General features: G+C 52.0%; 6 protein-coding genes across 25 annotated transcripts in view; 3 read left to right on the top strand and 3 right to left on the bottom strand.

The window, feature by feature from the left end:
- Positions 1-4,521, top strand: part of UBE2T (ubiquitin conjugating enzyme E2 T) — an 8,677-nt gene extending 4,156 nt beyond the window's left edge. For all 4 annotated transcript variants that reach the window (XM_047841005.1, XM_047841007.1, XM_047841006.1 and 1 more), the window contains 5 exons: positions 178-247; positions 1,591-1,696; positions 1,815-1,913; positions 2,057-2,140; positions 4,149-4,521. In XM_047841005.1, the coding sequence (XP_047696961.1) occupies positions 178-247; positions 1,591-1,696; positions 1,815-1,913; positions 2,057-2,140; positions 4,149-4,274 (485 nt within the window). In that variant the 3' untranslated portion in view covers positions 4,275-4,521. The remainder of the gene's footprint in view (positions 1-177; positions 248-1,590; positions 1,697-1,814; positions 1,914-2,056; positions 2,141-4,148) is intronic.
- Positions 4,522-13,974: 9,453 nt separating this feature from the next.
- Positions 13,975-135,504, bottom strand: LGR6 (leucine rich repeat containing G protein-coupled receptor 6). Of its 3 annotated transcripts, none has more exons than XM_047841001.1 (18): positions 135,074-135,504; positions 108,020-108,091; positions 104,547-104,618; positions 96,752-96,823; positions 58,714-58,929; positions 53,764-53,835; positions 35,278-35,346; positions 33,149-33,220; positions 32,881-32,952; positions 31,521-31,589; positions 30,193-30,264; positions 28,966-29,031; positions 27,829-27,900; positions 27,374-27,445; positions 25,650-25,775; positions 24,482-24,642; positions 20,848-20,928; positions 13,975-18,301 (listed from the first exon to the last, which is right to left on the bottom strand). In XM_047841001.1, exons 1-18 carry the CDS (start codon positions 135,283-135,285, stop codon positions 17,046-17,048), a joined length of 2,904 nt encoding a protein of 967 aa, XP_047696957.1. In that variant the 5' UTR covers positions 135,286-135,504; the 3' UTR covers positions 13,975-17,045. The 3 variants fall into 3 exon arrangements, with proteins under 3 accessions (XP_047696957.1, XP_047696958.1, XP_047696959.1); XM_047841002.1 differs by having other exon boundaries at positions 13,975-18,094; XM_047841003.1 differs by lacking the exon at positions 135,074-135,504 and adding an exon at positions 108,563-108,617.
- Positions 135,505-138,139: 2,635 nt separating this feature from the next.
- On the bottom strand, positions 138,140-175,265 carry LOC125155293 (receptor-type tyrosine-protein phosphatase V-like). 12 transcript variants are annotated; one of them, XM_047840412.1, is made up of 39 exons: positions 175,050-175,265; positions 173,232-173,294; positions 169,596-169,731; positions 164,962-165,193; positions 158,479-159,105; positions 157,972-158,062; positions 156,277-156,341; positions 155,879-155,927; positions 155,428-155,700; positions 154,965-155,234; positions 154,506-154,769; positions 153,392-153,646; positions 153,045-153,290; positions 152,605-152,880; positions 151,338-151,610; positions 149,249-149,512; positions 148,784-149,050; positions 148,184-148,465; positions 147,711-147,851; positions 147,218-147,428; positions 146,681-146,748; positions 145,599-145,725; positions 145,431-145,478; positions 144,693-144,786; positions 144,423-144,513; positions 144,238-144,314; positions 143,110-143,244; positions 141,967-142,089; positions 141,241-141,401; positions 141,016-141,151; positions 140,573-140,640; positions 140,323-140,479; positions 140,128-140,206; positions 139,961-140,037; positions 139,694-139,822; positions 139,366-139,476; positions 139,099-139,259; positions 138,598-138,733; positions 138,140-138,374 (listed from the first exon to the last, which is right to left on the bottom strand). In XM_047840412.1, the coding sequence occupies exons 7-39, from the start codon at positions 156,331-156,333 to the stop codon at positions 138,315-138,317; spliced, it is 5,166 nt and encodes a 1,721-aa protein (XP_047696368.1). In that variant the 5' UTR covers positions 156,334-156,341; positions 157,972-158,062; positions 158,479-159,105; positions 164,962-165,193; positions 169,596-169,731; positions 173,232-173,294; positions 175,050-175,265; the 3' UTR covers positions 138,140-138,314. The 12 variants fall into 12 exon arrangements, 10 of the variants coding, with proteins under 10 accessions (XP_047696368.1, XP_047696369.1, XP_047696367.1 ...); XM_047840413.1 differs by lacking the exons at positions 157,972-158,062; positions 158,479-159,105; XM_047840411.1 differs by lacking the exons at positions 164,962-165,193; positions 169,596-169,731; positions 173,232-173,294; positions 175,050-175,265 and having other exon boundaries at positions 158,479-163,537.
- Positions 161,474-174,118, top strand: PTPN7 (protein tyrosine phosphatase non-receptor type 7). The gene is given in 12 exon segments (XM_047840422.1): positions 161,474-161,542; positions 161,544-161,670; positions 163,468-163,528; positions 163,530-163,658; positions 164,191-164,374; positions 164,673-164,757; positions 166,449-166,525; positions 167,738-167,875; positions 168,266-168,376; positions 169,324-169,481; positions 171,346-171,459; positions 172,361-174,118. Coding segments are annotated over 12 exon segments (1,347 nt in total). The 3' UTR covers positions 172,455-174,118.
- A 94-nt stretch (positions 175,266-175,359) lies between the features above and the next one.
- On the top strand, positions 175,360-184,173 carry ARL8A (ADP ribosylation factor like GTPase 8A). Of its 4 annotated transcripts, none has more exons than XM_047841138.1 (7): positions 175,360-175,652; positions 180,156-180,236; positions 180,586-180,659; positions 181,884-181,977; positions 182,138-182,205; positions 182,424-182,517; positions 183,063-184,173. In XM_047841138.1, exons 1-7 carry the CDS (start codon positions 175,530-175,532, stop codon positions 183,288-183,290), a joined length of 762 nt encoding a protein of 253 aa, XP_047697094.1. In that variant the 5' UTR covers positions 175,360-175,529; the 3' UTR covers positions 183,291-184,173. The 4 variants fall into 4 exon arrangements, with proteins under 4 accessions (XP_047697094.1, XP_047697096.1, XP_047697093.1 ...); XM_047841140.1 differs by having other exon boundaries at positions 182,447-182,517; positions 183,063-183,252; XM_047841137.1 differs by lacking the exon at positions 175,360-175,652 and having other exon boundaries at positions 175,678-180,236.
- Positions 184,174-188,522: 4,349 nt separating this feature from the next.
- GPR37L1 (G protein-coupled receptor 37 like 1) lies at positions 188,523-192,741 on the bottom strand. Its single transcript, XM_047841364.1, has 2 exons — positions 192,112-192,741; positions 188,523-189,335 (listed from the first exon to the last, which is right to left on the bottom strand). The coding sequence occupies exons 1-2, from the start codon at positions 192,739-192,741 to the stop codon at positions 188,523-188,525; spliced, it is 1,443 nt and encodes a 480-aa protein (XP_047697320.1).
- Between the last annotated feature and the right edge of the window lie 64,762 nt (positions 192,742-257,503).

Raw genomic sequence — 257,503 nt, 5'->3', positions numbered from 1 at the left:
CCATGAAACAAAGTACATGGGTACATTGGTGTCTCGCATGCGAGCTTATTAAAGCCCTGAAAGAGAATTACTGTCCTAGACCTAGCTTTTCTTTAGGACCGTCAATTTTATTAGGTCTGTATGGTGTGGTCATTTGAATCATCCAATTACCTTTTAACTAGGTTTTTTTCTTTTAAGAAATATTAGGTGCGGCTGACACACCTTATGAAAAAGGTGTTTTCAAGCTGGAAGTTATCATTCCTGAGAGGTTAGTATGAATTAGATTCTAAACTTACTAAAGCACGGTTATTGGAAGATAGAGTAATGTAGTAGAGTGTTAAATGTAGGAGTTAAAGGTCCTAGGTTTTAATCCTAGTCTTAGGATTTAATGTGACCTTGGGCAAGTTATCTCTCCGGAGTTCAAATTCCTTCTCTAAAAATGGGTTAGATCACATCTAAGGCCCCTCTTTTTTTCATTGTGCTAAAATGTACGTACCATAAAATTGATCATTTAGGGGCGCCTGGGTGGCGCATTCGGTTAAGTGTCCGACTTCAGCCAGGTCACGATCTCGCGGTCCGTGAGTTCGAGCCCCGCGTCGGGCTCTGGGCTGATGGCTCAGAGCCTGGAGCCTGTTTCCGATTCTGTGTGTCTCTCTCTCTCTGCCCCTCCCCCGTTCATGCTCTGTCTCTCTCTGTCCCAAAAATAAATAAATGTTGAAAAAAAAAAAATTTATAAAAAAAAAAAAATTGATCATTTAAACCACTTGTAAGTGTTTGGTACGGTGGCATTAAATACATTCACATTGTTATGCACCTATCACCATTCTTCATCTCCAGAACTTTGTCATTTTCCCAGACTGAAACTCCATACCCATTCATCAGTAACTTGCCAGTCCTCTCTTCCCCCAGCACCTGGCAACCACCATTCTACTTTCTGTTTCTGTGTTAAGGCCCCTTTTAATTCAGATCTCCTTCAAGGTTCTCATCGGGTGAGTTGCAGTTGCAGATTTGTGCAGAATGAGGAAGGAAAGAAATGAATGTCTGTTATGTAGACATCTATTCACTAGGTCAGATCCTGGCCAAACTTGTTAAAGTCCTGAGAGAAGTTGCATAATAGTCATGTGATAGATCAGTTCTGAAAATAGACTGGGAATTTTCCAAGGTTTGTGTCTCAGTAAAAAGGCATAATAACCAAATGGCAATGTATAAATCTTAATTGCATCCTGTTTTTCAAAAAACCATATGTAAAAAAAAAAAAAAAAGACTGGGGAGCAATTGAGGATATCTGAATAGTAGATGATATTGGAGAATAAATTTTTAATTTTTTCATAGGTATACTGGTAGCACTGCAGTTATATAGGAGAATGACCTTATTCTTGGGAGACACATGATGAAGTATTTAGAGGGTGAAGTGGCTTGATCTAGGTGGTGGGTATATGAGTGTTTTTAATGCTATTATTTCAACTTTTGTAAGTTTTCATAATAAAAATTTGAGGAGAGAAAAGTTTTGCCTGTCAAAGGCTGTCTTCCTGATTAGTCATCAGGAAACTTTATAATACATTAAGAAGCAATATTTTAATAAAAATTCTCTATTGTCCTATGCTTTCAAAGGTATCCGTTTGAACCCCCTCAGATCCGATTTCTTACTCCAATCTATCATCCAAACATTGATTCTGCTGGACGGATTTGTCTAGATGTTCTCAAATTGCCACCAAAAGTGAGTGCTGGGTAAAGGGTGGACTGTATAGCCGTCTGTGGTTCTCCTCTATATAACTTGAATTAGAGTATAACATTTTTAGTAATACACAAGTATCTGCCTATTTGTCTGTGTATAGGGTGCCTGGAGACCATCTCTCAACATTGCAACCGTGTTGACTTCTATTCAGTTGCTCATGTCCGAACCCAACCCTGATGACCCACTCATGGCAGACATAGTAAGTATCTTCTTTTCCTCTGCAGCCCATATCCTACTTTCTTTATACCTCCGACTTCATTTGTGAGGATAGCTGTGGCAGCTGCAGCTGAACCACTACAAATCATTTTTCTTTCCACTGACTCTTCTTTGATTTTGTCTCAGTCCTCCGAATTTAAATATAATAAGCCAGTCTTCCTCAAGAATGCCAGGCAGTGGACAGAGAAGCATGCAAGACAGAAACAGAAGGTATGATGATTGTACAGTTCTGATTTTGCTCCTGTTTTTAGCCCATTAAAAGTGTATCTGTTTATAAATGTATACATGTTTATGAACTTTGCTAAACTTGTACTGTACTCTAGAGTAGCTAATTGATCTTTTTCTCCTATTGCAACTTTCTAAATACTTATTCAGCAAAACAGCCTAGTAGTTCAAACAAAAAGTACATTTTTCCTTAATAGTTGTCATCTATTGACAACACTAGAGGGCGGGCAGCATCTGGTTAATTTTATATATGTATATATATATATATGTATGTATATATACTTTTCAATTTAATTTTTTTTAATTTACATCCAAATTAGCATATAGTGCAACAATGATTTCAGGAGTAGATTCCTTAGTGCCCCTTACCCCTTTAGCCCATCCAGTAACCCTCTGTCTGTTCTCCATATTTATGAGTCTCTTGTTTTGTCCCCCTCCTTGTTTTTATATTATGTTCATCTGTTTTGTCTCTTAAAGTCTTCATATGAGTGAAGTCATATGATATTTGTCTTTCTCTGACTAATTTCACTTAGCATAATACCCTCCAGTTCCATCCACGTAGTTGCAAATGGCAAGATTTCATTCTTTTTGATTGCCGAGTAATACTCCATTGTATATATGTACCATATCTTCTTTATCCATTCATCCATTGATGGACATTTGGGTTCTTTCCATACTTTGGCTTTTGTTGATAGTGCTGCTATAAACACTGGGGTGCATGTGTCCCTTCAAAACAGCATACCTGTATCCCTTGGATAAATACCTAGTAGTGCAATTGCTGGGTCATAGGGTAGTTCTAGTTTTAGTTTTTTGAGGAACCTCCATACTGTTTTCCAGAGTGGCTGCACCAGCTTGCACTGCCACCAACAGTGCAAAAGAGATCCTCTTTCTCTGCATCCTCGCCAACATCTGTTGTTGCCTGAGTTGTTAACGTTGGCCATTCTGACAGGTGTAAGGTGGTATTTCATTGTGGTTTTGACTTGTATTTCCCTGACGATGAGTGATGTTGAGCATTTTCTCATGTGTCAGTTGGCCATCTGGGTGTCTTCCTTGGAGAAGTGTCTATTCATGTCTTTTGCCCATTTCTTCACTGGTTTATTTGTTTTTTGGGTGTTGAGTTTGATAAGTTCTTTATAGATTTTGGATACTAACCCTTTATCTGATATGTCGTTTGCAAATATCTTCTCCCATTCTGTAGGTTGTCTTTTAGTTTTGCTGATTGTTTCCTTCGCTGTGCAGAAGCTTTTTATTTTGATGGGGTCCGAGTAGTTCATTTTTGTTTTTGTTTCCCTTGCCTCCGGAGACATGTTGAGTATGAAGTTGCTGTGGCCAAGATCAAAGAGGTTTTTGCCTGCTTTCTCCTCGAGGATTTTGATGGCTTCCTGTCTTACATTTAGGTCTTTCATCCATTTTGAGTTTCTTTTGTTTATGGTGTAAGAAAGTGGTCCAGGTTCATTCTTCTGCATGTCGCTGTCCAGTTTTCCCAGCACCGCTTACTGAAGGGTTAATTTTTTAATATATATTCTTGGGGGTAGCATGGATAAATGAGAGATGATTTAGATTCTTTTTTCAAAGTTTTCTTTTTTAATGCTGAGAAGCGACTACTGCAGGAATCAGGAAGGAGTGAGAGAGGTAGAGGAGGGAGGGGAAAATTAACATTTCTTATGGGACCATTCATGGAAGAAGGAAAATTTCCCCGATTTAAATTGATAGAACTTCCTCCTTTAACAATACAAATTGCAGGAAAACAAAGATTTGCACGTTCTGTTTCTTGCTGAGTTATAACATCCTTCAGATTGAGTTAAGTAGCATTTACTTATGAAAAGAAACAAAAATTTAAAATATACAAAAGATTGAGGAGGATGCTTTTGGAGGGAAAATTATATACAAGAGGCAACAAAGAAGTACTTGGAAATAATATTACAGCACTTCATTGTTCTCCATCCTGGTTTTAGTGTGAACCTTCTATCTTACTGTATCTGCTCCTTTTTAGGCTGATAAGGAGGAGATGCCTGGTGATCTGCCAGAGGCTGGTGACTCAGAAGTATGCAGCACAACACAGAAAAGGAAAGCCAGGCAGCTGGGAGGCACAGAAAAGAAATTTTGCCCTGATGCTTAGGGGTTCGTCCTGGTCTATCTTAGTTAATATATTCTTTGCAAAGATGCTCTAATTTGCTTACCTTTCTTGACTGTTTGTCTTTGTATTTGTTGACATTATCATTTTTTGTATCGTCTAAAACAGACCTTGTGTATTTACATATTCTGCTCTACATAGATGCTCTGAGGGTAGTTTGTTTTATTTAGCTTGTACATACGTATTTTGAAACCTTTTAAACCTGAAAAATAAATAATCATTTAATGTTGAATGTGTGTTTATCCTGAATGTGTGTCTGGGAGCAAACTGTCCAGAAAGCTATATAATAAGAATGTTAAAATATTTGGAATTTTCTCTTTTATTTTGCCAACTTTCCAACATCACTCAGGACACTGAATGTTTGACGTAGATGTAAAATAGCTATTGGAAACAGTTCAGTTACCACTAAGCTTTAGGGATTCTGGGTTTTCAGATTTTTATTTTATTTTATTTTATTTTATTTTATTTTATTTTATTTTATTTTACTTTATCTTTAGAAGGGTTTTTTTTTTTTTAATGTTTATTTATTTTTGAGAGAGACAGAAACAGAGCTTGAGCAGGGGAGGGGTAGAGAGAGAGGGAGACACAGAATCCGAAGCAGCTCCAGGCTCTGAGCTGTCCGCACAGAGCCCGATGCAGGGCTCGAACTCACAGACCGTGAGATCATGACCTGAGCCGAAGTCGGACGCCCAACCGACCGAGCCACCCAGGCACCCCATTTTTAGAAGTTTTAATACAATGTGGGAATAAGGTAATGTACCCTTTTGTTAATTTTTTTGTAGCTTTAACTTTTTGTGATTTTTATAGCTGGTCAGAATTACTAGGGTATAATTTTCATTTGTTCAATAAATTATTGAACACCTGCTATGTACCAAGTATTGTGCTAGTGTTTTAGAATACAGTGGTGAAAAATTCTGACATGAGATTAACCAAATAATCATACAAATTTAAATAAGGATTTTTGTGTCATTTTCTGTCCCTAGCTTCATTTCATGGCGAGTACTACTCTGAACAAATAGGTGCCAAACTTGAATCCCCCACTCACAATTTTATAATATACTTGGATTTTGTTATTCTATTTAGATGACAGGGAAAACAGATTTGAAAAAGCAGAAATCAGTTGAAGTGGAAAGAGGCTGCCCATGCTGAGTGAAAGACTTTCTGAGGAATACAGATACTAGGAGTCTACCTTGAAAAATAAAGACTGTGATGTCCCTGTCCATATCCCAGTGTACCAGTTTTATCTCAGTGATTTTATACCTAGGCCAGGCACCACCCACACAAAATAGTGCATCTCTGGGGGCTCCTGGTTGGCTCAGTTGGCTGAGCATCTGACTCTTGATTTCTGCTTAGGTCATGGTCTCAGGTTCGTGAGTTTGAGACCCGCATCGGGCTCCATGCTAACAGTGCAAAGCCTGCTTGAGATTATCTCTCTCCCTCTCTCTCTGCCCCTCCCCACTCATGCCCCTCTCAGGATAAATAAATGAACTTTAAAATCGTGCCTTTCTGAATAGGCGATTTCCATTCATCCACCTCTGAGTTACCTTGTATCCTTCATTCAGCACAGCCTGCCACAAAACATGTAGGACTCAATACCCAGAAGATAAGAAATGGGAATTTATATAATCCATTGATGACAGATGATGGCCTAAGCTGAAAATATAAATTTCTTCTGTATCCCCCACTTCATCAATTTCCAACTTCTATAGAATTCATTATTTATTTATTTATTTATTTATTTATTTGATGTTTATTTTTGAGAGAGAGAGACAGAGACAGAGCACAAGCTGGGGAAGGACAGAGAGAAAGGGAGACACGAATCTGAAGCAGGCTCCAGGCTCCGAGCTGTCAGCACAGAGCTCTTCACAGGGCTTGAACCCATGAACCGTGAGATCATGACCTGAGCCGAAGTCAGCCACTTAACTGACTGAGCCACCCAGGTGCCTTATTTATTTGTTTGTTTGTTTATTTATTTAGATGTCCAACTTCTATAAAATTCTTTAACACATTTCTCAAAATCAGTTCTCTTTTTAAAATATTTTTTTAAATGTTTATTCATTTTGAGACAGCAAGAGAATGTGCATGCGTGGGCAGGGGAGGGGCGAGAGAGAGGGAGAGAATCCCAAGCTGTCAGCACAGAGCCTGAAGCGGGGCTCAATCTCATGAACTGTGAGATCATCACCTGAGCCAAAACCAAAAGTTGGATGCTTAACTGACTTGAGCCACCAAGGCGCCCCCAAATCAGTTCTCTTTTTGAAGCCCAGAATTGATTTTATTCCAGGCTTGTCTCCTACACTCATGCATATTTAGTTCTGATTTGGGCTTCCTAGATAACATTAGCATATCGGTTGGGATGCTTTCAGTTGTGAGTGAAATTCAACTGGTGACCCTAACAAGGGAAGCTCTTTGCCTTACTGAGTAGAAAGTCCGGGGATAGGGGGAGCATCTGTACTGGTATGTTCAGAGGCTCAACCATACCAAGATTTCAGTCTCTTTCCATCTGCCATCCAGAGTAACAACATTGTCTTGACGCTCTGCTCCTTAAACAAAGTCCCCTTTTAGAGTGACTACTAGCGGCAAGTAGGCTTATGTCTCTCTAATTTACACCCAGCAGGACATGGAGCAAAAATTCCTATGATCGGACCATCTTGAAACCAATCGCTGTGACCAGGGAAATGCCACATGCTGATGAGGGTGAAGCCAGATGTGAAGTGTGAGATGAACTTAGGGAACAGTTGTAGGAAAGGAGCACCTCCTATAGGACAAACCCCCTACACAACTGATCCATCACCAAGTCTGGTCAGTTCTGCCAGCCACTTCTCTCTACCTCTTCTAACACTGGTTCAAGCTGCCATCATCCCACTTGTAGCACAGTCATAGCCTATGTCTCCTTGCCTCCAGCCTTGACCCTCTCTACAGTCCATTCTCACAGCAGCAAGAACGAACTTCTGATGATCTAAAAGCCAGATTTTATTTCCTTCCTTAAAACTCTCCAAGTGGCTTCCTTTAGCAATTAGGGTGGGAAAAATCCAGTCTCCTTCCCTGAGCCATAAGACATTGATCTAGCCCCTGTTTTGCCTTATCTATCCATCCTTATCTAGAGGCATGCCCTCTACCCCTTATCTACTCTAGCCACAGAAGCCTACTTTGAATCTCTTGAACACATCTAGCTCACTCCCCCTCCAGGGATTTCTACATTGCTCATGATGGTCTCAGCTCAAATGTAGCTGCCCCAGAAAGTCCTTGTCTATTCCATCTAAAGGAGCACCTTGACTTCCAGGCACTCTGGCCTATAGCCCATTACCCTGATAGACTTTATTCATAGCACTTGTTCTTACCAGAAAATGTGTCCATTTTATGCACATTGTCTGATTCCAAGTGCTGGGGATATAGTGGCAACAAGAAATTTTTCTAATTGTAATGAAAAGAGCCAAAAATGATTAGAAGTCATCTATTCATTTCTCTGACTCAGCAAGTACAGAGGACTCGGGCTAGAGAACCGAAGAAAGAAAATGAGAATGAGAAAAGCCCAGGTCCCTAACCCCTAGCCAAAGGAACGATGGCAAGGGTTAAAAGCATGGACACTGGAGTCAACGAGACCCCAGCCAGCCCAGGCTGGGCATTATCAGTTGGTACTGCTTACCAACTGTGGGCCCCCGGTATGCTACTCAATCTTTTTGGACTTTGGGTTTCTCCCACAGAACAGGGATAATGATAGTACCTAACTCATGAGGTTGCTGTAAGCATTGACTAAGATAAGGCACATAAAGCACCCAGTACAGGGCGCAGCACGGTGCTCACATTTACTGAGTGCTTAGCTGGGGACTGGGATGGAGACAGCAGTCCAACCACAGTTCGGCCCCGAAGAGATGCTCTGCCCCTTGCCTACTCGCCCGTCTGCTCTGTTCCTAGGACAAGCAAGCTGAGCAAAGTTTCCCAGCTACAAACCCCTAATTAAAGAGGAGAGATGACATCCGTGACTGATCATATAAACATTGCAGATTCCAAGCTCCCCTCTCCTGCTGCCCCCAGTCCCTCTCCCCACCCCTCCCCAAAAACTATTTAAATAAGAACAGATTTTACCACCCACCTTGTGGGCAGTCTCTAAGCTAAGGCTGGGGACCAGCTATTTATCCTTCAGCTGCTGTGGGAATTCAACACATACAAATAAAGCTGCTTTTCCAGCCAAGTGTGTATTTTTCCATCAGCATGTGGCCCCCCTGCCCAGGTTGTCTTGTTTAGGTTGGGGTGGCCTGAGGGAGGGAAGAGCAGGGTGGGGGGTATGAGGCTGTGGTTTCAGAACCTGCTCCCCAGGATAGCTGGCTGCAGGGCAGCGTGGAGCCCCGCACAGGGCTGCGAATGAAGCCCCAGAGAGGCTGGGTTAAGCCCGGGATGATGGACACAGATGTGCTATGCCCAGAAACAACACATTCCACTTTTTCCTTGCTTCTTGGCCAGTCGCCCCTTGCTTCTGCCATGGCCCAGTGAGCACCCATCCCTCTCTCCAAGTCTCAGTTTCCATCACGGATGACAGGTTATCCAGTGTCTCCCTCATGCCCACCCCCATCTCCCACCCTGACCCAGGATTTCTCCCCTTCACGTGCTTTCCCTACTTGCCTTTCCCCCTGACCCCACAATCCCATAGACTATTCCCCCTTCCTTCCACGGCCTGAGTCCTTTAGCCAGGACCTTGCAATTCTGCCTCAAAAACAGGCCTGCTAAGGGATCTTTCTCCCCAAACCTCCCATCAGAGGCAACTTCTTGGGGGGAGGTTTTTTTTTTTTTTAATCCGCTAAGTTCTCTCCAGACCTGGGAGTTATGTTTGGGGAACCGCCCAAACACGGTCAGGTAGTGAAGTGGTCTCTTCTGGGGGGATGTCTGGGTTTCCTTCCCCTGTGAACCCACATACTTCCTGCCTGGCTTCAGGCCCCAGGTTTTCAGCCTTCCTCTCAGGAGTAGCTCTTCTGGGTACCCTTCGTTTTCCTTCTCAAGTGTCCTCAAGGCTGAGCATGCAGATAGCTCAGAGCTCCTGGACAGACCCCTCACTCTTCGGATTGGGCAGGTAATAACAACCACAGCTAACATTTCTCCAGTACTTCCTACATGCCACCACTGCTAAGCTAAGCTCTTTACATGAAAAAATCTCTTTTAATCTTTTCAATAACATTCAGAGTTTAGGTACTATTATAATCTCCATTTTACTGATGATGAAACAGAGAGGTTAAGTAAAACCTAAGGACAACTGGCTGTTAAAGGGTAGATCTGGAATTCAAACCCAAGCGTGCCTGACTCCAGAGTCATATTTAACAACTGTATGGGTACTGTTCCAATATTGAAACCTCTGTCTCCTCAGTTTCCCCCGAGAGCAGCGGCAGGATAAGGGGCAGGTCCCCTCATTCAGTTTCCTCCTCTGCAAAATGAGAAGGGAGCTAAGATGACTTCCAAGGTGTCTCCTGTGCTGCTCTTTGGCAGTTCTGTGATTCTGAAACTGACTACTTGTGGGATCCGAGGGCAGAGCCTGCTGGTCTCAGGCTCAGTGATGAACTAACGTGAGGTTGATCTCAGCTACCTTCTCACCTGCCCTTTCCGTTCTCTCCCCTCTTCCAGCACTCTCTTGCCCTGTGACGTTTACTCCCTCGGGGCCTCCCACCCAGGACACCATCCCCATACAGCCTATCCTGACAATCCTCCTCACTTCCTTATTCCCATTCTGCAACTGCCCTCTCTGCCCTAACAGTTGGTAAGAGGTTAGTGGGTTTATGCCTGGGCCATGGGGAGGAGGTGATCCAGGGAGGAGGGTGGCAAAGAAGCCTCTTTGCAAGTGACAGACTCTAACAATGTCATGTGAGCAAACAAACATCATTGCTTCACAAACTGAGAAGTCCAAATGTACCTTCAAGTAAGCCATTAGAAGGATGTGAGACATGAGGCCATCCTTGGACCAATCACTGTGGCCAGGGAACAGAATAAACTGAGAAGCTTGGCTCACATCCCACCTCTGGAGCCTGGAGTGGAGCCAACCCCACCCGAACAGCATACATTAGGGAGCAGTGGGAATAGTTGCCTTTAGGAAAGTCCAATTGATGTTTCTGGAGAAAGGGAAGTGGTTCCCGGTCAGGCTAAAGCAAATGATGCCCTAGGCAAAGGGCCTAACCTGAAGGAATAAGGAACTATAATAGTGGAATTTCAACCACTGTGGTAGCCAGGGGAGGAGTTGTTACAGAAAAGAGGGTCAGGGAACTTGATGGCCCTTCAAATCTCACCACAGAAATATCTGCCCACTCTGCTTTCTTATAAAGGGAAAGGGCATGACAGATCTGCTGAATTGAGTGTCAGTTCTTAGGAATATAAATGTAGCTCAGACAAGAAGCTATCTGTTGTTCTGTGTTATTTGCATCTCCTGGCCACATGCCCCTCTTAGGCTGGGAAATAGAATTTCTATGGATTCCTGAAATATGTTAATTTCTTAATTTTTTTTTTCCCCCAACAGTAATTAATTGAGCACCTTTTTGCACAAGGCCCTGTGGAAAGGACTGAGGACACCACAGTGGATAAGTCCAATATGGTCCCCGTTCTCGTGGAAACTTTCTACCAAGCCCACCCTCTGTTCTGAGAGAAGGAGCCCCTAGTCTTGCTCAAAGGACAGCTCTGAGCAGCCGTATTTTGTTCAGTGTCATCCCACGTAACCATACCCATTCACATGCCACAGTTTAGTGGACCAGGACAGGTACCTGGCCTGAGTGGTCAGTCCATCAGTTGACCATTGACCTATGATTTGACCTAGTGTAGAAAAAGAAACTTGGCTAGTCAGGTTCTCACTCAATCTCTCAGGACATTACCCTGGAAAATACCAAAAGAAAACAAGGTAATTAGCCAGAAATGGAGGCTGAAAAGGAAGCACACAGAGGGCTTAAGGAAGAACAGGGGTCATAGTGAGGCACATGTAAGCGGAAGTTATGAATGAACACAGACTGTGAGTCGAAAGAAGCAATGAGCCTGGGTAGCTCAGTAGGTTGAGAATCTGACTCTTGATTTCAGCTCAGATCATGATCTCAGTTTCGTGAATTCAAGCCCAGCGTTGGACTCTGCACTAACAGCCCAGTGTCTGCTTCAGATTCTCCCCCTCTCTCTACCCCTCCCCAGCCTGCGCTCTATCTCTCTCAAAATAAACTTTTTAAAAATTAAAAGGAATTTTTAATTCACTCACTCACTCACACACCAATTACATGATCGCTGGCAAACAGTGGGATGCGGTGTCAGAGCCTGGGCCATATCCGGGCCTTAGTGGGTTTCATCTCAGGATCTCGGACTGCACCAGCGGGTAGGTCTGGCCTGACTGAGCCTGCCCTTTTCCTGCCAGACCAGCTTCCCCTACGGCGCCGGGCCCACCTGATCATCGGTGGGTGCCCAGGCTGGTGCTTTGGGGACTGCTGGGGCCCCACGGTACGCAAACGTGCCAGACCGCGGAGGAACTCTTGGTGGATGCCACGGCACCCACCCGCGGCCCACGAAGCCCACGTGCAGCATTTGATCCGGGAGGCCGCCCGGCGGGGCTGCAAGGAGCGCGTTGGGTCGATAGAGGTGCCTCGCAGGAGAGCCAGCAGCGGCCGTGTTCAAGGCGCACCCGAGGGCCTGCAGCCCAAGTGGCAGCGCCCCCCGGAGTCACCACGTGCTCCCCCCCCCCCCCCCAGCGTGCAGCAGTGCCCAGGCGCCTGACTCCACGGCTTCAGGAACAAGATCTAGAACTCTCCTTTGACCCAGCAATTCCACATCTGGGAACGTATCTTACAGATACACTTACACGCGTGCTAAGTGACATACATCCAACGTAACGTGTTGCAGTGTTTGTAGAAGCAAAAGATTAAGCAACTCAAATGTCCATGAGAATGAGGGAGGGTTGGTAAATACAATTTCGGATTTAAACTACTGCAAAAAAAAAAAGGGGGGGGGGAAGATCTTTAAGCTATGTTAGTAGGTAACATAGATGAAACAAGCAGAAGCAGAATCGTGGTACCTACCTTGGGCAGAAAGAAGTAAGAAAATATAGGCATTTTGTTTGTATATGCATGGAGAAACTCTGGAAGGATATATAAGAAACTTACAACAGTGGTAACCAGTGAGTTTGAGAAGTGGGCAAATAGAGACTGTTAAACGGGTGCATTTTATTTATTTTTCTTAAGTGTTATTTTTGAGAGACAAAGAGAGACAGAGCATGAGTGGGGGAGGGGCAGAGAGGGGGAGACACAGAACGTGAAGCAGGCTCCAGGCTCTGAGCTGTCAGCAGAGAGCCCGACGTCGGGCTAGAATCACGTACCACGAGATCATGACCTGAGCCGAAGTCGGACGCTTAATGGACTGAGCCACCCAGGTGCCCCTAAACAGGTATATTTTATTCAAACCATTTGAATGTATTCTTATTTAAAAATTAAATTTATTGGGGCGCCTGGGTGGCGCAGTCGGTTAAGCGTCCGACTTCAGCCAGGTCACGATCTCACTGTCCGTGAGTTCGAGCCCCGCGTCGGGCTCTGGGCTGATGGCTCAGAGCCTGGAGCCTGTTTCCGATTCTGTGTCTCCCTCTCTCTCTGCCCCTCCCCCGTTCATGCTCTATCTCTCTCTGTCCCAAAAATAAATAAACGTTGAAAAAAATAATAAAAAAAATAAAATAAAAAAAATAAAAATTAAATTTATAAAGAGGCTTTTATGTAAAAGGAGGTGAGGAGGAGCAGTTGACTGTGGTTGAGAAACTGACAGATCTCAGAACAGACCTACAGAGGGCAGTTTGCTTGCTACTGGCGGGCTCCAGGCTGACCACAAACTCCCGCTGGCTGGATCTCAGAGCGCCCTCACAACCAGAACAGCCTTCCGGGTTTAGACATGCTGAACCCAGCCCGACTGCGTTTTCTGGTCTTAGATTTACTGAGAGTCTGCCTCCCTTGTTATTCCACACATATCCTCTTGAACCTCCACTTGAGTTAGCCCCTGTGTCTCCTTGTTCTCCACCTGGTCCCAAAGGAACAGCCGAATGGTCTTTCTGGCAGTCGGGCCACCAGAATGGATGGGTTTGGAATTCTGTCTTCGGCAGGAGTGGAAGAAAGGTGCTCCTGGAGGCATTGTCTGGCCTCTCAGAAGGCCCTGACAGCAACTGGCGTCTCATTCCCAGGATTGCAGGTTTTTACTGAACCCAATCTCTTTCCCTTACCTCGAGAGGGAGCCCACCCGCTTTTCTTGGAGACATCATCACGCTCTGAAGCAAGGCTTGAAGGAGGTTTTCTGGGCAGGGAGTGGGCGAGGAAGGCCGCCCAAGGAGAGGAAAGGATGCTAGTTCTTTGCAATTCGCAGAATCCGGAAACTGCAGGAACAGGCTTTGGGTCTGAGAAGAGGCTCAGGGGCTGGATAACAGGAAGTCCAGCTCGTTGCCTGCTTTCGTTAGATTATTCTCTACTTAGCCCAGTGCCCAGCACACAAAGGGCGCTTCAACATGGGGGAGCCAAACTGATCGTGAGCCCTCTGACCTTCAAACCTGAGCCTCCTTGGCTGTGCTCCAGATGCCCCAGGACTCGGGACGGATTGAGGAAGAGCCTTGCCACTCTGATCATTCCTCTCTCGAGGAATGCAGCCCCACCTCTGGCTGCACCCCGCAGAGCCACCAGCAGCAGCAGCAGAAAAGAGTTGAGGGACACACGTGATACTTCACTGGTGCTTTATTATACAGAAGAATCCAAATATTTACATCTTGACAATTCTTACACTTCCCACAGCTGGAGAGGGCATGGGCCTGGAACCCAGAAGTGATATAGGGGATAAGGTGGGTATGAGAACTTGCTACACCAGAGCAGAGGTAGTTAGAGGAGATGGTGCCAGAAAGGATCAAGGATTCTAGCTACTTTCCATCATCCTCACTTATCCCGGCCTACTCATTCTTGGCAGCTCCTCCTCCTTCTCCTCCCTAATCCTTAAGCTTTTTATTCTTTCTGGAAAAGGAAAGCTGGGAAGGAGTTTGGGGAATAAGAAGTGGGGAGAGAGAGGCAAAGAAAAGGCCCAGCTAGAGGCTCTGTTCATCCATAGTCTTCAAATCTCAGCACTGAGTTAAAGAGTTTTCCTCTTGGTGGGTACTGAGGTGCTTGACAAACCAATGGCCCACTAAAGAACTTTCTCTTCCACAAGTTGGTCTGAGGGGAGATTGTGGTTGGCACTGTTTGCCAGGGCACAACACATAGAGGCCTGGGCAGCACGTACCAGGTCAGCAGTTCCCAACATTTCTGCCATCACAGCCCTTTGGATGGATTCGTCCCCGTGGACACCATTTTGGAAGATTTCACATGCCGCGAATTATTTGGTTTTTGATTTTGTGTTTCATCAAAGACATGGATAATCTACTGATTATAATGGGGATAACCAAAAGAGTAATATACTGACTTGCTAGAAAGCCAGTCAGAAACAAAGAAACTACCACCTTATTTGGGGTAAATGTACAACATCTACTAGGCTTTTTGATTAATGGAAATCGTTCATGGCAAACACCTCCACTCCCTTCCCCTATACCTCTCCTCTGTCCAGAAGGGCCAGACTTGGCAAATGCCCAGATCTTTAGGGGTAAATGATAAGATGACAGCGGTACCACCTAGAGCTTGCAGCCAAAACACACTGGCACCCTTTTCACAAAAGAGGCCACCTGTAGGGAACTGTTCCATCACTCCTAAACCTCTAACACATGGCCACTTTATTCCACGTTCCACTCAACACTGGCTCCCTGACTCCAAGGTGGAAAATGATCACGTGGAGTTGGGGGTAGCTGTGAGGAGGGGACTGGGTGACTTCCTAGAAGTCAAAGCTCCCTGAAATCATACCAACTCTGTCATCCCTGGGGCATCTCAGAGAACTCCTTTCCCCATAATAGTCACCAACTCCCAGTACCCAAAGCAGGGCAAGCTCCTTCCACGAGAGGGTCTTGATTAGCCCTGAGAAAGGGAGACCAGGGGTTCTCAACCAATTGATAAATGAATTCACCTCATCTAGTGAGTGCCTACTCTGAGGTCAACCTTGTGCTAGGACCCTAAGGTCCTTCTATGATTACAAATTCGGCACATTTAGCTTCAGAGCCTGTAAGAGTCCAGGCAACTTAGCGGGTCAAATGAGATTTAGAAATATGCCAAGTTCCACTCGTCGTCTCTGCCTCATCCCTCTACCCCAGCCTGGTCAGCCTTGCTGACTCATGTCAGAATTTCCCCTGGGCCCTGAGGGCAGCAGAGAGAGAAAACAGAAGCTAAACTTCAGGCTGTCAAGGACCTTCTCAGAGTTGTCTTAATAGTAGAGCCCCTTTTCTGAGTCTTGGATTCCCTTTTTATGTCTTTGAGAATGTCCTAGCTCTCACCTCCTCCTCCTGAGATTGAATGTGTACATGTTTGGGGTGGAGAGCACTCTGGAATGCTCAGAGGCACTTGGTGAACCATAAGGCAGGAAGGTTATGACTGGAGATGGAAGGGTCAGGCCTATTCGGGGCACCCAGGAATCCCAGATTCCTATAATGCTTCCTACTGAACAATACATACAATGCAAATATCCCTCCAGTTTGCTGGCCAGGGACCCCCCCCCCCCCCCCCCCCGTCCCACAGAGAAGGCAGGACCTAGGATGCAAAGAAAAAACTAGGCTTGTGGCAGGAGTTGGCAAGGGTCATATGGTGGAGAACCACAGGAAGGCAACTTAGAGCCAGGAGGAAGCCAGACAGCCATGGACTTCCCTGTGTATACCCTGCCAGGATCCAGGAACCCTCTCTTTTACTGAGGGCAGAAGTTTCATTGGTGGTTGGGCTTAGGAAGGAGGTGGGAGCCAATGTGGGATCCCCTTAACCCTGCCCCATTTCCAGGGGGTAGAGGTTAGAACCACAAAGGCAGCCTCTTCACCATCTTTCCAAGGGCAAGACGGACGGCAAGGTAGAGAGTATGGAGAATCTTCTCTGGTTGATGGAATCACCAACTTTACCCCAGGTGAAATTCCCAGGATCGGGGTTTTCTAGGACTTGTGGCATCTTGTGATGTCACTGAGTAGCACTAGGTGGTACAGAAACGAGGGCCCTGGGAAATAGCAGTGTTAAATTCTGTGAGATGTTAATAGATATCCCACAAAACCAACAACCAAACAAACACCTGTTGTCAAATAATCTGGGGGAGCTGGGTTAAACAAAGTTCAACGGATTTTACTGCTGCAGGAATTCTCATAGCCTTTACTATACTAATATGTACTGTGACTCTCCAAGAAAGGACAAATTGTGCAGTATCTTCTAAAACTTCTTTTAACAGAGAGTCTTTTTGCATGGCATAGCTCAAGATTAACAGGACACAGAACACATTTTGTATGTAGTCCATGAGTCACAGGGTAGATGCTCAAGTGCCCTTTGGCAGTTCCCCAATAGGTCTTTCTCTGTGAGGTCCCCCTGCCCCATTGTACCCTGATCCTTGACCTGCTCAGCCCTCTACCCCAGTCACTCATTTTCCTTAGGCAGAGAAATTTCCCGATCTCTGGTCCACAGCTTCAGACATGACAAGGAAGAGGCCTAGAGGAAGGCCAAGGGGAAACCAAGCCAAGAAGCACACACTGGTGGTGGCCACGGGAGAGAGACCAATGGAAGCCATGGCCCAGTCCCTGCTGTGGATCACGCTGTTGAGTTTTGGTTGAATTTATTTTACAAGCAGCCATCATTCATGGAGTGGGACGAGAGGGAAGGGAAGAGATGGGAAGAGAAGGGTGAGGAGGGACATTTATAAGTGTGAGGCGAAGGCCGAGGCAGAGGGCTGGAAGGCCCTGCCCACTGACAAGCCCCCTCCTGCTGACATGGCTCCCTCTGCCCTTAGCAGCAGTTCTCCATCCATGGAGGGTTGTGGGTTCCCCAAGTGGGTTCCTTCTGGCTCTACAAAATGGCTGCCCTCCAACCTAGGGTCCCCCGGCTGCTGACAGGAGATGAGGGTTACCGAGGGGAAGCCATAGGTCTCCAGCCCAGGGGGCCGCCCAGCCTCAGAAGTTTCCAGAATGAGATCCACATCAGAGAAGGCCACCAGGGCCTGGGTAGAATCGCAGGAGCTCTTCTCCAGCTCGCTGGCAGCAGTGTAGGCTAGGGGCCCTGAGGTCCCCATGCAGGGCCAGAGCCGCCACAGGTCATCCCGGAAGTGGGGGTTGAAGAGTAGGTAGAGCAGTGGGTTGAGGCAGGCCGGCAGGGGTAGTACCACAAGTAGGACAGACTTGACGGCCTCAGGGGTGACGGGGAAGAGGCCCAGCATGGAGGCAAAGCTGAGGAAGGCCACAGGGCAGTAGAGGAGCCCATCTGCGAAGATGAGCCAGGCCACGTGTCTCACCATGGCGCAGTCCCACACAGCCTCGAAGTCGCCCCTCGGCAGGTCACAGTAGAGTTTGATGTAGGCACCGGCCACTACCAGGAAGCAGAAGGAGTTCATCATCACCAAGGCCACGGCAAAGCCCAGGGCAGCTGGCTGGCCCTCGGGCGGGGCGTAGGGCAGGCAAAGCGGGGAGGCCCCGTATTCTCCCACTGAGACGAGGGGCAGGGCCGCGGCCAGCCCGGCCAGCATGAGGCAGCCCAGGGTCCCTGCTCGAACACTGCTCAGGGACGGTGCCTTCCCGTAGGCTCGGACGCAGGAGACGGAGACGCTGCACTGCACGGCGGCCAGGGTGAGCAGCAGCACGGAGGCCTCGGACCCGAGTACTGCCAGGAAGCCTGTGGCCTGGCAGCCCAGTCCCATCTCCCAGCGGGCTCCGTACTGGGCGAACTGGCCAAAGGTCAGGGCGTCGACTGAGGCTAGGAGGCCACAGGAAATGCCAGTCAAGGCGTTGGCACCTGCAATCGCGCCTACGACAAACTTGACCGGGGGCAGGGGGCCAGGGCCACTGGCAAACACGCTCAGCAGCACCAGCCCGTTACAGAGCACGGAGAGCAGCACGATGGCCCACACAGCCAGGCGGATGCCCCAGCTCTCAAAGAGGTGCTCGCAGGGCTTGAAGGGGCCTGTGGGAGAGAGGACCAGACATTACCCCTGGGTCAGAGGCTGCTTGACACAGGGTCCTGGGGATGAGGCCAGGGAGGCTGATGCAGCCTCCGTCCTCCGAGAACTCCCGGTCTGACGGAGGCTGACAGGATCTCTGAGAACTCTCAGGTGGGGTTAGGGGGAGGAACAGTGGGGACGTACACAGCCCTTCTTCCAAGGAACTGCGGATGGAGTGGACACTCACGCAATACACTTAGAAAATAGAAACACATAATGAACAGATTTGTGCACAAAGTACAAATTGGTACAGTGCAATCCCAGGCATTGAGGAAATGTTCAGCAAAGCAGTCTTTCCAAAGCAGCAGCATTTAGAAGAAAGGAGGGGTAGAGGTGGGATAAAGGAGTGGAGAGGGCATCAGAACTGGGGATATGGCTGGGGTAGAGGCACAGAGATGGGAGGGGCTGCCCAGAGAGTGACCAGTCTGTGTCCCAAGGCTCTGCTTCTCCCAGTCAGTGCCCAGTGATCCACTAGGGACCCCACCATGGATGAGCCCTGATCAGGTATTGTACCGGGCTGGCTCTCCCTCGCTCTGTGATGGGGACACAGACCACATTTGATACTCACAGAGTCCATCAGTATTGGGGAAGAAAAGCATAATAAGTAAATTAAAATGCAGATGCCTCTGGGTTTTTCCAACCTGGTTTTGCACAAATGGGTGAGATCCTGGTGTTTTCCACCTCTCTCCTCAGGTTCTGTCCTTAAGTCACCCCGTAACTTTGGACATACTATGTCTTCGTTCTTTTGACTTCAGACTCCTGTTCTGCAATGTATTTCTAGTCGCTTGGGAATTTGAGAGGCTTTTGTGGGAACCATTTTCTAAACATATTTTTTCCCCGATTACTATCTAATAGATGGTGATTGTAGAAAATTTGGAAAATATAACACAGAAAAATTAAAACTGTTTATCATCCCACCTCTCAGAAAGAACTCATCATTGTGGTAGGCCTCCTATTAAAAAAATACATACATACAGATAAGTTTTTAAGCTAAATTGGGACTTTCTGTGTATAGTTTTTAATTCTCTTCTTCAGTTACAATTTATTATGCAGACTTTCCCATACCTTTATCTTCCTCCAAAACATGTTTTCAGTGGCTGCGTAATAAATACTTTTCCATATGGATGTACCATAATTTATTTGACCATTTATATGAGCTATTTTAAAAGAAAGTTAGGACTTTGACTTCTGGAACTTCCTCTTTTACTTCATCGCTGCTGATTATTGGTTTTCACAAGTGAAATTTCTGTGGCAGTGTGAAGCATGTGGGTTTTCCAAGTCAGGAGAAAAACACCACCTGTTTCCTCCAGACTGTTAGTGGTCTTGCTCTGGGCTGGCACTAGAGGGCGCGCTGTAGCCACTAAGTGCTACAAGCAGGTGTTGGCAGTCAGCAAACGCTATTTGGGCTTAGAACAAGGAGACAAGGCCAAGGGGCGCAAACCAAAGAGAGATGCAAAACTGGGAAATGGAGGTGAAGCGAAATGGAGAAACACACTGTTTATTGCTTTCTGTTCATTCTGAACAGCTCCTGCCCTGACTTAAGCAATGGACTACGGTGGGAGGGGTGGGGTAGCCTGTCAGCATTTTATACCCAAGGGAAGGGACTTCTTTGCTCTAAACATGTTACGTTGCATTGCATGGAAGAGAAAGAGAATTCTCTTTCTTTCTTCACAGCAAGATGGATTCAGGTTAGACTCTAGGAGGCTTTCTCAGCTGTAAGGTTTGGACAATCCTGTAAGGAGTTATCCAGAGGTACTGTGGAGTTTTTTTCACCCTGGAGAGTTTTATGAAAGAGAGACTGCAATCTTCCTGGGAATGAGCAGAGAGGGATGGAGAAGGGGACCTTTCAGAGTTCCATCTGGCTCTAGGAGTGTGCAAAAACAGTGCCACACTCTACCCTGAACAGTGCGGTAAAAAAGACAGTCTTTCCTGCTTCTTTCTTCAATGAGAGAAATTTTCTCCTGGTTAATTTCTTTTTTTTTTAATTTTTAAAAATGTTTATTTACTTTTGAGAGAGAGAGAGTGCGAGCAGGGGAGGGGCAGAGAGAGAGGGAGACACAGAATCCGAAGCAGGCTCCAGGCTCCGAACTCTGAGCTGTCGGCAAAGAGCCCAATGCAGGGTTCGAACTCATGAACTGCAAGATCATGACCTGAGCTGAAGTCGGACACTTAACTGACTTGAGCCACCCAGGTGCTCTGGTCTCCTGGTTAACTTCTGATTAGCTGATTTGTGAAGGCTTCTTTGACTCCCCTCTCCCCACAGCCACCCCTCCCTTCCCCCCCACCCCAGTGCTGCTCCAGACAGACACCCAAGGGAAGAACGCCAGCTCCTTCCCCAGGAGTCACCAGAAGTGGCGGTCCTCCCCACAGAATGTCGGTTCTTAGGCAGAGAAGGTGCCTGAAGCATGGCTACAAACATGCCAGGCTGAACCGGCCTCTCTCTCATCAAATAGTTGGGTGATCCTTCCTCAGCCCTGCCCCCGACCCCACACGGAGGCGCTCATCTCACCTGGAACGGGGCTACACTGGATGCTGGGGTGTGGCTTTGTGTCCTCCATTTCCAGCTGCAGCTCGTCCAGATCCAGATCATCTGAGAGGTGAGGCCAGAAAGTGGCATGGGGCCCCGGTCTTGGTGACAGTCAAGCTCCACCTTTCTCCAAATGCCCACCCCTTTCAGCTGTCATCTCCAACTCACTCTGCCCAGCACGGCTCACCCCGGCAGCCCTGCACATCTCTTCTACTCTTAGGTATAAACATTCCGTCAGCTCCCTATTATGCACCCGTGGATTATCTGCATGGTCGGTCCTTTACAGCAAATGTTTCAGCTGGGCCTTGCTGACCTCGTCCTATAACTCAGCACGCTCGTGTCTCCTCCAGGCAGCCTAGTCCGTGCGTGCTGCTTAGAGTAGGGAGCTGGTCAGTGTTCAGAGGAGGTGAACCAGGGATAGTGAGTGAGCGGAAGCTATTTATTTGCTTGAGAAGCAGTCAAAGCCATGGGGGGATTAACTTAGGAAAGGCAAGAGTAGGTACGGATACAACGGCTGTCCTCGAAGAGCTGAAGTCCCCGTTAGGCATAAAGGCACGTCAGAATCAGGATGGGTCATAGAAGGAGGCAAACTAACAATTCAGATGGAGAAGTTTTAGTTCTTACTAACACAAATAAGCTCCCACACTTAGAGTTGACCCGACAAAGAGGTGGGACTGAGGTCCACGTGTGCTGAATGCAATGTCTGCCACCTGCTGGGCATTGGGCAAGTGCAGGGGAGCTCAGGGATGAATGAAACACGGTCCTGCCCTCAAGGGGCTTATGGAGACAGAAGAGAATCAAGCTGTCCTGACAAAGCGTACTGTGTCAACTAATAGGTTTATTTAACACAAAGGGCCGAGAGTCCCTGAGCTCTTTCTCTGTGCCAGACTATGCCCAGCGAGTCCTCATCTGCGTGGTCTCGTCAACCTTCGTGGCAGCCGCACAAAGCAGGTGTCCTTTGACACCATTCGATAGACGAGGAAACTGAGGCTCATCGAAGGTCAGTGGCTTGCCCCAGGTCTCCCAGCCAGCAAGCGATAGGGCGAATTTCAAACCCAGGTTTGTCTGACTACGGAGCCCAGATATTTAACTGTTAGGCTTTCCCAGGCGAGGAACTGATCTGGGTGGGCTGGAGGAGATGGTCGGGGGAGCTTTACAGATGCAGGAGCTGGGCATAATTTGTCGCTGGAGATACCGAAGGAAGCAGAAAGTCCCTGATGGGAGAAAGGGCAAGTCTATGCTGAGTTAGAGGCCAGACTAGATCATCTTTACCGATCTTTCCGATTCTAAGTGTAGCCTCTGCAATCCCATTAGCCAGAGAAAATAGGATTAGAAAGATAAATCCATTGTTAAAGAAACTCTGTAACTTGTCTGAATCAAAATGGGATTTTTTCCCACCTCTTATTCACTATTATAAGGTTTCTTAAACCAGGGGCTGTGAACTGCAGGGGTGTTAGAGACACCTTGGGGGGGTCCATAAATTCTTCAAGAATTTTGAAATGATAATCTTAAACCTCTTCTAACTTAACAAAAACAAAACTCTTGTTTGTGGTGATAATTCAGCATCGAAAGACTTTTTAAAGAATAAGCCTTTAGTGTCTCTGCTGAGACTGGGAAAAGTGTCTGAGGCCCTAAGGGGTGTGAGAGAATTGCTTCTCTTGAAAGGGATGCCTGCACATTTACTTGGGTTTCAGAGACAGTGGCCTGTGGGCTCTTCCTCCATCACACAAGTAATGGAGAGGTGACTGTGTCATGCTCGTCCCCATCTCTGTTTCGTGTGGTTCGTTTCCTTCCTCCCCCACTTAAAGGGTAAACATCTTCAGCTGGGCATTTTCCCAGGAGGCAGGAAGGTTCTGTGGGGCTGCTCTTGGCCCAGACAACATCAGGGCGGGCAGGAGGCCGAGGTGTGCCCACAGGGTCCTGGCATTTCCTCTCCTCTCCACCTTTCATTCCCTGCCCACCCCTGCTCTCCAGAATGGAGCTCAGCAATTCTTTGAAATCAGAATGCATGAATGAAATGTAAGGGGTGAGGCCCGTGGCCTCCGTCTGAGGCTGGGAAAGTCACAGCCAAGGTGTTGAGTAACCACTCTTCAAACGAGGAGGAAATCAAATCTGGCTGCAGCGCAGCTCCTGGCTTTCCTCCTCAAGGCTTATTAGCTCCCACAGGAAGTGGGGGGCCCTGCCCTAGCTCCCGTTACCGGCGGCAGGCAGCCCACGATTCTGACGCCCTGTGGCTCTCCAAGACCTAAGCCTGGTGGAAAGTTTCACCTTGAGGAAGGAAAGTTTCCATTCCTCCTTCCAGCCCCCTGAGGGAGTGTACCGCAGACAGACATCCGGGAATGTCCCCTGGGGACAGCTGTCTGCAGGCCCAGAGCCAGCCTGGCTGCTGGGCTCCTCCTGGGGTCCTCACACCCTCCCCCGGGATGGGCTTGTACACCAGGAGGGAGACCCCAGAGACCCCCTAGCTGCTTGCCCAACACTGGCCTCCATAAGCTGCGTCCCGGACTACACAATACACCTTCCCTCCACACACACGCCAGGAGGCACCCAGTTCCACTGGTAACAGCAGCAGTGAACATACTCTGCCCTCTATAGCCTATGAGATATGTAATATTGTTCTCATTGCACAGATAAAAGAAAAACAACCCAAAAACCCAAGGCTCAGGAAGGGTGAATGGCTTGTCCGAGGCAACTCAACTGGTAAATGGTGTAGTCGGGCTTAGAACCCATGCCTGTCTACACCACCATAAGATGTTTTCCTTTCATGTTTAGATCTGGTTTTTCTGTTTAGATTCTCCATGGGTATATTGTGCAAAGGGGGTTAGAGACTGAAAGAAATCTAAATATCAGGGGCCCTTTTTTGCTTCCTCCTAATTCTACCTGTGTTCTGTCACATGGGGTGAAGGTGAGGGGGAAATGGAAGCCTTGCTCTCTGCCCTTTATCTAAGACACCAGCTGGCAGACGATCCCTGAGTCCCCTTCGCTGCCTACCTCCACCCTTCTTTCCTTTTACCCCAACTCTTCCAGAAACAGACTGATGTGGCCCAAGATGGCCCTCCTCAGCAAGGTCCTCTTGCAACCAGTGGCCTCTGAAGGGCAGGACAACTTGAACAGCGATAATCCCCATGCTGTTCCTTTTGGCTCTAGCACATATAGCGAGGGGACTTTTCTTTTTTTTTTTAAGCAGATTTGATCTAATTAATTTAATTCAATCCTGCCTGGCTCAGGTCGATTAGAAAGTGGATGTCTTCTCTGAGAATGCCCTGACGTTGAAGGGCCCAGGTGGCAAGGGAGCAGCCCTGGAGAAGAAACATGTGAGCCACCAGGGCAGGGGTGTTATATAAGATACAGTTTGGGAAGCATCTTGTGATCCTCAAAGGACTTGACAAATATAGAAACATTTCTACCGTCATTGTCGCCGTGGTTATTTTCTCCCCAACCACTTCTGGGCTATGTCCTTAGAGAGACAAGGTGCAAGCAGAGGCACCTCCCAGGTCACCCTTGGGGTTTCCCTCTGCAGCCCCTGCCAGAACCCCTCCCAGGGTCCCCCAAGCCTCCTCCCTAACTTCCTCTCCACAGCCACCCACCTGCCCTGCCCAGGGCCTCCATCACTCACATTGGTTCTCAGCATGTCCGGCAAGAAGGCCCAGGGGCCTCTTTGGAGGCTCCTCCTCATCAAGGTGAAAGTCCTCAGCCTCCCACTGCCCAGAGGCCTTGAAGAAGCTGGCACAGACACCATAGGCACAGCACTGGTAGGCATAGGGCACCTCCAGGATCCTGGGGGTTCAGGGGAGACAGGAGTAAAACGGGCTGCCTTAGCAACGTTTCGGCCATCAACCCACGGACCCAGCACTTGGTGTCTGCCTTTCAACCCCAAAGCGCCCTGATTACAGTGCAGTCAGCCCCCTGGGCTTTCTTTGTAAGGGTCTTACAGCCTGGATCCTGCCTCTGAAGGGCTCTGAGCATAGTCTAATCTCTTCCTCACTCATGTTGGGAATTGAGATGGGAAGATTTACTTTCTGCCCACTGTTTATGGAGTCCCCTCAGCAGGCTCAGAGTGGGGAGCAGTTTCCCCAAGGCCACACAGCACTCCGGTGCTCTGCTCCCCTCCCTCCCAGCCAGCGACTCTTCTTTTATATTTAAGGAGACAGGGATTCTCCTCGTGACTCTTTCTTACCCTTGCCCTCAGTAACACCCACGCCCTATCCCCCCGCCCCTACCCCTGGGTACATCAGAGCTGAATCTGGTGGCCTCTGAGGGTGAGGGCAGATGCCTCCAGGCATGTCGTTAGCTTGCAGCAGATGGGGCTTGGGCCACACAGGCTGTGTGCTGCTACTGCTGTTGCAAGCAGAAGGCCTGGATGTCATTAGCGCGAGGGACGGGCTGGGCGGCTTATTTTCCAGCGATCAGTGCCCTGGGCTCTGCCCTGACTGCAGGGGCCCAGATGCCGCCCAGGTGAAGACCGGCAGTCTGGGTGCACTGAATAGGGCAAGGAGCGAGGAGGTCCAGGGGCCTTCACATCATCTTACTTCTGTCCTCACAGGAGATCTCAGGGTCCCCCCGGGCTGGTACTTGGGACAGAAAGAAACGCTATGAACGAGATGAGGAGGGAGGGGAGGCACGAGCAAGCCCTTCCCATTCAGTAGTGGCCAAACCCTAAGCCTTTGGGCCATCAGTTTTTTTTCTTGAGGTGAAGCCCTGTGGCTTTCTCCCTGTCCCTCCATGGCCTCTCCAGCTGCTCTGGGACAAACCTGTCTAGGTGTGGGGGAAAGCGAGGCCCTCACCTCAGGTTTGGGAAACTGTCCTTGGAGAAGGCCTGAGACAGAGCCAGGTTCCCTTTGAGCTTCAGATGCATCAAGCCCCCAAGGCCAGCCAGGGGCAGTGTGGTCAGCTGGTTGTCTGTCAGGTCCCTAGGACAGTGGATGGTCAGGGTTATTGGCAGTCAGTGGGATTGTTGAAGGGGCAGGGCTGTGCTGAGGGTGTGGCCAGTGTGCCTGGGATGGAAGCAAGAGGAGAGGAGCAAAGGACAGGAAATCAGCATAGAGAGACGAAAGCATAACAAGCTGGGGGAGGAGGATGGTCGAGGGTGGCTAGAGGCACCATCCATAACTCATTCATCACTCATTCATTCATTCATCAAATATTGGGGGCCAACTCTATACCAGGGACTCCTCCAAGGTGATGTCAAGCCATCCCGATTCGTGAGAGAGCCCCTTAACCACAGCTCCTATGCCCAGGTCCCAGTCCCATCCAAGGGTCCCTGTACACCCCACTAGGGCATCTGCCTTTGGTGCCTGTCCCCATTCCCCTGCTTTTCTGATGACATAAGAGGCCAGAGCTGGGGGTGGGCAGAGCTGGCCTCTGGCTACATTCAGGGATTCGGTCATCCGTTCTGTTTTGCAGGCCCGGCTCCGTAGCCAGGGATGAGGACATGCATGGTCTATCCACTGGAGACACATCACAGGAGCCAGGGCTCCAAACCAAACACCAGGACCACAGACCGTACGTCGTGGAAACAGCCTGGACTGGAAGGCAGGAAACCCGGAGCTGTCACCGACTCCCTGCATAACCAAGGGGAGTCACAAATCTGCCTGCGTTCCAATGTCCTCATCCTTCAAAGGGATAAAAATATCCACCCTACCTATCTGGCCGGAGTAGAGCAAACAGGAGAGGGAAGACCGAGGTGCGAGTTTTGCCAGGCTCCGGCCCAGAGCCCAGAGAGTGGCAGACAGGAGGGGCACTGTGAGCCTCCTGGGAGGCTTTCATTCCGGCCTTTGCTTCGAGCGAGCTTCTCCCCCTGGGCCTGGAGACGTGAAGTGAGGGGTCGGGCTGGATGATCTCTGAGGCCAGGGCTGGAGCTAGCCCAGAAGGACTCTGGGTGTTAATCAGAAAAGAGTCCCATTGGGGTGGAAACAACTTCAGGACAAGCAAGCAGGCAGTTGGCTCCCCACTGGGTGGGAGCCCTTGTGCAGTACACAGCCCGCACCACAGTGTGTGGCAGCCCCATCAGAGGTCCTCTCCAGCCCTGACATAGCGACCACACAGCCCGCACGCTATGATCGTGGGGTCCTCCACCACCCCGCAGAATGGCAGCCCTCTAGAGTTAATGCTCATGTAGGGGACTGCTGAGTTGAGACCCCGGCTCCCACATCTGCTGCCACCGTCCCAGGCTGTAAAGGAGTTTTAGGCTCGTACATCCTCTTTACTGGGACATGTAGAGGCTGGGGGAAGGGCCGGGACAAGGGGGCACCGGGAGGGCTGAGGCTGCCAAAATGTTGCAGAACATTAGCAGACGATGTTCCAGAGCTTGTAGGAGGCAGGCTCTCTGTTTATCGGGCCCCACAGTCTGTCAAACGGACTGTCAGAATGATTGATTAGGCTGGAGGCCCCCTCCCCGGGATGTGTGGTGCATGTCCCCGCTCTGGGGTGGCCCCTCCTGCCCCCGCTGGCCAGCCCATAGTCCTGATTGGTCTCCACCATCCGGGAGGAGAGGGCAGTGGGCACTTACAGCTTGACTAGAGAACGCAGCGTCACGAAGGCCTCAGGGTGGATGGACCGGATGGCATTCCAGCTCAGGTCCCTGTGAGCAGAGAGGGTGTAACGGGGGACCAGTGACACTTGGAGGACTCACTGTTGCCCATCCTGAGTTCTTCACTCACTCCCCACCTGAGCTGCCCCCGGTAGCAGAACCCTCAGCCTCGTGGGGAAGGTACCTGCCGCCCGGCTCCCAACCTGGCTGTGGCCACAGGAAGAGGGATTTGGCCGCTTGGCTTCAGAGTCTCATCACCCCCCTGGGCACCAGCTGGAGAAGTGGCTTCAGAAGCCATCCGTACCGGGAGGCACCTCTCTTCTTGTGCGTGTGCTGGGGGCAGGGAAGCTGTGGGCATGTCACTGCCATGTATGCTATGGGTACGGAACGTGCTTGGGAGAGGATCCCACCCCTGGCTGCGGCAGGATACTCACAGGGCTCTCAGGGAGCTCAGCTGGCTGAAGGTGTCAGCTCCAATTTCCCAGATGCGGTTGTGCTGAAGGCCACTGGGGCAGCAAGAAGAGACTAGATGAGCCAATAGGCTCGGATCCTGGCTCAGTTCCACACCCCCCATGCACTAGGAGGAAGAAGGGAGAGCCCCCCACTTCTCCTGGCATGCGAAGAAAGGGCCCGGCCCGCGGAAGTCACCAGAATTAAAGGGAGCACAAGGGGATCCGGTTGCCTTGGGTAAGTGGGTCAGGAGACAAAGCCACAAAACCATCCCTGTGGCCCAAAAGGGAGTCAGTTTCCAGGGTTCCCACCGGGGCTGGCTCCCAGCCCAGCCAACCTCACCCCTGGGTTCTCCAGACCTTAGCCCAGCAGCGGAGCTCTGCCCCACCCTGGGATGACCCGATGACTGGCCTAAGTTGCGGAGCAGAGCTCAGTGGACTGGTTGTCTGAATGGGAGATAGACCCTGGGCCTCAGCAATGCTGCAGACCCTCTTTCCTCTGGCATATGGACAAACAGGACAGACCCTCAGACCCCATTCTGCCTTGGTCCCAAAAGGCGTTGCCCTGGGACAGGGGACAGACACAGGAGACAAGAGAGACCCTGCTAGCTTGAAAAAGCAGACGCTGAAGGACAAAACAAAACAAAACAAAACAAAACCAGAAGCTGGGTGAAAGAGCTTAGAGCATTTTTTAAGTGATTTTTTTCCTTGTCAAATTTGAATCCTAGGTTTCTTCTCCGGTGTATTAGTGTGCAGGTGCATACATACACCTCTGTGTGTGTGTGTGTGTGTGTGTGTGTGTGTGTGTGTTTAAGGGGGTTTGGAAAATGAGAGAGCATGCTCTCAGTCTTCTGAGGCCTTCCCTTGTCCAGCCTCCTAGCCCCGATATGACCCTGCCCCTCCACTGGCCCTAATCACTACTGCCTTTCATGTTATTAGTGACCCCCAATGAGCCACCTTGAGACTCTGCTTCGGTGTCAGCTCTGTGGTCCCTAGGGGCCTTGCCCAGGCCTCTGCTGAGCTCCCAGCCTGAACCTCCGAGTTCAACAAGCTCAGAGAAGGGAGAAAGTTCAGAGTGTGCTTGCCTGCCGTCACCCCTGCCCTCCCCCGGCCCCCACTCACATTTCCTCCAGCTTCTGACACCTATGCAGGCTGGGCAGCTCCTCGATTTGATTATGAGACAATTCCCTGGGGAAGAGAGAAGGACCAGGTTAGGGTGAACTGGGGGCCAGGAGAAGAGGCTCTGGCCAGGACGGGCTTTCCTGTCAGGCAGCCGAGGGCTGGGAGGACCCTGCAGGGACTTGGCTGTTGACACACCTCAAGGCAATTGGACTTCTCACCCCTTCCCCCTGCTGAGTCTGGTTCCTCGCTGCAGGGCCTGGATGGGGATCATGTGGCATTTTTCCAACAGGGCTGCCTCATCTATATGAAGGCCTGAGGGACCCTGGGAGGGTCCTGGGGGGAAGGGCACAGGAAGTGAGAGGGGCATGGAGACGAGAAAAGGAGCAGAGGGTGAGGGGCTCAGAGACTGAATGCACGGAACATATCAAGCATTACTGAGCAAGCTGGCCAACGCCAATCTGTGTAAACATCACCCATCGTCCCCGTGCAGAGTTCACAGGGAGGACAGGCTAGGGCCCTTAGGGGTCATCTGGCGCCCAACCCCTTCATCTAACAGATGAGGACACTGAGGCACAGAGAGGAGACAGAGCCTGCCAAGGACACACTGCCAGGCAGTGGCAAGGCTGGGTCTGGAGCCCATGTCTCCACCCAGTCTAGCTCTGTTCGCGTGTAGAGTGTCATCCGTCAGTCTCCCCATCTTAGGCTGTAGGCTACGGTCCGTGTGGACGAGCCTCAGGTTCCAGCTGGTTTCAGGGGAGAAAGAAAAACTCCCCTTTACTTCATAGGCCACTTAAATACCTCCGTGGCTGCACAAGGGGCTAATTTTCTTCTTATTACTAGGTAAATAATGCCATTTATTGAGCACCTACCATGGCCAGCGCTATGTGCTGTACATGAACTTTTTTTCAACCCTCACCCATTTATCCACATTTTGCTGGTGAGGAATTGGAGCCCTGAGACATTAGAGAGTGAGTCCAAGTTCATGCAGCTAGTAGGTGGCAGAGCTAAGCCTCCAACGCTGGTCTGACTCCAAAGGCCATTGTCTTTTTACCCTGAACAAGAGAGGACAGCCCAGTGCTTCTCGGGCAGGATCTCAGCAGCAGCCCAATGTGTCCCACTCTCCAGGAAGAGAGGTAACCAAGCGGGACAGGAGCGGGAGGGGCCTTTGCCAGCCCATGGGAACAAGGGCACAATGCCAAGACTGGAGAATGCTCGTGAACCACTCACAGGACTCGGAGCCTGGGTAGCTGTTGGCACATCCCCAGTGGGAGCAGCCGGATGCCTGCGCGGGTCAGGGTCCTGTAGAGAGAACAGAGACAGGGCTGGCACCAGGCCCAGGGCCCTGCCATCCCCAGCCACCCGTCTCCAGCTCTGGGCCTGATACTGACATGGGAGCACAGAGCTGACAAAAGAGAAGTGGCAGGAGGCACAGGGCAGGGGTGGGGCTGCAGGGAGAGAAGGCAGCAGGCCTGGCATCTGAGCACCAGGCTCCCCTGGGACTGGAGGAGGGTAGGTGTGGGCAACAGACAGAGAGGGACACAGCCCAGGGGCTCTCTGCTTGGCAGACAGTTCCTGCGTGCCCAGCCCACCCCACCCACCCATCGTGTCCCCACCCATTGTCTCATAATGGTCTCCAGCAACACTGGCTATGTAGGACAGGAACTAGAATCTGGTCTGCTCTCCTTAGAGAAGGGGGATAGCCATGGGCACAGAGTAGATAGGAAAAGACTAAACAAAACAACCCTAGTGGAACCATGGGAACCACGCACAGAGCCTGCTCCCTGTGCCCTGGGGAAGGGGGATGGGATGGGAAAGAAGGGGAGGACCAGGGGCTGGGACAGAGAGGGCTGTGGGGGCAGGTTTGGCTGGGGACAGGGTGTCCCAAGGAAGACCCAAGGCCGAGGTCATTCTTGGGGACCTATTACTTCCCTCATGGAAAATTTTCCAGATGCCAGCAAATCTAGGGGAAGACAATAGAGGCACAGAAGAGAGTTCCTGTCCCAGCCATGCCATGAATGAGCCATGTGACGTGGGGCAGGACAGTTGGCTTCCTAACACCCACTCTGGGTGTTTGCTTGATTGTTCCATTCATCCTTTTAAAATGTATTGAGGGCCTACTACGCTCTGATACCCCTCCCCCACCCGGCAGTCTATAATGATAGAACATATGAGAAATCCTTGTTGGAATCACGCTTCGGAAAGGCAAAGAAGATGTGTTTCCACAACCCTTCTCCCTCTGTGGCGGGGTCCTCAGCACCCTCATGACTTGGGGTTAGCAACTCTGAAGTCATGCCTGAAAAATGCAAGCATAGGAAAGAGAAGACCAGCCTCCTCACCCCCAAACCACCTGCCACTCCTGGCCTTGCCTTGCCAGCAGCAGTGACCTGAGGCTGAGCCAGGTGACCTTTGGGCCAGGCTGGAGCCAGCAGCAGAAGCAGGCCAGATAAGGGGCAAGCAAAGAATTTGGACAGACTTCCAGGAGACAGGCAGACAGAAGACCTCCTGGGAGCAAAGGAGGGACACAGATGAGGTAGAAGGTAAGTGTATCCACTCACAGGATCTCCAGGCTGGTGGTGCCTTTGAGATCTGGGAACTCCTGGATGTCCGTGGCACCATTCAGGGATCTGGAAACAGAAGCAACAACGTCTGAAGGGTGAAGTCGGAGCATCCGGATAATCTGGGCTCCCTACCATCACTGATCTGTCCCTCAAGACTCTACCCTTTTGGGAAACATCATCCTTCCCCCACCACTGCCCAACCTCAAAATACTCCAGCTACTCAGGCCCTGGTAGGGGGGGAGCTTGGCTCAGCAGGGTCTAAACCACCATTTCCTTAAGTTGGCTCAGCCCACTGTAGCCCAGACAGAGCAGGCAACCCGGCACTAGGGCCCCAGCATGCAAAACAAAACAAAACAAAACAAAACAAATGAACAAAGAAAGAACACAGGACAGGAGCATGGGAACTGCTTCTGTTTAAAAGGCTACTGTTTGGGTGCTACTGAAAAAGTCCTTGGCTGCTGGGGTTTGCTTATTATAGCCTGAGCTAGAGTCTCCCCTAAAGTGTCATCAGCTAAAGCTTTATCAACCTCTCCACTGGTTCTCGTAAATTGTTTTCGACTGTTGGCTTTTTCCATCACCACCATCCTCTATCTCCATGAGGACATGGACCCACACAGGTCTGCACTCAACAGGACCACAAGGAGGCAGTAGGGTCCAGAAATGAGCCTAGGATCTGGAGTCAAGGGTTCTAGCTCAAGGCTGACCAGGGCCTGGGAGCCTCAGGATCCATCTACAAACTGTACTAACACCACTCACCTCACAGGGTTAGGGTGACAGTGAAATGTGATAATATACAAGAAAGGGGAGTATGTGCTTTAGAGATGTTCCTTATGTTACTATGATGCCACAGGTGGAATGTAATCCGTGGAAGTTTTTTTGCAGAAGTGGAACTTGGGCTGGGGTTTAACACAATGGGAGAGAGGAAACAAGGGAATGCCTTTGGGCCCAAAGCAATAAAGATAGTACCACAAAAAGCCCAGGGATTCATGCTCCCAGGTCACTGGAGAACCAGACCCTTATCCCAGTCATTGGTTCTTGAGCAAGTATTTACGGAAACAGCTGCCCCGAGCAGGATTCTGAAGAGGCCAGACTAAAATCCTGGACTATGGAGAAGGGCTCTGTTCATTCGTTTGGGATCTGGGAGGAAGCACAGGAAGGTGAAGGGAGGCTGTTAAGTGCAGCCCGAGCTGCGAATAGGTGTGAGCCCAATAGAGGCCACAGCCCCGAAGGAGACCAGGCCTGGCAGGGGGTGCTGTGCCCTGTGGGTGAGAGAGTTGCAGATAGGAGGCAGGAGGCAGCGGAGGGAGTGAGGAATGGGAGAGGTCCAGACGGTGGCAGGCTCTAGGGCCCAACTTACAGCGTGTGCAGTTTAGGCAGGTACTGGAACGCCGACCTTCCCACAAACTGGATTGGGTTATCATAAAAGTGTCTGGAAGAAAAAGACCCAAACACCAAATTTAGTTATTTGGCCCTTTGAGCTAGGACCCGGGCAGATCTCTGCTTTCTCCTCCCTTGGCACCAGGAAAGAGCACACAGGGGAAGGCACCCCCTCCCAGAGTTCTGCCGCCCCAGCCCGTCCCCCAAACACCGCACAGCACCAAGAGCCGGGAGAAACGAGTACTCACATGGTCTGCAGCACAGGGTTCCCCATGAAGGCCTTTTCTGGGATGGCCTTGATGTTGTTGTTATGGAACCCCCTGGAAGGCAATACCATGAGTCAGTGAGGACTTGGAGAAAGGTATGGAGAGGGTGAGACAGAACTCCATGAAGCTTCCAGAAAGCTGACCAGAAAGGCCATAGGACCAAAGAGACATCAGTCCAGATTCCGGGTTCACCTCCTGCCTGTGAAGTCTCTGCTTCATTTGATAACACACCCAAACTTTTCTCTGACAATTGTGAAGGGAGTGAAGCGTGGAGCCTCAGAGAGCAAGGGGGTGGTAAGGGGGGAGAACTTGGGAGAAGGAGGCTGAGTTTGGATCCCAGGAGAGGCTTCCTCTCCTCAGTCACTTGTGGCAGGAACTCCACAGGTTCCCCAAGGAGGAAGCTGAGGGCCTATGGGAAAAGCAGAGCTTCTGAGGGTCCCAGGGACGAGAGCTGCTCCCTGAATGGAGGCTGGCTTGGCCTCCAGGCCTGGAGACTAAGGAACCTAGAAAGGCAGCAGCAGCAGGAGCAGGGAGATACAGTGGATGTCGAGTGACTGGCCGACTGTGTGTGGAAGTGAGGAGGGAGGCACCCGCTAACGTCCAGGGCTCTGGAAGCTAGGAATTATGCATTTGGTTAGTCGGGGTGATCATCTCAAGATAAAAATTGGACTGGGAAGCACATAATCCATGCTGAGCAGCACCTCCAGGCCAACTTCTTGTTGTCTGGAGACTTCTAGTGTCTCCTCATGCCTTCTGGGCATCCACCCCCTCTCTCTCCTTCTTCCCTTCTCCTTATTATTTCCACCTTCCATTCCTTTGTTAATTTGTTCTTATACGATTTTGGACTCCTCCTTTGTGTCTAGTGTTGAGCTAAGCCCTGAGATGTTTAGAAGTTCATAGGACAGAGGCCTTGTCCTCAAGCAGCTTTCTCTCAGTAGATGTAGAAAGATAGGGACAGATAGAGACACACACATGCGCGCGTGCACACACACATCTATACTCATTGGGACTCCAATGGCAGTGGAGGGGGACTTACAATAGTTTCTCATTCAGACCCTTCCCTCCAACCGGTCTGGTTGTTCCTCAACTGTTACACACACCTGGAATTCCCACCTGCCAACTTTGGACGGGGTGGGGTCGGGGGGGGGGGGGGTGGTGGCATGGGGTTGGGCTGGTCTCAGGTGGTGGTTTGAGTAAAGATGTTGGGCTGCCTGTAAGTGTGGGGCTCTGTTCACCAACCTCAGATTCCCTTAATCTAGTCCACTCTACCCCCAGTAGATCTCCTACTGTTTGCCGAGAGCCTCTCCTCCAGTAAGCCTGGTCTCCCTTGGGGTCATCTCTCTGCCCATTCAACTTCCAATCTGGGTCTCTGCCTCCATGGTTCTTCTGTCTGAAATGCCTTCCCTCGTCCTCCACCGTCGCCACTGAAACTCCATCCACCCCTTAAGGTTCATCTCACATGTGTTAGTCTACAAGGTTCTTTGTATATTACTCTGGATTCCCAGTCATTTTGGCTACCCCTGGACAATTAGGGCCAGAATTATAGACCGACCCTAAGCTGCTCTGTCCTGGTGCCTGCTTTACTCTGTGTCCCCAACAGACCTGAAGGATCCTGGGGGAACAGTCCAGGGCTATCTTACTCTTTGTTTGTGTTTAGTGCTGGGCACAGTCGATGCTAAAATAGAATACTAATAGGTAGCGACTGTGGGGAACAAAATCGGGCTTCTGATCTTCCCCTTGAGATCAGGTGCTGAGGAATGAGCCCAGAGACCAGCCCCCAGCTCCTCTCCTCATTCATCTCCAGACACACGCCAACCAAGGCAGGGGCAGTGCCAGGCCCAGCCTCCCAGGAGGTGTCTTGTGCCATGTGTCTCTCTAGGCTGGAAGGGCTCAGAGCCATTTCTGCCGATGACACACCTCTCGGAAATGCTCAGTGCCACACTAATGAGGTCTGCGACTACTGAGACCTGCACGGGGGTGCCGCAGAGGGCACGCAGCTACAGTTTTTACAAGGACCCCGGGAGGTGAGGCTGCGAGGGAGGCCCAGAACTGGCTTCAGCCCCTGCCCTTGGGAGAGGAGGACACCCACAGAAACCAGCAGAAGGACTTACAGTTCCTGCAGTCTTCCCAGGGTCCGGATGGCGACAGGAAACTCCTGCAGCTCATTATAATTCAGGTCTCTGGGACGGAAAGCAAGAGCAGTCATTAGAAGGGTGGCTTCACAGGGCATGTCAGGGCCCCTGAAAAACAGAAACTTGGCTCTGGGATTGGCCGGAGAGATGCGTTTTCCAATCTGTCGGGTCCAGCTGTCAATGCCTGGAAACACATTTTTGGAATGTTCATATTCCATTCCTACTCCACAAATCCTCAGGCTGGAAGTCTTCCTGGCAACAGCACTGTTTTGAGGAGACACTTCAGGGATGTGGATACCTGCAACTGACTCCTTCAGGAAGAGTCCCCACTGGCTGAGGAAAATCCCTCAAGCCTTTGGAGACACAGTCAGTGGCTGGGGGAGGGACAGAGGAAAGAATGGGGCCATCTTTAGCCCCTTGTCACCAGCAAGAGGGATTCTGGAAGGTTCCCTCAGGTGACTACCTTGGCTAGCTGTGGCCTCTGCTGTCTATAAAACAGATCAGTGTTGGGGCGCCTGGGTGTCTCAGTCAGTTAAGTGTCCGACTTCGGCTCAGGTCATGATCTCACGGGTCGTGGGTTCGAGCCCCGTGTGGGGCTCTGTGCTGACAGCTTGGAACCTGGAGCCTGGAACCTGGAGCCTGCTTCGGGCTCTGTGTGTCTCTCTCTCTGCCCCTCCCCCACTCTCTCTCTCTCTCAAAAATAAACATTAAAATAAATGCTTTGGGGCGCCTGGGTGGCGCAGTCAGTTGAGCGTCCGACTTCAGCCAGGTCACGATCTCGCGGTCCGTGGGTTCAAGCCCCGCGTCGGGCTCTGGGCTGATGGCTCAGAGCCTGGAGCCTGTTTCCGATTCTGTGTCTCCCTCTCTCTCTCTGCGCCTCCCCTGTTCATGCTCTGTCTCTCTCTGTCCCAAAAATAAATAAACATTGAAAAAATAAATAAATAAATAAATAAATAAAATAAATGCTTTAAAATGGATCAGTGCTTCTTATCTTTGGGTGATGGCATGACAGCTAGTCTTTATTTTCTCTTAGGCTTTTCTTCGTTTCCCCCCCCCCCTTTTTTTTCTACGATGAACATGTATCACACGTATAGTCAGAAAACAATGGAGGCAATTTTTAAAAAGTAGTAGCAACCCAAGTTGGAAAGAATGTGGGGAGACATGCATTCTCATAAATGATTAGTGGGAATTGAAATGTGTGTTATCTTTAAAAGTTTTTTTTTTTCAACGTTTATTTATTTTTGGGACAGAGAGAGACAGAGCATGAACGGGGGAGGCGCAGAGAGAGAGGGAGACACAGAACCGGAAACAGCTCCAGGCTCTGAGCCATCAGCCCAGAGCCCGACGCGGGGCTCGAACTCACGGACTGCGAGATCGTGACCTGGCTGAAGTCGGAGGCTTAACCGACCGCGCCACCCAGGCGCCCCGTGTGTTATCTTTTAGACATAATTTGACAGCATCTTTTGAAATGACAAGATTCATACCTAGTCACCTCAAGGCCAGGAGTTTGTCCTGGGGAAAAGTCCACACCCACCTGTAAAGGTATTTGTATAAGGATGCTCATGGCAGCACTGTTTAGGCACCAGGGGCAAACTCTTGGCCCACAGGTGCTCACAGCCCTGCTTGTCCACTCTCTGAAGGGGTCTTTTGTGTTGGTGCCCTTGAGGCCACAAGGGGGACAGGGGGAAGGGAGAGAGGAGAAATGTAAAACTCCGAGAGCAAACCTGATTCTCATTAGAAAAGATTTGGAACTGCCTGTGACAAAGAAGGCCCAAAGGCAGGGGAGCCCTGCCAAAGAGTGGGGAGAGTGCCTGTGTTTGGGGGAAGACAGTAGAATGTGATGGGGAAGTAGGGAGGAAGAGCCACAGAAGACTTTCGGGGGAGTTTTGCTCTATGTTACGTGACCAGATTCCCTTCCTACCCCTCCTAGGAGAGACTTCAGAAAAGATGATCAACCCTCAAGATTTTATTTATTTATTTAAAGATTTTATTCATAAGTACTTTCTACACCTAACACGGGACTCAAGCTCACAGCCCTGCGATCGAGTCGCCTGTGGTGCTCCACTGACTGAACCAGCCAGGTGCCCCTCAGCCTTTAAGATTTTAAAGTTGACTTCTGTTTCGGGGCAGCTGGGTGGTTCAGTCGATTGAGTGTCCATCCCACTCTTGGTTTCGGCTCAGGTCATGATTTCGCGGTTCATGAGTTGGAACCTCACTTTCTCTCTCAAATCAATACACATTAAAAAAAAAAACTAGAATAAACTGTGTGAGGATGCTGGATTGCAGGTATTACTGTGAACATATAGTTTAAAAAAGCAAAGTAGACTTTTGTTTCACTCAGTGGCCGATCGGTTAGCCCCATGTGGAGATGTGCCTGATTTTGCACGGGGTTGTCTTGGTGTTTCCAGATTCCTGTGGCTGGAGTATGGGGTCTCAGGCTTTGGCAATGGCGGGGAGGGAGGGCTCAGGTACAGTGTCCCTCTTGAGCCCCCCAGGATGACCCCAGCCCAACTTCTCTCAGCCTTTTAAAGCCACGCCTGCCCTGACAACTTTCATGAGAAGACTATCCAATGCCAGGGCAGGGGACCATGCTGAGGCTCTTTAATCACAGAGTGACTTGGCAGGTTTTGTGGGTAAATACCATGTTAACACAGACATAATGACAGGCTCCTCTGCGTGACAGGGTCATTACACTTAATAGTCCACAGGTAGAGCCAGGAACCTGGCCCAAGGGCCAGAAGAACAGTGACAACAGTCTGGCAGCCAGTGAGCCGGATAATTGCACCCCCCCACACCACCCCCAACACACACTAATTACCTGATTACACTCCGACTCCCCTGGTGATTTTGGGTAATTATAGCATAAACCCTCCTGCTTTGCTCTGCTCTGCTCCGGTCCTTCATGAATCCTACACCTTTCCCTCCAATGACTCCAACCTTGATTCACTCACGGAGAGGCTCCCCACAGACTATGTGAGGGGAAGGACGAGAGCAGGCTGAGGGCAGGCTACGTGCAAAGCACTTTCATGGAAACCAAAGACACTGGAGTTGGGACCAGGGAATTTCCACATTGCTGGAGTTCAACCACAGGTGGCAGTAGGAGGTGCCTGGACACTCTACTTGCAAGGCTTGAGACTAGAGGCAGCAGGGGCGAGTAGTTGGACTCTTTCTGGTCTTAGATTTTATTTTATTTATTTTTTTTTTAAATTTTTTTTTTCAACGTTTGTTTATTTTTGGGACAGAGAGAGACAGAGCATGAACGGGGGAGGGGCAGAGAGAGAGGGAGACACAGAATCGGAAACAGGCTCCAGGCTCTGAGCCATCAGCCCAGAGCCTGACGCGGGGCTCGAACTCACGGACCGCGAGATCGTGACCTGGTTGAAGTCGGACGCTTAACCGACTGCGCCACCCAGGCGCCCCTCTGGTCTTAGATTTTATAAAGGAGTCGCCCTCACATCTCAATGTCTCCAAATCAAGTGCCCCCCCACCTCCTTTTAACTTGACTCAGCCCATTCAGGAATTCTCCAGTGCTGCCCAAGGAGAACCGGATTTCCTATAAGTAACGGAAGAGCACCTTCACTTAAAGCCTTAATGTTGCAGTGTTATTGTAAATGCAAAGAATTGCACTGGCCTGATCTCAGAGATTTAGCTCACGATTCCATCGCCTGGAACGCTGCAGGTATCTGCCTGGCTTTCTCCCTCACTTCATTCAGGTCTCTGCCCAAATAACACCTCATCAGAAAGGCCTTGTCTGACCATTCTACTTAATACAGCATAGCCCCTCATTTGCTGTTCCTTTACTCTGTCTGGTAGGTTGAAAGTGGTCCCAAGCCTTATCATTTGCAATACGTAAGTGTACCAAATCAACAGGCTGTAAACCTTAAACCTGCACCGTATGTCAATTACATCTCAATAAAGCTGGAGGAGAAAAAGTAGCCACAAGTCCTTTGTGGCTTCTCCAGTTAAGAAGTGACCTCTCGGGGCGTCTGGGTGGCGCAGTCGGTTAAGCGTCCGACTTCAGCCAGGTCACGATCTCGCGGTCCGTGAGTTCGAGCCCCGCGTCGGGCTCTGGGCTGATGGCTCAGAGCCTGGAGCCTGTTTCCGATTCTGTGTCTCCCTCTCTCTCTGCCCCTCCCCGTTCATGCTCTGTCTCTCTCTGTCCCAAAAATAAATAAACGTTGGAAAAAAAAAAAAAGAAGTGACCTCTCAGGGCACCTGGGTGGCTCAGTCGGTTAAGCGTCCGACTTTGACTCAGGTCATGATCTCATGGTTGTGAGCTCCACGTCAGGCTCTGTGCTGACAGCTCAGAGCCTGGAGCCTGCTTCAGATTCTGTGCCTCCTTCTCTCTCTCTGCCCCTCCCTCACTTGCATTCTCTCTCTCTCTCTCTCAAAAATAAATAAACATTAAAAAAAAAGAAGTGGCTTCTCTGGTACAGTCACTCTGGAAAACAGTATGGGGGGGTCCTCAAAAAATTAAAAATAGAGTTACACGACCCAGCAATTGAACTACTAGGACTTTTCCAAAGGATACAAAAATGCTGATTTGAAGAGGCACATGCACCCCAATGTTCATAGTAGTGCTATAAACAGCAGCCAAATTATGGAAAGAGCCCAAATGTCCATTGACTAACAAATGGATAAAGAAAATGTGATATATATAATGGAATATTACTCAGTGATCAAAAAGAATGAAATTGTGGAGTGCCTGGGTGGCTCAGTTGGTTAAGCTTCTGATTCAGCTCAGGTCATGATCTCGCGGTCTGTGAGTTCGAGCCCCACATTGGGCTCTGTGCTGACAGCTCAGAGCCTGGAGTTTGTTTCATATGCTGTGTCTCCCTCTCTCTCTGCCCCTCCCCCACTCACGCTCTCTCTCTCTCTCTCTCTCTCTCTCTCTCAAAAATAAACATTTAAAAAAATTTAAAAAGAATGAAATCTTGCTATTTGCAACAACGTGGATGGAACTAGAATGTATTATGCTAAGCGAAATAAGGCAGTTACGGAAAGATAAATATCATATGACTTCACTCATATGTGGAATTTAAGAAACAAAACAAATGAACATAGGGAAAGGGAAGGAAAAATAAGATAAAAACAGAGAGGGAGGCAAACCGCAAGAGAGTTAAATACAGAGAACAAACTGAGGGTTGCTGGGAGGTGGGGGGGGGATGGGCTAAAGGGGTGATGGGCATTAAGGAGGGCACTTGTTGGCATGAGCACTTGTTGTATGCAAGTGATGAATCACTAAATTCTACTCCTGAAGCCATTATTGTACTATATGTTAACTAACTAACTATATGTAAACTAAGATTTAGATAAAATTTTAAATAAATAAATAAATAAATAAATAAAACATATTAAAGGAAAAAAAAAAAGTGGCTTCTGCCTCCCTAACCCTGAGACCGGGCTGGCTTGTGACTGGCATTAACCAAAACAGGATAAGGCAGAGCTGACATGGTGTGAGTTAATCCTAAGTCACAAGAGGCCTCACAACCTCTGCCCTCCTTTGGGACATTCCCACCACCATGCAAGGAAGCCCGTACTAGCCTCCTGGGTAATGAAGGCCTTGTGGAGAGGGCCAGCCAACAGCCAGAACCTAGGTCCCACTCACAGACATGTGAATGAGGCATCTTAGAGCCTCTAGTCATAGGTGAACCTCTAGCAGACTGCAACCTGGTCAGGGACCCCAGGCAAAGTCTCCAGCAGAAAAGCACCCAAGATGAGCCCAGGTGATCCACAGATTCATGAGAAATCATACATTATTGTCTTAGACCGTTACATTTTAGGGTGGTTTTTTATGTAGCAATAGATAATGAGAGATCCTGCTTTCCTTTATACTGACATCTGACTATATTTGTTTGCTAAATTTCTTCCCACCCACTAGAATGAAGGTTGAAAATAGAAACTTTGTTTCACATTCTAAACACCAAAATACTGGCACAGAATGGTAGCTCAACAAATATTTGTTGAAAGAATAAATGAACGAGTCTAGATAAATTAAAGAATGAATTAATGGACTCTTAAGAGTATCTACAATATTTGGCGGAACATCCTTAGGATTTTGAGGTTGATGTCAAGAAAGGTACAAGATAATCCTGAGGGGCACTCACTGTTAGGCTTGCCCAGGGCCACAGAGGCCATGGGAAGACGGGTCACCTGTGATTTTGCTATCACTGAGCCCTTACACAGTTCACTGGACTCATGTCCAGGCAGCCGAAGTGAGTGGTTCTAGCTTTCCTTTGCAGTTCCTGATCAGGAATCCTTCCAGAAATGGCCTGACAGACAGTGGGAAAAGACATGTAGTAAAAGGCATGTGAACTCAAAGGCCATTTCCTGTAGAGCAATGTGGAGAATAAAAACTGTGCAAATGTCAAAAGGAATTCTGCAAACTACATGCTGGTGGGGTGGCCTGAATTTTCCCATTTGGATATCTACACAGATTTAATGACTTGGATAATTGGCAAAGCCCTGCTTCATTTGGTGCTGTTTGGATGTAATCTCTGGCTCTAACCATGTAGGGAGCATGTCTTCACAACTTTCTTTTCCCCTTATGGATTCAATTCAGTGCCATGGATGTTTGTTGCCTGCTCAAAATACACAGAAAAATCTGCTGGGTAAAGCAGAAGGTAGAAAGATGCATAAGAGATAGTCTTGTCTGGACAAATGCACAAGACGACCAGATGAGTGGCCTTGGCATGATACGTGCAGAGGAATACACAAAGCATCAGGACCTTTGGAGATCACACATAGTTGAGACTTCATGCAGGGCTTCATGGAGATGTGGCATTTGAACCAGATCTTGACGGTGGGGCAAGATTTCAATAGGTAGAGAGAAGGAAAGGATAGGTTAGTCAATCAGAGAGAGAATGGTTTAAAGGAAGTATGCACTGTGGAGTTTGGAGAATAAGTGGCACAGTTTGGTTGAGCAAAGGGCAATATTTGGAGGTGAGATTGGAAGAGTGTCTCCCTCGACTGTTGTATACTCTCCTAACTGGAGTCCCTGCCTCTGAGTCATCCATAAGATAACCTTGGTTGAGCACGGATTATGCGCTGGGCACTAAATGCTATGCCTGAATGATCTCTTAATCCTCACGACAGCCTAAGAAGTAGTTACCACTATTATACCCATTTTACTGTTGAGGAAAGTGAGGCACAGAGATGTCCAATAACCTGCCCAATTATTAAACAGTCATGCTAGACATCACTATCCACCAAAATTCACCCTCTCCTTTCTCTACAACAGCAAAGCCCAACACCTTCAGCCACTTGCCATGCATAGCTGTTTAAATGTAAATTAGTTACAAGTTAGTAAAATAAAAGCTCGGCTCTCAGTTTCACTAGTGGCACTTCAAGCGCTCAATATACCATGTGGCAAGTGGCTACCATATTGGAAGCACAGATTTAGAACATTTCTATCATTGTAGAAAGTTCTGTTGGACAGCGCTATCCTATGGTAATGGGAGGAATAGCCAGGAATGTGGCTAGAGTGTATTCCCAGCCTCCTTTGCAACAAGTGTGCTTTCCCATGGAAGGTGGGCAGAAGTGGTATGTCCTACATTTAGTGCAGGATTTTTAACTAGCCAGCCTGTCTCCTCCACGGTCTCTCTACTCTTTCACTAGTTAGGTGCCAAAGACAGTGAGGAGATAGGGATAGCAAGATCCTAAGAAGCCAGGTCCCTGAGTCACCATATGGAGGAGGGCCATTTGCCAAGAAGAAACACCCTCTTTGGACTATTACACGATCCAGAAATGAACTTCTATTGTGTTTGAGCCATTATACGTGTTTTGACCTATTTGTTACACAATTTGGCTACCTCAACTAATTCACCATCACAACCAAGATTTGAACCCTGGCAGTGAGAGTCGGGAGTCCACACTCTTCACTACTACACATCTGCCAGGAAGATCTTTTTGAAATGCCAAACAGACTGTGTCACTCTCCTGCTGAGAAATCTGAAAAGGCTTCCTCATTACTTACAGGACAAAGTTCAAAGTCCTCAATGGGCTCTGATGCTATACATCTTCAGCTCCGTCTACCATCTCAGCCCCCATGTGTTTTCACAGCCTCGTGTGTTTCCTTGTGCCCTTCACGCTTTCAGCCTGGGATGCCCTTAACCCCAGTCTTAGATGTCGAAATCCTAGCTCCCTTTGAAGTCCAGGCTCAAATATACCTTCCTTCATGTACCCAGCCCCATCCCTGCAGTCAGAATGAATCACTCACTCTCTCAGTGCTTTTCTGATGTTTTCTCCAGAAACATGCTTAATATTAGAATAATAATAGTGGTGGTAGTGGTGGTGGTGATAACGATAATAATCAGAGTAATTACTAGGTAATAGTCACGATTCTGGGTGATTTATATATATTAATTCATTTCATTCCCATGCCAATCCTTTGAGGTAAATACTTATTATTATCTCCATTTTGCAGATGAGAAACTGAGGCACAGAGAGAGGCAATCACTTGACCATGAATGAAAGAGCTGGGACTGAAGCCCAGGCAGTTTGAGTCCAGAATGGGGTTATCTGTGTACAAAGTGCCTTCCCCATGAGACAGGAAGCTTGCCACTATCAGGAAGCACATGAGCTCCCTTTTGAGTCTCCCGAAGCCCAGGCACAGGGCCATATATGCGTATGGTCATTGTCAAGAATGATCATTTGAGCCACTGTCAAGGCCTGGAGATGGGAGTTGCTTTGGCCTTTGTGGCTGGCCACATTGGGGCAGTGTCTCAGCCCCTCGGGATCAGAAGCCAACATACAGCCTCTCGGCAATCGCAGGAAAGACCCGCGTCAGGCCACAAGCTGATTTGGTCCGATTCCTCCATTGCAAGGTGCTTTATGATGCCCTAAACCTCCCTGGAAAAGCTCATCCATGGCTTTATAGTTTATTATCTTTAATAGCCCAGAATCAGCCAGAAGCCCAGGAAGAGAATTATTCTGTATGCTGCTCCCAGGAGCTGGGAGCAGGCAGGGGAGGGCTGAGGTTAAAGAAAAACCATTCCCAGCTCCAGCCGGAATTCAGTCCAGAGGCTGCAGCTGTCCATAGCTGATATGCCCCTTCATCTGCTCAGCTGCTTCCAGACAAATCCAATCAAAACTGATGGTAGACCCACACAATCGGTAAAAGTAGCTAAGCAGGTGACCCAAGCCCCAAGCTGCTCAAGGACCCACATCCCCAGTGTTCTCCATTCCATCTGGCTGTGCAGGAATGGCCAACTCCTGAGATCTCTGGGGAGCCTCACGATGGACTCAGAGCACAGAGCTGGCAGGATTTAACAGTCATCTTGTCCGGCCCTTTCTTTTTATTGATAAGGAAACTGAGGCTCAGAGACAAGAGGTAAATCACTGCAAGTCCCAGAGCCGAGGCCTGTTGGCTCTTGCTTTAACATCTTTTCTGTGTACCACCCAGAGTTGCAGCCTGGCTAGGCTCCAAGTAGCAGGGCTGAGAAAAAAGTTTTAGGGAGAGTGGGAAGAAGGATAAACGGGGTGGGTTGCAGGGGCGGGGGGGGTGGTGGCGCACCAGGCTTCCTCCCAAGGGAAGAAACTCCTGTGGGAGTCTCTTTGGGTGCTAACAAGCATGTCAAAACCAATTGGTTGTTAGGCTAGATGTCTATTTGTGTGTTATATGTTTTAGAGTGAAACAGCTTTGTCCTCTGTGTACCAACAGATCACCTCGAACTAGCCAGTTAACTTTGCTCAGTCGTTTCCTCACCTGTACATTAGGGATGCCCATTACATAAGGCTACTCTGTTCATCCGGTCCAGAGCCTGGTCTGGATACTCAAATAATGCCAATTCTTTCCCCCTCTTTCTTTTACTAGACACTAGACACCAGAACAGGCACTTCCATTCATCCGACACTGCAACAGCAGACACACAAGTTGGTCTATCTACTTTTCACAACAATAAAGGAAGATTAACATAATTAATTGGGGTTCCCCTTACACTTTTATTCTCAAGGCTAATATTTATGTTTATTGCCAGATCACAGATAAGGGCACATGGAGGAATGTGGGTGAGCCTAGCTCCCCAGCGTGAAACACAAAACACAGACGTTTCTGATTGTAAACTCTGAACCATTTTTCTCTCCCAAAGGGCCGGTAACAAAAGCGGGCAGGCACAATGAATACATGACTTAATTGCTCTTCCTGTATTGCAGACTGAGCCTTTATCTCCATCTGACTTCACATGCTTGGGGCAGATAACCTGGCGAGCCAGGAACCAACAAAGACTTTATGACTAATAGCATTGTTTTACTTTCTAAACAACTTACATAAAAGGCCACCCATTAATAAATGCAGCAATTAGTAAAATTGTCATCGGTTTCTATTGAGAGATACAGACACGCCTTCCTCCTACCCTCCCTCCACCTACGCTCGCTTCTCCACCAGAAAGTAAATTCAGAAAATATCCGAAGCAATAACAGCGCCAATTTTAATGAAAGTTGCCGATCTCTGACACTGAGGTTACTTGTTGCCCTGCCCGAATAAAGCACCTGGGATCAGAGAAGCCCAGAACCGGAAGGGAGGTAAAAGGCAACAGTCCAATCTGCCCCCGCACGGGACTCATCTCTGAGATTCCAGGGGAACAAGGATCCAGTTTCTGCCCGGACCATGCAAATGGCAGGGCTCACCGACTATGCTGGGCGTTAAGGGGAACACAGTCAGGCTATTCTGCAGATTAAGTAAGCCTTCCTCATCCCAAGCTAGAGCACCACCCTTACTTCCTCTCTTGGCCCTCATCCTGTCAGCTGGAAGACCATAAAATATGTGTGATCTTTCAAAGACAATCATCACATTCCACCTAAGTCTTCTCCCACATTCTTTGAAGGTGTAGACAAGGTGCATAAACATTTCATATTCTCACCACCCTCCCCCAGAAAAGCCTTAGCCACACTTAGAAATGATATAATAGGATCCCATCATCTAGATGTGGGCAGACCCTTGGGCAGCACCTTCCTCCCCTGGATGCCATGGGCCCATTAATGCAGGGGACCTGAGGTCTTTGAGGTTGCCCTGGTCTGGGCAGAATGTAGCTTGAGGTTTTGTCCTAGTGACTTCAACTCACTGGTCGAATGTCAGGATCCTGAGCTTCAACCGGGTCAGGGGACCTTGCCCCAAGGAAAGGATGAGGGACCATCCCTGTGGGTTCAGCCCATGTCCAGGGCTTCAGTTTCTCCATCTTTACTAGAAGAGGTCTGGTCTGGAGACTCTGCACAGCACTTAGTATGGATGTCCGGAGCTGGGAGGAATCTTAGAGATTGGATAGTCCAATGCTCTCATGGTTCAGATGGAGAAACTGAAGCTCAAAGAGGAGCAGAGACTTGCCAGGGGCTATATATCCATTCATTTGTTCAACAAATATTTATTGAGCACTTTCGCCATGCCAGGCACTGTGTCAGGTGCTACAAAAACCCATGGAGAGGGTGCCTGGGTGGGTCAGTCAATTAAGTATCTGACTTTGGCTCAGGTCATGATCTCGCAGTTACCAAGCCTCACTTTGGGCTCTCTGCTGTCGGCACAGAGCCTGCTTTGGACCCTCTGTCTCCCTCTCTCTCTGCCCCTCCCCTGCTTGTTCTCCTCCCCCCTCAAAAATAAATAAACATAAAAAAACTCATGGAAAGGTGGGAGAAAGATAACAAAACAACCTGAATAAATAAATAATAACATAAATATCAGATTGGTGAGTGCTATAGAGAAAATTAAGTAGGAAAAGGAGATGGCAAATGATAAGAAGTGCTTGCAAAATGGTGATCAGGGAGGACCTCGCTAAAAAGGTGGCATTTGGGCAAAGTCTCGGAGAAGGTAGATAATTGTAGAAAGAACATTCCAGGCAAAGGAAACAGTCAGTACAAAGTCCTGATGCAGGAGCATATCTATCTAGTGTATCCAAGGAAGCCACTGTGCCTGGAGTAGATTGAAGGAGGGGTGAGGCCAGAGAGGTAGCAAGGTGTCACATCACCCAACACCTTGCAGAACTTGTAGGCTTCTTTCCAGAACTTTATAGAACTTTGGTTTCTTTCCAAGAGTATGATGGGGAGCCACTGGAGGGTTTTGAATAGAAGAGTAACATGACCTAATTTGTATTTTAAAGGAGTCCATCTAGGGGCGCCTGGGTGGCTCAGTTGGTTGAGCATCTGACTCTTGATTTTGGCTCAGGTCATGATCTCGTGCTGCATGTGGGGCTCTGCACTGACAGTGTGGAGCCTGCTTGGGATTCTCTCTCTCTCTCCCTCTCTCTCTGCCCCTCCCCTGCTCACGCATTTGTGCATGTGTGCATGCTCTCTCTCTCAAAATAAATAAATAAACTTAAAAAAAAAAAAAAAGAACTCAGGACTCCTGGTCTAGAACCCTTCAGTCTCCGTGATAGCAGGGGCTGCATTTTTCTTGTTCATAAATGTTTCCCTAGTGTTCATAATGGTGGCCCGGCACATACTAGAAACTCAATAGATATTTATGAAATGAGAAAATCGAACGAAACAGAAAAAGAGAGTGGTAATTATTGATTCTTAGCAGCTCTTCCTTCCCACAGATATTAAGGGCCAGACCTGAACATCTTCGTTTCCTCTCCATGGTGTCTACCAGAGAACCAGCTGCCAAGTGGTTTCCCCGGGGCTCCATCAGTGCCCATCTCCCCACCCCACTCCCTTAACCTCCCATCACCCTCCACTGCAGATGGGCTGGCCAGGGTGCCTGTGAGAGCAGCGGAAGTTCAGAGCGGAAGCTTTGGCCCCATTGCCAGCAGAGGAGGAAAGGGTAGCAGTGACAAGAATGGTGACCTTGGCTACCCCAAGCACCAGGGCGATGGGAAAGGGAATGTTGTACCGGGAAGAACTATTAATAACTTGCCATGGTATTAGAACACAAGACAAACTCATTGGGCAGCTCGATTTTCTGCCTGTGAGAAGTCATTAGTGGTTCTGTGTGGAAAGCCAGAAAAAAAGTTTTATATGGAACAATAAATTCCTCTATAAGCCACAAAACCCCACAAATTTGCAGCTAATAAACCCACAAATGTAAGATGATTAAGAACTGGCGAGGAAAGAGTTCCTCAATTCTTACAGGGTTAGCCTGGAGAGGCAGTGTGGTCTGACGGACTGAAGCCAGGCCAAAGGCAGAGAAACTCGGGTTCTCGTCCTGGTTCTTAATGAATTGGATGACCTTGAGCAAGTCAACCACTCTCTGCCTCAATTTCCTCACGTGTAACACAAGGATACACAATTTCTGACTCGTCTTCCTCAACAAGTGGTTGTGGGGGAGGTTGGGGGTGAGGAGAAGTGAGATATGAGACCCAACAGCGTGCAAAAAAATATCTTTGAGTCTCTTAACTGTGGGAACTTATCAGTGGGATGATCAGCACTTGCCTTAAGATTAGCAAGAAAATCGACAAGATTCATGTGAACCTCTGCTCCACCCATTTGCTTGCCCAAGAGCACTTTGCCAGGGAACCTGCCAGTGGGTAGCGATAGTGGGTTGAATTGTAGCCCCCTCAAAAATCTGTCAGCATCCTAACCCCTGGAACCTGTGAATATGACCTTATTTGGAAAAAGGTCCTTTGCAGATGTCATTAAGCTAAGGATCTTGAGGTGAGATCATCCTGCATTAACAGGATGGGCCTAAATCCAATGACAAGTGTCCTTAGAAGACATGGAGAAGACCACGTGAAGACCGAGGCAGAGATCGGAGTGACGCATCTACAAGCCAGGGAATGCCAAGGGTAGCCAGCAGCCACCAAAGGTAAGAGAGGCAGGGAAAAGATGCTGCCTCAAACTTCCAGAAGGAATCAGCGCTGCCAATACCTTGATTTTGGACTTCTGGCCTCTCCCAGAACTGTGGGAGAATACATTTCTGAGGTTTTCTTAAGCCACAAAATTTGTGGTAATTTGTTATGGCAGCCACAGGAAACTAATATAGTAGCCATGCCCTGATTCCCCGGGAATTCCTAGCCACCCTATAGAGGAGATGAGTCACACCATGGATGGCTATGGAATGACACCTCTGGGCAACACTCTGCCTGCCACCTTAAGACACACTGTCAAAAGAAGGGGAGGAGAAGAGGAGGAGAGAGAATGAGATGAAGGAAGGAAGGAAGGAAGGAAGGAAGGAAGGAAGGAAGGAAGGAAAAGAGGGAAGGAAAGAAGAAAAGTTATTGAAGTAACTTGGGCAGGGGGAAAAGGCCCATTGCTGTCTATCGAGCATCAAATGGGAGGACAGAAAGAGAAAGCCAACCCAAATTGAGCACTTAGAGTACTCCAGGCCTTGTAAATATCATTGTGTGAATTGTAGAACATCACCCCCATTTTCTAGCTGTGGAAACTGAGGCTCTCGAGAGGTCAGGTGACTTGGGCACGTCACATGCTGCTGGAGGAGCCAGCATCTGAATGCCAGTGTGCTGACTCAAGCCCAGTCCTTTTTCTACTCTAGGATCCTCCTGAGCTCTGGAAGAGCCGCCAGTGAAAACCTGCCTGGTTTTCCATTCCAGCTGAGGGCAGACCATCGGGCCCAGGACTGAGAGGTGGTCGGATACTCTCAGGACTAAGCTAGAGCAAAATCTGTTGGTGTGGCTGGTTTCAATGACATGGAGACAGGGGCGCACTTTGCAGCCACAGCAGCTATTGAGGTAAAAATATTCTGCAGAAGTACATCTCTGGGGCATCTGGCACCAAAGGAGGTTTTACATGGAATGCACGATTTTGTATTATAAGACAGAATTCTATAAATTCCTGCTTTGCCCTCCTCTCCTCCCAGACCTCAGTTGAATGCTGGTCCTGCTTTATAGAGGGAGCTAGAGCCAGTAGGTTTCTGTTCCACTGTGATCCCGGGCCCCCCTCCAACGGGGAAAGGTCCAGCCAGTACATGAACTCCAATAGCTCTGATGTGTTTTATGAGGTGATAACAGGGCCCAGATATCATAGTCCAGGCACGAGGGAGGTGAGGCACTGTTGTCCCCAGATCCATTCTAGGCCTCACTTCTTTGAATTCTAGCTAAGACGCAGACATCAATTTCCCAGATCTAGGAAGTGGGGGCAGTCCCCTTTGGTTGTAATTGCATTTGCAAGGCTTCCCCCCCCCCCCACCGCCCTCACCGCCTTTTATTTTATTGGTAGGTATAACTGGGGATTCCAGGATCATGATCTGATAGCACCTGAATAGCACCCTGTGGCCTCTGAGCACGAATTTGTAGGCACAGACCTAAGGGCATGAAGGCCTGGTTACACGTCCCTGGGACGCCAGGGGAGAACCTTCTCAGAATTCTTGCTGGTTACGCTTTCTCTTACTTGTCAACCTGGGAAGTCCTGTAATCAAGCTGCCCTCACAGGAGTTAGTGCTAAGTGGGGCAGCGTATTAGGGGGCAAGGGGTTTGGATGCCAGTAGCTTACCACTGCTTTTACAAACAAACTGTAGAAACATGGGCAACTCATCCCAAATCTCCAGACTTGGTCTGATCTGGAAAATCGAAGAAACAGCACTTCAAGGGTTCAGAGAGCTGGCTCGTCTCTGATTCTGAATTTCCCAGCAGCGGGACACCCTCATCGCGGGAGCAGAAAGGAGGTGGCGGGTGCAGGGCAGAGTTTTTCCTGTCTGCCTCCGGCTGGGGTTTCTTGACAAGGTCCGGGACAATGATGAAGGTATGAGGAGAAATGCCTGTACCTGGCCCCTCCTCCCCAGGTGGCATGACCGGGGGCTGCTCTCCCTCCTGAGAGAAGCCAGCAGACAGAGCCAAACCACAGCTTGGGCTGGGGTGGGGGGAGGAGGGGGGTTGATCTCCCCTCCGCTGCGGAGATGAGAGAAGTCTAAGTGGCAGAGATTTACAGGGCCCGAGGGAGAAATACCCTTCCAGTAAGACGCTCACATGAAAAGCTCCAAAGTAATAACTGAGGCTGCAAACTGTGCTAATTATGCAACAATTAAAAGGTTTGACTATCTTTCTCTCTCCTTTTATTCTCCCGGCCACTCCTCCCCCTTTCCACATCTGGGTGCCCCTGCAGGCTCCCCGGCAAATGCTGGGGCGGAGGAGGGATAGAGGATAAAGAACACACTTTCCCCCTTTTTAATTGGAGATCAAAAGTTGGAAGAAGAACTTATCCCTCAGGGGTGGGGAGAGAAGGGGTGTCGTTCAGACTGAGGCCCTCAGAAGAGGGGATGGGGATGAGAACGGAGTGTGGGGCAGGTTCCTAACACAGTTTCCCAGGCTCTGTATGAGACTTACACACATCATCTCATGTAACCCACATGTCAACCCCAGAGGATCAGTGTGATTAGTGGCATTATATTGCAGATCGGAAAACGAAGACTCATGAAGGCAAATGCCTTGACCAAGGTCACACAGCTGGCAGGACTGGCAAGGCTCCCCAGGCTGGCTGATGCTCCGAGCTGTAGACTTCGTCAATGAGGCTATTCTGCCTCCACAGTGTAAAGGCGGGAAATCTTTTCCTGTCTCTTGGCCTCGCCTGTCCCATCTGTCCAGTGGGTGCAGAGCCTGGGCTCTGTGTGACCGAGCCAAGCACTTTCCCAGACGAAAGGTACAGTGGGCACTTAGCGGCAGGATTGCTTTGTAATGAAGCCAGTACGAGCTGAGCCAAATGCCCTGCGCAGCCATCCAGTGGCTAATTGAGAAAGAATTAGGCAGTGTGCCCCAAAAGTGAAGAAATTGCTGCTAGGTGGCTTTTTAGAGGTGCCAACCCACACCCGGTATACATGTCGCCTCCCCACTGGATTTCCCAGCAGAACCAACAGCCCCCACACTCCAGGGCAGGTAACACTGGACTCCTTCCTGCCCTGCTGATGCCTGGTAGCTCAGCTTCCAAACACCGCCTCCAAAATTCTCGTGTCCCCCGAGGGAGGGTGGCTACGAGGGTGTGGGCCTTAAGAGGACAATGGCTCTCCCTTACATCTGGATCCCCCAAATGCCTAGCACCCACAGATGATTAAGGATAGCAGAGTATTAAACTAGGAACGTTCCACGGTATTTTCTCAGTTAACACATTCTAGATCTTGCTCTGTCCCTAAGTGAGGGAGTAACTCTGGGTACGCCACTTCCCTGGGCCTCAATTTTCTAGTATGTTGATGGAGCAGGCTAGAGTGTCCAGTCTGAACTGCCCAGCTGTCTCTGAAGGCTAGAGAAGAGAAGCACAGAGCCCAAGTCACGCACAGTGGCAGGGAGAGGTTCCAACTTTCCCGACCCCAGGCTGGGGGACATCCTCCCACATGCCACTCCTGGGCACTCAGTCAGCTGCAGGGGCGGGGGGTGGGGGGGTGGACACAGGGGGAGCTCGACCCAGCTCTGCCGTTTGTCGTGCTTCAGGCCGAGCCCCAGAGAGCAACCAGGCTCCTGGGTCTCCCGCCCACAGGAAAGACAAATGGAGCATTGGTCTTGGCCTCCCCCATTCCCTTCCCCTCCGCAACCACAAATGCAGACAGCTCGGGCCTCCTGGGCTAGATTTGCCAAACGGTTTTCCCCAAACCGTTGCTTTCCTCAGGTCGCAGCTTGTCTCCCAGCATTTTCTCCTGGGCTGCTTTGGATTCTTGAAAATCCCTCACCTCAGGAGCTCGGGTATGTGTTTGCGTGTTGGGGGAGGAGGGAGGAGGTGGAGAAGGGGAGGCAAAGGCACTGTGGCCATGACCCTGACACTGTGAGCCCTGCCCCAACCTCAGTGGCTCACGCCTGACCCGGGAGGTCCTCCTCTCCTGGGCGCTGCTGGCCTGTACCAGGTGACCGTGGCAGCCAGCTCCCTCATGGCAGCTGCGGGACCCCAGCTGGCATGGCCGGCGGACTTAGAGAGCCCAGCCAGTTGTTTGCTCAAATGGGGCCCACTCAGCCCACTCTGCGGGGGCTGGCGGGACGCCAGAGGAAATGATGGGAGGGTTTGGGTGCATTCTGACCTTAACCGAATTCCAGGATGATGATGTGTGAATAATATGGCTTTTTAAGCGGCAACAACTTGGGTGCTTTTTATAGTCAGGCCGGAGCGCTGAATGGGCCATCCCCCCATTAATCATTTAGCTAGTTAGATCCACTGGCAAACCGTACCGGCATGACTCCATGGTATTACCCTCCCTTCTGTCAGCAGCCTCCCTTAAACAGATGTCAAAACTGCCATCAAATCAGCCCCAGCCCCACCCCCAAGCCTTCCATTCCCCAGGCTTGATATCCTCATTCTTCTGGCTCTCCTATCTATCTAAAGTGTTCACTATTTCGATGGTCTCTGCTGGCAGAGATCCTGGATTCCCCCTCCGCGGGCCACCCTGAACTCCCGGAGGGCACATTCCCACCCACCTGCAGGAGGAAGGAATGCATTCTGTGTGACATCCTACGGAAAATGCCAGGGAGGGGCACGTGGGTGACCAGGCCTGGAGCCAGGCCCCAGCACCCCAGTCCCGCTGGCTTCTCCCTCCGCCAGCCTCCCCTCCCTCCTGCGGGCCTCCGGGCCTTCCTCACCAGGACAGAGGCCTACCACAGCCTGGGCACTCACAGCGTCTCCAGATTGCGCAGCCCCTCGAAGCTGTGGGTCCCCAGATGCTGGATGCGGTTGTTATGAAGATGCCTGTGTGGGAAGGAAAGGCACGTCAGAATGGGCGCCCACAGCATCGGGCGGGGGGTGGGGTGGGGGTGGAGAGCAGACGGTGGCTTAAGCAGCAAAGTGGAGGCAGAAGCATGGACAGAGTGACCCCAGTGGTCCAGCCCTTTATCTCCAGGGACAAAATGATTGGCCAAGACTGACTTCCGAAGTTACGATCTCCAAGGCTGGATTAACCATGGGCTACACGGTTTTAACTGCCTATTGAAGGAAAATGCAAGAGGAGTGCCCAAGGCCAAGGCTGAGGCAGGCTCCCACTAAGCTCTTGGAGAGAGGCCTGATGTCAGGAGGGCTCCAGTCTGAGGCTTCTTCTACGGTCCTGCTCCCCAGGACCCAGCCTGCCTGACTCAGTGGCCAGACGCGCTTATGGGAGCCAAGAGCAAACCACTGCAGACAACATATAATTAAAGGCTAAGCTTTCTGTTATAGCTGGAGAGGGCTGTAGACAGGCTCAGAGATGGGAGACTGGTGAGACCAGAGGAGTCAGGGAAGGCTTTACAGAGGTGGTGATCCAGAGCAGGGCCTTGAAGGATAGGTGATCTGGACAGGCAGAGGGAAGGACATTCCAGGCAGAGTTAACAGGGGGACAAAGGTGGGGAGGTAGAGATGAGCACGTGTGTCTGCGCAGGATGGTGAAGGGCTTGGCCAGAGTGCACACAGGTTGCCGAGATGTAAAAGATCCATTTGGAAGACACTTTCAAGGTAAATAGCGAATTGAAAATAAGTGACAGAATGTTCTTCTCCTAATTCCTAACGAAAGAAGCAAAAATAGCAAAGAGACCCCTGCCTCCAGCCCAAATATATAAGTAGCAACAAAGCAAAGACAGAGGCATAAGTTAATGCAAATAAACTGCACAAACTGAAGACCAAGGAAAACTCTGGAACTCCTAATAATCTCCCCCCTTTCTTCAGGAACTGAATTGGCAAGAAAACAAAACCCTGAGAATTTCCCTTAAAACCCCCCAATCTAAATAACGTTCTTTTCCCCTCCCTACTTCTGGCTTCCAGAGGAAACAGGTGAAACAGGGGAGTAAAATAAAGGCTCCAGGCTACTCACTGAATGGAGGAAATGACTTGAAGCCCAAGGGGATTCTTGGGTGGAGGGAGTGAACTCACACAGTTAATACACTCTGACTCTGCAGACAGAGCAGAGCCCGGGCTGTCTGACAAAGACTGGGCTCCCCCTTCAGAGCACACTCCCCCTGCTTCTACTACAGAAAAGCGGACGGAACCTCCTCTACCCACAATACTAGCCCACAAACTTTAGCTTGGAGGGGAGAACCTATGGGGCCCAAAGATGACAGACTGAGAACAACTTGACAGCTTTCTAGGCAGAGGCCAGAACAAAGGATTCACATGGCAATTATGGAGGTACCAGGGAGACCGATGGCGGGAAGAAGAGAGCACCCAAAAGCAGGTAAAGTTCCAAGCCAAGGAAAAACATATAACTAATAGAGGAGGGCAGAAGGAAATTTACCACAGTGGCCTCCTGCTACAAAACAATCTCCCAAAATAATATTTCAAAGGCGAAATTTTAAAAATGAAAGAGAAATGGCATCGTGGACGACAAAAACAAGCTGGGGACCCAAACTACATTATTAAAAAAAACTAGTCAAGAGATTTGAGCCAAGGAACAGGGTAAACACTGCTGAAAATTGAGTGGGTGTCAGAGAAAAAACTTGAGATAACCATGGCGAATGGTGGCTGAATGAGACAAAAAGGCTAAAACCGTAACGGATGGATGTAGGAGACATAAAGGTGATTCAACCACAGGGGTAATGGATGTCTCAGAGGGAGAGAATCCAAAAATGAGATGGGAGATATATTCAAACATATAATACAGAAGAAAAATTCTCTAAAGTGGAGAAAGCAGGGAATCTGCAGCTCAGAAGCATCCATTGTCTCAGGAAAATCAGATGCAGAGCATTCTACACTGTGACGTATTCGAATTAATTTATCAAAGTTAAAGAATTAAAAAGCCTTTTCAGGCAGAAAAAGGAAATCACTTAAAAGGGGAAGAAATCCCTCAGGCCTGCAAGGTGTTGTTCAAAACAAGAAAACCCCATCCAACATAGATGGATAGAGATGGGAGTCGAGAGAGTCATGGGTCCTGTATGCCTTCCCCATCCTTGTCCACCTGCACCACCAGGTTCCAAGGGGAGACAGACCCCTCCCATATGGAGTTTCTGATTTGATAGGGAAAACACAGCTCCATGCATCCTGGGAATACACTATCGGCCCTTTCCAAGGGGGTTTCATTTTCTCCGTTTCCTCCATGCCTGTATCCTGACTGTCACCAAACTCTTATCATTTCTTCTGCCTCCTGCTGAACTCTGGTCTCCATTTTCCAGGCCCTTCCACCTCCCCCAGCATCTCTGGTCTACACCATCTCAGCTTCCTAAATATCTGGCTCCAGGGTTCCAACTTGCTGTCCCAAATCATTCATTCAGCCCGGACATCCTGGACACCTCCAGCAGCCCAGGCTGGGGCAGACTGTTGGGGCTTATGGTTCAAATGAAGAGACAAGATTTGTACCACTGACACCCCTGCTGCCCGATTAAGCATTTTCCCGGGGTCTTGTCAGTGCTAGAGAGGTGATAGGAAGGAGCTGCATGTATATCAGAGCAGCCTGATACAAGCCCTGGGTTCAGGTTGAAGAGAAGCCCCTCCTCCTCCACCCCACTTATCTACTGACACCTCCAGCCAGACCCTTGGGCACCACTTGGGTTTAACCAAACTTTCTTACTTCCTATCACACGGTCTTCCTTATCTACCTCCTGGGTCTTTCTGTAGCTCGTCCCATAGTCCCTGGATAGCTTTCTCCAGCCTCCTTTCCCCTCTCAGGTGAGTTGGAGGCAGGACAAAGGGGTAATGCTTCTGGCCCTGTATCACGCAGAGGGACCAGCTGTCCTTCAGCTTTGCTCCTGCCCCAGTAGGTTTTCTTTCTTTAGTCTCTTGTCCTTCCTTTTGCCCAGCGGGGCCCTCACCCCTCCTGGATCTGCAGCAGGCCAACTGTTCCAATTCCCTGGTTCCCAACCAGACTTAGGAGTCATTTCTGATTTCCCTTCCTCCTGGTCTTGTACCCTCTGAAAATCTCTAAATCAGATTGATTTTTCCTTCAAAACATCCCTCCGTCGTGTCTTCCCTTCTGTTCCTTCTGCCACCTCCTTAAACTAGACTTTGGTTGATAAACGAGAGCTTCCTAACTGTCTCCCCGTTCCCATCCCTTTGAATCAGTCTTCCTAAAATACCTCCTTCTCATCTTTGCCTGAAAACCTTCAAGCTCTCCTTCCCCAGTGATGGACACAAGCCAAACCTCCTGCTCTGACACTGTGAGTCCCTCAACCCACCTTTCCAGCCTTTTCTCCAACACTCTGCACGAGGATCCTCTGCTCCCACCAGACTGGCCTATTCGCCGGCCACCAAACACCCCAACTTCCCCTCAGTGTCTTCACGACACTGCTTGGAACAATGTCATTGTCTTCACCGTCTCATTCTTCATCATCTTTCCAGGTCCAGGACCCACCCACCTTCCCCCTGAAGCCTTCCCTCTTACCCTCTACATTTGCTTTACCGCCCCAGTATTCCTACTTTGCATGGACCTATATCTATCATCAGCTATCTTGGCATGCATTACATCATTAGCTGTCTTTTTCCACATTTATTCTGCTGTTTCAACTAGAGTGTCAACCCCTCCCTGGAGGGCAGCAGCTGTTCTCATACTTCTTAGAATCGTCAGTGTCCACATAGGAGTTCTGAAAATGCCTGCTGCTGTTCATTTGTCTGGGACCCATCATGTGATCTTCATTTTCCCAGTCTTGTCTCTTGCAGACATCTGACCCCATTCCCTCAGGGTGTCACAGGGATGTCACCAAAACTAGAATCAGTCACCTTGTTCTGTTTGCCTTGTGTAAATACCCTCAGTGACTTCCAGAAGGAGAGATGGAATGGCCATCCTGATAGAAAAACATGATCCATGAGGATATTCATCTTGGTTCTCTAGTCTCCCAGGACAGAGAATTAGACAAACAAATTGGTGCCTGATTTTTCACCTTTCAAATGGATCTAAGCATCAACTGTTCTCTGATTTGGAAAATCACACCAGATTTTCAAGAGTAGGGGAGTCAAGGTTGCCATTTTAGCAGCAGCATCACTAACACATATGTTCCCTAGCAATTAGTGTGTAACCCAAAGCAATTACACATGACCTCCAAACCCTTAGTAATTACCCTATGAACTTACCAATCACTCATAGCAATTAGCTGGGAACTAATTTGCACTCTAAAGTTCTCACTGGGGAGGCAGAGGTAACCCCAGTCCCCAATTCCTGCCAGGGATACTATCTCCCAGGTAATTACCCTGATGGGGTGTTGGTGTCTAATTACAAGTGATGGCATTTCTCTGGTTCTCCAGGCCTGGGAACTGAGATGAATTTATCCTATCCTGGTGCCAAAGCATCAGACTGCACCATCTGATTGTTGAATATGGTAGAAATCATTTAAGAGATTCTTGACTTGTAGTCCAATTAGCTTGGTATAGTTATTATATTTGCATAGTGAGAAACAAATAGGTTAATTTCTGCTTTCTGATGATGGTGTAAGAGCACTTCTACTCTCTACTGTCATTTGAGCTCTACTGTCATTTGGCCTCATGATAATCCCCATGGGGTCAACAGGGGATGATCATCCTCATTTTATAAAGGGGAAACTGAGGCCAGACGGTTCAGTAACATGTAGAGAAGAGCAAAGCAATCCAGGCTTCCAACCCAACTCTGGAGTAAACATGCAGCCCCCAGCAGGACCCCTCCCCCCACCACCCCAGAGTGGGAGGCAGAGCAGCACTCACAGCACCACAAGGCTGGTGAGGTTCTGGAAGGCGTAGTCAGGGATGTGGCTGATGCGGTTGAGGGCCAGGGTCATGGCCTGTAGGGCAGGGAGGTTGTTGAGGGCCCTGACAGGGATCTCGGTGAGTGCATTGTCGTCCAGCCACAGGTGGCGGAGGGAGGACAGCCCTTCAAAGCTCCTTTCCGGGACCAGGGAGATGAGGTTGGCATCTAGGCGCCTGGTGGAAGAGAGGATGGAGAAGATCAATCCAGGGCAAGACACAGACCAAGGTTTGGGACTGGGCCAAGCTGGGCCAGCCAGGACCCCAACAGGCCTTTGAAGTACCCTAGGACTAAAGCTGCGACTTGGCCACCACTTATCCTATACCCCACCTGTTCAAGCTCCCATATTTTGCCTCCATTCCAACCCAGAATTCTTGATTCTTTATGCCATATGTTCCTATTTATGATACCAACTCTTCCTCTCAGACCCAATGTTGAACCCATAGCCCATCTGTGGATAACTAGTATTTCCCTCATACCCTCAGGCTTTTAAATTGATGGCCTAGCTCCCCTGCTTTGGGTGTGCCACTCTTCTTCCCACCCCTGTCCGGTTCAAGGTCATAGAGTGGGGATGCTCCCGACATTTGCAGAGGGAAATTTTCTCCCTCTGGACCTAAGCAAAGAAAATGCCTCCCCAAAGACACTTGCCACTCCCTGTCACCCAACCCTAGTATCGTTTGCTCCTTGTCTCTTCAAGGACCCAGTGGTTAGATGAAGCTCCTGACAAGGTCCTGGGGCTTCTTGCTCAGGTGATTACCTATGGGAGGTCCCTATATAATACAGTTGAAGTCCTTGATATGCTACTTTTCAGAACAGGTAAATAGATGGTGGTGATCCTGTCTGTGCAAAACCAGAGATTCCTAGGTTTCATGAGGACTTCTAATGTAAATTCTAAAAGATCTAGAAGTTCAGCCCAGCAAGGCAAGCTCATCTTAGCTTTTTACAGGTGTATCCCATCTGTGATGTCCTTTATCAATATGCTACTGTCTTCTGCCTCCTGGTCTCTTGGGCTGAAATCAGATCACCCTGGGTGGTTGGTCCCATGGGGACCAGACAAGCTGGCCTGTGACCATTGGTCTACTCCTAGACTTTTCTATCTTGAAGGGAGGCTTTGTCTTGAGGCATGGTTCTCCCACACGGTATATGGCACCTAAGTCACTGAAACCCAGCCTTTGTCCACAAAGGCGCTAACACTCCCTAATCCTGAACCTAAAGGACAATGGATATGACTGGAGTTCAGGGTGTGCAGAGGAAGGTCCAGAAGTGCTTCTATCTCTTCCATAAGCCATTTTACCAGTGCTCTTCTTGCCAAACATCTTAAGCACCACTTGGAGACACTCCTGGCTTACCATCAAGGGGAATGGTGGACAGGTCAATGCTGGAACCTTAGATGGAAAAGCAAACTGACTGAGATAGTCCTTGAAAGCTGTGATTAGGAAAGACCTCCCACCTACACGAAACCTCACCTGATGGGATCAAAAACCCTTCAGTAGGTGCCCTCTACTGGCAAGGCATGTCACTCCAGATATAGTCTATACCAATGGTGGTCACTATACCCTTAATGGTCTGACTGACTGGAAGCTTATGAAAATACAGACTCCTAAGCCCCCCCCCCCCCCAGGGTAGTCTAGTTCAGAAGGTCTGGGGTGGGGCCTAGGAATCTGTTTCTAAAGAACACCCTAGATGCTTCTTCCCACAGACAAATTTGGGAAACATTGGATAAGTATCAGCTGCCGAGAAGACAGTGTCCCTGTGCTTCCTTATGTAGCTTGCAATCCAGTGGGAAAGTCAGCCATATTCAGAGTGCAGTGATACGGGGGAAGCACAGGTGTGTGGGCCTCAGGAAGAGCCTCCCGGACAAAGTGATGTTTACATGCAGACCTGGTGGCCAAGGAGGAACCGGTCAGGGGAGGAGATGGGGAAAAGAATTCCAAGCAGAGCAAAGACATATGGGAAATTGAGGGTGCAGCGTTGTAGGAGACTGAAAGTGGTCAGGTAGGGCCACAGGAGGGGAGAGAGGGGAAACAGGAGAGAAAAGTGTAAGGTGGAGCTAGCCGGGTGGGCGGAGCCAGAGCTTGCTGGGCCCTGTGAGCAATGCTATGTTCAGGGAAACAGGGAGCCACTGAAGGGTTTAAAGCGAAGGAAGAATGGCCAGATTTCTGTTTCAGAGAGATTCCTCTGTTGACCTTGTTGGTATAGGAGAAGGGCCATATTGGAGGCCGGAAGACAGGCAAAGAGATAGTTGCTTTACACAACCTCCTGGTCCAGAAAGGGATAGCCATACCCATAAAGCTTGAGAAGTAAATTTTGCCCCTCTGGTATTCAGTCCCAAAAAGTGTCCTCTCCTGATGGTGACCCCTGTTGCTCCTGACTCGGGAGAGTACGCTGCTGGCCTGGCAGGCTCCCTGTCACAACAAAATCATCCAGCAATTCCAGGGGTCTTCTTAGCACCCCGTCAGAATGCCACTGCCCTACTTACTTCCTCTCAGTGAGGGCAGCATCTTGGCCCCAGCTTTCTCAGAGACCACAGACAGACAGCCAAGCCCTGAATCTTAGAACTACACAGGCAGAGTGACTATTGAGAGAGCCTTAAGAAAAGATAAGATTCAGACAAGGAGAGGTAGAAAGCAGGGTATCATGAGTGAAGGCCTCAAAGCAGGACAACACAGGGCCAATGTGGATGGGGGAAGTGGGCACAGATTTCAGACATCCTTAGGAAGTCAAATCAATAAGGCCCAACAACCCACTGGATATAGGGGACCAGGACAGCTAGGGCATGGCTTGTCAGACAGGCCTGTGTCCTGCTCTCTGCAACTGCTTACCTAAAGGGTAAAACAGACCCAGGAGGCCTGAATCCCCAAGGTGGGGGTGTTCCCTCTCTCTCTAAAGCCTTGGGCTGGGAGCAATCCTATAGTGACAAGTGTGACACCAATAGCAACCGATGCTTCTGCTTACTGAGACCTTGTCATATGCCAGGTGCAAGTGTGTGATCTGTGTTCTTGTAGCAATTCCACGATGTAGGTCTGATTAGCCCCATTTTACAGAGAGATGAAGTCACCCAGGGTCCCTTAGCTAGTGAGCCACAGAGCTGGGGTTCCAACCCAGGTTGTCTGGTGCCGAAAGCCATGTGCCTCACCGCTGTGTGATGCTGGTACCGGGGGGCATGAGGAGGGTGGGAACCTGCTGCTCTATTTGACAAAGCCTGAGAATCAGGGCAGAGGCCATGACGGAGCCCCTGGTAGACAATGGCCCCGGGTATATGGACACAGGGAAGGTGCTATGGGGCAGACAGAAAGTGGCGCTGGGGCAGGGCAGGGGGAAAACCGTCTCTTACCCTGTGGCTTTGGCGGCATTTGGAAGCTACTTCTCATGCATATGCATATGTGTGAGTACACACGTGTGCCCATGCATGCACATGTGCACACTTTCACATGTAACCTATGGCCCTGATTACTCCACCTCTTGCATTTTGTGCAACCCAGAGGCAGGAGGGTCCCAGAGGGGTCACTTCTACCAGGCTGGGCCAAGCACAAGCCTGGCTCAGGATAATACTTCCCCAGGAAAGGGCTGGGCTGGATGAACCCCCGGGGCCCCTTTCTGCTCTATTGGAGAGAATGCCTCTCCCAGCTGGGCTTGTAGATCTCTTGGAGCGGGGTGGTGGAGCATGTTAGAAGGAAGGTGCCTGAAACCCTGCTCCTGATACCTGGGGACAGGGACGTGCCAGAGAGGGAAATCAAGCAAACTGACAAATGAAGAAGGTGGGATGAACACGTGGAAGAAATCAGTCAGATCTGAATTTGTGTTTAGGGTGAGCAGAATCCAGGCACGTCGCTCAGGCCAAGGTAGGCTTGGGCTGGGATGTGGACCCAGCATAGCGTTGCTGGATTTAGCAAATAAAAAGACATGTTGCCCATTTAAATTTGGATTTCAGACAAATAACACATAATTTTGAGGATAAGTATGTCCCATGCAATATGTGGGTTGGAGCCCAGGTAAACCCAAATTTCAGATACACAGGAATAACTTAAAAAAATTTTTTTAATGTTTATTTATTTATTTTGAGGGAGACAGAGACAATGTGAGCAGGAGAGAAGTAGAGAGAGAGGGAGAGAGAGAGAGAGAGGGAGAGTCCCAAGCAGATTTTCTCTCCCCAACACGGGGCTTGAACTCACGAAATAGTGAGATCATGACCTGAGCCGAAACTGAGAGTCAGATGCTTAACTGAGTCACCGAAGCACACCCACAAGGAATAACTTTTTAAAATTAGTAAGTCCCATGCAATATTCCTATTTTATGTGGCGACTCTAACCCAGGGGCTCTGGTGAGCAGGAAGCAAGTGTGAGCTTAGCCATCAGATCTAGTCACAAAGCCCCTCTCTTAACACTTTTGGGTTGCTTTCTTCAGCTATTTAGGTTGACTACCTGCTCATCTCAGTGACTGAGGTTAAATGCAGACAAAACGCCCCATTTGAGGTCTGCTACCCAGAATTACCTTTCCTTCTAACAAGGAGGCTATCCACAGGGGCCCTGGGGACCCAAGGGAGAAACTGGGAATTTGGCAATTATGGATCCTCCTGGTGGGTTTGGCTGTGTGGACAGAGCACCCCCTTTGAGGTGGGCTTCCTGAGGAGCCCAGAGTGGAGTGGGGGAGGCAGCAGGGAAGAAAATGGAGCAGTACTGGCTTCTATTTTCCTCCTTCTCCTCTTATGGGACATACCCTCCCTCCCTCAGGGACCTCTGAACTTTGGGGAGCCCCCAAGAAGTCCCTTCCACTCTCTCCCTGTATCTGAAATTCAGGTTTACCTGGGCTCCAACCCACATATTACATGAGACATACTTATCCTGAAAGTTATTTGTTATTTATCAGAAATCCAAATTTAAATGGTCAACGTGTCTTTTTATTTGCTAAATCCAGCAACACTATGCTGGGTCCACATCCCAGCCCAAGCCTACCTTGGCCTGAGTGATGTGCCTGGACTTCCAGCTCACCCTAAACATAAATTCAGATCTGGCAGGATGGGTGCTGTCTGAGGAAGCTGCCTGACCCCCCTGAGTCAGGGTTCAGGCTGTCCTGAGGTCCCTCTAGGGCAAGTGGGCCAGGCTCCCGTGCATCTGGGTGGGAGACAAAGGAACCTGTAAGCAACCAGCAGAATTCTCCATTTGGGACTAATGGACCTTTTTGAGCTGTTCCCCATCCGCAGGTGGGAGGGCCAATCCAGACGGACTCTGGTTTGGCAGGAAGAAAAGAGCAATTATACCAATTAAGCTCTGGAATAAAATCAACAACCCCCAACAGCCCTTCTCTTTCTCCCACGTGGGCCTAGCCTGCTTGACTGATTCCTGACTATAATTCTCACCTGCGGCAGTAGGGCAGATTCGCTGGGACCTCACAGGCCAGTTTGGGCGTGCTTGGGCTCTGCAGAAACAATTTAACCTTTCTAGGGCTTATCACACTCCCCCGACCCAGAGCTGAGGCTGAGGCAGGCAAGGGGGCAGGAAAAGCTTAAGTGAAGGTTGGGGGCCCTTCCCTCCAAGTCCCAAGGAGCAGGTGGTCTGAAAGTCACCTGGCCATAGGACATTCCAGAGAGCTGGCGACTTGGGGGCCTGGTCTTGTTGGACTAAAAGGAGATAAAGACCTAACAGGAAGCAAGTAGCAACAGAAGATATTTGGGTTAGACAGCAAGAAGTTGCTCACTGACAGTGACCCAGAAGGACAATAGTGTAAACTCAGAACCACATTATATCAGCCTAAAGGAGCCTGGCAGCCTCACTCATTTTATATAAGGAACCTGAAGCCCAGAGAGATAAAGAGAAATGCCCGAAGGGAGTAGCAGGGCTGGGACTCAAACTCAGACTTCTTTCTGAGAAGTCTTTCTCAGAGTTCTTTTTGAGAAAGAACTCAAACTTCTTTCTACTTCTTTCCATCAGCCTGGCTTCCCTAAAAGGATAGGATGACAGAAAGACACACACCTCTCTCAGCTGCAGGAAGCATATTTATATCTGGAAACCAAAGTCCCTTACAGCCCATAGGGCGTTAGATTGACCTAATGGATTCTTTCTGGAATTTCCTTCTTTAATCCATCTTATTTCCTACCAGATCTTAGTCAAATACAAGACTAGAGGGACAGATTCAGGGCTCCTAGTGGACCACCAGCTGATCCACAGATGTCACCAGGTATTCATTTAAAAGGGATCATGAATGTGAAGTTCCGAGCTCAGGGCCTGTCACATAGTACCTGCTCCCTGAACACAGGCTGGCTTTGAATCTAAAGGTAAGCATGTCCCAGGGGAGGATCAAGAGGCCAGCAGGGAGAAGAAAGCAAGGGTCTTTCTGTTCTATTACACTCAGGTCATGCGTGACTTGAGTCCTTTCTCCAGGCTGGAGCCATGTGATATGAGAGGCTATGGTGATTATAGGACAAGATCCTTAGGAGCAAAGAGAATCTAGAAACCAGGATCCATGAAGATAGATGGGCTTGAAGTGGGCTCCACAAGGCTGGGGACATTCAGGGAAGACTATTGTTTCTCATCTATCTAGACAGAATCTGTGTTTCTAGGGCCCCTTCCGTGATGTGGTCCCCCATCCTAAGAAAGTATCCACAGCCCATCTTAGGCTCTGGAGTATCCCTTTACTTTGTCAGCCCATCAGGTTTTTGCAGAGAAGGAAAGGAGGGCCAAGGTGCCATTTCAGAAGTTCAGAGACAGCTTTCATCCTGTGACTGGCTCACTGAGTTTGGTGGTGCTTCTCTGCCCCAACTCTCACTCCTACCTAGCTACTTGCTTCTCTGCTTGAAGCTGTTCACAATGCAGGCCTTCCCCAGTAGGATGGGCTTGTGATTTACAGAGATAGACACAAAATGAGAATGGAAAACCCTTATTCAAAAATGATTAAGAATTTCAAGATGGTGGGGCGCCTGGGTGGTTCAGTAGGTTGAACATCCAACTCTTGATTTTGGCTCAGATCCTGGTCTCATGGTTCATGAGATGGAGCCCCATGTCCGGCTCTGTAATGACAGCCCAGACCTTGGTTGGGATTCTCTCTCTCCCCCTCTTTCTCTCTCTACCCTCTCTCAAAATAAATAAACATTTTTTAAAAAGAGAGAATTTCAAGATGGCAACAGCAGAGCACTAAATCTTTTGAGCCAAAGTCCTGAATAACTGCACAGGCCACATGCCCACGAAGCCAGTATTGCTCCTGAGCTCAGAAACCCTCAAAAGCTGTGGGCCAGACCTTCTGTTCTCAATTCCTGATTATGAGTATGAGGGTAAGAAAGAGGTTGGTGGTGAGGTACCTTGAGGACAAGGACTGTCTATTTGGCACCCAGTTGTCAACTAGCTGCTCTGAGCAAAACCCAGTCTGGATTTTCACCTCAAAAGCCCCAGTCCCCATCTCCAGCACATACAGGCACAGAGGTGACTTTCAGCAGGACAAGGGGGCAGTACAGGGGCAGGGAGCCTCTCAGGCTCTGGTTGGAGTGGAGTACAGGCAGAGTAGAAGGGGGAGGATATTGAAAGTGAAAAAAGAACAAAAAGCAGCCACTATGGAAATGGTTATTCTGTGGGGAAAATATTCCATGTGGGAGCCGTTCATTGCCTGGAGGGACCAACAGCCCTGACGGAAAGCCTGCCAGGGAAGGCGAGGGTTCCAGCAGAGAGCAGGCTGGCACCTGCAGAGTGGCGAGGAGGTGCTCCAGGGCCTTCCACAGGCAGCAGGCCCCAGCACCAGCCACAAGTGCCAGCCACCAGCCTCCGCATGGAGGGCCATGAGGCTCTAACAGTGTGTATGGGGGGTGCTCTCTGCCCATAGAATGCTCTGGCCCTGTTTAGGGAGGGTTCGTGCATCTGGGGACCAGGCACACTCAACCAGCTTGGGCCCAGTACTCAGATGACTTTACCTTCAGACACACTGACACCCTCCCAGGCTCCCTTTGTAGAGACCACAGCCTGCCTCCTGTGAAGGCCCTTTGTGGTTCCATGAGGGACCCTGTAAGGTCTCTGCTACCCCCAAATATTTCCCCACTACCCATGGGGTTGCCTGAAATGCCCCTCATTACATTAGTCTCAACTCAATCACTGTCATTCCTTTGGTCTTGAATTCAGTCAGATTGGATTTAGTTCAATCAAAAAGGATTAAAAAATTCAATCCGGTGGATTGGATTAAATCCACTAAACATTCACTGAATACCTACTGTGAGGCCAGTATTGTTCTCAGTTCTGGGATTCAAATAGTATAACACATAGTCCCTCTCCAGAGAAGCTTTCAGACTATTTATTATTTAATAAAAACAATATAAACTCTTTAGCTAACATTTATTGAGAGTTAGCTGATGGCCAGCTGTGTTTGGCATCTTACATATATTTTCATATTGGACCTCTACCTCATTCCGATGGAGTAGGAATCTTATTACCTGCATCTTACATGCAGAAAAGGAGGCTCACGGAGGTGAAGCCATTTGACTCCAAAGCCTGTGGCTTTAAACCCACAGCTATACATACTTCAGTCAAGTGTATAGAAAATGCTCAGGAAGCTGGGTCCCACTCTTTCTGTCTGTGAGAAATCCAGAAGACCTCACAGAGAAGGTGGCATTTGAGCTGGCTCCCAAGGGAGGAGGAGGAGTTTTCCGAAGAGGCAGTATTAGAAAAGGGTATGCAAGTCCAAAGGAGCAGAAAGGGCAAAACCACAGAGGCAGGGAGGGTGTCTGGTGAATAGTCAATGGTGTACACATGAGTGAGAAGGGTCCAGAGATGAGACAATGAAAGCTGCAAAGGGGCAGATTATAGTGGGTCACAGGTTAAATTGGCATTTTAGGAAGATCACTGAGGCTCCCATGTTGGGATTGGATTGGGAGGGATGGGTGAAGGCAGAGGGCAGGGAGAGAGTTGGGAGTCTGGTCTCTAGTGCAGAATTCCAAGTTCTCCTTATGAAAAAGTAAGGCTCTTGGGGCACAGGCCCCAGGAAATCAGAAAAGGTACAGACAGGAGGGGTGTGAGGCACCAAGGGAAAGCAAACTGAGTTTTCCAAGACTGTCAGGCCAGGAACTCTGATGTAAACACCTCATATCCCTCAGCTGCATAGAACAGAGGGGCCCAGGTTCAGCCACATAATTCTAGAAGTCTTTCCAATGCTGCTCATGTCCTGGGGGACCTCAGGCTGCCCCATCATCCTGATCCCCTAGCTCACGGGGGCTGCAGGAAGTGAATGCTAGCCAAGTCCACCCTTTGCCTCAGCTAACAACTTTTATTCCTGTCTAGGATAGTAAAGGTCAGGGGAGGGAAGAGAGAACCTAGACAATCCTTGAGCCAAAGCTCTTCACCTTGAAGTAGACACCACTCAGCCCAGGTTTATTGATGAGCCTTCCCCTTGGCAAGATGTCAGTGCTTGTCCTGAAAGGCCCTTTCCATTCCATGAAAAGAAATCTCTTTGGGAATGCAAGCTGGTGCAGCCACTCTGGAAAACAGTATTGAGGTTCCTCAGAAAACTAAAAATAGAACTACCCTATGACCCAGCAATTGCACTACTAGGTATTTATCCAAGGGACACAGGTGTACTGTTTCGAAGGGACACATGCACCCCAGTGTTTATAGCAGCACTATCAACAATAGCCAAAGTATGGAAAGAGCCCAAATGTCCACTGATGGATGAACAGATAAAGAAAATTATTACTCAGCAATCAAAAAGTTAAAAAACAAACAAACAAAAAGAAATCTCTTAGCTAAGGAGAATAGTCCAGCAGATGCTCTTAGGCAGCTGATAACTTGGGGCTATAGTCAGAAAAGGTGTTGGCAGTGTGTCTACACTAGAAATAGCAACCAAGCTTCAAACCCAAGTGATTGAACGCCAGACCCACGTGTAGGAGATTTCCTTCACACACCTTCTCTGTGTAAGGCACTGACATATATGTAGTCTGGGCAGCTAAGAACTCCCCAGACCCATGATTCCTCCAACTTGGGTGCTGTAACTTTCTAAGACAACACTGTCTAACAGAGCTTTCTGACATGAGAGAAAAGTTCAATATCCACAATATCCAAAATGGTAGCCACTAGGCACACGTGGCTATTGAACAGTTTAAATATGGCTGGTGTGGCTGAGCAGCTGCATTTTAAAATCTACTTAATTTTAATTGACACATGTGCTCAGTGGCTACCATACTGGACAACACAACCTTAAGAAATTAATCAGGCTCGTGGCGCCCGGGTGGCTCAGTCTGTTGAGCGTCTGACCTTGACTCAGGTCATGATCTCGTGGTTCGTGAGCTCAAGCCCCACGTCGGGCTCTGTGCTGATAGCTCAGAGCCTGGAGCCTGCTTCAGATTCTGTGTCTCCCTCTCTCCCTGCCCTGCCCCTGCTAGCTCTCTCTCTCTCTCTCTCTCTCTGTCTCTCTCTCTCAAAATAAATAAACATTAAAAAAAAATTAGTCAGGCTCAATGTAAGACATTAGGGATACAGGCATGAATGCCTGACTGAAGGATCTTACAGTCTAGTAATGAAGATGAATAAATAAACAACCAATGGTGATGCAGTGTGTGTGTGTGTGTGTGTGTGAGAGAGAGAGAGAGAGAGAGAGAGAGAGAGGGAATCTGTGTGTGGTGTGCACCAAGAGTTGGGGAACAAATAGAAGGGTCTGAGTTATTCACCCAAGGAAGGGAAGGTAGGACAGGTTTCCCAGAAGAGGTACATTTGTACTGGGCCTTGAGGAATAACTGAATTTCCACCAAGTGGACAAGGGAACAGGCATCTTGAGCACAGAAAGGAGTGTGTGCCAAGGTGCTGACCAAAGTACAACATGTGAACTAGCTGTGTGTGTCAGGAGCAAGGGCTTGGGTAAGATGGGAAAGGTAGTTGGGAAGGAAATGTGCTGGTTCTTGGGGGCTTTATGAATCTGAACTTTAACTTGTAGGCATTGAGATGGCTTAGGCATTTCTCAGCTATGGTTGAGAAACAAAACTCTGGTTGGGGAAGGGATGCTGGCAAAGATCTTGTCTCAAGGGATGCTGGCGAAGATCTAGATGTGTATGCCTTCTTTGGACAAGTCTTCTGTGTTGTATCCTTGTGTACCCAAGAGAGGGGCTTACTGAGCAGGCCAACTTATAAGCATGTGGTGTCATGCAGAGGCTTAGGGCAGCCAATCCCCACTCCCATGATCCACAAGCATTTCAAGATGACTAAAATTCTACCTATTGGACAATGTTCCTTCTTAAAGTGTAGAAGCTGCCTATTAACGATTTTTTTTAATCTGGCAAGTATTATTAGGTGGTCTTTTAATGAAGAACAGCTTTTTGAGAGAAACTTCTGGAAATGGAACACAGACTTGGAATGCAAGAGCTTTGGGCCAGAGAGAGCTGGGAGGGATGATCAGTCTAGTTGGGAGAAAGGCTAAGGCCAACTTTGGACCTTTGAACAACTTTACTAAGCCCCACTTAAGTGGCTTTTCTCTCCATTAGACTGGAAGTCCCCTGAAGGCATGGGCTTTGTCCTTGCTTTCCCTGAAACTGGCCCACAGTGGGCATTCAATCTGTTTGTTTGTTTGTTTATTGATGGAGTCATGAGTGCTTCCAGCACTGCTCAGAGAACTGCCTGCTGAGAAACCAGTCATAGAAGTGGGAGCTGAAAGGGACCACACTCAACCAGGAGAAAAGGGGTGATCATCCAAGGTCAGAGAGTGAAGAGATGGCAGAGCCAAAGAAGGTGTTTGGCTTTGAGTCCAGCATTTACTTATCTCCTGCCCTTGTTCACCTGAAAGAAGGTATTCATTAACCGCTGACCCATAGACAGTGCCATGGGGATAGCTCCCCAGAGACCCCACAAAGGAAGATGTCTGCTTCTCTCCCTATGTTGCTGGCTGAGGCCTTATGAAGAGCTTGGTCTCCAAGAGCCATTTCTGGCAGAGTCCAACAGTTGGGTCCCACCCGTTGGGTCCTAGCCATGCCTTTATATACCCAGAACCCATCACCAGGCCCTCACAGGGTGTGCACAACTTCTGAGAGTCCAGAAACTAAAACTCTTGGGAGTTGGAACCCAAACACTCCTGTGGGGATGGATGGATCCCATGGTGACAGCATGGGGAGCAGAGGACCATGACTGAGCCACCAGAAACTTAGAGAACTCAAGCTTCCCTGCGGGGGGTGGGGGGGGGGCAGATGGAGCCTTCAATTAATCTTCGTGCTTCTGCTCATGATTGAAGGGCAAAGGGCAGCTTAGAGATACAGCAATGCTTTTTCCTCCTTCTCCCTTACGCAGGGGAAGGTCTGAGTTTATTGGAGGAAAGTGATTTCATCAGTTCTGATTTATGCCACCTAATAAGATCTCTCCCCTCTCACTGTCAGCCTTTCAACAGATCAAAGGTGGGATATTAAAACGAAGGCAATTTCAACTCGTTCTCCAGGCTATGCTAATGCCCAAATCACCCTTTCTCTCCATCTGTCAGGAGAATTGATGGATGTGCAAGAACCCCAGGAGGCAGAGAAAGCATTTCCTTTGTATACATCAAAGGATGATACCTGAGCATTCCTCCAAGCCATTCCTTGTGTTTTAATTGGCAGCAATATATAAAAATAATTACCAGCCCTCCAGGAGGGAGTCAGGGAGAAGACTCTGTGTATAGTCTTTATGAGCTTCCCCAGAAGACATAAACCTAGAGATGTGGGCAGAAAGCCAGCTTTGTGGGTGACGATCCCGGAATCCTCGGGTGGGGACCACAAAAAGCCATCCTATCCATCCCCCAGCCTCTACCCATTGGATTCCAGACATCAGGCTGGCTTCTGGGGACCTTCCTGGGCTTCCTGGGATGTGTTTGAGATCTGGATCCTGTGGTTGCCTGGGGCCTGGATGGCTGCCCTTGGCAAAAGGCACTGTGGTTGGTGGAGGAAGATGCAGATGGGGATTTTCCCAACTTGCCTCTCCAAAGAGGGGGCAGTGATGTCAGAGGTTTAGGGAATATAAGCAACATCCCAGCACTTTGAAGATACTTAAAAGTCATCCAAGCAGACTCTCTGGTAATAGGTACCAGGGAAAACCAAGCCACATGTTAATACTTCTAAATGTACCGTGGGAAGAAGGGAAAAAGAAGGAAGGGAAAAAAGTCTATATCATATCTGGTTTCCCTAACACAGAGTTCCAGTCCTTCCCATAGTCTATTTTTTCCTTCCTCATTTCTAGGGACTCCAAGGATCTTTATGGACCAGTATGAGAACTAGGGAGGTTATAGATATGTGGTATCAATCCTCTCCTCCCCAACCTCTCTACTTCCCATTAATCTATCCATCTATTTATCCATCTATTCATCTATCTGTGCATCCATCTGTCCACTGATGCATCCATCCATCCATTTATCCATCCATCCATCCATCCACCCATCCTTATAGACTAGAGAACCACCACCCCTCCACCACCATGTTGTGGTCTTGTCTTTCTCTTCATCAGTCATCCATGGGTCTGGTAAACTCTAAACCGTTTAAGCATGAGCTTCAGGATTCCTTCCCTGGATTGACTCTCTCACTAGCCTCATTTCTCAGAAGGTCTCCCACTCTCCATTTCATCTGGGAAATATGCTTCTCTACCTACCTCCCTGTCCCAGAGCTCATGGTTTATTCATCTCTTGTCTTTTGCAAGGTTGGTGCCACTGTCTGAAATATGCTTCTCCCTCCTCTCTTCAAAGCTCTACTTAAACTCCTTCAAGAGCCTCCTCACCTAACCCCTCATGGTGCTGGTCCTTCCTATATGCATCATCTTCTCAGTCTTTCCTGATTGATCTGTAAGTACTTACTGTACCCTGAATCCATGCTAAGATCACTGACACGGAGAGACTAGCCATAATCCCTCTCCTTTAGCCTAGGAGAGAAATGAAAGAAACAAGTAAAACACACTGAAGTTGTTTTCAGATCAAATGGAGGAAAACTTAACCACCTTCTCACTAAAACACCTGCGAAGACACAGAAAAACTTGACATGATGAAAGACACAGAAAGACATGATGAAAACTTCGACTTTAACCAAAAGCAACACTTAAGGTAGCAAATGTGTCACCCACCACCACCACCCTAACCCCTATTTCTATATTCATCCAGAGATTTCAAGTCCCTGAAAATAACATGGCAGGAAGGTAAGGACTGGAAGTGGCACCTTCATCCTGGGAGGTGAGTTTCCTCAATGAAAGGACCCTCCTGTGGCCGATGGAGGGCAGCCTTAGTAGTCATGCATCTTGAGACAGAGCTCCATAGTAGCATCACCTAAGGAGCTTCTTTAAACCATGGTGCCTAGGCCTACCTCCAGAATTCCCGAGTCAATTAGTTTGGGCCTAGACATATTATCATTCAAAATTTCCTCCAGTGATTCTAATGTTCAGCCAGGCTAGCAAACCACCGGTTTAGCCTTTCAGATAGTCCTTGGTTGACAGAATCAGATAACTACTCACTGGGTGAGGAGTATGATTCCACTGCAGGATACCAGAGCTATGCTAAATGAATATCTGCTTAGATGCTAAAGATTTGCCTGGAAATTGTACACACCAACCTGCTTTTCATCTATGTATCTGAGAAGCTGATTGAACTAGCACCAAAAGGCTAGAAAACCAAACCATTTAACTCACATTACCTCCCTAATGACAAACACTGCACCTAGATAAAATTAACCTTATTCAAAGAGAAGGAGAAAAAGCATAAACTCCAAGAGATATTTGTTAACCCATGTTCATAGCAGTATTCACAATAGCCAAAAGGTGGAAGCAATCCACGTATCTATTGACAGATGAATGGATAAATAAATATGGTATATACGTATATAAATACAATGGAATATTCAGCTGTAAAATGGAAAGAAATTCTGACACATTCTACAACATAAATGAATCTTGGAGACATTATGCTAAGTGAAACAAGGCAGTCAATCACACTTACATGAGAGCTACCTAGAGTAATAAATTTATAGACAGGAAGTCTATAGACTTCTGAATGGTGGTTCAGAACGGTGGTTGTCAGGGCCTACAGGGAAGGAAGAAACATGGATTGTTGTTTAATGGGTATAGAGTTTCACTTTTTCAAGATGAAAAGAGGTCTGTAGATGAATGGTAGTGATGGTTACACAATGATATGAATGTACTTATGCTACTGAACTGTGTACTTATATATGGTTAAGATGTTAATAAATTTTATGGGTTTTTTTTGTATTTTGCCACATTTCTTTTTTTTTTTTTTTTTTTTTCCTTCTTATTTTATTTATTTATTTTTTTTTTAATTTTTTTTTTATTTTTATTTTTTATTTTTTTTTTTATGAAATTTATTGACAAATTGGTTTCCATACAACACCCAGTGCTCATCCCAAAAGGTGCCCTCCTCAATACCCATCACCCACCCTCTCCTCCCTCCCACCCCCCATCAACCCTCAGTTTGTTCTCAGTTTTTAAGTCTCTTATGCTTTGGCTCTCTCCCATTCTAACCTCTTTTTTTTTTTTTCCTTCCCCTCCCCCATGGGTTCCTGTGAAGTTTCTCAGGATCCACATAAGAGTGAAACCATATGGTATCTGTCTTTCTCTGTATGGCTTATTTCACTTAGCATCACACTCTCCAGTTCCATCCACGTTGCTACAAAAGGCCATATTTCATTTTTTCTCATTGCCACGTAATATTCCATTGTGTATATAAACCACAATTTCTTTATCCATTCATCAGTTGATGGACATTTAGGCTCTTTCCATAATTTGGCTATTGTTGAGAGTGCTGCTATGAACATTGGGGTACAAGTTTGCCACATTTCTTTAAATGTTTTCAAAAGATACAGAAAAAAATTTAAGGGACTCTTTTTTTTAATTCTGAAGAACAAGAAGATGGTAATAGCATCTTGAAAGCCAGGAAAAGATCAAACCTCTGAATATAATTTATTACTACAATGGGGGGGGGGGGCGGAAAGTAGATGCTTAATTTGGCATCCTCAATAATGTATAGGAAATTTTGATCCCTAGGAAATAAGAGCAAAAATCCAAAGAAGACAAAAAGCTGAGATATAAGAACATCAGCATAAGATGGGAAAAAATAAAGATAAATTTGGAAGACAAATTGAAATGCAAAGGGAGCTGGGTGGGACATGGGAATGTTGCAAGGAGAGTAGAGTTGAAAGAGCAGAATTCAGATTTGCATTGTAGGTAATAATGAGTAGAACTGGCACCACAGAACATTGAATCGGCAATGGGGAGAACAAATACAAGACCCGATCTTTGAAGTCAGAATAAAAGATAAAAGTTATGAAAATGAAGATGAGTAAATAGGAGAGAATTGAATTTGAACTTGAAAACTACAGGTATTGCAGAGGATTAAACCCAGAGTGAATAGAGCAGAAGCATGACAGCTTTACCTGGGGGAAACACAAAACAAAACATTCTGAAGCTGAAAAAATATATTGTTAAGAAATGTTTATTATGTTCCAGGTAAACTGAATGAAAAGAAATTCATACCTAGTCATATTCTGCGAAAATTTTTAATTGTAAAGAAGAAACGAAGAATGTTATCAAAGAATCCACTTCTCAAAAAACGGTCTGGAACCGGGCAGTTTATCAATGAGTTCTCCCAAAATTTCAAGTAAAAAATAACTTCTATGCTTTATAAACTGTTGCAGGAACAGAAAAAGCTGTATTCATACTCAATTCACTCTTTGAACTTAGTTTAGCCTAATAGCAAAAGCTATCAATAAAAGCACAGAAAAGAAGCTATAGACCATTATCATTCATGAATATTTTATTAGGATATAAATATTCTAAGTATAACACTGTAAACAGAATAATGCAATAAGTATAATCTACCACCTACCACCATGAAGACAGAATGATCCCAAGAATACTATGGTAATTAAAATAGTGAATTCTCTTGCAGTATAATGGATTCAGTACACGTACTCTCAATATATTCTGAAAAGTCACTCAGTAACATCCTCAAATCCTAATTTTAAAGACTTAGCGGCACCTGGGTGGCTCAGTCAGTTGAGTGGGTCCGACTCTTGATTTGGGCTCAGGTTATGAACTTATAGTTTGTGGGATCAAGTCCCAGATGGGGCTCTATGCTGATAGTGTGGAGCCTGCTTGGGAATCTCTCTCTCCCTCTCTCTCTGTCCCTCCCCCATTCGTGTGCTCTCTCTCTCTCTCTCTCTCTCACTCTCTCTCTGAAAATAAATAAACTTTAAAAAAATCAAGCATCATACTTTATGAGAAAATGTTAGAGATTTTCCTATTAAAATCCAGAACAAGATAAATATGTTCGTTGCCATAATTGTTAATAATCATAATCATTCTTCTGAAAATTTTGATTAATTCATAAGGCAGAAAACAGAAATAAAAGTTATACTTATTGTCTGAAAATAACATTAGATAAATAACATTAGATACCTCCAAAATCTAAGAGAACCAGTGGTAAAACCCTTATGATTAATAAAAGAATTCAGTAAAGTGCCAAGATACAAATGGATGGTACATCTCAATAATTTCATAAATTCTAACAATAACAGAAGATGGAATGCTGAAAGCATCTCCTTAACATTACTAGTAACCACCAAAAGAAGCTCATGAACAAACAAAATGAAATAAACATTGTGGAATAACGCTAGCAAGAAATGTATAGGTACTTCATGAAAAAACAAAAACCACAAAAGGTTACTGGGATGTATAAAAGATGTTTTGAATTAAGAGAAATAAGTCCTGTATGGGAATAAATTTTATAAATATGTAAATTGTGTACAATTCAATTTATAGATTTAGTGTTGTTCCAACTGAGATCCCAGTGGGATTTTTTTGGCAGGGGTTGGGAGTATCTTCACAAAATAAAACTAAAGTCCATGTCATATAATAAATAGATGAGAAAAATAAAACAGAAAAATAGACTAGAACTCCCCCATCAAACATTAAAATACCTAATAAAAAAACTATTAGAACTAATAAATGAGTATAGCAAGATGGCAGGTCATAGGATCAATATATGAAAATCCATTGTGTTGCTACACACTTAAAATGAACAATCCAAAAATGAAATTAAGAAAATTCCATTTACAATAACATCGACGAGAGTAAAATACTTAGGAGTAAGTTTAACAAGAAATACAAAATTTATACTCTGAAAACTATAAAACGTTGGAAGAAATTAAAGAATACGTAAATAATGGAGAGACATCTCATAGTCATGGGTTAGAAGACTTCATATTATTTAGATGGCAATGCTCTCCAAATTAATCTACAGATTCAACACAACCCTCATTAAATTGGCAGTGTCTTTTTTTTTCTTCAGAAATTGACAAGCTGATCTTAAAATTCATATGGAAATACGAGGGAGCCAGAATATTCAAAACAATCTCAAAAAAGAACAAAGTTAGAGAACTCACAGTTCCCAACTTCAAAATTTACTACAAAGCTACAGTAATCAAGACTGTATAGTAATGGCATAAAGATAGACATACAGATCAACTGAATAAAATCGAGAGTTCAAAAATAAATTCATTCTTTAATGGGCAGTTGATATCAACAAGGGTGCTAAGACAGTTCAACAGGAAAAAGAATAGTCTTTTCAAAGAATAGTCTTTGGGGTGATGAAAATGTTGTGTTGGAACAACTTAGCAAAAGAATGAAGTCAGACCTTTACCTTACACCATATACAAAAATTAACTCAAAACAGATCAAAGACCTAAAACTCTGTAAGATGCTCAGAATACAACATGGACATAAATCTTCCGGACCTTGGATTAGGCTATCGTTTCTTAATTTTTTTTTTCAACTTTTTTTTAATTTTTGGGACAGAGAGAGACAGAGCATGAACGGGGGAGGGGCAGAGAGAGAGGGAGACACAGAATCGGAAACAGGCTCCAGGCTCTGAGCCATCAGCCCAGAGCCCGACGCGGGGCTCAAACCCACGGACCGCGAGATCGTGACCTGGCTGAAGTCGGACGCTTAACCGACTGCGCCACCCAGACGCCCCTAGGCTATCGTTTCTTAAATATAACGCCAAAAGAACAAGAAACAAAAGAAAAAATAGACAAATTTTACTTCATCAAAATTAAAAGCTTTCAATCTTTAAAGGACACTATCAAGAAAATGGAAAGACCGGGGCACCTGGGCGACTCAGTCAGTTAAGCATCCAACTTCGGCTCAGGTCATGATCTTACAGTCATGAGTTCGAGCCCTGCGTCGGGATCTGTGCTGACAGCTCAGAGCCTGGAGCCTGCTTCGGATTCTCCCTCTCTGTGTCCCTCCCCCACTCATGTTCTCTCTCTCTCTCTCAAAAATAAATAAACATTAAAAAAGAAAGAAAATGGAAAGACAAGCCACAAAACGGGAGAAACTATTTGAAAATTATATATCTGATAAGGGAACTGTATCAAGAATATATAAAGAACTGTTACAACTCAACAACAAAAGACAATCCAGTCAAAAATGGGCCAAGGATCTGAGAAGACATTTCTCCAAACAAGATAAACGAATTGCCAAATAAGCACGTGAAAAACTGCTCAATCTCGTTAGTCATTAGGAAAATGTAAATCAAAAACCACAGTGAGATACCACTTCATACCCATGAGGATGACTATAATCAAAAAAGACAGTAACAAGTGTTGACAAGGATGTAGAGAAATCAGACCCCTCCCTCATACAGTGCTGGTGAGAATGTAAGATGGCGCAGCCACTTTAGAAAATAGTTTGGCAGTTCTTCAAAAACTTGTGCGTAGAGTTACCATATGAACCAGCAATTGCACTCCTAGTTAAATATTCCTAGTGAAATGAAAACATATGTCTACACAATGTTCATAGCTCCATTACTCACAATAACTAAAAAGTAGAAATGACCCAACGTCCATCAGCTTGATGAATAGGTAAACAAAATGTGGTATGTCCATTCAGTGGAATATTTTTCAGCCACAAAAAGAAATGAAGTACTGATACATGCATGAATACAGACATGGATGAGTCCTGAAAACATCATGCTAACTGAAAGAAGCCAGACACAAAAAAGCAACGTGCTGTATGATTCCATTTGTATGAAATGTCCAGAATAGGCAAATCCAGAGAGACAGAAGGTGGATTAGCGCTTGTCAGGGGCTGGGAGAAGGAGAGACGAGGCATAACTGCTAATGAGCAAAGGTTTTCTTTTGGGGATGATGAAAATGTCCTGGAATTAGATAGTGTGATGGAGGTACAAGTTTGCCAACCTGCTAAAAACCACTGAACTTTCTACTTTATAAGGGTGAATTTTATGCTTCGTGAATTAATCTCCATTAAAAAAAATATTTAAATCCAAAATGATTACATCAGCACTATATTAGTGCAACCTTGCCGAAACAACAAAACAGATCCCAAATAATTTGTAAAGATTTAACGTGTCACAAAGGAAGCATGTCTGTTTATAAGAACATGTGTGTTCATAGAGAATTACACAGAAATGTTAACAAGCATTGTGTCTGGGTGGTAGACTTGTGGGTGATTTTTATTTTCTTCTTTTTACTTTTTTGTATTTTCTAAATTTTCTACAATGAGTCAGAACAAAAATAAACATGTTTTTTAAAAACAAAGTGCGTCAGTGTATAATTAAGTCCCAGGCTCCGGAGTTGCTGAGATGAGGGAGGCCAGCAAGGGAGCTCTCTGCGGAGCCTGCATGGGGAAGGGCGCTGGCGAGGGAAAGATCTGAGAGCGAGCAACGAAAGGACACTCCCTGCTTCACGTCTGCCTCTGTGTCCCTTCTTTCCCTGGATCTTCTACCAAAGCAATCGCCAAGCCCCAGCAATGGAATCTCAAGGTTGTGCCTCCTCCTCTTGACCCGAGGGCCATTGCTACGGCCTCGGTTCTCTCCGGCTGTGGCCTCCTGGCCGGCTTACTGTCCCCCTTCGGCTAAGTCCCCTGTGCCCTCTCAAAGGCATAGATTTGTTAAAACCCTGCAGTGGCCTCCACCGCCTCCGAGGCGGTCCCTGGCTGGTCATCAAAGGCTCAGGCCCCCTCTCCAGGTCTTCTCTCAGGTAGGCTGGTGTGTGGTGCTACAACCTCGGGAAACGAGTCCTGCCTCCGCACCCCCCTGGCCCCCAAGCCAGTGTTCCACCTCCCGTGCCTCCAATTCGCTGCCTCCATGCTTTGCTCAGGCCCCTCCTCTCCCAGCGAAAGCTGTCCGTTTACCTCCACCTGTCTGCCCTTTATTCTACCTTCAAAACCCAATGGAAAGGTTGTCTCTTCCACGGAGCTTTGCTGATCTTCCCAATCGGAAGGCATCCCCACACACCATGGAGCTGCCCTCTCATCTCAGACGCTGGGTTGTCAGGCTGCTGAGACTACCAGCGTGGTGACTCCGTGCGTCCTCACGGCCACAATTAGAATCAGATGATGTGGGTTCTCCAAAGCCCTAAACACTTTGGGAAAGATAGCTACAGCTTTGTGTGTGTATTTAGAGGCCCTTTATGTACACTGACAGTGTCTCCTTCCTGCCCTTGCTCTAGGCTCCAGGTGGAGTCACGGTGCCACCGGCACGGTGACACTGCCCCTTGGAGGTTTGAGGGAATCAAGGACCGTGTTCTCTATGTGTGTTGAGTCTTTATGACAAGACTAACCCAGAAAAGGTCTCAGTAGACTCCCATTTTATGAAAACCCCCTGCTTAGCGGAACCAAGTGGAGATTACCATGGCCTCGGAGGATGATAGGTTTAGGTTTGAAATTGCTGAGATGGATGTGGAGAAGTCAAGGTGTCCACAGGAAATGGTAGATTACACTGCAGATAGGAAAGCTGTTTAGGAGTAAGATATCAGTCCCCTGTTTTCACTGACAGAAGTCTCAGACAATACTGGCAAGTGTCTGGGAGTGAGGACGCATTTTGGCATCGTTGCTGACTTGGACAGAGTAATTCTGTTGGACTTGTATGTAAATGATCTAAGTGGGGGCTCCTGGATGGCTCAGTCGGTTAAGCGTCCGACTTTGGTTCAGGTCATGATCTCATAGCTCATGGATTCGAGCCCTGCGTTGGGCTCTGCACTGACAACTCAGAGTTGGCTTCGGATTCTGTGTCTCCCTCTCTCTGCCCCTCCCCAGCTTGTACTCTCTCTCTCTCTCAAAAATAAATTAGTAAACATTTTAAGATAAATCAGTCCATTATCTCAGTGTTTTGCCCTTTGAAAAGAAATATATAAAACCAAAAAAGAAAAAAAGGAACTGGGTTGTCAAACTTCTCACCTCTGCGGAACGGTAGGAGTTAGATGTTAGATACGGAGTTGAAATCTCAGTTCTGATGCTCGGTGCCATGGGGTACCAGGCACAGCACCTGACCTTGCAGGAGCCCAGCAGGTGTTAGCTGCCCCCTTCCCGCTGCACTCTGGACCTCTTGTTTGTACGTGCCGTATTCTATCAGGTACTGTTTGTGAACGTGCTCTGTGTGTCCTCATTGCAAACTCATTGAAGGCCACTGCGCCCACTTGGTACTCACCGTAGATCTGCACGGTGAAAGGGATATGGAATGGGTGATACATGCTCACTCAGGGTGACCGACCACCTGAAGGGACCATTCCTGGGGTCAGGCGTGGGGGAGAATCTATCCCTCTCTGCCAGTAGACCCTGGCAGGGGGTGAAAGGTCACAGCCTAGCCCCCAGAGCCTGACTCTGCCCCTGACAGCCAGGGTTTCTCTGAGCTACCCAAATCCTCCTCCTCTTGTCCCCTCACTAGTGCAAGTGATGACACTGTGGGAGACAATTCTGGAGTTTAGTCTAATAATAGGAACACCATTTACTGTGTACTTAGAATATACCTGGTATAGATTCTACGCATTATCTATGCATTTTCTCGTAAATCTTCCTAACAATCACTTTATTTTCCCCAGTTTACAGATTACAAAACCAAGAGGCTCGGAACATTTAGACAATTTGCCCATGATCCTTCATCTAGAAAATGGCAAAGCTGGCTTCCAAAAAAAAAAAAAAACAAAAAAAGGCAGCCTCTATTTCCAAAGAAATAGCTAAAATCACACACCACCCTTTCAGCAGAAAGGAGACAGATTTTCTGGGTCGTCACAGTCTAAAGCCCCAGACAGAACCAAGACTCAGGGGATGGTAGACCTCTGCCAGGCCCCTCCCAGGCTGGACGGGTGAGAGTCTTGATTAAGGGGTTGGGTGAGAGAGCCCATGCATGTGCCTGGCACAGTGCCAGGAAGCCAGCAAATACTCCCTGAGACTTCCTTTCCTTCTGCCCTCGGACTTCCCAGACTCAGAGCAGCTTGGGCCCAGTCAGCTTCAGAACACTTGTCAGGTCATACTAGGGAGAGAGATGAACCAAGAAGGGTAGCCATCTGCCCTGGGCTAGGCATGGAGCCCTTTCTCAGAACTTTCCAGACTTGCCAGAAGGTCACCACTTAGTGTCCCAACCCCCTAGTTCTGAAACCAGGTCTCTAGACAATATCTGAAGAGTATTTATTGTCTGTGCCCACACCCTGTCCCCCTCCACAAATCTGAATTTGCAAAGACAAGAGAGTTCTGCCTGAATGTTTCCTGCTCTGCTCTGGGTAGGGCTTTCCCTCCTGCCCTCTTGGTTATGAAGATTGAGGATCCCTGCTTCGGGTACCTAGTGCTCCCCATGTGCCCATCGGGCTCAGAGTCAGATGGAATCAGTCTAGGAGGACTTCCTGGAGGAGGTGAGTGTCGCACTGAGATAGGAAGTAGAGAGGCAAGGCTAGGCAGAACGAAAGAACAAAGGGTCCTTGACTGAGAAAGAACTTAAGCCAAAGCTTGGAGGTAGAAGAGGACAGATTTGGGGAACTAGGGAAATATAGGGGTCAGTGACTTCGCTAGAATGAGTGGAAGGCAGGGACACCAACACGAAAGCAGACAGAACTCAAAGAAAGATTTGCCCCAGCCAGGCCTTGGGGGTCTGTGGGTGGTTTCTGATCAGAGGAACAGGATTACTTAAGTGGTGCCACCTGCCGACTTGGAGGAAGCTTGGGCGCAGCACCCCCTTCACCACGCCCCCTCTGACCGTTCTGCCTCAACAGAACTAAGAATCCTGGGACCGCTTCGTTATTTCCAGCCTCCCCGCCACCTCCCCTACCCCACACACCAGACTACACTCTCCTATTCAGGCCCTTTTCCCTCTCCCCCTCCCGCCCCCTCTCCCTTCCAGGTGGGCCCCTCCCCTGCTCTCCAGATGTTCTGAAAGGTTTTCTACTATAAGGCCCTGCAGGCCCCAGGTTAGCAGATGTGCAGCTGAGAGGCAGGTTAATTGGGGCCAGGGGAGGCGGCTGGGGCTGGGGCTGGGGCTGGGGCTGGGGGCCGAGGCAGCTGCGTTGGCCCAGAAGGCCTGGTGCCTCCCGGAGGAGGCCTAGCAGACTCATTCCTGTCGGCTGCAGCTGACAGAGCAGGAAGGAAAGGGGAAGGGGCTGGGGGGCTGGCCCAGCTGGGGAAAAGAGCCTCCTGACTCCCTGGCTGGGATGAATCCGGGGTTTCCTCTTCATCCCCACCCCCACCTGGAGCTCCGGAAATTATGAATGCCCCCCAGGTAGTCAGCCTTAGGAGGTGCTACCCCAGCCGCTGCTCTTTATTTCAGTTAGAGCTCCATGCCCGACAGGGCCAAGGGCTGCAGGGACAGAGATCAACCCTAAGTAGCAGGTCGTTCTAAATAATGTTATTCTTGGCTTCGGAAGGTATGACATGGCTTTTTAAAAAATAAGTTTATTTCCCATCTCTGTTGTATTTAGACTGAGACACGTACTAAAGTGCAGCCCCAATAACACACTATCTGATGATGGAGGGTGAGAGCCCCGCTCACACCTTCTATCCGTGGATACACCGCACCCAGGGTCCCCACCCACGGCCGAAGCCACATCACCGTGTGTACCTGGCTGTACCACAGGGGCCCCGGATGCATGTGGGGTCAGAAAAGGCCTCCTGCAGGGGCGCCTGGGTGGCGCAGTCGGTTAAGCGTCCGACTTCAGCCAGGTCACGATCTCGCGGTCTGTGAGTTCGAGCCCCGAGTCAGGCTCTGGGCTGATGGCTCAGAGCCTGGAGCCTGTTTCCGATTCTGTGTCTCCCTCTCTCTGCCCCTCCCCCATTCATGCTCTGTCTTTCTCTGTCCCCAAAATAAATAAACGTTGAAAGAAAAGGCCTCCTGCAGGAGGAGACATCTCAGCCAAGGCCTGATGGACAAGTGGGACTTGGGCAGGTGAGCAGATGGAGACATAGGAGGGAGTGTTGCAGGCAGAGGGGATAGCAAAGAGCAGGAGTACCGGCTGCAGCCTAGGAGGGTTACAAGTCGCTCCCTCTGACTCCAGCAAAGGCTGGGAGGGTGAAATAGGGAGAGAAGGGCAGGGGTAGCTTAGCCAAGGAGTTTGGGCTTTGTCGTAGAGCAACTGGGAGTCCCTGAAAATTTTTAAGGAGGGGAGTGACGTGTTCAGATTTGCGTTTTAAGACCCACCTGACAGCAACACGGGGGACAGGTTAAGGCAACTTCAGGATGGAAGTGGGGGGGGGGGGGTGCCTGGGTGGCTCAGTCGTTAAGTGTCCGACTTTGACCCAGGTCATGATCTCGTAGTTCATGAGTTCGAGCCCCACGTCGGGCTCTGTGCTGACAGAGCAGAGCCTGGAGCCTGCTTCGGATTCTGTGTCTCCCTCTCTCTCCGTTCCTCCCCTGCTAGAGCTCTGTCTCTCTCTCAAAAAATAAATTCAAAAAAAACATTAAAAAAAGTTTAAAAAAGAGTGGAAGCAGGGGACCATTCAGAGGCTGTTGCAACGAGCCAGGCAATGGATGATGGCGGGCAGATGACAGTGCACAGGGGAGTAAAGGCAGGAGGATTTATTCCGAAGCAATCCAGATGGACAGTCGCTGGGACTGATGAGATGTGGGAGTGGTGACAGAGTCAAAAATGACTGCCAAATCCCTGGATGGGGGAACCATATGAACGGTGGTGCCATTTCTTGAGACAGAGAATACTAGAGAAGGAGCACTCACAGGAGGGAAGATGGTGGACGTTTGGGGAAATGTTCAGTTTGCGGTACCGTTGGCTCATCCAGGTGGAGATTCCAATGGGCAAGCCATGTGCCCATCTGGGCTAGAGAAGTAGACCCAGAGCCATCAGCATGTAGGCTAACTGGGTCCACGGGCAGATAAGAAACTGCCTGGGGGACAAACTGAGGAACAGATAGAACAGAGGGACAAGGAAGGAGCCCCCAAAGAACTCCATCATTTATAGGATGGGCAGGGGAAGAGGAGTCTGCAAAGAAATTGAGGAGGGGCCAGAGAGGTGAGGGAGAGCCAGGAGATCTGAGTTCCGTGGATAGAAGCCCCGGGAACATAGGCCTTCAGGGAGAGTGGTCAACGTTAGCATATGCTGCTACAAGATCACGTAAGGTGAGGCCTGGAAGGGGCCTGTTGGACTTGGTGAAGGTCCAGTGACTTTGGTAAGAGCCATTCTGATGGTCTGAGAGGGCCACAGAAGCCAGACTGGAAGGGACAAAATGGAGGCATCTGGCGTGGACTAGAAGGAGAGGAGAGAGAGAAAGTGGCAGCCGGAAGGGGCCTGGGGCAAAGCCTCAATAACGTACGGGTGGTCCTGCTGCTGAATGAGTATCAGTCGGTTAAAGGCACCTGGTGTGATGTCTGTCACATGGGAGAAACTCAAAGTTCCTTCTTGCCCTCTATCTCCTGCTTTCTTTCCTTCTCTTCCCTCCATCTTTCCCAAACGGTTGCCTTGACACTGAGGCAAGGCATGGGGCCAAGGTCACCTCTTCTGATGGTCTTCTGTGGCCTCCAGCCCCAGAAAGGTGCTTCATTCTCTACTCACAGGGTGACTAAGGCAGGACCCCCTGAAAAATCCCCCGGAGAAAGAGTTAATTTCTTCTAGGAGGCATGGGGATTGGGGAGAGAGCTGGGGTGGCCAAACTTCACAAGGGGACAGAAGTGACCTCCTCTCCACGGGCTGCCAGGGCCCCCCCACCAAGGCTCAGCATCCTTTTAACAGCCACCATCCCAGAGAAACTCACCCCCACCAAGCACCGTGGGCCTTCTCTCCTCCCTCCCTACCACCCAGACCCCTCCAAGGTCCCCAAAGTCCTCGTGACCAGCTCCTTGTTTGAGTTGTTTTATTTAAGGGTGACAGGGGAAGGAACGGGCTCCAAGTCCAGAAACAGGCATTAGGACTAGCGAGGAAGAAAAGCCACCTTGGCTTGTGAGAGAGTCCCCCAGGGGGTCATATTCCAGAACAACTGATCTTAGAGCCACCTAGATGACACCTAGGCTCATAAATAGTCCCCTTTCAGAGCAAAACAGCATCTGCCGGCCTGGCCTGGGTTCCTGCTGGCTGCAGCACTACCACTAACTCGCTGGGTGACACTGAGAAAGTCACTTCCCCTCTCTGCTGCTTGGTTTCCTCACCTGCAGAAGAGGCTGTTGGACCTGCTGACCCCAACAGCGCCTTCCAGCTGGGTATTCCAAGGTCCTGTGGTCTGAGGTGGGCAGCCTCCACCCACGCAGCCTCTGCCGGTGGCCAGAGCAGGAGCCCGGTGTGTTCACAGCCTTTTCCGGTTGGCGTGTGGATTTCCACACTCCAGCAAGTGGCTGACAGCCACCTTGGCTCCAAAGGCTCATAAATGGGTGGAAAATGACTCATAGACTCTCGGAAAAGACCACATTTTCCCAGCCCCGGACAGTCTTCTCTCACCGGGATGGCGGGATGGCGGGATGGAAGGATGGTGGCAGGCTGGGGGAATGGGAAGCAGGCAGCCTGTTGCAGAGGTGCGGCCAGGGGAAGGCAGGCCGCAGGCACACGGGCGCTCTCTCCACCTTTTCCTGGCTGTGATCTGAACCTTCTCTTACCTCCTCTCTGGACTACTCTAAGGCTTCCGTGGCACGGAATTTGAACAAGATGTTGTGAGCTCCCAGAAAATGTAGAGAGTGGATTGGAGTGAGATGGGGTCAAACTCCTTCCTGCCCCCAGCCAGATGCAGGCAGTGTGATTCCAGGGAACTTTCAGAAGGAAGTGCTCTAGCCTTTCCCCCTCCCTGTGGTTTTAGATAGCCAGGAAGTTCTTCTCAAAGTCTAACCTTTATGTCTCCACCTGCATCCTCTAAGAGAGTATCTGGTACGTCTCATTGCCTCTGGGTGGGTCCACAACCAAACCTTGTGTTTCCACCCATATGTGCAAGGGATTGCAGGGGACCAAAAAAAAAGGGGGGGGTGGTTTAAGGCTTGAGGACTTTGCATAGATGGTGGGCAGTGCCGGGGGCGGGGGGTGGTGAATGGAAGGCTTAGAATGATTGTGGCCCATCTTAACTGGGGTCCAGGGAGGAGCAGCATGCCCTAGGAGCTCTTGGACAAAAAGAACAGTGATGCTCAAATTTTAACTGCATACCAATTGCCTAGAAGGTAAAAGGATGGGTCTTGTTAAAACGCAGATTCCGAGCCACTAGGTCTGGAGTGAAGGTTGAGAGCTAACATTCTCCCACGGCTCCATGATGCCAGTGCTGCTGGCCCGTGAGCCACACGTGGAGTAGTGAGGGTCAGAACCGCAGTTCCCAGACCTGGGTCTGCCTCAGTGTCGTGGGGCAGATGACCGTAGGAACAGACCTCTGAGATCCCTCACAGCTGCCCTTCCGCACAGTCTAGGATCGGGGTCAAGAACACACATCGGTTTGGAATTCAGACGAACCATTTATCAATTCTGTGATCAACTCCCCAAATCTTAACTTTCTGTTCTATAAAATGAAAATCACGGTACCTCCTATAGAGATCTGTTGCAGGGAACAGAGGTGATGTCTGCTAAGCATTAGCCTAGAACCGGGTATCATAGTAAGTGTTCAACAAACATTAACTACCAGGACGATTCTTATCACACCCCTACTGGGCTTCACCTGGTTTTCATCATTTTCATCAACTCCCGTTTTGCTTTCATACACTAATTTTATATCATGTTCACTTGCACTGACTTTCTGTCTTAGAAGCTTAAGACCACAGTGTATGGGAGGGGCAGGGTAAAGATGGGTGTCTGTGTGTGTGTGATATTCCCACAACAAACCACGAGCCACTGAAAGGCAGGCCCTTGTTTTAGGACTGGTCTCAGGAACTTTTCTGCTACAGTTCTAGGCACTCAGCAAAGCCTAAACAAACAAACCAATGGATGGATGGACGGACGGATGGATGGATGGATGGATGAATGGGCACCAGTGGTTGGATATCCTCTTTCCTCTAGACATACCCAGAACCCAGACCAGGGCTCTGCCCTGATGTCAGCTGCTCAGTGAGGGCATTAATACAGGAGGAAGGAAACTTGCCTCTGTCTTCTCTCCATGGGGGAAGGGGTCACCCACTTCTTGGCTCCACCTGGGGCCCACGTGCACCAAAACCACCTCTGAGTTATGCGCTCCCACACTGCCACTTGGGGTGCTCCTGCCTCTTTCAGATCTCTCAGGCCTGAGCCTGGGAGAGCTCCATGGGACTCAGGAGGCAGGAGGGTGAGGACACCCACAAGTCTGGGCTGAGGTGTTCCCCATGGGGCCAAGGCACCACACTGCTCCTGGGTGGCCCCGCTTGGGCCAACTCTATCCCAGACCAGCATTTACGGCCAAAAAAACCTCCACAGAATCCCAGGGCCCAGCCCACCACGGACACTCTCCTAGACTCTCCAGGAGCCAAATTACCCATGTTCAGAGCTTCATCATATGCAGGGGGCTGCCCGCGTGCCCGCCCACCCACCCACCCACCTCAGAGAGGCCTCTGCCCCAGACGAATGTAGTAATCAACTCCCGGAACCTTGAGGAGATCCAAATACAGTAGCATATAATCACGGAGCCCGAAATAGCTGTGCCAGGGAGGCCATCTGCCATCTCGGTGCGTCTCTGGGGACCCCTCAGCTGGGCCCCACAGCATGGCTGGGCCTCAGGGCCCTTTCTGGCTGGCAGGCAAGTTGGGTGGCACTTCCAATATTCACTAGATCACCTGATGGGCTCAGGGGCAGCTTGGGAGCTTCTCCATGGCAGACTGGACGTCTTCAGAATGGGATTCGGATCAGCACTGCCCTGACCTCAGGGCCTTATTCTCCCCGCAGCCTGCCAGCCTTGGACCTTACTTTGCCAGATGCCTGCACCGCTGGCCCATGGGCTACTGCTGCCTCTAAGCCCTCTGTTTTCATTCTGACTCAACCCTCAGCTCTTCACCCCATGCACTCTCCCATAGGATGCAGGCTCGCTCGCTCTTCTCCACTGTCCACCTTCCTCCTTGTAGCCTGTTGAAGGGCGGCTCCCTAAAATGTAAGCCCATGTCCTAGTTCCTGGAACCTGTGAATGAGACCTTCCCTGGAGAAAAGGGTCTTTGCAGATGTAATTAAGGCTCTCAGGGTGAGATCATCTGGATTATGTGGGTGGGCCCTAAATCCAACGGCAAGTGTCCTGATAGGAGACCAGAGAGAGATGCAAAGAGAAGAGAAGGTCACGTGAAGATAGAAGGCAGAGATTGGATGATGTGGCCCCAAAGAATGCTAGACACCAAGAGAAGCTGGAAGCGACCCTGCTGACACCTTAATCTCAGACTTCTGGGCTCCGGGACTACGAGAGAATTAATTTCTGTTGTTTTAAGCCACCCAATTTGCTATGGCAGCCCAAGGAAACAAATATATCTCTTTTTTTCCGGATTGGTTCTTAATCTTCAGTGTGCATGGAATCCCCTGGAGGACTCCTTCTCCTTCTCCTTCTCCTCCCTCCTCTCCTCATCCTCCTCCTTCTTCTTCTTCTTCTTCTTCTTCTTCTTCTTCTTCTTCTTCAACAAGAGAGAGAGGGAGACACAGAATCCGAAGCAGGCTCCAGGCTCTGAGCGGTCAGCACAGAACCCGATGCGGGGCTCAAACCCACGAACCATGAGATCATGACCTGAGCTGAAGTCAGATGCTTAACCAACTGAGCCACCCACGTGCCCTGGAGGACTTCTTAAAACACAGATTGCTGGTCCCTCTGGACCAAAGATTCTGATTCAGTAGGTCTGGGGTGGGGCCTGAGAATGTGCATTTCTAACAGGTTCCCACGTGATGCTGATGCTGCTGGTCCTGGGACCACACTTTGAGAACCACTATTCTACAAGTTCTATTCATGACTGTGTTGGCCCATTCTCTCCCCCAAAAGCACTTTCCTCAACAACCCCCCTCCCCTAGTGATGGCCTCCTCCTTCCCAGGGTGCTGAGGAGAGCTCAGAAAATGCCTCCCTGAGGGCATTCTCCAGTCCTATGTGTAACTGGCTCTTTTAAAATCCCCCAGGCCTTCCACTGGGGCCTTTTAAAGATCTGCTTCAGCGAGGCTGTGAGTGGTAAGGTAAGTCATGGCCAGGCTCTACTACCCTCACCACAAGAAGACCCTACTTAGTTCCATGCCTGACTCTAACTCTACCCCACTGGGGAATCTTGAGCAGAGCAATTTCCCTCTCAGGTGTGTCTGTAAAATGGGTCATAAATGCAGATGCAACTCCTTGCAAGGGTAACATAGAAAAAAACTGTTCCTCATGAAAAGCTTCTAGAAAGATCTTTTTTTTTAACGTTTGTTTATCTTGAGAGAGAGAGCATACGAGTGAGCAGGGAAGGGGCAAAAAGAGAGAGGGAGAGAGAGAGAATCCCAAGGAGGCTCTGTGCTGTCAGTGCAGAGCTCAATGTGGGGCTTGAACCCACAAACTGTGAGGTCATGACCTGAGCCCAGACCAAAAGCCAGACGCTTAACCAAGTGAGCCACCCAGAGGCCCCTAGAAAGATCTTGAGTCTCCGCACAAGTAGATTGTTATTAGGCACAACCAGCTTCAGGCCCTCTCTCCAGGAGTCTGGGGGTTAGGATGAAAGCCAAGGGTCTCTAGGGATCAATGCTGAAGCCAAATAATCAGCCCCAGCTTCCCCAGGCAACCAACACTCTCCCCTTGTTATGGGCTGAAGAGTAATGGATGTAGGAGGTGATTAGGATTCGGTAAGGTCATGCAGGTTGAGCCCTCGAGAATGGGATTAGTGCCCCCATAAGTGTCAGGAGAGAGCCTGTGTCCTGTCTCTGCTCTGCCAAACTTGAGGGTGGAAGAAGTCAGCCGTCTGCAACTCAGGGGAGGACCCTCACCCTCCTGCTCAACCGTGTTGGCAAACTGATATCAAACTTCCAGCCTCCACAACTGTTACAAATAAATTCCCACTGTTTACAGGCCACGCAGTCTATGGGGCTTTGTTAGAGCAGCCCAGACTGGGCTCCATTCAACCCTAGAACTCCCAGTGTAAGGACTGAAACAGCCCAATCCAGGCTTCCCGCTGCCACCCCCCCCCCCCCCACCACCACAACAGCAGAGCGCACAACCCAAAGCCAACCCTGGGAGCAGGTGCTCTGGAAACATCTTGGTCCCCAGAATGCCGGAGATGACCATTCCTGAAGGCTTGTCATCTGCTTGCTCAGCAGCCTCAGAACTGGTCTTGAGAGGCAGCCCAGAACCACAGTTATGCGCGTAGATGCTGGGCCAGGCTGCCTGAGTTTTGCCCATGGCGCTGCTCTATACTCGCTGCGAGAACATTCGTCAAGTCACATCACCCCCCTGTGCCTCAGTGGTCTGCTCATCTATGAAATGGGGCGATGAGACAGCTACGAGTAAGCATCCTGAAGGAGTGCCGTAAGGGGTAAGAGACGTAAGAAGTAGGAGCCCCTCACACAGGCAAAGTGTCATTTAAGGGCTGGTTATTATCAGTCTGGCTGTGGTCGTCTGTCTGGGGGGACAACTGTCCCTTGGAGGGCGGTCAGAGGTATGGAATGAGGGGGACCTGCTCAAAAGCCCCTTGTTTCACCTTTTCTAACCCTTGTCCTCACAGAACCTCTGGCACTGGCCAGAATGGTTTCACCGTTTTCTCCTGGAGAAGCTCAAGCCTTTCCTCCTCATTCCCCCTCACAGATTCCCAGGAGGCCAGAAGCGTTCAGAAGGATGCTCTCCATTTGCACAGAGAGAGAAACAGAGACCCGGAGAGAGGAAGCACACAGCAATCATAAGCGATGGAGAGACAGGGTCAGTAACCCCATTAGGACATTCTTGTATCTCTGGAGCATGACACCCTTCCTCTGGGGACACCTGTCTGCCAGTCACTTCATTTGACCCTCCCACTTTAAAGAGAGGGAACTTTAGGCTCAGAGAGGGGAGGAGACTTGTCCATGGCCTCGCTGCTTCTTAGTGACAGAGCCAGGACTTAAATCCAGGTCTCTGGATCCTAAAGCATTGTGTCTTAGAGGCCGTGTTAAGAGATGGAGGTTAAGAATATGGTACTTTGGAATCTGTAGTGCAGTAGAATGCCAGCTCAGTGACATTCTAGCTGTGTGATCTTGGGCAAGTTGCTTAACTTCTCTGGACTTTAGTTGCCCCATCTATAAAACGAGAATGATAGAAGCTACTTTATAGGGATTTCAGGATTATATGAGATATGAATGTGCTCAGCATTTTGAAGTGTGATAAGTGGGAGCCGCTCCTCCCTTCCCACATCACCCTGAGCCCAGCTGCCTTCCCATGCACACAGGCACGTCCCTACCCCCACATACGTCTGTCCACCTCTGACTTCTCCATCTCTTCCCCCTCCGAAGCAGGCAGCCAATGTGTTTTAGATTGGCTGGCTTGCGCTGAGAGGGTTGTGGTGGTTCTAACTTGGGTTTCAGTTTGGAGTCTGGCACTGCTCTTGATTAATTTCCCCGGCCCGGCACAATGTTGGCCAGTTTCATGTGGCTGTCCTTTGCAATTATGCATTTCTCCCCGTAGGGTGTCCAAGATTGAGCTGTTTTCCTGTTTTCTCCCCTTTATTCCTGCCACTGTGCTTTTCTGATTCTTCTCCAGGGACCCGCCAGCCTGCATTTCCTGGGCCCCGCCCCAGCCCAGTCCTGAGGTCTTTCTGGGCTGTTTTTCTGCTTTTCCATGCACTCTCCCCCTTGCCCTGCCTCACCCCCACCCAGTTTCTATTTTCCCCCAGGCTCCACTGGCTTCCCGTGGTTTCTCTTGGCCTTGGCTCAAGCCTGGCGTGACACATCTGGCATTGCCATCCTCTCCCTCCCACACTGGTTGGGGAAGAAGCAAGTGTATCCAGGGAGGTGGTATTGTGGGGCTGGGTCCTACCCACCCAGGTGCCAAGCCAAACAGCCCATGCACCATGTGCAACTGCTTACCTAGGGCCCTATCCCCTAACCTAACCCCACTCCTGACTAATCCAAACCCACTTTCTACTCCCCGGTATCTGGTTCTAGCAGGTAGAAAGTGAACCACGGGACGGAACCTTCTCTGTGGTTCCAGGAATGTCCACAAGCGTCTGTGCAGGGACCCTCCCTTTCGGAGGTGAGGAACAGCCCTTTCCAGGGACCTGAGCCCCTAGGTGCTCTGGGAAGGATGTACCACCTGGCATGGGCAGGGATGTGTCTCCTATATACTACCTCCCTGATCCACTGACTTCCTACAGGAAGGAGGAAATTTCTAGTTGTTGGTATTTGTCAGGAGGGAGGGAGGACCACCCAGTGACAGCCACCAAAAGTGACTTGCTTTCCTTGCAGCCATGATGGAAAGGGCACAGCCTTTGGAGCCTAACATCCCTGGGGGATAGCCCTGCTTTTCCCACTCGCTAACTCTGACCTTGGAAGAGTCCGTGAGCCTCTATTTCTTCATCTGCCAACAGAGGTGGCCCATATTAAAGAGGAGGTTTGGTGAGAAGGAAATCGGATCACGTACATAAAACATGTCATGTAGCACTGACACACGGAGGGCCTCCCACAATTGTCATTTGTTCTCACCTTCTCCTTTCAACCTAGCCACGTGGGCTGGTTTTACTGTCTCTATCTGAGACAGAGGGGCCTGAATTTGTAGGACGGAGCCTCATTTAGAGGTCCCCAGCTTCCAACAGCTCAGGATATAACCCCTACAAATAGAACCTTCGAGTTGGGTTATGCACTCCCCCTCTTCTCCCCAGCACACACACACACACACACACACACACACACACACACACACAGAGTGATGTCGTACATGTAGAGTGACCCCTTTCCAGTTTGTCTGAGATGCTTACTCACCTTACTCACAGGTACCTCAAATTCAATAGGTCCCCAAGGACCTCGGTGTCTCCCCTTTCCCTGTGCCCCTCCCCAGAGCGCTCATCCTCTGGGGTTCACGACTCACTCATATTCTTACTGTGCTCTTACTGTGTGCCAGGCTCTCAGTGACCAGCCTCTCTGGCCACCCAGATGTGAAAGCCAGAGACACGGCTATCAAATGGATTCCTCCTCTCCTCCAACCCCCACTTCACATCTAGTCCATACTACTAGCAATAATAACTGCAGTAGTAGCAACAAAAGATACTGGTTGGGTTTTTTTAATGTATATTAACTCATTTCCTCCTGGCCTATCGAGGTACAGAGACGCCACCTCCAATTTACTAACAAAGAAATGAAAACACAGAAGTTAACCCGCCCAAGGTCCTACAGGTGGTAAGCGAAGGAGCCGGCCCAGAACATCTGACTCTAGAGTCCATCAACGTCTTTTACGCCCACTACCCCTGCCTTTCTTCAGCTGCTATCGGGCCCCCTTGGCTTACCAGCCCCTTCACTGGCTCCACACCTCCAGGCTGTCCTCCGTAACGGCTGCCAAAGTAATCTTTCGACGATGCAGACTCTATCACCTTGCTCTCCTGCTAGAAATTCTTCTGTGGCTCACCAGTGGCCAAATCCTTCACAAGGTTCATGGCTACTGGTGAGGCATTACCTCTTGCTCATTCCAGATCTCTCTCCACCACTGCCCTCCCCCACCCCCGGTCTCCCAACACACACACAGTGCAGCCAAACTCACTGCCTTGTAGAGTCTCTAGGATTTACTTGGTTCCTTATCGTCGTGTCCTTGCATGTGCTGTTCTCTCTGCCTGGAATGTCCCTTCCTGACTCTTCACCTGGTTGATGCTTACTAATCCTTCAAGAGGCAAGTCAGGTTGCAAAGCCTCGAAAATGTGTATAAAATGAATGGATCACTGGCTAGGTAAATGAATGAGAGCCTAACAGCATCACCACGCATTGCAGCTGTGTGGAGTCTTCAGTTTACAAATCCCTCTCACGTTTACTACATATTAGATCGTCCTGACAACTCTGTGAGATAGGCAGGGAAGGTAGTTATCCCCAACTTGAAGGTGGAAGAACTGAGGCACAGAGAGGGTAAGTGACACAATAGTGAGGATCAGAGCCAGGACTTGAAACCAAGTTCTCTGCCTCACAGGCCAGTGCTCTCTCACAGGATGGATTGCAAGGGGCAAAAATCTATTCATGTGCCTTTAAACTGTGGGAGGACGGGACTGGGCCTCTGTCCCCTGCCCTGACCCACCCAGACAATGGGGAGTGATAGCGCTGCAGGTGGAAGTCTTTTACCTAGCTCCCCCCAGCCACCGGATCTGCCCATTTCTCAGAAAGTGCAGAAGAAACTGCCTTATAGCCCCAAAGCATCATGCCTAAGTCTGAAAGATGAGACCTTTGGAATCACTAAGCAGGCAAAAGATGTGATTCACAATTAAACAAACAAACCAACAAAACTTAACCTTAAAATAAGTGTGAAGTCCAGCAAAAGTCTAATGTTTTTCCCTATAAATACCTCTTTGATGCTTTGGATGAAATGTCAGAATCTGCACACAGGCATCCCTCCATTTTTGGCTGCCCCTGCCTTGCTGGTGCCCTAAGTAAATGTTTAGTCTGCCCTCGGGTGTGGAGACCAAGCACAGGTTTTGCTGGCCTTTGATCTTCTGGTGCTGGGCTGCCTGGCCCTGTTCAGGGGTGACCTAGATGGAGGGAGAAAATGTGCCTGGAGCCAGAGGCCCAGCACTTATTGGGATGGAAGGTGGGAAGGTGAGAGAATGAGGGGAGGCAGGGGCGGGCCCATCAGGCAGCTGGGGGCACTGGGGTGCAGACACAGAAGCAGGAGGGTAGGGAATGTCCAGGGCAGGGGTAGGAGAGGGAAGCCCTGACTCTGGGTGGGTGTGGCACAGAGAGTTGGCCAGGGCCCTCACGGCTGGGCCCCTCTGTCTATGGTGTCAGGGGGCCTGAATATTGGTTAGGGGAAGGAAAGCCACCTTTCCCACCTCCTTTGTCCTTCCACCTGAGGACAATCAGGACAGTTCAGAGTTGTCTGCCTCCTACACCCATGGACTGGGCAGGGACCATGACAGAACCCACAGGCCAAGGATGCCAGAGGCCTTCGTGCTGACAGTGCAGGTTCACTGTGCCTCAGTTTCCCTCATGGCTAAATGTTAGGCCCACTCCTGTCTCTCAATTATGATTTCTCCCCCAAACATCTGTTTACTCTCCCATCAGATGGAGGATGTACTTGAAAATTCAGTTGGCTCAGCATGCACGTATTAGGCACCGGCTATGACCCAGGCCCTGCGATGTGCACTGTGTGAATAAAAGGCAGCACCTGGCCCAGAGGATCACAGCTGGCGGGCTTAAATCACTAGATAGCACCTGTTAGTGCTTCCGCCCTTGGACTCAGTCTTGCCTCCATGATGCCCCTACTGGGTGAGAAAGGAACTGCAGGGCTCCTTGAAGTGATGGCTCTGTCCTGGGTGGCCAGTGAGACTCTCAATGCAGTCCCACCCCCAAGTAGGGGAAATGGGTGTCTGAGCCCAGCCCTGCCCCCGAGCCCTGGGGACTAGAGCCGTTTAGGTGGGGTGGGGGGAGAGAGCTCCTTCCTGACACTTCTTTGAGGCGGCAGTCTCCAACCTCCGCCCCCGGGGCTCCATGGCAGAAAGCCAGACACCCCAGGACCGCTGTCCCGGTGGCCCCACCTAGGGAGGCCCCGTTCCCACAGTCCTCCGGTGGGGGCCTAGAGCCCTCCTTCCCGAATGCAAGAGTACACATACACACGCTGTCGACAACAAAACCCCCGAAAAAATCCAAGGCCTGGAGCAGCTTTCTGTCTGGAACATGGGGTGAGAACGGGGGTGGGGGGCACAGAAAGGAGGAGAAGACGAGGCAGGGGGCCTGGGACTGTGAGTCAGGCCCCAGGAAGCTGGCGCCCCAGCCCAGCCCTCCAGTGACTCACAGAGACTGCAGGCTCCGCAGCTCCCACAGCGCCTCTGCGGGGATTCCTCCCAGCTGGTTGTTCTGCAGCATCCTGTAAGGGGAGGAAAGGGCTTGGAGGACCCCCACAGCGTGCGCGGAGCTGGGGGATCCTCCCTCCACCCCTGACCCGTGCCACACCCCTCCCTCCTGCCCCAGCTGCCGTGCCCCAGAGTGTCCTGTGCCCTGCCCCGTTAGTGGGGTGTCAGAGGCTACCGAGGCACTGCGGACTGTGCAGGGGGCCGGGAGGGTGTCTCAGGAGGGCTTCTGGGACGAGGCAGGGCTGAAGAGGACCGTGGAGAAGAAGCAGAGGAGACAGTTGGGGAAGCAGCGAGAGGCGGACGTCAGCACACTTGCAATTCTGTCATGATTTGGTCAGGAAGGATACTGGGAGATGTCCGCTTTCTCCCCAGGCATGTTTCCCTGTCTATGCACCTGAAAAACTGAAGATGTCTTTGGGAAAGGGGAGGATATGGATGAGGGCAAGACCCCCCCCCCCGGGGTGGCAGGGGCCCAGGCAAATATATTTTTGTGGAATCCGTGTCTACAGAAACAATTTGAGGCACCCCGGATCAGCATGTCAGAGGCAGGCTGCTCCTCTAGAACTGGCCTGGCCGCAGGTCCCCAGGACGACCCCATAGGTAAGAGTCCTGGAGCTCTTCTGGGCACCTGGGAAACCTCATGCACAGGGCAGAGGGTCAGGGAGCACGCAGAGGGGAGAAATGGAGGCCTGGGTTGTCCCTCTGGGTGGCACTGTTGACCCCAGCATTCCCCAGGCATCACAGCTGGCCTTCAAAGGTTTGAGCAAGGCACAGGGAATCTAAGACAGGGGGCGCTGAGCAAGGATCCTGCCTGCCTATATCTAAGGGAGGGAAAAAAAGCCCCTGGCAGTTGCCATCTGAACGCTCTTTACCTGTAGGCCTGGAGAGCTGGGCCCCAGAAATGAGGACGAGGGGGGCACATAGGGTGCAGGCGCTCTGGAGTCCAGGAAATAGGGGGGAATAAGGAAGGAAGCTACCGAGTGCCCCAGACGGAGTGAGTGGGCCCTCCCCCAACCCGGGCTGCCCTCACAGCACCTTGCCCTGTGCCACCCGGGCCAGGCACGGCCCCAGAGACTAGGGCCGGGTGCCTCGGGAACCTGGAGCGAATGAGCATTCAGTGAGCCCTACTGCGTGCCAGCTATGTCACCCATCCTCCCATTTAGGCGACTTGTCAACCCATCTTTCAGAGGGGAAGGCTCAGAGGAGAGAGGCATCTTGCTCAGGATCGCTCAGGTACGATCACCATGCTCCCGGAAAAGTAGCTCATTTCCTAAGCTTTAAGCTGAAAAACCGTAACAGCTAATGTGCCTGGTCGTAGAGCTTTGTATGTATTGACTCAAACTTATCCCACGGGGTTTGGTCCCAGAGTCCAAGCCCCTAACCGTTACACACATGGCCTCTGCCATGACGGCAGGGGACAGCGACAGCCAGAAGATGCCTAGCGGTAAGATGATGCGCCTAAGTAGTTACTGATGCCTCCTCTGTGACTGTCCTGGTCAGAGCCACACCTGTTATCTCTCCTGAACTCCTTTTCTAGATACAGAAGAATCCCAAACATGCACCAAACCACAGCACCACAAGAACAAGACTGTTGCCCTCGCTGTGGGCACGGCCTGGAGCCTGAGAAGAGCCCCTGAGTCAGGCAAAGCCGAGGAAGGGGGAAGAAGAGAAGAGACAGACCCTGAGCGCGGAGAACCGGGGGCTTGGGAGTGAGGTCCTCCCTGCCCCGAGGCTGGGTGAGTGTGGCTTGAAGAGAGGGCCAAGCAGGGCCCCTTCCTGTTCATACCCTGTGCTCCTGAAGGTCTCTTCGCCTCCACTGGCCCCTCCAACCAGATTCCACACAGCACAAGATGGGACCTTTCCAATTACAGTGTTGCCTCAAAGGTAGAATTTAAACCTGTGCCTCCCAGGCTTCCTTACAGTATAACAGTCACACTGCAGGCTTTGAAGTCCCACAGCCCTGGATTTGTGTCCTCAACGCTGCCTCTCTCCAGCTGTGTGATAGCTGCAAGCTACTACTTAAACTCTGCGGGCCTTAGTTTCCTCCTCTGTTAATTGGGGATAATGCTAATGACCGTGGGCACTGATTAAACGGATTCGACCAAATAACCCCTGTAGAGCACTTACAGCAGTATTTCACACAAAGGAAGAGCTCAGTCACGTGTCAGCTGTTATTACTATGATCAAATAGTTTTATCACGTACTAGATGACGTGAGTAGGTCACTTGCCCTCTCTGGGCCTCAATTTCCTCATCTTTCAAAGGAAGAGGCTACCAGACCGATGCAGAAAACCTCACTCAGTTACAATATTCAGTGCCCCAGGACATTTCCTGCCCTCTGCCCTGCTTAGTATTTCTTCCAGACATGTTGACCTCTGGCATCGCAAGAGTGGAAACTTAAAAAAATAAATAAATAAGTAAATAAAATAAGGAGTGGAAACTTCACTTGACTTGCCCTGATTCTCACCCAGAGGCCTCAGGATGCCTCGAGCAAGGATACAAGAGACATGATGGTTGGGCAAACAGGAAGGGACGCCCACCCCCTCCAGGGGCCCCAGAGGCTGCATCTAGCCCCTCTGCAGGCAGAACGGGCCTCCCCTGAGCTTGGCAATGCATCTCTACCCCCATCACCCCCTCAGATCCCCCTGCCCTTTCCTCTGTCAAATCCCAGATCCAGAAAGATCTTGAAGTTCCCCGAATTGTACCTCCCTCCCAACCCAGATGCTGTAGCATCTTCACAGGGCACTTAATCACCCTTCCAAGTGCCAGGGAAATCGGTGCCTCTCCAGACGATTCATCCCATGCCAGGCAGTCTGGTCTGTGTGTCAAGAAAGTCTTCGCTTTCATGGAATCAAAACCCACTAAGCTGAAGGTCGCCATGGCGGCTGGCGGTTCTGCCGCTCTCTCCCTTGCTGTCCCTGGCCTCATTTCCCAGCCATCACCCCTCTACTGAACCACAAGTGGATTGTCAAAGCTGGAAGTACCTTTAGAAGGGAAGAGCCCTTTTGCTTTCCAAATGACAAGGCAGGGGCTATTTAGATGTGATGTTTACAGAAAATGGGTTGTTCATGAAAACCAAATTCACACGGGCAAAAAAAAAGAAAAAAAAGTGACCTGCCCTCAGTTACAAAGCAAACTAATGGCAGAATCAGGCGTAGGGCCCATGTCCCATCTCCTAGGCCACTGCTTTCGGGAGCACCTTTCCCTGCTTCTCTCACTGGCCCTCGTTCTGTCTGGTGAGCCAGAGTCTGTCTAACGCACTGCGTCTCAACCCTGGTTGTGCATTAGAACCACCTGGGAAGCTTTTCCTAAATCCCAGTGTCCAGACCACAGTGCAGCCCGATTACTCTCCGGGGCCGAATCTCTGGGTGAGGGGACATTAGGCATAAGTTTTGCAAGGGCGCCTCTAATGAACAATCATTAGTCTAGGGGAAGTCTAGCCCTTAGACCGCTCCCTGGGTCACCTGGGAAGCACCACTGGGAAACATCTGTCTGGCCTGAGAGGCATTTGGGGACAGGAACCATGAGTGTGAATAGCTAGAAGGTTCCAGAGAGGCAATCCACCAGTGGGTTGACAAAGGTCCTTCCTTTGGTTCTGTGGAGGGGCCTTGGGGTCACTGGGGTGGGCAGGCAAGCTAGAGCCTGGGCTCTACTCACCCCCCTCATCCAGTTTATATCCTCCCTCCCCTGTCTTATTTTTCAGGACTTCCACACAAGGTGTTTGTGTTTTAAGTTTCTCCAGGTAAACATGTTGGAAAATGTATTCCAGGATCCGCTTTTTATTTATTTTTTTTTTAATTTTTTTTTTCAACGTTTATTTATTTTTTGGGGGACAGAGAGAGACAGAGCATGAACGGGGGAGGGGCAGAGAGAGAGGGAGACACAGAATCGGAAACAGGCTCCAGGCTCCGAGCCATCAGCCCAGAGCCTGACGCGGGGCTCGAACTCACGGACCGTGAGAGCGTGACCTGGCTGAAGTCGGACGCTTAACCGACTGCGCCACCCAGGCGCCCCGGGATCCGCTTTTTAAAGGTAAGAAAACTGATGCCCAGGGAGAGGAAGCCTGAGTGTCCTCCATGGCACCTGTTCTGGGATCTGCTGCTCACGAGACCCACTTCAGGACATCCAGTCTTTTGACAGGACAAGGGCAGTAGGCCCCACCTGCTGGAGAAGAAAGGCTCAGAGGGTCTCCCTGGGTTCCTGGAGCCTCCAGCAGCCTTCTCCCATGAGCCAAGGGGAAGGGTCCCGCAAAACAACTCACAAGTCTCTCCTCCCTAGGTCCGTTCGTTCATTTCATCAACACCAGTGGAGCCCTAATTCTGGGCCAGGCATGGCTGCTGTCCAGCCAGGAGAGTAAGCACAGTCTGCGTCAACATAAGACCACCCACTACAGCATGATGAGGGCCACACGAGAGGCCCTCAGGGGCGGGGCCTGAGAGGTACTCACTCCTCCCCACCCCTCTGTGGCCTCAGGCCAGGGCTTCCGTTGGGATTGAGCCCCGGCTCCTGGAGGCAGCCCGATGCCCTTTTCCAGCCTCAATCTTTAACAACATGGCATGAGCCAGGAACCCCAAGCCACAGCCTCCCAGAGATCTGGGGGCTCAAACCAGGAGTAGAGAGTCTGGGGAAAATCTCTCGCCCAGCCTCTTGAGGGCATAGAGCGGAGGCAAGTCCTTGAACTGTCAAACCCCTCTGTTTCCCAGGTCTGGGTCTGTTGAGAAGCAACCGAGGCCCAACGGGAGTCTTTCTGGATGGCCCAGACCAGCCTAACATAGACAGGGGTGCAGGCCTCAGCAGCAAAGACACCAAGGTTCAAGCCTCACGCAGCTCTCTGGGAGGGGGGCAGCTGTGGGGGAAGAAACTTGTGAGGGAAGAGGCAGCTGGGGCACACACACGCATAGACTCTCTCTCTCTCTCTCTCTCTCCTTTCCTCTCCCCCTCCCTCTTTCCTCTCTCTACCCCCCTCCCTCTCTCCCTCTCTTCTTCCCTCTTTCTCTCTCCCACCCTCTCTCTCTCTTCTTCTCCCTCTCCCTCCCTCCTGCCCTCACTCATTCTCTCTCTCTCTCTCTTCCTCCCTCTCTATCTCCCTCTTTCTCTCCCTTTCTTCCTCTCTCCCCCTTCCTCTCTCCCTTCTCTCTCTCTCTCTCTCTTTCTGCCCTTTCTGCTTCCTCTGTATGAGGCAGGAGCCATTTAGGGCATGACAGCCTCCTAGGGGCCAGCTCCACACCCTGAGACTGTGGGTCAGGATACAGGAGCTCTGGCCTCAGCTGTGCCCTCACCCTGACAGGGTACACAGGGCAGGTGCCCTCAGGGGGGCAGGCGCTTTCCCACACACCTGCAGCAACAAAAACTGTGCTCCCCTCAGGACAGCTCAGATGCAGGAGCAGGGTCTGGGCCGTCATAACTCTACAGGACACACATGCCCCCATACAGTCTTATTATTATTATTATTATTTTTAATGTTTTTATTTATCTTTGAGACAGAGAAAGACAGAGCATGAGCAGGGGAGGGGCAGAGAGAGAGAAAGACACAGAATCCGAAGCAGGCTCCGGGCTCTGAGCTGTCAGCACAGAGCCCGACGCGGGGCCCGAACTCACCGACCGTGAGATCATGACCCGAGCTGAAGTCGGACGCTCAACCGACTGAGCCACCCAGGTGCCCCTGCCCACGTGTGGTCTTGAGAAAAGGCCTGAGGCTGGAAATTCCCCGCAGCGCTGGTTCTCTCAGTGCCAGCCTGGTGACCAGAGCCTGTGGGGTTGAAGAGTTGGAAAACCAGCAGAGGAAGGAGAGGATCCAAGAGCAATACCTCCAGGTCAGGCGTGGGGCTGCGGTGGGAAGGACAGAGGGAGGCGTCTGCCAGAGTCACTTAGGAGAAGACCGGAGAGGGAGCCCCCCTTCCCTTTTTCGTCCTTCGCTTTTGAGAGCAAGGAGGCAGAGTGTCCCGCAGGGAGAGGCAGGCCTCAGAGAAAGGAAGACGCAGTTCAGGTAAGAGTCCCAGACCCAGAGAAGACAGGGCAGCAGCTAAAGTGACAGTCTCCCGGGACAAAAAGAGATTATTCTGCTGATGGTGGGCTTTACGGCTCTAGTTTTCTTACGGGTCTGGAAATGGAAGGACACTGCAGCAAAAGAAACAACAGGAGACATCAGAAAGTACTTCCTGCCCAGATGCACGAAGAATCCCCTGCTGTGAAGCACTCGGGTCAGAGAATAAGCTCCCAAGACCACCCAACTCATCTCTAAAGTAGAGAACTCTGCAGTCAAAGTCCTGACACAAAGGCTTGGGGGGACCAGGTGGGTCTTCAAGGAGGAGGCAACATGGGGGTCAATGGCAGAGCGGGGTGTGGGAGGTCTGGCTGTCCTGGGCTCCAACCAGCAGCCTCTCCTGGCCGCCCAGCTCACTGAGCCAAGGGCGCCAGTTTGCAGAAAGGGGGCGGGAGTCTTGCGGTTTCTCCAAGGCTTTGATTTATTGCCTAATGCAGGCAAAGAAGAAAGAGGAGGCTCATCTCTAAGCCGGAGACTTAGGAACGGGACAGGAGTCTCACATCTTCTGAAGGCCCAGCAAACAGAGCCCGCTCTCTAATCCTGGCTGCAGGTCTGAGCCTGCCACTGGGCACAGACACGCCACCAAGCAGGCTGCTTGCACTGTGCGTCTGGTTCAGGATGCCTCCCCATACCCCCGGGCAGCAATGTTGATGGGGATCAAGACAGACTGAGAGGAGGAGCAGGAAGAAGGAGAAGTGAGGGGCGGGGCACAGAGAGGCGGAGGGAGGGAGAGCAAGGTCTGAGACAGAGAAGAGGAAGGCCGCAGTGACAAGGAGACTGAGGCTGGGGAGAGACGCTGGAGGACCCAAGGGCATCGCAGAGGGTGAGGGAAGGACAAGCCTGGAGTCAGAGACTCAGAGGCGGATCCAGAGAGAGGCTAAAGGCCAGAGGTGTCAGAGACCGACAACATGAAAAAGAAGAAAGTGCTTAGGGGCGCCTGGGTGGCTCAGTCGGTTAAGCCTCTGACTTCGGCTCAGGTCGTGATCTTGCAGTTTGTGAGTTTGAGCCCCGGGTCGGGCTCTGTGCTGACAGCTCAGAGCCTGGAGCCTGCTTCAGATTGTGTGTCTCCCTCTCTCTCTGCTCCTCCCCACTTGTGCTCTGTCTCTCTCAAAAATAACAAATAAGCATTAAAAAAAATTTTTTTTAAAAAGAAGAAAGTGCTTAGCCATGCACCATGGACTGTTTGTTGATCATCGAAAAGCCTGAAGCCATAGGCCAAGGGGCGGGGCCATTACTAGCCCATAAACAACAAATTGGAAAAGATATTCTTTTCTAGATGGATATGGCCCCAACCCAGGCACAGGACTGTATTTAAGCCCCCTTCTTACCCATTCAGCCAGATGCTCTTGTGCAGGCAACAGCCTGCTCAACCGTACAAAGAAGATCCGTAGGTCAAGTGAGGGCCGAGGGAGTAGCAGCGCTGGGGAGTGGCTCACCAGTACGGGAAAGCTCCAAGTGCTCATTCTACTACTCCAGGATCAGCCTTCCAGATCCTCAACAGCCCCTGTGGTGATGTGCCTCCCCAGGAACCTCTCCTACCCACCTCAGACCCTGTGCACCCACTTCCCTCTACGTCCTCTCAGCCTCACTCATCGTACGAACATGAAGGGGGCCTTGTGGGAGACAGTCTTGGCTGGGACAAAGTGAGCCACGGATTGGGATGGAAGGAGGTAGGTGTCTTATACTTATACTTACAGGATTTTCAGGCTGTAGAGGCCAGAGAATGCTTGTCCTGGGATGTGTGAGAGATGGTTCCCTGAGAGCCGCCTGCAAATCAGGAAGAAGGGTCAGTGATGTCGGCAGGGAACCCATAGGGGGTGACTGCCTCCGTCAGCATCTCGGGGATCTGGGAGGGGAAGGCAGGGGTGAAAACTACTTGCTGAGATCTACAATGTGTTCAATACTTCACACACCCATTCTCGTCGCTCACAATTACCCTGCGTGGTGCCTAGCATTATCCCCAAATTTCAAAGGAGGAATTTCTGAGGGGTCAAGTTCTTTCCTCTAAGGGTGACAGAGATAGGCAGTGCCCAACTTGGTGTTCTCACTCGGACCTCACTCACTTCCACGGTCCTGTTCTTCCCGCTCCACAGTGTCCCGTCCCGTCCCCTGCCAACCTGGATTACCCACCACTGCCCTCACCTGCCGGACTGCACTGCATCCCGTCACCAAGGGAGGGCTGGGCACAGACAGGGTGGGACCTTGTCTCCCCATGCCCTCAGCGACACAGCTAACCCACGCTAATCCAGGAGGGTTAGGAAATGGGGTTTGGGAATTAGCTTAACATTTGGGTCTAATTAGGCGTCTCCACATTTGTCATGGGGTGATCGCCAGTTCTAAAAGGAGCAAATGTGACAGAATATACTTAATGCCCAAACCGGACTGAACAGAGTTGAACCGTGGGTGATGCGGAAGGCACTTGGGAGCTCCCAAGTCCCCAGTGACATTATTATGCACCCCAGTTCCTACAGAGAGGCTGCCGATATACAGGCTGACATACCTCTAAAGCTGTTTTTTCTTTCTTTTTTTTAAATATATCTTTGTTAAGCATCTTGTTATTTGGCATTTGTTGTTTAAAAAACAAAACAAGGGGGGGGGGGCCTGGGTGGTTCAGTCGGCTAAGTGTCCACTTTCGGCTCAGATCAGGATCTCACGGTCGGTTCGTGAGTTCGAGCCCTCATCGGGCTCCGTACTGACATCTTGGAGCCTGGATCCTGCTTCTCAGATTCTTTGTCTCCCTCTCTCTCTCTCTGCCCCTCCTCCCCCTCAAAAGTATAAATAAATATTAAACATTTTTTTAAAAACAAAACAAAAATGTGTGGAAAGACATCATGATATTTGGGGTCCCCAAGCTTGGATTCTAGAGGTGGGCATTCACCATGGAAGGGTCCTAGAGATGGAACCTTTAAAATGGGCCCAAGCCCTTTGCAGGGACCTAAAGGTGGAAGGACCAGCCTTCGGTTCTCAGGGTGTATAGATCACCTGCCCCAGCTCCTCAGCCTTCACACCTGCCTTTCACTCCACCTTAGAAGGCCCCTGGCTGCCCCTCATTCTGTCACCTCCTTTGAAAACTGGCTTGGGGTCCCTGGGTGGCTCAGTTGGACCCTTCATTTCGGCTCAGGTCATGATCTCATGGTTCGGGAGCATGCTTCAGATTCTCTTTCTCTCCCTCTCTTTCTGCCCCTCCCCACCTCCAACAAATTAAATAAACTTAAAAAGAAGAAAGAAACGGGGTGTCTGGGTGGCTCAGTCGGTTGAGCATCTGACTTCGGCTCAGGTCATGATCTCACAGTTTGTGGGTTCGAGCCCCGCATCAGGCTCTGTGCTGACAGCTCGGAGCCTGGAGCCTGCTTCGGATTCTGTGTCTCCTTCTCTCTCTGCCCCTCCCCCGCTCACACTTTGTCTCACTCTGTTTCTCAAAAATAAATAAATGTAAAAAAAATTTTTTTTTAAAAAAGAAGAAAGAAGGAAAGAAAGAAAGAAAGAAAGAAAGAAAACTGGCTTACTACTCCCCACCAAGAAGGCTCCTTCTCTGTGGGCCAGCCCACCACACCCGCACCCTGAGCCCTTCCTTACACAGAATGCCCCAGGCGCCCACACTCAGCAGCCACCCCACCTACTAGCTCCTGGGCACAGATCTGCTGCCTCACCGGGAAGCTCCCCGAGGGCAGAGGGAAGGTCTTCTATCTTGTTTTCCTCCCGAGCACCTTGAGCTTGTCTTTCACACAGAGGGGGAGCTCAATCAGTATGTGGTCTAGAAAACCCTGCGGTGGCCCTGGGGGGTTGATGGGATCCTATCTCCAGCAGGGCCAGGCTGACTGCCTTTGGGGCGAGTACTGTCGAGGGTGGAGATGGGAAATCTGTTAGGGGAGCAGGGGGGCCGGGGTGGAGGTGGAACTGCGAGTGTTTTCAGAGCCAGGAGCCCACGCTTTGCGCAGTTGAAGCAAACCTTAGTAGAGCCCCGCGGATCGACAGTGGTGCAAAACCAAGAAAGAGCAGGCTGGGGGCGGGGCGGGGGGTGGGTGGAGGTTAGGGACAGGGCTGGGATGAATGCAAGGATGGGGAGCAGACTGGCCTGGCTTCCCCCAGCAGACAGGCTGGGCACTCCAACCAAAGAGAAGATTTATGCACGCGAGAACAACAGCCGTGGGAAGGCGTTAACCAGGGGGGACTTTGTGGAGGAAGTGGGCCTTGTGTTTGGCAATGATAGAGGAATGGTTTGTGCCCCAGTGGAGGAAAAGATGGTGGGCATGCCAGGTGGGAGCGGAAGTCTCCTGCTCAAATGCAGGAGCGGAAACCAGGATGGTGAACGTGACTGGTCTCAGTGGAGCAAAGTTGGCCAGGTAGGTTTAGGCCAGGTTGGGGGAGGGACTTAGAAGTGGATCTTTTAGGGGCGCCTGGGTGGCTCAGTCGATTGAACATCCGACTCTTCATTTCTGCTCAGGTCATGATACCAGAGTCGTAGGATCAAGCCCCATGTCAGGCTCCATGCCTGCTTAAGATTCTCTCTCTCTCTCTCTCTCTCTCTCTCTCTCTCCCTGTCTCTCTCTCTCTCTCTCCCTCTGCCCCTCTCCCCCTCTCATAATCTCTCTTTCTCTAAAAAAAAAAAAAAAAAAAAAAGTGGATCCTTTGGCAATGGGGAGCCAGAGAAGGTTCTTGAGCTGGTGAGATGCACCTTGAAGATGTGCAGAGTACATTTGTAAGAAGGCAGAAGATCTCAGCTGGGAGGCTGGTGCAGCCTCCAGCTGTGAGTGGACACCCAGGGCAGTAGCAGTGGGAATAGTGAAGAAGGGGTAGAGGTGAGAGGTGCTGCAGAGAAAGAACCACCAGGATGGTGGCTGGTAGCCGGACGTGGGGGATGGGAGCAGGTCAAAGATGACCCCCAGGAAGAGACGCAGCCATTGACAGAAAGAGGGAGAAGGTGCAAATAAGAGCCGACTGCAGGAAGGACAAGAGCTAGATCTCAGAGTCCCTATATACAATGTGGCCCCACAACAGCACCCGGGGTCCACAGCTGGCCCAGGCATCGGCTGAATACCCTGCTATCAAGAACAGCATCCCAAGCCCCTTTCCTTTGAGCTCCAGCCTTCTTCCTGGGGAGCCCTGGCTCCTACAGCTCTCAGTGGTCCCAAAGTTCCAACCCCCAGCCCCACGAGACCTCTACTTACAGCTCCTCCAGGAAGCGCAGGTGGTGGAAGAGGCCAGGCTGCAGCTCCGTGAGGTTGTTCATGCTCAGGTCTCTGCATGGAGAGAAAATGCGAAGGGAGCCGTGAGCTGCCCATCGGCCCCAACCCGCACTGTCCAGCTCCAGACGCCCACAGAGGGCCCCCACCATTCCCACAGCCCCCCCCCAACACACACACACACACACACACACACACACACACCATGCCATCTAATTCCAAAGCCAGCCTGGCCACACACAGCAGGTGCGTTCGTTAAGAGTAAGCACGGGGGGGGGGGGGGGGGGGGGGGGGCGCCTGGGTGGCTCAGGCGGTTGAGGGTCCGACTTCAGCTCAGGTCATGATCTCACTGCTTGTGGGCCCGAGCTCCGAGTCAGGCTCTGTGCTGACAGCTCAGAGCCTGGAGCCTGCTTCAGATTCTGTCTCCCTTTCTCTCCACCCCTCCCCCACTGGTGCTCTCTCTCTCTCTCTCTCTCTCTCTCTCTCAAAAATAAACAAACATTAAAAAAAAAAAAAAAGAGTGAGCACTGGGCTGGGAGTCAGGCCTTCCGGGTTCATATGGGCATTCCCTCCATGGTTTCCAATTCTGCCCTCTGCCTCTCTCCTTCCTCTGCCAGACTCCCCCAGGAATGGCTGTCGTTAGGACTCTAAAGGAGGCTGACCTTCCGGTAAGGGGAGAAGCTGGAGAACAACTCATAGAGTTTCAGAGCAGAAGGGAGGGGCCACTGAATACAAGTAACACCTCATGCTTTCTTTTAACCTAAGGGGAAACGGAAGCCCAGAGATTCCTGACATTACGATCTGTAGAGCAGGTTCATGCAATATTCACGCACTCATCCCTGCAGTGTCCATGAGGGTTCATCTTTTTATTCAATCCCAGAACCAGTGCGATTTTGCTGCCCTCTGAGTTCTCTGCCAGCCACGTTCCTGTTAACTTTCCTCCTGCAGACTCCTGCCTTTCTCTGGCCAGAGGACCCGACCTGGAGCACATTCCAGAAGATGCCTAGATTCCTGAGCCGTGGGATGCAGATCCTGATCCTTCCGTGGATTCCCACCTTGGATCAGTCCATCCTTCCCATATTATCTGAGAGATCCAGTGGGTGGTTTCAGGGTCACCGTCCTCTAATGATGCCTTGCACACATGCAAGGCCTACTGTGTCAGGCACAGGCTAACCTTTAACCAAAGAATTCCACGTAATTCTTGCAACAGCCCCAAGGTAGACTCCATTGTTATCTCCATTTCACGTTCAAGAAAACAAAGAGGAAAAAGCATTGAGCTTTGGAGTCCAAAGGCCCTGAAGTGGGGGCCCCTGGGTGGCGCAGTGGGTTAAGCATCTGACTTTGGCTCAGGCCATGATCTTACGGTTAGTGAGTTCAAGCACTGCATGGGGCTCTCTGCTGACAGTATGGAGCCTACTACTTGAGATTCTCTCTTTGCCCCTCCCCTCTCTGCCCCTCCCCCACTTGTGCGCATGCTCACTCTCTCTCTCAAAAATAAATAAACATTAAAGACAAAAAATGTTAAAGGCCCTGAGGTCAACTCTCTCCTCTACTTACCTATCAGATCTTGGGCTCTTAACCACTATGGCCTTCCGTTTCCTCATCCATAAAAATGGGATGAATCACACTAAACTCCTAGGGTCCTTGTAAGGGTTAAATGAGCCAGTGCTTACAGACTGCCTAACAAATAGTACATACACAATAAATACGCCTTCTTCCCTCCGTCTGTCCCTCAGTGACCTGTGGGCAAGTGTCCTAAACCAACAGGTGGAGGGGGGTGGGGGGAGGAGGTGGGAAGGAGTCGGTGCCGTCTTTGTTGGCCCTGCTCTGTTAGCATTTCCTTCTTGGTTGTGCCTGGCTGAGTAGCAATGTCGGAGTACACGTGTGTGTCTCACATTTGGGTTCCATCCTATTTCAAACTCTTAACAGCTGCTTCTCGCCTCTGCCAGCACCCTCCCTGAGGGGTATAGATGTGGGCCCAGAGCAGACCACCGCATTGCTGGGTACCGCCCCCAGGCCTTCCTGCTGCTTTCTCCCTTCCTTAGGAATGCACTTTTGCAGTCAAACCTGAGTGTCTCCATTTTCCCCCAAGAAATGAGGGCGCTTTCTGTGTGTGCTCAGGAAAGCAGGCTGGAGATGGTGGGGAAATGTGTGCTTGGGAGCTCGGTTCCAGTCTATAAAAAGACTGTTTAGTCTCAAATGTTTTATCTTTGATAAAGCCTGGCCTCCGGACGCCATGTCCTCTGAAGAAGGAAGACATTCTGTTCAGAGTAGAGCCAAGGAACTGGCAGGCTGAGCTCTGGGCTGCTTCTTGTCCGCAGCTCGCTCCCCGCTCCATGTGGGGACAGGAGGGCCATCCCCGGGCCTGCCCCATCCAGAAAGAGGGCTAGGCAGAAGGTGTTGCTGGGCTGCTGATGGTGCAGAGCCAAGAAGGGTCTTTGGTGGATTTCATGTCAGAGTTTGGTTCTCAGGGTGTTTCCAGGCTCCGCCAGCCCAGGGTTCCGGCGGAGAGGTAAAGAGGGGTGCACCGGACCGTGGCCAGGGAAAGAATGGCGAGGCCCACGGAACCTGCATCTGACTGGACTCCTCCCCCTCGCGTCCTGGGCCTGGCTCATTCTCAGCCAGGCAGGGAGGCACAAGGTGCCACAAAACGATTACCTCTAAATATTTACACTGTGCACTTCTGGACATGTCTCCACAGGAGCGGGAGCGGGAGTTCAAGGAGCACACGGGGCATGTGACTCAGGCCTCATCACTCAGCTGTCCCTCCAGGGGCCGCACCTCAGAGGCTCTGATGTGGCTCCATGCACCCACCCCACGCCCTCCGCCCCACCACCCCGACTAGCGGCCTCATTGTTCTCCCCTGGGGAGGAGGGGGCCTGCACCCCCCCTGCCCGCCCCCACATCCTGCCCAAGACAACACATGACCCAGCTGCAGGGCTCTGTAAGGTGGCGGGGGGCGGGGGGGGCCGGGAGGGTGGATTTCAAATTCAGGGGGGAGCTCCATTCAGACCTGGCCCTTTCACAGAAGGCAAGGGGTGGGGCTGGTGCCCAGGAAAGGGGAAGGAAGAGGAATGTGGCAGCTGAGAGAGGGAGGTGCAAGTTTCAAAGCCGAGATCCTCCGATGCCACAGGCCTTGGGAATGGCAAAGGGCCCTGGCAAGAGGCGCTGGGCCCTGCTTGGCTTTAGGGTGGTGGTGAGGTGGTGGGGGCGGGTGGGGGGTGCCTGGGCCGTCTCCGGGAGGGAGTCACCATGCAGGAACTCTCAACACAAGGGTTGTCCTGTGCAGTGGTGGTTCTGAGATATGACTTTCCTGGGGGCTCAGCTGTCCTGGTGCAAGCCAGAGAGCACATTCAGGCCATACTTGCACCCAGGGGAACTTCTGATCCTGGGGGTGCCTAGGGTTTGGCTGTGGCTGCATTTGCTCGGCTGTATGAACTTGTAAGCATCTACTAGGGCGGGGGCACATATTGGGCTCATGAGTTCTTGGGCGTGCTTGTCTTGTAGGGTGCTGGGCGTGTGTGTGCCATGCGTGTGAGGACACACGTGTGTATCTGTCCGTGTGCACATTAGAGTATTGTACTGTTAAAAGTCACAAACTTTCTCAGAGCATCACATGTTATAAAGATAGAAATTCTTTGGGAGAGGGGCGCCTGGGTGGCTCAGTCGGTTAACCATCCAACTCTTGATTTTGGCCCAGGTCATGATCTCAGGGTCGTGGGATCAAGCCCCCCACATCGTGCTCTGTGCTGACAGCATGGAGCCTGCTTGGGATTCTCTCTCTCTCCCTCTCTCTCTGCCTTCCCCTCCCCGCTGTCAAAAACAAAACAAAACAAAACTTTAAAAAATGTTTAAAAATAAATAAAAAAGATATTCCTTGGGAGAAACAAAGAGCCTGACTCAAGTCTCACTCCTGTGGTTGGAAAACCTTTCTTGGCTGTGTGACCTCTGGCAAGCCCAGTTCCTTCTCTTGGCTTCAGGTCCCTTCTCTGGTCTATCCCAGCATGCTGTTGGCCCCAGGAAGGGACACAGGCTGCTCGGTGATGCTGTTTGGGGGTCTAACGTGTGGCTGATTGAGATCCTGATGCCTGCTCCACTACTCTCACCCCATCGCTGCTAAAAATACACACGCGTGCACGCACGTATGCACACACACACACACACACACACACACACACACTGCAGCTCTACAGAACCAGCTTCCTGGGCGTGTGACCTGTGTGGGTGTGCGACCTGTGCAGTCTCACAGACACCCACACTCAGAAGGGTCCGGCTGAGTTCAATTTTCTCCTGTTGTCATTTTGAAATCCTTAATACATTTTGAACAAAGAGGCACCACATTTTCATTTTGCAGTGAGCCCTGCAAATTGCTTCTCTCAATCAAAATGCCAGGGGATTCAGAGAATGGGTTATAGCCCCATTCAGAAGTTTTCTTGCAGTATCCAGAGGGGCTATATGTTCTTGTAGCTGGACACAGCCACGTGTGGGAGGGGGGAGTGGGCAGGAGAGGGTCAGTGGGGCGAGGCTGGCAGGAGGAGGAGGGAGGGGAGAGAAGTGAGGGGCAGCCCTGGGCACAGGAAGTGGAAGTTTCTGGCTGCACTTTAGGAAAATGTTCTCAGAGCTTTACCCTGTGAGGCAACCGGACCACCCAAGGAAGCTGGGTGAGGCAGTGTCACCAGGGAGACAAGGAACAGGGTTTGATAAGAGGGAGGATGCTGGGGAACTGAGGGGACAGAGAGCAGCAAAACCGGAAACTGGAGGGGGGTGGGGTAACAGGAGACCCTCCCTCCCCCCCACCCCACTCCCCCCCCCCCCCCCCGGGGAAATCTGGCTGATACCCAAGGGAGCTGGCAAATTGTTCTGTTTGCATTTTTCCTTTGGGAGAAGAAACAGAGAAAGGCGAAGCCCCTGGGTTCTGCTGGGACAGGCCTGGAGGACTGTCCCCACCTGGCTGGAGAAGATGCCCAGGAAGGTGGGCCCCCTTTGGTGGTGTCTCCACTGTGGGCTAAGGTTGCCTGTCTCTGCAGCCGGGGAAAAGGCGGGTAGAGTGACCAGGAGACGAACCCCTGTTCCCAGGCATGGCTACGCCCCAAGGTCACCTCCTTGATGAGGGCTTGCCCAGCCCCCTCAGGCAGAGCTAGTGTGGCACCCCCTGTGCGCCTACAATATTTTGTCCACACTCCCTCAGCGATGATTTCTGAGCTCCTGCCATACACCTAGCACGGCACCCGCCTTCATTATTACCCCAGCACAAGGCTAATTAGCTGCGTGATCTTGGCCATGCCACTTGACATCTCTAAGCCTCCATTTTCCCATCTGGGAAAGGGGGCTAATAATAGTACTTGCCTCACACTAGTTGTAGTGAGAATTACCCGAGTTACTAAATGGAAAACATAGTACTTAATAAATAGGCCTTATTAATATTCCACTCATCCAACTGAATTATAATGATTAGTATATAATGACCCAAAGGACTATGAGCCTCTTCAAGGCGAGGACTTAATCTTAGTCCTCTCTGTATCCTCCAGTCCTAGCGGGACACCTGGCAAATAGGAGTGTGCAATAAACATCCAAAGACCGCATGACCGATGGAGATAGATGACGCGGCCTTCCCCAGCTTCTCTTCCTGGGGCTGACAACCCTCGCTCTCAGGGAGTTCTTCCTGTTGTCTGATTTGACTTTCTCCCACTGCTCTTTGAGGGCATACCCTCTATAAAGAACCTAGTCGGTGCTTAGTTCCAATCTGATGCACCATCCATGGGACCTGTCGCTAACAATGGTCACTCGTCTCTTAATTCAGCATCCTCTAGAAAAGGCCAGCGTGGGGCCCTCCTCTGAAGGATCCCTCACACACCTACAGTGGACCGTCAGGTTTCTCTTTGGCCTTTTCCCTTCAGGGCAACGGTCGGGGGGTGGTAGGGAGCAGGACAAGCCAGTGTAGAAATAGCCCAATGGGGAGGGGGTTCCTTCCCCCCAAAAAGGGCCAGGAGATAGGCTGGCTGCCACGGGGACCATCTGGTGCTCAGAGAATACTTGCTGAATTCTTCTGTCAACAAGAGAGGCAGGTGACAGGGTGAAGAGGAAAGAACACGGAATCTGGAATCAGGGAACCTGGTTCAATGAGGCCAGTACCAAGGTCTCTTCCAGCCCTACGGGTCATTATTTCCTGACTGGCTGCGGTGCTCTGGACACAGTGCTAGGCAGGGGACAGAGACAAAGCACAGGGCAGGGTCTGGGCCCTGGAGGAGTTTACAGTGTTGCTGGGGAAGGATTGTTTACTCACAGAGTAACAACAAAAAACCCACATATGTACTCTGCTTTGTGGTTTACAAGCTGCTCCTGCAGCCACTATCCCGATTAAAAGTGTGTGTCCAGACTCGAGACTAAGAGAGAAGCACAGAAGGGGGATAGGGTAAACCAGGCTGGCTTCCCGGGGCAGAAATGAGGGTGGGGTGTATATGAGACATGAGTAGCTTGCAGAACTGAGCTCGGAGCGGAAGGCATCCAGAGAACGCCCCGAGTTACACAGTGGGGGAAGGGGTTCATCGGCAGGGAGGACCGGACTGGTCATTCACTGCGGGGCTGTTAGCATCCCTCCTTATGCGGGTAGCATCTCCCAGTTGTTGCCACCCTCCAGAACACCCCACGCATTTCGAAACACCCCGTGAATGAAAGGTGCTTCCCTCTTCCTGCGCTCGATATCAGTTTCCAAACGAGGAAACATCCAAAGCTGGACAAAGTTACCTAAGGTCACAGAGCAAGTTAATGGCAGTGAGAACTAGGTCTCCTAAGCCCCAGGGCGATGCTTTTTCCACCCCATCACATTGGTCTTGGGTTTTCTAAAGCAGCGTTCCCTGCCCAGTTGATTCCCCTAGATGGCACCTCCTTATCAGAGATGACGTGGTACTTGCTGTCTTTGAGATTCTAAGCACACTCGTTAACACAAAGTTCTCTTGGATTTCTGCAATTTTCCCAGATTTCCAAACAAGGGAGTGTACTCCAATCAGGATAAAGTGTATCTGTCTTCATACACATGACAGCACAGCACATTCTCTTAGGCTTTGCACAAAGTGAGAAAAGTGCTGTAGTTTTAAATAAAAGGGCTATTGCTTCATCGTGTCATGTTCTGGCTCCCTTGTTTATAACAACCATGTCTCCCAGCCTGCCTGGAGTGGCAGGAGGGCAGGGAACGGAGGCGAGTCGTGGACAGTGAGAGAGAAGCTGGAGAGCTGGACGGGGAGGTCCTGGCACCTGGACTTGGAGCTCATTTGTAAGGGGAGAGAAGGTCCCCTGTGGTTGCTAAGCAACGGCCAGGCTTGCTCAAGTCAGACTGAACCAGGGAGATACAGGAAACCCAGAGCATCATCGTCAGGTGACCCAATTAATTCAGGTAGGGCAGGGAGGGATAAGGGGAAGGGAAGGAGACATTTTTAATGTTGAGTTATTTTTGAGAGAGAGAGAGAGAGAGAGCACGAGCTGGGGAGGAACAAAGAGAGGGGGAGACACAGAATCTGAAGCAGGCTCCAGGCTCTGAGTCGTCAGCACAGAGCCTGATGCGGCGCTCGAACCCATGACTGTGAGATCGTGACCTGAGCCAAACTCAGACGCTTAACTGACTGAGCCCCCCAGGTGCCCTGGGCAGGAGACATTCTTAGAAGTCAGGTGAGAGAAAAGTAGAAGGGTTTTTTTTCCATTTGTTTGGTTTTTGGTTTTAGTTTTAGCCCTGGGTGAAAAGACCACAGAAGTCAGGTAATGTCGCTCCGGGGTAGCAGTGCTATTTCATCTGTATGGTGTAGGTCTCCTCAAATTCTGACGGCATAGCCAGGAGGCCAGTGTATGATCCCTGACCCCAAAGAGCCCAGTCCAGTTGGAACAAGGACAAGACCGTGGACAATTACAAGCCTGAGTGGCGAGTGCTGGGACCAAGCAGCTGGAGTGTCACAGGGCCTCCTCAGACTAATTCGTACAGCCTTTTGACTCTGGTCTCAGAGGGTTCAGTCACAGAGTTGGGCCACACAATCCTGTCCTAGACTACAAACTGTCATCTCCTGGTCTCAGATTGCTCATTCATGTGCCTGGTCTCCCCACACAGGCTGGGAGATTCTCCATGACTCCCAGTTACCTGTGTTTGTCACACACACACACACACACACACACACACACACACACACGCCGTCGCCACCACCAGCTTCAAGGTCCATTTTCTATGCAGCAAGGATGGCTGGGCATGCCATGGGCAGACCCTGGCCAGGAAGACTGAGGAGGTATGTAAGACAGATGTGCAGGAGGAGGGTAGAGCATAAACCTAGCAAGGGAAGGCAGCAGTGGCTATGCATCTGGGGACCTGTCCACTTAATCGGGTCAAGCTCTGGTCTCCACTCACCGGCCAGCATCTTTTCTGGCCCTTATTCTGATCTCTGGCTCCATCTAAAAGGGCATCATTTCTGTACGTGGGAGTGTATGGGTGACTTCTATCTGCCCTATCAGACCGGAAGCACCTTAGAGAGGACTGTGACATCCCATCGGATAAGACCTCCCTGCGGGGAAGAACTATGTGACCTTCCTCAGAACTGGACATCCCTGAGCTCCCCCCCAGGGCCCCCAGGAGAAGGGCTGGGTGGGTGGGGAGCTGAGGAGGCACAGGTGGGAAGGACTAGGGCCGCCAGAGGGCGGGAGTCCCCTTTGTGTGCAGACCACAGCCCTGAGCCCTGTTTGTTTAGCTGAGATCCTGCTGCGTTTACCCTTTATTTTACCCCATAAAGGGGCAGGGTGTGTCTGGGGGTGGAAAACAGAGGAAAGGCCCCTCTATTCAGAACCACATCCCCTCCCCTCCCCCCCCCCAACCCTCACATCCCAAATGGAAGTTTTCCTTTCACATTAGGATCCCTTCCTCCTGTTCCCAACCCAGCAACGCCACTTACCTCCATGGACAGAGACAAGAAGGAGCACCCAATTGCCACCTGCCCCCACCCCGGCCAGGGGCAGCACCAAGACCCTAGTCAGGAGGTGTTCGAAATCGGACCCAGTCCCAGATTCAACCTGAATCTAGTGGGAGAGAGCAGAAGCCAAGCTCAGAACCTTTGCTGTGACAGACACTGTGCCAAAGGCTTTACAGACCCATTTTACAGATGAGACCCAGCAAAATCAAGATCCCTCTGATGCCAAAGTCCCAAGTCGTGTCCAACCCCTCCCCTCTGCCTCTCCAGCTCCCCTCTATTTGAATGCCTTTCAATAGAGCTCTGGCACATTCTCGGTCTCATTTCATTTAATCCTTTTATCAAGCCAGGGAGTGAAGCATTATTCATTCCCGTTTTAAATGAAGAAAGGAGGACTGGGAAATATTAAGTTACTTCACATCTACTCACACAGTTAATAAACGGCAGAGCCAACCCCCCACCGTTTTGCTCTGTTGAACCCAGCTGCACACAGGAGCTGGTGCGCACCGCGAGGCAGCTCGGTCCTCCGCGGGCACTGGCAGTGTGAGCCCCTGGGGCTGGAAGGGCCCGGAAGCAGGGCCAAGGCCGCAGGTCTGGGAACAATGCAGAGGGATGAGGGTCTGCCCAGGAGGGCCTCACCCCCTGGAAGTGTCTTGCTCTGAGTCTCACTCCCAGGGGCTTCGAGCACCAGTGGAACTTTCTGGAACTCAGCTCCCCTCCTCCAAGCCCACCTGGGCTGGCTCCCCTCACCTTGCTGTTGCTCACCACCAGTCGGCCACAGTCAGGGTGGGAGGGCAGTCCTGCCATCCGGAGCCCCGTCAGGCCCCTGAGGTCCCGCATGCCCGGTCCCCAGGGCGATTCCTGCCTCCTTCTTGCTGATTCTCTCCTGTCCTGCTGCCTGTGTCCTACATTCTGGCTTGTGCCCCAACAACCTACTCTCTTCTCCAACCCCTTACCTGTTTGGTTCATCAGACTTGTAGAAAGACTAGATACAAGATCTAGATCTAACATCCCTGCCCGGCAAGGAGTCCCTCCCGAAGTCTAGCCTCCCTCCGTCATGCTGCAGTTGAACTGAACAGAGTTCCGTGCCTTCCGTTAGGGTGTAGTAGTTTGTGGGCTGCGGTGTCAGCCTGCCTGAGTTTGTGACTTGGCCCCACCACCTACCAGTTGTTTGACATTGAACAAGTTACCTTTCCTCTTTGAGCTTCGGTTTCTGCATCTCTAACGCGTTATGTCACGGTTTCTCTTACGGGAATTGTGAGGGTTGCGTGAGAGTGTCCTTGTGTGTCGGGGGTAGTCGCTGTGCCTCCCAAGTGGCATATAGATGCTAGTTAGCATCTCCCCCCTCCCCCGCATTCAACCCCCAGAGCCCTGCCTCCTGGGGGAGCAGCACAGTAGGGTCACAACGGAAATGGGGCAGGGAGGCGGGGGTGGGGGGGGTGGGGAGGGCATTCTGGGTCAGCCCTGCCCTTAGGAGGCACCAGCTGCTGCTTCTCTCTGATGCTTCCAAGTGAGTGCCACCTGCCCCAGCCCTGATCTTCGCATCCTTTGATCTTCTGATCTCTGGCCAGGGTCCCCCAGCCAAAGGCATTCCTGTCTCCCAGGCCTCCTCCAAGGAAGAGCAAAGGGCTGGGCTCCTTCCCCTTCCTCCAAGCTCCTCCCTCCTCCCTGTGGTGTGTGTGTGTGTGTGTGTGTGTGTGTGTAATCAGGACTACCACAGAAGCTCTGGGACAAGGTAATAGCCAGGTTCCCTCTGAGGTGGTGATATCGGGGAGAGGGGACATGGAGAAGGGCTGGCCACCGGCATGCCATGGGCAAGGTGCCCTGGGCTGGACCGGACTCTGCTGGAAAGATGCCTTCAGCCTAAGTTCCTTGTTCCTAGTGCCCTTGTGTGCAGAGCCTCGCTGAGCACGGAGGAGGCAGACAGGGAGGACGCCGCAACCTGAGGAGAGTTGCAGGACCACAGACACAGCTGGACAGAGCCTTGGACGTTAGTGCTGGAAGAAATCTCAAGTGCCTGAGGATCAGGAGAAAGCCTGGCCTGTGGTGGCCAGCAGGGACAGGTTGGCCATTAGAAAGTGGCCTGAGAGCTTTGCAAAGGGGGGAACTGGGCCGGGACACTGAGGATGGCAGTGAGGGCTGGTACACTAGGCTCCATGGTGGCCCCCCCAAAAGATGTCTGTGTCCTAATCCCTGGATCCTGTGAATGTGACCATAATTAGTGAGGAAAAGGGTCCTCACAGGGGTAATTAAGAAAAAGAGTTTGAAATGAGGAGAGCATCCTGGATCATTCGAGGGGGCCCTTGACAAGTGCCCTTATAAGCCACACACAGAGAAGAAGTTGATGGGGAGACAGAGGCAGAGATTGGAGTGATGTGGCCACAAGCCAAGGAAGCTGGCAGCCGCCACGAGTTAGAAGAGGGGTGTGGTGGATTCTCCCCTAAAGCCTCCGTAGTGAGTGTCGTGCTGCTGGCACCTTGACTCTGGGCTTCTGGCCTCCAGCATGTGAAAGAATCAATTCCTGTTATTTTCAGCCGCCCGGTTTACGGTAGTTTGTAATAGGAGCCACTAGAAAGTATACAGTAAGTAGTCAGAAGGGTCTCGGGATACTGCTGGTCCTTGTGGCCCTGCTGCGGGCTTCCCTGCCCCGTCCCTCTCCTCCGCCACTGGCCTCCCTCCTGGTCCCACCGACGAAGCTGGTGACCCTTCCCACACCTCGCCTAGGAAACTCATCCTGACCCTGAAGACCCCACCGTGGGATCTGTGACCCAGCACTTGCACTCCTGGGTGTATAACCAACAGAAACACATCCATATGCTCACCGATGCCTGGACAAAACCACCGTGGCCGCGCTATCCATAATGCCCCCACACTGGGAAGCGTTAGGCTCCCATCAGCAGTAGAATGGATGGAACGTGCTGCGCTCTCCCAAAGCAAATACATGCGGCAGGTGAGTGTGAGTGACTTATGGCTGCAAGCAACAGTGTGGCCTGGGCAAATCTTCAAACACAATGAGGGAAAGAAGCCACATATAAAATAGCGCTCTGTTTATATAAAGTGCAAAACACAGGCAAAACTTACCTATGTTGTTAGAAATCATGACAGCGGTTACCCTTGTGGGGGCAGGTAGAGACTAGAAGGCATGGCAGGTGGAGGGCTTCTGGAAAGCTGTGGACATTCTGTTTCTTATTCTGAGTGCTGCTAATGCCAGTGTATTCAGCTTGTAAACATTTACCAGGTGACAGGTAGTCTTTTCTGCCCTGTATATTATTCTTTTTTTTAATTTTTTAACATTTATTTGTTATTGAGAGACAGAGACAGAGCGTGAGCAGGGGAGGGGCAGAGAGAGAGGGAGACACAGAATCCGAAGCAGGCTCCAGGCTCTGAGCTGGCAGCACTGAGCCCGACGCGGGGCTCGAACTCACAAATTGCAAGATCATGACCCGTGCAGAAGTCAGACACTTAACTGACTGAGCCACTCAGGCGCCCCTGCCCTGTATATTATTCTTCAATAAAAAGTTAGTTTAAAAAAAAAAGAGAGACCCATTCTGGAAAAGACTCTTCCTCGAACCTTAAGCTAACTAAGGCTTCCAGCTCTAACCCTGGCTAAGAGTTCCCTCTGGATGCCCATGGTGTCTTGTCAACACTTCTCAACTTTCTACCTTATTGAATTTATTTTTTTTAATTTTTTTAATGTTTATTTATTTTTGAGACAGAGAGAGACAGAGCATGAATGGGGGAGGGTCAGAGAGAGGGAGACACAGAATCCGAAACAGGCTCCAGGCTCTGAGCTGTCAGCACAGAGCCCGACGTGGGGCTTGAACTCACGGACCGCGAGATCATGACCTGAGCCGAAGTCGGCTGCTCAACCGACTGAGCCACCCAGGCACCCCTCTACCTTATTGAATTTAAATCAGAAATTTAGTTCCATGATTCATTTTCATCTGTGTATCCCTAGTACATTGCCCAGGCTCTGGGACATAGTAGGTGCTCAATAAACACTCGCCGACATTTGTTGGCATGGCCAAGGGCTTTGGTGTTCTCATGCTTCCCTCCCAGAGTTCCCTGGCCATGGGCCCCAGCAGCCTGGATCGTCACAGGACTCCATGGTGGGACACGTTCCTCTCCACTGCCGCCCCCCCCCCACCTCCTGAGTACCCCCACAACCAACCCATGCATATCCTCATCTAAGCACTTCCAAGGTGGTAACTTTCTGACCCACCAGCCTGAGATCTCTCTTAACGCAGACCACGGGACTTACTCATCCTGGACCTTCAGAGCCTAGGTGAGAACCGGACACGCAACAGGAGATTGAAGAACCTCAAGTTACTGGAGCCCTCTCTCCATCCAAGCCCAGGGGCAGGCACATACCTTTGTCTTAGCTTGTTTGAAACTGGATGGAAATTTTCAAAAGAAGTGTTCTTTAAAAAGAAAAAAATAGTAAGGAGAACGAACAGGAAAGGCAAAAGCTTCTAAGTAGAAGGGTTTATAGAACAGATGCCTCACTCTAATGAAACCCAAGCCTGGCCACGAGCTGGCTAACTGGCAGCTTAAGAGGCTCCCCAGCACGGCTCCGCGCTCACCGCAGCCGTCTGGGTTGGATGCCACACCTCCGGCCTGTGGGGGAGCCAGGTTAGGGCCATCACCAGGTCTGACGAGGGTGGCCTCCCTCCCGGCACTCTCTCAGGCGAGCACATCTGCTTCAGCCTAGGCTGGTTTCTGCTCTGTGCCTCCTGCTTCTGGCCATTCATTAGCTTATTCATCCATTCATTCTTTTCCTCATTCATTCCACCAATATTTTTGAGCACCGATGTGCAAGGCGCTTATGCCAGCGCTGAGGATGCCAGGGGGCACTGGCAGCTGGGGCCCAGCTTTCCTGGGGGCACCCAGTCTGGTTTGGGAAACAGACAAGTAGACAGAAGTTAGAACCCAAAGGGGACAAGCCCTGGGGCGGAGCAGGACACCATGGGGAGCCCTCTCCCAGGTTGAGGGATTGGGGAAGGTTTTCCTGAAGCAGAGACATCTCAGTCAGCCCCTTGCATCCTAAATCAAGCTGCTGTTTCCCTGGTTTTCTCCAAAGGCCGGGCCCCAGAGCTGCAGACTTGTTGTCTGGACCCACTTCTCCACCACATCCTTGCACTAACTCACAGTGATGTCCTAGGGGCTCTTTCTTATCACCCTAGACGTAAGCCAACGGTGCGTCACCCAAGTACAAATGAGGTTAAAGCAATTCTGGGTGGGAGAGTGGGGGGAGAGTGGCTGGCCAGAGACTGAACTGATGACCTGAGTTATTGCAAGGGTAAGCTTTAGGGCAAGTGCCAGGCACGCTCTGAAATGCAGATTCCGACTCAGTAGGTCTGGGGTAGGGCCTGAGCTTTCGCACACTCTCGCAGTTCCCAGTGGTCTAAATACACTGCTGGTCTAAAGCACGTACTTAGAGTAAAAAGGCTTTGGGAGATTCAAGGGACTAGACGGCATAAATCGTCTGTAAGCAGCCCCTCATAGTTTTTTTTCAATCACTTTTTTGCTAAGTATTGATCCGACTGACTCACAGAGAGGTCCAGTTGTGGCCTGGCCAAGAGGCCAAGCAGAGGCTGAAATCTGGCCCTCGCTCCACTCACCAACTCTGCCCCCTCCCCGCACGCTGGGGCCACAGGGGCACTGAACAGCTGACCGCAGCCCTGAGTGCTGTGGGGCAGGGAGCTGCAGCGCTCTGGGGTCCCCGTGGAGGGGCGGGCAGAGACCCTCGGTGGCCTCAGCAGCCCCTCCAGGATCCCTGGGGACCACACCACATCTGCCTCTGAGGCTGCCTCCGTGCTCACGTTCCTCCAGTCCATCCACCAGGGCCTTTGAGGCTAACAAAGCAGGGGTAGCTGCTGGCTCTCTCCCCTCTGCCCAAAACAGGAAGGAAACTCAGGAGTAGTGCAGCAGGAAGGAGGAGGGACACCAGGAAGAACTTCCCAGTGATCACGTTCTTGAGGGGCGACACTGAACGAGTGGTGGAGTGGTGAAGGACTTGGTCTGTCCGTGTGCGGTGGTTTCCAGCCAGGGTTAGGGGCTGGGGGCTGCAGCAAAACCTCAGGAGGGCTCCCGGGGCAAGAGTCTGAATTTCCAAACCTCTTCCTTTTACTACACTCTTTCCCCGCCCCCGCCCCCGCCCCCGGCCCCCCTACAGGTCCTGGGGCTGTCCATCAGCACTGGGCACACCAGGGTTCTAGGGGTTAGCCCAGGTATTTCCTGACCCCAAGCCCCACCCCCAGCAGGTCCCCCGGGCCCCCGCAGCATGGTGCCTTTGCACCCCCATGCCAATCTGGAGGGTGAGGCTAATACTTTCTGGCAGGTAGAGGCAGGGCAGGCAGAGGGAGAGGCGGCACCCTGGGCTTCTGCATTCAGATCAGGGGAGCCAGCAACGAAACGAGGGTTGGCGTGGCGTCGGCTGGCGGGGGGGTGGGCATTCCTCTTTCCGCTGGCTGCACATAGTTAATGGGGGGCCTTGTTCTGGCTGGGCACGCAGCCCTGGAGGTGCTGGTGATGGCCATGCCTTGTCCCAGCCCCCGGGATCTCAAGTCTCACTGAGTGAAGCTGCAAATCTCCGGGGACCCTGGCACCTTCCTCATCCCACCCTCTCGACATGGCCTCACTTGTGCTCCTTCTCCCCCTCCCTTCCCTCTGCCTCTTTATACGTGATCATTTTTCTCTACGACATCCTAGGATCAGCGACTGCCAGCCCAACAGGAAGCAGGCCTGAAGAGACCAGAGGACTTGTCCAAAGGCACTCAGCAAGCTGGCGGCCGTGACAGAATTTTAGCTCAGGGTCTCCTGACTTCAACTCCACCAAACAGAGAGCAGACCTACAGCAACAGGTGGGCAGGGGGCAGGGGAGTTTCAGACAAAATTGGAGGAGGAGACCTATTGACACCCCCCCCCCATTCTTCCAGAATGTGCAGCCCCTCACCGCACAGTAGGAAGAAAAACCACAGCAGAAGGGTGGGAGAGTTGGGGGGGGGGGTGCGGAGAACAGGGCAGTGCAGCGGGGTGGGAGCATATCCTGAGGGGGCCTCATACAGGGTGGCACTAAATCTTTGTCTCCACCCTGGACCAGCCGCTGTGGCTTGTAGGTGGAGGAGAACTGTTAATATCATATGGGTGCGGAGCACAGCTGTCCTGCGAGGGAGCACACACTCCATAAACGTCTGTCAGTTGAATAAATGAATAATAATAGTTCACACCCATTGAGGTTACTATGCGTCAGACACCATTCTAAGCACTTTCCATTTATTAACTCATTCAACCCTCCCAAGAGCCCTAGGAGGTGGGTATCGTTAACATCCATATCATGCACAGGTGAGGAAACTAAGGCACCAAAGAATAAATCCTTCCCCAAAGACTGGTAAAAGGCAGAGGCAGGGTCTGAGCCCTGGAGAGCTGGGCTCATACATTTAACTACTCTGCTAAACTATGAAAAACTGGGGCACCCGGGTGGCTCAGTCGGTTAAGCATCTGACTTCGGCTCAGGTCATGATCTCACGCTTTGTGGGTTCGAGCCCCGCATCGGGCTCTGTGCTGACAGCCCAGTGCCTAGAGCCTGCTTCAGATTCTGTGTCTCCCTCCCTCTACCCCTCCCCTACTCGTGCTCTGTCTCCATCCCTTTTTAAAAAAATTTTTAACTATGAAAAACTGGAAAGGGGGAAAACACACACAGAGGCCTTTCCAGTTCAAACAATGGTCTTGCCCACCAGAGTCTGACAACTGGCTCATCCGTAGACACACCAGGATGCAGGTGGTCTCTGTGCCTCCCCTCGGCACAGGCACCCCCTCAGCCTCGCCCCCTGCAGATGCCACGCTCAGGCCAAAGATCGTCTCCAGCCCAGTGATACCCAGTGTGCCTTCCAGCCCCGAGGCCACCTCAGGTGCCTCTGGACAGAGGCTGCCTTTTCTACCCTGTGGCGTCCCTCAGGCGCCCCCTGTCCCCACGTCCGTCCTGAGTGTGGGAACAGAAGACCTGTATCTGGCATGTTAGGGATCATAGTGCAGAGCACAGAGAAGGGGTCTCATTTGACTTCATGACCACTTGGAAAGAGAGGCTGGTTAAGAGATTCCTCATCCTACACACTAGAAATAGGAGGCTCAGAGAGGGTCAGCGTGGAACAGTTTACAGGACCCAGGGCAAAATAAAAATGCAGGGCTGCTAGTTACAAAATTATTACGAATTGTATGGTGGTGGCAGCGAAGCGTGAACCCAGACAAGGGCCTGTGTGACTGGAGAGGAGGCAGGTCTGTAAAGCGGGCCTTGGTTTAGGGGGTTCGCCCTAGTCACCCAGCTCACAAATGCAAGGCTCGTGTTTGGGAGAGCTGGGGTCCAGTCTGGGCTGAGAAACGAGCTGGCTCCTGGCTCCAGACTCTCCTGGGTCTGCCCCCAGGTAAGTGAGGGCGGGCAGCCCAGGCCCTGTCCCAATTCTCGTTCTCTCTTGCTTTTGTCGGAGACAATAGTCCCCTTCCTTTCTTGTCTCCTCCCAGCCTCCTAATCGGCTCTGTCCACCACAAAGGCAAGGGATTCGTTTACGGCCCCTTCCTGCCTCAATCTTCGCAATCCCTGGACACTCGATCCACCTCCCCATCCTCAGACACCCCCGCCCCTGGGCTGCCCCAGATCTGGAGCTAAGGGGGAGGGAGAAAGACTGAATGCATATTCCTGTATTGTTTGTGGCCCTGTTCAGAGTGCCCCCTGCAGGTAGGGGCCGGTACTAGAGTGTGTGTGTGTGTGTGTGTGTGTGTGTGCGCTAGCATTTGAACAAGAGAGTTGTGATGTGGTCCTAAGAGGAAGGGAACCAGGAGCACAGATTCTGCCCTTCTGGAAGCTCCCTGTCTGCAGCCTGAGGTATGGCCCCTCTTCCCCTAGGAGCTCCAACTTCTAATGCAAAGAGACATGGCTCCTGCCCTCAGGCACCCTGAATCTGATGAGGCAGACAGCCTTTGTCAGGTGGACAGACAGAAGGACACACACACCCCATAAACACACACAACTATGCAGTCCTACTTGATATTTTCACAGCAGGAGAAATAACATCCTCTATGCGCTAAGCACTCTTCCAGGCAGGACCTTGCTTAATACAACCACTTCATCAGGGAGAGACGATTATTCTGTTTTGCAAATGAGCATCAATCTAGGGCTTTTAACGCCCACCCCTGTGGTTTTTCCCTTGCACAACTGCCCCTCCAGGGGTTTCTGCGTCGATGGCATCAGTTAGGCATGAGTTTTCCTTCCTCCGTGCGCTTGCCCCGCTGTTCCTTATCTGGACCTGCCTGGTGCACGCCTCACTCCCTGAAATGTGTCACAGTTATCCGTGTGCCTGTCTTATCTCCTCCTCCGAGCCCCCAGGGCAGAGGAAAGAGCACGGGCTTTGGAGCCCCCAAGCCTACCTCCAACCTTGGCTCTATCTCTTCACTGGGTGTCCCCCCTCTCCCGCTCCCTGTCTGAAAGGGGAGGAAGGAGGACACCAGCCCCACAGGGTGGATGCAGGAGGAAGCCTTCAGCAGGGCGCTCTCTCAGACAGCAGACAGCCCACGTCCGCTAAGTGAACAAATGAAGGTTTGCTCCCCACACAGCTTGACAGTTTGAGCGGCATTATCACTGACCATTAACAAAAGGGACAGGGAGACCTCAACATGAGCTGGGGTGAGGGTATTATCCGAATTGGAACAGTGCTCCTTGGCAACAGTGCTTAGACGGGGCTTAAACGCACTCTACCCACAGAGATATCCCCACTGCCCTGCACAGTCTTCTATGCAAAGGAACGTGAAGCAAATTGCGAGAGACCCAGAGACCTGGGGAAAAGAATCCTTAGGCTGGGTCAACCTGGGAAGGCTTCCTTCCTACAGGAGGTGTTAAAAGCCCCTTAGCGGCTGCTGCCTTTGGCCCGTTTCCCAGGAGTCAATGGTAACTCAGGTCGGGGGACAATTCAGGCTTGCAAATCATACGGGGAAGTGGAATAAACCTCGACATTCTTGGTCCTCCGTAGACCACTTAAACAAGCACCCCCTCCCTGCCCTGTGGTGACCCCAGCAACGTACTGGGCTGGGGTGATAGATGGGAGCGGTGATGGCACCTCCTGTGCACAACCACTGCTGCCCTCGCCCCCCTTCAGTGGTCTCACTGCTTTGGCTTTGAGCCTAGGGACCGTGTCCAAATCCCTGACACCAGTGTAATGGAAGGCACTCAGCACCCTCCTCCCATCCGCCTGTCTGGACACTCTCAGGGACGCTCCACCTCCTCCAGCACCTCCAAGGGCAAAGGGGAGGGTACACTGGAGGAGAGGATGCAGAGAACTGTGTTCTAGAACCAACCCTCTGCGTCTCATTCCCAGCAAAGCCCTAGGTTGACAGAGGTGCCTAGGTGAGACGCAGAGCCACCTTGTGCCTGCCTCAGTTTCTCCTGCCAGGTGCTTCTCCCCAGAGAGATCAGAGTGGGTAATAACAACAGCTCCCACGTATTGGGCATCTGCTGTGTGCTGAGCACGCTGCCAGATTAGGAACATCTTTCAAAGAGCTTGTGTTCTTATGCCCATGTTGAAGCTAAGAAGTGGAGGCTCAGGAAAGTGAAGAATCAATCAGGCAGGGCCATCCAGCGAGTTAGTGCTGGAGATGCGATTTGAACCTGTGCAGTCAGGCTGCAAACACGAGCTTCCTCCACAGCAGTGTTTCCAGGTGTGTCGAGAGGGTATCGGCCCCTGGGGGGCCAGATGCTGCCTGGGGTTGGCTAGATGCCTTTGGCTGGGAGCAGACTAGTTGATTTATCCCAGCTGCTAAACACCTTGAATCAGTTGTGAGTGAGTGTGTGTGTGTGTGTGTGTGTGTGTGTTTAAGTGTGGCCCAAGGAGAAAAAGGCTGAGAGCCCTGCTCTGGAATATCCTGCCTTGAGGAGTGAGACAGAAAAGGCTGTCGTGATCAAGGAACAGAAGCCACAGTGTTCTGTGTTCGAGGCCCATGCTTTCCCTTCTCCTGGAGAGCCTTCCCTGTCCCACCCCCCGGCTGACTCCCCTGGTTCTGCAGGACTCAGGATGGGCCTCTCCTCCCTCTCCAGGGCCTCCCCTGGCCAGCCCAGTCTTCCCTGTCCTGGAAGTGCTCTTGACCTCACTGTTGGTCCTTGGGGGACGCGCCCCATGACCATCTGGTACAGTGAGCCAACTTACCCCGTCTGCCGTCACATCCCTATCCCCACCCTGACTGCTTCACAGAGGACCCGACATCTTCCCTTCAAGCAGCCCCAGAGAGGAGCTCCCCGAGACACTGCTGGCCAATAAGAGGGGAACGAAGCCACTGGCACTTGAGAAACACAAGAAACTGGAAATAGGCTGGAATAGGCTGGAAATAGGCTGGAATAGGCTGAGGGACGGCTCAGCCTGCAAGTTTAACATGCCCAGAGTCTTGCCCATCCCCTCAGGGCTCAGAAGCCCCCAGCTCTGACCCCCTGAGAGGCAGGGCACTACAGTGGTCAGGGCAAAGACTGCCTGGGTTGAAATCCTGGTACCAGCAATCACTGGCTGGTGGCCTCAGGCCGGACCCTTAACATCTAAAAGCTTCAGTCTCTCCATCCATAAGATGGGGCTAACACCAGTACCTCTCTCCCAGCGTTTCCATGAGATGATGCCGGGGGAGTGCTCAAATAAACGCGGTACGTGCCATCTGTTACCATTATCAGTGGAGGCAGGGACACCGGCACAATGGCAATTTCTAGATATGTCTGTCTGGGCCCCAAGAATGACCTTCCTGACAATCTGGTTTCTTCCTAGAAGAAAAGTTACAGTCCAGGGAATGAAAACATCAGCTGTGAAGGCATCCCCACCAGCAGACAGGAGAGGCATAAAACCAGGCACAGGTTTTATGTTTCCCTGGCCTCAGCCTTAGATTCTGTATCTCACCCAATTAATCAGAGGGGGCCCAGGTCCCAGGGAATTCAAAAGACAGGACTTCCTAGTGGCTCTGGAGGAGAAAGAAGACAGTGGCACAAAGAAAACCTCAGCTCTGGAGGTGCCCTGTCGCTGAGCAGCCGGGCCCAGCCCCCACCTGCCCGCTGCCAGCCCGCCCGTGGCCTGCTCTGGCATGGCTCCGGGGGGCGCACTGCCAACCCCGTAGCTCTCCCCCCACCATGTCCTTCTGCTGCTTCCAAAATAACTCTGCTCCCTGCCCAAGTTTGGCCTCTTGGGTGTTTTTCTCCTCCTGAGACCTGTTCTCCCATGTCTGAAGGGCGGGAGGAAAGACGTGAACTGTCATTAGAAATCAGGGACCACCCCCTTTTTTAAGCAAGGGACTACTTAGCACAAAGGGGCTCCCACAATTCTGACAGCCCCTGAGTCAATGCATCCATTTCAGTTTGGCTGAAAGAAATCACTCCCAATATGAGGAAGAGGGTTGGAAATTTCTCCCCCACCCCCCGGTCTCTTGTACCTTCCCAAAGCCCCAGCCACTAGGACTCCTTGTCCTTGGCCCTGCACCCAACAGAACGAGTTACTAGCCTAAGGTCACACAGCTCATTAGGGCTGAGAGCTCTGAGGAGAATCCTTACGGGTCCCTTAGGGCATGTTCCAGGGCAGAAATCCCTTCCCTTCCTAAGGCCGTACCAGAGAAGGCTCTAATTTCACGGAACTTCCATTTCCGGGGACAAGTTGGACTCTCCAGATGGGGGTGATCTGGAAGCCTAGACTTCTCCTCTCTGGAGAGTCTCCCACCAGGTGCCAGGCCAGGGCGCATCTCCTCAGGGGTCCCTGTGAGGAGGACCACTTCTTCCATCATCCCGGGGCTGGGAGCCCAAGAGCAGACCAGGCTCTGTGAAAGGCCCCTTTCCCTGCAGGTCAGCGGGAGGGGACTTTATTAGGACAGAAGGAGCGAGGGAGGGAGGGAGGGAGGGAGGCAGGAAGGTAGGTGGGCCGGCCACCCGATGGGGCTGAAGAAGATCACGCTGGCACCTTAAATCCCCACCCTGTCACAGGTGGTTCTCTGATTCTCTTTCTGGGCCTCAGTAGATCATTTGCCTCATTTGATCATTGCAGGAAACTAACGGTGGAGAGGTTAAGTGACTTGTCCAGAGACGCGCGGCTCATAGACGGTGCGGCGGGGACTGGAGCCCGCACGCAGAGCCAGAGCCCCGCGGTCCCCGGGCAGGGCCTCCCCACGTGGCACCCTGTCCTGTGCCCTGTGCGTGTCTCTGCCTGGTGGGCACGGGTCAGTGTGGGAAGCGGGCTGCGGCACGTGTGGGGCCATCAGGGTTGAGGGCCCACGACATGGCGGGGGGGGGGGGGGGCCGAGCGGGGGGCGGGCTGGGGGCCAGCTCTGCTCCGAACCAGGCCTTCTTCTCCTCCGCCAGCCGCCCCACCCGGCCGCGCCCAGCGCCCGCTGCTGCCAGAGCAGAGGTTTCCTTTTTCTTTTGCCTAGGGTTGTTTCCTGCCTTTCCTTTGAACTGGGGTGTTGGCTTCTTCACACACTCACTCTCCTCCGGCGACCCCCCCAGGACTGCCCTCTGATGGGCCCGGCCCCTCAGGCTCCTCTTTGGAACAAGGCTGGCAGCCCATTCCTGGAATCACTCTCCCCTGCTTCGCCCTTCTCCTCTCTGCCCTGGTCTCCGTGCTGCCCAGATTCCGCATCCCCCCACCTTCCCTCTGTCCCTTTCCCCTACTGCCCACCTCCGCCAAGCTCTCCCTGGGGGCTTTCTCCCTCCCGCATCAGGAGAGCAGGCTCAGAGTTGATTTCTCCCTGCCTCTCCTCTTCTAGGTTTTCAATGAAATGTGTCAACACTGAAGTCCAGAAAGGTCTGGGAGCTTGCATCACGGCAACTGAGGGACTGAGGATTAGAACTCCCAAATCCCAAGTTTCAGAAAGGCGGGGACAGCTCAGGCTCTTAGAATCTACTAGAAAGGGGGACTTTCTAGTTTCCCTTCGGGCTCCAAGGCCCCACCTAGGAAAGGTAGCCTTGGAGGTGAGAAATGAGACCTGGCACATTGCGCCCCCGGGGTTCATGCTGCCCGAGGCCGGTTTTCGTCCACTGAGGCTGCACGTTTCCCTGCGTCCTCATGTGACAGGCCCTGCACGGCCCATCTGGGCATGTTGGGAGTAGGCTCGGGTCTTTCACCCGTTGCCCCCCTCCTGCTCCTGACACTCTAAGACTGCACCAGCCAGCAGAAAACTACAGTTACTCTGGGTTCCCAGCATAGAGACTTCTGTCTCCTTGCCAGCCACTCTTCCTTCTCACGGACACACACACACACACACACACGCGCGCGCACACCATTCCACTCTTCGACAGAACAGTGCTCCTCCTCTCCTCCCAAGGTTAGCTCCAGGACTTCCCCCTCCAGGAAGACTTCCATGGCTAACACTTCTTGGCCCTGGTCACCCTAATAACAACACTGGCTGACACTGATTGAGCCCTTCCCATGAGCCACAAACTGTGCCAAACCCTTTACAAACATTACTTCAGCGAATCCACACAGCAGCCCTATGAGGTTCCTCCACTTACAGGTGCGGAAACTAAGTCACAGATCAACTGGTCCAGGTTCACACAGCTTCGTGATGACTCTTCCCCTGGTCCGTTGGGGCCAATGCCCATGCTCTCAATCCCTCTGCCCTCCCCCAGCGGCCCGCCTCCATCTGGTCATGGACATTCCCCAGGCAGTGATGAAGAGGATGGAGATTATCTAGAATTCACACACACACACACACACACACCATCTGACCTTTCAAACAAGCTTAGTGGTTAACACGGGCAGTCTTAAGGGGAGCGAAGTCCCAAGAGGCTGATAAGGGGTCTGACTAAGGCTGCATGGAGGGGCAGCCCCTCCCTTAGCCCTGGGAGCAGGAATAGTGGGAGATGGCTAGGGGTACTCAGGGGTAACCGCAAGTGTAGGACCTTTTACAAGTGTAGGACCGTCTGCCCCTGATACCGCTTGACTCTGGGAGCCAGAGGAGGAGCTCAGTGTAACTACTCAGATTCTCCCGCTCGGGGACAAGTATTTGCCGTCCGGACCCTCCCGCCCCTTCGCTGTGTGTCTGGGGGGTGGAATATGGCAAGAGGCGTCATGTCTTCACGTCACCATCAGACTAGAATGCCAAAGCTCCCTCTCCTCCAGGTGGGCTCCCAGAACAGGCCCTACCCAGGGACAAGGTCCAAACTCCAGTGAGGCTCATGGAGACTCAGTTCGGGAGGAGATTTTTTTTTTTTTTTTTTTTTATGAGAGATGCCTGTAAGACCGTGGGTATTTGAAGTCTGTCCTCCCAACCCTGATCAAACAGGGCTGGCATTGGACCCCAAAAGAGTCATAATTTTTGGACTTGGGTGTCAAAGCAAAGGATAGCAGCTCGGTGCAAAGAAGACATTCCAGTGTTCCCAAGAACCAAGGTGGAGGAAGGTGGAGGTGTGTGCACCATGAAGGGTAGCTGGCAAGAAGGAGAGACTCTCACCTTTCCAGGTGGGGAAACAGATGTGAAGTACTTTTTACCGGGGCAGGTCAAGGACCCGCAGGTATCTTCTGGACCCCATAGTTTCTTGGTGCCTCCTAGGGTTCAACCTATGGCTCCTTCTAGGGATCTTCAAGAACCCTCTGGCCTGCTCTGGACACCAGGTGTTTTAAGCTTACTTTTCTCCTTCTTGACCTTGTGTTAGGAAGACTGAAGTGTCCACTCCTCTCCCACCCCCCCCCCCCACTGTCAACCAACTGGTTGGATCCCAGGTCCCTAGAATGACCAAGCATTGACCAAGGCCAGCACCCACAGTTGAGTCCCTAGCACACACTTTTCTTCCTGCCACAGACCATTCCCTTGAGTTCCATACTCATCATCCCTGGACTCAGTTTCCCTCTCGTGTGAAGGGTCCTGGGAGCTTGCATCCATCTCCACCCAACAGCAGGCATTATAATAACAGCCACTATTTCTACAACCCCACCCCCACCCCCGTGTGTCAGGCACCGCGCTGGGGAATTTACACAGGCATATTATCTCATTTAATCCTCCCTGTTACCCACCCACTTCCTTCCATATACAAATGACGAACCCGAGGCTTAGAGGAGCTCAGTGACTCAGTGGGTGGCAGAACCGGGAAGGAACCAGGGTTTGGGGGCCCAGACAGAAAGGCACTGCTGGTTCCATCATCAAATGCAAATCTGCACCAGCCTCGGTTAGAGTTGGGCTCCTTGAGGCAAGGCCAGGTTGGGCATTTCCTATCATTGCTAAGAAAGAAAGGAGCCCCACAGTGTCTCTGTCTTTGCTCTTCTCAGTGACAACCCTCATGCCTGCTTCACTTGCAATGCATTTGTGACCAGGCTGCTCTCCTGAGAAGCAAAAAAGAAGGCTCCTCCCCTGAGCCCCCCTGAGGCCAGCTGCCCCCAGCAGAGACCTCTTCCTCCACCTTCCACATGGGATCCTTCTGCCACCCAGGGCAGGGGACATGGTTTTCTACCACCTCCCTCCAATATTCCGGAGCCCATGACATTGTACCTCTCCTTCCCCAAGTTCTTCCAGAAAAAGGGTCCATCTGGAAAGATGGGTGCTGAGAAAGGAGCAACCAATCTCTGGAAGAAGGCTCCTTCAAGTCAGGAAAGGGACCTTCCTTCTGCTCCCCCCACCCCCAGAGAAAGACTCTACAGATGCCATTCCCAAACTCTTTCTAGCCACAGAATCCTGCCTTCAAATAAAACAATGTCATATACCCCCAATGTATAAAATGGCAAAAGTGGGGCCGCCCTAGCTGTCGCAGGCATGGGGGTTGTCAGTCCTCCTCTGGCAGCTGCAGGGACACCCTCACAGCCCTCCAGTCCTCAGACTATCTGCCCCTGCCTCCACCCCCTGGGCTGTGAAGGATTCAATTTGCCCTTCTGGAATATGGACACTATTTTCTCCTCTCACTCCCTGCCCTGGTCCCCAGCCTATATCTCTTCAAGTGACCAGGGACATCCAACTAAGGACAGAAGGATTGGGAGGGGAGCCCCATGAAGGGTTGCAATTCGGACCCTCCACATGCTGCCAGGACACCACCACAACTGATCGCCCTGAGCTCAACAAACACGTGCTGGACCCCTGTGAAAACTAGCCCAGCCCCCTCTTCCTCAGAGATCCCAGGTCCTGGAGCCCCACAGCCTACGCCTGGGACAGATGGTCCCAGATTTTCCCACCTGAACTCCTTAAGAAAAGGTGAAGGAGCCTGGACAGGGCTGGGGCTTGGGGGGGGGGGGGGGGAGCAGGTTTCCTTTCCCCAGAGCAGGGGTGGAGGTGGAGTTAGGTAGTCTGGAATGTGCTCTCACACCCTCCTCCTGCGCAGGTGGGAGCAGTGAGTGCCCCCAGCCCTGAGGCTCTGAGGGGAAGCCTCTGAGCCTTCCTCAGGACAGCTGCCCCCAACAGGGTCCCCTTCACACGCCATCTCACCCCAACTCAGCTCTAAAAATGGTTCTCTGGTTTTCAGCCTCGGCGCCTGCCCACAAATTAGTGTCTCCAACACGGCCTCTTGGGACATGACTTCAGGGAGGCCCCTGGGGGAGCCAGGAGGCCTCAGCAGAGGGAGATGGTGCTGACAGGGTCCCTTTTGGAGAAGCCAAGAGTGAGCAAGGCCCCCCTCCCAGCTTCTGGGGTCCCCCCACCAAGGCCACCCAGCCTCACCACGACGGCCGTGCTCTCCCTGCGGGACAGAGGAGAGGAGGATCTCCGCACCCCACTGGAGCCCCTCCCCTCTCCTCCACCACCAATTCAGTCAGCTTTGTCCTCAGCCACCTTCCTGGGCACTGCCGTGCTGGAGGCGAAAGCAGCAAGAGGAGGGCCGGCCAGCCCCGGGGCCCTCCAGCTCCAGGGTCCAGACACCCACCTCTCACCAAGCCTGAGCTCCCACAGTGAACCCCCAGACGGGAGCCACTGAGACACCAAGGCAGGCCAGCCTGATTTTCAGTCTGACTCGCCCCCTCCCACAGCCGCGCCCCACCCCAGTCCCGCAGCAGTCCACTTGTCAGGGGAAGAGCCCTCCCCGGATGCCCGCGCCTCCCGGCACCAGCCTGGCAGGTGCCCTACACCGAGGCCGGCGCTAGCGGGCGGCCAGGGAGGAGCAGGGAGGGACGTGCGGGCCAGTACTCACAGGTAAGCCGTCAGGGGGTCCAGATCCCCGGGCACGGCGGAGAGCCCGAGCTCAGAGCAGTCGGCAGACAGCATGATGCCGTCCTCCTGGCAGTGGCAGGGAGCCGGGCAGGCGGCGGGCGCCGGGCCGGGCTGGGGGGCGCCGCCGGCGCGCGCGGAGGCGCACAGCGCGGCGCAAAACCACAGCGCCCGGAGTCCGGTCGGGCTGGGCATCTCGGCGGCCGGCGGCCGAGGCACCTGGCGGGCGGACGGGCGAGCGCACCGGCGCGGAGGCAGCCGCTGCTCGCCTCTGGGGCCCGCGGCCGGGCCGGCGGGCAGCGCCGTCGGTGGGGACCGCCCCGCGGGCTCTGCTGGGTGTCGGCGGCAGCGGCGGGGAGCGCGGGTCGGTGCAGTCAGAGAGGGGCAGGCATTGTTGAGTGATCTTCGTTATTCAGTTTCACAGGCTGGGCTTGGCAAGGGAGGGAGACACAGGCGGAGGAGGAGTCAAGGAAACTTTCGGCGCTGCGGCTCGCTCCCCTTCCCTCCTTCCTTCGGAGCTGGCAGGAATTTCATCCAGGAAAGGAAAAAAAAAAAAAAAAAAAAAGGCAAAGAAACCCTAAGAGAATGAGCGGAGAGAGCATGTCAGAGACCCGCACTTGCACTTGTTTGGAAAGGATGTGATGTCCCCAGGGCCTACACTTGTGGGTTGGGGACCCTCTTGCCTGCAGGGTCAGCCACCCGGTCACATGGGACTTGGAGGAGGCCCTATGCAAGCAACCTTAAGAGTTCCCATAGGCCCCCAACCCTCTACCACATTTTCCACACTGAGACCCAAGAGGGAAGTGATTTGTTCAAGGTCTCACGGCTGGGGGGGGGGGGGGGGGGGGGGAGAGGGGGGAGGGCGGGGGGGGGTGCAGCCCCAGAACTGGAATTCAGAGTCTGTCCTTGTCACCCTGTTTCCTGGAGGAGGGCAGTGAGGCGTTGTCCCCAAAGGGATCAGGCCGTGAAAGGTATGGAGAGAGAAAAGTGGTAGGCAACGAAGAGGGGTCTTCTCACTGAGGAGCCATGCCCGGCCACCAAAGAAAGGGGTGCGGATTTCCACCCACCGAGTGTACGTTGCATGCAGGCAGCCCCAGTCACGTCTAAGGCCCTGGGATCGCCTTGATCCTGTCCCAGGACGGAGCTAGGTAGATGGACTGGAGACTGAGCCCGGCTGGTTGTCGGAGGCTTCCTGAAAGTCAGCGGATTGGCGCCACCTGGAGGCCAGCGCTGCAGCTGCAGCTGCAGCTCCACCACCACCCTGAGGCGGGAATCCCAGGGTCCTTCCTGGTCAGCGGCCCAGGGCTTTGAGGAGCAGAGCGGATGGTGGCTAAAGGTGGGTTCAAGTCCCTCTTCTCTTCTTAGACCGCCTGGGGCTGGCTGTTCTTCCTTCATGTAGCCTTTTGCTTTCTGTGGTCTCTCCCACGCTGAGCCAAGCCCCAGGGCAGAGCTAGAACTAAGCTCTGTCTCCCCTTTGGGCCCTCTTCCCATCCAGAAGATGTACCCGAAGTCCATCCAGAGTGTGTACCCGAAGTCTGGAGACCTCAGAGGCAGCCAATATTCCTTCCACCCCATACCGCCATACCCCTCCATACCTCACATCACCCTCTCCCCACCCCCCCACCCCTGCCTCCCATTCTCTTCTGCTGCTAACCTCCCAGGGACTGAGGGACTCCCACTACCAGAAAGACCCACAAATCGGAGCCGCCCCTGCCTTCCCAGGTCTGCCTGCGTTTCCGGCCTCATTCACCCATAGCTTGGCTCCACTCGCCTGCCTCTCTGCAGCTCCCGCTGCTCCAGTGTGAGGGGCCCAGACTGGAAAAGCCATGGCTGTGCCCTGTTTGGACCTCAGCAGCAGCCCCTCATGGTAGGCTTGGGGGGCTCAGAGCTAGTCTCCAGTCTTCCAGTTTGAGGGTCATTATGGGGCCAACCTCTGACTCTTGATAAACATAATTTAGAAGAGAACACCATATCCATTCCCCCGGGAGGGGGCGGGGAGCACCAGGTCTAACCTCATCTTGGGAAGGGTCCTGATGGAGCAGAAAGCCCTACCTCTGTCGCCCTTCTCCAGCCAGGCCTGAGAAACGCCCTCTCTGACCTCTGACCCCTGGTACTCTTGTAGGAACTCAGGTTGGCCAGTGGGAGCTGTGGCTCCCCTTTCATTTGGGGACCTAACTGCATTTCAGGGCCTCCTGCTCTGATTTGTCCAGGCTTTCTCTGTGTCCCCTCCGCCACCCCAGGGCCCCCCACCAGGGACAGTTGGTGTCCAGCGTCAGGCACATTGCCATCCAATACTGTGCAGTCTAATCAGGGAGTCAGACAGGAGCTTATGAGACCATATCATGTCGCACGGTGTGCAGTTGAGTCCTAAAGAGTGTGGGATACCTCTGGGGGGGCCTCAACCCCACCCTATTTTCTGTTCCCCCTCCCGGTTTTTCTCTCCTCCAAAAGTCCCTCACTGCCTTCTCTCCTACCTCCCTCCTGTGGCGGAGGGGAGGAAGCTGGGAGCAAAGGAGCAGAGAAAACTCAGCAACTCTGGCTTGAGGCACAGCCTCCCGTGGAAGCAGCAAAGCCCCCGGCCCCTGCCCTCCACGTCAGTGTGGCTACAACGCCTGCACCCTGACAGGGCAGCACACAGTGGCTGAGGAGGACCCTGGGGGCCCCGGCAGGTGGAGACAGCTGGGGATGGCGGGAGAAGGCAAGCGAAGGCTGGGAGAAGGGAACAGAAGGCAAGGATTGGTCCTTGCTGCACACGGGGGTGGTAGGTGGGGCAGGAGAACCTTGAGTACCTGGGGCTCTGGATCTGGGGCACGCCAGGACACTAGGGACCGAGTGGAGAGACTGAAGCCTGAGGCAACTGGAAAACTGGAGGGTGGGGCATCGGGGCCGCTCCCCGGGAAAAGCCACGGCATGCAGGCTGTGGGGCGGCCACTTCAGCCAGACCCCCTGTTCATGGTTGCCCACCCGGCCCTTGCACTGGGCCCCGTGTCGTGCAAGTCTTTGAGGCCATTTCTTTCCTCCTTGGAGGGTGGACAGATGGAACACAGTCTCAGGTTGAGCACATTCTTTATTGCTCACCTCTCCCCCTTCACGGCACGGGGCCCAGCGTGCAGGAGGCCCTCCCAGTGAAACCAGGCCCCAGCGGGCTTGCTGAGGCTGATTGGCACTGACCGACGGGGCACAGACCTCTTCTGCTCCCGCACAGCACAGCCACCAGTGCTGACTCAAGGCAGCCCGTCCGTGAGCACTCTGTTCAGACAGTCGTAGAGGTATATGTACTGTTCCTGGTGGCAGACGTCGGGGTAAGGAGCGTCACCCTGACTGCCCAAATCTGATGCCGAAGGCCTCCCTTGTGTCTCCTAACCCTTAGGGTTCCATCTGGGAGCATCGTGGTCCCCAGCACCACCTGGTGACTCCCCAGACAGTGCTGCCTAGAGATGGCTCCTAGAACCTTCCCTACCCCCCTTCCTTACTCCCTCCCGCAACTAAGCCCTGGTGGCCTCTCACCAGCGTTGGGGTCATGAGGCCACAGGCCTGTGACTGCTGCAAGGCCACGTTAAAGATGTCCACAGTGCACTCAGCCCCCACCTGCTGCAGCAGCTGGTCCATGGCCAGGAAGGTGCCCAGCTGAGCCACACCCTTGCTGCAATTGACCTTGAGTTAGATAGGGCATGGAAGCAGGGGAAGGGGGCAGTGCAGAGAAAGCTGGGGTATCCAGGTATATGGGGAAACCCAACGCGGGCCTGGGGACTGGGAAGGGGACACCGGGTGCCTGGTGAGCCAGCCAGCTTGGGCCCAAGCAGGGAGGGGGTATATTCCTAAAAGATGTCATATTCCCAGAAGATATCCAGGCAGAGTAAGGAGCCAGGAGCACTGGGAGACTGTGTAGACCGTGTCCTTTTGACCCGTGACCCAAGCAGGGCTCAGTGGGATAGATGTGAGGCCCTGCTGGAGAGGCAGTGAGGGGACCCCGGCACCCACACCCCCCAGGCTTTTGTCCCGCAGCACCTGGAGTGGCTCAGCAGTGTGCCTGGCTTCATTGTGTCCCGAGAGCAGCACCGGCCCACGGCGGCCAAAAAGGGTAACAGGGTGGTGGCAGGGAGCTCACGCCCTGGCTCCCAGCACGGAAACAGCAGCCTCTGCACCTGCCTCTCCTTCCTGCTCTCCCCCTGGGGACAAAGGCAGTGGCACTGGTGCCAGGGAGGAGCAGAGGACAACAGCACAAGACTCCTCCACAGAGCCCACCACCCCACACCCTGCGGCCCCAGCACCTACATGTGTGACCCTCAGGAGGGTACAGGGCCAGCCCGCTGTGCTGCTCTCAGCCACCCAGTGCACTGTCACCATGTCTGTGACAACGGGCTGCTTCTCCGTCGGCCAGAACGCCTGTCGCCGGGACCAAGTCAGGGCTGCTCAGGAGGCTTCCCGAGCTCTCTGCCCACACACCCTGCCCACAGGCCCGCCACACCACGACCTCCACCCCCCACCCCTGTCCCAGCTCCCGAGGCTTCCACCCTGACTGCCATCTGATGCCGAAGGCCTTCCTTGTGTCTCCTAACCCTTAGGTTAGGGTTAGGGTTAGGGGTCTTTCTGCCCCCCTCACCTTCTCCCAGGTGTCAGGTGGGCACAGGGAGACCAGCACATGGGCCCTATGCTCCCACACCAGCTCCCAGAACTCCTCGGGTCCTGCAGGGCCAGTCAGCACAACGTGGTCATGGCCAGAAGGCCCACCCTGCAGAGCACAACTCATTGGCTCCCAGGGACTGAGGGTGCCCCCTGCTCACCACAGCTCTAGGGCCCCCAGAGACCCCAGCTCCAGCTTAATAAGCACAAATGATCAGAGAGGGCAAGTAATAGGGCATCGTCTCACAGGGAAGAGCCAGGCTTCGAGCATCTCGTTAGGGGGACTTTCCTCCACCGGAGAAAACCGCACTTGAGAAGAATCACCTGAGGGAAGATGGTGAGGGTGAGGCTGCCTGAGGCCCTCTTCCCCGGGCCCCGGGGCCGCCCGCCCACCCACAGTCCGTGGGCACTCACAGGCGGCCGTGCTGTCCTGCTCATGGCCAGGAGGGGGCGCGGAAGAGTCAGCCTCGTCCTTGATGGCCTGGAGCAGGAGCTGCGGGGGCGGAGGAGATGCGCTCAGGGCGCTCCGCGGGACGGAACCCACAGAAAGTGCTGTCTGGGCAAGGACAGCCCCCTCAGCTGTCACCCACCCCCTGGTCTGAAACACACCTTGTACTCTTTCAAGAAGCCGGCGTTGGCATTGGCCGCCCTCTTGGCGCAGGCCTCTGCGAAGTTCATCACCGAGATGGGCTGGGACCTGGGGGAGGGGCGGAGAGGGGAGGAGGCACTCGGGGTTCCCCAGCTCCCGCGTCTGGTCTTCTCAGCTCTGCCCATGGATAGGATCAGGGGCCTGTTGGTGGGAGGGCACAGGGAACCCGTGCCCCCACCCCACAAGGGCCCCAGGGGAGCTGCAACTCACTCAGGGGTGTCACAGGGCGCTTCCAGAATCTTGTTCAGGAGGCAATTGTGCAGGAAGATGTATTGGGTCTGGCAGGAGGAGGAGGAGTCAGTCTGCTAAGGCAGTATGGCCCAGCAGGGAGATTTTCCAAGGGCCCAACCGGCAAGACAGGGCTGGGGTGAGGGGGGTGGGCCATTTGGGACCTTGCCCACGCTGTCGCTGTCGCACAGCGTCAAAGCCGCCAGAGGCCTGCCCCACCTCCCCCTTTGACAGAAAGGGAAACAGAAGCCCAGATAGGATGGCGACACGGTAGAGCCCCGCCCCCCAGGTCCTCAGTGTGCCCCCTCGAGTTCCTTTCCTCGGCCCCTCCAGACTCGATGTGGCCTCCCCCCGCCCCCCACAACCCACCTCCCGCCCACTCCTTCAGGACCCTGGCTGTCTCGCCCAGCCTGCCGAGCCCTCACCGGGGTCTGGATCATGAGGGGCCGGTACAGCCGCAGCGCATACACAGCGTTGAACACGTCTACCGCCTGCTCCTCCTCCAGCTGCTGCAGCAGCCTTGACAGGGCCACGAAGGTGCCCGTGCGGCCCACGCCCGCACTGTGGGGACAGCCCTGGGCTGAGCCCTGCCTGAGGTCCCAGAGCCCCGCCTCCCCTGCCTCCCCTCAGGCCCGCCCACCTGCCCTCACCTGCAGTGCACCAGGATGGGGCCGGTGCCCTGGGTGGCCCGGGCCTGCTCCCGTACCAGTTCCACGAAGGAGAGCAGGGAGTGGGGGGCCTCAGGGACGCTGTGGTCAGGCCAGGTGGTGAATTGCAGCTGCTTCACCCTCCGCTGCTGCTGCTGGGTAATCTGGGAACGGGAAGGGACGGGAGCAGGGGTCCCTGGCCTCAGCCCTTCGGCTTTCTTCACCAGATCCCTGAGGGCAGGGCGACTGATACCTCCACCCTCAGCAGGGTGACAGCTAAGCCTGCCCCTCAGATCGTATGCTTCCCTTGACCCCTTCGTTCTCCGGCCTCCTGAGTAGCGTCGGCCTATAGGGGATGCCCAGGCAGAGGGGTGAGGCCAGTCCCTGGCTCTCCTGCCCCAGGAGGTCACAGCCTGGCAAGGCTGATGGGCACAAGGGGTGAGGGGTGAAGCAGGGAGCCCCGAACTGATTGCAGGGCAGGGGAGGGCAGGGCAGAAACCGTCGCTTCACCCTGTTCTACCTTTGACGCACTGCGTCGCTTCGGATAACACTTGAACTTTCCCTGTGCCTCCCTACCCCCTCCCTAACCAACTTCCCTGGACAGGCAGGGGCTGAGTGCTTGCAATTCTCAGAAGGAAGGAGGCCAGGGGACGCAGGAGGTGAGGCAACCTTCTCAGAGTCTCAGCTCGAATGCCCGCCCCACCCTGCCGTGTCCCCTGGGGCACACACATGCTGCAGCTGCAATTCCCGCTTGGTCCACTCTTCCTCGGGCTCCTCAGCCAGCAGGTGGACAGTGATGTGACCATGGGTGACAGGGGTAGGGTCTGCTGGCCAGTAATGCTCACACAGCACCTAGGGCCAGAGGGTCAGAGCAAGGGTGTGGGGTGGCTGTGGGCCCAGCCTCATTACTGCCACCCCTGGTTTATCCGGACCAACCCCCACCCCCCCCACCCCCCCCCCCCCACACACACACACTCATCTTTCTGGTCTCTGCCACCCTGTTGAAATTCTGCTTTCTGTACAAACCCGAGTCCCCGGCTACCTCATCCAGAAGCTTCTCTGTTCTGGCTGGCCTCCAGCACCATCACCCCCACACCTCTCATATGACCCTTAAGACTTCAAGGCAGCTGTTGGGCTCCTTTACAAAATTGGATGCCTTTATTTAGGGCTGCCTGGCCTTGCCTCACTGCTTCAGCTGGAGGACAAACCCAGCAGGTGCTCTCTCTGTCCCAGGGCTCTGCATTGAGCAGGGCACAGAAGAGACATCCATTCACCAGGCTTGTTGAAAGAAAGGATGCAGAAAGCCCTATCTCTGATGCCCATCCCAAGACAGTCCGTACCCCATTCTTTCCCAACGCCTTTGCCCCCCTCTGCCTAGAACAAGAGCAAGTGGAAATAATGAGATACAGCAGAGGTGAGGGGCGCTTGGGTGGCTCAGTCAGTTAAGCATCAGACTCTTGATTTTGGCTCAGGTCATGATCTCACAGTTCATGGGTTCAAGCCCCACATTGGGCTCCGCGCTCACAGTGCTGAGCCTGCTTGGAATTCTCTCTCCCTCTCTCTGTCTGCCCCTCCCCAACTTGTGCTTTCATTCTCTCAAAATAAATAAATAAGAACTTAAAAAAAAAAAGGGGAAAGAAAGAAACAGCAGCGGTCAGAGGAAACAGAGTCAACCGGGGAGCTTGAGTACCTGGTCCCTCTAACTGCTTCCCATTCTGGGTGGCCTTGGGGACCCCTACCAACCTCCAGGACTGATTGGCCTCTCTCAGGCCTCACCTACCTTCCCAGACCTAAGATGGTAAGGGGAGAACTCCTGTAAGGGGAACATTCGCCACCCCGTGGCCACTCTAGGAAACTGCAAGGCATGCTCACCCTCCCATTCTCCATGCCCACGGTCAGCATGACAATGATGCGGACCTGCTGCTCCCACACAAGCCGCCAGAAGTCCTCCAGAGTTTTCTTGAGAGGGCCCTGGGTGGCAATAAATTCCTGCGGGTGGCTGTAGCCCTGGGGAGTGCAGAAGACAGGAGCACGTTAATTGGTGACACCTCGGTCCCCCAGGCCCCACCGGGCACACAGCAGTAAATGTCCCGTGTGCGATTTCCAGGAGGGAGGAGAGTGTGCCTACACGTGTGCACGTGACCACATGTGTGCACCAAGAATCCCAACCAGGAGGGGTGGCTTCAGAGACACCACCAGCAACCCAGCGTCACCTTGAAGGGGCAAGAAAAGCCCACATGAGAGTAAGAAGGTACTAATGTGACAGAAATAGTCTCCCCAGTCCAACCTGTTCACCAACCCCCTTCTGAAACCAAACTCCACGTTTCTCCCATGCTCAAAAATCGCCCGCAGCTCCCATGGCCCAGCAAGTAAAATCCAAAGCCCTTAGCTTAACAATCAAGCCCCTCCTTCATCCGGGCCCAATCTAACTGTGCTGTCTCACCTCCCCCAACCCGGCCCCCCGGCCCCACGCTGTCTGTGCGTGTGCACCCAGCTGTTCTCTGGCTGTTCTTTCCAACCTTTCCCCTCTTTCGTCTTTTATCAAAATTCTACTCATCCTTCAAGAGATTACACGTCCCCTCCTCCAGGAAGCCTTTCTTGACTCCTCAAGTGGACTGAATTTCTCCTTCTTCCATGTTCTCTGACTACCACACTTGTCCCCTTAATACAGCACTCGTCACACTGAGTGGTAGATGTGACACACACAGGCAGCGCATGTGTGCCTGTCTCACACACACACACACACACACACACACACACACACACAGTGTGCTGCTTTGAAGGCAAGAATACAGGTAGCCAGCTCTGACTCCGACAGGCCCAGCACAGTGCCTGGCACACAGTAGGCCCTCAATAAATACGTGCCAGGTCGACCTAAAGGAACACAAGCTGGTGATCTTCATGGACGACTGCTACAGCCAGGGTAGGACAGCGTGTCCTGCAAAGCGGCCAGTCTCCCGAATGGACACACCCACAGCCAGCTCTGAAGGTGGCCCTTACCGGGATGAAGTTGGCATTGATGTAGTCGGAGTGGGGCTCTCCCTCCAGCTGGGTCAGCCTGACCCGGGAGTGATCATCTGCAGAGGGAAAAACTGTGTGTGCAGTGCCCGGGCATAGGGAGCACCCCCCACCGCCCCCCACCCCTGTCCAGGCCCAGCCCTGGCCATCTGCTCCCCCGCACTCACAGGGTAGCACGTGCGGGTAACGGTTCTTGGTGGCATTGGCGGGGTGCTCCGCCTCCAGCCTGGGCTGCTCCTTGCCCACCTCCTTCAGCTCCTGCAGAGATCGGGCCAGGCGCTGCTTTCTGAAGTGGACCCATCTCTCCCCACACCAGGAGAGGGACAGGGGTGGGTGTGCATGGCTGGGAGCTTCCCCCAGACTTCAGGGCAGGCCCAGCCCAACCTAGATGGCCCAGGTCCTCTCTGCTCCGAGCCCGAGGACAGCAGAGGCCTTACCTCGAACTCCTGAAAGAAAGCCTGGTGAGCGTGCGCACTCTTGGCCTCAAAACTCTGCCGGAAGCTTTGGATAGGGATTGGCCGATGGGTCTGCCTGGTGGGAGAGGGAGGGAGTGGGCCCACGGCAGGGTCCTGCCCTGAGCTCAGTGGATCGTTGGAACACCCCCTGGAATGGAGCCGGCACGCATTTTTCCGCACACACGGATGCACAGCCTGGGCCGCCAGCCCCCAGTGCAGAAAGACAGACAAGGGGACAGACGGAGGAGGGCAGAGCAGACAGGATCTACATGTGAAGGCACACACGAGGCTTTCAGCCCCTGCCACCATCACCGGTTCTGAGGAGGGCTTCTGTGCATAGTCGATGCTCACCGATGTGGGTTCGACATGAAGTCGGTGTAGGGGAGCACAGGAGGGACCAGAGGAGAGAATTACAGATCTGACATCACCGGGGAAGGAAAGAGATTCGGCCCGATATCGCCCAGTTGTCAGGGGTAAGGTGAGGACTGGAGTAGATGAATTGGGAGGAGGGGGAGGAGGCTGAACGGGCAGAGAGGAGCCAGATGAGCTCTAGGGTTGGAGAAAAGGCCTCGTGAAGGTGTGACAGAGCTGTGAGGTGACGGACAAGGGAGTCCCGGAGGCGCAGGCTGCTGGGGAGACTGGGCGATGCCACCATGACCCGTGCCAGGCATGGCCACACTGCCCAGCACACCACGAGGAGACATGGGAAAGTGCCCTCACCGCAGGTTGTAAGCTGTCAGCTCTTGGGAAAACCGACTCTTCTCTGCCCTGCAAAGGATGAAGAGGCGTGTGGGAGGGAGCCCAACGGGGCAGGGGCACAGGGAGCTTCTTGGGGAAGAAGCCATTCCTCCCCCAGCCATGCTGGCCCCCGCCTTCGCTCTCACTCACCTCTGTCCCTTCACCCTCCTCCAGTACAGCAGGCCCAGCAGGGCACAGATTGTGAGGACACAGCCCATCATGATGCCCACTGCCGCTGGGAGGGACATGGCTACCCTGGAGACACTGGCCCTGGGCTCTATGAAGAGCAAAGGGAGAGTAGAGTAGAGTAGCCTTGTCCCACTGTTCTGCGGTGACGGGACTTGAGAGCCTCTGGGAGGAGCGCACAGTGACAACCCCCTCAGAAGTCCCAAATACCACCCGAGGCCAGAAATGGCTGCCAGGGGGACCATCCTGCATGGGGACTGAAAGTGCCCAGCAAGCTCTCCCTGCCCCTGGCTTCTGAGCTTGCCCCAAAGGCTCTACTCCCCTCCCTGACACCCTCAAAGAAAAGAAGAGGGTAGGGACCTGGCTTCCGGGACCTTCTAGAACTACTCTGTCCAATATGGTAGCCACTAGCCACATGGGGCCATGGAGTGCTTGAAATATGGCTACTCCAAATCAAGCTTTGCTATGAGCATGAAATACACATAGAATTTCGAAGACTTAGTAATAAAGAAAAGAATGTAAAATACCTCATTAAGAATTTTTTTAATTGATCACATGTTGATATGATAATATTGATAGCTTAGTTTAAATAAAATGTTCCTAAAACTAATTTCACCTGTTTTATTTTTACCTGTTTAACACAGCTACTAGGGAATATTAACATACATATGTGGTTCACCCTTGTGACTTGCCTTATGTTTCTATTGGACAGTGCTGTTCTAGAATCTCAGTGGCCTGGGAGCGACAGCACAGAGTGGGGCAGTGCAGGAAGGTAGTGTGATCGCGGGCAGTGACAACCCCTTTCATTAATGCCTCGCCCCCTCCCCCCCCCGCCCCACTCAGCCCACCCAGGCCAAGTCAGGTGCTAGCAGTACCTTCAGCACTGGCTCTGGGTCTCCCAGCTCTGCTGGGCAGGACGTGCCCTCCCTGGAATCCAAGCTCAATCCTACCTGTTGCTGGTTGGGGACGAGCCCAGAACAGGGGGTCCCAGCACTCTTCCCCTGCCCCGGGGCCCAGCTGGAACCCTAGCCAGGTGTCCACCCTACCTGAGAAGGCTGAGAAGGAGATAACGGTCTCAGGAGGGCTGTATCTGGTAAAGGCCACGACACTGAACCTGGGGCAGAGAAACAGGACCTTCTGTTCTGGAGGGGCAAACAAAGAGGGCAAAGCCCCTCCCAAGACACTGAGTCATTAACAATAGACACTCAGAGAGCGAGAGCCTCTCTCCACACCTGTTAAGAGGTTATGTGTCACGCTGCCTGAACAAGCTACTCCTGACTTCTTTTCAATCTTCCCTTCCCACAGCAAGAAGCCCTAACATAGGTACCTAAACATCCTTGGAAAGCTGAAACAGAATCCACCACCCCCCCTTTTTTTTCCTGAAAAAAAGAACCATGTAACAGATGGGTGTTTTCCTTTTTGCCTTGCCTACCAGGGAGCCCGGTCGAAATAACTCTGTGGACCCTTATGGGCCAACAAATGCTTTCTCTTCGTAAGTCAGTCCAGATCTTTTGCAGAGGGAATGTGCAAACAACCCATCAGTGAAAGTTAAAAGCCCCCACCCCCTCAGTCTTAGCCCTCACCGATACTGGGAACCTGGCTTGAGTTGCCCGTTACAGATCTCCTGGGTCTGGCCACAGTCCTCTGTACCCATAGGCACCATCCAGGATCTCGGCACAGCCCAGGGCCCTGGGTAGAAGGGGTTGGGGAGCAGGATGGCCAGGTAGGAGTCCTGTCCTCCATAGTAGTGGTCATACCACGTGTGGTTGATGGCTTCCTGGGGAGGCCGCACCACTACAGAGGAACAAGAAAGGGGCAGTGCAAGGGCAGCAGTGAGACTGAAGCCTCTCTCCCTGCCCACAAAGTGGTTACCCTGTTTCTCTAGCATGTTCCCACCATGCATAGCACAACATCAGCCCTATCTTTAAGAATGTTCTGGGTCTCTCTTCCTACTCCAGCACTCATGCCAGCCATAGGCATTTCACCTCAGCGGTCCATATCTGGACCCTCCCCCCGCCCCCATCCCATGCCAGGCAATAGCCAGGGTCTCCCATCCTCTCCTGGCCCAGGACTCACGTGACATGTTGGTGGTGGCAACGATGCCATACCACTGGATCTGCCCATCGTCCTGGCCAAACATACCCCGTGTGATCATCACTCCCATCCCCGCCTCAGGCTCCAGCTGGGGGGCTGCAGCTAAGTCCGGGGGGCGCCAGCCTGGGGATGGAGAGGAGAAGAGTGAGGTCCTAACTAGGCGCCAGTGGCCAAGGGCAGGGGCCATGCTGTCACATCCCCAGCACCTCTTACGGTGCCTGGCAACCAGTGCCTGATGGGTGCAACTAAATAAGAACCGGGAGACCCCTGGGCCGGGGTGCCAGCGGTGAGGCTCCATACTATGGCATCTGGATCAGGGCCAGAGGAAGGCTTGGGAGTTGGTGGACAGGGAGAGTCCCCGGCAGTGAGGGCCACGGCAGTGAGAACCCCAGCGGTGATGTTGGAGGAAGGCTAAGGGAGCGGAGGGGGCTCCGGAGACCGTGGAAAGGGCTTACCCTCTGCAGAAGTGGCGCACAGCAGGGTGACCACACGGCTCCACAGACCATTCCGGCCCAGCACGGTGAGACTGATGCGATAGGAAGCAGCGGGCAGCAGGCCGGGCAACAGGAGGGCATCCCCGGAGGTGTTAGCCTGGAAGACGATGTGAGCATGCCCTCCCGCAGCCAGATGTTCTGCCACCACCAGACAGGTGTCCACATCCCCCGAGGGCATCATCCAGTGCAGGGCCAGGCGAGTGGCCTCGGGCTGGCACTGCACATCCTCCACGGGGCCAGGCTCTGTGGGAAGCAAAGGTTCTGCGCTGTGTGGGGGTCGGTGCACCCCAAGAGGCTGGCACCTGGGGCAGCAGCTGTCAGAATCAGCAGGTACAAAGGGACTGGGCATTTACGTTCACAGGAAGAGGCCCTGGCCACACAGAGAAACAACTTATCCTTTGGGCATCACTGCCCATCTGGAGAAGCACAGGGAGCATATCCCCGGGGAAGGGGTGGGTAAGCCCCCACCGGAGGGGAGCAGGTGGCTCCGAATAGAATGGGCAGCGTCGCAGCCCGGACTAGACCCTCCCGCTCCTCCTCCCCCAACACACACCAACATACCAACAGGCAGCACGACGGGGTGAGTGGACGCCTGGAGTGGCCCCGCCTGGCACAGCACTGACAGGGACAGATGGCGCCCAGGTGTGAGGTCCCTTAGAACGAGGAGGGCTTGGCCGAGCGCCAGGGGCTGCTCCCAGGAGAGGTGGCCAGCCTCTGAGAGTTGGGCATGGCACACCCCCTGCCCCAGGGGGCCACCGGCCCAGGCCAGGTTGATTACGGCACTGCCCGCCTGCATCGACACCAACAGCTCATTGGGCACGAGCGGGGCTGTGGAGGGAAAGAGAGCCGGTGAACCAAGCTGCATGGGGTGCGCGAGGCCACAAGCTCGCTGGCTCCAGGCAGGGCCCTCGGGTGCGGAATTTGGGAGATGGGACTAGAGTGGCGGCTAAGAAAAGAATCCAGGGGCCTCAGAGGCAGCCCTGCCCGCCTCTCCTCCCCTCATTGACTTTCCCAGCCGTGACTCACAGGTCCAACCAGAGACATTGGCCGCTGCGGTGCCGAGAGGCCCAGCCTGCGACATGATCTCCACCTCGTACTGAGTGCCTGGGGTCAGAGCTGAGAAGCTTGTGCTGTTCACCTCGGCTCCCACGGTGCTGGCGCTTGCCTGGGCACCCGCCTGGTACAGAGTCACCTGATAGCCGTCTCGCGCCCCGGGAGCATGCACCCAGGATGCCCGGAGCTGGGTGGGACCTTCAGTGGTCACGTTCACCAGAGGAGGGGCGAGGGGGGCTGTGGGGAGAGCAAGATATGGGAAGGTGGAGAAGAAGAGAGGTGCTGTGGGCCAAAGTATGTCCCCCCGAAATTCATGTTGAGGTCCTAACCCCCAGAATACGACTGTTTGGGGGCATAAGATCTTCAAAGGGGTAATTAAGTGACGTCATGAGGATGGAACCCTAATCCACTACGACCGGGGTCCTCATAAGAAGAAGAAATCTGGACACAGACACGCACGGAGGGAAGACTGTGTGAAGACCCAGGGAGAAGGGGGCCGTCTGCAAACCAAGGACAGGGGCCTGGGACAGAAACTGCCATCCTCAAGGCTTTCCGAAGAAACCAATCTTGCCAACTCATTGAGCTCGGATCTCCAGCCTCTGGAACTGTGAGACAATAAATTTCTGCTGTTTAAGCCCCCAGCCTGTGGTGCTGTGTTATGGCAGCCCGGACAAACGAATATAGAAGAAAAGAATGCAAAGCACATCTCTGGCTCCCTCCTCCCTCCTGTGTCCCTCCATCCTTCCCAGGCGGGGAAGCACCAGCTCAGGCCGACAGCAGGGCTGGCTCAAACAGTACTGCATGAACACATTAACCCCTCCCCCTCCCAAAGCAGCCAGGCCTCTCGGAGGCAGGGCTGGACGGGGCAGCACCAGCCCCAGTACCCAAACAGCTTGGCAAGACCCCCTGAGTGACTGGGCAGGTTCTCAAGGACAGGCAGTCTGGGGGCCCAAGCTGCGCCCCTTCACCCTCAGCTGGAGCCCAGGCCTTGGAGCCACATAAGCCTGGCCCAGTCACCCAGCCAACACCTCCTCTGCAAATGGGGAAACTGAGGCTCACAGAGGGACAACGTTTGCTCTAGGGACTGGGCCATAGCTAAAACCCAGGCCTCCTGCCTCCTAGGCCGGTGCTCTTTCCTGCTTCTTCTCAGACCTGTCTGAGGTCACGTGGCCCCCAGGAGGAATCAGGAGGACAGAGCAGGGGGTGGGGGAGTCACCACCCTGGAGAAGGATGATTCTGAGGGTGGGGGAAGGGGTGACAGCAGCTATACTTTGGCTCTAGCAAGAATGCAGCACTCGGAGAAGGCAGAAGGAACGAGGCCGGTGTGAGAGGGAGCTTCCAAACCCAGGTCTATGGCTGTGGAGGCTCCACGGGAGAAGGAGAGAGCTCCGCTGTGTGCTGCTCAGTGTGTCGCATGCTTCAGTAACTGCATGACCCTGTCCAGCGCCGGCACCCTCCCCCGCTCCTCTCTGGAGGTTAGCGTGCGGCTAGGAGCACAGACTCTGGGCCACAGTGTCAGAAATGGAATCCCGACTCCCCACTTAGGGCTGAGGAACCCAGGACAAGTCACTTTGCTTATCTGCGCCTCAGTTTCCTGATCTGTGAAATGGGCAGAGCCATAGTAGCCACCTCCTAGGCTGGTTGTCATGAGGAGGAAATAAGAGAACATGGGGAGAACACTTAGCAAAGGGCCCAGTGAACACGAGTCACTGCTGTCGCTATCAAACACTCCCAGCCCAGGGGGAGCTCGAGGCTGGGTCCTGGGTCCCGTCCCCACTGCTCCCCACTCCCGCACTGGCCATATGAGAGCCTGGAGAGTGGCACGGCCCAGCCACTGTACAAGAGCAAGCCCCTGGGTTCTGCCCACCTTCCAGGATCCCTGGGGATTCCCAGTTAGGGATGTCCTGGTGCCTAGAGATCAGGGATCAACCACAGTCTCAACCCAGCTGCCTGCGCACAGATGATGAAGAGGTCAAGGGAAGCACGCAGCCCCCCTCGCCCCGCTGGGGAATCCAACCAGCGACGGTGGCCAGGAAGGAAGGGGTGTGCAGGGGGCACTCACGCATCCAGCCGGTGGCATTGGTGCTGCTGCTCTCATCTGGGCCCCTCAAGGTGGCCAGCTGAACCAGGAATGAGGTGCCTGGGGGCAGCTGGGTCCAGGAGAAGTTCTGAGTCTCGGGAGTCAGAGCCTCCTTGCTTTCCAGAGTCAGGGGCCTCAGGCGGTAAAGCCGCAGCTGGAAGCCATCCCTGCCCCCAGGCGGGGGACTCCAGGAGGCGGTCAGGGCAGGAGGCTGGGTGGCAAGGCCCAAGCTCAAGTTGGCAGGAGGAGCAGGGACTGCAAGGTCAAGGAGGAAATAGATTTGGAATGACGCAAACCCCCGGCCGTTGTCTTCCCTGCCTCCCCTTCCCCTGTGCTCTTCTCCTGGGCACCAAGAGAGCCCCAAACACTGCCAGCCTACAAATCCAGCTCCCTCCCCACACGGTCAGCTCCTTGACAGTGTGATGTCTGGCTCACAGGGTCCCCACAAGGCCCAGGACCCACCTAAATGTTTAAGCCTTTGGGTCCTGGTCTCCAGCTCATCTGCTGACCTTCAGTGCCTGCAAGCTCATTCTCTCTCTCTCTCTTTCTCTGTCTCTGTCTCTCCCTCTCCCCTCTCCTCCTCCCTCTTCCTCTCTCTCCTGAGGGCCTTGGTGCATGCTTAGCCTCTCCATAAAGCCCCCCTCTGTCCAACTCAGACTACAAGCTTCTCAGTTCACTCTCCTTCTCCTCCTCCTTCAGGAAGCCTTCCCTGATTCCCTAAGCAGGCTTCCCTTCTGTAAGTCCTACAAGATTAGACTGAACCACATAAACTTCCCATTAGTCATCAATTTTAACCTATAAGAACACAGTTGCATGTGATTTGAAATACGTTGTACATATTCCCATCATACATTTATGTTTTTTATATGACCTGTAAAATAATACACATTATATATGTGTGTGCACATACATGTATTTATACATATATTTATATAGCCTCCATTTACTTGTCAATATTCCTAGACTGTCTTGTTCATAACGTTTAGCCTCAGCACCTAGCCCCATACCTAAAAAATGGGAAGCATTCATTAAATGTGTGTTGAATAGATGGATAGATGGGCGGATGGCCGCCCAAATGGTAGGCGGTGGAAAATGCTTGCCAATAGATTCCTGAAAGGCCCACCTTGGATGGACACGGGACCGTCTAAGTCAAGAGGAGGCACGCAGAAGAGCGGACAGGAAGGAAAGCTGGGCCCCCACCCCCACTGTCCTGGGCTGGCCTCCCAGAGGCTGAAGCCAGGGAACTCACGGGTGCAGGCACGGGTCCTTTGGATGGGGGAGCTGAGGTCCCCTGCCCAGGTCCACACTGACACAGTGTAGCAGGAGCCGGGCACTAGACCCCTCAGAGTCAGGCTGGAATTGTCTGGTCCCAAGTCAATAAGACTGTCTGGTGACCTCTGGCTGCCCTCCGGATGCCAGGTGACCCTGTAGCCTTCTTGCCACCCTGGTGCTGGGGCCCAACCAATGGTCAGGTCAGAGGGGCTGCCCCTGCCGGTGACATCCAGTGACTGTGGTGCCAGGAGCTCTGAAGAGAGGGACAGTTTGGTAAGGGGGCCATACTGCGTCTGTGGCCCCGTGAAGCCCTTTCCCAGCTCTTCTGAGCCTCCCCTCTACCCAGATTTCCCTCCCCAGGGCAAGGCCTCCCCCGCCCCCACTCCGCAGGGTCAGGGGACAGTGGCTGACACTCACTTGTATGGCCTGTGGGGCTCTGGGTAGTGTTTCCCAGAGACGAGACAATGTCCACCTGGTAGTTGGCCCCAGGCCCCAGCTCACGCAAAGCGACCTGCGTGGAAGCAGGTGGCACAGAGATGTTTCCGAGGAGGCTTGGGGTTCCCTCAGTGTAGAGCAGTGCCTGCCTCCTGGGCTCCCTGGTGGCCCCCAACCCATCCAGCTGCAGCGTGGTCCCATTGCTTTGTCTGGGCTGGGCAGCAGAATCTGCAGAGGATGCAAATTCTGGAGAGTGAGAACCCAGCTGCCACTCAAGGCAGGTGCCCCTGGGCAGGGCCTCATCCTGTTCCCCATCAGCCCAGACTCACCATTCAGCCAGGCACTGGCCCGGGCCCAGGCATCATAGGGCCCGGCCAGGACCCTCAGCTCCAGAGTGTAGGGTCCAGCGGGCAGGGGCCCTGGGAATGTGGCGTTGAGGGCTCCGGGACCCAGTGTGATGGTCTTCTCCACCTGCCCACTTAGCCTGAGCAGGTAGCCATCCCGGGCACCAGACCCTGCCTTCCAGCTTGCCCAGAGCTCCGAGGGCAGGGGAATGACCACCAGGTCCAAGGGTGCAGAAGGATCTATGGGTAAAAGGAGAAAACATATGCAGAAAGACCTAAACGGTGGATAAGAAAGATCCTACCCTCCTCACGCCAGCTTCTTCCTCCAACACTAGACCACGTCTCATCCAGAGGCCAGCAGCCACCGTTTGCCACGTTCTGGGTGAATTCTGGGATCGGGCCACGGACAACAATAACAGAAATAATAACGCATCAAGTGCCAAGCGCATAGATGCCAGCAGGGCACGAAGTACCCTACGCGCAGTATCTCACGTCTACTCCCCACAACGCTGCGAAGGGGGTGCTACTGTCACCAGCCACGTTTAAAGAAACAGAAATTGAGACACCGAGAAGGTAAGTAACTTGTCCAGAGACCCACAGCCAGTGAGAGGCAGAGATGAAATTCAGAACCCAGGCAGTCCGGCTCCTCCACCCGTAGCCCATGCACGACAGTGCTTCTCTGAGCAAAAACATGGCAACGTCAACATGGGCTCTGCAGGCACCCAGCCCGGGCTCAGGTTGGCCTGGTCACTCACAAGCTGCTTGACCTTGGGTCCCTCCTGTCTCTGAACCTCGGCTCCCTCTACCATACACTGGGGATGACATGACAGCGTGGGGCCGGTCTGAGGACTAAATGAGATCATCTGTGGCTGGCACACGAAGGCTTCGAGGGGTGACCACTACACCGCCATCACCTCTTCAGGTGGGCACCTGCCACCAGCCAACAGGTGGCGCGCTCCCTCCGTGCCTCATCCCTTCCCCACAGGATTCCAAAGGAACCCCGGCCTCCGCCAAGTATATCCCACCCACTCAGCCAGAGAAGAGCCGAGGAGCCTCCGCTGTAACCCCCTGGCCCCCCACCCCCACCCCAAGCACTCACAGGTCCACTCGGTGACATTGGGCCCCGCTGCCTGTTGGGGCCCGGCAACAGCACTGAGCGTCAGCTCGTAGCGGGTGCCCGGAGAGAGGTGAAGGAAGGTGTGATTGGAGGCTCCCCGTCTGACTACCGCAGTCAGGCTGGTGCCGCCCAAGAGGTTTGTGAGCATGAGGTGGAACCAGGCTGCCCCCTCAGAGCTGTTCCAGGAGGCTCGCAGGGCACGGGTGCCCAGAGCGTGCAGCACCAGCTGGTGGGGAGACACGGGGGCTGGAAGGGGGACGGAGAGAGCAAAGTCAGGCTTGAGAAAGAGCCCTGGCGTGGGATCCCGGCACCAGCCCTGGCAGCCAGGAAGACTAGAAGCCCAGCTATGTTGGGGCAGGGTTCCCTAGGAGGCTCTGGGCTGCCCCCGCCACGTCCCAGACCAACTGCCTGGTCTGGGCCTTTGCCAGGTGCCTGCCTTACCTGTCCACTGGTGGGCGCTGGTGTTCGCCTGGAGGTTGCCAGCCCAGGTGGTAACCTCCAGAACATACTCGCTACCTGGTAGGAGGTTGCTAAAATTGCAGGCCAGGCTGCCCGGCGGCAGGGAGATGTTACGCGCCAGTGTCTGGGATTCTAGGTGGTAGAGGAGAAGTCGGTAGCCATCCTGTCCCCCGGGGGCAGCGCCCCACGAGGCCTCGAGGCTGGACGGGCTCCCAGGGCTACGGAGTTGCAGGTTGCAGACAGGTGATGGAGCTGCATCAGGGGTAGAGAGAAGTGCCAAGTTCAGGGCCAAAGGGGCATCATCCCTGTGCCTCAAATGCTTCCAAATGGGTCACGGTACCAGGCATGGCCCTCCTTGGCTACCCTGCCCTGTGCCAACCCTGCAGGACAGATGCCTCCTGCTCGGACCCCTTGCAATGCCTGCACACTACTCGCCCCCACGTACCAGTGCGGGCAGTGAGGATGATGGTGGTATTCTGCCCACAGGGTCCCAGGGCAGTCACTTCCAGCAGGTAGCGACTTCCTGGCACCAGGTCCCGGAACTCAAAGCTGGATGCGTTGGTGTGGGCCTGGAGCTGCGGCCCTCCTGGAGAGCCTAGGGGACTCAGGTGGGTGAGGCGGAGGGCATGGCTGAACTTGTCTGGCCCTGGGGCTCCCCAGCTCAGGAAGAGGCTAGTAGGCCGCCCCTGGCTGCTGACGTTCACTTTCAGAGGTGGTCCTGGGGAAAAGGGGTGCATTCAGAGTCTCCCGATACCCTTTCTCCCCTAAAGAAGGAGGAAAGGCAAAGAAAAAAAAAAGGGCCAGAGCAGAGGCAAGGCCTGGCATGGAGAAACCAACCCTGCACCCCCACTCCCTCCTACCTCCCAGACCTCCTTCCCCCCACTGAAGACACCTACCTCCACTCTCTCCATCTGGGCTCCTTGCCAGAGTGTGACACTCATGTCCCTATAGGAAGGAGGGAGGAGGGGGGAGGAGATGGGCAGAGGGCTCTGGGGTCCGTGGAAGCCAGCAGGGGACAGGGCCGAGATCAGAGAGAAGGCTGTCCTCTTGTCTGGCACTTCTCCAGACAGGGACAAAAGGGTATCACCCACAGGCACACCCCAAGTTCAGGAGGCAGCCCTGCGCAGGCAGAAGCGGTTTGTTCTTTCTGTCCTCTGAGCCAGCGGCTGGGAAGGAACAGCCTCTGCTCTGCCTAATGCAGACCAGCTGTGGGGCCCCACAGAGAGGTGGGAGCCCGGACGGGCCCTGGAAAACAGCTCCCCAGCTGCCTGCCTGCCCCCTGTGCCCACCTCACCTGGACCAAGAAACCCCGGAGCCAGAGGAAGACAGCAAACAGGATTGAGGGCCTCATCCCGATGTCTGTAAAGGAAAGTTAAGAGGCAGCAGGGGTGGAGCCAGTCCCCCCAACCCTCCCCTTGCCCCACTGGCTGGCTGGCTGGCTGGCTGACTGACGGGCGGACGCGGACGGGCAGGCGGGCGAGGGTGGGAAGGCCGAGTTTCAGCGAGATGGCAGGTGGCAGGCAGCCAAAGACCAAGGAGGTGCCTCTCAGCCCGGACCCTAACCCCTCTGCCCACCCAGCCTTGGCAAGATTCAGCGAGGGGAGAGAGACCCCGGGGCCCAGAAGGTATAAGGCCATTGCACCCCGTGGGCTGCAGACAAGCCCGCCTCTCCCTCTGCCTCCCCCGCCTCCACCCCTCCTCCAGCAGTTGACCTTCCAGGGGGGTCTCGGGAAAGACCAAGGCAAGGGATGGCCTCTCGAGTGGGCACACATAGCAAAGGCAGCTGGCTCCCCCCTCCCCGACCCCAGAGAGGAGTGTGGTTCTGCCGACCCTATCGACACGTGGCAGATGGATAGAGTGTTTGTCGGGTCGGCGGAGGAAAAGGAGGGTGCCGGTTACATGGCGTGGATGTGTTGCTGTGGAACGGATGGACCACAGCTGTGGGTGTGTGTCCCCTTCTGTGCACCCACGTGGCACCATGCCCTTGTGGACAGAGGCACAGGAGCACATCCTAAAGGCCCTGAGTCACAGCGATTATAGATCTAGAAGAGCCCACCTGGCCCCTGGGACCCATCCGTTCCCACACCCTCACTGCCCAGATGAGGAAGCTGGTCTCCAGAGAGGGGAAGAGCCCGGTCCGAGAAGGCCAGTCCTGCTCCCAACCCCCCGGATTAGGGTCCTCTCAGCTCAGAGCTCTCTGAGGAGCTACTTAAGTCCCTAGGATGTTTGCTTACTTAAGTCCCTTGTCCACATAGATCAGTGGTGCCCACCCCAGCCTCTGCCCGCCCCCCAGCCCCCAGCAGGCTGCAGGCAAGGGGACCTTCCCTGGCACTTGGCCTAGAAGCAGGCCTGCTTCATTCCAGCCTAAGGCCAGCTACTCACCTGGAACTGCTCACCCATGTGTCCCCACCTCAAGACAGCTGATGGTGGCGAGGGGAGGGGGAGGCAGAACAGAAGGGGAAGAAATGGCTCTGGGCAACCCCCCCTCCCCGCCCCCGGGAAAGGAGCCCAGGAGTCAGCCGCTAACTCAGGAAGTGGGGAGGGGGAATACGCAGAAAACAGGCAGGTATGAAAACTGAAGGTCAAGGCTGCTTCTTGGGAGCCAGGCTCTCAGGGGCCAGCCCCAGCCGGGGAGGGGGGTGGGGTGGCAGGCCTGCAGAGAAACCCACTCAGCCTCCCACTGGTTCAGTTCAGAGCCAGGGGCTGCCTGCCCTTCCCCCACTCTACCCAGCCCCAAACCTCAGAGCCACCCACCCAGCCTCTGGATAGGGGCCTGGAAACTGAGCACTGCAGACTCATCAGATTTTCCAGGCCGTGTGTGTGTGTGTGTGTGTGTGTGTGTGCGCGCACACGCACGCGTGTGTACATTCATGCATGTGCTCTTTCAAAGGGGGGGGCAGGGGGTGCAGAGAGCAACTGGGGAAACTGACGTTAAAGGAGAAGGCCCCAAGAAAGGGCCAACCCTTGTCCCTTCCCCCATCCACCTCACCTGGGGCACCTCTTTCTTTGCTCTTTCTCGCAGAGTCTCAATCAGCAGCAGCAAAGGGGAGAAGTGAGGTGGAAACATCCTAATTCAGAATCTAAGAGAAGCGATGTGTCAAGACGTGGTTGTAGGTAATGGGGGGGGGGGGACGTTGAGACCCTGCTTGAGAGTCGCCACAATAGGGGCCTGTTGGGGACAGTCCATAGCTAGTCCTCCATAGCTAGTCCTACGGACAGTCCTGGAGAAGGTCCCTGGCCTTAGAAGGCACGCCTGCCAGCCACCACCACCCCCCCCCGCCCCCCACCGCCAGCGTGCTGACAGAAGAGGGAGCTCCAAGGGGGGTAGAAAGGTTCTAACAGACAAGATGCAGCCTCCCCAGCCCAAGCCTCTCCATTCAGCAAAAAAAGTACCACAAGGGCTGTGTCTCCTGCCCAGCAACCACTCCCACAGACAAACCCACATCCTCTCCCTAGAGAACTCTTGGGGTCCTCCTGAGATCTGAGAGCACCTTACCGATTCCTTCTGGAGAAAGCCAGCCAGGAGGCAGAGGAGGGCAGGGACAGGTCCAGGCATCCTGATTCCCAAATGTGAGCCAGCCTGGTCTCTTCCTGCAGCTGTCCCACACAGCTCCTTTCCGGCCCTCCCCCTCCTCTCCCAGGGCCTGAAGCCAGGCCTTGGGCACCCCCCACACCCGGGGGAAGATAATCACCAGGCAGGAGAGGGGCAGGGTGGATCCGGACAGCCAAGTCTCCCACTCTTCCTCCCACACCTCGGGGAAGGTCACCAGGGAGAGGGTAGGCCTAGATCCCTCTGGCCAGGCTGTGGGAAGGCAGCAAAGGGCTGGAGGCAGCAGACTGGTGAGATGTGTGTGTGTGTGTGTGTGTGGGCAGCCCGGGCACGTGTGTGGATGGACACACTGCGTGCGCGCGCACGTGCATGACCCGCGAGGGTGTACATATTTATCTGGATGGATGTGTACATGGGGGCATCCAGGGACATCATAGAGGGGGAGGGGGAGGGGAGGGCCCCAGGAAGAAAGGCCCGTGTTGTAAAATAGATGTCCATTTCACCAGTTCCAGGCTTGGGAGAAAGGGAGAGACTCTCTTCTGTCCTAAAGCCAGGGACCCGACTTCCTGCAACCTGGAAAAGAATGGGGCTCTTTCCTGGATCTCCAGGCAGGCTGGCCCTGGCTCCCCAGATGCTGAGGTGGTCCTTCAGCCCCGGGGGCAGGGGGTATGGGAAAGTCCCTTTCACCGGCAGGTACCCAAAAGGTGTCGGGGAAACTGGGTCGGGCGGGGGATGGGCTTCCGGGATGGCCAGGACAGAGGCAGGGCCCCAGGGCATTCCCAATGAGTCTCCTTCTTTCTTCAGATTTCACACCAGCTGGCCCAGACACGGCCACACTTCCTAACGGCAATTCTCTGTCCCACCCACCAAGGGTCTCCTCCAGCGTCTCCCTGGCTTCTCCTGGATAAGGCCTCCCAGTTCCCAGCCTCTCTGCCTCCCCCACTCAGCCAGAGGCAAGCAGGCACCTGTAACACCGTGGTAGAAGCAGGCCTAGGCTGGCCCAGGATTTGGGGGTGGGGGAGGACATATGATCCTAGGGCTTCTCCAGAGAAGAATGAAGAGGTCTAGGGAGGGGGGAGCAAGACCTGTGGAGAGTGCAGGACCCAGGAGTCCTGGCCCCCAGCATCAGACCCCATACCCAAGAGCCTCCCTTCTGGAATTTGGAATTTTACAGGGTGGCAGCCTTTGCCTCTGGGGCTGGCAGCGGCCTGGCCTGCTCCCTAGGTGCCTCCAAGAAACCAGAACTTCTGAGAATTCCAGATACGGCTGCCCCTGCAAGGGGCTTCTGACCCTGAAAGCAGCCAGTCGTGGCTGGCAGCGCTGGGACTGGGGGATTATGGCAAGAGGAGGGCGGTGTGCCCGGGCAGCTCTGTCCCTGCAGGCTGGCTGGACAAAGCCGGGGTCTGTGGGAGAGGAAACACGGACCCCCCCACCAGACACCACTCCCCTGGCCCCCTGCCCTGGCCAGCCTCTCCAGCTCACAGCCCGGCACCACTGGACAGATCAGAGAGGTGCTAGGCCCATCCCCCTGGGCAGGGAGGACCCTCATGTGGAGACTGAGCCTCAGGGAGGTTCCGTAATGCACCCAAGGTCACACAGCTAATGGGCCACGGTTAAGATTGCACACGGGTCTTTCTGGTTTTCAACTATTGCTATACTTTTTTTTTTGGAGTCAAGGGTGGCTGGAAGCTAAATCCCAACTCTGGAAGGCAAATCAGCGGCTGGAGTGATGAAGGTTTCAGAGCTGTCTGGGGCCGCTCCACCCAGGGACGGGGAAGGTTCTGGGGGTAGAGTCACTCCCAGAGAACTCCAGGCCTTTCCCCATTCCAGCAGCCTGGCCAGTCTGGGGAGGAGGCGCTGTAGGGTATCTGGGACCATCTGAGGCTTATGGGTGGTGCCCTCACCCCTCCTGGGCTCTAGCCCCACACCTCCATGCGTATCCAGGCATTTCTAAGCAGACGGTGAGAGGGGTGAGGCAGGAGGCAAAGAGTGACTATTCCCTCACCCCCAAACACACCCAAAGGGAACTGAGAGATCCTCAGGGTCTTGCCTAATGCCGTTACCCCCACCCCCACCACCAACCACCCCTCCCATCTCCTGGCCCCCAGCCTCCTTGCTCTTCACCCAAGAGCTCAGCTTCCGGCTCCTCAAACTGCTGCCGGGTGAGCCTTGGGAGGGTAGGGGGTGTGCCTGAGGCCAATGGGGCTCAGACCCCGGAGACCTGGTGGGAACCTGGAGGCACCGGCGGACCAGTGGGGGGAAGGCTCTGCCTGCTTCCTCCTCCCCACCCCTGTGGTATCCTAGCTTCCTGTTCCTGATAACAATCGACAGCTTGGCCCAGTGGGGGTGGCCTTCTTTCTAATCCCCTCCTGCCCCCTTCTTTGATCCCCAGGGCCCCACTGCCCATTAGTGGAGATCCCGGTGGGCTTAGGGGAACAGCTGGAGCAGAGGCCAGCCTCGGGTCGCTTTCCACAGGTTGACCAGGGATTCCCAGGCTCTCCTGCGCTCCCCCCAGCACACCACACCCTGTTCTGGGTACCACAGCCAACTATTACTCCAGCTCTGATCAGCCTCCTTTCGGGGAAACCACTCCCCAGAGTAAAGAAGGGTCCAGGACCAGCGGGCCCTGGAGGGTCTCCGAAGAGAGCCAGTTCCTGGTCCCCACTTCCAGGAGAAAAGACAGGCGCTGGGAGGCCTCCAGAGCTCCAGAGGGTTATCCCAACCCTCCTCCCCCTTAGGCCAGCAGCAGGCCAGCACCCTCCCCACCGCCCCTCCATTGTGCCCACCCCCTGTGTCTATTGTAAATCATTCCTTTTCTGCTGTCACCGTTTGACAGCTGAATCAGTAGTGGGAGGAAGAGAGAGGACGAGGATTGCGCGTGTTGGGGCTGGGAAAGGAAGGGTGTTTGGAATGTTACAAGGGAGAAGAAGCCGCAGCGAGCATGAACCAGCTGGGCTGCTGGCCAGAAAGGGGCCTGCCGAGGCAAGGCGGGGGGTGGGGGGTGGGGGGTGGGGGGTGGGCAGTGGAATCTTGGACGTGGGGGCCACTTCCTAGGCCCCAGGCATCCAGATGCCCCAGAGGCGAAGAAGACGTGGGAGTCCCCCCGTGTGAGGGCCAGAGACTGTCCACTATCTGTAAGTCTTCTCAATAGATGTTAGGATTTGGGGACGAGGCCTGGAGGGCTTGCGCACAGGGAGAAAGCCCCCCAGACTCTTCTTCAAGCAGCCTCTGCCATCTACTTCCGGGCCGGCTGGTCCATCTCAAACCAGAGGCAGCTGAGAGCTGGGGTGTGGCTCAGGTCCTGAAGCTGACCCTTCTGGTCTGGCCTGGGTCTTTGTGGAGCAAAGATTCCTGCTTCCTTTCTCCCCCACCCCACTCCAAGTCCGCACCCACCTCTGCTCTGAGAAGGCGTAACCTGTGCCTGACCGTGAACTCCCAAGGCTTGAGGGGGCAAGGGCTTCCAGGACTAGGGCTCTGAGGCCAAAGCAGAGGAGTAGAAATCACTGTGTGGACAGGGCCAGCTTGAACAGGAACAATGAGGTGTTCCATGTGGGACAGCTGAGCTCTGCCCAGTAAGCAGGCAGAGGCTGAATGTGACAAAGACCCAGAGGACCTGGTCTATCCCCAGGGAGCAGGGCCTTAGACCCATGGCAAAAGTGCTGGCACACAGCCAGCCCACACCCAAAGGGGCACAGGCAAGAGCCACCCGACCCCTGGCGGTGGCTGCAGGCGCGGGAGGGCAGCGTGCAGCTGGGGTGTGCGTGGGTGGCAACAAGGAGGGGCAGAGGGAGGAAGCTGGCTTCCTGAAGCCTCCTCAGCCCTCAAAGACCAACCAACAGACAGACAGACAGCTGGCAAGAGGCAGCCTGGGGGACACAGCTGCTTCAGTAAGTACCTGAAAGGGGGGAGGAGGGGTCCCTGTGGTCCTGGGGTGGTGTGAACCCTGGGGAGACGGGAGGGCATCTCCACGGAGGGTGTGAGTAACGTCGCATTGGGTGCTATAGTGCCTGGCTGGCGAATGGGTGCTGACCCAGCTGATAGCCCCGAGGTGGGGGGGTGGGGGCAGGGGAGCCGCAGGGGGCAGCAAGGAGAGCGGAGGCCCATGAACCCCTTTCTGCTTCGGGACAGCCTCTATCATCCACATCTGCACGGGGCCACTCTGTCCCCTCACCTCTGTCCCTGCGGGCTTAGCAACTCTAACACCGCCCCCGCTCCTCAGAAGCTGTGACCTGGCTCTGGAAGATAGGGACTGTCCCCCAAGAGGAGATGGCCCCACCACCTCCATGCCCCCTCTTGTGCCCCCAGCTGTCGCCTCACCATGCTCAAGGGCTTGGTGAGGCCATTTCCTGTGACAGTTACAGAGGCGGGAGATGGGGGGATGGGCAGAGGAGGAAGGAAACACACCCCCCCCACCACCCCCAGCCTACCTCCCTGGACAGAGACCCCAGAAGCCAGAATGAACTCGGAAGCTGCCAGCGGTTAGGACAGGGTCTACAAGGGTCCCCAACGGGCTCCAACGCTTCGAGAGGCCTGAAACCTTTCATTTCAGAGAAGGCCTAGACTAGAGGTGGCTTCTGTGAGCCTTCTCTCTCCCTTCTACACAGAACAAAATTGTTTGTGTTTCCTCCCTTGCCTTCTTTCACTTGGGTCCCAGCTTAGAGCCCCTTGTACTCTTGCTTTGAGCGGCCTCTCTTCCCCTCGCTCCTTCCTTCTGGAGGCTTTCCTGCCCTCCCCCACAGTCTCTACCCCTTGTTGGGCCCCTACTCCAATCTCAGACTGCCCACCACCCTGGGTCCCCGCCTAGAGAAAATGACATTGCTGCTCGGAGAACAGAAGACACCTCAGTAAAAACAGAGGTACCAGAAAACAGGCAGCTGGCCAGGACTTGGGAGCCTTCTCCTGGCCAGTCAGACAGGCCAGAGGGCAACAGCTGAGGGCTCCTGTCTTTCAGGTGAACCTCATGGCTGAGTAAGCCTCCCCTGGGCCCAGCACCCCACCCAGCATGGTCCAGGACCGTGGTGGGGGTGCTCCAGAGCACGGCTGCCGACCTGGTCTTTGGGGGCAGCCATGACCCAGCCTCCACCCACCAAAGCACCAGCCAAGAAGCATGTGCGACTGCAGGAGAGGTGAGATCTTTCCTGGGGGGGGGGGGGGGGGGCTTCCCAGCTCTGAGACTGTGCCCCATTCCTTCCATCTGCCTCTCCAGCTCTGACAGCTGAGTCCAGAGGGCCCTCAGCTGTTGACTCCAATCTGGAAAAGGAAACCACATGTGTTCATTTGCATGTCCTTTGCATGTCCTTTACATGTCTGGGGCATAAAGTGTCACGTCAACCTCGTGCCTGTTTCCCAAACCCCGAGATGGGCTGAGTAGCCAGCCCCTGGAGCAGGGCTTTCTTGGGTCTGGATGTAGGTCTGACCTTTGGAGGCCAGGGAGGAATGGGCAGGGGTGGGCAGGTGGAGAGAACAGTTGGGTTCAAGGCTGCCCCGATCTGACAAAAGAAGGGCATGTAGCAGGATCCTGAACCTGGAGCCCACTGGGCCTGTGGGTCAAGGGGGAACCAAGGAGCAGCCTCCTCAGGCGTGCCCGATAACAATAATAATGGTTAGAGCAGCGATGTTCTTGGGCACTCACTAGGCACGGGTTGTCCGTGCCTGCAGGCGAGGCTCCAATGTGGCTCTGATGCTGGATGTGCGGTCCCTGGGAGCTGTAGAGCCCATTTGCTCAGTGAACACACCCCGGGAGGTCACCCTACACTTTCTGCGCACAGCTGGACACCCCCTCACCCGCTGGGCCCTGCAGCACCAGCCACCCAGCCCCAAGCAGCTGGAAGAAGAATTCCTGGTAAGAACTTGGGGTCTCCTCGGAGTCCATCCGCCTTTCTGAATCAGAGACAGCCAGCTGGCACCATACTATCTTGGGTACTGCAGGATGCCTCCTCTTTGGGACCTCAGGAAAGAGAACCCTAGGATCAGGGGAGAAAACTGCCCCATGCTCCCTCTTCTGCCCTCCACCCCATCCAGACCTACTGAAGCCAGGAGGGAAGAGCAAGGGCCCAGCTCTACTAGATAAGGGGGGGAAGGGGGCAAAGGAGGCTGGGAAGATGTATCGGCTACATTCACTCATTTCCTCCCTCTACCAGAAGATCCCCTCAAACTTTGTCAACTCTGAAGACCTGGATATTCCTGGCCACGCCTCCAAGGACCGATATAAGACCATCTTGCCAAGTAAGAAGTGCGGCGGGCTCCAAGGGAGGTGATGCTGTCCCTGGGGCTGGACAGGTTCAGGAGTCGACACACAGCCTCAGCCAGGCAAGAGCTCCCTCACATAGAGCATTTTCTTTCAGCAGAGGAACACCAATACCATCCCCGGGCTGGGCAGGGATCATAACCACAGTGAGAATACAGCAACTCATATTTGCAGATGCTTACCGTGGGCCAGGCGGTGCTGGGAGATGCTGATGTTAACTCATTTCTCAAAACGACCCCAGGGAGTAGATTTGGAATCACAGAAAAGTTGCCTCGGGCATAACTTGCCCGAGGTCACAGCTTCTTTCTCCTCTTCCTCCACTGTGGGAAATGCCCAGCAGAGGTCTGCAGTGGCAAAGGCACCATCAGGATGGCTCCCAGAGAGAGGGCTTCGAGCAAGTCAAATGCAGGGACTCTGCAAGAGAGCAGTGAGAGAGTTTGGAGACGGGAGTCCTGGGGCTGTAAGGGGTTGACCCTGCAAGCTCAAAGGGCCCAGGGATCAGCACCTCCTGCTTTGCAGAGGCAAGCAGGAGACACTCAGAGACTCTCCCCCTCCCCCCCACTCAGAGAAGCCTTGTTTGGCCCACCCACCTCCAGCATCTCCTTGTCTGGAGGCCTTAGCTCACCACTCCCAGCTCCTGCGGTGACAGCCATTTGCCCGCAGGGGTGGGTCAGCACTCATCGAATGGGGGTGGTGGGGAGGGAGCAGCCCTTGTTCTTGATCTAAGTCTAACCAGCCTCCCCCCGCTGCCCATCCCCCCCCCACCCCCTCACTCCCCAACACCCCCCCACCCCCCCACTCCCGGCCAGGAGGGAAGTCTCCCTGCAATTCTCCTCCGTCCAGAACCAAGCCAGCACTGGCAGAGCTCGTCTCCTTTCCTTACAAGCTAACTTCTTCATTCCAGCTTGGATTGGATCTCCCCACTTCGAGGGAGAGGCTGGCACGCCCAGTGGCAGAATGAAACCCGACTTTTGGTCCCACGTCACCACTGCGGGATTTGGGGCTAGTCGCTCAGCCAAATCTCATATTCACCGTCAGAAAGAAACTCTTCCTGGGGCGCCTGGGTGGCTCAGTCTGTTGAGCGTCTGACTCTTGATTTCAGCTCAGGTCATGATCCCAGGGTCGTGGGATGGAGCCTCGTGTTGGGCTCAGCACTGAGCATGGAACCTGCTTAAGCTTCTCTCTCTCTCTCTCTCTCTCTCTCTCTCTCTCTCTCTGTCTCCCTCTGCCCCTCTCCCCGCCTCACGCTTTCTCTCTCTCTAAAATAAATTTAGAAAGGAAAAAAACTTTTCCTCCGCGACCCCTCTTTTTCCTCCCTTGCCTTATTGGTACAATTGTGCTCTATCCTCTTCCTGACTTCAAGGCTAGAATATTTCAGTAACTGCCCATTAGGGTCTCTGCGGCCCCATTCCCTTTCCTCAATCGTCCTGCACGGCACCACGCAGTTAGCCTTCCCCAGTTATTCCTTTGAACATGTCACTCTACTGCTCAGAAACATTCTGTGGCTCCTTAACGTCTGCATACAAAGTAATTTAGGGGGTCTCTGACCACCTGCGATACACGGGGTACTGTGATACGCACAGGAACTCACCTCTTCCTGACCCTGTTGGGAGTGCGCCTTAGTTGGTCCCCTTTTGACCTCTGACCTCTGCTGATTTTAACTTCCTAGATCCCCAGAGCCGTGTCTGTCTAGGCCGGGCACAGAGCCAAGAAGACGGAGACTACATCAATGCCAACTACATCCGAGTGAGTGGCCTAGCTGGGGCTGCCACGCAGGGAATGGGGGTGGGGTCGGGGGGTGCGCTGTGTTTGAGGACATCCCCAGAGAATATCGTCCAGCCATGGGTTCCTGCTCCAAATCACTACTGCCATGCCCCTCCCCACCCCCCCAAGATGGGACAGATTCCGAAGAGGCCCCAAGACACCAGCCGAGAAAACAGAGCAGATGTTAGGCTGAAAAGAAGAAACCACCCAGTCTCCTTAACGCACGTTATCACATCATCCCTGCCAACCCTTTACACATGGAGGAAGTTGCCCTGTTGAACTCACTCCCTCGTAGCCCCAGGGCTCCTGGCTCTTAGGTCTGCATGGAAGGTGCTAGCACAAATAGGAATGCTCCCCTGCCTACCTTTTCTCTCTCTCTCTCCCCTTAACTGCCTCCCAAAACAGCCCCTCCTTTGAGGAAATGGTTTAACATCAAACTACAGGAACCAGGGAGGCAAGGCGGCCTCTCTACCCCAGCTTCCCACCTCTACTGGCCCGAAGTAGATGTAAAAGTACCGCCCTCTAGTGGCTCCAAGTGGCTAGGACAGAGGTCAGAGGTGCCAAGAGGTTGAAAGCTGTTAGCCCGGGACTCTGCAAATCTCCTATTTGCTGGCAGAAATTTAGTGAACAGTGGTCTGTCTTGATTTCATCATCTTGAGGAGCTGAGATTCCGACCGGGAGAGAAAAGGGCTAGCAAGAATGCGCCACGTCTTGCTACTAAATATATATAAAAGTAATAGTAAAAGTAAAACATTCACTCAACCAATGTCGAACACTGTTTTCTTATTTTGTGCTAGTAGAAAGCAACAGGGGAGGAAGGGAACAAACATTTCCAAAGGACCTGATAGCGCTAGACCCTCAATATGGTTTGTTGAATGTGATTCGTGCTACATTCTTGCAAGATAGCTATTGTGCCCAATTTACAGATGAGAAAGCTGAGGCTTAACGGAGGCTAGGTAACCTGCTTGTGGTGGCAGAGCTAGTAAGCAGCAGAACAGAGATTTGAACCCACGTGTTCCTCCCTCCAGAGCCTGTGTCCTTTCCACCACGTGCCTTCCAGTGTGTGCACGGGTATGTCCGGGTGTGCATGTTCAGTGTCTTCAGCCTGACCCCAGGACCCCCGGAGTCCAGGATTTCCCTGGGGCTCTACTCTCACTGCTTCCCACCCTTCCTTTTACGCATCCATCTCCCCAGGGCTACGACGGGCAGGAGAAGGTCTACATTGCGACCCAGGGCCCCATGCCCAACACCGTATCGGACTTCTGGGAGATGGTGTGGCAGGAAGAAGTGTCACTCATTGTCATGCTCACTCAGCTCCGAGAAGGCAAGGAGGTAGGAGGTGGAGTCACAGTCCTTAGTGAACCCAGAAAAGGCTACTTCTTACCCCACAACACATGCCCCGACTCAGGGCAGCTTGGGACTAGGGCCTCTCCTGGAAGCTGACAATACCCATAGCCAGGCCCAGCTTGAACTTCTCAGAAAAGTTTCTGAGATATACACCATCGGGGCTCTCCACAACCAGAATGGGGGGTGGGGTAAGCACTTCACCTGCAGGAGAGCCCAGCCCCTGGGTACTGACCCAGGCAGCGCGGAGCCCCTCCGATGGGGGAGGGAAATGGGGAGGGGACCCCACTTCCTTCTCTGCTGTCCTGCCCCCCCCCCCCCCCCCGCTCCAGCTGATAGACACTTCCCCCTTCTGACTCCCAGCTCCCTCCCTCCTAGAAATGTGTCCACTACTGGCCCACAGAAGAGGAAACCTATGGACCCTTCCGGATCCGCATCCAAGGCACAAAAGAATGTCCAGAATACACTGTGCGGCAGCTCACCATCCAGGTACAGGGAGGTCAGGCTGTCTCCAGCATCGCTGAAACTCAGGCCTGACCTTTACTGGGATCCGAGGGTTTATTCATCGAAACCTTCTTGAACGCACATCTAGAAGAAGAGCTTGAGGCAAAAAGCAAGAGAACGTGGGTACCGCCCTAGTCTAACAGGGCAGAGCCAACTAGCCAAGCAGAAACCACCAAGAAGGCCCATCTGCCCATCCGTGCTGAATGGCCCCGGAGAGGAGAGGAGGGGTCCCAGAGTCATGCTGAAGGAACCACCGGAAGTCCAGGCAGATGTATAATGACACATGTGAAGTGCTTTAAAATGCCTTCTATTTTTTTTTTAATTTTTTTTCAACATTTATTTATTTTTGGGACAGAGAGAGACAGAGCATGAACGGGCGAGGGGCAGAGAGAGAGGGAGACACAGAATCGGAAACAGGCTCCAGGCTCTAAGCCATCAGCCCAGAGCCCGACGCGGGGCTCGAACTCACGGACTGCGAGATCGTGACCTGGCTGAAGTCGGACGCTTAACCGACTGCGCCACCCAGGCGCCCCTGCCTTCTATTATCATATAGCATTTTATACTTTTCAAAGCATTTCTTTCCCAACTCCTTATCCTCCAAGCATCCTGAGAAGCAAACCAATAAGATATCACGGTCTCCTTCTTCTAAGTAAATGAGGTTAAGGGACTTGCCCAAAGTCATATGCTAGTTAGAAGCACAGCCAGGACTTGAACTTGGGTCTTCCCCCGCTCCCTGGACAGCATTCCCTCCAGCATTTCAGAGGAGGGAATGGTGGAGTATGATGAGCAGGAGAAGGGCTGACCTGGCCTGCTCGGGGTCCGTGACTGTCCCAGGGGGGAGTTCTAGCCCTTGCCCTCCTCTGGTGCCAGAGAAGAAGGCTGCCAGTGCCCCCTACCCTGACCTTGGTTCTCATGCCTTGTTCCCATGCCAGCACCAGGAGGAGTGCCGGGTAGTGAAACATGTCCTCTTCTCTGCCTGGCCTGATCACCAGACCCCAGAATCGGCTGGGCCTCTGCTGCGCCTGGTGGCCGAGGTGGAGGAAAGCCCAGAGACAGCTGCCAACACTGGGCCCATCGTAGTCCACTGCAGGTATGTGGCCCCGCCCTCCCCAGCAGCCTATGAGCAGGTGCCCCTTTCCTTGCCATTGGGTCTCTCCTTGGAAGGGGTCTAAGAAGGACAGCACCGGGCAGGCCCAAGTCTTACCTTGGATGGGAATCTCTAGGTCATTCAGCAAGTGCTCTGTTCTCATTCTCTCCTTCATGCAGAACGTGGCCATCTGGGCTGGACATTCAGGTACAAGCCAGAGAGGGGACAGAACATCAGAAAGCTTCCCAGTCTTCTGGGGAGGGAAATAAACATGGTCCTCGGTGTTGAGAAATTCATTTATTTTTTAAATTTAATGTTTTACTTTTGAGAGAGAGGGACAGACAGTGTGAGCAGGGGAGGGGCAGAGAGAGGGAGACACAGAATCTGAAGCAGGCTCCAGGCTCTGAGCCGTCAGCACCGAGCTAGAACTCACAAACCGTGAGATCATGGCCTGAGCTGAAGTCGGATGCTTAATTGACTGAGCCACCCGGGTGCTCCGAGAAACTCATTTATTCAACAACTATTGATTGAGAACAAGTTACTGTCAGGCACAGTGTTAGATGCTGAGGAGACAGCTCAGTTTCTGCCCGGCTGGGTTTATAGTCTGGTGGGAAAGACAGCAGATCAAATGATTAAGCACAGCACAGTGGGAGGTGTAGGGGAGCACAGAACCAAGTCGCCTATCCCAGACTGGCCAGAGAAGGTTTTCCAGAGAAAGGACATCAAACTAAGCTAAAATCTGAAAGGTGAATTCATCAAGTGAAGAGTGGAAAGAGGAAGCGTTCCAGGCAGATGGAACAGCATGTGCAAAGGCTCCGAGATGAATTTTTTTTTTTTTTTTAAGAGAGAGAGAGAGCACAAGCAAGGGAGAGGAGCAGAGGGGGAGGAGCTTCACACTCAGCAAGGGGGCCCTACATGGGGCTCGATCCCATGCCCTTGGATCATGACCTGAGCTGAAATCAGGAGTCTGATGCTCAGCCGGCTAAGACACCCAGGCACCCCCTGAGATGAAATTTGTAAATGGACATTGCTGGGAGCAGAGTTAGAAGATGGGGGCTTGGAGGTCATGTGGGGGAAGGGAAGGAGAGTGATGAGAGAGCAGTCTGGAAGGCCAGATCACAAGGGGCCTCATAAGACTAGCTAAGTGCCATTTCAAAGGAATGCTTTGGCTATAGAGTAAGAATCCGATTGGGGTGGGGTGGAGTGGGGTGGGGTGGGGGGTACCACGGGGGACAAGCTTATGATAAGGTAACCATTTGGGGGTACATACCTGAATAGAACATACTAGCACAAGTATAGACAGAGGGGGCCCATGAGCCTCTTCCCCACAGGGCGCACCTGGACATAAGTGTTAGGAGGTCGTGAGTGGCTTCTATCAGGGCTTCAGATAAGAAGCCTTCCCAAAGAGGGGGAGTCCTTGAAAAGGTTTTGGAACAAAGGGCAAGACCCAGCAGCATGGAGGGGACAGCTGTGGGAGGCACCCGAGGTGGGAGAAGGGGGCTGAGTGTCAGCAGCTGTGGAGATGGTGTCCTGGTCAGACAAGCAGGGCTCAAGGGCTCAACAAGGCCAAAGGCAACGCGGACAGTTGGAAACCACTGCCTGCCGCTAAGCAGAAGAGAGCTCCTCGAAATGTCCACGGGGGCTGGAGGGTGACCTGGGATAGGTTTATGGTGAGGCTGGACGAAATGCAAACTGCTCCAGTGCCAGCTCTAAGCTGTGAAGGTGTTGCTACCTTCCTCCGCCCTCATGTCCCCACCCCCAAAATAGGGGGCCCTAAGTCCCTACGGCTTTCTCTGTAGTTTGAGGCCTGGCCCCCATGTTCTCTGGTCTCCTGTGACCTCCCTGTCCCCTCCCTGGCTGTACCCAGTGCAGGGATTGGCCGGACTGGCTGCTTCATCGCCACCCGAATTGGCTGTCAACAGCTGAAGGCCCGAGGGGAAGTGGACATTCTGGGTATCGTGTGCCAACTGCGGCTGGACAGGTGGGTCTATGAACGTAAACAGGACTAACGACGTGAAGGAGTGGCATCAGTGCTTCCTGGGCACCAGGGCACTTAGAGGCTCATCACCATCAAGCATTTCCTTCCAGAGAGGAAAGGGCCCATTGCTTAAAGAGCAGTTTCCTTGTGCAGCTAACACCCAGGAAAGAATCTCTATCTAAAATTTTAGCTTGGCGGCCTAGAATTAAATATGCCACTCTGCGGACATCTGAGCCTTGTATCTTTTTTGCTTTTTGGTTGTGGTTTTCCAAATCCCCTGCTCAGGGAAAGGTGGAAGGATAGGGTGTGGTTGGTCCTAGACACCAGGCAAGCACAGATACTGCACAGAAGCCCTCTGCATCTGGAGACCGGGAACCGTGGTGCCAATTCTGAGTTGCATCTCACTGAGCCATCACTGTATTTCTCTGGGCCCCCATTTCTTCATCTAGAGAGAAACGACGGCTCCTTCCCCAGGAGCCGCGTTAAGGAATGAGTTAATGCATAGGGAACATGTTTTTCAAAGATGAGAACCTACTGTACACATATACAGAATTATTATTTTTACTTTTAAGACAGGGAGGAAGAAACCTTGAGGCTCAGGAATATTCCTGGCCTGGCCTGAGGAATCAGGGGCCTGGCGCTGCCCCAGGAGCCGATGGGTCAGAGAGGAAAAAGTTCTCCTCCTGGGCACAGCTAGCAATGGGGCCCAGCCCTGAGTAAGGGGCGGGGGGGGGGGGGCTTCACTCGTGGGGAAGGTCTGAGGGGCAGAAAAAGGAGGAGAAAGCCCAAAGGATGAACATATGTGAAGGGGTCGACAGGTTCTTTGGGAGACTCTCCCTGCAGAACTATGGGATGCTTGACTCGCCCCTCCTGTGCTCATGGTCTCTGCATATTCTCCTTGCAGGGGCGGGATGATCCAGACCACAGAGCAATACCAGTTCCTGCACCACACCCTGGCCCTGTATGCAGCCCAGCTACCGGAGGAGCCCTGCCCCTGACCGCTGGTACCTCCACCAGCCCAGGTGCCAGATCCCCCCACGCCTGGGCAGGTGGTTCTGGGGAAAGTGGGCCTTGTGATCTGAGGGATCCCCTGGGCGGGCATGGGGAAGGGGTGCTTCCTCAGGGGGCACATGCGGTCACAGGAAGTTGCATCGGCAAGAACGGGGACCAGACTCCAGGTCTTTACCACCGGCCACTCTTCTGCTTCCTCTAGTAGCCCCAAGTGGACACTTGGGGGAACCTCCCGTGTCTCTCTGAACTTCGAGCTAGGAACTGGCATTTATGAGACAGCCGAGAAAGGACCAGTGTCCCAGTCTTGTCTAAAGTGTTCTGTGAGCTTCATCTCTCCGTCTACGACATGGGCATTAAGTGCTTTGCTGCCATAGGGAAAAGTAATCAGAGAAGCTCCCAGAAGCCGCTCCAGCTGTATCCCCTTCCTGGGCCTGGCAAGAGAGTGATCCCAAGATCATCTTCCACCTGGGCCCTGCCCAAGAACTGGCCAGATGCGGGAGCTGGGAAAAGTCTGGTCCTGACCGTGGCCAAGTTCTCAACCTCCCGGCAGTGACTTTCCGCTTCCTCACCCCACATCTGTGAAGGCTGGATACCCCCCAAAGACAACAAGGACCCAGACTACCCCTGTGCCCACACCTGTGTCCTGGGATCAGGCTACAGAGGTGACCAGGCCAGTCATCTGAGACTTTTGGAAGAGGGAACATGTGGCGACCCCTCAGAGGCCCAGAGGGCTGCCCCTGCCTCCATAATTGCCAGCCACTCACCCCAGCTACTCCCGAGAGAGGCCCAGCATCTTCTGTCTTCCTTTCATGACCTCAGAAGGTACCCTGGGTAACAGGAGGTATAAAAGAACGAACGGTGAGGAAGAAACAAGGAGCAAGAAACAAGAAACTCCTGCGCCCTGCCCCCATCCGCCCCTGCATTTGCAGAGTACAGCTGGAGAGCCTGGCTGTTTCCATGAACTATCTGGGTGAAGCACCGCACGCAGACCAGGGGCCTCAGCCTGGGACCGCAGAGTTGGGATCCTCATAGCCTCTCCCAGAGAACTAACTCCTTTCATCATCTCGGCACCAATACAATTTCCAGGGCACCCAAGATCTATCTCAGGGCTCACCTACACTCCCCAGGAAGGCATCCAGATCCTTCGTCCTTGAATCCAAAATGAGCTGCCTGTGGGGATGAAGAAAGGCACCATCTCTCCGGGCACTCAGCCCCTGGGGTCTGCCTTGACTGAGGCCAGCTCTCTGTAGAACCCCCCAAGGAGCTGGATCCTGGCGAGCAGCTGGGCCTCCTTATTCACGACATCGCTTCTGAAGCACGTGCAGCGTTGAAACTGAGGTTAATTTTCTTAACACTTCCGCTTGGTCTCACAATGGAATTCTTCCTTCCTTACAGACCCAGGAATGGCTCACCTGCTCCTAACCCCTTTGGGAGGCACTCGCAGCCTGTGCCTGTGAAGGAGGGCACAGAGCTCTCAAGTGCCTGATCCTGCCCTGCGCTCAGACCCAACCGGGAGGGAAGCAGGTGCGTGGCCATAGACCCACAGGCTCCCCACCCTATAACTGTGGCCCCAACCCCATTCTAGAACTTAGAGAGTACAAGCTCTGGAAAAGGAACCAAGTGGGAGAATAAAAACCTTTTGGATGACTGATTCATTCCTTCTTTCCATCTTTTTCTCAGGCCTCTTTATGGCAAGAGAGTAAGACCCCAGAGACCCAGGAATAGGCTGCCGATCCTTATCCCAGGATATGCACTTTTCTAGCAACTTCTTGAGACACATCAAACAAAGTGACACAGTAGTCGGTTTAGGAAATGGGGCAGAGGTGCACCTTAGGAGCTGGACGGGAACCTATAAAGGGCAGAAGCTAGAAAGATGATACTCTGTGATCCCTCTGCTTCAAGACCAATGATCAAATGATCATTTGGTCATCTTGGGTAGGTTTGACATATGGTTCGACAGTTTATGCACCTTTAGCCAGAACAAGAAACTACACCCGAGTGGGTTTGAAAACCTGATTCTAAAGAGCACTCCTCCTAGGTGGGAGGCTTGCCCTGATGCCTGGAACTACTGGGGAACAGCCAGCCCCTGGGTTCAGCAGCCCTGTGGCTAGGGAGGCATCTCTGCCTGCCTTATATCTCCCACCATCAGTTCTCCTCCTGAAGAAAACTTTGACTTTTACCAAAACAGGCCAACTTTTTCATCCGCTGCAGATCTCCCTCACTGGCACCCCCACCCCCCACCCCGGCAGGATTTTATCTACGAATTATGGTGATACTAGTGAAAATCAACCTCAGCCTCAAACAGCTGTTTCACTTTGGGCCAGAGGCTTCCTAAACACGCAGTTCAGGTAAACTGTGGTTAACAAAACAAGATGGAGTATTAAAACACCCAAAGACGGTTGTGACTCTCCGCTCGTTAGGTTTTGAGAGGATAAGACTCCGTCCCCAGAGATGTTCAGAGGCCAAGGATTCAGGGAACAAAAAGCCTCCATTTCTCTCCCTTTCACAGAGAGCTCATCTCCGCGTCCTGGAAAGTGGGTGAAGCATCCTTCTCCACCCTGCTTAACGGGGACCCCACGCACCTCGGGCCCACCGCCCTTTAAGAAGGAAACGGGTGCCAGCCAGGGCGCCGCAGCCCGGGAAGGGGACCTCTCTCCCCAGTGTCCCCGGACGCCAGCAGGCGCAGGCCCTACCCCGGAGGCTCGCGGGCTCCCCGCGCACCCCACCCGCGGGCCCGGCGAGGGGCGAGGGAGGGGCGCGCGCTCGGGTGCGAGCCGGACACGGCCGGGCAGCGGCGGCGCGGGAGGGCGGCGGCGGCGGCGGCGGCGGCGGCGGCAGCGGCGGAGGAGGAGGAGGAGGAGGAGGGGGAGGAGGGCGCCGAAGCCACACCCATCGGCGAGCGGATCCGGGGGCAGCGAGTCGTCGGCCGCTGCGCTCCAGCCTCCGCCCGCACCGAGCCGCGGGACCCGGGCCGCACCGGGGAGGGGCCGCTCCGGGCCGCAGCGCGAGGGCAGCGAGGGGCGGCGGGCAGCCGGCACCGGGCGGGGCCGGCCGCAGCGACCATGATCGCTTTGTTCAACAAGCTGCTGGACTGGTTCAAGGCCCTGTTCTGGAAGGAGGAGATGGAGCTCACGCTGGTCGGGCTGCAGTACTCCGGCAAGACCACCTTCGTCAACGTGATCGCGGTACGGGGGCGCGGGGCGCGGGCCCGGGGCGCCGGCCGAGGGTCGGGCCTGTGTCGGCCTGCGCCGCGCCCTGGTGAGCCGGGGTCGCCGCCTGGCATGGCCGGGCACCGCCGGGCGCCGGGCGGGGGAGGAGCGGGCCCGAGCGCTTGGGGCCTAGCACGGCCCGTGGGAGACCTGGGTGGCGCGCGACCCGCTGTCCCGCCCGGGCCGGGATGGCACGGCTGGGGGCGGGGGAAGGGGGGCGAGGACACCGGCTGGGGCCCTGGGCCTGGCGGCCCCTGGGGGTCACGAGGCTGGCGGGACCCGCCGCCTGCAAAGACAGGCTTCCTCCGGTCCCCGCGCGAGGGGGCATGACGGGGCGAAAGCGCCCGGGCCTTCCCGCCCCGCGTGCGGAGGGTCGCGGGACCCGGCGGCCGGAGCGGCTTGGGGAAGGGGCCTGGGCAAGCCCAGCCCCACCCCGAGGCTTTAACCCCTCTCTGCCGGAAGGGGAAGCCCCGGCGCTGTTGAGGGGGAGGGGAGGTGTCCCCTGGGGGTAGTGGCATCAGCTGAGGCCCTTGGCACCAGCCCAGACTCCTCCTCTCCAGGAACCCGCGGCGTCTTAGCTGGGGGTCCGGGGAGGATGGCATCGGAAAGGGAGTTTGGAGTCTCCGTCTGGCTCAGAAGTTGCAGCAGGAGGTGCCCCAACCAGAGGATGAGTTGGAGGGGCGCTGCCCACTCTAGGGACACGGGAGAGAGTGGCTCTGAGGGCTTTGGGTAGTCGAGACGGAGATGGGCAATTGTAAGTCTTTCACTGCCGGGGAGTGGTGGGGAAGGAGTTAAAATCTGTCTTACAAAAAGGGAAGATGGGCTCCATGGGTGTGTGAGCTGAGGCTGCGGTAATGGCTGCGGCCTGCATTAAAGAGCTTGGCTGGACTGGGCGTGTGGGGCTGAGGGAGGCTTGGGGCAGGTGCTGGGGTTGCCCCCCGCCGGTCCCAGTACCCATACTGGGGTTTCTGAGAATTGTGGATTGGCCACACACTGGCCAAAAATGCCGATGCTGTGGGTTAGCAAAGAAGTATGGCCGGTCAGCCCAGGTACTTCTCTGTGTTGTGGCCCATCCCGGAAGAAGAGGGCCCCCCTGATGGATCTCAGCATCCCAGAAGGAGCATGGCCTGAGGCAGGAGGGCAGAGGGAAGGCTGGAGGCTGGAGCTGCGGGTACCCCACGGTCACATATTTAGGCACTGGCTTCCTTTTCCAAACATGTTTTGCAGAGGACTCCTGCCCCTTTCTCCACCCAGTGGTTCCTAGTTCCTCATCCGACAGGCCAGGACCTTCAGGCCCCTGCTGGGTTTTTTGGCATGATTGTCTCCTAGCCAACATGTGCCCCTGGGCTCCTGTCTGAGAGTTTGGCCCCTAGTTAGATTTGGCATTGACTTGGGCTCTTGGGCCCCCTTGGGCAGGAACATAACACCTGGACTCTGATCCTGCAGGCCTGGGTGGCTTGGCTTCTAGGCATTTAGATCTGGGAGACGTCTCCAGGGTAAGGCCAAGAGGAGGACCAAGTTGTTGCTGCTCTAACAGCTCACCCTAGGTGTCACCTCCAGTCCCCAGGGAAGCCACGCGCCTGGGCAGAGATGCACAGGTACCCAGGTGGGTTCCAGTTCCTCGTCAGGAGGGCCTCCTCTAGACCTGCATCATATCCAAAACGGGATCGGACCCAGGAACAGAACCCAAGAGTCACATATTACACTGCCAGGTCAGAGTTTGGGTGATGTACAGCTCTTAGCCCATGCATTCCCCCGTTCGCTACTCAACTTGCCACTTCGGCTCACCCGAAGGGCTCACCATCCTAAAAGTGCCAGCAAAATTTCCCTTTAAAGAGGCCTTCCAAGAAAAATCACCCCTTGTGGACTTCCGCGGGAGTTTTAGGATCAGGGAAACTGGTGTTCTCCAATCCTCCAGGGCTCCCGCACTGGCATTTCTGCCCACCTTGTGTATAACCACGGTAGAGTGTCTTTCAGAAAGAAACGAAGAATCGGGACCCCTGGCCTTTGTTCCCATGCCCACCGCTGACTTTCTGAATCACCTTTGCCCGCTCATTTGTCATCTGTTGGTCTCAGCTTTTTTCCCATTTGGCTTTTTCTACTCCCCCTATGAGGTCTGACTGTAAATAGAAGTTGAGTTTACGTGGCTAGCTACTCAGCAGGCTAATGTGAACTGGAAAAAAAAGAAAATTATACAGAGACTTCACGGCCCTTCTAAGGACCTAGAAGTGTTCTGTTGAGCTCCTCTCAAAAAGTTGTGATGTAGAAAGTAGGAGATGTTTTGCCTGAGGGAAAAAAAGAGAGCCATTTTCAAATATGTAAAAGTGTAAAAGACTGTCCTATGGAAGAACTACTCTTGGGGTACCCAAGTCTTTGGAACAAGGGATGGAAGTTATAGGAAAATGGATTTTTGACTCATTATACAGAATTTTCAGACAGTTGGAGCCCACCCAAGAGGGAATGAGCCAGGAGGCATTCAAGTCTGAGACAAAAGGTTACTTCCAGCCATTAAGTGAGGAGCTTGTGAGATCAGGAGGCATTAGCAGGGAAATGAAGTCATAACCCGGTTCCAGCTTAGCTTTGGTTCACAGCTGAACTGGCTATTTGGGTACCGGGGAGCCTGGTTTCCCGAACGTTTTCCCAGCCCCAAATCCCACTCTGCCAGGCCAGGCTTTTTCATGTATATGGGAGCCTGTGAATCTTCTACTTGCCAGAGATGCCAGATGGCTCTTCATGCGATACTCAGACCATTTCCATTTCCAAGCACTTTGTGAGCCTTATTTGCCAGTCTCTAGGAAACAAAAACCCTTGTCCCCATTTCACGGGAGGAAGCCGTGAGGCCCAAGGAGGTTGAAGTGTCTTGTCCACGCTCCTCCATGTGAATGGTTAATAAAAACTGGGCTTTCTTCTTTAGACCCTTATGTTCTTCAGCAGCCCCGATGGGGAGGAGTGGACTTTGGTCCAGAGGGTGCCCCCACCCCCACCCTGGCACCTTGCTGGGGTTTGGATATTAGACCACATGTGTTTAGGGCCTCCATACTTAGGTGGGAGCAAAGCCGTCCTCCTTCAGGATGCTCCCTTAACCTCGGTGATTCCTAACTTTTAGGGCTCTGGGACCCTTTTGATAACTGATAAAAATTAGAGACCCTTGCGCCAGAGAAGTGTCCATACAAACAAAAATTTTGTACATGCACATCGGGAGCAATTTCAGGGGGTTTACGGACTCTCTGCAGTGCATCTGTGGCCCTTGGGGTGGGAACCCTTACTCTACCTTGTCATGAGCATGAGTCATAAGGACTCAGTTCTCACTTGCAAGAACTTTGGTGAATGAGTGTGGGTGATTCCTCTGGATAAAAGGGAATCGATCGCTCTCATTTGGATGGATCCTCAGGCAGTCTTCATTCAGGCCTACAGACTCTGAATAAGAAATCGTCATCTCCTACACCTTGGCTAAGGGTCAGAGCCCCTGACTTCCTTACGTGACCTGAGGCAAATTATTCCGACCACCTAGTGGAAACAAATGGCATGGTAGAGAGACGAGGGCTGTCACCCTCAGATTCAAGGTTAAGCAAGTCCCATCTCCTGCACCTGAGGGGGGTGGTTGTAAGCAGAATTGTCCTACATGTGAACATGGAAATGACCTTGGAGCAAGTTTGGTCTGGCCTTCAGGCCTGGGCTAGTTTAGAGCAATCTAGACATCTTGGAGACAATTTAGAGGGGGGAGAAATGATGATCGTTTGAATTCGAGAGGGGGTTATGGGATATGGAGTTATAGTCAACTCCTAATTATTCAGCAAACATCTGCTAATGTTGTTAATGGAGGCGTGGTTCCCCTCCCCAAGAAGCTCTCAGTCCAGTGGGGAGACACATAAGTCAACAGGGGGTACAGAGTGTGGATTATCCATCCTAACAAATGGAGTGTCGTACAAATAGACCACAACCACCGAATAATCCAGAAATTACTTGGTGGGCATTGCACGTTGGGGTGGCCACTTTACCTTCCCTCAAAATATTTGCTGCCAGTTTGAAGATATGTCTCCTTCCCTTGAGATCCCCCCTCACTGCTTATCATGAGCTGCTTGAAGTTCTTTTGTTGGGAGATAATTCTTCTGCTCCACTGGAGACTAAGTACAATAAAGGGGCTCCTGTTCCAACAGAGAGCTATAGGTTAGACTTTAGGAGGAATTTTTTCCCCCGGTCTGGGCTGCGAGACTTTGAGTTTGCCTGAAGAAGACAGGCCTCGTGTTCATGGGAGAGCCCCAGGAATCGGGTGAACACCTGAGTTGTTTATGGCCATCCCCCCTGAAACCAAGGGACACTCAGGAGATGGCCCCATGCCCCCCTCGCAGAGGGGTGCCTGTGAAGCTCGGGCCTGGCCTCTGCCTCACTCTTGCAGCCTTGTGGCCGTGGCCACCAGAGGTGGCGCATCTGGATTCTGTCAGTTGTTACCCCTTTTCCAATTCTGACTCTTCCTCCCAGTCAGGACAGTTCAACGAGGACATGATCCCCACCGTGGGTTTCAACATGCGCAAAATCACCAAAGGGAACGTGACCATCAAGGTGAGCGGCAGGAAGCCAAAACTCTGGGCACAGCTGGGGCCACAGAAGAGCCCGTGTGTGCCTGTTGGGGCCGGGCATCCGGAAGGGAGTTGGGGAGGGCATCTGCGACCCCTGGGGGGAGAAGCTGAAGGAAAGCCGAGGCTTGGATAGTGCGGAAAAGAGCACAAGACTTCTGAGGCAGAGGGGTGCAGAGACAGGAGGACCGGACAGCACGTGAATCCTACAGCAGGGGGCAGGGGGTGGGGGTGGTGTGTGCAGGGAGTAGGGGAGCGGGGAGGGGGACTTGGGAGCCAAGATGGGTTTGATTGCCTGCTTGCTGCTGAGACCGTGTCACCCTCTTCTCGCTCAGCTCTGGGACATTGGGGGACAGCCCCGATTCCGCAGCATGTGGGAGCGCTACTGCCGAGGAGTGAGTGCCATTGTGTAAGTGCAGGGCCAGGCTGGTGGCAGGACTCAGCCTCACCTGGCTCCCCGCCCTACCCCCCACCCCCCTGCCCGCCCCGGCCCCGCAACCTCACTACCTGTAGGAGCCACAGGTCCAGAACTGGATCCATCAAAGTGCTGGGTTCACAACACACTGTCCTTACACGGCCGGCCTTTACTTTGTGTGCAGATAAGAATATCTGTGAAACACTCTGGGCACCTCCCGGCCAATCTGAGAACCAGAGCATCAACCGGCTCAAAGTACCTGTGTCTCCCTGCCTCCCCCCAATTTAGAGTCACCGCTCTCCTGACTTTTGTGTGATTTAAATGGCTCGTTCCCTTGCTTTTAAAAAATAATTTTATCTCACATGTGTATGCCCAAACAAAAGATTGTTTTGGTTTCATTGTTTTTTACCTCATTTAAAAAACATTTTTTGGGGGGGCGCCCGGGTGGCTCAGTGGGTTGAGCATCCGACTTCGGCTCAGGTCACGATCTCGCGGTCCGTGAGTTCGAGCCCCGCGTCGGGCTCTGTGCTGACAGCTCGGAGCCTGGAGCCTGCTTCGGATTCTGTGTCTCCCTCTCTCTCTGACCCTCCCCCTGTTCATGCTCTGTCTGTCTCTGTCTCAAAGGTAAGTAAACATTTTTAAAACATTTTTTTAAATTATTTTTAATGTTTGTTTATTTTTGAGAGAGAGAGAGACAGGGCGTGAGCAGGGCAGGGTCAGAGAGAAAGGGAGACACAGAATCCGAAGCAGGCTCCAGGCTCCGAGCTGTCAGCACAGAGCCCGACGCGGGGCTCGAACTCACGGACCGCGAGATCACGACCTGAGCCGAAGTCGGTCGCTCAACCCACTGAGCCACCCAGGTGGCCCTGACCTCATTTTTTAAAAGTATCTTGCTGCAAGAAAATCTTCTGGGGCATCCTTTGCTTTTTTCTCACTCACCCATAGCTAGTCTTTCCCTGAAGACTTAAGAGGGTCACTTTGGGAGGGATTTACACATAATCTCAAAGAGCCAAGCTTCACCCCCTGCATGACAGCTTCTTCGGAGGGGACTTTGGACTACGGGATAACGGCAGGCCCTGGAGGAGGCCTAAATAGCCCACAGATCAAGAGGTGACCACGCCCAAACAAGAGGTTTGCTCCCGCAAGCAGCAGGTCCTTCTCTTCCTACCTCTCAGCCTGTAGTGTCAACCTGCTTGTCCCCACCCTGCTGTCCCCCAGGTACATGGTGGATGCCGCTGACCAGGAGAAGATTGAGGCCTCCAAGAATGAGTTGCACAACCTACTGGACAAACCCCAGCTGCAGGGCATTCCGGTCAGCAGCGCATTGGAGTGGGGGGGGGGGAGGGAGCCCCCTGGGAAGTCACTGGGGGCCTGGCCTGAGGCAGGTGAAGGCCAGGCACGGTTGAGGTGGGGAGAGGAAACAGACGGCCTGGCCTGGCAGCCTTGGACCTAGTCTTTGTCCTCCTCTGTAGGTCTTAGTCCTGGGTAACAAGCGAGACCTTCCAGGAGCACTGGATGAGAAGGAGCTGATTGAGAAAATGTGAGTTTGGCTACTCTTCTCTGTCCTTCCTCCCTGCTCCCCCGATTTCCCAGGCCACGGAGAGGGAGACGGCTTGCTGCTGCTCTCAGTATTCGCCACATGGTGGCAGCAGAGCCTACCTTTCCCGGAGCCTCGCCCTCCCCATTGTAGCTCCTGAGCAAGCAAAGGACTCTGGCGCCCCCAGCCCCAGGCCCCCTGGGCAGTCCTAGCCTCAGCAGGTTCTACTCTGGTTTCCCCCCAGGAATCTTTCTGCCATCCAGGACCGAGAGATCTGCTGCTACTCCATTTCCTGCAAAGAAAAGGACAACATTGGTGCGCGTGGGTATGGGGGAGTTGCTGGCATTCTGGGAAGAGCCCGGGACAAGGGGAGGAGCGGAGAGGCACTTCTGGGTGTTCTGGGGCAGTGACTCTCAAAGGTTTTCACTCCACAACCTTCCTTGAAGCCCAAAGCTCTATGGTTCTCCTGGGGTAGGACAGGCATCGGGGAAGCTCAGAATCTGAGCACCACCCGGCTCTGCCCTCTACTGGTTGTGTGACCTTAGGCAAATCGCTCCCTTCCTGGGGCCTTGCCTCCCCCACTATAACGGTCACAGGGTTAGATCAGGCGATTCCCAGGCCCCTTCTGGCTGTGACGTCCCATGGCTCCGTCCTTCACGCCACCCAGATGCCCCCCGCCACTCATCTGGGGCTGTTTGGAGCTCGATGGCTCTGGGCTTTTGCTGCCCTTAGAGTCGATCCCCAGTTGCAGTTTCGGAAGCCCTGGGCTTAGGCCACTCCCTAAGGTGTTTGTTCCACCTCCCCCGTCGGCCCAGCACAAACTGGAAGGCGTATAAACCTCTCTGTCGTCCCCCACCCAGATATCACCCTACAGTGGCTTATTCAACACTCAAAGTCACGGAGAAGCTGAGACTGCGGTCCTCCCCCCTCGGACCAGGGACCTGCTGTCATCCAAACCCGAAGCCGAGCTCCCCGCCCACCCTGCCGTCCCCCCTAAGCCCGTCCCTCCTCACTCAGCGTGGGGAGGGACCCTCTGGGGATCCCAGAGTCCTGTTCTGCTGAGGTTTGAACTCCTGATTTTATTGTAAAATAAACCGCTCCCATTCTGGCCCCCTAACCTCTCGCCCTTCCCCTTCCCTCTGCCCTCTGCCGGCCCTGCTTCCGGCCCCTTAACAGCCCTGGCCCCATAGCCCCTGCCCTCCTCTCTCCCGTGCCCCACTCCTACACTGCCCTTTTCAACACTCTTCTGTTGTTGTCCTGTGTGTACAGTATATATATGTATATATATTTTAATTTTTTAATTTAAGCAAAGACTAAAATCAACCATTTGATGCTGCAGGGGCCCGTCAGGACCCGGGAGGGGGGCGGTCTGGAAAGAAGGAAAGAGATGCGGGGTGGGCTTGGGGCAGGTTCAGGTTAGGAAAGTGAAGGCTGGCACCTGGGGGGCAGGTACCAGCCAGGGCACTGGCGGCCATCCCCATGTCGCGTTCATTTCCACTTCCCGATCTGGCTTGTCCCCGTAGTGCTTGAACGTCACAGGCTGACTGCCACCTCCGGAGGTGCCCCTGTCTGCCCCCCTAGCCTCAGTAGGGCCACCAGGCACAACCAGGTGCCAGAGAGCACCAGGCGGAAGGGGCAGGAGGCCAGCGCCCGGGGCGCCCCAGCAGCCCCTCCTGCCCGTTCCTGGCTCCCAGCTCCTGCCCCTTCCTGGGGCCCCCAACTCCATGGGCCACCTCATTTTCTGTTCTCATTTTGCAGAGTTGCACAAGGAGAGAACTCAGCATGGGGGGTTGGTTCTTTGGGTTTTGTTTTCTGTTGGTTTATGTGTTTAATTTAATGATTTGTAAAGTGATGTTCCTCTTCCTTTTTTACACTTTTCAGCTCATATTTAACCTCTGTTTGGAAAATGATTCTTGTAACTGTACATTTTTTTGCCTCCTAACAACACGAATAAATGACCAGTTTTGTGTCGGGGGGGTGTACGGGGCTGGTTATTTGTCCGTTAGATGCCACGGAATGACTGGCTGGCCCGCACACTGGGCACAAACAGCCACGGAGAGGGAGGCACGCGCTCACACCGGGCACACAATGGCACTTCACACAGCAGCCTCCCGCACGTGTGCCGGGCCTCGCCGGGCCTCCTTCTCCCTCCCTCGTCAGACTCGCATGCGGTCGGCTCTGAGCTTCCAGCTGCCAAGTGGAGCTAAGGAGGAAGTCTGTTTAAGGACCTGCCTGGGGCTGGGGTCAGCGTGGCGGGAGTGTGGGGCTGCATCCCGATGTGTGCGGGGCTGCGCCTCCCTCGAGTGCATTCAGAGCCCTACCTGCAGCCACAGCGAATTGTCCTCCAGGGGGCGGTGCCGGGCCTGCAGAGCCTGACGGCTTCCCCCCTTCCCTGCTTCTCTGTTGGTGTCGGTGCCACCGGTGTCTTGGGAGAGAGGCCGTACCCTTGTTCCTCTGCCCAATCCCAGTCCTTGCCCTACTTGACCCCAGCCTTCAGAGCTGGTCCCCCCTCCTCCTTGCCCACAGCTGCGGCTTCTGAGCCTTGCAGGCCCAGCTTACCCAAATCCGGGGCCATCTTGACCCACTTTCGCAGGAAAGCCCCGCCTCTCCCCTGCTCCGCCCCCTTCAGCCTCCCGTCCCCCTGGAGAATAGAGCAGGCCCCTACAGCAGCTCTGTTTTCTGGTCCTCTAGTCCTGCCTCTGCAGGAAGTCACTTCTGCAGGAAGAAGGAGCCATGGTTCCCTTAGATGTGGGAGCAGGGATCCCAGGGCTTTGGCCTCAAGGGTCCTGGGCCTGCCCTATTGGCTCTGAACTTCACCTATTAGCACCTATTGGCTCTGAACTTCTTGGTGCCCCGGGCTTCTTCCCGAAGGTAGTTTATAGTCAGAAATGACTGGGGGGGGGGGGGGGTGGGGGGGGTGCCTGTGTGGCTCAGTCGGTTAAGCGTCAGACTTCGGCTCAGGTCATGATCTGCAGTTTGTGAGTTCGAGCCTGGCGTCGGGCTCTGTGCTGACAGCTTGGAGCCTGGAGCCTGCTTCGGATTCTGTGTCTCCCTCTTTCTCTGCCCCTCTCCTGCTAGTGCTCTGTCTCTCAAAAATAAATAAATGTCCAAAAAAAAATTTTTTTTTTAAAAGAAAGAAATGACTTGCCTGGAGAGGCAGCTCCCCTTTACCAGAGGAGTTGGAGGAAAGAATGTGGATGGAATTTGGCAAATGGGGTGAAGTGGTTTTAAGGTGTCTTCTAGCTCCTAAGGAATAGGAAACGTGCCCCCTGGTTAAGGAGGTTGAAGGTGGGACCAGGCTGCCCCCGTGCTCTCCTGGCTGCAGAGGTGGCAGGAGTTGCCCTTGGCCTAGGAGGCTGGAGAGGCCTGACGGTCACTCATGTGGGGAGCAGGACGGGGCAGGTGTCAGGGCAGACCTGCCTTTCCCGGTCCTGAATCCCCCGATGAGGGGTGACATTGGAGGTTAGACAGGATGAGCTGCTTACCAGCAAGCAAGCATCATCCTACCACGGCGCCTGCACGCAGCAGGTGCCTAATAGGACCTCAAGAATTTGTGGAAGTTGGACCGGGAACAGACTGTGCGTATATATGTAAATCATCGTTTGGGGCCCTTTCAAGTCCCAAAGCCTGGATGAGTTTTGAGAGTACCCTGGCAAGCCTACTCTGTAGTACTAGAGAATTCATTTCCCAAAAGGAAGGAAGAAAAGGTGCCAGGCGTCACGCCAGATGCTTTAGATATCGTGTCTCGTTTAATGACTGTAGTCCTCTGTGAGAGAGGGGTTGTTCTCATTTTACAGATGAGGAAACTGAGAGGCTCAATGACCACGTCCGGTCCCATTGGAGGGAGGTGATTCTCAATGCAAAGTGCTCGTGCTCTCTGGCCCCCACTCCCAGCTGAAGGGGGAGGCTCCGTGGATTGCCCTCTCCCCCCCCCCACCCCCCCGCCTCGGGGTCTGAGGGCTGGTCTAAAGTCTGCCCCGAGGGGAAGGGAGAATGTCTGTGCTGCCTCTGAGCATCCCAGCTCAAATCCACCACCCGCCAGTGTGCCAACCCGCCCCCCCACCAGCAGCCTGGGACCCCTGAGCAACAAACGCCACATTGTTCCCCCAGCTGGCCCAGGCCAGAGGGACAGTGGCTCTTTCCCAAGGCCCTGCTGGCCTGCTGACTAATCTTGCAAGCCATTCACGTTGGCAGGCATGGAAGGCGGGGCTGGTGGCAGGGCCTCGAGACACCATCTTCCCCCTCTCATCAGCCCTGAGCTGGCCAAGCAGCAGGAGGGAGAAGCGGGGGGGGGGGGGGTGCCCTCTGGAAAAGTCCCCCCAAACAGGATGTCAAGGTGCCCCCTCCCCTGCCCTCAGCCTTCCATCCTCGGCCCTCTCCCCGTGCCAGACTTCACCTCAGTTCACCCCGGGCCCCCTCCCTACATCCCATAGGAAACTACTGGTGCGTCTAGAACGAGGGTGGGGACGGGGGTAGAGAGGGAGTTGGGCGGGGGTGGAGAAAATGGCCCCCGTATCCTCAGTGCCGCGAGCCTGCCTTTGGCTCCCTCTCCAACCTGCCCCCCCCCCCCCGCCCACTCATCTTAAGTTTCTACGGACACAGCTGAGGGCTTCGGTCACTGTGGCAACAGGTCTGCTGAGAAATGGGTGGGTGTCACTCCCCAGCACAAAGAGTGTGTGCATGGAAGCTCCATCACTTAGCAACGGCCTCCCTCTCTCTTGGCGTCACCCGTCCTGGGGGTGGGTGCCAGGAAGAGAGAACAAGGCCATTAAGATCCCCAAGAGAGGGGGGGAAGGAGGCTTGGGTCGGGGCCGGGCTGAGGCCAAGGGGTGTGGGTGGGGTGGTCAGAGGAGAAAGGAGCCCAGTGCGCTCAGCAACCTCTGTCCCTCATCATCCCTTCCGAGGCCCTGTGCAGATGTTCTAGGTGGATCTGGCGGGCAGAAGTCGCCACTGGGACCCAGAGCTGCACTTGAGACAAAGCTGGGCTTAGGAGGCAGGGAGTGATTTGTGGCCTAGGCCGAGGTGTCCCTTCTGGTTGAACCTGTGCCAGACCCTCGAGGCCCAAACAGGGTTAAGGGGGGCTGTGGAAGGACCCCAAAAGGGTACCTGGCAGAAGTGGGACACCCGGGGCAAGACCAGCGGGAGGAGCTGAGGGGTTTCTGGGGGCACAGGACGGAGCTCTGGCCGCCAGGGAGGGGTGTAGTGGGGGCAGGGTGGGGGCAGACAGGGAGCAGGCAGCTGGGCCGTCTATGGGCAAAACAGTCTGTTCTAAGAAACTGAAAAAGAGCAGCTCTCAGAGTCAGAGAGGCTGGAAGGCCCCGGGCTCACCGAGGAAGGCTGCTGGTTTCTCTAAAATGGGGGCTTTGTGGAGGAGGAGGAACAGAGCAGGGGCTCCAGAAGAGATAAGTTTGCCGCCTTTTGACTTCCCAAGGATGCTCGGGCTCAGGCTAGGACAAAGACTTAGCACTCCACCTCCCAAGCCCTTCATCCACTCTGCCCCTCAAAAGCCGTAGGGCCATAAGGCTGGGCAGGACATCAGCCACAGGCCATAAAGGGCCAAATGCGGCTGGGAGGAATCCCCCCAGGGCGCCACCTGTCCTGGAAAAGGGCCAGGTGCATCTGGGCACTGTCAGGATGTGGCACGAGAAACTCCAGTGGGCACAGGGATAGTTCTACCTAGTTTATTGTTTTTGAAGAAGGGCCTTCTACAAGGGAGTACCTACCACGGGGCGGATGGCGGCGGGGTGGCGGGCGGGGGGGGGGGGGGTTGGCACAGAGCAACCCAGGATATGTCAGAGAAGGAAGAAGAAAGAGAGATAAATCCTCCGGAAGAAGAGAAGGTGCCGGGAGGAGGAGATGTCTAAGGCTAGGGCAGACCTGGTCCAGAGAAGAGCCAGGCAGGACTGGCCCCCAAAGGGCCCCCTATTCTAGGATGGATGAGAGTCAGCAGGCAACGCTTAGAGAGCAGCCAACTAAAGCACAGCAGATTCCAAGACAGAGGCAGGTGAAGTTCTGGCTCCCAGCTGGGGGACTGAGAGTTTCTAGGCAGTTCTAAGGACCTGGAAGCATTACCACCCACCGAGGACAGGGCTGGGAGACGCCAAGAGACAGCCGGGGAAGGCCCTGCTGGGGGAAGGGGCTTTGACACACCCGAACCCCCACAAGAGGGACCAAGTCCACCTCTAGACAGCAAGACGGGCAGAGAAGCAAGACCTATGGGGCCAGAAACACCAAACACCAGACACAGGCTGGGGGGCACCCGCCCTGCCCCACCTGGCCCCTGCTCCCGTGCCCCCCCACCCCCAGGCCGCAGCCTGGCCTCAGCAAGGCGTGCCCAGGGGCAGGAGCGGGGGCGACTCCCTGGGCTTGTGGAAGTAGATGGAGGAGGGCAGCTCGGTCTTGAGCTTGTTGTCCGAGCCGCCGGCGGCTGAGGCCTCCGAGGCGCCACCACACTCGGCACAGCAGCAGCAGCAGCAGCCCAGGAAGGCCTGGCCCAGCGGCCTGCAGATACACAGGAGGAGCACGGGGGTGATGGCTCCCTTGAAGAAGATGGAGAACTGGTTGATGAGGCCCAGGAGGTCCAGGGTCTGGCGAGTCAGCTCAGTGGACAGGTAGGCCACCACGATGTTGCAGACGTTCTCGGGGAGGGTGCAGAGGGCGTAGACCACGGTCAGGCCCACCACGGTGCTGTTGAGCTGGCTCTCGCACTGCTCGTGTTTGCCTGCCCGGCACTCCGGCTTCCTCCTGGGAGGGCTCCGCACCCGCCACGTCACCAGCTGGCAGGTGACCGTGAAGAGGATGGGCAGGCAAAAGTAGCAGCCAAAGTACCACCACATGCGGGCGTTCTGGTAGGTCATCACCAGCGAGTAGAGGGACTCAGGCAGGCTGGCCGAGGGTTTCATGATGCAGGAGTCCACAGTGCCCGTGGCGGGGGCAGGCTCCTGCGACAGCTGCCACAGCAGGAGCTCGGGCACAGCCAGGATCATGGAGCCCACCCAGATGACAGCCAGCTTGGCCAGGATGGACTGGCACCGCTCGATGGGCCTCACCTTTGGCAGGGTGCTGGTGGCCACATGGAAGCGGTCGATGCCCAGGGCGCAGAGGCTGAAGGTGGTGACTCCCAGGGAGGAGACCTGTGGGCAAAGGTGTAGAGGAGGAGAGAAGCACGTGGTCAAACCCAGGAGGCAGGAGGAGGCCTGGGTTTCTGGCTCAGACGGGAAACTGGGTGGTAAGTGTAGAAACAACAGTAATGACAACCAGCATTTAGTGAGTATTTTCCACGAGTCAGGCACTTGACGTACGTCGCCATATCCTTGCAGCCAACCGTCGTACAGACGAAGAAACTGGCTCGGGCAGGATGAGTGACTAGGTGGATGGCGGAGTTGAGATCCACACACAGACGGGCCCGACTCTTTCCACCCTGCTTCTTTGCCTCTTGGGCTAGGGAATGAATGGCCTGGGTCCCACAGACCCATATGCTCTCTGAGAGACTCTGGAATATCTTCCCTAACGAAGAATCAAGACAAAGACATAGCAATTCTGGGTCTTTATGGGTCCTTCCATCCCCAGGTCCCATTATCCCATTATGAGCCTCAGGTGAAAGGTTTTTGAAACATGGCTCAGTCACTCTCTCTCTCTCTCTCTCTCTCTCTCTCTCTCTCTGTCTCTTCATCCTATCCAAGAAAGCTAGGGGCCTGGCTGCGTGAGGAAGCAGGCTTCCTCCAAAACAGCCTGGGCCCACCCTCCCTGATGCTATTCATTGAGCACATAGGAAAATCACCCTGTGAGCCAAGAGAGAGAAGCCAGAGCAGCAGGGGAAGAAAGTGCCAGAGAGAAGAGAGGAAGAGGAGAACCCTCCCAAGCTATCAGATGATGCTCAACCACACTCAGGGATTGTGCTCAGATCCCCCCTTCCGTCCAAATTCTTCCCTCTTCTGGCTGGGGGAACACAATCTCTGGCTCATTAGCACAGGCACCAAGTGATCTTTGTGAGAACCGGCACCCCTTACTCCCTTGGCAGGGGAGCCCAGGCCTGCGGAAGAGCAGCCTTGGGGCTTGGACAAAACCAAAAATAACACACACACAAAAATTCCAAGTTGCCTTCTCCTGCTCCCTCCTGCGGGCCTTCCTAGGATCCCCCCTACGGAAGGGTTCCGGGACAGGGTATTTTTCCCTCAATTCCTCCCCATTACCCAGCCTAAAGGGGGGCTCTGTCAGCTCATGAACTATCTCCATCCTCCAGGAGGTGTGGAGCGGGTGGCCCAGGAGGATGTGAGCCACAGCCTAGGTATTAGGTATGTTGAGACCCGCAGTCAGGCAGGGCAAGCTTTCGTGCAGACAAGAGTTCACATGCGTCTGCCCTCCTCCTCTCCTGCTCTTAGACCCTCCCTGGTGAAACCCACCACTTACTGAATTATTTTAATTCTAAGGACTTTGTCGATATTTCCCATTTAATCCTTCAAGAACTCATTCAAATAGTTATTATTATTATTCCCAACTTACAGAGGGGAAAACTGAGGTTCAGACAGATCAAGCAGACCTAGGTTACTCAGCTAGTGAGGGGCAAAGCCTGGTTTCTAATCTAGTCCTCTTGCCCAACCTCTCACAGTGCACCTGGGTCCTAAGCCCCAGATGATAACGAAGATGCCGGGGCTAGCCCCAACCATAGGGCCTTCTTTCAGGTTTGGGTACCTTTGGGCCACGGTGAGGCGGTCTCCCTGGGTTGGGAAGGACACAAAGGGCTGCCCCAACTGCTGAGCCTCAGTCTGTCCAAATATGAAATCATGACTAATATACAGTGAACTGGGGACTGAGCTGGGAACAGAACCTACGTCCAGACGCCTGATCCTGATTCCTTCTCCACTCCGGCAAGCCACTCACGTCCCACAGCATCATCCACTCTCGAGAGGAGCAGCAGCCTTCATGGGGAGGCCACAGCTACTCCAGTCCTCATTAGTAGCCTCCCTCCCGCCCCGCCCGTAGCCAAAATTTAAAAGGCTGCTCGCTTATTTTGTGCCCCTATGTAGACACAGTGGCCTTGCTGTGTCTCACATAAATGCACATATACTGGTATATTTTTGTAATGTTTGGGTTAGGCTCTCTGTGTAGGATCTATACATCCATCATCACTCATGTGCCTGTCGTTAGGTGGGAGTTCCCAGAAATGAGGTTGGTGATATATTTTAGAATTGTAGAATAAACCCACCAGTGGGGCCATCTGGTCTACCCCATGGTTGGGCAATAAGCAAATTGGACAGGAGATGCGACCTGCCCCAGAGATACCCGGTATGTCAGAGACATAAGTTGACATTAAGCCCCTCGCCCCCAGGCTCTAGCACCCAGAACTAGGTCTTCCCTTTTAGAGAGGGATGACAATAGTCACAGTAAGGAAGGGACTTTCCTTCTGGCGTTTGCGTTCAAGGGGAGTAGATACTGACTTGACCTGGGGGAGCTGCAGAAGACTGGAATCTCCCTTTACATACTGCTTAGGGAAGCAGGATATTCAGAAGTCAACACCCTGTGGGTGCAGGGCAGCGGCAGTGGCAAAAAGGGAGAAAAAGGAGACACACAGCCGACGGAGCAATTTCTGGGGTGGAAAGACGGAGGGGGGTTAAGGCAGGGAGGGGACAGCTCAGAGTAAAGAGAAAGGGGGAGAGATCTGCCTCGAGGCTGCTCCTGAAGTAAGAGACCAGGCTGAGGCTGGCCCCCAGGGCTCCCACACACCTTCCTGCACCCCCTAGATGCCTTGGTTTCGCTGAGAGCCACTGGGAACCAATACCGCGTTTGTCTCCTTGCCCAAATTGGAGGAGAAGCAAGATGTAGCTCTGGGCCTCTGGGGTCCCGCACACCCACATGTCCCACTTCCGACAGCCTGACGGATTGCAGCCCCAGAGCTGGACACACACTCACCTCCATGAAGGGCACGGCCCGGCAAGAAACGTCACCCAGCAACCTCTGCTTGGTGATCTCATTGAAGATAACAACAGGGAGGCAGAAAAAGAGGACCAGAAAATCCCAGAGGGCCAGGCTCGCGAGGATAGAGTTCCAGGCACTCTTCAGGTAGTAGCTGTGCCACACGATGCACATGACCGACAGGTTACCCACGATGCCCACAGCGAACAGCACCAGGGCCAGGAGCATGATGGCATAGGCACTGTAGGAGCTCTCGGTCACCGGGTACAGGGGGTTCTGAATCTGCAGCCTCTGACCCGGCGTCCCCGTCAGATTGCCCCGAGGCTCCCGCCTGCCGCCTGGGCTGCCCCCGTCCTTGTCTGGGTTGGGGCTGGTGGCCACCAGGGCCTGGGTGGGCTGCAGGCCAGCAGGGTGGATGGGCCGCGGGTACTCGGCCCACTCCTCGGGCACATACTGCTGCACCTCCCTGGCCTCGTCATCCTCAGTGCCTCTCTTGGACCGGCTCTGCTGCTCCTGGGCCTCGGCTCTGTGCCCGCCCGAGTGCAGGGCGGCACCCCCAGACACTCTGCTCAGCCCCGCGGCCAACACCACAGCAAGAGAGACGGCCAGCGGCCACGGCCACTGCATGGCCGGACGAGCAGGAGGCAGCTGCCCCACGAAGAGCAGGTGAGAGAGAGGGGTCCAAGCGCCGGGCTGACCGGAGAGAGGCAGCTGGCCGCTTGGTCCGCCTCCAGTCAGGCGTCTGGCATCACCAGCCTGCTCCAGTGGACCCGAGCTGCTCCCTCCCACCCCGTTGGCCAGGGGCCGGGCAAGGCCCTCTGCTGGACATAGAGCATTCATCTTGCCCTCCAGGACACTCCTCCTCGGGCCCCACAGGGCAACGGCAGGTCAGACCTGCGGAGGCCTCAGAGGCCACCTGCTCCCAGCCTCTGAAGAGAAGGCTGGAGCCCAGAGAGGGGACGTGGCTGGCCTAGGGTCCCACGGTGTGGAGGGGCAGACCGGGGACTGGAACACAGGCCTTCACACTCTGCCTCGGGAGACAATGCTCAGGCAGCTCCTACATTTGAAACTGTCATTTATTGAACACTCCCTAGATCCTAGCACTCAGCTGACGAACACTCACAACAGCTCTATGGGGTAAATGCTATTATCACCCCTGTGCAGGCTTTCAGTCACGTACCGGCATGGCTGATACACGGCAGAGCCAGGCCCAGGACCCGGATCTGACTCCAGAGCTCTGAACTCAACAAGCACAAGTCCATCCGCCTGCCTTCTAACCACCAGAACTCCTCGCGGAAAGCGAAACAATCAAAATCTAAAAACGGGGGTGCCTGGGTGGCGCAGTCGGTTAAGCGTCCGACTTCAGCCAGGTCACGATCTCGCGGTCCGTGAGTTCGAGCCCCGAGTCAGGCTCTGGGCTGATGGCTCAGAGCCTGGAGCCTGTTTCCGATTCTGTGTCTCCCTCTCTCTCTGCCCCTCCCCCGTTCATGCTCTGTCTCTCTCTGCCCCAAAAATAAATAAACGTTGAAAAAAAAAATTAAAAAAAAAAATCTAAAAACGCATTCTGATCCAGACACGAGATCACGAGATGGATGGACATTTGCAATGACCAGTATTTACTGAGCACCTGCTGTGCTCCAGACAGTCAGAAAACAAATACGTAAAAGACCTCTGCCACCAAGGAGCTTTCAGTCCAGAGGGCGAAAGGGATATGTAAATCAATAATTACAATTCAGTGTGATAGATGCTGTGAAAGGCAAAAGACAAGTCTGAACCCAGAGGAGCCTGGAGGGATCTGGAAGGCCTCCCAGATGAGGGGGCATTTGAGTGCTTCCTGAGAAATGACTGTGAGCCTGCCAGACAGACAGCAGGGAGGGAAGTGCTCCCGGCGGAAGACACAGCACATACAAAGGCTTAGCGATGTGACAGTAGGCCACGCACCTGAGAGCCAGCAAGAATGTCAAGGAGGCTGGAATGCAAGGGACTGCAGAGAGAGGGCCTGGGAGCTCGGAACAAGGAGCCTGGACAGGTCAGCAGAGGCAGGGCCAGGAAGGACTTTGTAGGCCAGGCCAAGAAGTTTACATTTATCTGAAAGGCAGTGGACAGTGTTACAAGCTGCTAAGCGGAGGAACAGGGACTTGAGCAGGGTGTTTAGAGGGCTCCCTTATGGGCAGCTGGGGTCACGATAGGCTGGAGCAGGAGGATGCACGCAGGACAGGAGGCAGGGGCAGTCCGGAGGTGGCAAAGAGCAGAGTGCAGGGAAATGGCCAGCGTCACGGGGCTTTGGCTGTGCAGTGGAGGAGGGACAGGTCAAGGCTGACCCCTAGGCTGGGGTGAACAGCAAGACACTCACCTGTGTGGGGAAGAGGGTGGGGGAAAGCCTTGGCTTAAAGGAATTCTCTGCAGTTCATGAGAAAGGCTAGAGCTGGACGTGGAGATAGGAGGGTGAAGGTGTGGGTGGGCCAGGGGGCCGGCGAGATCACAGAGCACACAGAGCAGAAGGCGCAGGGTGGAGGAAGGGGCGCAGGAAGACAATGGAATAAAAACCAGGAGAGGGCAGGCTGCTGTGGTCCCACTCCTCGGAGCTGGAGCAAGAGAAGAACTGGACGGCTGTGGTTGGAGTTGAAAGTCACTTCTGCAGTCAGCAAACATTAGCCAGGGCCTCGTAGGAGCAGATCAACCTGGAAGTGACTTCCCTGGAAGACTTCCTGACCAGGAAAGCCTCCGTCCTACCCAGAGGGGCCCCAACCTACTGAGCAAAAAGAGGAATCCCAAGAAAAAAGGAAGAGGAAAAGAAGAAAAGACTGGCATACCCTCAGAAAAGGTCAAGGAGCATCTTCGGCTTTAAAAAATTTTTTATCTTTCTGGGGCGCCTGGGTAGCTCAGTCGATTAAGCATTTGACTTCGGCTCAGGTCATGATCTCACGGTCGGTGAGTTCGAGCCCCGTGTGGGGTTCTGTGAGGACAGCTCGGAGCCGGGAGCCTGCTTCGGATTCTGTGTCTCCCTCTCTCTCCTCCCCTCCCTGGCTTGTGCTCTGTCTCTCTCTCAAAAAATAAACATAAAAAAATTGTAAAACAAATTCATGACATTTTTTTATCTTTCTGGCTTCTTACTGTCCACTCTTCCTGTGGGGACAGGAGGCCCAGGTGGCTGCAGGACTGACCTTGTCTGCAGTTCAGAATGTCACAACGAAGCTGCAGAGAAGTTAGGCCGAGGACTCAACTGTCCTCTTTGTTGCCAGCACCCCCTGCCCCCACAGCAGAGAGGAGAGCCCAGGACTCAGGCTCCATATCCTCAGGAAGGGGTGGAAGAGGAGCTGGAGGATGGGTCACCTAGCCCTCAGACCAAACGTCGTGTGGTCCCCCCTTGGACTTGTGGTTGTTTGTTTTTTTTTTAAGTTTCTTTATTTGAGAGAGACAGTGCAAGTGGGGGTGAGGCAGAGAGAAGGGAGAGAGAATCCCAAGCAGGCTCTGCACCATCAGCGTGCAACCCGACGCAGGGCTCGATCCCATGAACCGAGAGACCATGACCTGAGCCGAAATCAAGAGTCGGATGCTTAACTGGCTGAGCGCCACCCGCCTGCCCCCCCCCCCCCCGCCACCGCCCACAGGCGCCCCGGAATTGTGCTTTCTTAATCCCACTGCAGAACTGACTCCCGGACCGGCCCTTGAGTGAGTCAGATCCTTCCAAACGCCCATGGCACTCAGGCTGTTGGTGTTGAAACCACCTGCTGCCGTGTGATACAGTGATTTTGGTAAATAGAGTCATCACCCATATCATCACCATCATTCACTGAGCATTCAGGAAGTGTCAGGCCCTGTGCTAAACACTCGGTAGAATTATCATACTTATCTCTACATTATTACCCCGGGCTCAGAGAGGTAAAGTAACTTGTCCAAGCATGCATAGCTCATGGGATCCAAATGCAAGTTTGCCCAACTCCAAAGCTGAAACTCTGAACCACTCTGTGGTGTAACTTTACAGAATTTTTATCCAGGAGGAGACCCTAAGGATGATCTACACCAGCTCTCTTATTTTTCAGAAGTGGACACTGAAATCCAGAGAAGTCAAGGGCAGGCCCTGATCCCCAGTGCTCCGTGGTCAGGCATGTGCCAACACAGTGTAGACCTCAGCACAGGGCTGGCCTGTGGTGAGCTGGGAAATTGTTAGCCCTCAGCTCCTTTCTTATACTCATGAATATGCCTCATTGTAACACAGAGTATGCCTTGCACAGAGTAGGGGCTCCAGAAACACTGACCAGTTGAAAGACACCCCCTGCTTCCCCCCCTTCTGTTGGTCCTGAGCTTCCTTGGGTCTGTTAGGACAGTTGGAACATCAGAGGCCACTAGGTGGAACCAGATGTCCAGTGATGGAAAGTGAAGGCAGGCCTCTCCCTCCGATCCTACCGACCCCACCCTGCCCAAGCCCCGTCCGCAGACTTTCTGCAGAGGTCTGAAGGGGCAGTCTGACGACATGACTGGGTGCGTTCCCAGGGGCTGATGCCAAGGGGGATGGTGTCTCACCTATCCCCTACCTACCGTTTCACCCCACCCCTCCTGAGGGCACCCAACAAAAACCCCCCAGAGATGCTCTTCTCCCTTCTCTGCTTCTGCTTCAGGGGAGTCTTCTCCTCGGACCAGCCAGAAGCACCTCCCTGATTCATTAAGCATACCAAGCAGAAGACAAAGTCTTCCCTAGCCCTTCGGAATGCCTCTCCCTGATTCCAGGAATTTCCCATTCTTCTCCCTGGGAATTTCCCCAGTGCTGGCAGCAAAGGTAGTTAAGTGGGACAGGGTAGAAGAGAGAGGGCTGGGACTGTCCCATGGCAGTGAATGAGGTAAGAGCCTCTGGGCCGCCGTGGAAGTGCCACCCTGGAAAATAATAGGAGCTAACATTTTGCTGAGTGAGTTCCATGCATCATGCATTCTCCATGAAGAGTATATTCTGGAACTTGGCTGTCTGGATGTAACTCCTTAAACAGCTCTATCACTTACTAGTTGTGTGTGTGTGTGTGTGTGTGTGTGGCTTTGGTCAAGCACTTAACCTCTCTGTGCTTCAGTTTCTTCATCTGATACTAACAAGCTTGTCGTGGAGATTAAAGGAGTTCGTTTATGCATGGTAAGCACTGTGTACGTGTTAGTGGGCATGGTACCTCATTTAATTCTTGCCACGACCTTAGAAGCAGGATGCTATTCTCTCCATGGTACAGATTTGGAAACTGCAGCACAGAGAGGCAGGAGGCAGACGAAGAGGCAGGGAGGGCAAGTATTGAGACAGGTCTCCCCGCTGCCGGGTTCTAGGCCTGAATAGGGACTTCCCTCTGGCCTGCAGCTGGCACCAGACTAGGGGCAGGGGAGGTGTAGACACTTCTGACCCCACTGGGTCCCACTGGGCCCGTTCTCCATGCTCTGGGATCCTGGGCCAAGGGGCACAGTGGGCTTACTCTGGAGGACGGGCCACAAATGGGAAAGCGTGCTTTCTCAGGGGATCCGAGACCTGGTCCCAACTCTGCCACGAGCTAGCCCTACTGTAATATCAACAATCAAGCATTCATTTATTTTACAAGTACTTATTAAGCACCTACTATGTGCCAGGCATTATCTCAGATACTCAGGAATCAGTGGACAACACAGGCATGACCTCTGCCCTCCTGAAATTCCCATTCGAGTGAAGGCAGGCACTGAAAAACCAACCCCCACCCAACATAACTATGAATTGTGAGGACAAGGAGGAAAAGAGGAGGGTGCCATGGTGTCACGGAACCTCTCTGTCCTCCCATTTTCTCCTTGGGAAAAGGTACAGAGTATTATCTAGGACCTAAGGATGCTATTGCAATGAAATACGGGCATTATAAAGGCATTGTAAAAAGGTGAGACTTCAGAGGGCAGTGGGTGGCTCAGTCGGTTAAGTGTCCAACTTCGGCTCAGGTCATGATCTCAAAGTTCTTGGGTTCAAGCCCTGCAGTCAGCACAGAGCCCACTTCAGATCCTCTGTCTCCCTCTCTCTGCCCCTCCCCTACTTGCGCTCTCTATCAAAAATAAATACGCACTTTTTAAAAAAGGTAAGACTTTGGGGCTCCTGTGTGGCTCAGTCAGTGAAGTGTCCAACTCTTGGTTTTGGCTCAGGTCATGATCTCAGGATTCGTGAGACTGGGCCTTGTGTAGGTCTCTACACCGTCAGTGCAGGTGCTTGGGATTCTCTGTCTCCCTCTCTTTCTGCCCCTTCCCCGCCTCTCTCTCAATAAATAAACATTAAAAAAAAATTCTTTTTAAAAGGTAAGGGGCGGGGCGCCTGGGTGGCTCAGTCGGTTGAGCATCCAACTTCAGCTCAGGTCACGATCTCGCGGTCCGCGAGTTCGAGCCCCGCGTTGGGCTCTGGGCTGATGGCTCAGAGCCTGGAGCCTGCTTCCGATTCTGTGTCTCCCTCTCTCTCTGCCCCTCCCCCATTCACGCTGTGTCTCTCTCTGTCTCAAAAATAAATAAACGTTAAAAAAAAAAAAAAAAGGTAAGGGGCTCCTGGGTGGGTCAGTCGGTTAAGCATACAACTCCTTTTTTTTTTTTTTTTTTTCTTTTAAGCATTCAACTCTTGATATCAGCTCAGGTCGTGATCTCACCGTGCGTGGGATTAAGCCCCACGTCAGGCTCTGCGTTAGTACCATAGAGCTTCCTTGGGATTCTCTCTTTCCCTCTCTCTCTCCCTGCCCTTTCCCTACTCTCACTCTCTCTTTCTCTCTCAAAATGAATAAATAAACTTAAAAAAATAAATTAAAAATTGTTTCAAAGGTAAGACTTCTACAATAATATATCTCAGTGGTTCACTAATACCTGCAAACTTAATTTGAATTACATGTTCTCAAGCCCCACCCTGACCTGCCCAGTCAGAAACTCTGGAGGTGGGATCAGTGATCCATGTTTTAGCAAATCCTGCCAAGGATTCTGGTGCAGGCTGTACTTGGAGAACCAGCAGGTAAGGAGTCCCACTGGAGGGGGGGGAGGAGTGGGGGGGGGAGCAGGGGGGGGAGCGGGGGTGGGGGAGGGAGGAAGGGAGTGTCTCTCTGTAAAGCCTCCAGGCTGTGCTTGTAGAGGGGGCAGGGGGATGGAACACTGGCCCTGAGGGGCTCCCAGATCACAGACTCACTGAACTCTGGTATCTTCCTGTCTGCTTCCTCAGCACTTGGCATTCAGTAGATGTTTGATATATGCGTTTAAGAACAAAGGAGGGGAGGGCGCGCCTGGGTAGCTCAGTTGGTTAAACATCTGACTCTTGGTTTCAGCTCAGGTCATGATCTCATGGCTTCATGGGTTCGAGCCCTGGGTCGGGTTCTGTGTTAGCAGTGTGGAGCCTGCTTGGGATTCTCTCTCTCTCCATCTCTCTCTCTCTCTCTCTCTCTCTCTCTCTCTCTCTGTCCCTCCCCTGCTTGTGCTCTCTCTCAAAATAAATGAATAAACTTAAAAGAATTTAATTTTAAAAAAAAGAACAAATAAATGGTAAGCAGAGGCATAAAACTATTCACCAAATCCTACTTGTTCTGTGATACCAAAATCCCCAAATCCCTTCAACGGGGGTGGGAAGGTGAGGAAACCTCTGGCTTTCTCAACAAAAGGAAGCCTTCCAACCATCCCCAGATGCTCCTTTCCTTGGGGCATCTCTCTCTACTGCTCCCTCCCAGCCATGGCCGCCGGCTCCCCCAGAATGCCATGTTCCAGACACATCTCACCTTTCCTTACTCCTCTGCAGCACAGCTGAAGCAAGCTGGGAGTGTTCAGACTCGAGGAAAGGTTTGGGATGCCACACTGATAGTTGCAAGGAATCCGACAATCTGGCCAACAGGATTCTACCTTCCAGATCCCAGATCACCTTCACTGTGGCTCCCAGCAGGCAGCCAGTACCAGGAGCTCAGTATAGACACTACTCTCCTCCAGGGATGATCAGAGGTCATCTCTGGCTTACCTAGACCACCCTCTGGGTTAGGGTTCCCCCCATCAGGATGCTTTCAAGATCAGCCTAACTTTCAGGAGCCAACTGGTTGGCCCCATCAGAATAAAATCCCAGATTTTTACATAGTGTAGAAGGGGCGTAAGTAGCGTTGGATTTGTTTAACAAATGTTTATTGAATGCCTACTATGTGCCAGACATAATTAATGTGCAAAAGCACTTGTCATTAATGAACAACGAGCCATTCTTTGAAACCCTCTACCATTCAAGGCAGCCCGTTCCCATTTTAGATGCTATAATAAGGTGGAAGTTGCTTCTTTATTAGAAATGTGATTCCAGGAGCTCCTGGGTGCTTCAATCAGTTAAGCGACTGACTCTTGATTTCGGCTCAGGTCATGATCTCACAGTTCATGAGTTCAAGCCCCCGCATCAGGCTCTGCACTAACAACGCAGAGCCTGCTTAGGATTCTCTCTCCCTCTCTCTCTCTCTGTTCCTCCTTGCTTGTGCTCTCTCTCTCCCTCTCTCAAAATATATAAATAAACTTAAAAAAAAAAAAAAGGAAATGTGATTCCCAAAAGACCCACCCATTGGTTCTGGATCTGTCCCCCTAGAGGAGACGGAACACACACACACACACACACACACACACACAGAGCAGACATAAAATCAACGCCATAAGGTGTGTGAAGACCAGCAGAACAAGAGTGCTTGAGGGCAGTCAGCAGATCTTTGATGAGTCAAAGAAGGCTTCCTAGAGAGAAGTCTTACAAGGGATTTCTTCTGGAGCAGGGTCTGGAGGGATGTGAGGGAGCTGGTTTCGCAGAAAGGAGGTGGGGCAAAATTTCCCAGCAGGAAGGTGGGGAGAAAGGTTTGATCCCAGGCAGATCCAGCCTGCTGGGTGAAGCAGAGTATCACCCAGCTGGATGAGAGAACCTGGCCCTGGAATCACAAGACCAGGCAATTGAGGAGCCGAGCAGCAGTGGGGTGAGGCTGAAGGAGCCTGGAAACCCTCAGAGGGCAATCCTCTGTCTGCTCCTCCCCAGGTGATCCCAGGCACGAGGGCACCTAAGTCCCTGACACACGGGGCTGTTCCGTAAGAGACTTCTACCCGGATTCTCTTCCCTGGGCAGTTGCACGAGCAGGCTGGAGGACTCCCTGGAGCCTGGGACCTGGTTGGGATAAAATCTTAGGGGAGAGCCAAGCCCCAGGCTGTGACGATTAGGGGTGTGGCTGCGGCCAGGGGCAAGCGGGGAAAGCCGCTGGAGTTTCTGTTTAAATAGCGACTGTCTCTGGGAGATAAAGCAAGCTCTAGACACAGTTCAGTTTCAGGGTCCTGCCCCCCACTCCTCCTCCCCGAGCTGGCCCCCAAGCCCCTTGCCCTCAGGTGCTGGCTCTGGTGGCCATCTCCCCTCCCACACCCCACACTACACAGCCTCAGGGCGGCCAGGCGAGAACAAGCCGATTATTCATTGCCAGGTGCCCTGGCCATGTCCTTTCTGCTTTCTTGCCCTGATGTCCTGACACAAGCTGCCAGACAGAGCTCAGCACAAAAGAATGCAGAGCCAAGGAGGAGGGGTTAACCCTTCCCTGGGCAGCGTTCAGGGCGCTGTTGGGTAGGTGTTGAGGGAAAAGGCAGCTGAATTTCTACTTTTCTTTTTTTTTCCTTAAGAAGGCTCCAGGCCTAACATGGGGCTCAAACTCACAACCCTGAGGTCAAAAGTCACATGTTCTACTGACTGAGCCGGCCAGGCGCCCCTGAACTTCTACTCTTGAGCCCAAGAGCGACACCATCTTCCTCTCTTTCTCTGGGGTTGGTGGATTGTCTTGAACATAGCATGAAATTAGCTTCACACAAATCACTATTTCTGCAGTTCCTGACCATAGTCTTGGGCAAGCCGCTCAACCTGTCTGAGCCTCAGTTTTCCTGACTGTAAATGAGAATAGTAACAGAAACTTCAAAGGGTTCTTCTGAACATTGAATTATATAAGTAAAGTGACATTCTTGACACAAAGTGGGTTTTCAATAAATGTCACTTATTTATTCCTTCCTCTCTCCCTTTATTTCTTCCTTCTCCATTACACCCGCCTCATCCCCCTGCCCCCACTAAATGAACTCCTCCAGTGACTCTGCCTTTGTGCTCACTATGTGAAGCCCCCTGGAATCTTCATGTCCTGAGGCCTCTGGCCCTGCTCTCCAACCAGCCTGGCAGTGTTGCCCTGAGTCGGATTGCTGGGGAATTTGCGCCAGGCTGCCAAGATCCTGGAGTCCAAGGGACCCTGGAATGAGATTGAGGGTTTTCTTCTCCTAGGGTGACAAGTTTACCCTACGCCCACCTTAATCATTCTCCAAGATTAGGGTGGAGAAGAGGCAGAGAATGCTTCAAAGGGAGGGGGACAAAAGTCCTTGGCTGCACCTCCCTGTAGGATCGATGGAGGAAATTCCCCCAAATTAGCAAATGAGGCTAAGGGCAGACTGGAGACCCCACCCCAGTTGGGCTTGTCTAGCCCTGGAATTGCAGCCAGCCTGTTCCCCGGAACTAGCAGGCCAAGCTGGCTGTCCAAGACCTCGGGTGAGACTTGACCCAGGGATGGATAGAATGATTTCTGGCCACAGGCAAAACCCCTCCCACCTCTGGCTGTCCTTGGCTACGGAGGTCAAATCTTCCTCTTTTAAATCCTCCTGGGATTCGTGCTTTTTCTTTCCTATCTAAACTGGTGCAAAAGTCCTGCAGCCCAACCGGACTTCCTCATGGTTTTGCCTGAATTGGGGTCCTGTGACCAAGGGAGCTGAGATGGGAGGTCCTTTGCTGCAGCTCCCCTACATGGGGACAGACTGCAGGGAGGCAAGGGCCTGGTTAACCTCTGGCTCCCCAGTACCTAACACAGCCCCCGACAGAAAGTATGCACTTCATACATATTCATTGTTTTTGTTCTTAGCCTGGCTGCGTGGAAGGTGTGACAGTCTTCAGTTAAGGCCAGGCCTAGGAGCTCAGCACTTGCAGCAAAAGCACCCCGCCTCTGGAGGGCTTGAAAATGTGTGGATTTCCTCTGATGCCTCCTCCAGGGTTACCCTGAAACAGATCGTCCCCATCTCCTTCTGTCGAGGTCCCTCTAGCACACAGCCCTGAGCTCCAGTGCCTATTATCCTACTGCAACAGCTCTTTGGCTCGGCCATTTGCCCCACGTCAGAAATGACAGGAGATCCCAGACCTCTCAGCTCTTGGGCAGGTTCCAAGGTAGGAAGATTGGGAAGAAAATACATTGCCCCTTCCCCAGGTCTTCTGTGCATGTCTGACCCATCACTGCCACTTAGGAGGCACCCATTTAGGACATCCTCCGGGGTGGACCCACGAGGCCAAAGTCTGACCTAGCACCCGAAACTATGGCAAGATGCCCTTGCCAATAATAAGCACTGTACCTTCCTTTGGATAGAGAACTCCTCTGGCTGGGCCCCAGCCCTCATCTACCACATTAAGCTTTGCTGGGAGAGCTCTCAGTCCCCTTCAAAGCCCAGTATTCGCAGAGGAACTTGTATGGATGGCACCTAGTTGATGTTTTTGTTTGTTTGCTTTTGTTTTTTTTTGTTTTTGCAGAGGGGGAGGGTTAGGGTTAAATGGTTCGTAGGAAGCTGGCAGCGGACATTGGAGAGACATAGTCAAATCTGTTGCAATCTCCTGGACCTTTTCTCTTTTGCCAATTCTTTTTTTTTTTTTTTTTTTTTTTTTTGAGAGAGAGAGAGAGCACCAGCAGGTGAGGGGTAGAAAGAAGGAGAGACAGAATCCCAAGCGCTGATGGTACAGAGCCCAATGCAGGGCTTGAGTTCGGACGGTGAGATCATGACCTGAGCCGGGATCAAGAGTTGGATACTTAATGGACTGAGCCACCCAGGTGCCCTCTTTTGCCAATTCTAACCCAGGCGGGTGGCATTTGTGTATATGTCTCTACTCAGTATATTCCAGTGTGCATCTCCCTCCGTTTTAGAGTTACAGAGCTCTCCCAATGCAGCTATATACAGAGATTTACATTTCTTTCTGGAATGGTTGGGGCAGGGGTGTGGCCCAACAGATGGCTAGCAGGTTACAGGTGTGTCTGGCTGAAAAAGGTCTCTGGCCCAGCGCCTCCTGATTGGCTGTCAGCGAGTCACTGTAGTTGGGTTCCTGGAGCAGAGCTAATTGGCTGTCAGGGAGCCGGGTTCATGCCCTGCCTTATCTTTAGAGCCTTCTCTTGCCAGCCTAGACGGACAACGTCCCCTGTATCGGTAATGACGCTCTCAGGCTGCTGACTTCGGGGCAGTGGGACGAGCCCTTTGGGTAGCTTTCCCAGCAGTCCACGGTCTCACCTTGACCTTGCCACGCCCTGACACCTCAAGCCTTCCTTGCCCAGTGGCACCCACCGTGGGGATGATTAGAGGGACGCGTTTGTTTGCCAGATGGCTGTTACCAGGCAAAGCCACAGAGGGGGCTCCTCAGTTCTGAAAGACTCACCTGAACTGACTGACAACATAACAATGTTTGTGGGTAAACATTCTAGAAAGCGACTACAGACTCTGGGAAAGGCGTCCAGGGAGACAGGCAGGGAAGCGTGGCCATGGTAAGTCAGCAATCTCCTGAGGGTCTGGTAAAGAGGAGGAGAGAGGTGGGGGAAGGTTCTCTGCCCTGACTTTTCAGACACAAGGGATCCCTGGACACGCAGGCCAAGAGAAGCGTGCTATCTCCCAGTCTCAGGTCACGTGCGCACACAGAGCTTCTCACTTTTCCTAGGCTCTTTGTGGGTGTGGCTGGGGCTGGGCCCATAGAGTTATCCCCGTGTTTGAGATGGGACAGAGCAAGGCCTTGACAGGGATACACGGTGCCCAGGTCACAAGATGGAGAGCAGCAACCAGCAGCGAACACAGGGACATCCGCCCCAACGTCATTTAGCAAAGCCCTCTTTCCGCCTGGCCAAGGCAACAGCTACAACACTCAGTCCGCCATTCATGACCACTCGACTTGGGCACTGGAGCCGGCACCATCAGCTCACATCAGGGCTGCGACTTCTGAGAAACTCCAGGATTTCAACAAATAACCATGAGCTTCCCTATCGTTCCTCCTCCCTCTGTGTAGCTGAGCAGAACACAGTTTTTGTGTCTGGGCGGTAGGGGACAGGGGAGCTGGAGGGGCCTTGGCGGGCCGCTTGCCAGCTCCCTGTGGCTGCCAGGCTGTTAGTGCCCTGGACTCCCAGCTCCTGCCCACCCAGGCCGGCACAGTTGCCATCCAGGGTGCCTGGGCAGAATGCCAGAGGGAATTTTCCACCTGCCTGGCTTTGTTGTCTGCTCTGTGGTCTGGAGCCTGGGCATGGGGAGCGACAGACCTCCTCTTTTCAACCTGGGAAAGAGTTCCTAGGTTGTCTGGGGCGACCTCACACAAGACTGGCCAACTCTTGGCTTGTTCCATGACAGCTGACAGGGTCTCTCTCTCTTCTCCTCCTACAGCGAGATGTAGGAGCTTAAGTTGCCACTGCTACTGACACGCACCTGGGTGACCAGAGTGTGCCAGGGTTAGGGGACTTGGCTCACCCAGCTGAGCGCCTGCCTTGTACAGATAGGGATACGAGGCATCTAGAGAGCAATGGACATGACCAAGGTCACAGAGGGAGGTGGTGGCCAAGCCAGGACTCTCAGGTTTCCAGCCTCACAACCCAGTCTGACCACACCTTCGAGTCTTCCCCCCCCCCACCCCCGCCCCACCCCGAGCTGTCCTCTCCCCTAACCTTGCTGTTCCATGCCACGTTTACTCGGGCTGCCGTGTCCCAGCCCCACTTTCTTTACACACTTTGTCCTCTCTTCTTGACACAGGGTTTGTGGGGCCGGCTTCCCCTCCACACCTCCTCAATGTGAGAAGCAGCCCGGTAGCCCCACCTCCTTCAGGGTTCTCCACCAGCAACTCCACCCCCCCCTGCCTGGGCGCCTTGGGGTCAAGGGTGGGGCCAGGACTGCCCTAGGAGTAGCGGGTGAATGACGAATGCTGAAACCACTGATGACCAGGGGAGGCTGGAAGATTCCTGGGGAAGAGATTAGAGGCAGATAGCTGAGGACTCAGCAGCTGGAGGGGAGCGGGGTGTTGGTGGGGGGGTTGCCTGAAACCTGGGGCCTCTGAGGAGTGGCAGAGCCTCCGAGGCCCGGGAAAGGGGTTGGTGGGCCCCTCAAATCTCTCACTTGGGAGCCCCAAACCCCATCCTGGCCTTGGGCCACCTGAAGGGGTAAGGAGTCAGACAGTGCCCCCCTGTCCCCAGGCCCCATTCTCTCCCGTTGAAATGACCCAGGTGCACGTGCTCCTGGGAGTAAACGGCAAATGCGAGTCCCGGGGCAGGGGCGGGGCAAGGCTGAAACTGGGTGCTGGGAGCCTGATGAGTCATGTTGTCACTCAGAGGCCACCAGGGATGAGATGGGGAGTGGAGGATTGGAGGAAGGACAAATCCGGGCCACCACACTGATCCGGGCTCCACAAGCCCCTCGCTGGGACTTCTAAAAATGTCCTCAGAAATCTCTCGTCCAACCTCTTCATTGTATTGTGTTAGGAGGCTGTGTCCTCAAGAATGCCCAGAGAGGACAAGGGATTTTCTAGAGACACACAGCATATTACTGGTCTTGGGACTTCAGAGCTGTGGGTTCAAATCCCAGAGCCAGGAATAGAACTCGCTTGTCCTGCTCTGCTTAGAAGGGGACCCCACAGCCTACAGGGAAGGGGTTCTGAGGCAGAATTGTGATTATAATCATTGGAAAAGAGGCAGGCTCCTCCCAAAGTTGCCCTGGGGACAGGGGAGACACGAGGCCTCTCCGCCTCTCTGCCATCAACCAGGTTTCACCAAGCCCCGGAAGCCCTGCCCAATAGCATGTGACGTCACGCAGCAGGACCGGCTCTGCTAGAAGGAGTTCCACCCTGGCTGGCGCAAGGTGGGGGGTGGGGAAGGGGGGAGGAGGGATCCGGGTCTGGGTTTGTGGCCGCCTGCAAGACCTGACTCTGCCTGCCCTGCGGGAGGCAGCAAACTCAGTGGCGGGTGACCGAAAACTCCCCACGCCTTCTCCCTGCTGCCTGCCTCCCCTGCCCCTGTAGCCCAGGATCCTTGGTACTGCGCCCAAGGGTAACTGAGTCAGTTCTCGGGGGCCAAGTTATGAATGACAAGGTCCGGCCCTCCCTGGCTACGTTTAGTATTGTGGTTAAGAGGGTAGAAGTGAGAGAAAACAGAGTATCAGGGCATCCTGGCTTGTCCCTCATCGGGTCAGCGGAGACCTGGGCAAGTTTCTGGCCTCGCTGAGCCTCATCCGCGAAGTGGGGATGAGAACACCTACTTTGCGGGATTGTGGTGAAGATTAAATGGAATGACCCGGAGTATAAATCTGGTGCAAGTCCTGGCCTATTGCAAGGTGGGCTCGGTTTTTGGAAGATGAAAATCGTATGGAAGAGGACTCTAGTATGAATAATAGTAAGCCACCGTGCTAAGCCTCGTGTTTACATCACAGAATAGTGTCTCTCATTTATTCAACACACTTTCTAGAAAGCCAGGGGGGAGGTGCCCCTCTGACCACCATGGCTAAGGGAAGTAATGTGGGGCTCCTCCAGGAGCTGAGGGCACGGGATGGCATTGGAAAAGGAAGGCCAGAAAAAGGCAGGAGCTTTCTGGTCACTCCAAAAATCAACACTCCATCTCCTCTCTTCGCCTATCCACAGGCTGTATTTTTTTTTTAATGTTTACTTATTTTTGTGTGTGAGAGAGAGTGTGTGAGTGACTTGGCCGAGCCACCCCCTCAGGGGAAGGGAGAGAGAAAGAAGAGAGAGAGAGAGAGAGAGAGAGAGAGAGACACGGAATCCGAAGCAAGCTACAGGCTCTGAGCTTGCACAGAGCCCGATACAGGGCTCGAACTCAAAAACCGTGAGATCGCGACCAGAGCCGAAGTCAGACCCACTGAGACACCAGGTGCGGTGCCCCAGGCTATATAGATATATGGATATATCTGTATCTATACAGATTTATTTATTTATGAGACAGAGAGCATGGCAGAGAGAGAAAGAGAGGGAGAGAATCCCAAGCAGGGTCAGCACTGTCAGCACAGAGCCCCACGCGGGGCTCAAACCCACAAACCGTGAGATCATGACCTGAACCAAAATCAAGAGCTGGAGGCTTAACCCCCTGAGCCACCCAGGTGCCCCCCACAGGCTGTGTTTTCTGACTGGAACTCTTTGCCGTTCACTCTCAACCTCTTCTCTCCCAGTTAATTTCTACTCCTCCTTCAAAACCCCTGAGAGGCTGACACAGACCAACAACCCCCCTGCCGGAGGGGGGAGGGGCAGGTGAGCTTCCTCCCACAGCTCGCTGGACTTCCTCTTTCTTGCCGTTTGTCACAATGCATAAGCTGTGATGAGCTGTCATCCTAACTGTAAGCTCCCCAACAGAGATAAGAGTAAACGTTTGCCACCATGAATGCAGGGACAAAACAGGCTCTCTCCGTGATGTGTTTCTCTGGGTCTGTGTCAGTGAGAGGGCCCGACCGACTGTCCATCTCAGAGTGTGCAGTTTATGCTGTAGTCCCAATAGGATTATATATTTTTTTGAGTTTATTAATTCTGAGAGAAAGCACGCGTGCACGCGAGCAGCGATGGGGCAGATAGAATCCCAGGCAGGTCCGTGGGACGCCGGTCCATCTCACGAACTGTGAGATCATGACCTGAACCGAAACCAAGAGGGAGCTTAACCGACTGAGCCGCTCAGGCGCCCCTGTCCCGAGAGGATTATTAACCGTGACCCCTTCGTGTGCCAGAGTGTCCGGGTTTGAAATGTTATAGTCACCCTAGGCCTGAGAACCCTGGACTGGGAGGGTTGTCTTGCCAACCCAAAATTTTGTGGTTTCGTTTTGTGGTTTTCCTTTGTTCATTTTCCCAGCTGTGCTATGGGACATTGGTGGAGTGCTCTGTCCCAGCCTGGGTCCGGGTTTAGGGGAACCGACGGGGAAGGGGGAACGGTCGGGAGGCCTGTGGGGGAGAAAGACCAGAGTGAGCCGTGGGGCAATACCTCCCCAAGAGGAAAGTTCCTCTCTCCTCAGACTCTCAGGGGCATCTGGCCCTTATTTAATTAAGGAAGCCGAGATTGAAAGACTGAAAGTCAGTGAAGGTTCCAAGACGAATTCAATAGTCCCAGTATAAATATGTAAAGAGTAAATTACCATACAATCAAGCTCTTTGTGTTTCTAAAGCTCCAAGAGTTCTCAAGGAGACCAGCTACTCCTCTCAGCCCCAAAGTACAGAGGGGGAGGGGGGAGATATGGAGACCTGAAACTCATCCCAAATATATGCACATATGGGTCCATATGGGTGTTTGCCCGAGCCACCCCCTCAGGGGAAGGGCTTAAGGGGATACGAAGAGTTGCCTCAGTTTCTCCATAGCCTCCAGCTCACGTGGGGAGGAGACCTTTTCTGTTTCCTTTGCAATAGGGGAAAAGGGAAAAGTGGGACAGGGAAGAGGGAGAGGGAGAGGGAAGGGGAGAGAGGAGGGTAGGGAGAATAGAGTAACCATGGTAACCAATCCATAAATGAAGCCTCATCAAGTCTGGAAAAGACCTTGAGGAGGCATCTAGCCAGCGCCTCATTCAATTTATTCAGCAAACATTTATTTAGCTTTACGGGGTGCCAAGCACTGGGCTAGGCCCTGGGGATACAGAAATGAAAAAACAGTCCCGCCCTGTGAAAGCGGGGGAGCTTCCGGAGGAGACCAACAGGCAAGCTGGCTGGGATGTTGGGATGGAGGGAAGCCAGGGGTGTTGGTGGAGCCCAGGAAGTGCCCAAACCCGGAAGCTGTTGGGGGGGGGGGACATGTCAGAGACAGGACATCTGACCTCAGGCCTGAAGAAGAAGTTGAGTCCACAGGGCCAAGAGGAGAGAGGCTCACTGAGAAAGACACTGGGAGAGGAGTGCGGTTATTTATAGAACCTGGAGGATTTTAGTATGCATTCTTTTTTTTTTTTTTTTGGAAGATGTCATTGGCTTTATTAAGTGATTCATGAATTGGACAGCATCCCATCCAGTAAGTAAAGAGATGCTCCCTTTAATATGCCTGCTTAAGAAAAATTACTCCCAAATTGGAAATAAGGCCAAGGATGACTGTGTGGTCTTTCAAAATTATCCAACAGCGTTAACAAGCTGATGTAACGATCATCAGATACTTTAAGGAAGATAGCTCTGTTTGATTTACTATTTATTACCGAGTAGGGCCCCAGAGAGCTCTATAAATTAAGATGTTAATCTGTGGGAAATTGGTAAATTGCAAGTAGTTTTCATCTGGTAGAAAAGATCATGTCAAAGGGTGCAGTATTATTGTCTTATAGGACATTAACCAATTTTGCATCTAACTTTACCATCTTCTTCCAGCATCCTCTGGAAGACCTCTGACTATAGTCAGAGACCTCTGACTATATGCATGCGGTCTCTTGCACTCTTGGCTAAACACCCTTCACATTTAGGTAAACTGAAGAAAGCTTTGACGTATCCTTACTTTTCATAGGAGATTCATGTTTTTAACCTTCTGAAAACTGTACTTTGATGGAGTGCATCTGAAGTCATGGTGGGAAAGGAGGACTTTGTAGGTCACATTAAAATAGAGCTGGGCGCCCCCCCCCCCCCCCCCCCCCCCCCGCCCCGGGTGGCTCACTCGGTTAAGCATCCGACTCTTCGTTTTGGCTCAGGTCGTGATCTCACAGTTCGTGAGCTGTAGCCCCACTTCGGGCTCTGCGCTGACAGAGTGAAACCTGCCTGGGATTCTCTTTCTCCCTCTCTCTCTGCCCCTCCTCTTTTCTCTCTCTCTCTCAAAATAAATAAATAAACTTTAAAAATAAATTAAAGATAAATAAAACAGAGGTGAGAATGTACATTTAACTTCATAGTATACTAACAGACTGTTAAGGTAGTTTCCTATGAACATAGCCTTATCATACAACCTCGTAATGTCATTTCTAGTATCTACCCAAGAGAAAGGAAAGCATATGTCCATCCAAATACATGTGCAGGAATGTTCAGAGAAGCATTATTTATACTAGCCAAAAAGTGGAATCAGGGTCCACCAACAGTTGAACGGATAAACATATCATGGTATATCACACAGTGGAATACTACTCAGCAAGAATAAGGAATAAATTATTGGTATATAAAATATCATGGGCAGATCTCAGAAATATGACTCTGGGTAGGACCAGCCAGGCACAAAATAGTATAGACTGCATGATTCTATTTATACTCTAGAAAAGGCTAAATAATAGTGACAGAAATAAGACCAATGGTTGGTCTGGGGCTGAGGGAAGCAGGCGGAGATATACAAGGAGCTCTAGGGGAATTTAGGGGGTGATGGACATGCTCTCAACTTGATAGTGGTGGTGGGCACAGGGCTGCATGCATGTGCCAAACTCATCAGAAGTATACTTAAAATGAATGTATCTTAGGGTGGCCGGCTGGCTCAGTCGGTTGAGCGTCCGATTCTGGATTTCGGTTCAGGTCGTGATCCCGGGGTTGTGGGATCAAGCCCCACATAGGGCTCTGAGCTGAACGTGGAATCTGCTTAAGATTCTCTCTCTCCTTCTTTCCTCTCCCTTGCTCGTGCACTCTCTCTCTAAAAAATAATAATAATAATAAATAGAATGAGTGTATTCTGTTGTATGGAACTGATATCACCAGTAAGCTGCTTTAAAAAAAAAAAAAAGTAGGGGAGAAGGGAACAGGTCCCTGAGAGCACTGGAGGGAGGGTTAGCAAAGCAGGAAAAGAGAGTGTTCCTCTTCTGCTGGGATGGGTGGGAAGGAGATAAGAGAGGTGGAATTCTCCGGTGTCTGCAGGTGGGAGCGGGCTTTGTCTGGGCAGGCCCCAGCTCTGCTTTTCAGGACTAGAATCCAATGATTCATCACTTACGTACAACACCCAGTGCTCATCACAAGTGCCCTCTTTAGTACCCATCACCCATCTAGCCCATCCCCCACCTGCCTCTCTCTCTCTAGCAACCCTCTGTTTATTCTCAACAGTTAAAAATCTCCTGTATTTTGGGGCTCCTGGGTGGCTCAGTCGGTTGAGCGTCCGGCTTTGGCTCAGGTCATGATCTCATGGTTTGTGAGTTCGAGCCCCGTGTCGGGCTCTGTGCTGACAGCTCAGAGCTCAGAGCCTGGAGCCTGTTTCAGATTCTGTGTCTCCCTCTCTCTCTGCTCCTCTCCAGCTCGTGCTCTGCCTCTCTCTCTCTCTCTCAAAAATAAATAAACATTAAAAAAAATTTTTTTTAATCTTCTGTATTTGTTTCCCTCTCTCCTCTTTTTTCTTTTTCCCCTCTTCCCATATGTTCCTCTGTTTTGTTTCTTTTTTTTTTCTAATATTTATTTATTTTGGGGAGAGTGCAAGCAGGGGAGGGGCAGAGAGAGGGAGACAGAGGATCCAAAGTGGGCTCTGTGCTGACAGCAACAAGCCCCACATGGGGCTTGAACTCCTAAACCCTGAGATCATGACCTGAGCTGAAGTCGGGCCCTCAACCCACCGAGCCACCCAGGTGCCCCCGTCTGTTTTGTTTCTTAAATTCCACATCTGAGTGAAATCATATGGTATTTGTCTTTTTCTGTTTAACTTATCTTGCTTAGCATAATGCCTTCTAGCTCCATCCACGTTGTTGCAAATGGCAAGATTTCACTCTTTTTGATGGCTGTGGAGGTCTTTAAAGTAAAGGATTTAAACCTTGAGGGCTCTTCTTGGTGGCATTTTCTGCCTTTCTGGACTGTTTGGCTTGCTGCTGCTGCTGCTGCTGCTGCTGCCACTGATGATGATGAGGTAGAGGAGGAAGAAAACTTTCCATATTATACCCTCTTAGGTTCAGTGTCTAGGGTCTGTGAATTCAACTAATAAAAGACAGCAGGAGAAAAGGCGTACAAGTATCAACGCTTATTTGATGTTACTATTTTAATATTTATGTGCATGCAGGCCTTCGTAGGAGAGAATTAAAGATGAAAAGAACAAGTTAAACTTACCATTTTGACAGACAGGGATAAACTGTGGGCACGAGAAGACAAAGGAAAAGGGGTTGGGGCTTCTAGAGGTGGTGAATGGTGGGAAGGTAAATATATGTGTGAAACTAATGGAAGATGAGGATTATTTAGTAAGATTTCGTTTTTTGCAGACTCCTATCAGCACTGTCTTCATCTCCAGTGATAAAGATTGTTCTTCCTTTCCTGGTACCAGAGAGGGGGACACCTTCACAAGGGAATTTTATGCCCTGCTTTTAGGCAGATACGGGAAGGGCAGAGAGTTTTTCTGTGTCTGTTTTTTCTCAGTTGCCTTAAGCTCAGAAGAGCCTTTATGCCAAAGTGGCATGTTTTGGGGTGGCATATTCTGATCCCCTTCTAACATTTATGGGGCACTTTTTATGTGCCAGGCACTGTTTTAAATATTTCCCATGCAATAATTCATTTAATCCTCAAAACCTTTTTGTGGTAAATACCATTATAATCATCCCATTTTATGTGGTAACTAAGGATCAGAGAGATTATGAACTTGCCCAAAGTTCTACTATACACTGCTAAGGGGTAAAGCCCAGATTCAAACATAGATATCTAACCTCAGAGCCTGCTCTCCTAACCTCTGGTCTGAATGTCAGCCATTCTCAACTTTTTGGTCTGAGGACCTCTTTATTATCTTAAAATTTATTTGAAGCTCCGGAGATTTTTTTTGTTTGTTTATGTGGGTTACATCTATGGCTATTTATTAAATTAGAAATGAAAACAGAAGAATTAAAAATATCAACTAAAAAAAAAAAACAATAATAGAGGCGCTTGGCTGACTCAGTTGGTTAAGTGTCCCATTCTTGATTTTGGCTCAGGTCACGATCTCATAGTTTGTGGGTCTGAGGTCCACATCGGTCTCTATGCTGACAGTGCAGAACCTGCCTGGGATTCTCTCTCTCACTCTCTCTCTCTCTCTCTCTCTCTCTCTCTCCCTACCCCTCCTCCATTCATGCACATGCACTCTCTCTGTCTCTCTCTCTCTCTCAAAAATAAATAAACACTTGAAACAAATAACAATAATAAACTCATTATATTGAAGATAAATAACATTTTAATTAAAAAACATTTTCTAAAACAAACAAAAAATTTAGTGAGACTATGGCATTGCTTTACATTTTCTCCCAAGTATCTATGACATCTGGCTTAATAAAATACAGCTGGATTTTCATATCTGCCTCAGCATTCAATCAGTCATGATGTGTTTTGGGGGAAGGATATGAATAAAACTCAGATTCACACAGATAACGTAGTCGAACGAGTGAGGAGAACTTTAATAGCTTTTTTGGTGTATCGTGGCTTTTCTTTGACACTAAACCAAAACTCAACAAATGGAGTTTCTTAGAGGTTAGCTGCAATTGCGGGATCTGGAACCATATCAGCGCACTTTTTGTACTCTGTGACATTAAAATCCATTGTTCTAGGGGCGCCTGGGTGGCGCAGTCGGTTGAGCGTCCAACTTCAGCCAGGTCATGATCTCGTGGTCCGGGAGTTCGAGCCCCGCGTCAGGCTCTGGGCTGATGGCTCAGAGCCTGGAGCCTGTTTCCGATTCTGTGTCTCCCTCTCTCTCTGCCCCTCCCCCGTTCATGCTCTGTCTCTCTCTCTGTCCCAAAAATAAATAAACGTTGAAAAAAAAATTTTTTTTTAAAATCCATTGTTCTATCTTTCACTCTGTGGAAAAATTTTGGGAGCTAGTGCATATGTTCCCTGTTTTTTATTGTGCTGTTAGTTTCACAGGTGTATACGGATGTCGAAACTTACTAAATTGTACAATTTAAATATGTGCAGTTAATTGTATGCCAATTATTACTCAATAAAACTGTTAAAAAAGAAAAACCCTGAGAACCAGATTGTCCTGACTTCTTCAGAGAAGCAGCATAGCATGAAGGAAAGCATCTGATCTGGGTTTGTCTGTCACTTTCTGCCTATGTGAACTTGGGGCACTCTTCAGTTAATGAACTAACATATTAATTCATCATTTCCTATGCACTGAATGTCATCAAGCTCTATTAGGAGTTGGTCTGAAGCAGTAAACAAGGCACAAATCCCCACAGGAGCTTACAGTCTGGTTGGGGGGACAGGCAATGACAAAAGAGTGGCACAGAGCTCTTCAGAATAACCAGAAGGGGCAATTCATCCGGGGGGTTGTGATCCAGGAATGCTTCCTGGAAGAGGTGTTATCTATGCTATGACATCCTCAGGGATAGGGTAGAAGTTAATCAGGCAAGGACAAGAAAGATGAGTTTTCCCAGCAGAGGAAATACAATTGCAAAAGCCCAGAGACACGGAGACGGGTTTGACAAGCCCACAGGGGAGTGGAGATTGGGGAGGGAGGGATGCCAAGCGAGATCTGCAGTCAGCCCAGGATGCGCTTTGTCTTGGCTTCATCCTGTGGGCAATGGAGAGCCACAGAAGGATTTTAAGTAAGAGTACTGAGATCAGAGTACTGTTGCAGAGTGGAGAATAAATGGGAGGGGGACGGCGGAGGGGACACGAGGCTGAAGGCTGGAAAACCAGTCAACAGGCTGTTGCAGTGGGGTAGACACGAGGTGCTGATGGTCTGCATGAAAGGAGTCGCACTCGAGGGAGAAAGAGATTGACATAGAAAGAGATTGACATAGAAAGAGATTGACAAGGGCTCCTGGGTGGCTCAGTCGTTAAGCTTCCACCTTCAGCACAGGTCACCATCTCACGGTTCGTGAGTTTGAGCCCTGCATTGGGCTCTCTGCTGTCAGCGCAGAGCCTGCTTTGGATCCTCTGTCTCCCTCTCTCTCTGCTATTCATCCTCTCTTTCTCTCTCAAAAGTAAGTAAACATTTTTTTTTAAAAAAGAGGTTGACGGGGTGCCTGGGTGGCTGAGTCCGTTGAGCAGCCGACTTCGGCTCAGGTCATGATCTCACAGTTCGTGGTTTCGGCCCCTGCATCAGGTTCTGTGCTGACAGCTCGGAGCCTGGAGCCTGCTTCAGATTCTGTGTCTCCCTCTCTCTCTGCTCCTCCCTTGCTCACTCTCTTGTCTCTCTCTGTCTCAAAAATAAATAAACGTAAAAAAAAATTTTTAATAATATAATAAGAGGTTGACAGTGGGCAAAGATGTTTAAATTTTTTAACTTTATTTATTTTTCAGACAGAGAGAGAAAGAGAGAGCATGAGCACAAGCGGGAGAGGGGTAGAGAGAGAGGGAGAAAGAGAGAATTCCAAGCAGGCTCCATGCTGTCAGCACAGAGCCCAATGTGGGGCTTGATCCCACAACCGTGAGATCGTGACCTGAGCTGAAATCAAGAGTCAGATGCTTAACCCACTGAGCCACCCAGTCGCCCCACAACACAAAAATACCTAAAGCAAAGGCCAAAGGCCAGTTCCACTCCCAACACGGTGGCATAAACTCCTAACAGGCTGGTGGGAATTGGCCGGTGGGAATCTCAACAGAAGGGCAGGCACTGAGCCATCAGCCAAGGCAGGAACCCCTGCTGATACAGCTCCTGCATTAGCACAGAGGCAGCCTAATTCTGTGATATGTTTTGGGGAGTTTTTTTTTTTTTTCCCTGGAAGCTCAGCCTAGATTCTGTGTTTTGAGCCCTTCCAACAATTCTGGGAGCTAATTTTATCCCTTAAAAAAAAAAAAAAGAAAATGCTGTTGCTCAAAATAGAATGGATTCTATTGTTTGCAGGTAAGAGCACTTACAATTTATGCAGTAGAGTAACTAATGAGCAGGGGGATTAGAAAGGGGTTAGAATGACAGGCTGAGGTCCGAATCGGATTTGCAGGGAACAAAAGCAGAAAGTAGCTGATGGGTACAGGGACAAGGCAGAAGCACCACAGGACTTAAAGTATCAAACTTGTGTATTATAAATAAAGACTAGAAATGCTGTAGAGGGAAAGAGGAGGTCATAAGATATTTGAATTTAAGACTGAAGTCATAGAGCAATTCCTAGTGAGGACAAAATACAGGATGTGGTCATAGGGCTGACATAGAGGGGAGGGGAGATCTTCGGGGTTGAGGTCAAGGAACAAGGAGTTTACTGCATTGGATGGGGTGTCTCTGTGGACTTCGAAATCACCCTGAATTATGGCGGGATGAGGAGAGATGCCCGTGCAGCTCCCCCCATCCGTAAAGAATGAGGCCACGTTAACCAGCAGGTTGTAGAGAAGAATGACCAAAGAGGGGACAGATAGCAAAGCCAGAGAGGGAAGAGGCCTTACAGGAACTTCTGGAAATGACACTAGTGAGCAAGTCCTACCCCCCCCCCCCCCCCCCCCCGCCGCCACAAAGGCACCACAGTGCCTGGAATGTAAGGGAGTCATGACCACCCTGGGGAGGCTGCCGCGACGTGGGGTCCTCAGGGAAGCCAGGTACCTGTTGAGGCCATAGGTACTGGGAATAATCCATGAAAGGGCTGAATTGAGCATGCAGAAATTTTTCATGGGTCAAGACTTTTAGATGGCAAAATGGGAAAGTCTAGAACAAAGGGAAGCAGTGGAAGGCTTGGTCTGGAGAAAGGAAGCTCAGACCAGCAAAGAGATGAGCTTATGGGGAGTGAATCTATGCCTGAAGGGGCTGACATTTTAGCTGGTAATCTGCAGGACTGATGGGGATGCACGGGGCTCGGTGGCTGTGTGGCCTCCCTCCCTGGGGAGGACAGTCTCCGTAGAAAGCTGGCAATGAGCATGGATTAGGCTCTGGAGGAGAAATCAGCCCCAGACAAGATCAGTGGGCTTTAAAGGAATCCTAGACCAAGTGAGAAAGTTATTTAACCTCTTTGAGACTCAGTTTCTTTATTTGTAAAATGGGTATTAGAATACCTAACTCGCGAGGTGGTTGCAAATGTTAGAAATAAAGTTAAAATAAGGCACTTAACCAAGTGTCTGGCCGAGGTATGTTTTCAGTAAACAGTAGCTGCTATTATGTTTCTTGTCGTTATAATTAAGTCCCTTTGGGAAGGCTGAGAGATGATAGGAGATTGAGGTCCAAGGGTGTGAGAAAACTGGGGGTCCAGCCCATGTCTTCCCCTCTTCCTTTCCCTTCCCCTCCTCACCCTCAACTGGCCTCCTCAAGAAAGGTAGCATCGGCTTCTCGCAGGACCCAGGCTTTCTCTGTACTGAAAATAGGGAGGCCCCCATCACCAGACGGAGTCTCTGTGGCGTAGACCATCCCTCACACCCCACTGTTCAGAACCCAGTGCACCCACCCGGCTCCTCCTATCAGTATCTCAGACCCACTAGCAGTGGGGTTAGTTAGCGCCCACTCCCACCCAAGCTCTCAGCTTGCAACAAGGCAGAATCTTGCGGGCTGCCCATGGGCAGCAGAGGCAGGACACAAAGTTCTTGGTCAGCCATCCCCGTCACCGTGGTGACAAGCAGGAGGCCGGAGGGCACTGTGGGAGCTGGCCCAGAGGAGAACAGACTATTTCCAGCACCCGCTCCTTCTGCCCCGCCACCTTATCTTCCCAGTTGCCTTGCCCTCTACACCGCCCTGTCCCCAACTATGCACGTGTCTTCGTCCTCTGTCCTCCACGGGCTCTCTTAAGGCCCCATTCCTCCTGCTCCAATCTCCTTGTGAAAAGGGACAGTAGACGTGAGGGTCATTTTCAAAATTTGGGATGTATTAGTTTTGCACACGTGCAGGCGCACACACACACACACACACACGTTCTCCATCTTCCCCTCCTATCCTCTCTTTCCCATCTCTTCCTGCCCACCCCACTGGACTGACTGCCCTGCTCCTCACTTCTCTCTCTCTTCTTCCCACTTCTGTGTCTGGCTGCCGCCTCGTCCCTTCAGCAAAGACACGAGTGATCCAAGCTGCCCTCTCAGCATCTGTGGGAATGAGATCTGGGAGATCCCGGAGGGGACGCTGCCGGGTGGCACGGCAGAGAGTTGGCCTTTGAAGCCACAGAAACTTGACCTCGAATTCCATCTTGACTGTCCAAGTCACCGAAGTTTTCCATGCCTGTCTCTTCATCCATAAATGGTTTGTAGGGACAAATGAGGAGTGCCCCTATAGATTTCAGCTCATTGTAGGTACACCATAATGAGAGGCCCATAGGATGCCAGCTGATGGCCCCACAACTCATCTCTTTCCTTCCCCTGCCTTGTCTGTCCAGATCTTCAGTCTGAGACCAACAAGAGGCCGCTCATTCAGTTCTGATGTCCCTCAGCCCCGGCCTCAACCAATGGGGCCCAGACACCAGCACCTCTGGGGGCAGACTCCCTCCCCCCAATTATGCCCGCTGGCTTCCTCTGCCAGGGCCGCAGCCTGCCGCAGCCGGCCCGAGCAGGACTGGGTTGGGAACATCTCCAGTCCCAGCAGGGCCCAGTGTCAGTTTCAGGCCCTCCTGGGGTAGAAGGAGGCTCAGGGTGGGGCTGCCAAAGTCAACACAGTCCGTTTCAATGGGCAGGGACTGGTTTGGCACCTGCAGCCCACATACTTGGGTCTTGGCCTCTTCTGGGGTCAGCTGGAGTTCCTCTCCCCTCCCCCGCACCTTCCCCCAGTTCTGCAAGTTTAAAGCTTCTCTGTCTCCATCATGCAGTCTGGTCACTGCTCTTTAGGACCATAGCACTGCCAGTCGCTCCACCTCAAACCTCCGAAAAGCCCCTAGAGAATTTAGCCTCTCAACTTACACCTAAGACAGAGACTATCTACCTGCACAATTTACCGTCACGTTAATAGGATTGTACTATCCCATTGTCTCCATTAGCCTAACATTATGATTCCAGGTAAAAAGCCTGATTGTTCACTATAGGATCTGCAGGGAAAGACTTCCCGCAGTTTGCTCCCTCAAATTCTTTAAATCGATTGCTTCGAACACGCTCGCCCTGCTGTTTCTACCAATCCCTGACTGTTATATGGTGCCGAACTCCCAATTCTCAATACATTCAAACTTTCCTGTCCCTGCTCAAGAGGCTACCAAACGTCTGCGGAGGTGGCCTTCTCCCTCACCAAGGCGAACGGGAAGCTCGGCTTTGTGTTATCAGTAGGTTGTTCTGGTAATGTTTGCGGAGTAGACATTCAGCGCTTTCTGGTTATCTTCTCCCTGGGGTGAGCCATTCTGGTCTCTGCAGGTGCAGCCCTAAGAAGACCCCAAACCTGGCCTGCGGTCCCGCTGAAGAGTTTGTCTCCCGAATTCCTGGGGGCCAAATCCAGCTCCCTGCCCTATAGCTGCCCCTGACCAGGACGCCAGTCTACAGCCAGGCCCACCCCCAGGTCTTGTCAGATGCAGACAGAAGAGATGGAAAGGGAAGGCAGGGGGTGGATTTAACTAACAAATGGGTGAGGGGTGCAACTGGGGTTGGACAGAAGCCCCACCAATCCAGACTTCTCTGCCTTGCGCTGGAAAGAGAGCAAAACTCTCACCCTCTCCGATGGCCTGATTTGTTTTGCAAAATCTGAAGATAGTCTATCCTCGGGCCCCAGGGAAACCGCAAGAGCAGGTGAGGAAGGGTAGGAGGCAGCTCCAGACTGCACGGATTCTACTGCGTCAAGAATTACTGCCTCCCCCCAATGCCCCTTTCTTCCTTCCTCTTCCAGATGTTCTCCAAGTTCCCCAGATACTCTGTATTTCAAATCCTTCACTCCCTATTCTGACACCCGTTTGCTCAGGTGTGGGAAACTGGCAACAAGAAGGAGCCCTTCCCCCAAAACAGAGGGGAGCAGCCGAACACCCCAATGCCAGCCCTCGCAGGGGTAAAGATTGCACGCGTTTGGAGCCCAAGGCTGAAACAGTTCCGATAGGAGCCCCCTTCCACCCCATCTGGGCCTGGGCGTGCCCCTCAGGCAGGCGGCTAGACGTCACTAATGCCCTTTGCCCATCAGGGGCAGGCTCAGCGGGAGCCAGCAGCTGCCTTACCCAGCACTGCCCTGCCCCAACTCCCCCCACCTCGGGGCGGGGCCGTCCTTCCTCTCCCCCAGCGGCCCCCGGGGCTCGGGTCCCAGGGCTGTACAAAGAGTCCTTTGTCTGGGTTGGAAACAATTGTTCTCCCCTTTATGGAAACATGGGCTGTGTCTCATAATCAAGCTTTCAGAGGTTGGATCAAAGGGCACTGTGGTGCGGGGTGCTGGGGATTATGGACTTGTCCTCAGAGCCGCTGACAACCTGTCATCAGCCCTAATCCGTACCTGTCGGGAGCCCACTGGGAACACACTTTCTTCCCCGGGCTGGGCCTGTGTGAACCCCGGATGGAAGAGAGCTGCGGGAGACCCAGGACGACAGGGTGGGTCCCCTCCCCTCTCCACCTGGGCACCCAGAGCTCAATTTACAGCCTTGCCAGCGTAGCCTTGGGTGTGAACGTGCAGAGAGGCACTACCTGGTGAGAAAGGGTGGGGCTGGTTTGGCCCAGGGCCACCCCCATCTCCCAGATCCTCAGTCAAGGGAGGGCAATGCCTCAGACTCTCAGGGGCCTCTTCTCCCATTTGCTTTGGCACAGGGTGAGTCTCTCTCCAGAGACACATGGGCCCAGGTCCCCTTTCCTACTCCAGCTCTGCAGCCCTCTGCCTGTGGTCACCACCTCCAACCCCTGCCTCCTCCCAGTTCCCCTCTCTGTCCCACCACACCCTGTGGCCCTCCTCACCTTCCCTGCATCTCCCACGTGGGAAAAACTGGGAGCCAGCATCTGGTGGGGGGGGGGGGTCCTTTCTCCACCACCCCATGTGTCCAGGGCAGGAGGCTGAGGACACACAGGTTCCAGACCACAAATTCCTTTGCCTCCATGAATGGATCCCACGTCCCTTTTTAAAAAAACCAGTAAAAACAAATCCTGGATCCCCTGGAGATTAAAACCAGTCCCTCCCTCGAGGTTGGAGCCCCCCTGAGCCAGTGTTACAATCTGAGCACAAAAAAATCACATTATCAGGGGGTGCCTGGGTGACTCAGACGGCTAGGCATCCAGACTCCGGATTTCAGCTCAGGTCATGATCTCCCCATTGTGAGATCGAGTCCAGCGAGGGGCTCCTCGCTGAGCCTGGAACCTGCTTAAGATTCTCTTTCTCTCTCCCTCTGCCCCTCTCCCCCGCTCTCTCCCTCTCTTTCTCAGAAAAAAAAAAAAAAAAAATTACATTATCAGAATTGGAGAAAGCCTTAGGGACAAATCTAGAATCTTGTTAGCTCACCCCTTCCGATCACATGCCTTTTTATGTATTTATTCTGTGTTCTAGGGAGAACCATAGATTTTGTTGCTATTTCAAAATAATGGTAGAATCACTGACCTAGCCCAGTCCACATCATTTTACAGATGGGGAAACTGAGGGTCAGAGAGGGGAAATCACTCAACAAGATGAGTGGTAAAACAGAGGCTACAAGTCAGGTCTCCTAACTCCCAGGCCTTGGATGTGAATCCCTGCTCTTTCCTATGACTGTCTCCCTGCCAGCAGCCACCCATAGGGGTTGATGACCTTTTACAATTGCGATACGACCTTGGAATTAAGGTCAGGGAGACCCGGTCCCTCCCCTGAGGAAGCTTACAGTCAGGCAGAGATGGAACAGATAAAAGCTGACAGGTGGGGATACGAGTAAACCATGGTCCATTGTAATGCACGAGATTGCATCAAAACCGTGCCTACCACGGTGCCGCGTGTAAACTTGTACCTGCAGGGAGGTCGGCCATCCTCAAGCCAAGCTGGCTGGGGGCAGCCGATCGATACCTCTGCCACCTGATGGGGGCACTGGTCGGGCATTCTGGCCGATTCCCAGCTGAGGTACCTGAGGGACCCACGTAGGGGTCAAGGACAGCAGACCAGCCGGCCTGCCAGCAGACCACTCACGCACTGAGCCCTTGACTGGGCCCCGGTGTATAGCTTGGACTCTGTAGACAGTGTCCCCCAAAGATATGTGGCGTCCTGTTCCGGAGAGGCCCCCACACTCTATTCCCCACGCGGCAACAAGATGGCCCAAACGCTCCTTTGGCTTCTCATCTTAAAGCGAAAGCCAGAGCCCTACGAAAGCCCTACCAGATCTGCCTCCGCTTTGGACGTCATGGTCTCCCGCCCTCCGCCTCTTTCCTGCCCAGCTGCACGGGTCTCCTCGATATTCCTCACAGCAGCCTCACTCTTCAGCCTCTGGCACCCCTAATTCTCCCTGCCCAGATTTTCTTCCCCTCGCTGGCCCCAAGGCTGACGTAGTCAGGTCTCTGACCTAACACTCCCTTAACCAAGAAGGCTTTCTGCAGGGGGCCCACACCCTTACCCGGGGCTTCATTTCCGTCCCTTTGCCCTGCTTTATTTTTCTTTAAGGAACATACCAGCACATGACATCATTATTTGTTTATTGATTGCTAACTCTGTTTTTTATTGTCAGTCTCCCCAAGCAGAATGTTGGCCCTCTGGGGATAGGATTTTTGTCTGTTTTGCTCCGTTCACTGCTGTGTCTCCAGGCCCTAAAATAGCACACAGTGGGAGCTCAATAAATATCTGAATGACTAGTGGTGAAAGCGCATAGGGAAAGGAGTGCTAGATAAATCACGCAGCCCCAGTTCCCCCACACGGAAAACAGGAGGGAATGGAACTAGACCTCTAAGATTCCATGGGTCTGCAGGTTCAGGCTGTGCGGGGGGCCGTGGCGCGGCTGTGAGGGACAGCTTGCCCCCGGGCTCTGAGGAGAACCGGGCCATACGCCGCAGGGCGAGGCAGGGTGTGCAGGGAGGGGCAGCAGGTGGACCTTGGTAAGGATCTAGGCAGAACATTTCAGACTTCGCCGGAATGAGATAGGGCCTAGGGGAGGGCAGCCTGTGGTTAAGGCAAGGGACCCTGCAAGTAAATGTCAACAAACACCCCTATTTACCATAAAGTCAAAGCCCTGGGGGTCTTCTGGATTCTTTTTTCCCTCAGTCCCCACATCAGCTCTCAAACCCCAATTCTTCCCAACTCTCCTGCCAGAAAGCAACCTTTATGAACACTAACTTGTTGGATGCAACCCTGACAGCCCGCGAGATAGCTTCTGTCACCTTCCTTCAAGCCCCTTCCCTCCCTCAGGCCCCTGGATGCTTGAAGGCCCTTCCCATGGCAGGTGGGTCTCAGCTGGCTATTACCTCCTCCAGTGTTCTTTCTGACCACACCCAGTCACCTTCTAACAGGTGGCCTGTTTTTTTTTTTTTTTAATGTTTATTCACTTATTTTCTGAGAGAGAGAGAGGGAGGGTGGGAAAGGGGAAGGGGCAGAGAGAGAGAGGGAGATAGAGAATCTGAAGCAGGCTCCACACTGTCTGCACAGAGCCTGACATGGGGCTTGATCCCACAAACTATGAGATCAGGACCTGAGCTGAAATCAAGAGCCAGATGCTTAACCGACTGAGCCACCCAGGCACCCCTCAGGTGTCCTATTTTATTTTATTTTATTTTAGTATTATTTTTTTAAAGTTTACTTATTTTTGAGAGACAGAGAGCACGAGCAGGGAGGGGCAGAGAGAGAGAGAGGGAGACACAGAATCCGAAGCAGGCTTCAGGCTCTGAGCCATCAGCACAGACCCCGATGCGGGGCTGGAACTCACGAACCCTGAGATCATAACCTGAGCTGAAGTCTAATGCTTAACCACTTAACCCGGACTGAGCCATCCGGGTGCCCCTAGTGTCCTATTTCAATTCCCCACAAGGCACTTGCCACTCCCTGCTCACTTTCTGCTTCCACGTCTGACTTCCCCATTAAGATGCAAGCCCCACAGAAGCCTGGTCCCTGCCATGTTCACCACTGCGGCACCACTGGACCAGCACAGGTAACACTCAATAAAAACAGGCCAAACAAAGCCTGGTTTTCTACCTGTGCAAACAGAGGCACAGAGAGGCTAAGTGACTGGCCCAAGGTCCAACAGACAGCAAGTGGCAGGGCCAGGATTCATCCTTCCAGGCTGTGCTTCCTGCTTCTCGCTCCTGTCCCTTCCATCTGGTCTCCATACGGCAGCAAAAATGAAATTTCCAAACAATACATCAGATTCCCTCTGATTCAACTTCCCATGGCTTCCCACGGTGCATATAACCATCTCTAAACTTCTTATATGTGACTCCACTGGTCACCTTCCCCTGGCCATTGCTACCACTCTTGCCCCGGTCCGGCTTCTACTTGTCCCCCAGACTGATCAAACTCCCTCTGACGCCAGGGCCTCTGCACTTGCTCTCTCCAGAAAGGTTTTCCCTTGGCCAATTTGCATCTTCCAGGTCTCCTTAGAAGGGCCATCCTGACCACTCCGTCTCAAGCCCCCCGGTCGCCATGCCCAGGTGCCCTCCACGTCGTCCTCGCCGCTTCCTCGATGGCACTCACCACTAGCTGCAATCACTGTTCGTGGTCTGTCCCAAACCGCCCAGAGCATAAACCCCATGAGAGCAGAGACCGTGTCCGGTGGATTCCCTGCTGTATCTCTGGTGCCCAGAGCCGTGCCTGACAAGGCACGCATAAAATATATGATAAATGAGTGAATGCATTCGGGAAGAAGGCCCCACGGGCAGCAAAGAAATGAGGTTGGGAAGGCAGGGCTGGCTGCCATCTGTAGGACGAGAGCAGAGACCTGCAGGCCCAGACAGACACCAGGAGAGATGCTCAGACCACCTGTCAGGAGACCAGTGCCATGGAGGCTCCTTGCGGTGCTGGGGGATGTGACGTGGGGGCGGGGTGCTGGCATCGAAACTGGCAAAAGGCAAGCAGGAGAGACAGGGGAGCCTAACCCTGTGCATCTCACTCCTCTTATCAACTTTCTCTGAAGTTCTTATCTCTCTGGACTTCAAACAGCTGCCCCTTATCTTCGGCCCAGCCCCGGCAGTTATCAGGTTCTAGAATAACAGCTTTCCAGGCTGCTAAGAGCCCAGTGCCAGGTCTCTAGCCTGGCATGGGAAGGCTGCCGGGTGCCTACCCTCTCTTCATTCATCAAGGCCCCATCCTCCCAGCCCCCAGGCCTTTATCACCATCTGGGGAGAGACGGGCAGGCTGAATCTCCATGAAGCCACCTGAGGTAGGATCAGAACTAAAAATTTTAGCCAGGGGTCCAGTTGGTCCTGACTAAGCTGTTAAGGGACAGTTACTAGGCCCCCTCTTACAATCTGGGCCAGGGGTTCAAATCTTGCGACAGGAATCTCAAAAGAGGCCCCGAGTGTTGGGCTTCCTCTAAGACCATCCCAACCCACAACATCCTTTGGAAGGAAGAGAAGTTTGTCAAGGAGAAGAAATAGGCCAGGTCTGGTCTACGTACCCTGCCCTGAGAAATCACCTCGCACCTGCCAGAATCACCTTCAGGACTTTGAAGTCAAGTGAGCAAGGGGGAGACTGGGCCTGGCTGCAGCTTAGACCAGGCCCTTGGGATTCCGCCTCCTCATCATCCCCAGCAGAACACGGACTCCCCACGAGGCTCAAACAAAGTCCAGAAGGCCAAGGCTGACATCTGCCTCACCTCATTTCACACCAGGTGGTGCCTTGGCCCAGGCCCCATTGAGATAGGAGAGCCAGGGCCCTGACTCTCCCTACACCTTGGAGCAGGGGCAGGAGAGGGGACACGAGGGAGGGCACAGCGCTGCATGCCCTGAAGGACGTGTGCCTCCTGCCTTCTACCGCTGCCTTCCTTGCATTAGCTGTAGGGATATGTATCAGTTTAGGACATGGGAATGCCCTGCAACATCTGTAGAAGTCGGCCAGACCCCTCACCTCCTTGCTCCCTTACACCTTGAAGCAGGGGGCGCCTATACAGAAGTAGAATTAGGAACACCTTGTCAGCACCTCTACAGAGCAGTTTGTCAGCAAATAAAGGCCGGGATGATCCGAACAGAGGGAAAGACCCAAGGCTCGAGAGGAGGCTGGGGAGATGGACACACTTCAGGTCGCCCGCGGCCTGCTGAGCTGGGTTGAGGAGCTTGGACTTGACCTTAGGGACAAAGGAAAGCTGTCAAGGGCTTTCGGTAAGGGCTAGATCAGCACCAGATGCAAGTTTGAAAGATCCTCTGGCTGCAGAGATTAGGGGAGGGAACTCAGAGGGGAGTGACACAGTCTTGCAAGACAGACATTTGAGTGCAGGAGAGAAAAGGACACCTTGAGAAAGTGCACATGTGCACGAATATTTCTCGATCTAAAGATACTGAAAGCCAAACTCCTAGGAGGCAGAGGTCCTCAGAAGTTTTCAAACTGTGTTTTTTTTAAAAGGGTCTTCATATCCTGGGGCGCCTGGGTGGCTCAGTTGGTTAAGCGTCCAGCTCTTGATTTTGGCTCAGATCATGATCTCACGGTTCATGGGTTTGAACCCTGCGTCAGGCTACGGGCTGACAGCACAGATTTTCTCTCTTCCCACCCCCCCTCTGCCCCTCCCCTGCTCATGCTCTATCTCTCTCAAAATAAATACATAAACATTAAAAAATAAAATAAAAAGGGTCTTGATAAGGGCCCCTGGGTGGCTCAGCTGGTTGAGCATCCGAGTTCGGTTCAGGTCATGATCCCACAGTTCGTGAGTTCGAGTTCCGCATGGGCTCTGTGCTGACCGCTCAGAGCCTGGAGCCTGCTTTGGATTCTGTGTCTCCCTCTCTCTCTCTCTGCGCCACCCCTGCTTGTGCGCTCTCTCTCTCTCTCTCTCAAAAATAAGTAAACATTAAAAAAAATTTTTTTAAAGGGTCTTTATATCCCCAAAGGCTGGACAAACCTCCAGCCATGGGGTAAATTGCAGACCCCTTACATGCACCCGCACAGTTTTCTGTGATGTGGCTCCGTGTCTCCTTCTCCTCACCCTGACAGCTCCCCACCGTGACCACAGTGCCCCGTGCCTCCACACCACGGTGCAGCTGTTCCTTCTGCTGAGGGGGCCCCTCTACCTCTTGGGTCTTGTTCTAACACCCAGCGCAGTGCCTAGCACACGGCCAACTCTCAGCCAGTCTGTTTGTTTTATGCACAGCAGAGTGAATCACTCCCTCTTTCACCTCCCCCAGTGTGAGGCACACACCTCCAATATAGCACTCAGGTTGTCCTGCAATAACCTGTTTATTTGACATCTCCACCCAAACCGTGCACTCCTCGAGGGCCAGGACTGGTTTGGTTTTTTGTTTGTTTGTTTGTTTTTGTTTTTTCATTTTGGTGTCCGCATTGCCCGGCACCCAGTAAGTACTCAGTAGGTGCTTGTGGAGTGAATGGCTCACACGTTCTCTGAGTCCTTCTCCATGGCCCTGAGTAACCAGTGCATGGATGCTCTCTTCTGAGTTCCCCACCAGACTCTGCTGCGGCCCCTGGCTCACCAAGGGACCTCAGGCAAATCCAGCTCCAAATCCTGGCTGCACTATTTAAAGGTGACCTGGGGCATCCCTTGGGTTTCAGTTTCCCCTTGGGAAATTGAGGGCAAGAATAGTACATACTCCATTAGGGGAATGGAAGAATACAATCAGGCAATTCATGGCTTGGCAAATGTCAAATCAATGGTAACTTTGTTATTCTGGCCTCACCCACAGTGTTCTCACTCCCCGCAAGCCTAAAGCCAGCCATTTAGCACCGATTAGGAAGATAAGATGCCCTAGGTGTCACAGAGATTCAAACTGAAGATAACATTTCTTTTTTTTAATTTATAAAACTGAAGGATGAGAAAAGCAAGAAAATAAAAATTAAAAAAAACTGAGGCCGGTCAGGGTGGTGACATGGGAGGGACCTCCTGGCTGCCGGGGAGTGCCCGTGTGCTTTGGTGTGGCAAGGCCAACCGTCAAGGGCCGGCCACCAGCTTGCCCAGCAACCAGGTTCTGGGAGGCTCATCTGGCCCAGGCTAGATGGGCGCCTCTGCCCCCACCCCTCCAAGGTCTGCCTTCTCCTGCTCCCCCAACAGACCTGCCGCGAATTTTCTGGAGTTGCTCTCCAATTCGGGAGGGGGGCCTTGGGAGGCAAAGGACAGAACCGTCATCAGGTTTTCCGACTGACCAACTGGCAAATTATCACATTCCTCGGGCCTCATAATTCTTTATTTGTAAATTGGGATGGCAATATCTATCTCTTGGAACACCAGTGATTAAATTGGATAATGTGACGGTGATCATATCATTTATTATCCAAGCCAGGATATACTTGAGAGTGGAAGGGGGCCAGTGTTAACGATCACCCTGGAACAACAGGTGTGAACCTGCACAGTCCAGAACACATTGGGGAGTGAAGTCGTCCCAGGTTCTGTACACAAGCGCCTCGAGCCTGGGATAACTACTGTCGCAGGCATTCTCTGGCTCTTCCTATGTGTCGTGTAAGGTTCTAAATGCTTTCCCTCATTTGATGCCCACAGTAGATAGTTTACCTGTTCTGCAGGTGGATAGCAGCCATTTTACAGGTGAATAAATCAAAACATAGAGCAGCTAGGTAGCGTGTCTCCAGTCACCCACGGGGCCATGGCGGAGGCAGAAAGTCAATGTGGAGTTTGTGTGCTGTATTGTACCGTCTCAGCCTTGGGGAGAGCCATTATCCTCCCTTTTAAGCCATCCCACACTGATCCCCAAGAGTCAATGGGCCTTAGCCCCGTCTGGAGCAGGCTTGCCCCTTGGGGGTGTCCCTTCTCTTGGAAGACATGGCAATTTTCTCCCCGTGAGCCCTCTCCTCATCATCTGAGCCCATTCCCTGGGTAGTCCTGACCAGTCACACACCCTCAGCTACCGGCTGAGGTCTCCCAACCTCGTGTCTAGCCCAGCCTTCTCTGTGGAGCCCCAGACTGGCAAATCCAGGGGCTCCTGGGCATGTCTGGGGTCACTTTTTGTCAACCATGGCACCCTGGAAGGGGCCGAGGTAATCTTTGTCAGGGTCCAGGGTACTTCAGGGCAGACTCTCTAGACCAGAGGAATAGATGAGCTGATCTGTCCTAAATATTTCCTCTCGGCAGAGCTCCTGATAGCCACTGGGCAGCTAAGCGATAGAGGTAGAAACTGTTTTCTGACAATACCCATGTCAGTGCCATCATCAGTTGGGTTCTCTAAAAGCAGCCGCTGAGCCAGAGTTTGGGGTGAAAGATGCTTCCCATGAACAGGCAGAGGGAGAGGCTGAATTGCAGTGAGGGTCGAATAAGGCCTCGGTCAACCTGGCAGGGAGCTCAGGAGTGAGGGTCGCCTCTCAGGGTCGTCCCACACAGGGCCGAGATGGTCAGGCCTTTGCACCCTCCCCACAGCGCTCATTTACGGGGTGTGGGTGCCCAGGCTGAGCCTGAAGGAGCTCGCGGCTGGAGGCTGCACCCCCACAGCTGGGCAGGAAGTCCTGCCCAGAAGGGGATTTGAGTGGTGTCTCTGCACCCAGCGTGGCCTGAGTTTCCTGCTGTCCCTCCTCCGTGTGTGTCTGGGCCGCAGCTCCTCTGGGATCCTGGTGGACCTTGCTTCCTGATGGGGAGCCCGGGAGGCAGGCGAGAAGGACAGACAGCACTCTCCGCTGCTGCATCTGCTCTTGGGTTGGCCATAGATGCTCATCTTCTCCCCCTTCCAACATCCATTCTCGATCTGCTTACCTCCAGCCCGCCGGGGGTCTCCGAGGCTGGCTTACCTGGTACGGTGACTCCCAGAGTCACTGAGCCCCTGGTGATCACGCCCTTCGCGGACTGGGGTTGCTGCGCTTATCCATTTACCGTCACACTCGCCCCTCTGAGCAGCGCGTTCCTGTGGTCTTGGTCAAAGGTTGTGTCCGTGGGGCCTTCCGTGGTACGCGAGTGGGGTGGGTCTTCTGATGGGGCACCGTGTGTCCATTTCAGTACGCCCCCTTCCCTGTGACTTTTAATCCGTTCCTTCACCATCTGCACAATAACTTTGGTACCATCACTTTCCGCACACTTCCAGAAGCCATCGTCGTAGCCGGTTCGTACCATCTCCTGAGGTCCTTGCCAGGTATCTCCGGGTGGCTCCAGAAGTCAGTAAATTCTTCTGATCCCGTTTTAGGTTCCAGCCCCTCAGTCCAGCATCCTCAGAATCCAGTTCCTGGCAAACTCCCCTGGCTCTGTGGGATTTGCTGACTGGTTCTTGTGGCTCATTTGAAATATGGTCCCTTTGCTCTGTCACTAGGCCCAGCACCTCCCCAGGTGGATCACGTTAAGACTCAAAGGCCAAGTAGCCAGAATAAGAGGTGGAGGTGAGTCCTGATGGGGTGCACGCTGTCTGGCTGGGAAGAGCCCTTGTCACTGAGTCCAGGTGGGGGTGGGGGTGGGAGGGATAGTGCTAGCTCGTAGTCTGGAGGGATGGACCACATCTGCTGACTCAGAAGGAACTGGGGCATCGAAATCTTTGGAGACCTTCATTCAGATGTCTCCATCCACAGACGTCTGCTTCCCATGTGTCAGGGCCCCAGGCGTTTCTAACCAGGGTCCTGTCTTTGGTATAACAGACCTGTCTTTACTGAGTATTTAAGCTTTGAAATCCAGATGTTCTGACTATTAAGTCCTGGGCCTGGTCTTCGGTTTTCTGGGCCTTCCCACTGCAGCACTTCCTTGTATCCAAGTAAAGGGGCCCTTGGGCTTTCACACTTGACTTTCAGTTGCCCGTTATTCCCCCCAGCTCTTCCTTATTTTTCTGGGCAGCATCAATACCTTAGCGGTGGCCTTGTCAATATCCTTCTCCTCCTAGATCCCATTTCCCTGACGCCTGTCAGATTCCACCCTTGTCGCAGCTTCTAGCGCATTCTCTCCCGTTGGCACCCCATCCATTTTCCACCAGTGAAAGTTTCAGTGATGCACCTTGCTCCACAGGTGCCGCATGATCTGCTTATCATAAGCAATGGGGTCCTCGCTGCCATCTAGCTCCCATACCCATGTCCCCACCTGCTTTCTTGGACCGTTCCCAACTGCGTCCTCTGGAAGCAGATGCTGAGGCAGGGCTGGAGCATAAGAAATGTATCAGGGACCCACACTTCTGAAGGAAAGGGAGGGGAAGCAGGCCAGGACAGAGAAGTCTCACTGCTGCAAACACCAGGGCCAACCAGCGGGCAATTCTGGAGGGAGTATTGACTGTCAGAGTCATTGCACCAGGCCAACATGGCAGGTGTTTATATCACTGTGTTCAGTTCACCAGGTCTGGACCCAGGCGGTCCTGGAACTGGGAGCTCCTAGTGACTTCACTCCACGCGCCACACTGCAAGTTTTTCCCTAGAGGGGATCTGGGCACCCTCTCTCTGTATCTACCAAGGAGTGGTTCAACATGCACTCGTTCAACAAACATTCTCTGCCAAGCACGGTTCTGGTGCCCCAGATACAGCAGGGTGGGGACAAAGCCTCTCTCTTTCTCTCTCATGAAGCCCTGTGACTTAACATTCTGTTCAACCAGGGGTAACATTCTTCTACTGATTGTTACGGGCCTGCTTTCATGTGTGAAGGAATGAGGAATCGAGGCCCCAAAGTTACACACCATGCAGCATGGCCTTGACTGTTCTATTGCTAACCAGCTTTACTGAGATAGAACTCACATACTGTTCAATTCACCTGTTTAAAGTATACAATTCAGTGGTTTGTGGTAGATTCACAGACTTATGCAACCATCACCGCAATCGATTTTAGAACATTTTCATCACCCCCCAAAGAAACCCACACAAGTTAGCAGTTTCTTCACCTTCTCCCCCAACCCCCAGCCCTAGGCGACCACTACTCCACTTTGTGTCTCTATAACTCTGCCTATTCCGGACCTTTCCTATAAATGGAATGATACAATATGTGGTTTTTTTGTGACCGGCTTATTTCATTTAGCACAATCTTTTCAAGGTTCCTCCACATACGATGTATCAGTACTCCATTCGTTTTTATGGCTGAATAATATTCCACTGTATGGATCCACCATATTTTGGGTGTTCGCTGATCAGTTGAAGAATTTTTGCCTATTATCAATGAAGTTGCTGTGAACATTCGTGTATAAGTTTTCTGTGGACATACGTTTTCAGTTCTCTTGCCTGGGAGTGAATTTCTGGGTCGGGAGATAACTTTATGTTTAATATTTTGAGGAAATGCTAGACTGTTTTTCCAAAGTGACTGCACCACATTACAACCCCACCAGCAATGTATGAGAGTTCCAATTTCTCTGCGTTGTTGCAATATTTGCTATTGTTTGCCTTTTTTATTATTATTATTATTATAGCCACCCTAGGGCGTGTCTCATTGTAGTTTTGATTTGCATTTCCCTGATGTCGTAATGATGTTATTAGCATCGTGTCATGAGCTTATTGACAGCCTCAATACTTTGAGCTCAGAATTAAAAGGATCCTGTTTAGGGTTTTTCACACTTGCTTGAGTCTTAGAACTCTTTTTCCAGATGAGAGTTTACAGGAAAGTCGAATACACAAAGACAGAGCTGAGGGTTGGTAGAAGGGTGACAAGGAACTAGGGCTTGAGCCACTGCTCTGTCCAGTGTCTTCCCCAGAGGAAACCCCTAATAGTGAAGTCTCCTGAAACTATTACAACTTGGTAAAGCATACTTTGAAAATCACTGATTAGGGCAACAAACATCACAAGATAACCGATAAGACAGGGCAGGAAATACTAGGGAAGTGATTGATCAATCTAAATGAATGGTATTTAGCCTTCATATTTGCCTAACCAAAACAGGGTTGCAGAATCTGATGACAGACTATTTGACCCTGAAATATCTTCTGAAGATCTTGCCTTTATTATTATTATTTTTTTAAGATTTTATGTTTAAATAATCTCAACACCCAACATGGGGCTTGAACTCACAGCCCCAAGATCAAGAGTTGCACGCTCCACCGACCGAACCAGGCAGGCGACCCAATCCTACCTTTATTGAGCAAAGATTGAGTACCTTTTATATGCCAAAACGTCTAAGTTCTGGGGATTGAAGCAGTACACAAGACAGACAAGGCCCTACTTTCATGAGATTCACATTCCTACAAATGGAAGTGGACCACAGAAAAACAACTAAACAAGAGAAACATCAGATAGTAATCAGGGCTTGGCAGTGACTGAGCGACTTCCAGAAGACTGGTGGCTGCTTTAGATTAGGACGTCAGGGACCCCCAGAAAGACCAGAAGTCAGAGGAAATAATGCAAAAGCCCTCTGCTGGGACCCAGCACAACCTGCTCAAGGAGCTCCTCCCACCGCCCAGACTGGAGCAGACTGGATGAGGGAGAGTGGTGGGAAATAAGACTGGAAATGTTGGTAATAGCCAGATTTTGTTACCCTCGATGGGTCAGGATAAGGCGTTTAGATTTTATTTCAAGTGTGATAGAAAGTACCTGAGGATTAAACAGGAAAGTGACATGGCTGGTTTATATTTCTGTTTATGGAATTAACCTTTTATTTTATTTTTTAATTTTTTTAAGTTTGTCTATTTATTTATTAAAAAAAATTTTTTTACATTTATTTAATTTTGAGAGAGAGACAGAGCACAAGTGGGGGAGGGGCAGAGAGAGAGGGAGACACAGAATCGAAGCAGGCTCCAGGCTCCGAGCTGTCAGCATAGAGCCCGACACATGGCTCAAACTCAAGGCCTAAGAGATCATGACCTGAGCCGAAGTCAGACGCCCAACCAACTGAGCCACCCAGGCGCCCCAGTTTATTTATTTATTTCGAGAGAGAGACAGAAACAGCGAGCAGGGGAGGGGCAGAGAGAGAGAGGGAGAGAGAGAATCCCAAGCAGGCTCTGCACGGTCAACACAGAGTCCAACGCGGGGCTTGAACTCACGAACAGTGAGATCATGACTTGAGCCGAAATCAAGAGTCCAACGCTTAACCGACTGAGCCACCCAGGCGCCCCAAGGAATTAACTTTTTATTTTAGAATAATTTTAAATCTCTAGAAAAATTGACAAAATACCAAGAAGATACCAAAAATACTCCATATTCCAGGGTCCTTTATTATTAACATCTTACTTTAGTATGGTACGTTTGTCACAATTAATGAACCAATACTGATACAGTATTGTTAACTAAATTCCCGACCGTGCAGTAATCCCCTATCATATCCACAGAGGATGTGTTCCAAGACACCCAGTGGATGCCTGAAACCACTGATAGCACTCAACCTGACATATATTACGTTTTTTCCTAGAGATACATACCTGTGATAAAGTTTTATTTGTAGATTAGGAATCCTAAGGCAACTATCACTAATACTAAGAGGCACCTGGGTGGTTCAGTTGGTTAAGCATTGAACTTTTTTTTTTTTTATGAATATAATTTATTGTCAGATTGGCTTACATACAACACCCAGTGCTCATCCCAACAAGCATCGGACTCTTGATATCAACTCAGGTTAGGATCTCGCGGTCATGGGATTGAGCCCTGAGTCAGGCTCTCTCTTTCTCTCTCTCTCTCATGCAAAATAAATAAACTTAAATTAATGCTAAAAAAGAACAAGCATAACAATATACTGTAATAAAAGTTATGTGAATGTGGTGTGTCCTTTTTCTGTCCCAAGATCCCGTCCAGGAGACCCCCTTAAATCTCGTCATGTCTCCTCAGACTCCCCTTGGCTGTCACAGTTTCTCAGGCTTTCTTTGTTTTTGATGACCTTCACAGTTTTGAGGACTCCGGGTCCGATATTTTGGGAAATGGCCCTCAAATGAGATTTTTATCTGTTTCTCTCAAGATCAAAACTGCAGTTGGAAAGGCAGGGCTGGATGTCAAGAGCCATCTAGGAGGACAAGCATTTATTTATATCAGTATGGACGCATGGATATTACTTAATGTACTTTGTTATAGCCCAATACTACTTTAAAAAAATTTTTTTAATGTTTATTTATTGTGAGAGAGAAAAGAGCATGAGCAGGGAAGGGGCAGAGGAAGAGGGAGAGAGAGGATCCCAAGCAGGCTCCATGCTGCCTGTGCAGAGCCTGACATAGGGCTTGAACCCACGAACCTTGAGATTATGACCTGAACAGAAACCAAGAGCTGGATGCTTAACTGACTGACCCAGCCAGGTGCCCCCAGCCCAATGCTACTTTATTTACTTTGTTGTTCAGATAGTTCCAGCCTTGGCCACAGGGAGGTCTTTCAGTTGGGTCCTTTCTGTGTCCAGCTGACAGAATCCTAAGACAGCAGTGGGAAAGGGCAGAGACAACTCACTGTACAAGAATAGAACTCGGGGAAATGGACTCTCTAGGCCCCTCAAGCTTCCAGTCAACATCTTGACTGAAGCCTTATGCGAGACTCTGACCCAGAACCAACCCACCAAGCCCTTCCAGAATTTCTGACCCTAATGAATTGTGAGACAATAGAGGTTTATTGTTGATTTAAAACTCTCAGTTTTGGGGGCACCCTGGTAGCTCTGTTGGTTAAGCATCCAACTCTTGATTTTGGCTCAGGTCACGATCTCATCGTTTGTAGGTTCAAGCCCCACATTGGGCTCTGTGCTGACAGTGCAGAACCTGCTTGGGATTCTCTCTCTCTCCCTCCCTCTGCCTCACCCCTACTCGTGCTTGCTCCCGCACTCTCTCTCTCTCTCAAAATAAAAATAAACTTAACAAATTTTTATAAAAACTGTTTTCAATCTCTAAGATTTGGAATAATGTGCTATGTAGCAATAGAATGCAAATGCACAAGAAGAGAATGCTATAAAAATAGTAGTTAGAAAATAGTTGGAAGATAATGGGGCACCTGGGTAGCTCAGTCAAACGTCCGACTTTGGCCCAGGTCATGATCTCACAGTTCACAAGTTCGAGCCCCGTGTCGGGCTCTGTGCAGAGAGCTCAGAGCCTGGAGCCTGCTTCAGATTCTGTGTCTCCCTCTCTCTCTGCCTTTCCCCTACGTGCTCGCTCTCTCTTTCTCAAAAATAAATAAATAAACATTAAAAAAAAAGAAAACAGTTGGAAAATAAAACTGAGGATGTCTTCCAGAAGATAGACTACCAAGCAATGAGATATTAAATAAAAGAAGATGAGAAAATTAGAGAATGCATCCTGGAGAGTTAAACGTCTGAAAAACAGGAGTTCTTGAAAGACAGAAGAGCGAAAACAGGAGTAAGAATATCATCACTGACATAGTCCAAGAAAATTTTCCCAAACTGAACTGAAATATCCTTTAATTTCCAAGTTCACAGGGCAGCAAACCCAAGACAATGTTACATAAAGCTTATATAGATGGTGTTAGAGGGAAAAAGAGAGACAGAGAACATATTCAAGTGACCAAGAATCAAAATGGTTTCAGACGCTCACTTTGGTGGTGTGCATCTTCCAGCAGCTTTCTGAGAAAGAACATGTGGAAGGTAACTTTTTCGAGATTATCATCAGCTGAAAATGTACCTTCCACTCTCACACTTGGCCAATAGTTTAGCTAGGTGTAGAAATCTAAGTAGGAAATGTTTTTCCTTCAAAAGAGCTTTTAAAAACATTTCAGCTGATCTGCGGACAATGCCTGTAGCAGGTCAAGGCTGGAAACAGGGAGACCAGTTGAGAGGCTAGTGAAGCGAGGGTATGAGGAGTAAAGATAGGGAGAATTGAATAAACGGAAAATATTTTTGAAGTTTGATAGAATATTCTGATGAAGTAAATATGAAGTAGGAAGGATACAGAAAAGCCCAGGATAACTCCCGGATTTGAGGCCAGAGCAACAATGGAAATGCCAGTTACTGAGCTGAGAGGGAAGCTATGTTTACCTCCCCACTGGCTCCTGAGGGCACAGGCCACTGAACACTCGGTGTGACCAGACTGCAGGGAGGAGAAACACCCACAGAGTGGACCCAAGTTTCACTGAGGCCAGCAAGTAAGGAGGGTTTGGTAGGGGGTAGGGAGGGAATGGGAGGTTAGGTCAAGGGAGAGAAAGCCCCTCACACGGAGAGGATGAGTGTACAGGAAGGCAGAGATGACCAGACGGACTGAGGATAATAGGACTGTTAGCCACAGCAGACCTGGTCCACATTGGTAGCTGTTCATGAGAGTAGTAAGTTCCCAAAACTTTGCCCTCTTGACATCCAGCCTTTGCTCGCACACCTCTGTGTCCCCTTCTCAGAAGGAAACTGCCCATCTTCTGGTTGGAATCCTTCTACTAAGACAACATCTGCCTTCAAATGACCTTCAAATGACCTATGCTCATGGGTCCTTGATTTGTCCTCTGGTCCAGTTACAGCACAGAGTACCCCACTTTCATGCTTCCTCACCTCAAACATTTGAAATTTTTTTCCTAGTGACGCCAAGGCAAGAACAATTCCACAAGCCACCAGTGAGAAGGATCAGTTTTGCAATGGGTCCCAAAGACCAGGTCCAGATTTTTAAAAATGTGATTTTGTTTTTCAAGGTATTCTTGCCACCTCAAAGACCTTCATAGGGCCCTCCAGATGATCCAACATCAGAAAGCCTTCTCAGATACCAGATCTTTCTTCTCTGATCATGTGCCCCTTTTTCCGGAAAACCTAATTGTTCCCTTCTCTGAACTCTCCATATCTCCACTCATTCATTCATTCACTTGTTCACTTTTTTTGTTGTTGTTTTTCACTTGCTCGCTTCTTAAAATTAATGTTTATTGAGCAACCACTATGCTCCAGGCTCTGAGATTTGATAGTGAGCAATAAAGACACAACATCTCTCTTATGGCACTTATCTCTGACTGTGTCATATTATAGCCAATCATGCATTTATTTATTTAATCAACAAACTTACCAAGCACCTTCTAAGTGCCAGGTTTTGTACTAAGCGCTGAGTACCCAATGGTCCCAAGACACAATCTTTGATTACTTTTGGTGAAGAAGAGGCACATCAACCGACAATGATGAAACAATGTGGTAAGGGCTCTGATAAGTGGATGGATGAATGGATGGATGGATGGATGGATAAATATATAGATGGATCAGGGAAGAGTGGAGAGGGAGTAGAGAGAGAAATTGAGAGGTAGGTAGGTAGGTAGGTATATGATGTTAGGGAATTTATGTCTATGGCTTAGTTTCACTAGATTCTAAGCTCCACAAGGACACAACCCACACTTGATTCAGCTTTGTCTTACACATAAATAAGTGCTCTACTTGTTAAATTAATGTAAAATTGCCCCCTAGTTGTGGCCAGATACATTGGGGTCTGCTATCCAAGCCTGTGGCAGACCAGACATGTGGGCTCCATTCTTCTCTTCCATTCCTGAAACCAGACAAGGCAGTTTTGCTAGCTTCCCCACCTACCTTCATTCCCCCAAGATAGATTTCCAGTAAGGATCACAGGATCCCCCAGGCCACCCCCCCCCCAATCTTGTTGATCTGCCTTCGTGAGGAGTCCTTCTCCGAGGATAACCCTGACCAGACCAGAGCAAGGACACTGGTCAGTGCAGTGTGACCAGCCCCACCCTCTGCAGTTACATTTGCCCTTAGCGCTGAGACGACAATGCAGCTTGGTGCTTGGTTGAGTTCGTGACTCAAGTCTATTTGCAGAGTGCTGGCACCCAGCTCAGCCGGCCAACAGATCTGATGTTCAGCTTTTCAGCTTCATTTTCTGGCCCCAGGCCCACACAACCACACCCGCCCCCACGCAAGTGAGACCAGCTCAGGTTACATCAGTGTGCCTATGGTTACAAAGGAGGCCAAGGACTGGGTGGGAGGGCCTCACCCCATCCCCCACGTAGCTTGGATGCTTGAGGAACATAGCAGGGCCTTGTCTGAGGTCCCTGGGAGAACAGTTAGGGCGTGTGGTGACCTTAGTTGTCATAGATACCAGAATCTTGGGGCAGTCTCACTTTCCTTTTCCCAGGCTTCACTGTTTAGTGCCTCATCAAGCCACTTAGGGCTTGTCCATACTTGCCCTGCACACCTAGGTCTAACTTCTGTGCCAGTCTTGGCCTTTCCCTATCTTGACCCCATGAGGCTTGGGAAAAGAGTTCCAGATAATAGCAGCATTAATGGTGACTGGTCATCTGGCTGGACCCACTGCTGCATTACCATCCCCTAAGCAAACACCTTGACATCACTGTCGGTTCCTCTATTTCTTGTGCCTACACGAATCCATCAATAAACGCTTTCCATTCTATCTCCAGAATATAATCTGAAACTTCCCCTTTCTCATCATCCCTACTCCAGGCCACTGGACCACCACCTCTGCCTAGGACCATTGCAATGGCTTCCTGACTGGTGTCCCACCTCCATCCTTACTCCTGTGTTCTCCACATGGTTCCCAGAGTGAGCTTTTACAAACACAAATCAGATTGGGTTGCTCCCCAATTTAAAGCTGAGGCATTCTGTCTCCCCTAGAATGGAGAATCCACTCTTTACCCTGGCTTAGAAGACCCAGTGCATTCCAGTTCTCCAAGTCTAACCCTTCAGTCTCATCTAGTAGCACCATGCATTCACTGGGTTTAGCACACAGCTTTGCTGCTTCTCAGAAAAACCCAGCCTGCCTCAGTCTCAGGGTCCACCTCTTGTGTCCTCTTCCCATGGTTCACTTGTCTTCAGATAGGTCTTAGCTTCACCTTACCTATTCAGAGAGGACTTCACCCAACACCCTATCATCTTTTCTTCAGAGCACTTACCCTCACCTGAAATTATTTGGTGTCTTTCTTTCCTTGGTTGTTACCTGTCCCTTGCTGACTTGAATATAAGGTACTTGAGGGCACAGATCCTTGTTGTCACTTCACATGTGTATCTATAGTGTTTCAAAAGAGAGATGCTCAAGGGAAACATTTTTGAGGGGGAGCTGGGTGATTCAGTTGGTGAAGCATCTGACTCTTTTTTTTTTTTCAACATTTATTTATTTTTGAGACAGAGAGAGACAGAGCATGAATGGGGGAGGGTCAGAGAGAGAGGGAGACACAGAATCCGAAACAGGCTCCAGGCTCTGAGCTGTCAGCACAGAGCCCGACGCGGGGCTTGAACTCACGGACCGTGAGGTCATGACCTGAGCTGAAGTAGGAAGCTTAACCGACTGAGCCACTCAGGCGCCCCAAGTGTCTGACTCTTGATTTCAGCCCAGGTCATGACATTGATGTTTGTGAGTTCGAGCCCCACATCCGGCTTTGTGCTGACAGTATGGAACCTGCTTGGGATTCTCTCTTTCACCCCTCTCTCTCTGTCCCACCTCATTCATGTTCTCTCTCTCTCTCTCTCTCTCAAAATAAATAAATACATAACATTTATAATAAAAAAATATTTTTAAGAAATGAGCTATGCTAGTAATTTGGATGTCTTCTCATTTCCATGACAAACTCAAGGCCTACCAGGTCTTTTGTAAAATATTTGTAATAATAATACATAGTTGAGATATTATGCAGTAATAAAAAGGAATGAGGGGCAGTCAATTGACCTTCGAACATTATGAGGGTTGGGGACCGGCCCCCCCATACAGTCACGGACCCGCATATAACTTTTGACTCCCCAAAACTTAACACATATTTTATATGTTACATGTATTTATACTGCATTTTTGCAATAAAGTAAACTAGAGGGAAAAAAAATTGTTAAGAAGATCGTAAGAAAAGGAAATACACTTACAGTACCAGACTGTAAAAAGTCCGTGTATAGGTGCACCCACGCAGTTCAAACCATGTTGTTGAAGGTCAACTGTGCATGCAACATTATGGATGAATTTTGAAAATGTTATGCCAAATGAAAGAATACAGTCACAAAGACTTCATATTATATCATTCCATTTATTTTTTAATTTTTAAAATAATTTTTGAATGTTTATTTATTTATTTTTTTTTTTTTGGAGAGTCAAAGAGAAGGGGAGGGGCAGAGGGAGAGGGAGAGAGAGAATCCCAAGCAGACTCCACACTGTAAGCGCAGAGCCCAGCACGAGGGTCGATCTCATGACCCTGAGATCATGACCCGAGCTGAAATCAAGAGTTGGACGCTTAACCGACAGAGCCACCTAGGTGTCCCTGTACGATTCCATTTACAGGAAATGTCTAGAGTAGGCAAATCCATAGAAATTGAAAGTAGATTCATGGTTATCAGAGTACTAGATTCCTTTTTGGCGTGATGAAAATATTCTGAAATGAGATCATGCTGGGGCACCTGGGAGGCTCAGTCGGTTGAGTGTCTGACTCTTGATTTCAGCTCAGGTCGTGATCTCATGATTTGTGGGTTCGAGCCCCGCATGGGCCTCTGTGCTAACATTGTGGATCCTGCATAGGAGTCAGTCTTCCTCTCTGTCTGCCCCTCCCCTGCTTGCTCTCTATCTCTCTCAAAACAAATAAATATAAATTTTAAAATATATATATTAATATATGTTATACATATTATATAATATATATTATACACATATATACACATATTATGTATACATATTATACATACGTATACATACAATATGTATACATATTATACATATAAATATTATATATATATCATTATATATATAATGATATGATACTGATGGTCGCACAAGTCTGAATATACTGAATATCACTGCATTATATACTTTAAACGGTGAATTTTATGGTATATAAAGTCAATCTCAATAAAACAACTTTTTTGGAAAAATAGTACACGATTATTATATCATTCAAACAGTGCCGAAAAGTAAAAGTCATCTAGAAATCTTAGCAATAACAACTGATAACCTACTGGGGACTGCACGTCCAGATAGTTACTCTCAATCTTTTTTTGAAATGGAACTCTCTGAAGACCATAACACACATCTCAGGAATCTGGGCTAAGTTAGAGTGAGTCTCCACCAGCAGCATGCTCTGCTAAGGGGTTATACCATGACAGGACTGGTCATGATCTCAAGGTCATGACTTGATCTCAAGGTCATGACTTCGAGCCCCATGTTGCGTGTAGAGATGACTTAAAAAATAAAATCTAAAAAAAAGAAAAAGTAAGATAGGACTGTGTTGGCGGGGCGGGGGGTGGGGGATGGTCTGGTTCATAGGGACTCGCGAGGCAATTCTAATATACTAAAGAATCACTGGAAATCTTACATAAATGGCACGACAGAACAGATGATCTCTTACCTGCTTTTTTTCACTCAACCCTGCATCCTGGAAAGCCCTTCATGTTAACATGCCGAGCTCTACACCAATCTTTAACTGCATAATAGTCCACTGTATGGACCTTGCATGACCTACGTAACACCTTCTATCTCTTCTAGGAAGTCTCAGGGACCACTCACGCCTGTATCAAGCTTCTACCTGGTCTCCAAGTTCCTCCCGGGATAGAGAACCCACTGAGCAAGGGAACTATTAGAGGTAGGACCCGTGTCCTGCTGCCTTAGTTGCTTTTCCAGAGCTCCAGGATTCTAGCAGGAAGCATGCACAATTAGGTAAATGTTTATTAAATGAATGAAAAAATAATGAATTAGGGGTGCCTGGGTGGCTCAGTCAATTAAGCGTCCGACTTCGGCTCGGGTCATGATCTCAGTTTGTGGGTTCGAGTCCCACATCGGGCTCTGTGCTGACAGCTCAGAGCCTGGAGCCTGCTTCAGATTCTGTGTCTCCCTCTCCCTTGATTGTGTGCTCTCTCAAAAGTATATAAACATTAAAAAAAAACAGAAAAAAGAATGACTCAATAAATAAACTGAGTAATTAAATTAAATAGTAAATCTGACCCTGGAGCAGCTGTCCCAAGAGTCTCCGAGGTTGGGAAAAATAATAAATCATCTGCCTTCTGCACTTGGGTAATTTTCGAATTTATAAAGCATCTCCTGTGTCTCAGCTCCTTTTGTTTTCCTAAACATCTATTGAATGTCAATAGGTAAGAAGGCATTATCCACCCCATTTTGCATTGAATGAACAAAGGTTGAGAGAGGTCAAAGATTTTTCCCCAGGGTTTTTTTTTTTTTAAATGTTTATTTATTTTTGAGACGGAGAGAGAAGGGTGAGTAGGGGAGGGGCAGAAAGAGAGGGAGACACAGAATCCAGAATCCGAAGCAGGTTCCAGGCTCTGAACTGTCAGCACAGAGCTTGACCCGGGGCTTGAACTCGTGAACCAGGAGATCATGCCCTGAGATGAAGTCGGACATTTAACCAACTGAGCCACCCAGGTGCCCCCTTTCCCCAGGCCTTTAAGTGTGAGCCACTGGAGTGTCTCCAAGACTGTGCTCATAACTGAGAGCTTAAAAGGGCTAAGGTGAGGGGCACCTGGGTGGCTCACTCGGTTAAGGGGTTAAGGGTCCAATTTTGCTAAGGTCATGATTTTACGGTTCATGAGTTCGAGCCCCGCATTGGGATCTCCACTGACAATGCAGATCCTGCCTCGGATCCTCTCTCTCCTTCTCTCTTGCCCCTTCCCCGCTCACTCTCTCTCAAAAATAAATAAAAAATTTTTTTAAAAAAGAAAAGACACTCCCTGAGTGGTGGGAACCCCTTTACTCGGGGTTGAACCTCTGGCCCCAGGCTCCCCAGAACCTCCTCTTGGTGCTGCAGTGGAGGAAAAGAGAGAAGTTCACTTCCAAAGACCTGTTAGGGAGTCCCACCATCACACCCTATGTATAGGTCTTTGACAAAGGGCAGGTGAAAATGAAATCCAAGAAATTGTGTCGAGGACATTGAGGGTCGCGCATGGGGGCTGCAAGTCCTCTGCACAGGCATCCTAAGGCAGCAGGCGGGTTGAGCCGGTTCTCAGCTGGGGCACACTGGGCCTCCTGTTTGCACAGCAGCACCCCTGAAGTAGGTCCCCTGAGGGTCTTCAGGCTGAGCCTCTGTGTGCTAACCACCTCCCCCCATCCTGAGAAGTTGAGTAGGGATGGGACACCCAGCACAGAGGGCAGAAGCGTCACCCCTACTGTGCTGGGAGAGAAGGTAGTGTGGGTGCAGATTCAATGGGACAGGAAACCAAAGGGTGTCCTGTTTGATTTCCTGACTATTCTGGTAAGGGAGACGGCAAGACCATTTGGTGAGAGGAAATGAGGAGGTGGGGATACAGAAGCCGGAAAAGAAGAATGGGGGATTTGGGGAGAGAGGGGGGGAGCTGACTGGGACGGCCCTCACCAGATGGGGTACCAGGGATTGGTAGAGCCACCAATGAACACGGCCGTGATCCAATCACCCTCAAAGGGCTGGGCGTGTAGTAGGCAGTCGGTACGTATTTGGTGACTGAGTGTTCAGTCATCACCACCCAGAGACAGAAGAGACCATGGGGAAAACACATCTTACATGAACTTGGTCAGCTAATCATTCCCTGTGAGGAGGAAACTTCTCCCCACTGAGTCACCCCCACCCAAAGCCCTGGCCTTACCTAGACCTGGAGGATGTAAACCCGGGGGCTGGCCATCTGTTTTCTCTCTTCCTTTGGGACAGAGGTTCCACCTCCTAAGTCTCCACCAGATGGGCCTCACCTGACACCTTTGGTCCTCCCCCTACACCCCTTCCCCAAGCCTGCCTTCTCCCCTCGCTCCTTCCACAGGTGTGAACTCCAGGTTCACCCTCACTGGCTCAACTGACCTGACAAAGCCCAGAGAGGAGCAGAGCCTCCCCTGGTTCCAAGGCAGGACTGAGACCAGCCCCAGTGCAGCCACCTCGCCCAGGGCACAGAGGCAGGGCGGGGTGGGGGGTGGGGGTCTCTCACCAAGTTGTGGAGTGGCCCAAGCAGGGATCTTATTGCCAACTCTACTCTCTCCCTCCCTCGACCTCAGTTTCCCTCTAGGAAATGCCCACTGAGTTGTTGGTCCTCCGGCCTCTGGGGACTTGGCCGTAACTTCCTGGTACTCCCTGGGCAAAGGGAGCCCCCCTGGAGGCATCTCATCCTCTTGGAGTTGGTGAAGAATCTCTGGCCCAAGGCGGCAAGAGCCTGACACCACGGAAAGGAGCAGAGCTTGCTCCCCAAGGGCCTGAGTCACCTGCCAGCACTGCTGTCTGCTCTCCACCCCCAGAGCTCTGCCCAACCTGTCCTACAGGTGTGTCTGGCTCAGAGCCAGTGAGGCCCAGTGCCTAACTCATTTACGGGAAAGAAGGATGTAAACAGAGGACAAGGGGCGGGTAGAGGACAAAGGCAACCCGGGTCTTTTGTTTGAGTCTCTCTCAGCCCAGAGGCTGCTCACAGCACACCCTAGGGGGGCCTGGCACCAGGGACCTGGGGCCCTGCCCACCAAGGGGCAGCATGCAGTGCCAGGAGCTGTCCTCACTCGCCCTCCCCCACTCCCCCTTCCCCTCTTCTGGGGCTGCCCTTGGCCCACCGGTCCTCCCGTGGCCTCAGCCTCAGCCGAGGCCGAGGCCCTACCGCACAGCCTATGGCCAGGACACGGCTAGACAGGCGCTGAGTCACTGGTTTGCCACGTGGCCTGCCCCGAGACAAGAAGGTCCTTTAGATTTCAGTTCCCCACTCCAAGGAGTTGAGAGGGGGAGGAAGACCGAAGGCTGAGGACCTCCTGAAGGGCCTCAGCAATAATCAGCCAGGAGCCCAGACAGAGAGAGGATAATAGTGCTACCTACCTCCCAAGGTGAATCCTTCTCAGATGCTTGTGAGCACTGGGGCCGTAGGAAATTCAGAAAAATTCCATGCATTCAACAGACATTGATTGACTACGTGCCATGGTCAGGCTCTCTTCTAGGTGCCAGGATACATCAGCGGACAGAACACAGACCCTACCTGTCTCCACTCTCGTGGGACGATAGACATCAAAGAGGAACACATCAATATATTGTACATTCGAAAATCGTAAGCGCTGTGGAGAGCGACGTAGCAGAGAGGTGTGGGGACAGGGTGCCAGGGCGGCCTCCCGAAGAGGTTGAGTAAAGACTTGAAGACAGTGAGGGAACCATCCTGGTGAACCCTGCGGGGACAGCACGGGGACATAGCAAAGAGGGTACACAAGGCCTCAAAGGGTGAGCTTGCGCGGCAATATGTTATTATAATAATAACATGTATATTATTATTAAATGTTAGCCATTTAAAATTTTTTCAAATTGTACAATATACGTAGCATACAATTTACCATTTTATTTTTTTAATGTGTATTTATTTATCTTTGAAAGGGGCAGAGAAAGGGAGACAGAGGATCCCAAGCAGGCTCCACGCTGTCAGCCCGGAGCCTGACGTGGGGCTCGAACTCATGAACCATGAGGCGATGACCTGAGCCGAGATCAGGAGTGGGACACTTAACTGACTGAGCCACCCAGGCACACACCCCCGCCCCCATTTTAACCATTTAAAACACACGGTTCAAGGGTATTAAGTACATTTGCATTGTCATGCAGCCATTGCCACCATCCATCTGCAGAACCCTCCCATCTTCCTGAACTGAAACTCTGTGTCCGTTAAACACTAACTCCCCACTCTCCCGCCCCCGGGCCCCAGGAACGACGTTTCTACTTTCTCTCCTGATTTGACTACTCCGGGTAACTGATGTGCATGGAATCATCGAGTACTTGTCCTGCATCTGGCTTGTTTCACTTAGCTGTTGGGTTTTTATTCTTTCATGATAAAGTGGGAATAATGACAGTTGCTTTGACTACCTGAGAACTGTCGCGTGAAGACCCAGGTAGATGATGAACATGAAGCTGTTTCGTAAGTGGTAAAACCCAACTCCGATGCTAGGATTTGTTGTTCTTGTTCTTACCTAGGCAGGTCTGCCCAGCTGGAGGTGAGCTAGGACATGCTGTACTGGAAAGATCTCTGAGCTTCCTTCCAGACGTTGAAGGGATACTGAGGGCTCACCCTGCACTGGGAAAATGGGAAACTGCTATCTCTGAGCCAACAGTCTGGGGCTTGTTGGAAAGGCCCTCGGGTTGCGGTTTGCCAGGTCCTCTCTCTCTGCTGCCCTTGGCTGGGGGTGGGGGCCTGCTGTGCTGACCCCAATGAGTGACCAGAAGTGAACTCCTCCTACAGCCCCCGATGCTAAAGATCCCTCACCTGTTGGATCTGTGTTGCTCACTGTATGTACACACCTGCCACCCTGCAGTAGTGACAGAGACACCCACTGCACATTTCCCCAAGGCCACTGGTCACCCTAGTGTCACCCCAGTGTAGACATCCCCCTGAGCAACCATACCAATAACTTACCCCTCACTGCTTCTGGATACCGACGTTATGATGGAGACATTCCCAAAGAATTTAGGGAGCACAGGGGTGCCTGGGTGGCTCCGTCGGTTAAGCGGCCGACTTCGGCTCAGGTCACGATCTCGCGGTCCGTGAGTTCGAGCCCCGCGTCGGGCTCTGGGCTGACAGCTCAGAGCCTGGAGCCTGTTTCAGATTCTGTGTCTCCCTCTCTCTCTGCCCCTCCCCTGTTCATTCTCTGTCTCTCTCTGTCTCAAAAATAAATAAACGTTAAAAAAGAAAAAAAGATTTAAAGAAAGAGTTTAGGGAGCACAGACGAGTACCTAACCCAGTCAGGGCCGTGGTGGAGGGTGTCAGTGAAGGTTTCCTGTAAAAGGTGACCAAATATTGTTCCTTCCTCTGTTCAGGTATAACAGTAGTAGAAGCTTAGGAGAGATGCCCCGTCCTGCACTGCCTGCTTTACCTGTATTACATCAGCGAATCTTCTCACTGATCGCACGAGGTACGGACTCTTAGCCTCCCCATTTGACAGCTAAGGAAATTAAGGCTCAGAGAAGTTCAGCCACTTGCTCAAGACTACATACATAGCTCATCCATGGCAATGTCAGAAGGGGACCCAAGGGTCTGCATGACCTCCACAGTGCGCACTGTCTGGTACCCCAGGCTGCCTTCCGAAAGGCCAGATATCCCAAGGTGTGGGCAAGCATACTGCTGCTGATTCACTGTCGTTCACAAGGTCAACCTGGGTGGCACAAGGACAAGCGTTTCTAAAAATTCAATTAGATGTGACCTCATTTTACGGTACGCTAGGAAGATGGTAACTAGCCCGTCAAGCCTTTGATGAGACACAGAAGCGTAACGTTTCCTTCTGAATTAGATTCATTTAGATAAAAGTGGGAGCCTGTTTTCAAGGTCTCAATCCACCCCCCTTTCTAAAACATGTTATTTTTTTGAGACACAGAGCATGAGTTGGGGAGGGGCAGAGAGAGAGGGAGGCACAGAATCCGAAGCAGGCTCCGGGCTCTGAGCTGTCAGCACAGAGCCCGACACGGGGCTCGAACTCACGAACCGCGAGATCATGACTTGAGCTGACGTGGGATGCCTAACAGACGGAGACATCTAGGGGCCCTTCAATCCCCTTTTAATTAAACTCTTCCAGGTATCACATAAAAATGTTATGTTTATCAACTGGGTTTTTTTTCTTAATTTTGGTAAGATATACAAACAAAATTGACCATTCTACCAGTTTCAACTGTAGAGTTCAGTGGTATTAAGTACATTCACATAATTTTGTAAACATCAAACTGTCCCTCTGTAGAACTTCTTCATCAACCCAACTGAAACTCTGTCCCCATTGAACAGTGACTCCCATCCTCCCTCCCCTCAGCCCCTGGTTACTATCATTCTACCTTCTGTCTCTATGCATTTGACCATTCTAGGTACCTCATATCATGGAGTCGTTCAGCACTTTTCCTTTTCTGTCTGGCTTCTTTCAATTATATTGTCAAGGGGAGCTTATTTAAAGTAGAGGAAAATATCAGAATAAATCATACATAGTTTAGTTGGTCTGCAGATGTGGCAATGGCATGGGGGTGAGTCAGTTGGGAAATTGTCAGGCTGGGAGGGCAGAGGACTTCTCACTCCTCCTGTCTTCTGAGAAGAAGCCAGAACTACATCTGCTATGCCCAGATGTGCAGGAAACACGTCGGGGACATGAGGAAGAGGAGGCAGTGAAGGAGGCAGAAAAGGAGTCAGGTGTAAACTCCTCATCCAAAGAATCAGCCAGGTATCACTTGGATATTCTGGGGGACTTTTTAATCCCATGGCCTTGGGATTGGCTGTCCACTCTGAATGGCTGCCGGGCAGCTGCTAGATGGCCCAGTCTACAGGTTACATCTGGCTCCACTCTAGGCTTTCTGGTACCATTTTTTCCCACCTATCTAACTGGGCAGGACCCAAGCAACGGCATCCAAGAGACCTCGAACTGCTGCCAACCCACGTATGTCCAAGAAACCAAGTGGAAACCAACGACTGGATGACACATATCTCAAGGATCTGAGTTAGTAGAGGAGAGAATACTTAGGGCAGAACCTGAGCAGAAAGAAGACAGGCTGGGAAATTCCCAGGGACTAGACTTCCGAGATTAAAACAAATGAAAGCATTTTCAGAATGGAGAGGGAGGCTAATTCTTCCCTGAGGATTGGGGTCCCGGCAGAGTCCAGACCCAAGGTCAGAGTGGGCAAACTCCTAGCACCATGGCCCGATGAACTAGAAATCTCAGGGAGTGTGATTTCTTTCGGAAAAATACATTCACCGCCTGGAATTTTCTGAATAAATTATAACGTGTATGCTATAAGGTGTTTTGTGCTGAGTAGGTATGTGCACTCACGTCTATGGAAGGTACGACTGCTTCGTCTGTGGTTTGGGTACCTCTGTTCAAGCTGATCAATCAGTTTCTGACTCACATTAGCTCTAACTAGCAGCCAGGCCTCACCCAGCTGTGTGGTTTATAAGATATTATTCCTTATTCCACAGGCTATAAACCCTTGAGAGAAGGGATAACCTCTGTTCTCTTCCTTCATTGTACCCTCTGTCTAGCACAGGACTCAATATATATAGATAGATAGATAATGGTAGCTTATTAAACACCTGCGGGATACATGATCATCAGCTCTGATATCTTTTATTGAATTTCCGTCTTTCTCCAGTGTTCTTTAAAAGCTATATACTATATTGACATATATTATCTATAAAGATATAAAAGTATGCATGCAACACATATGTGTGTATATATGTAAAGTGTGTATGTTTGTGTAAACATATAACTTGTTAGCTTTATATATCTGGCTTTGTAAGCATCCAGAATCTTGTGCTATTTCTTGAGGAAAAAAATTAGCTTTCTAAAATATAACTTGCGTCTACATTGCCACAGGACCACGTACCGATTCCTACAGTCAGTACATCCACCTCTGAAAACAGAGGCCACTTAACAACCACAGGATAGTTTCTTTTTAAAATGTACAAGAATCCTAAGAAATCTTCTTTTGAAAAAGGACACAATTCAAATGCGAATAGAGTCATCACGGTGGGGGGGGGGGGGGAGGAGAGGGGGTTGGAGATCCTGCCAAATGCCAAATTCCTTTCTATGCAACTTTCCTCTTGCGGGAACGGTATTTCTTCATGAAAGAAATTGCATTTTTTTCTCCCAGTCAAGAACTTTCTGCTCCAGGTTGCTAATCTTATTTCAATATTTTATTTCAATGCCTGGGTCTACTTGTGGGGTGGGAGTATTTTTTGGTGTCATGGAAAATCTAAAGAATGACAAGCCGAAGACGGTGTTGAGATCTTAGGTGGTAAAAAGTATTTTTTAAATGACATATCCTACACGGAGTAGATGCAGATATATACTGTTTGAACAATGCTAGATGTATAAAAAGCTACCTCAGCTTAGGCAAAACGTAAAGTGTGGTTTGCCATCAGGAAACCTTCCGTATCATAGGTATATTTATAGGTACCGTGGTCAAATGTTTATAATACTCAGAAGCAGTCATGCAGATAATAAAGCAGGGCTGTCACATACCCAGCTCTGGCCGAGGGGTCTCCTCTGTCGCCTGTCCTATGGATATGCCGCCCAGGCCAGGTCTTTCAGGCTGTGCGTGTCCTGGCCGCTGGCCTTCTGTTTCCAACTGACTCTGGTTAACAATTTGCTCTGCTCCGGATGAGGTAATCTGAGCTCACTCAGGAGAGCTGAGTACCTGTCCGCAGACCAGCCCAGCCTGCATGACAGGGCTGATGTCACCCTGACCCTTACTGAGGCCGCTGCCCTGGCCAGGATTCGAGTGGGTGGGGAACAAGGGGCGCTTTCTTGAACTAAGGGCACATTCCAGACTCAAGTCACCCCTTCCCCCCACCCCAGCTGTCTCGTGAACCCCCCCCCCCCCCCCCCCGTAAACCCAGCCCCAGGTCTGGGTGCAGCAAGAGGAACTAAGGGAAAGAGAATCTAGAAGAGCCCTCCCACCTACTTTGAGGGGCCTCGGTGGTGGGGGCAGGCTGTGTGGCAGGGCAAGAGACTTTACAGTTGGAGACAACACAGGAAATGTGGAGAAAGGCCTGCATTCGGAGTCTGCAGATGCTTAGTCCCGGCTCTCCCATACCACACCCCATGCCCCACTGGATAACTCCATATCCTTATTCCCCAGTGAGGACAGACCCTAAGTTCCTCAGCCTCCTGTCTCTGCTTGTAAGTCCCTAGCATGTGCCAGGTGATTTACACCGATGATCCTATTTAATCTTCAGAACAACTCCAGGAGGTGGGTATGAGTCTTAGCCATATTTTTAAGGCCAGAAAGTTGACACATGGAGCCAGCAGCACGGACACCAGGACCGCACAGCAACAAGACTGACTGAAGACTCCGACACAGCCAGGCTGGCTCTAGGGCTCTGAATCCCGCTGCCATCTTGCCTGGTACCCCCAGTGGTCCTCCCCTCTGTCTGCTCCCCTAGCCTCGCTTTCATGCCCTCCCCTCCCTCTCCCTCTGCCTTTTCATACTTTGCTGATCCCTGGCAAACCCCAACCCCTGTCAGTCCCGAGAGGAAGGACTGTGATGAGCTGATTCACACAGTTTCCCCATTCCTCCCGAGGACACAACAAAAGTCCATCAACAGCAAAGACGCCAACCTTCTGCTCACTGGTTCAAGCTAAAGGTCCTCAGCCTTGCCAGAGGTCACCAGTAAGGGGGAAAGGTCAAAGGTGATAACTAATGGCCATTAATTTCTTTATGAAGTATGAAGTGGGTCCATTCATTTATTCAATGAATTATCTATTGGATGTCTTCCATGTGATGGGCATTGTGACAAAGTGGGCGAAACGCCACACCCAAACATACAAGTTCACTGGGGAGCATGCAAGTTCACTGGGGAAGGACAATTAACAAAAATAAATAAATAAACACATTGGTGAGTCTCGTCATGATTAATACAATGGAGAAAAATAAAGCAGGGAGAGAGGATGAGGAGTGCTGGCAAGGCTGAATGAAGTAGGGAAGGGGTTGCAATTTTAATTTGGGAGATGGGGGGACTTCCCAGAGGAGGTAATATTTAAACAAAGACAGGATGTGAGAGATGAAAGCATTTAGCTACAGAAAGGACTCTAGGCAGAAAGAAGTGGTAGTTCAAAAGCTCTGAGGGTGCAGCATGTTCCAGAGTAGTGAGGTCGGTGTCTCGAGCAGAGCAGAAAGCAGTAAGTACAGCCAGAGAGGGGAGGGAACAGAGGGAGTCAGGCCTGACGTACCACTGGGAAGACCTCAGCTTCTCCTCTGAATGGGAGGGAAGCTTTAGACACCTCTGAGCAAAGGACTGACGTGATCCCAAAGGCAGAAGAACAATTAGGAGACTTGTGTTAAGATAAGAGACCTGGTTGGTAGCAGAGGAGATGGGTGGCATGGTGGTATTCTCGGTATGTTTTGAATGTAAAGACAACAGGATTGAGTCCAGATAGGATGTGAAACACGAGAGAAAGAGAGGAGTCAAAGATGACTGCAAGGTATTTGGCTTGAACAACTAGAAGAAACAAGTTTCCATTTCTTATGGGAGAAGGGTGTAGAGGGAGGTTGGGAGTTGGGTTGGAGCATATCTTGTTGGAGTTGCAATTAGAGACATCAAGGAGGCAGTTGGAACTGCGAGTCTGGAGGCCAGGGGAGCCATCAGTGCATGGCCGGCAATGCGATGCTATGGAGCTAAGTAAGATCATTTGACAGGAAGTGAAGATAGAAAAGAGCAAGCACTGAGCTCTGGGCACTCCAGCACTGAGGTCAGGGAGATAAGGAAGCACTGGGAAAGGAGTCTGAGAAGGGTGGCCCTGAGGTGGTGTCCAAGTGAAGACAGTGTCTCGAGGAGGACATGATCAGGGACATCACGTCCACTACTAGATCGAAGAAATCAGGATTGAGACTTGGATTTAATATGACGAAGGTCACTGCTAACATTGGTAAGAGCATTGTCAGTGGGTGTTCCCAAAGCCTGACTGAGTTGAGACCACAAATGTAGATAGCTCTTTGCCGTGAAGGGGAGCAAGGAAATAGGCAGTAGCTGGATGAGAATGTGGGTCAAGAGAGAATGTTGTGTCGTTGTTGTTTTAAGATGGAAGAAATTCAAGCACATTTATATGCCAGTGGGGATAATCAAGTAACAAGGAAATTTTGAGGAGGGTAGAGGGATTTGCTGGAGCATGTCTTTGAGTAGGTGAGATGAGAGGGGATTGAGTGCACAAGTGGAGGGATTGTCCTCAACCAGGAGCCCAGACAGTTCATCTGACGTAACAGGAGAGAAGGCAGAGGGTGTAGGCGTGGGTGGTGGTTCGTGGTGGATGTGGTGAGAGGTGGGAGGGCAGGGGGTTCTCTTCTGATTGTTTTCCTTCTCTCGCTGACACAGGAGACAAGGTCCTCAGATGAGAGTGAGGAGTGGGAAAGGAGGTGGAGGTTTGACGTGACTGAAGGTGTGAGCTGAACCTCTAAGAGAACAGGAGGATGAGCCAACTCAGGAAAGGCAGTATGATTGTCCGGTAACCCCAAGGCCCACTTGAGATGCATGATCAGGAATTGAGGCTAGAGTTTCTACGTCAGCATTATTGACATTTTAGGCTTGCTAAGTTGGCTGTGGGAAGCAGTGTTGGATATTATTGGATACTTAGCATACTTGGCTTCTACCCATTGGATGCCAGCACACCTCTCTCCAGTTGTGACAATCAGTATGTCTCCAGACGTTGCCAAATGACCCCAGGGTGGGAGTGGGGGTGGGGGAAGTAAAATTGGCTCCGATGAAGAACCACAGACAGAGACTGAGAACAGTGAGGGTGTTAATCAGCATAAATGCTGACTTGGAGTGGCTGAGAGTTGAATTAAATCAAGATTGTGTTTTTGCCAAGTAAGGAGAATAAATAAGTAAAAGGAGGGCAGAGAGTCCAAGGGTCTCTGAAGGAGAGTGATGTTAATGACCGATCGTGGAATTTCATCTGGGTAAAGAGGGGAGAGAGAACAGAGAGGACCATTGGGCTACTACTAACAGTGTCTTTACCACCTTTTAGATGTTCATTAAGAGTCTCCTCACTATTCTTGGGGCACCTGGGTGAATCAGTCAGTTAGGTGACTGTCTCTTGATTTAGGCTCAGGTCATGATATCGCGGTTTATAGGGTTGAGCCCCATATTGGGCTCTTCCCTGACAGTGTGGAGCCTGCTTGGAATTCTCTCTCCCTCTCTCTCACTGCCCCACCCTCTCTCTCTCTTTCTCTCTCAAAAAAGTCTCCTCAGTGTTCTTTTAGCTTCTACCCACAACCTGGTCCTAGAGCCAATGGCTTGTGGTTTAAGGCTGTTGTTTTTACAATAGCTCCATACCTCCAATTCTGTTCTGGTTATCTGATAAACCCCCCCCCCCCAACTTAGTGACTTAAAACAACAACAACCACTTTATTATTAGTACCTTTCATCGTTCTTGGGGTTGACTGAACTCAGCCAGGTGGTTCTCACTTAGGGTTTCTCATACGGTTGCAATTACATGGTGGCTGTGGCTGGAGCCATCTTGAATTCTTCCCTTACTCATATGTCTGGCCTTTGATGTCAGTTGTTGTCTGGGACCTCAGATGGGGCTTTTGGACAGAACACCTACTTGTGGCCGCCCCATGCGACTTGGGCTTTCTCACAGCATGGTGGCTGGGTCCTAGGAGCAAGTGTCCAAGCGAATGAACCAGCCTGGAACTCTATTGCCTTTTATGATCCAGCTTCAGAAGACACAGAGTCTCTTCCACTGCATTCTCTTCAGTAGAGTTACTAAGATCTGATTGTTACCAGAACAACACATGTTTTCAAACAATTGCACCCAGCCTCTCACTTAGCTGAGAAACAAGCCATCAAAAGAGAAGGCCCTCCAATTCCTCTATCTGTACCCTCCCCTCCTGCCTCAGTCAGTGAGGGGGTGCCTGAGTCCTGCCCCACAGCTACACCTCCATCAGTCCTCTAACTCCATACTCTTTCCTTCTCATACAGTCCTAATCTATCAGCCATTCTTTACCCTCTCTATCCCCTGAAAGACCAAGGTGCCATGACATTAATGCTTAGGAGCTAAGACTCAGGTTTCTGGAGTTCAGGATACTTGGGTCCAGAGCCTGGTCCTGTCACCTACTTGGCTCTGGATACCAGGCAGTTACTTAACCTACCTAGGCTTCATTTTCCCATTTGTGAAATGTGGATGATGGTAATCCCAGCTTCATAGGGTTGTGGAGGTTTAAATCAGATTATCCATGAGCAGAGTACCTGGACTTAAGGGGAATACCTATTCCCTATCCCTGCTGTTTCTTTTGGAGGGTAACATTCCTGACCTTTCTGTGCCTCTCACTCACTTTTCCTGGCAGGATGGAGTGTTTGGTAAATTGGGGAGCATGAACAGAATACATGTAGCCCAGACCCTTCCTCCCTCTTTCCCTTCGGAGTGAGAGAGTACAAGCCTTGTTTTGCTTTTATATGTCTAATTTTTACGGGGCAAGGCCTCAACATGGTTGGGGTGTGGAGGAGAGAGTGTCTGCTGCCTCCAAGATTGCATGCATGGGTCTGTCTAATTGTGAGCTCAGTATTTCTGCCTACAGATAAAATGCATATTCTCCAATGTCAGACTTATCAGGAATACATATGATATTTTGCCCTTCCATCTGCCTTGCTCTTGTAAAACGTGAATTTTATTTCTCAGAATTTGGTTGGGAAACCCCAATCTCTCATACATATGGAAATGCTCCATATTATTATCCTCTGAGTTTTTCTTTTTAATCTATAGACATGTCCAATGTCCCTATCTTAAAAATTAAAACCTATCTATATTCTCATGCATAGTGACATCCAACTTCTCTAAGAGCAGTCCATGTTCTTGTTTTTATGCTTAAAAAAATTCCAGTATAATTAACGTACAGTGTCATATGAGTTTCAGGTGTATAAGGTAGTGATTGAACAATTCTAGACATTACTCAGTGTTCATCACCATAAGTGTACTAGAGAAGTCCACATCCTTGAAGAGCTTGAAGAAATAGACTGTGCACTCTATGAGTACAGTAGCCTTCTTCTCTGTTTTGTTCACAGCCTACATATTCCCAGTACCCAGAACAGTGTCCAACTCCTAGAAGATGCACAATAAACCGTCGTTGAATGAACAAACACTCCCCGATTTCATTTCCTCACGTTTCCTTCTTAACTACTGAAATCGCAACAGCTCCAATGAAACCACTCTTCACCCATATTTCCAAACCAGAAGCACTTTTCTGATAAAGTGTTACTTAAGCTTCCTTTGACATTTGATACTGTTGACCATTTCTACCTTGGCGTTTCTACTCCTGGGGCTCCTGTGACACCATCCTCTCCTGGTTTTTTTTCTTCCTACCTTGCTGATCGCACCTCTTCAGTCAAGCAGCCCTTCTTCCTCCATCTGGTCTTTTCTTTTTTCTTTTTTAATGTTTATTTTTGAAAGAGAGAGAGAGTGCGCACTCATGCGCAGGAGGGGCAGAGAGAGAGGGAGACAGGATCCTAAGTGGGCTCTGTGCTGACAGCAGTGAGCCCAATGTGGGGCTTGAACTCACAAACTGTAAAATCATGACCTGAGCCGAAGTCAGACACTTAACTCAATGACCCAGGTGCCTCTCCTCCATCTCCATC

Source organism: Prionailurus viverrinus, chromosome F1, assembly GCF_022837055.1.
Source record: "Prionailurus viverrinus isolate Anna chromosome F1, UM_Priviv_1.0, whole genome shotgun sequence".
NCBI classification, from domain to species: Eukaryota; Metazoa; Chordata; class Mammalia; order Carnivora; family Felidae; genus Prionailurus; species Prionailurus viverrinus.
The sequence above is the reverse complement of the archived record's forward strand: the minus strand, read 5'-3'. Positions and strand labels throughout refer to the sequence as shown.

Bases quoted from the DNA above. Each gene is read 5' to 3' on its own strand.
- LGR6 (XM_047841001.1), bottom strand. From the start codon at position 135,285: ATGCCCAGCCCGACCGGACTCCGGGCGCTGTGGTTTTGCGCCGCGCTG. The intron at 33,221-35,277 runs GTAAGTCCTTCT...ATTGCCTTCCAG, and splicing joins CTGGGAAGACTGCAGGAACT to GGGGTTCCATAACAACAACA. The intron at 27,446-27,828 runs GTGAGTATCCTG...CTCTGCTCACAG, and splicing joins CTGAGCTCCCTGAGAGCCCT to GGACCTGAGCTGGAATGCCA.
- LOC125155293 (XM_047840412.1), bottom strand. From the start codon at position 156,333: ATGAGGCCCTCAATCCTGTTTGCTGTCTTCCTCTGGCTCCGGGGTTTC. The intron at 153,291-153,391 runs GTGAGTCTGGGC...CATCCTCTGCAG, and splicing joins GGCCAGTGCCTGGCTGAATG to ATTCTGCTGCCCAGCCCAGA. The intron at 140,641-141,015 runs GTGAGGGCTCGG...TCCTCCTGCCAG, and splicing joins CCCTCATGATCCAGACCCCG to ACCCAATACATCTTCCTGCA.
- ARL8A (XM_047841137.1), top strand. From the start codon at position 179,925: ATGGGAGAGCCCCAGGAATCGGGTGAACACCTGAGTTGTTTATGGCCA. The intron at 180,237-180,585 runs GTGAGCGGCAGG...CTTCTCGCTCAG, and splicing joins AAGGGAACGTGACCATCAAG to CTCTGGGACATTGGGGGACA. The intron at 181,978-182,137 runs GTCAGCAGCGCA...CCTCCTCTGTAG, and splicing joins CCCAGCTGCAGGGCATTCCG to GTCTTAGTCCTGGGTAACAA.
- GPR37L1 (XM_047841364.1), bottom strand. From the start codon at position 192,741: ATGCAGTGGCCGTGGCCGCTGGCCGTCTCTCTTGCTGTGGTGTTGGCC. The intron at 189,336-192,111 runs GTGAGTGTGTGT...CTTTGCCCACAG, and splicing joins GGGCCGTGCCCTTCATGGAG to GTCTCCTCCCTGGGAGTCAC.